The sequence below is a fragment of the Anolis carolinensis genome, chromosome 2 (genome assembly GCF_035594765.1).
Source record: "Anolis carolinensis isolate JA03-04 chromosome 2, rAnoCar3.1.pri, whole genome shotgun sequence".
NCBI lineage: Eukaryota > Metazoa > Chordata > Lepidosauria > Squamata > Dactyloidae > Anolis > Anolis carolinensis.
Window position 1 is genome coordinate 243,041,630 of NC_085842.1, and position 284,760 is coordinate 243,326,389.

At 39.0% G+C, this 284,760-nt stretch overlaps 2 protein-coding genes across 7 annotated transcripts; both read right to left on the minus strand.

The window, feature by feature from the left end:
• Nucleotides 1-22,690: 22,690 nt before the first annotated feature.
• On the minus strand, nt 22,691-144,978 carry kank1 (KN motif and ankyrin repeat domains 1). 3 transcript variants are annotated; one of them, XM_062971963.1, is made up of 12 exons: nt 144,840-144,978; nt 75,011-75,125; nt 40,113-42,767; nt 36,810-37,010; nt 35,321-35,423; nt 34,515-34,736; nt 32,144-32,231; nt 29,858-30,077; nt 28,013-28,155; nt 26,763-26,963; nt 25,164-25,262; nt 22,691-23,888 (listed from the first exon to the last, which is right to left on the minus strand). In XM_062971963.1, exons 2-12 carry the CDS (start codon nt 75,045-75,047, stop codon nt 23,823-23,825), a joined length of 4,035 nt encoding a protein of 1,344 aa, XP_062828033.1. In that variant the 5' UTR covers nt 75,048-75,125; nt 144,840-144,978; the 3' UTR covers nt 22,691-23,822. The 3 variants fall into 3 exon arrangements, with proteins under 3 accessions (XP_062828033.1, XP_008101527.1, XP_016846522.2); XM_008103320.3 differs by lacking the exon at nt 144,840-144,978 and adding an exon at nt 87,741-87,829; XM_016991033.2 differs by lacking the exons at nt 26,763-26,963; nt 75,011-75,125; nt 144,840-144,978.
• A 31,042-nt stretch (nt 144,979-176,020) lies between these two features.
• Nucleotides 176,021-275,040, minus strand: dock8 (dedicator of cytokinesis 8). 4 transcript variants are annotated; one of them, XM_008103316.3, is made up of 48 exons: nt 274,792-275,040; nt 261,862-261,964; nt 251,498-251,673; nt 247,932-248,003; nt 243,626-243,749; nt 242,309-242,521; nt 241,408-241,493; nt 240,058-240,124; nt 239,441-239,590; nt 237,719-237,799; nt 237,339-237,498; nt 236,859-236,998; nt 235,404-235,497; nt 234,201-234,363; nt 233,258-233,375; nt 232,750-232,820; nt 231,321-231,459; nt 229,718-229,819; nt 229,161-229,256; nt 227,058-227,292; nt 225,768-225,932; nt 224,222-224,397; nt 222,780-222,875; nt 220,803-220,898; nt 218,904-219,053; nt 216,955-217,068; nt 214,642-214,797; nt 209,831-209,970; nt 209,113-209,282; nt 208,233-208,381; nt 206,790-206,972; nt 205,392-205,527; nt 202,952-203,039; nt 200,117-200,213; nt 198,232-198,366; nt 196,335-196,487; nt 195,287-195,445; nt 194,509-194,609; nt 193,145-193,337; nt 191,095-191,238; nt 190,186-190,317; nt 188,649-188,783; nt 186,247-186,336; nt 185,365-185,601; nt 184,332-184,475; nt 182,294-182,400; nt 179,428-179,598; nt 176,021-177,239 (listed from the first exon to the last, which is right to left on the minus strand). In XM_008103316.3, the coding sequence occupies exons 1-48, from the start codon at nt 274,842-274,844 to the stop codon at nt 177,179-177,181; spliced, it is 6,321 nt and encodes a 2,106-aa protein (XP_008101523.2). In that variant the 5' UTR covers nt 274,845-275,040; the 3' UTR covers nt 176,021-177,178. The 4 variants fall into 4 exon arrangements, with proteins under 4 accessions (XP_008101523.2, XP_062828035.1, XP_008101524.2 ...); XM_062971965.1 differs by lacking the exon at nt 274,792-275,040 and adding an exon at nt 265,190-265,345; XM_008103317.3 differs by lacking the exon at nt 222,780-222,875.
• Between the last annotated feature and the right edge of the window lie 9,720 nt (nt 275,041-284,760).

Sequence of the window (284,760 nt, forward strand, 5' to 3'; positions counted from 1 at the left end):
AGAACTTTTGTCTGTTGGAGGCAAGTGTGAATGTTGCAGTTGGACACCTTGATTAGCATTGAATGGCCCTGCAGCTTCAAAGCCTGGCTTCTTCCTGCCCGGAGGAATCCTTTGTTGGGAGGTGTTAACTGGCCCTGATTGTTTCTTATCTGGAATTCTCCTGTCTTCTGGGTATTGTTCTTTATTTACTGTCCTGATTTTAGAGGTTTTTTTAACACTGGTAGCCAGATTTTGTTCATTTTAAAGATATCTTCCTTTCTGTTGAAATTGTCCACATTCTTGTGGATTTCAACAACTCCCAACAAAGGATTCCCCCAGGCAGGAAACAGCCAGGCTTTGAAGCTGCCAGGTTATTCAGTGCTAATAAGGTGATTAATTGCAACATTCACACTTGCTTCCAACAGACAAGAGTCTTTTCTCCCACCCTGGACCTTTCACAGATTATATAAACCCCACTGGCCTAGTTTCCAACAGATCTCACAACCTCTGAGGATGCCTTCCAGAGTTGTGGACGAAAAGTCCTTGGTACAAAACAGGGTTTGGAAATCTTAAATAATAACCTCTATGAAACAGAGGAAAAATTAAAGCAGTTTGACATCATTTTAACGGCCATGGCTCAGTGCTGTGCAATTCTGGGAGTTGTAGTTTGGTGAGGCACCAGCACGGTTTGGCAACAAGGGCTAAAGAACTTGCAAAGCTAGACTTGCCATGATCCCATAGCATTGAGACATTGCAGGTAAAAGTGGTGTCATATTGTATTCATTCTATGGTGTAGATGCATCTTTGGAGAGGAACCAAAAGAAATTGCAAATTGAAGTCCAAAACACTTGGAGGGGCAAAGTTTGCCCATGCCTGATCTATACTGTAGAATGAGTACAGTTTGAGACCACTTTAACTGCAATGGTTCCCTGCTATGGAATCCTGAGTTGTAGTGGTACAAAGGTCTTCAGCCTTCTCTGGCAAAGAGTGCTGGTAACTTACAGAACTACACATCCCATGATCCTATAGCATTGTCCTATGGCACTTGAAATGGTGCCAAACTACATTCATTCTACAGTATAGTTCCCCGCCCCCCTTGGTTCCCTCCAGTTTATGGATCCTCCTGTCTTTTCTGCAAAAATTATACAGAAAAGAATGTGCTTTAGTTTCTAACTTTGAGCAGGGAGGGTTACAAAAACATCTTGTGAATATGGTTAATGTTGTGTGGAACACAAGAAACAACCCTTTTAATTTGAATAATAATTCCTAGATCCGTGGCTGTTTAATTCAAATGATCGCAGGGATACACGGCTTCTTGCTCCGAGGAAGGAGAGGCATAGTCATTAAAGATGAACATTATCAATTGCTGACAGCCATATCTTGTTATGGAAACCTCCTTCTCTGGAAATGGCTTCTCCCACACTAGGAAATGTGAGTCAGGAGGAGGAATGAGGAAAACATTAACATTTCAACATGTACAGTATGTGTCGCGGGTGACTTTGGCATACAGTTCCAGAAAATAGAAAAAATTAGTTTATATCTGATTTCCTTTTGAAAAGTATCCAGGTTGATGAGCAGCTTTCCTTACTATAATACACCTGTCTGAAATGAAGACAGCTTTCCTCTTTTAAAGTTAAAATGTGACTTCATGGACATTTTCAGTTAAATCAGGTTTCAGCATTGGACTACAGCTCCGGAGACCAAGGTTTGAGTCCCCATTCAGTAGTGAAAACATACCGGATAACCTTTGCTAAGTAACACATTCTCAGCCCAAAAAACCCTTTTGATAGACTTGCCTTTTACGGTCACCATAAATTTAAAATAACTTGATGGCACACAGTAACAACAACAAAGGAATCATGCAGCCCTTCACATGCTGCAGAACTGCACTTCCCTGGCTGATAAGAGGTCCCGTCTACACTGCCACATACAATCCAGATTATCTGCTTTGAACTGGATTACAGTAGAGTCTCACTTATCCAACATTCTGGATTATCCAACACATTTTTGTAGTCAATGTTTTCAATGCATTGTGATATTTTGGTGCTAAATTCGTAAATACAGTAATTACTACATAGCATTTATTTATTTATTTATTTATTTCCAATATTTCTATTTCTCACCCGAAGGGACTCAGGGTACAATTGGCAACAATTCGATGCCGACACATCATTAAAAACAACAACATATAAAAATGTATTACAACCAATTAAATACAGTATAAAATATAAAACATAAAACATGCTTAAAATCCGTTCGTCCAATATCCTCCTACTTTATCCATATAACAGTCTGGGTCGTCTTTGTCATTTATTCGTTAAAAGCCTGGGCACATAGCCATGTTTTTAAGGCTTTTCTAAAACTCAAAAGGGTTGGGGCTTGCCGTATATCTCTGGGGAGGGTGTTCCACAGCCGGGGAGCCACCACCGAGAAGGCCCTCTCCCTCGTTCCCACCAGCCGCACTTGTGAGGCAGGTGGGACCGAGAGCAGGGCCTCGCCAGAATTAATGTGTAATGAACTATTTTTTCTGTCAAATTTGTTGTATAACATGATGTTTTGGTGCTTAATTTGTAAAATCATAACCTATTTTGATGTTTAATAGGCTTTTTCTTAATCTCTCCTTATTATCCAACATATTCGCTTATCCAACATTCAGCCGGCCCGTTTATGTTGGATAAGTGAGACTCTACTATATATGACAGTGTAGACTCATATAATTCAGTTCAAAGCAGATAATCTAGATTATCTGCATTGATAGTCTGAATTATATGGCAGTCCAACCATATTTGAAAGTTTGCAAAAAACAAAAACAAAAACACTGTTGACTTACAAATAAATTTTAAAACAGTATATTTATCTGTATACTCAGGCCCCTTCTACACTGCCATACAATCCAGACTATCAAAGCAGATAATCTGGATTTTATATGGTTGGTGTAGAAAGTGCCTCAAGTGTACATGTAAAACAAAACAACCAGGTCAGATAGGCCTTGCATAAGTAAACAAAACATAGGGTAGCCTTCAGGTCACCATAGGTTGGAAATGACTTTAAGGTACACAACAACAACAACGAGACATTGGGTACATTTCCAAAAGGCACCTAGGAATGACTTTTTCTTTCATCAGCTCCCACCTTTCTTATGATTTTAGTGGCCAAATCTAAAGGGGTACACAATTTTGATCCTTGGGTGCACAGGAGTCACTGTTTTTAGCTAGTTTTGTCATACAGAGGTATCTCGATCAAAAAATATATATTCCTGGGAATTACCTCTTTCATGGAAAATTCAGTAGCAAATGTGCTGTTTCTGAACTTTTTAAAAAAGATGGTGGGGGGACTGGTCAGGCAAACGTATCTGATCTCCCAGTTTCTCTGTTTTGTTATTGCTCAGAAAGGGATTCTGGGGGGCAGTTGCTGTTACCCTTATCTTTTGTAGGCAGACACACACAACTTAAGTTTCATCAGGTAGAATAGAATCTCATTCTTTCATTACCGCTCGGAAAACTCACAGCAACCCAATGATTCTGGCCACAAAAGCTTTCGACAATTAATAATATGTTTAAAAGTGTTTAATAGTTTTAATGGTTTTAACTGTTTATTTTGAATAGTTTTCATATTTAATTTTATTTCAGTGTTCAAATTTTTTAAGGTTTTAAATTGAGTATTGTATTGTTTTTAGTGTTGTTAGCCACTTTGGGTCTCTTTCCAGCGAGCCTTAAATTGGCTGTGATCAAACCGCTGTTGAAGAAGCCATCACTGGACCCCACTCAATTGGAGAACTATCAGCCTATTTCCAATCTCCCCTTTTTGGGCAAGGTCGTGGAACGTGTGGTGGCCTCACAACTCCAGGCATTCTTGGTAGATACTGATTTTCTGGATCTGGCACAGTCTGGCTTCAGGCCGGGGCATGGTACCGAGACAGCCTTGGTCGCCTTAGTCGATGATCTACGCCGGGAACTGGACAGGAGGAGTGTGTTCCTGCTGGTTCTGCTGGACCTCTCAGCGGCCTTCGATACCGTCGATCACGGTATCCTTCTGGGGCGCCTTGCCGGGATGGGTCTCGGGGGTACTGCTTTGCAGTGGCTCCGGTATTTCCTGGAGGGTCGTTCCCAGATGGCGTCATTGGGGGACACCTACTTGGCCCCACAACCATTGACTTGTGGGGTCCCGCAGGGGTCAATACTGTCACCCATGTTGTTCAACATATACATGAAGCCGCTGGGAGAGATCATCCGGAGTTTTGGGGTGTACGTAGATGATGTCCAGCTCTGTCACTCCTTCCCACCTGTCACTAAGGAGGCTGTTCAGGTCCTGAACCGGTGTCTGGCCGCTGTATCTGACTGGATGAGGGCGAACAAACTGAAACTTAATCCAGACAAGACAGAGGTCCTCCTGGTGAGTCGCAGGGCTGAATAGGGTATAGGGTTACAGCCTGTGTTGGACGGGGTCGCACTCCTCCTGAAGACGCAGGTTCGCAGTCTGGGGGTCCTCCTGGACTCATCGCTGAGCCTGGAGACCCAGGTCTCGGCGGTGGCCAGGGGAGCCTTCGCACAACTCCGCCTTGTGTGCCAGCTGCGCCCATACCTTGGGAGGTCTGACTTGGCCACGGTGGTCCACGCTCTGGTTACAGCTCGTTTGGACTACTGCAATGCGCTTTACGTGGGGCTGCCTTTGAAGACGGCTCGGAAGCTCCAACTAGTACAACGGCCGGCAGCCAGACTAATAACAGGAGCGGCTTACAGGGAGCGTACTACTCCCATGTTGAGTCAGCTCCACTGGCTGCCGATATGCTACCGAGCCCAGTTCAAAGTGCTGGTTTTGACCTACAAAGCCCTAAATGGTTCTGGCCCATCTTACCTGTCCGAACGTATCTCCCCCTATGAGCCTCGTAGAACTCTTAGATCATCGGGGGAGGCCCTGCTCTCGGTCCCACCAGCCTCGCAGGTAAGGCTGGTGGGAACGAGGGACAAGGCCTTCTCGGTGGTGGCTCCTCGGCTGTGGAACACCCTCCCCATCAACATACCGCACATACCAACTCTCCTAGGCTTCAGGAAAGCCTTAAAGACATGGTTGTGCACACAAGCTTTTAATGAATGAAAACATGGAATTTTACATGACCTGTACAAAAACTTGAGGATTCTGGATGAATGGATTTTAATCTTGGATATTCTTAAAATTTTATATAATGTGATTTTATTTCGTAATGGTATCTGTTTTATATGAACTGTTTTGTAGATTGTTTTATATGAATTGTTGTTTTTACATTGTTTTTAGGCATTGAATTTTTGCCATTTACTGTAAGCCGCTTTGAGTCTCCTCGGAGAGAAAGGCGGGGTAAAAGTGATGCAAATAAATAAATATATAAATAATTTTTTTAAAAGAGAAAGTGGGACATAAATAATGATGATGAAATTAATTAAGGAACTATGTGTCGTATGACATCTTTGTTGGTTTTTTCTAATTCAGTGATCAAAAATACAATGAAAATTGCTAACACATTAAAAACATTTTTTACTCATAGCCCTGTGAATGAATAATGATCTGAAGGACAGGCATTCTTCTTCTTCTTCTTCTTCTTCTTCTTCTTCTTTTTCTTTTTCTTCTTCTTTCTTATTTGAAATGCAACTATCAGAATGACCTGTACTTGCTGTGGGATTCTGGGTGCACTAGTCCAAGACGTCTAGAAAAATAGTAATAAGAAGATTTTAGACGTCTTGGACTAGAGACCCCAGAATCCCACAGCAAGAACAAATAGTTCTAATATCTGCATTTCAAATAAGAAATTATTATTATTATTATTATTATTATTATTATTATTATTCTGCTTTTCTCTCTTATCGAGACCCAGAGTGGCTCACAACCTTAAAAACAATGCAATACCACACAACCTTAAAAACGATGAAAGGCACCAGGCTGGGAAAGACTGGACTAAGCAGACAGAGATACATCCAAACTGCATCTGCTTTTAATGAAATTTAGAAATATTATACATAATTGCTTTTAGTCATGTGCTTATCTCTCTGAATTAATTTGAATAATCAATTGCTATTAATGCAGATACTAATTATTAAAGAAAATAAATATTTTGAGGGCGGTTATACAGGCCATATTTTTCAACAGAGGACATCACCACTTAGAATTAACACAATAAAACACCTATAATTTGAATCTTCTATTAAATAATTACTCAGTTAATCAACCTGGCGAATTGTATCATATTTCTAAAGGCCTGCTTGCTAAAAGATGTGTTTCGAGATAGGCAGAAGCAACCCGCGTATGACTCCACCACACCAATCTTCCAATTCATTTTTGGTGCACTAAAAAAATTAATTGGACCAGTGACTTAGAACATTGAGAGCCGTGGCATGACCCATTAAACTGACATTCTGAACATTTGTAATTCACAATACAAGAGTGATAGAATCCTATATGCATTCAATGTGTTTGTGCTCTTTTGTCATGGATTAGAATGGGGAACACAGAGGGCCTCCTGATTAGAATGTCGCCATCAATTGAGAGAGAAGACAACCGTAATGGAGTCAGATTTGATAAACTGGTAGAGTGTGACAAAGGAAGCTCGGGTCTCTTAAAAGGGGCCGCGTAATTAATTGCTACCTTTTTATTTATGATAATTTCTTATTGGATACAGCCACTTTTCTACTGTGGAGGACAAGGCCAAGAATAATCAGATTGCTTCAAGTGATTAAGCAAATGCCTTGTGCTTTCTCCCTTCTTTAAAAATGCTAATCATTCAATTATGGATTTTTCTTTTTGCCTGGGAAAGCTTTGCCAAACAGCCTTTCTAGGTAAGGAAAGAATAATAATATAATAATAATAACTTTATTTTTGTATCCCGCCCCATCTCCCCAAGGGGATTTGGGGCGGCTCACAAGGGGACCAGGCACAACAATATACAATAAAATACAACAATATAAAATACATAACAATCACAACAAATTAATATATCAAACTCCTACAACACAGCATCACAAAATAAAAGCATGGCCAGTGAACAGAGGCGATATCATGGCACTTCAATCCTCAGTCTTGGAGGACAGAAGAAACATTTCACAGCAGAGCTTTCCAAACTGCATGTCATGACGCATTATATTTTTTTCTATATATATTTCAGATTTCAGTATTAATATCAAAATATGTAGTATGATTTTACATAGAATTTGTGTCGTACAAATGTAACAAGAAACTTCTAAGTCTATGTGAATAGAGCAATACACCATATATGTTTAAACATATAAATGAAATGTTTTCATGAGATCTGTTGTGTCGCCATACATTTTGTTATTACAGTTTTTATATGCTTCCACATTTGTTATAAGGGATTGCTTTATCCTCTGGCTTGCTAGTAAAACTGAATTACTGTTGCAAAATGATGCAGGTTCAAAAAGTGTGTCACCAATGTAAAATGTTTGGAAAGCTGTGTTTTAGAGACTGACTTCTTTGCCCTGATGAGTTCTTGTGTGATCCTTACAAAAAGCAGTAGCAGAATTAATTATTTTTGTTTTGTGTCCTGTCTTCAAATCATTTCTGACTTATGGCAACTCTAAAGCAATTCTATCATTGGGCTTTCTTGGCAAGATTTATTCAAAGGGGTTTTTATTCATTCACAGGGCTATGAGTAAAAATATTTTTAATATGTTGCCTTTACCTTCCTCTGAGGCTGAGAGAGTGTGGATTGCCCAAGATCACCCAGTGGGTTTCCATGGCTAAGATTGGGATGGGTTTCAAACCCTGATCTCCATAGTGGTAATACAATGCTCAAATCAGTACACTACAATGGCATTGCAAGAATACAGTAGTCATAAGCAAATATCCCACTTGAGCACATAGTAATGATTGCTTCCACTGCAATATGTTTCCCAGCCCGATTCAAGGTGCTGGTTTTGGCCTTTAAAGCCCTAAATGATTCAGGCCCAACTTACCTACCTGACCGCATCGCCTCTTACCAACCTACCTGAACATTAAGATATTCCAGAGAGACCCTTCTTTCATTGCTGTCACAAATACCGTTGGCGGCAACGAGAAAGAGGGCCTTCTCAGTAGTCGCCCTGGCCCTTTGGAACTCCCTCTCCATTGAGTTAACTGTTATCTTTCAAGAACCAGTTGAAGACCTACCTGTCCAAGCAAGCTTTTGATGAATGAATTCGATTGCTAATGACAGCAAGGGAGATTTACATCGAGTTTAGCAAAATATACTATTTAATTGATGTGTCTCTACAATAATTGTAATTGGTTTTAAATGTTTATAATCCTTAATATTTATTTATATCTTATTTCTGGACGTTATTATGCTTTGTGTGATTTTTGTCTTATATTTTATCTTAAATGTGCTTTGATTTGTATTGTATTATGTTGTGAGCCGCATTGGGTACCGTTAGGGAAAAAAGCAGGATATAAATAAAGAATTATTATTATTATTATTGTCCTCTTATTTATTTTCTGTGGGACCCTGACTGCACCTGTTGTATTTGTGCCAAGGGGCAGTTCTGGTACTACTGGTAAAATTGCTAGTAGGAGGAAAAGGGATAATGTTGAGCAGGTGTTTGATGAGGAAAAACAAGTAAAGCGGGTTCGGGAAATACTTATGACTCCTACTGAGGATGAGACATTTGAAGGCTTCTCTAGTGAAGATGACTCAATGGAGGAAGATAAAGGGTTAACAGAAAGTAGAGGAACTAAGAGGTCAACTTGGGAGCAAGAGTCAGATGAGGAAAGGGAAAGAAAGAAGATTCGTGATATACTTACTGCTCCCACGGAAGATGAAACGTTTGAGGGTTTTTCTGGGGATGATGGGTCTGAGAGTGGGATGGAAGAAGCTGCAAGTTGGACTCAAGTAAATGTGTGTGCAGCACCAGTTTCTGAGGGTGCATCAGGAGACTGGCAAACTACTGGTGCATCAGGGACATGGGGAGATCTAAGTCTTGAACAAAGATGGAGTGATTGGAGGGCAGATGGGAGAGGTTCACATATGAGATCAAGATCAGCTGTGGATAATGATGACAGGGCTGAGGCCTCATCATCGTCAGACTCTGAGGTGTAAGTTAAAAGTGGAATGGAAAATGAAGGTCCCTTGCAGAAGGCAAGGTGTCATTTTTGGAATATTGCTTTGTCGCTGCCTGTTCTCCTTGGGTCCTGGCTGTACAGCTTCGTGTTCCTGAATCCGGATTGACTCCTGACGACAGCGTTTGTTTCTGCTTTGGCGTTCCTGACTTGGCGTTTCTGGCTTGGCGTTCCTGGCTTCCTCTGGCTCCTGCATCCAGTTTGGCTCCTGACGACAGCGTTTTGCTCCTGCCTTGGCAATTTCGACTTGGCGTTTCTGGTTTGGCGTTTCTGGCTTCCACTGGCTCCTGAACCTGGTCTGCTTCCTGACAACGACAGAGTTTGCTCCTGGCTTGGCGTTTCTGGCTCCTCTTTGGTTTCTGAATCTGGTCTGCTTCCTAACAACAACAGAGTTTGCTCCTGGTTTGGCGTTTTTGGCTCCCCTTTTGGCTTCTGACAACTGTATCGTTTTGCACTCTTTATTTGAGAGCGTTTGGCTCTTCCCTGACTTTCTGCGCCCCAGCATAGCGTGGCGCTTGTTCCAGTGAACGTTTTGGTTGTATTTGACCTGGATTATCAAGCTAGATAATCCGGGTCTATCTTTCTGTTCCTGCTTAGTGCCTTTTCTTGAAGCAAAGACTTTTACTTTTGGTTGAAACACTGAAGTTAAGTGTTTCTGAGTTCAAAACATTATTTAATAAACATTTGTTAACTTTACTTATTGTGTGTGGCGCTTTAAGAAGGGTCTGTATAGTGAATGCACCCCTGGTTGTTTAATCAAAATATATATTCCGGATCATTTTATGTCAAGTCAAATATGTTTCTCAATTTTATTCTTTATATGTTATGAATAATATCCCAATATCCCAAATGTCTTTGATCTCAAACATCATGCAAGAAATTTTAAAAAATGTAGAATCAACATAAAAAAATGATTATGTGTGAATCACTTTTGTTCAAATGGCAAATAAAATGTTGAAATGTGAAGCCAACAGCTACATACCTGACAGCAATAGTTGTTGTATAAAATAGCAATTATGGAGACTGTAAATCAAGTTGGCCTCATGTGGTTTTATTTTAAAATCTGTTTTAAATTTGATTTTTAAATCCTCTTGTGGAATCCCTGTGATGCTTAGGGTTCAGCGGAACAGTTTGGGAACCACTGCTCTATCGCACAGACATCCTAAGATGTTTTTGTTATCCAAAATGATTGACAAGATGGTGCTTCCTCTCCTATCACATGCAAAAGTGATAGATGGGCAGTTCTCATATTTCAATATTGGCAATGCTGGTGGTGGGGTAAGATACAGCTTTACCCTGCTGTATTGAGGAAAATCTGCAACTATTAAAGAGAAGGAACAAGCTGCAATCTACAGGAGTCCCCCACCTTGAGAAATTATTGCTACTGCAGTTCAGCCAGATCTCCATATCCACGGATTCACCCATCCATGGATGCAAAGGCATTCCCTCAAAAGAATTCCAAAAAGCAAACCTTGATTTTGCCATTTTATATAAGAAACACAATTTAATGCACCATTGTATATAATGGAGCTTGAGCATACATGGATCTGGGTATCAATCTGGGAGGAGGGGGTATTGGAATTAATCCCCAGCAAATACCAAGCACCCATTTGGTACCTTCCCTGTTTGGGCCTTTTGTGGAGCTCATCATTTCTCCACTAGGGGGGCAGACGATACTAAAGAATGATGTGAAATTGCCATATACAATAGACCAGGGGTACTCACCATACATGATACATACATGTTCTTACCATACGTACATCAAGGGAACTACTGATCACATAGGGAAGCTGATGAACCTACACACTATCTACAGACCCACTAAGAAAATCCAACAACTGCTGTGTTCAGCAAAGGACAAGCGAGACCCTCTCACCTCTGCAGGACTCTACCGTATCCCATGCAGCTGTGGACTAGTCTACAAAGGGCCACCAAACGCAGCATTGCTCAAACACGAATCAAGGAACACGAAAGGCATTGCAGACTAACTCAACCAGAAAAGTCCGCCATAGCAGAGCACTTGATGAACCAACCTGGACACAGCGTATTATTTGAGGACACAGAAATGCTGGACCACTTTAACAACCACCATGTCAGACTACACAGAGAAGCCATTGAAATCCACAAGCATGTGGACAATTTCAACAGAAAGGAGGAAACAATGAAAATGAACAAATCTGGCTGCTAGTATTAAAAACCTCTAAAATCAGGACAGTGAATAAAGAACAATGTTCAGAAAACAGGGGAATTCCAGACAAGAAACAATCAGGGCCAGCTAACACCTCCCAACAAAGGATTCCCTCAGGCAAGACTACATAATTTGCATTTAATTGCCATATAATAATATCAAGTTAATACAGGGTTTATGGAACAGTATAGTACTGTATAAACTATAGTATTAGTAAGGCCTATTTTAATAGTAACTAACAAACAACCAGAAACTACATTTATCTGTCATCTTCTAATCCCCATGGGTGCCAGTTAACTAAAAGTCTCTTGTACATTCATAGATATACATTTGTGTATATGTGTGTGTGTGTTGAGGAAAAATTAGGAAATGAGGCCATTCAATGCTAATCAAGCTGGCCATTTGCAACATTCACATCTGCCTCAAACAGACAAGAGTCCTTTCTCCCGACCTGGACTTTCCACAGTTATATAAACCCCACTTGCATAGTTTTCAACAGACCTCACAACCTCTGAGGATGTCTGCCATAGATGTGGGCAAAACATCAGGAGAGAATGCTTCTGGAAGATGGCCAGGCAGCCTGGAAAACTCACAGCAACCCAGTACTCAAAAGTTTGAACCGAGGGCTGGTTCATGGTCTCCCAAAACTGTTGTGAAGCTGGACTATAGTTTGAAAAAAAAAAAGAACAAATTTCTACACACACTGCACATATCTTATTTGTAGTACAAAAAAAGAAAGAAAGAAGTATACAAAATTTAAAATGAAGAACAATTGTAACCAACATAAACGTACCAGTATCTCAGTGGGAAGTTTGGGCCTTCTTTGGCTGATGAGAGAGTCACATTAATGAGGATTGTTGTTGTTATGTGTTTTCAAGTAGTTTAGGTCACGGGCAGGGTAAATGAGCTTGGAGGGTCATGTCCGGCCCACTGATACCTGCAGTAGACTCTCGGGTAACTGGAACTCAAGCAACCAGAACTCTCAAACAACTAACAAAAGAAGTCGAAGAAATCATACCTTAAATATAAAATAAGGTATTGTTCCAGGCAGAGGCCAAAAGGGGGCACTAGACAGAGAAAGATAGTCCATTGGGGGGGGGGGGGTTGAAGGAGGAAAACCATTTCTGCCTCTGTATATTATGTAATCCGCTCTGAGTCCCTCCGAGAAAATAAAGCAGAATATAAATAAGGTGTATTATTATTATTATTTCCCCCATTTTCACTTATTATTCCCTCCTTGCCCCCTCTTCCTGTGTCATAAACAAGGTTTTTTTCCACAACAGCAACATGGATGGAAGGAATAACAGGAAAACAGTTAAATATTTTAATAGTTCAATCTCCCCCCTTCCAATAAAATGTACTCTCCTTCTCTGTCTAGCTCCCCCTTTTGGTCTCCACCTGGATAATGGAACAGTACGTAAAATAAAATCATTTTTATAATGCAGTAAAACCATGTTTGATGTTACTTCTTTGTCATAATTTGCATACAAACTATGATCATGAATGTGGTTTTCCCGGGGTGAGGCTCATCCATTGCACTCTGGGTGTGCTGGTCCCTACAATGTCCCCAAATGTGGAAAACCCAACTGCATAATTTGCATTTTACTGCTATATAATAATATCAAGTTAATACAGAGTTTATGGCACAGTACAGCCCCCAGTGGCACAATGGATTAAACTGCTGAGCTGCTGAACTTGCTGACCGAAAGGTTGCTGGTTCGAATCCGGGGAGCAGGGTGAGCTCCTGCAGTTAGCCCCAGTTTCTGCCAACCTAGCAGTTCGAAAACTTGCAAATGTAAGTAGATCAATAGGTACCACTCCGTTAAGAAGGTAACGGAATCAGACACGACTAGACTAGTCTGGGGAAAACCTTTACCTACCTATAGTATAAGTTATACTATTAGTAAGGCCTATTTTTAATAGTAACTATCAAACAACCAGAAACTACTGTACATTTATCTGGCATCTGCCAATCCCTATGGGTGCCAATTAGCTAAGAGTCTCCTGCACATACATAAATATACATTTGTGTATACGTGTGAGTGTGTGTGTGTGTGTGTGTTGAACTAAAATGAGGAAATGAGTCAGCCCCATCCCAGGGACTCTCAAAACAACATACATTAATTGAAAAGGCTGTCATTTTCATTATCTCAATTTAATCTTAATTTCCAATTATATTTTATTTTTAAGAATATGTGTGTATATTAAGACTGAGTGTAAATTTGTGGATTTCTGGGTTTGCGGACAGCATTTTTCTTTTTATATTCTCTTCCTGGGTCTAGAATTTTTCACTTTTTCTGAGGTCTGGAGCATATAATGGTTGCCTTGAGGAGTATCTTCGATCGTATTGTATGCAGCCCCAGTGGCACAATGGGTTAAGCCAGGGGTCCCCAAACAAAGGCCCAGGGGCCGGATGCGGCCCTCCAAGGTCATTTACTTGGCCCCCGCCCTCAGTTTTATAATATAATATTTTTATATCAGTTTTAATAATATAATATATTGTATATACATATAATATTGATAATAATCTTACATTATACAATATAATACTAATAGTAATACCATATAATAATATTAACAATATGGTATATATTACATATTATATAATAGTATAGTGGTATAGTTCAAGATAGTAATATATAATGCTAATATTGTGTTATGCTAATAATATAATATATTGTATGTACATACAGCTGCTCTGAGTTCCCTTCGGGGTGAGAAGGGTGGGATATAAATGTAGTAAATGAATGCAGTAAATAAATAATCAATTTTAGACTTAGGCTTGGCCAAAGTCTGACATGACTTGAAGGCACACAACAACAACAACAACAACAACAATCCTAATTAACTTGACTATCTCATTGGCCAGTAGCAGGCCCACACTTTCCATTGAAATCCTAATAGGTTTATGTTGGTTAAAATTGTTTTCATTTTTAAATATTGTATTCTTTCGTTGTTGTTGTTGTTGCACTACAAATAAGACATGTGCAGTATGCTTAGGAATTTGTTTGTATTTTTTTTTCAAATGATAATCCGGCCCCTCAACAGTCTGAAGGATTGTGGACCGGCCCTCTGCTTAAAAAGTTTGGGGACCCCTGGGTTAAACCCTTGTGCCAGCAGGACTGCTGACCTGAAGGTTAGGTTGCTGACCAGAAAGTTGCCAGTTTGGATCCGGGGAGAGCGCGATGAGCTCCCTCTGTCAGCTCCAGCTCCCCATGCGGGGACATGAGAAAAGCCTCCCACAAGGATGGTAAAATGTCAAAACATCCGGGTGTCCCCTGGGCAACATACTTGCAGGTGTCAATTCTCTCACACCAGAAGTGACTTGCAGTTTCTCAAGTCATTACTGACATGGGGGAAAAAAGCTCTTCCTTGCTTCTTCTCCACTCACCTTGCATTAGGCTGAATGAGATGTCGATTCTTCCAACAGGTTTAGAAAATCATAAAGGGGCAGCAAATTGTTAATCATGTTACAGATTGAGCATCCCTTATCTGGAATTCTAAAACCCAATATGTATATAGATTGTGTTTCATGTACAAAATTAATCATACAGTAAGGAACACCTCTTGAAATTCATTTTTTTGTGTAATTCTTAAATTCACAGTAGCACTCTCCAGTTATGACTGACAACCTCATCTCAGCCTTGAATGAGTGTATACTAGATAGTGTATGTTGTGGCCACTTTACGGGTTGTTTAGGGCTATGAAAGTGAGCCACATCTGAAAAACTCACCACATTCAGGAAGTGTTCGTAATACAGTCGAGTCTCACTTATCCAAGCTAAATGGGCCGGCAGAAGCTTGGATAAGGGAATATCTTGGATAATAAGGAGAAATTAAGGAAAAGCCTATTAAACATCAAATTAGGTTATGATTTTACAAATTAAGCACCAAAACATCATGTTATACAACAAATTTGACAGAAAAAGTAGTTCAATGCGCAGTAATGTTATGTTGTAATTACTGTATTTACGAATTTAGCACCAAAATATCATGATACAGTAGAGTCTCACTTATCCAATATAATCGGGCCGGCAGAACGTTGGATAAGTGAAATGTTGGATCATAAGGAGGGAATTAGGGAATACATTGCAATGTTTTGGTGATAAATTTACAGTAATTACTACATAACATTACCATGTATTGAACTGTTTTTATTGTCGATTTGTTGTTAAACATGATATTTCGGTGCTTAATTTGTAAAATCATAATGTAATTTGATGTTTAATAGGCTTTTCCTTAATTCCTCATTATCCAACATACTTGCTTATCGAATGTTCTGCTGGCCCGTTTATGTTGGATAAGTGAGACTCTACTATACATAATGAAGTTTATTTTACAATATTTTTTAAAAGTTATACTATATTCCTTCAATACGTTTCATTACGAAATTCATTCAGTAACACATTACAGGACATATTATTATTATTATTATTATTATTATTATTATTATTATTATTATTATTATTAGGATATCCAGAATCGATTTTTAGAGTACAAATACTGCTTTATGTCTTAGTTATGGGGAAAGTCATTAGGTAAGATGAAAACAATTTGAGTTATAATTAGACATTTACAAATAGTAATATTTTGGTTGGTTTTACTTAATTATTATTATATGTATTCTATTTATTTATGCCTCACTTCATCTCTCCTGCAGGAGACCCAAAGCAGCTTGGCATAAAAGCATTAGTAAACAATTAAAAAATATACAAATCTGCAAACATTAAAATGGGTTTAAATATAAACAGTATTTTAAAAATTAAGTTAAAAACCATTAAAACACATTCAAAGTTAATAACCACAGAAATGTCAATGTAAGTTGTGAAAAAAAGGAACATGGTGGATCACACCAGAGGTCATTTTAGAATGAAACACCACATTCCTATAAAATAGCATACATGTAGTTTTGCAAGCCTGTTATATGTGTACATTTTCTAATTCCAGGTGATTATATTTTATGAATGATATTTTTTTCACAGATAAGTCTGAGAGGTTTGATTGTGCTTATTTTTTTAAAAAAATCTGTCTAATTGAGAAATAACAACTGAGCTAGGATTAGACCACCAAGGGAGATCTCACGGGCAATTTGTATGTTTTATGTGTGATTACTTTTGTATGATGCCTTTGGGTGATATTTTCACTTGTTGCTGGTGGTAGTTATGAAGTTGCAATGTGTTTTGTGCATGTAAAGTAATTTTATTTTATCACATATATTTTCATTTGACAATCAGTTAATCAGAACCTATAATAAAAGCAGTTCTGCACTGAACACTAAAATTCAATTATTGAATAGCAATATATTTATAATTGGCAATTGTTGTAGTATGAAGATAAAAGCAGAATAGACTGGTGATATTACTTGCCTTCACCTGGATACCGAAAATGTTGCTACATCACAATGTTTAGTCATGTTAAGTTTGTGATCTAATAAGGTCCCTAGATTATACATCTCGTTGCCAAACCAGATATTATCCATTCTTTATTTCTGCATTCAAGTTATGATCTTGGGTTGTGGTGCCTCCCAGCATGATTTCTTCGGTTTCCTGCCAATTGAGCGCTGTTTTCTTTGCAGAAACATTTACATGTCTCAGATTTCTTTGCAGTAAATCTATATAATTTCCATGTTGCTCCAAACATAGCCCAGGCCCAGCAGGCAGAAATAAGCAGTCTTTAAATTTTGGATGAAAATGTCCTTTTGGCAGCAATTATTCCAGATCCAGAATTAAAGTTTCCTCCCCACACACATACCTGTTATGAGATGTATGGAAGCAGGCGTCTTCTAAGTACAGTACAATAATATATGTGAGTGCACACCAATTAACAATATGACCATAGGAGAAACATCCTCAATGCCACCTTCTTTCTGCATGCAAGATTATTCATTCATTGTCTTTGTTGCATCATGCCAGCAGGTGTCTCTCTCCTCCTTGCAGAAATGGCTGGTGCAGTTGATGAGATTAACTTGGATGTATCCTAGACTTTCGAACTGGACACCTCTATCAAGTGTCAAGCTGTAGCTAAGAGATGTACAATGACACCGCTTTGCATCCAGCTCAGCTTTAGCTTTTTAGACTCCTTTGCCTGTTTACTTTGATCCACTCCATTACTATGCTACAGAAAACAGATAGACAGAATATACTGCTGTTCTGGATGTCATTCACTATTCTATTTCTGTTCTTCATATACTCCACTTGACATAAATCTGTCTTTGACTTGGTAATTTTTTTAGCTGAGAGTTGTAAATAGACCAGATTGAAGCTTAGTACAGCAAACCTCCTTATCTGCAGATTTCATATACACATTTCACTTATCCATGGTTTCACTTATTCACTTCAGACCTCCTGTATAGGTTATGCCTTCTTCATTGTACCTCCGTTGTTTGTCCACAATGGTGTTCTCTGCCATCCAGTTTCACACATCCATGCAAAGACCGAAAGTTTATCCCCTGTGGGGGGATACTGCACTATTTAGGATTTCCATGGCACTTCACAATACAGAGAGAACTGTAATTTTCCACGTTATAGTTTTATTTGTAAGATGTCCTAAGAAGTAGATTCTATCTACTAGGCTATTCTGTCCTGCCCAAGAATGCCTCATGGTGCTGCTTAATGGCTTTGTGATAATTTGAACTGGGGAAATATAGCTAGGCAGCTCAGTCCATTGAACAATGCTGCTTGCCTGCTAAATTGTAATCATATTTTTTTTATTTCTCATCTAATTAATATCTTTTCTAGAATTCTAGATACATTGTCTGCATTTGTACAGTATGACCCCCTTATCCAGAACCCACGGTTTTATTTACTCGTGCTCCAAAAAAAACCTCCTCCCCCTGAATTATTTAGCTTTGTGCTAAGCTAAGCTGCAGAAAATCCTGCCAATTGCAAGGTTGGCAGTTCAAGACCAGGTTGGGGTGAGCACCCGCCATCAGCCCCAGTTCTCTGCCTATCTAGCAGATCAAAAATAGAAATGTGAGTAGATAAATAGGTACGGCTTAAGCGGGGAGGTAATAAAGGCGCCTATAAGGACTTGCCGACATTTTGATCAGGAAGACATCTAAGGATGGCAAAGCTCCTCGGCATGGAAGATGGAGGGATAGCACACACACACACACACACACACACACACCGTGGCCAGAGCTGAGCACAGCCTCCAGATGCCAGAAATGGAAAAGAGCCTTTACCTCTGTTTACGTATTGTCTGTCCTTTTAAATTATTTATCGGCATTGAATGTTTGCCGTATATGTGTATTGTAATCCGCCCTGAGTCCCCTTGGGGAGATAGAGTGGAATATAAATAAAGTGTATATTATTATTATTATTATTATTATTATTATTGACACAAAGACAGAGTATGACACAGCAAACGAGATATATATGCTGGATTTTGTATCACAGAATCACAAGTCAAACACTGCCCAAGGGTCTAGGACTGTGTGATGTATTTTCGGATGATGCGTGCAGATCCCAGTAAGGTGGCCTTTTGCAGTTGACAGATCATAATTTATCAATGTTTATTGTTTTCAAATGCTGGCTGAGATCTTTTGGCACAGCACCCAGTGCACTAATTACCACTGGGACCACCTGTACTGGTTTATGCCAAAGCCTTTGCAGTTCGATTTTGAGGTCCTGATAATGGTTGAATTTTTCTTGTTGTTTTTTGTCAATTCGACTGTCATCTGGTATAGTGACACCAATAATCCAAACATTTTTTTATTTTCCACAACTGTGAGGTCTGGTGTACTGTGTTCCAAAACTTTGTCAGTCTGGATTTGACATCGTTGTTGTTGTTGTTGTTGTTGTTGTTGTTGTTGACTACTCTAATGCAATTTATGGTATGTTTCCAGTCCAAGTATAGGCAGAATATAGAGTTTGTTAGTATCTGTGGTTTCAGACATTAAAGTGGGTCGTACTGCACAAGAAACTAGTAACTGAACACACACACAGCCCAATTTTTGCAGCTACAGTACATATAAGTGAAAGCCTGTTGTTCCACATAGAAGAGTTACTGGTCATTGACAACTGAACACATAAATAATTTTGCACAAAGGTTTTCATTTAGCTAAAAATCTGTATTGAGTGAGTAACTGTCAATCCTAATTGGTCCTAGGCTAGGACTCCTAGCCAAGATAGGTAACTGGAAAGTGTGAAAATACCTTTGGAAAGGTATACAGCTATCACAATCCTGCAGCTGACATAACTACTGCCCGCTCCCTGCGGATTTAACTTTTTAAAATCTGCTATGGTGAAGGGATATAGAAGGGTTATAAACCCTAGTTGCCCACTCTTTTACGAGTACTATGTTAGTGACACTTGGAAATTGCAGATCTTGGAAATGGAGACGTTTGATGTTTTTGTGTCCTCTCTGATTCAGATACTGAAAAATTGCCAAGATTTTAAGGATCGCTACATCACTGCTAAGGATGTCTGACCCTGCTGACTTGAGACGGACCATTTCCCCTTGAGATCATATCTTAGCCAACAAATTGCAATGAGGATTTTATGCTGGCAAAAACATGTAAGCATATTTTAGATTTTTTGAAGAAGGGGGTGAGTAGCAGTCAGGACGCAACTTGTATGCCAAAGCTTTGATATGTACTTACAATAAAGTGACCCGACTTCAAACAAGGTTATCAAGCACCCTGTATTTTAATGGACTCTTCCCATATTTCTGACCACAATTCAATGTTTGGAGCCATCTGGCAATGGTGGCGATGTGGTTTAGCTAGTTTGCTACATTATAATCCCCAATACCTCTCCTTTTTATATAATCGGCAGGCTTGAAAATTGCTACCAGGCTAAATAAACAAACAGGCCAACATGGGATTAGCAATTTTCTTTACAGCAGGAAGTTCAGCTAAGTGGCTTCTGGCCACAAATCTATTCTAAATAAAGTACTTTTCTCAGTACAACAGAAAATAGAAAGCTGCTCCTGTTCCAAATAGTGTCAGGCTTCCCACCATATTATGGTGCGTGTGCACCTGTTTTTGCTGGAGGTGATCTGAAAGCTGTACATTCAAGTAATCAAATGGAGTGCTGACACTGAAGTCCTTGCTTGGCTCCAGTTCTTATCTCAACACACAGGTGGATACAGATAGCTACATTGACTATAAAATAATGTCCTATTAAGTGCACCAATCACTTTGATACCTGTGTTTTGACAGTCAAGAGTTAGGAGAGCCTTACCTCTTCCCTGCTTCCCCAGATTCCTCATGAAATACTCAAATATGCTAACAGACTTAGCAAGGACTAGCTTCCAAATAACTTGCTACTTACTGTATATACTCATGTATAACTCAACCTCATGTACAAATTGAGGGCAGGTTTTGGAGTCAAAATTATTGATTTTGGTATCACCCATAGACAAGTTGAGGGGTAATTTCACAGATAGGTGACAGCGGCAATAAATACCATTTTCCTACCAAAACATTTTAAAAGACCAGAAGGGGCATCATTGTGGAGAGAGCAGAGGGGGTTGGTGCTTCTTAGATTCTCCAGGGAATTACTATGCTCTTGCTTTTTGCCACTTCATTCAGAGAAGGGAATAGCAAGTTAAGATATAGTACTCACATTGACTTTTGAATAAGCTAGCCCAGATTTTTTTGGGTTGATTTTTTTAACCAATTTTGACCAGTTGTGGGATGTGTTCCTTACTTGGATGAACTTTGGATTCAGATGGTTAACTTGTAGTGCCCCAATGTATTATTTCACTGCTCACTCATGTGTCTTGCCATTGGCTGCATTTGAACAAGGTTTGCTAACTACTTTCTCATTGCAAAGCCACTCCGAGGATTCACACCAAAGTTTTCAGTCCCTTTCTCTGCAGCTACATATTTCTGCATTTGTTTTGCCTCCTCTTTCATGCAATTAAATTGCATAATTAGGTCAAGAGGTTAAGGCCAGAATTCTGACACGGACATCTTGGCACATGACTGCATCTTATGAATGTGGATATCCTTTTGGGGCACTATATAGGGATTGATACTCTCTTCTTTCCTCTGCAGTGCACGTAATTTCCTTACTGACATAATGTAAAGCCCTACATGGCCATTCCATGCTTCATGGTGAGAAGGCGGGCTTTGAGAAGCATCTGGTTGCCTCTTCATAACCAGCTGCGCAATGACATCAGTGCTGATCTCAGGGGATCTCAGTGCCTCTGTAATCACTGGAGACATTGCCAGATGCTTCTTCAATCCTGGAAGTCTGGGAGAGGGTACATGGCTCAGCTTAACATAGATCTGCACACTAAGCTGAGCAAATGTTGGTTGGATTGAGACCAGTAAATCATTTACTTTACTTCAGAGATGAAGCAGGTAGATCTTTGTTTATCTCAAAAGTAAGCATCGGGGAACCCAATGCCATTTCAGGTGTCTGTGTTTCACCCCAAGTCAAGAACATCTTGAAATTGCAACTACCCCTGTTGTCAGAGATGGGGACTCAGCATTTCCTCACTATATGTACTACTAGGTGTAATTGAAAACCTATCACCGATTCTGCAGTATCCATGCCAGAGCTGAATTTAACTGCAACCCTCAAGGTTAAAACAGCTCACTATATTTTATTTTGGATTTCCACACTTCTTGCCCCACCCTGCTGCCTGTTGAAAGATTCTGGAGAACTGAAAAGCACAAACCTTTTTATGGGATTTGATTTAACTTAATAGCAGGGTGGGCAAAGTAAGACCTGGTCATGTTATTTTTCTGAATATCTGGACAGCCCTTTTCTGGGGAAAACAAAGGGTGAATGGCCTCTCTGGAAAGCCTCAAGTAACAGCAATTCACCTTTTAAATAGTTTACAGTAATGAAAGTAATAAACTCTCCTTATATGTAGGACAGCAGGCTTACTCAATCTGCCTAAAATAGTTTGGGGGTAAAAGCGAACCATGTAGCTTGATTCCAATCAAAACCATGCATCTGTGGCTTAAATTTGGTACTGTGTTCTTTGTGACAATTTGTCAATATCCTTTATGTTCTTTATTAGCTTATTCTTCTTTAATGTAGTATTTAAATTTCAATGTATTAGATTTGCAGGAGACTGCAATTAATATTTAATCCTGTCTTGGCTTTGCTTCTTTTTTTTTTCTCCTGTTCCTTTTCTTTTTCTCTTGTATCTGTTTTCATATAGTTCCATCGCAATCAATGAACTATACATTGAAATATGTTTAGCTTGTGACTGCTAGAAGTGTCTGAAAAATAGCTGAAGTTAACACAAAGGAAATATTTCTTTAATGAGACATGAAATAAACCCTGAAGGGCAACACAGTCACTCCAAGGCACATGTTCTTAGAATACAAAGGCCTGTTTCATTTTAAGATCTCCTGAAGTTAAAATGTATAAAATGAAGTTGTGATGCATGCTAAAGACTGGCATGAACCACAAATTAACAGAAGTAAAATGCATAGTCGAAACCTTGCTTTCCCAAAGCCACAAAGCACAACAAAAGGCAGAAATAAAATAAGGAAATTTTATTTTGAAAATATGGCAAGAGTCTAAGGCACTTCAAACACTTAAATGCGTCGAACTGAAGTGAACATGACAGGGAAATAAGCAATCCATATATGTGTGTGTTTGCACTGCCCAGGAACTACATTTCATTTCAGTAGAACGAGATGAACTTTTTTGCAATGTATGTCAGCGTTCATGTCAATGACCATTAATAAAAGTCTATTAATAGCTATTATATCGGAAATACAGTATTATTGTTGTTATTGTGAAAAAGAAAGTGTCAAAAATACTGACATAATCTTTATACAAAAGCTGTACAAATCGGCAGCACTTTGTTTAGCAAGTCCCAGGTAATATCGAAGTCCATTTTCTGTGGTGAATCCATCAATCCACCAGCTGAGATTCCAAAGAGCTAATGTAGTAAGCAGTTGCCACATTTAGAAATTAAAATAAGCTTTAAAACAAGACTCAAAACCATTGTGGAATGACATTTATAATAAAAATGTTCTTGCCAACAATTTTGACAGTAGCAAATATAAATACCTGTAAAGAACATAACTTTAAAAAGCCAGTAAGATTTATCTGGATGGGGGAATACAGTCATAAATGAACAGACAGCTTAAAAAAGACCTTTATGTAAGGTAACAGAAGGGTATATACTATAGCCCCCAAAACACACCCCCGGCAGAAAAGATGAGCAAAATGAAGGCTCATAAGGCTATGAGATGCCATTTGGAGCCTATTTGCCTCTCCCCTGCCTCCATAGTAGGTCTTGTAACACCAACATACCATGCTAACGTTTTCCTATACCTCATGGTATACCTATTAGATCCTGCAGCAGCATGGAGAAGCTTGTCTAATCTGTGTAGTGACCAAGTACACATAAATGGCCGTGGAGATGCAGGGGAAGTGGAAATCATCAATCAACCACTCCATGTACCATCAGTACATGCTCCTGAGTAATGCTGTGTAACGGACATTGTCCTAACCCTTTTCTGTCTTTAGCTCTACATATTTGCTTTGTTTGCTGGTGAGCTCAGGCACAAGGCAATTACATTCAATATCTGTCACTGTAAAACAGTAACCACTAGCAGCTTGGGGAGGTGACATTAGTGTTTAACAGACAAATGCTGTGCACTAGCAATCGAACGGGCTTCTGTGGGCAGGACCAGGAGATGGCTTCCTTCCGAGCCTTGGGGTGCCCTAGAAAAGAAAAAGGCAGAGAGGATGGTTAGAAAATGGGAAATAATGGAGCTTGTTGGAGAAAGCCACTGAACTCTTCAGTTCACTGACTACTTCTATTGAATTGAGGATCAGTGCAGCTCCAGCAGCTGTAGTTCAAGACTGAAGCATTTGAAACTTTCATGAGATGGGGCATGCAGGATATAGTCTTTTGAACACAAGACATGGAGATAGATAGGAAGAAAAAATAGCATGGGGCAGGAACAATGTCTCAATATAAAAGAACATTTGCAATATAGAACGTTTGTTCTAAGGTAAAGATATTAAGTCTAGTCGTGTCCAACTCTGGGGGTTGGTGTTCATCTCCATATCTAAGCCGAAGAGCCGGTGTTGTCCGTAGACAGCTTTTATGCATTAGCATGTGACCGACATGACTACATGGAGTGCCATTACCGTCCCACCGGAGCAGTACCTATTGATCTACTCCCATTTGTATGTTTTCAAACTCCTAGGTTGGCAGAAGCTGGGGCTAACAGCAGGAGATCACCCCACTCCCCAGATTTGAATTGCCGACCTTTCAGTCAGCAAGTTCAGCAGCTCAGCAGTTTAACCCACTGCGCTACCAGGAGCTCCCAATCTTTGTTTTATATATTTTAATATATGTATTTTACATGATAATGTGTTTTAAGTATGTTATTCCCCACTTTGAGCTGTGAGAAAGGCAGGTAACAAATAATGTTTTTTATTCTTCTTCTTATTAATGTGACTTTAATGACTCTTTGTAGCAGGAAATTCCAGAAGCCACAAGAAAAAAAAGTTCTGCACTGGAAATGTATGACAAGTAAGGTGATAGGAAGGAAGACTAATATGGTCAACACAAAAGATCATTATTGTTCTGTTTCCAAACTCAGGAATGGGAACTAATTTGCATTTGCTCCAAGTCATTCCTAAGAGGCATTGCTGACATTTCCAAGGATGCCTGTGAGACTTGGGAGAGGGAAGGGAAATTGCCTGCCCCTCCTTTCTTCCCTCCCGTCTGTGCCATGTGGACACTTTCACAAACATCAGCAACGGCTGTTTGGAGCAATGGGGCTGCCACAGCGATAGCAAACAGGAACCCCAAGGTAAGTGTGGCCATTCATTTGAGATCACTGGACTCTGTCCTGCTGCCACATTGGGATGGAAGTAAGGAGTGAAGCCAGAGTTTCCTACCCATGTAGATGTGCCCAACGACCCAGAAAGCCTTTCAGTCACTGCAGAAACCCAAAATGAGGAATATAGCTATTCTTAACTCACCGGAGACTGAGTTTTGGAAAAGTTTGCATGAGCATAGAGAAGAACAGCGATATCCTTGTGGCCAGCTTCAAGAGCTATTGAAAGTGCTGTGCTCCCATCCTTAGAAAAAGGGGAAAGGGAAAGAAAGGGAAAAAAATAAAAGAAACATGAGACTTAAGTATTAAGTATTAAGTATTTTTAATATAAAATAAGATAGCCTACAGAGATAAAATGACTGTCCTGTTATTCAATCAGACAGATATAGCATCCATTTTAAAACCTTTTATTAAGTGATAAGCTTTGTACATTTGGGGGGGGGATGCGATCATCAGGAATTTATTTCTCAACAAATTTGAGAACACAAAAGAAATACAAATAATTATAATAATTATTTATATCTGATTTTGTTTCATGAAAAAGGGGATTATATTTTGCAGGAAGGCAGAAAAGGGAAAAGGGAAAAAAGAGAGAAAGTTTAATAAAATAGGAAGATTAACTATGATAATTCATTAAATTATCCACATTATCCATTCTTAACTGCAAATGCTTCTAAATTGAGGCTACTTTTTTTTACTAATTTTCCTTTATGTGTAAACTGGCATACTGGAGAACAGACCACTACTCAATAGTACAGTGTGGTAGAAGGAACTTGGTGCACCACTGAAAAAAGATGCTGTTGTAATTAAATATTTTAAATTATCTCATTGTTAACCACCGTTTTCTTTTTTAAATTCTTTGGCTGTTTGCTTCTGTTCTCCACCTGCCGACCCTATTAATTTCACCTTTAACCATCTTATTTTTCAAGAGAAAAATTTATATCAAGAAGTTCCTAAGAGAATTTGGCAGAGAGTTAGATATAAAACACAACATTCAAAACAATCAAAGCAACTTAGAACTTGTTTCTTGCATTGTTTTAGGTTTGTAGATCTAAACTTTAAGTGTTTAGTATACACTATAACTAAAATAATACCACTTCACATATTGCAACCACACACGTTTTGCAATCACACTTTACAAAAGAATAGAAAAGTATTCTAAAACCTGAATGTAACACTGCTCCTCCTCACATGTTTGCGTTATTCAGGATTTAGAACACCCAGGTACGGGTTCTATAAAGTATAAATATATCATGTATGAGAATGCAATATGGAAGTGAGCAAGACTTTATTACCACTGAAGGCCAGCACATAAAATTTTATCTATCAATACAATTGCCAAGGACTAAGGATTGGCAGATCCAGATTCCTTGCAACCTGTCTAGTAGTTAAATACATATAACAATAGGATTAAAAATGATTTTAGAATTGCTGAAGTTTGGTTATGCTTTTTGCTGGCATTGAGATCTCGAATTGTTTGTGTTAAATCACACTACAGCTAATGCATAAAAGCTCAAACTAGGTACAGAGTTCATCATATACTTCAGGGAAACTAGAGTATGGAACTGTAGTTACAGGTTAGTGTATTTACTCATCCTGTATGTGTTTTCAAATATTATGTCTTGGCAGCCAGATAATGGGATAACTAGCTTTACCTGGACTCTCCCTAGTTCTGCCACAAGAATTTCAGCCAACTATGAACCTGAATCAGATGGGATACTGGGAGCTTGTGGAGGTAACTCACATTGTCCTCCAGGGTGCCATTACATCCAGACTGAGCCAGCAAAAGCTTGACAATCTCAACATGTCCATGTTCACTAGCACACATCAAAGCAGTGGAGCCTTCATCATCCTGGATGTTGACATCTGCACGACAAGCGAGCAGAGCCTTCACCATATCTATTCGCCCATGGCTGACAGCAAGCATCAAAGCAGTCTGACCAGCCTGCACACAAAGGAACAAATATTATATTCAGAATTATGGAATGCAGCAGCTATTAATTTCTTTCAAGGATCATAAGGATAATTCCTGACTGGTCTGGTTATTATATACAGTCTGGCTGAACTGTATATCAGCATCCATACATGGTTATGCCCCTTCATATGGACTCTTGGGCTTATTACAATCTTATCCTAGGGTTCTCTTGGTAGGACTCATTTAAAGATTTGCTTCTGCCTTCCTCTAAAGCAGGGTTTCTCAAACTCTGTTCCTCCAGGCGTTTTGAACTTCAGCTCCTACACTTCCTAAAAGCTGGTAAGCTGGTTGGGATTTCTGGGAGCTAAAGTCCAAAACACCTGGAGAAGCAGAGTTTTAAAAACACTGCTTTAAAGAGTATTATTTACCACAGATCATACCCTTTAGAGCAGTGGTTCCCAACCTTTGAGCCTCCAGCAGTTTTGGACTTCAGCTCCCAGAAATCTCAGCCAGTTTACCAGCTTGTTAGGATTTTTGGGAGTTGAAGCCCAAAACATCTGGGGACCCACAGGTTGAGAACCACTGACCTAAAGGATGTTACCTCAGCTTGACGCTAAGAACTTTTTTAATAGAAGGGACTCCTTGTTCAGTAATATAAACACAAAAAGAGGAAAAACAAATGTGTCATACTTTATGTTCTTCAACAGTAAAAGAAATTCACACTTAATGCTTACTTTTCTCTCTCCCCCCAAGTTTGTTATAAAAAGCGTATTTTAAAAACATACATATAAAAAAAAACCTAACTGGCTAACCTCTGGCAATTACCATTAAATAATTTCTTAATAATTATAACTTGAGCTCAGTAATAGCAGGTCATCGCCATAAACCAGCAATATCTATATGTGAAGTTCTCTTGCACATACCATGGAAAAAATCAGTAGCTTGTTCAAAGTAATGTAACAGAGATGGGTAGCATGGCATAAGCTCTCTTTCCCTCATGCCACACCAGACAGTGATTCTTTATCTTATATGAATGTCCCCTTGAGTGTTCAGGAAGGCAAGCACAGATCAGTACGCACCTGACTGGCTTTGGCATTCACATCTCCACAGGCGAAGAGCTCTTCCACAATTCTCATGTCTTTCTCAGCATCCACAGCTGCAAGAGCAGCCAGCATAATGGGGGTATAGCCAGCCTTGTTCTGGTGATTTACGTTGCAGACATCTGCAGGAGGATAGATGAGAGAATCTCTTGAGAAAGTTGGAGGCATAAAGGCAGCAATTGTGCAAAACAACTGAATAAACTGTTATTAGAACAGTCTTTTGGAAATGCAGTAATTGCTTATATAATGAAGACGATTCAGAAGAACTTGCAAAGGGGAAAAGAGAGGCAGAGATGATTCTTCAGCCAAATAAAGGAAACAACTCTCTCTTTATAGTGTGCATGGCAGCAGAGCTGGAAAGAAGGCTCAAAGCCACATTTCACCCAATTGCTAAGACAGTTAACTTAAAGGCCATTGTTCCCAAATTCTATGAACTGGAGACAGTACCAGTTTCTGCCGAGAGTTTCAGGTATATAGTGGGAAAACCCCAGATTTACATAAGAAACATCACATAAATAGTGAAATAGTGCCTGAAATATTAAAACATTCTGTCTCCTTGACACTTTGTCCTTTTATGCCACCAATAAATATTTTAACAAGACACTTCAGAATTCTAAAGCTTTCAGACATGACTGAACAGTTAAATGGCTTCCTCCACCAACGAGTATTTCTATGGGACTAAATCCATTCAATTCCTCTGAGGAAGTGCCAAAAACCAAGGAAGTTGCTACTTTCATCCAGCTATTGTACATCAGTCTCTTCCCTAGAGTTCTTAAATGAGACCCTACCAAACTTGCTAATTTTTCTATACAGTGGATCTGAGATGCACTGATTTAATTATAAACAGTAATATTTTAAATAAGGAATCGCATACTTCTGGAAAAGGTCCAGCAAGGTAAGACAACAGCAAAGAAACTAAAAAATATTGACTGTTGGGTTCAAGAAATGTTGCCAAGTGATATTATCAAAAGAATGGACAACAGGAGAAATAAGTAAAATTACATCACAAAACAATTTCTGAATCACGAGAGTTAACACCACTATCTCTTCGTTGTAATGCAAATGAAGAATTGCATTTCATAATGCATTCTCATAAACAACTGATTGTGTACTTATGTTTGACAGCACATTTAGATATTGCAGATACAGTATTTAGAAAAGCTTAAATGCTTTGATGCTTTCTGGGTGGTAAGATAAGAGTTCAGATCATAATGCTAAGGGAAAAATAAGTCTAAGATCTATAGGAGATAGTAAACACCACTCCAAATTTTATGCAAGATGCTATAAGCTTATTAGTTAAGCAAATAAAAACACTGTTCTCACATGTTGATTTTGAAAAAGTACTCAATTATAATCACTGTCATGTAAGCTGGAGATTTCTTAGCTGAATAGTTTGGAAAAACAAACTCAGAACAGACAATGCATTGCTTGCTGATTTACTTCTTCAAATTAAAAAAAAACTTTTTAAAAGAAAAAATGGAAAACAGAAATGAAAACACATACATTGCCCTCTCTGAAGTTACAATAGTTGATTGAACTGATTGGTTGTATATGAGTGAGGGAATTATCAAAATCCCTTCCTTCTCATTCACTAATGAGAATGCCAGTATTCCAAGCCTGAACTGCAAGCAAAGGCCCAGTGACGTAAGAAAGTTATCTGAAAGTTCTTGCTAGAAAGGAAGAGGCTAAAGTTATTTGAATACTGGATATGCTGAAACAAACAATATACAAAGATTGGGTATGTTGTGTTTCTCAGGGAGAGGTAAGGAGGAAGATCATGTGAGATACAGATGTCACACAAACATTTCAGAATAGCCAACTTACTTGCATCTAAAAGCAACTTCACAATTTCAAAATTAGAGTGAGAAACACTGTAGTGGAGAGCTGTGTTTCCATTCCCATCTGCCATGTTGATAATGTGTCTAAGAACTACAGGAGAAACCTCTTCAAAAGCAGCAATGTAGTCCCCAACCATTGCAGGAACAGCCGACTTCTGGCTGGACACACGAAACCACTCGTGTTGGATGGTGTTTAAACAAAATCGCTGGCAAAAACAAACAAAAATTATCAAAGAGAAGTTCTATTTATAAATGATACTGAAATTATGGTCTTATCCTTTGAAAAATGCCTGGCCAAAATACCCAAAGCTGTCAAACGGGGAAAAATTGAAACTACATCCCTCGTTGTCCCTTTCAAACTCATATTTTACTTATTTTGTGTTCCTACTACTCTTCCCCTTGGCCAGCGTTTCATTGGCCTGCATTAGGATTTCATCTTGTTTTTCATGCTAGTGAACACTTTTATGGCACTGCTGGGTATTACATTATCCAGGATTACCTAACCCCATGCGGGATGAGGTTGCACTCCCTCTGAAAGATTAGATAAGTAAATTTTGTTGTGCTGTTCAATTTGGCTTTCTTCCTAGTTCAGCTGCTTCATTGGCTGCAACAACTCTTGACAAAAATGGCAGAGTCATTCATGTTAGGTAAGATCTCTGTAATGAGCTGTGCATCAGGTTGCCACAGGAGAACTGACAAATCACAGTTGTCCAAAATGCTAGGTTGCTGGTGTCCACTCCTGTTCTAGCTTTTTCCATGACTGTATCCATCTACTGGAATGCTATGCCAACACAGATTCAACAGGCTATGAGTAAACAGTTGAAGCTGTAGCTTTAAGAAAGTATTTGGATAAAAGTTTCAATAACATGTATGACTGTTTTAGGCTGTCACTGTTTTAAATATTGCTATGAAAGGGGGTCTTGAATCATATCTAAAAATGAGAGAAAGCATAAGCTTTCATAGACTTAAGGCTACTTCATCAGATGCGTATACTGCCAATATCTTTCTCTCAGTATCAAACGTCGTACAAGATTTCTTTGAATACTGATCCAGTAACATGCCTATTTATCTGAATTAGATATTGCCAATTTGTTTGTTCACTATCTGAAAAATGAAATATAAGCTTTTAACATAAACAAAATGAGATTTTATGTTTTTCTTCCAGTTGCTTCGGAGTAACGTAGTGTGTACAGAGAATATTTGTAGTATGTAAAGCTCTGGGTAAAGCACAAACTCAAGTATTTTGGAAACATGAGCAAAAACTGCTTGTGTCACAGAAGTGGAATAACGGAGAGCGAGGTAAATACCTGTACCAGACATGCCAAATAATCCATGACATCTAATTTTTTTTATAAACCATATCTACACACTGTTTTTCAGAGAACCTGAAATCATTTCTTGATAACAAGACCTCTAAAAGTCCTAATTGCCTCTACATTGCTATTTAGCCTGGCATTTCCCCAGTAAATGCACAACAGCTTCTGATTTAAAAAGTGTCAAAATAAGTTTTAAAAAAAACAGCTTCCAAGAATTCCCAAAGATAACAGAACCTTTTTCAGTACACACGGGACTGACATGCTATACTGGCCAAAGAGATTGAGTTTACTTGTTTGCACAGCACAGTCCAAGTTCAAAAACTCAAGATGGATAAAATATTTATTGCTGTACTTGGTAAGAGGCAGAGCACATTACTCATCACAACACAAAATTAAATAATTTCATAATGAAGTGTACTTGTGTACTTTCCCATACATGTTGGGAGCACTCAGTTCAAGAATACTGCTAAATGTTTTCCAACAGTTTATTTGGTGCAATCTTTAAAATAAAGGTTATTTTGTTTCCAGTATCGATCAGCACAATAAAGTTGCGGACGTCTTTTTATATGGAACTAGATTAGTGCCACAGAGTCCACATTGCTCTCATTTAAGTGACAGAATACTCATTTTCAGTATATTCACACATTTTAGGACATAACATAGCATACTTCATTTCCACAGCGGCTCCAAGTATTCCCCTAAACAGGTTAAACAGTTTTATTCTACTGCAAGAGTGCTCTGAAAAGAAGAAGAAAATGTAATGTGCTATTTTCTTTTCATAGTCCAAGTCATGAACTGCATTAACCAAACTGAGATCTGGGAACTTGCAGCATGAAAACTGGTGATGTTTTGGGATTGCCCTTTTATTGACAGCTATCTGTTTCATTGTACAAACTGGACCTTTTGCATGACAAAGAACTAGAGAATATATCATTTACAAACTATGCTGGACTTACTGTCTCTTTGCTGTTCATGGCCTTGGGATCGTCAATGCTACTTTTAAGAAGCTGACATGCGGAGAGCATCTTTTCACTCAGTTCATATCTGGCAACAAAAAGAAAACGAGAAAACTGTTTAGACTGATACTGGTGGGAGGGATGAAAAAGTGGAAAATTCATTATCAGCTGCTGGAATGTGGAATTTGTTTTTGGCAACAGAGCTCAAATGAAATTCTTTCTATCTGAAGGAATAGTGCCAAGTGATGGCTTCACAAAGTATCTAGAGATGTTTTATCACTCTCTTTAGTAAACTCTACAAGTAGGAGGACACTGCTATATAAACTCCTTGATATCCATTGGGATTAGGTTCTAGGAGCTCATGTGGATAGAAAAATCAATGGATGCTTATTAAATATAATGTTGTAGTAAAATAGTACCCCTTACATAAAATGGCAAAATCAAGGTTTGCCTTTTTGAATTTTTGTTGGGGTGGATGGGAGGGGCATTTTCAAGTCATGGATAGTTGAATGTGTGGATGCAGAATCTCTGGATATGAATGGCCGACTACTTACGGGTGTCTCAAAGGCATCAAATTGCCCACCAGAATAATAGAATTCTAGTCTAAACAGGCCTTTTGGTTCAATCACAAAACTCAACATTATATGTGTAACCTCCAACCATCAGTTAGAGTTGGAGGTTACATATATAATGTTGAGTTTCCAAAAAGTCCCTTCATAAACTGCACTACACCCCATTACAATATTCAAACCCCTTAAAACAATGAAAAAAGGTCCAGATTTAACAACTTGGGTGTAAAGACATCCCCACCAAAAGTAATTATAAACGTTACTGGATACAGTGATAAAGTCAAACATATCTTTGCAAAGGTTACTGTGCAACATTTATAAAAATTTGTGGGTTTCAGACCTATCTCAGTGCAACTGTTTATTTCTATGTATATGTTATACTGCAAACATCTCTCAGGTTACTTAAGCTAATTATATCATATGATCCTGGTTTGGACTAATTCATAAAACTTGTAAGTGATCTTTTTGATGTGCTCAGCAGTTTTTTTCCAATTATACTGGATTCATCAGGTATCTCCAACCTTATGAGTCTATAAATACTATATAGTATATTCATGTTGTAATTAAAGTTCCATTGATAGTAATAATGGAAACACTGAATAAATGGTATGCAAGTAAAAATAACTTGTTTCATAAATGTGAATTTTCAGAGGTTTAACAGCTGCCAGTATAAGAGAAAGAGAAGTTGTTTTCTTCAATTACTGTACTATTTTATCATTTATGTAAATATCACACACAGCTGTTATCTATTAGCAAATGTAAGCATTTCATTTTGGGCTGTCACATACAATCCATGTTTGTTTATTTAGTAATCTCAATGAAAATAAGATGTGCAGTACTATTTGCTACACAAAGAGGAGCATTGTGTTGAATCATGGATGCTAATATAAACAAGGTTTTGTTTACCAAAAGTAAACAGGTTTGTGCCAACAATATACACAACAGTTTGAGCCTCTGTCTGATAAGACATGCCTTTCTCACCAACTTTTTCAGCCTGTAGTCAGACAAGATTTATGTGAAGACATTTAACCAATTCTGTAGTGCCTTTTCTGTACACTAAGGCAGGCATTAACAATCTGTGGCCCTCCAGGTGTTTCAGCCTCTTAAATCCCAGAAGTCCTGTCCAGCTTGTCCAAAGGTCAGGGATTCTGGGAGCTGAAGTACAAAACACCTGGAGGGCCACAGGCTGTGCAGTCCTGCACGAAGGTAACAGAAGAATCATTAGTAGCATTACATTACAGCCCAGCATTCCCTGCGACCCCATAAAGGACTCAAGGCAGCTTACTAATGAAAACAAATACAATATAGCTAAAACCTACAAATGGTTAGCATTATAATGTAATTAAATTGCTAATAATATTGAAAATCTTTGAAAACATACCTTTAAAATAATAAAAACACAGCTTAATAACAGTACAATTCAAAAATATATTTTAAAATAATACAATTAAAAACAGTACAGCACTCTATTAGAAGCCCTCTCTGTAAAACAACAGCTCTCCACATTTGTACTTTGGCATATTTGTTAATTTAGTTTTTAACTTTCATGGGGGCTCTGTGCCCCTAACCACAACACATGTGGAGAGTTGACAGTCCTTCTTGAAAAATTACTAGAACAAAAAATTCTAGCCTTCCTAGGAAAGGAATTCAAATGCTTAGGATTCCTTGCTTTCTGATTTCTGAATATAACAAGTCTTAAGTAGTACACTTCAACCTCATAAAGATGTAGGCAGCCATAGGCATGCTTTGAATTTAGTTTCCCCAACACCAACATTTTAAAGCACACAGGTGATAAACCATACCTCTCACGGATTTCCACTTTTTCAGGCTCAGGCTCTTGGTCCTGCACTACTCCTTCCACTCTCGCAGACTTCTCTTCCCTGTTCAGTCCATGACGTTCTTCCGCATTGAGCAAACTGCCATTCTCTTCAATCTGACCATATTCATTCTCAACACACTCATCATCAGACTCTGAAGAGGAACTCTCTTCTGAACTGGAATCATCACTTGATGTTGTTTCATATCTATGTAGCAAAATGATGTTGTCCATCAATGACCATTACATATTTATTTTAAGCAAGTGGTTTACTATACATACATTCTTTTCATTGAATAATCACTTAAATAGCTTTGAACCCCCTGCTGATCATACAATACATTTTTGGCAGAGGAACAGTCACAATTTCTGGAAAAGCTTTGTGGTACACCCTACATAATATTTAAAATTGATTTAATGCTACCTTTTGTGACTCAGCCACTTAATTTCAGAAATAACTTGCAATTGTAGGCTAGATGCTACTCAAACTTACTCAACACTATTTAATATTCCAGGTATAATATATGACCACTCCTGCAGTATCAAGATGAAAAGGGGTTGCACAAACATTAGAAGCTATGAAAATTACAGAATATCTTCAAGTTTAATTGTTCTACATGTAAGGGAAATTCCAGTTCCAACCACAAAGTGACTAGATATAAGGCATCTGTATGGGAGAGAGAAAGGCGGGGGGGGGGGGGGGGTTGTTTTTGTAATGATATGATAGCATTAGTTGAACTTTAAAGTCTGATTCTATTTAAGGGATGGAGTCTTCAGAGCTGAGCATCTTACCCTCCATTTATACCAACAAACTGCAGATTCTTCTTTGCATTCTCCTCTTTTTTCCCATCCTTTTTCTTCATGATGGACTTCAACATGCTATCACTCGTACATACTAATAGAGTATAAAGAATGTAATTTAGCAAAGATTCTGTAAAAAAATTGTATAGAAATGTACATTTCATAGAATGGTTAGATAAATGCCACCCCATCTACTGGGACCACAAAGGACAATCCCACCCATATGGCAATCAGCAGCCATACCCCTATATCAGTCATACATTTGTGTATTAATATATATGCATAGAACTCCTACATCTGAGGGAGAACCTAATTGTACCATGATTCTATCTCAAATAGAGTCAGAGAAATAGATACATCATCAACAACACACTTCATGCACTGTCAATGTGTGCTTAGGTAATAAGAAACACATACAGAGCATATTATGTTTTCTGAAATGTACTATCAGGATATTGCTTGTCTATAACAGTATCCAAAAAGGAACTGTAATCTAGTTGCAAATAAATGAACAAACAAAAAATAACTAACTTGTCTTTGACAAGGAAGTCCTATAATATGCTGTCCAAAAAGCCAATATGTCAGTTTAACTCCCACGTCTAAATTGTGCACAGAACCTTAACTAGAATAAGCTCATAGAGAAAGACTAGTAACCAGCTATATAGGAAAGAAAAGCAAATAATATGCTTTCATTAACAACACAATACTTGAGAGTGCTTGCAAGCGCACACAATAGCAAGTCAATTCCCCTCTCAAAGTCGGGAATCTTAAATATCTTAAATTATCTGATGCAGAAGAGTTCCGCACTACCATCCCTGACACAAGTACATATTTCTGCCCATTGGCTACAACAGTTTGTGGCCTGGTTACTGTCTATGCACCACCACTTTTGATTCACATAAAGGGAAATAAAGATGTTACTAAACAAGTGACTGTCATTTTAAAACTTACTTTGACATAAATAGACTTTAGTTTTCTATCCTGTTAGAAACAGGATTCTATTATGTTTTGACAGCTCACAGGGCAAATTGCCGACTTCCACAGTGACCCAGTAGTTAATCCCTCCAAGTTTCAACTCAAATTTAGCCTAATGTGCTCCCAAAGTAGGTTCAACATTGTGGATGCTCCCTAAAAATTTGGACTGCGATCTGAAGTGGATTCACTACCTCAATGAAGTGGGAGCCACCAGCTAGCACTGGCTGCAGTGATATATTTTATAGGCATGGGCAAACCTTGGCCCTCCAGGTGTTTTGGACTTCAACTCCCACAATTTCGAACAGCCTATTAGGAATTAAAAATTCCATTTAGCAAAGGCACACCTTGTTCTTCCAATGTGAACTATATGTCTCCTACATGAGTTAATTGTACCTCTCTGTATATTGTTTCCGTTGAGAACTCTGCTGGATGGAAGCCACATCAATCACAAACATTTTCCCTCTACAAATTATAATAGCTTGCATATGCCTCTTCACAGAATTACCATAAAGCCCTGAGGCAAGCTGATCATCGGTGAGATTAATTGGAGACATTGTCTTGTCTTGGGAAGGTGAGGGTTTCCAGTCCTGTCCTGTTCCTTGTACAGCTGTCTTCTCCTCACTTATGGTCCCAATTTCATGTCCTAACTTCAACTTTAGGGAACTTGAAGTTGAACTACCATGTGGAGTGTTTGGCAAATTATCCTCTGTAAACAAAAAGAAGGCAATGAGCTACTAAATTATTCATGAATAATCTAGATTAATATATAATAAACAATAGATTATTGTTATTAAAGTATATCATTGAAGTTGTTTCATCACTTTCACAATTTTCAAAGTATACACAATCAAGCTTTCATGCTCTTCCAATTGACCTTTGTCCTCTCCAGCTACACAAAACAGTAAGAGACAATGTACAATGTTTCAATGAAAATTAGGCAAAGACATTCTTATTTTTGATGATCTCTTCTTCCACATTTCTCTGAGGTAAGCCCCTATTAAAAATGGCTATCACAATCTATCTGCAGAGAAGTTTATGCAGAAAGCCCTAATTAAAGATGGCCTCCACCTCAAGCAGCCTAAATGGCAAGTGGGTCACATTCTTCAGGCTCCCACATGTTACCTTGCTCAGGGCAAAAAAAGAAGTCAGAGAAAGAGGGAGGGTACTCTTGGGTGCAATGGGATGGAAGCACTTCTTGTCTTTGTCTCTTGTCACTGCCTTCACCTGGGTCCATAACAGAGGCTCTTCTTTTCCCATCCTTTTTTCCAGGCTGCATTCTCATTCTTTTAACTGATTTTATCTGATTTATATTCCTTTCCCCACCTCTATTTCTATGAATGTAGATATTTTAATATCAGAAATGCAATGTACATCTCCCACTGAAGCCCCTCAAATAAACAGATCCTCTTTTTCTATTTAGTTCTTCCTAAGTATGTCCCCTCTATACATTTTTAAGAGAGGAAATGTGGATTAGTAGAATGTAAAAGCCCTAACTTGTACATTCTACTTATCCACAGATCAAAGCAAAATTCATTATTCTGGCCCCCAAACCTGCCCTCAACATATACATTAGGTCAATTTATACACAAGTATATATGGTACTTTGGGTTGCTGCGAGCTTTCTGGGCTGTATGCCCATGTTCCAGAAGTATTATCTCCTGACGTCAGATGAGAATGCTTCTGGAACATGGCCATACAGCCCAGAAAATTCACAGCAACCCAGTGATTCAGACCATGAAAGCCTTCAACAACATATATGGTACTTTGTTTTCTCATTCTTATAATTAGAGACCTCTTCCAGATACTGTATGTCATAGTTTCCTACACGCTTTTCTTCTACATGTGAAGGAAAAAGGGGAAACCTGTGATAATTATAGGAATGTGATCCAAAAAAGAATGGCCACTTGTTAACAGTATATGAGAGATGGTCTGATATATCAAACCATTGCTTATGTTTTAATAGTCTGGACTGTCATGCAGGTAATTACCCTTTACCAGATTATGCTTGAGGCTCAGCAGGACATAAAGAAAACGAATCAAGCTAAATATTAGACTCTCAGTAAACATTCAGTAACTATCTGGTGCATTTGAAAAAAAGAAAAAATACCAACTTTTCTTGGTCAGATTTTAGCAAAACAATATAATATAATATATATGGTACATATCAGTTCAGGTCCCACCCTGTTTGTAAAAACTGTACTAGCAAAAAACCCATACCTCAATATACTTGTGTATGCTTTTAAAAAATTACCGAAATGTGGATAATGCAGATTGAAAAACATTGGAAAAAGTCAAGAGATGAGCAAACTAATACAGTGTTACTTCTGTTTAAAATAATGGATTGATTAGGATGCTTTCCAGCTCTAGAAATGAGAATATTACAAGTTAGAAAAAAAATGATGCCTTAATAATTTTTTGCAAGAATGTAAAATGCAAATCCTAGGAAAATGTTTTATTTAGTGGCTGAATCATCACCTACAGTCTGAACTCTGTGATCACCATAGCTAATTTCATGTGAAATGAAGGAGACAAAATGTATATCTCATATTTTATATTCTTATCCTCCCAAGTGATTCCTCAGCAAATATCACAAAACTGACATCATACTTATATAACTGAATAAATTAAGCTGGACAAATCTAGGTTCAGACCACAGAGTAAGTTACATACAAGAAAAATAATGCAAAAAACATCTTAATTGAAATTATATTTAACTATGGGAAAGTGCTAAAACCCCGGAAAGACTTGAATTGACTATATTTCATTTTAGTTTGGTGTCTGGAGCAAGTGTTTATAAATCACTTGTACTACAAAGTATCTGATATATTACTTAAGAGCTGCAGATTTCTAATATTTCATTACTAATGCTGAATTTTTATATTTGCATCTATACACAGGGTGTAATAAATGTGATTCAGTTTACCAAAATAGAAAGGTGGAGAACCTTGAAAAAGGATCATGAAGAAAACTAGTCTCTGAATGTCTAAGTTTATCTTCTTCTGAAATCAACAGTTAATTTTATACAAGGACTGATGATATTGTTTTTGCTAGGTAGCAAAACTATATTTGTGCTCTCGCATTAAGACCATAAGAGGAAGTGGATCACCTGACACTCCAAATCATAATAACTGCATACAAAAGGCTAGTATTTTGCTCTGCATTCTTCCTTGGCATATATTTCTTTTGGGAAGGCATTTTTTGAATGGAAGAAAATCCAAGTCACACTGAAATGCCTGTATCAAGTCACTTCTCCGAAATGCCTGTATCACTTACTTCCTATGAAAACATCAACTGCATTTAGCATAATAGGCTATATCTAGTGTATCAGTTTAAAGAGAGAACTGTATGATTTATTATAAAGAAACAATATTTAAAAGAAATAGAATTGACTATGGGAAACTGGAGAATAAAAAGGCACAGAACCAAATGTAGTATGGTCACAGAAACAATATGATTTGTGTCAATAGTTATTTTACTTTATAAAATACCTCTGCATATATATTTAGTCACATCCTGCTATTAAAGGGGAGGAGAGGGGATTGAGCTCTTAAGATCCTGACTATATAAAGGTTAAATATCAGGAAACAGAACAGACGATTATGCAGTCACTGAGTGTTTTTAGTTATTTTAGGTATTCAAGCACTGATACTACTCATCACTGCAGTGTTGTCTACAGTATTAAGACTGGAATCTCTTTCCCAGTCTTTTCATTCCACAGAGATGCAAGTAAACAGTTTTGCTAGAGCCTGTTCTGTGCTTTTGAGGACTTCACCAACTGAGACAAAGAAAAAAGTCTGTTCCAACATACCTGTTTCAGCAGCTCGGTCTATGCACTGTTTCGGCACATCTAGGTTTCGCAGTTCCTCCGTGCTTGCATATTTCATAACATTGTTGATGGATGACAGAGTGCTGATGATCTGAGAATTAAGAGAGCCAATTTGTGAGTGAGGTTCTCCAAACGCATCTGCTAGCTCAGCATAGTTCTCTGCAAGTAGCATCTGCTGCTCTTGAACAAGCTTTTGAACTCGTTCAATGTAGTGATCCAAACCAGTCTTCATCTCAGGCAGAGGAAGCGGGCAATCCAGCACAAAGTTCTCTGACTCATACACAGACTCGTCCCCAACACCGATGCTTCTAGTGCTGGATGGTGCCACGGACACTGGAGGAGGACCACAGGCAATGTTTCTCATTTTGAGGCCAACTAGGTAGTTCTCATTGATATTGATTTGCCCCACTCCACAGTCTTTGGTCTTTGTGAGGGAAGATCTGTCAAAACTAGAAGTGGTCGACAGCAGAGTTCCCACACCAATTGAACGGGTTTTAGCAGCTGCATTCACATCCTTGACTCTGCCGTCTCCAACAGCCACAGTCCTCATCTCCACAATCACAGTGTTTGTCTGTTTATCGTAAGTGCTCAGAAAAGTGTTGGTGCTGGAATCTGTAACAGTAGCTACTTCTGTGTTGGTCAGTTGGTCAGTCTTTTCTAATACTGTATTGGTTCCCTGGGTAGCTGTACAAGGCACTGCCATTACTCCAGAATCCGATTTGCAAGAAGTCTCTGTGTTTGTGCTGCATGAGATGGTTTCATTTACTGGAAAACACGCTCCACAACCTATTGACCGCACTTCTTTGATTTTCAGTTCAGTTTTACACAGGCTTAGTCTGTCTACAGACTCTTCTGTATTGACCCCAGTTTCGCAGATGCTAATTTCTGTGCCCACACACTGGTTGCATGTCTCAACAGAGCTGCCAATGCACTGGTCACGCATGTCTTCTCTATCCTTCACAATCCACCAATTCATGGGCATATCTGGACCCACAGCTGAATTTGTTAACATAGGCTTACACAATACTCCAACATTAGACATTTGGAGAGAACTCCCCACAGAGGAATCAACAATATCTACACGGTCTCCCACCATTTGGTCTCTTGTTTGTACTACTGCTTCCACTGCTCTGCTGAAGAGGAGGGGCTGAGCCATCAGTGCCTTGTCCAATTTTTTCCTGGACCCAGCTGCCTGCAGCTCATGTTTTAATTTGGTCATCTCTCTATCGTGAGTGGTTTCCCTCAGCTGAACCTCCAGCCGGTAAATTTTGTCTTTAAGGGCTTCAATGGTCTGGTGCTGGAGGTCTATTTCTCTCTCAGCTTCTGTAGAGAGACCAAGCATCCCTTCTGTCACCCCAGCAACAAAATCTTTAGTCACAAGTTCTGTTCCTACTGCTATATCCCTAAAGGCTCTCAAAGCCCTGTTGTACACAACAATGTTGTCCATACTTTCATCTGTACCTACAGCAACTGACCTGTTTTCTTTCATAACACTTGCTCGGTTCACTCGCATGCTTGCTGGATTATCATAACTACTGTCCTGTATTTTCTTCTCCAAAGCTTGCATTTCAGCAGTCAACTGCCTAAATTCTTCTATCCTCTCTGAGCTCTGTTCTATACTCCCTGCATCATCCTCACAGTCTATATAGAGTTCCCCACCTCCTCTTGCTGGGGAAAGATTCTTCCAGTGTTCTGCATTTCCTGCACTATAAGATCTTTTTCTGAAATGGCCGGTGTCATTCTGGTTAACTATTCTTTGGTTTTTGAGCTTTGCCATTATCTGTCTTTTCTCTTCCTGCAATACTGAAATCTTTACCTGGAGCACAGGGATAGTTTTGACTTGCTCTTCAAGTTCTTTGAGGCGTTTGAGGGCAATGGCCATTTGTTCCCTAATGTGCTGCAGATGGACTGGGCTCACATTAGTCACAGGCGTTGATATACCTGAACTCAATGGGCTGTGCCGGATGGAACTACCCAAAGAAGATGCTAGGTGGAGACTGTAATCTCCATTGCCCTGATACCCATTCTGAAACGGATGGGATACTTGGTTAGGTCCACTGGATCCTACAAAGGAAGGAAGTGAGCCTGTTGAGCCCATGGCTCCAAAACTGGAAAGCCTTGGCCTCCGAGTGTCTCCTGGACTTGCTTGCATTGCCATCTTTTCCTGCTCCAGTCTTCTTCGAGTCTCCATTAGTGTTTTTGTAACATGAAGGTTGTGCCTAGGCAACTGCGGTGAGGGAGGAAATAGTTGTTTGCTTTCAGGAATAGTTAGAAAACTTGGAGAGGCCTCAAAGGACAAGGATGGCCTTGTGGAGAAAGAGGTAGCGGCTGCTGCTGGACTCCGTGCTGCACAGAAAGAAGATGAATGTTTGTTGTCATCGCTGTTGGAAGAAGAAAGGGATTCATTTGATGTCCATCCACTGTATTGGCTAGGGGTGGTGTTTTTCACAGTTGCAAAAGGTGGTATCACTTTCCTCTTTTTCTGTATGTTCAGCTTTTTTATAGTATTCCCCTTCTGTATATCCTCCACATATTTGAGGAAATCCAAGTCAAGCTGGTAACCATACGGCGTTTCCACAAAATAGGGATCTTTCTGATCTCTCTCATCTTCCCCGTTCAAAGCATTTTCATCTTTTTCTGAAAGAGAGAACACAAGAGTAATGTTTAAAAGTGATGCACATAATAATAATAATAATAATAATAATAATAATAATAATAATAATAATAATAATATTACTTTACTTTTATATCCTGCCCCATCTCCCCGAAGGGACTCGGGGCGGCTCACAACAGGGACAAGCCCAACAACGATGAAATTACAGGCAAACTACTTGGCCAAAAGAATCAAGATCCCATACTTTGGAGAGTCTACATTTCACTTGATTCAACTCTTAAAATGCACACACTTTTCATTTTGACATTATGTTGTCTGAATTTAAAACTAATGAGTAGGTATATATATTTCTGGTAGGTTTTGCATAAAGTAATTCTTCATTTTAAAGAAACACTCCTGACAATTACCATTTCACAATGCTTTAAAGAAATCCCACTTTTCTAGCACATCACCACAACGTATTTTAACGTATTGTCCTGCTATGAAAGGCAAGTTGATCCTGAGTTCAGTGAAGTATCATAAAGAAACTCAATACAACACAGAGGATTTCTAAGGGTTACAAAAATGTTTCTCTCACCACTAATCAATGAGAAAAAACTGTCAACAGAGGTGTTAAATGCAAAGCTCTTCAGATCTGAAAGGCAAAGACATCTAAAAGAACAGCAGCTCTCTGCTCAGGAGCACATTCATTTGTGATTGTTCATGTAGCTTATTTTATATCCTTACACTGTGCAGAGTTGACATGCAAAGAACTATGCAGGCAGACCCATTTCAGTACACTCTAAAATATCTCTGCTGAAAGAGAAACTACCGTCTCAGATGTCAGGACAGTACAGCTTCCTGCAGACACAGGAGACGAGTGGTACACCAAAGCAAGCTAAATAAAACTGCTACATATACACAGAGTTTCTCAAGGCAGAATATTTATACCTAGACTTGTTCTATAACCTGGCTACCATCCTGCAGGATATTATAAGGATTTTGAGAGAAAAGCCTTATGATTTCATTCTCATTAACACGTTTCCCTGTTTTTATGTCCACAGATGCAATTCTGTTATAAGTCTATCAGGCCTTGAGCTGTGTCCTTCATCACAGCTTGATATATCATGCAGCTTCTTTGCCTGTAGAAATGCCTGCCTCTAATTCCTACTCATTTTCCATCCTGTAAAAAGGAAAATGTGACCAAAAAGTGTTAGTACAACTATAGCAAAACAGATTACCAAATTTCATATGATGATTTCACAGTTTTTATAAAGAACTAACAGAGGGAAGCACAAAATGATTTTCTTTTTCCACTCCTTTTCAGTATGTACTTCCAACTTAACAGAGAAGCTTTTCAAAAGGTTCATAAGCTACCCTTTCTATTGACACTTCTAAAAAATAGGCAGTACTTTTTCAGTTTGTCTTTAGGGCCCATCTACACTGCCATATAAAATCCAGATCATCTGCTTTCAACTTCTATATAACCCAGTTGAAAGCAGATAATCTGGATTTGATATGGCATTATAAATGCTATGATAGCTAGCATTCAGACTACTTAGAGAGCTGGATGCATAACCATATATCAAGCTGTTTAATAATCTGTGGTCAATATACCACTTCCACTTGATACCATTGACTTAAAATTATTATCTGTGTCAATAAGCCCTCCAAAAAGAAGGGAGGGGATAATATCACAAACATGAAACACATCTCCAGTGTGTGCAAGGAAAAGTCTGCACTAATAGACAATGTTCTATGTACAAATCATCCTGGATTTCCATAAACATATACAGGTGGCACAAGAATATATATTCTACACACCATTCCAAGTCTGTTATGTACTGAAAAGAACCAGTGTGCAGCAGCTCATTAAACACAAATTCATAGTACAGTAGAGTCTCGCTTATCCAACATAAACAGGCCGGCAGAACATTGGATAAGCAAAAATGTTGGATAATAAGGAGGGATTAAGGAAAATCCTATTAAACAACTTACAAATTACATTACGATTTTACAAATTAAGACCAAAACATTATGTTTTACAACAAATTGACAGAAAAAGCAGTTCAATACAAAGCAATGCTATATAGCAATTACTTTATTTACAAATTTAGCACCAAAACATTGCAATGTATTAAAAACATTGACTACTAAAAGGCAGACTGCACTGATAATCCAGAACATTGGATAAGAGAAGGTTAGATAAGCGAGACTCTACTGTACATTTTCCTGAACTAGAAGATTTTGATTTACTGTTTCTGGGGAAAATTCAAGGACTAAACTGGAAATAAATACATTAAAAACAGCAAGACTATCTGATTTCCAGAAACAGACAATCACATCAGGTGTCACTCCCTCTTAGAAGTAAGCTCATATGGTAAGTGATGATAGAAACAAACCAAAATTCAGTACCAAGACACATGAGAAATATGCCAAGTAACACAACAACACCAACACCACCACCAACAACAATAATTCTTGGTGTCATGATTTTTAGACCTGTTCCAGGGGTTATTTGGGATGCTGATTCAGAAAATTGCACTGGATGGACTGCATCAGCTCTAGTTGCTTAGATATGGTTTTATCATGGTTTTCTATGGGCAAGAAGATAGCAACTGGTATATGGCATATGTTCTGTATCTCTAAAACTAGTGCTCATAGGGGGAAACTGGTGCCATTTTTCAGCAGGTCAAACATTCCCAGAAATAAGTGTAACATTTGAGGAACCAAAAAGTGTGTTGGCATCAAAGAGTGGGGCAAGGTTTGCAAAATTAGCAAAAACTTTTAGAAAACCTCTTCTCAAATCATATCCCAAATATTAATTTACCATGCTGAAATCAAGTGGATTGAGTATTGGGCAGGAAAAAAACAGAAGTTTACAGGGGATGATGGAATAAACTGTCATGGGGGAGTACATGGCTGACTGGTGCATTACAAAGTAGGCGCATTACTGTTAGAAAGTAAGGATACAATGTCAAAGACAGAACGCCACAAGATAAAAGATAACAGAGTTTATTGAAGTTACAGAACCAAAAATGCCCGTAAAAGACAAGGGCTAGGCAAACACTGGCCTTAAAAGTAAAAAGAGACAAGAAAAACGTTCAAAAGATAAACCGAATTAAACCGGAGTTTAATTCGGACTAAATCAAAACAGCTTGCTTCAGCCTGGGATTAAACAAACAGAAGCTGGTGAACAAAAAGTTCAAAAGAATGCAACTAATTGGCAGCAGATGCTTCTCTGCTGCCAAAAACTATGTTTGAGTAACTTAGAGGTTACTCCTCCACACAGCAGGCAAATTCCCAATACAAACACAGCAGACGAGGGTTGAAGCAGTCAGCGTAGTCCCAGTCCGTTCCGAAGGTCGTAAGGCAGATGCAGACGTTTGTAGTTCACCAGTTCCAACGACAGACACAGGTAGGAGAATCCGAGGCCGTAGTCAGTTCAGTCCGTAAATCCAGAGTAGCAGATGGCGTCCGTCAAGAAGACGACGGAAGGTCAAAGCTATTAAGATTAAGCAGAGGTTGCACAACAAAACCCCACACAATTCCTCCCGCCGTCTGAGCCCAATGTCCAGGATAACTTACGTAGTCAGCAAACGAATCACACCCGTCTTCAGGAAAACTTCCCACACAGATCCCAAGCGTTCGTCCAGATTACCTTGCCCAACGCAATTTGCTATTGCTCCCAAACCCCATTTTATGCCAGTTACAAGTCCTCATCGCTATCAGCTGTTCTCCTTAGCCCGGGCGTTTCCTCATCACTTTCCTCATCAGAACTGGAACACCTCTGACTACGCCCCACAGCATCCCCAGCTGTGGATCCCGTCCCATCCCTCCAGCTTGTCCACGGGTCTAATCCTGAAGGTCCCCAATCGCCTTCCATAGTATCATTGCCACTGACACCCAAATCCTCCCTTACCCGAGTCCATTCCATATCATCTTCTTCCGAGCTAACCACCTCTTCCTCCATTCTCTCAGTAAACCCCTCAAAAGAATCTTCGTCAGATGGTTCTGCAAAGATATCTCGCAGCCGCTTCCTTTCTCGCTCCTCGAGAGTATCTGACTCTCGAGGAGTCTTACGTCCACGTCTCCCAGTAGTAGAGCCATGAGGCTCAACCATAACACACAATGTAATATTATTTGAAAATGTGCTTCACATACCATACAAATAGCCTTGTGTCAGCCCACAGTAACTCCAGCTAAGATCAAGGAATGTTGTCTAAAGTCCTATACTTTATTTTATTCATTATGAAAAGTAAAACAAATGTAATGGAACTCCAACAAGACATCAATAAATAATTAGGATTACAGAGGAAGCTATATCTCAGAAAGAGATCGTGCCACGATTACAACACCACCAACAACAGAGCCTTCACTATCAGAATTGCTATGAAATAATAATGAAAAGGGTTTAAAACCTTGAATTATGGTATGTTAACCTTTTGGGCATAATGTTTGCTTTGATCAAAGAGAGGAAAGGCAGCTCTGTTTCTTAAAATATGTAATAAAAATATTGCTGGAAAGGAAGATTGCAGGAAAGCCAAACCTGCTTGTGAATCAGCCCAGCTAAGCTAATAGATTCACTTCCATTTTAGGAAGTGTCAGATAGAATTGCCAGCTACCCATTAGGTTACCAGTCCAGCCAGTAAAACTGCGTTTTGGCAAGTAATCAAATCTTCTACTATGCACCCCACACACCCATAACCTCTTCCTGAGTTGACTAGTTTCCTGCAGCAGGCTCTTCCCCCCACATAAGGCTTTCTCCAGGTTTGGTGAGGCTTGAGAAACAAGGTCAGCAATTGCCTTCTACTCTATCAGCACTTGTCTAAAGAGGTGTGCCATCACAAGCAGTGAGAAGGAATGGGTGTCAATTATGATGACAAGAGTATTTAAAAAATACACCATATTGACCTTCCACCTCAGTCATCCAAATCACACACCCTTTCCTTGGGTGGCAGAGAAAGTGGTTGGAATACCAGCCATTTGCTCAGCCATAAGAGCCCTGGTAGATCAAGACTCAAGAAGAACCCTGGTACATCAAGACCAAAGGTATTTCTAGTCCAATCTTGTGTTCGTACAGTGTCTAATCAGTATCGTAGATGAATCCTGGAAGCAGGACATGAATGTAACTACATACTCCATCTAGTGTTGCCCAGAAATGACACACAGATGGCTCCAGCCTCCAGAAATGTATCTTCTACAAGATGTGGCAGTCATCACCACATCTTGTAGAAGCTGCGTGAAACAGTAATTTCAGCCCTCCACATTTGCTGGGATTAGGGACACTGTACCCTCATGAAAGTGATGAAAGAATTTCCTACTTTTTAACTGAGATAACTCTTCCCTAGGAATGTCTACATCAGGGGTCCCCAAACTAAGGCCCGGGGGCCGGATGCGGCCCATCGAAGCCATTTATCCGGCCCGCACAGCACAAGGGCAGAAGGGGGTTGGGCTAAATGGCCCAAGGGGTCTCTTCTTCTCTTACAACCATTGTTGTTGTTGTTGTTGTTGTTGTTGTTGTTGTTGTTATTATTATTAAAATTAAGGCTGGGTGGCCATCTGTCAGGGGTGCTTTACTTGTGCTTTTGGTGCACAAAGGCAGAAGGGGGCTGGACTCAGTGGCCCAAGGGCTTTCTTCCAACCCTCTTTATTATTATTATTATTATTATTATTATTATTATTATTATTATTATTATTAACATTGAGGCTGGGAGGCCATCTGTCAGGGGTGCTTTACTTGTGCTTTTGGTGCACAAAGGCAGAAGGGGGCTGGACTCAGTGGCCCAAGGGCTTTCTTCCAACCCTCTTTATTATTATTATTATTATTATTATTATTATTATTATTATTATTATTATTAACATTGAGGCTGGGAGGCCATCTGTCAGGGGTGCTTTACTTGTGCTTTTGGTGCACAAAGGCAGAAGGGGGCTGGACTCAGTGGCCCAAGGGGTCTCTTCCAACCCTCTTTGTTGTTGTTGTTGTTGTTGTTGTTGTTGTTGTTGTTATTATTAACATCAATGCTGTATTTGTTCCCGTTTTGTTTGTTTTTTTTTACTTCAAAATGAGGCATGTGCAGAGTGCATAGGAATTTGTTCATAGTTTTTTTTAGTTTTTTTTTTAACTCTAGTCTGGCCCTCCAACGGTCTGAGGGACCGTGGACTGGCCCCCTGTTTAAAAAGTTTGGGGACCCCTGGTCTACATCTTCCAGTATGACCCTATGGTTGAGTTCAGCTGGAAGCTGACCACAAAATCACACTGGAGGACTAGATTCCTAAAGAGATGTTTTCTCTAGAAATACTTAGATTTTCAGCATGACTGGAGGAAGTTAATCATACAATCACACTGGAGAAACTAGAAATTCCTAGATAAAACATTTTAAATTAAATCCACGAAGAATCAAATCCGTAAAAGCCAAATTTGGAGGGGCAACTGTACTGTACTTCTCTTTTATATGTTGTTAAGCTTCTTCAACTCCACATTCTCTATCTAGCCATACACTATGTAAAATTGTATATATCTTTGTCATATCCCTTCTTATTTCTTTCTAAACTAAGCAGACTCAAACACTATCTTATGGGAGTTGTTCCAGTTCTATAATACTATTTTCCTGTAGCAGTTTTTCCCCTGAATCAGACAATCTCCTTTTTTAAAAATCCATTTTATTCTCAAGGGTACCCTACTGATGTTGTTAACTGTTATGAAGCATCAACCACAAACACATCATTTAGACAGAAAAAACAAGCAAACTTTTTTCAACAATTTTAAAACACCTTTGCAAGCACTGCATTTTGGAATGCATGAGATATGATTTTGAAATTTTGTTTTGAACAGAAAAAAAAATCACCTATTTTAACACTTTCCAAGCACTGGTTTTAACATGTAAGAGTTGCATTCCAACCTAAGAAACTTTTCCATACTCTGCTTCTAATATGTTCTCCCGTTAACCAGTGCCCCTCACAGGCCACACTGTTTCTCTTTTACAAATATTTTGGGGAGATGACGATGACAGACCAACAGGACAAAGTATGTCTATTCAGAAGCAAACACCACTGAATGTAAAACCAGCCTTATCACAGCAAGTATGGTTATAGCTAAATCATGGAAGGGAGAAAGAGAAGTACTCAAGAGTGATTGGAGAAAAATAATAATAGATTATATACAAATGGCCAATCTGTCTAATGGTCTCAGGGGTTAAAAAAAATGACTATTAAGGAATGTATATGGGTAGGTATTCAATGGAACTATTTAAGGAACTTATATGGGAAGGTATTGTAGTATATAGGTAGGTATCATAGTGAGCAGGGATAGAAGTCCAAGTGGTGGGTTCACTGGTATGGGGATGGAGGGACTATATTGTCTACTGTGTTTGTTATGGTCTCTGAATGTTGTGTGCTTTATTTGTAAATGTATATCACTGTTTTCCCTCTTTTTTACATTAATAAATTAAAATAAATTTTAAAAAATTAAAAACTTTAAAATTATGAGAATCTGAAATGTTCCAGTCATGGTTTGATTCAATGGGGCGGAGGAGACAGGTGAATCAAAGGAGAAGGAGGGAGGGAAGAAAGGTGGAGAAAAATTATTAATGTAGGTAGGAGAAAGACAGGTAGAAGGCACTGAATGAATTGTAGAAGGATGGGGAAAGAGGGAGAAGAGAAAAACAACCTTTAGACTTTTGGAGGGCAAATAAAGATGATAAAAGAAAGGGAGCAGAACAAGAAAACGTTAGAGAAGACAAATCTAACTACAGTAGAGTCTCACTTATCCAAGATAAACGGGCCGGCAGAACATTGGATAAGTGAAAATCTTGGATAATGAGGAGGGATTAAGAAAAAAAGCCTATTAAACATAAAATTACATTATGATTTTACAAATTAAGCACCAAAACATCATGTTTTACAAGAAATTGACAGAAAAAAGCAGTTCAATACACAGTGAAGTTATGTAGTAATTACTGTATTTATGAATTTAGCACCAAAACATTGCAACATTTACTACAAAAACAATGACTACTAAAAGGCAGATTGCCTTGGATAATACAGAACCTTGGATAAGTGAGACTCTACTGTGTGTGAAGCTTGGATAAGTGAGTACTGTATGTGATAAGGAGAAGAAGAAAGGAAGAGAGAAGTGAAGGAGAAGATATTTAGCCAAGATGTTGGGGGTTTTTTGGATGGGGAATAAGAGAACACGAGGGGAATCTATAGGGTGAATGTGGGCAAGAATTGCTAGGGCAGAGTGCGAAGAGGATGAGAAAGAGCTTGGGAAAAGACAAGCAGAAGATTTCAGCTAGATTTTTTTAGGGGGAGGAGAGAAGAGGAAACAGAACGGGGAAACTATAAAGAAAGAGAGAAGAGATTCAAGTGCCTATGCAGCACTGAAGAGGAACACATTTGTACAAAGTTGTTAGTGTACTGTATGTGTATGTGTGTATTTTGTGTGTGTCAGGAGCGACTTGAGAAACTGCAAGTTGCTTCTGCTGTGAGAGAATTGGCTGACTGCAAGGATGTTGCCCAGGGGATGCCTGGATGTATGATGTTTTGCCATCCTGTAGGAGCCTTCTCTCATGTCCCTGCATAGGGAACTCACCCCACTCCCCAGATTCAATCTGCTGACCTTTCGGTCAGCAGTTCAGGCAGCACAAGGGTTTGGTCCATTACACCAGCAATGTGTGTGCTAATAATGGTACAGCCCATGTGTACATCACACAAAGGAAGGTGCAGCTTCAACCAATTAGGATGAGGAGGTGGAAATAAAACGGGAAAGATAAATACAGATTAAGTATCCCTTATTTGAAATTCTTGGGATCAGAAGTTTCTGAAGTGCTTGGGAACACAAGTCTGCACTTCTCTTTGTAGGCTGCTTCTTTCCCTGGTGCAATCAGTATTTTCAGAAATTTTGTGAGGGGAAAAGAAAAAGGAAAGGATGTGCCTTAGAGAGTTTATAGCAGCTGCCCCAAAGTGGCTCCAGAGCATGAGGAGCCAGCAGCATACATCAAAACAATGCTTTTCTTTCCAAGGCAGCATTCTTGCCCTCATATTACCGTCCTGAAGTCTGGGAATCCTAGACAATATGTTAAGTGATCTATTTACCACAACTTCAAGATCCCTTTCTTAGTCAATCACTGCACTCTCCTACTGATGACATCAGTTTATATGTGGTTAGGATTTTTGCCTAGTATATATTGGTGTACATTTGCTTACAATTAATATTTTTATTCCATCCTAGCAGTCTAAAGAGATCCTTTTGGAAGTTTTTACAATCTGTTTTTCTTCTAAACACAAGAAATAATTTAGTGTTATCAGCAAATCTGACCACATCAATATTCAATCCTGACAAGAGATAATTTATGAACAAATTAAAATGTATCTGTCCCAATACAATTCCCAGAGGGACTCTATTACTCACATCCGTCCATTGTGAAAACACAACATTTATTCATACTCTATGCTTCCTATTCCTTAAGCAGTTTTCTGTCCCTGGGAGAACCTCTTATTGCTGATTATTAAAAATCCTCATCTTTCTAAGAAACAACACAACCTGAATTTAGGCCCACTCCTATCCTATGAAGAACGCTTCTTAAGCTTTGTTTACCTATGGACACCCAATTTTTGGATCAGCTCCAAAGCTATGCCATGGTTTTATATCAAAAATCTTGCATTTGATATAATGGATACACCAAAGTCAGGATTTCTAGTGAACACCCCCAAAATCTAAGATTGTCAGATTCTCTCCAAACACCAGCTTGATGTATTCATTGCTCAGTTTGGGGGCACTGGAAAACATATGGGGTTTATACAGTAACATGACTGCAAAACTTCACAATATATTGGAGTGGATCTCAAATTCTAGACCTCATAGACCATAATCAGATTGCACATAATCTTAACCCCCTATATTCACCTTCACCTCATCATATTGGTGAGATTTCCTAACTCAAAATAGCAGGTAGTTTCAAGTTACGTGATAGCATGTGTGTCTATACAGTAGGAAATCTACCAAATCCAACCTTCAAAACTGGATTTTTGAGTATTAAGATACATACACTAAAATTGCTGTTGGGGGGGGGGGGGTTGTAAAGAAGAGACACAAGAAGCAGTAATGCATTCATTGCTTTCCTAATCATTTTCCTTCTTATTAAGGTTAAATCCACAATTTGAGACATTTGTTCTAGAAGGTTTTTAATTAACTGAGACACATCTATGGCTTCCAAACCAGTTTTTTCAAGAAGATAATTCAGATAAGCACTACTTAAATTAAATATGTTTATGGAAGAGATCAAAGCATTTCGAGCCTATCATGCACTAGCAAACCAGCCAATGCAACACCTATATGCAAGTGTGATCACTCATATATTTCTACAAGATAATATATCAATGTTTCCTGTTGTAAAATAATTAAGACTGACAATTGCAAAATAAATAAATAAATAAATATGCTCCTCTAGGCCATTGGTTCCCCCCATTTCTGAAAAATAGGACATCAGGTTTAAAAATAAGCACAAATGAAATTTCAACAGTACCTTCTGACTATGTAATAGTGCTGTTTAGAAAGAAAATCTTCAGCGATATTGTTAAGTTTTCCATTTTTTATACTTGCTTTCCAAGGTTTCTTTAGGAAGTAAACAGATAGGCTTGAAACTTCTCTGACTGCTTCCCCTGAACTTGATGAATGCTACTTTTGTGAAACGACTGCCAGGTTTTGGTTCGCTGTTTGTTGTGCTGTGCTTAAACACTTAAAAAGGGAATAAAAAAATTCCTGCTCTTGCAGACTTTTTATTTTTAGCCTTTGCCATATTAGGATGAACTGTACTCTGTGTGTGTGTCTATACGTGCATTTTGCAAGGGTGCAAGCAAGCCTTCTATAAAATCAAAACATTCAAGCACTTAAAATATGATCATATCTTTGCAACTTTTTAGAATCAATCCTCGGCAGTTGTACTGCTTGTAAAATGAATAGGACACTACCAGGGAAAAGATGCTGACTCTTTTAACTCTTTTAACTCTTTTAGGGCTGCTTCTGTTCCTTTAATACTTCAATTAAAGAACTTCATTAACTGAGCAATCCATGGAAAAAAGTGCTAGACATTGCCAGTCAACAATCACATGACTAAGTTTAAAATTAGAGGTCCTGAAAGGTTAATTTTTCCTGTCTGGAGATGCCTTACATTACATTCCTGCAAGATGGACCTCTGTATCTGGGCAACTGCAGATATTCATTCCATGATGGCTTTAATGGTTTCCTGAGTGTGGGAAAGCCTTCAATATGAGCAATGGATCCTTCATAAGATATCAGGCAATGAGGTATACTTTCTAGCCTCTCCTTTGCCCATGTGACACAGTGTCTTGTCCTGTACCACTATATTTTGCAATCTTTTTGTCACACAGAATTATTAGAACTATTCAGGGTTTTAGATGTAGGCCTAATAAATATGAAAATAGGAAGAGTAACAGCTCATCCTTTGCTGCTGCTACTACTATTACTGTTATTATACAGTCCTTTCCCCAGTTTGAGGTTCAAAGCAAATACTCAAAAATACATATAGTTGGTCCCTAGTATCTGCTGGACTTTGGCTCGAGGTGCCCGGATATATACTAAAATCCATGGATGCCCAAGCTCCACTATATACAATGGCGTAACAAAATAGCTTCCCTTAAATAAAATGGTAAGCAACTCAAATGAGTATTAGAGAGTCTGAGGATCTGTGAAATAGTGGAAGGGTACTGCAGGGAATGCCTAAACATCAGCATAGTGCTCAGTAAGCAACAAAATTTAAGTTTTTATCCCCCCCCCAACCCCACCCTATGAAAATTTTCAAGTTATGACTAGTTGAATCTATGAATGCAGACTGTAGTAAAAAATACACAACATACCAAATAATCAAAAGGTTAAAACTAAATTAAAGCATGCTTCAAAACACACATGCTGAGACAAACCAGCACAGCAATTAGCAAGATTAAGAATATTTGAGTTAAGACAAGCTTTATGTTGCCATTCATCAAATACCTGTCAAAATAGAAAAGTCTTTAGTTGTCTGAAAAGAAAGCGGGGAGGCTGCCAACCTAGCTTTTTTAGGAAGGGAGTTGCAGACTATTGGGGCAGCCACTGAGAAAGCCCTCTCTCATGTTACTACCAGGTGTCGCTATGAGGGTGGTGGGACAAATATCGAAGAAAGCATGTGGACAGCAACAAATCTACGATTCTATGATTCTATGTTGTTGTCCACCTGCTTTCATGTTAGAAGAAATCCAGTAGACCTACCCTCAGTTTGTTTCTGACACAATAAATAAATAAAACCCCATTCATTCTTTTCTCCACATCTGGAGAGTGGCAGTCTGAAAAGTGGAGCATCAGAGTTTCCAACAACATAGAGTCTTCCTGCACAGTGGATACTATTGCTCTCCACATGGTCTCTTCATCATAGCAATTTCATATACTGTGTGCGCCTGAATGTTGTCCTCAACATTTTGCATTCCTAAAAGAACCCCCTGAAGCTTTGGATGGATCTACACTACGAAACGAATGCAGCCTAACAACAACAACAACAACAACTTTATTTATATCCCACCACATCTCCCTGAAATAATCAGGGCTGCTTACAAGACAACAATAATGCAATACAAACATATAAAAACAACAAAAATTAGCCACAGTCAATAAACAGCATCAATAAACATAAAATAACAACATACAGGAATTAACAAAAACACCTCCACCAAAGTGAATAACCAATAAACAAAACAACTGTGGTTAAAAGTGAACTATACAAACCAAGTTAAGTGTCCCAGTTTAGTTTGACACCACTAACTGCCATGACTCAATGCTATGGAATCCTGGGAGTTGAAGTTTGGTAAGGCACCAGCGCTTTTTAGCAGAGAATGCTAAAAACCTTGTAAAACTACAATTCCATAACATTGAGCCATGCAATCAAAGTGGTAACAAACTACATTAATTATACAGTGTAGATGTACCCTCTGTCTTTTCTTTATACAAAGTGCTAAACTGAAGACTCCTTACTGACACACTATACCAAGGTTACCTTGGGAAGAGAAGTCAACGGAGTACACCAATTCATTGGCCCACTAGTGCTGTGGTTCTCAAACACTGGTCTTCAAGATTTTAGGAAGCTCAATTTCCAGAATCCCTATATCAGTGGTTCTCAACCTGGGGTCCCCAGATGTTTTTGGTCTTCAACTCCCAGAAATCCTAACAGCTGATAAACTGGCTGGGATTTCTGGGAGTTGTAGGCCAAAAACATCTGGGGACCCCAGGTTGAGAACCTCTGCCCTATATAGTGGTCATAATTGTTAGAACTTCTGGGAGTCAAACAGGACCAGAGTTTGAGAACCACTGCATTAGTGTAGAAATGCAGCTATAAGGCTTATTCATACTTTCACAAAATCCCTGCACTATTTCCTCCCTCTAGGAAACAATGCAGCTATGTTAAATTAACATCCTTTCCAGAAACTGCAGACTCCTGACACTAGACTCTCTTCTTCGCATGAAAATGCTCCTTCACTAAGACATCTTTCAAAATGTTTGTCATGGGAACACTGGCATTCCATTTTGCATTTAAAAATGCATGAAAGGAGAAAGGAAGGGAGTAGTGCCACATGCCTAGGCACTATATGGAACAACATATTAGAAACATCATCACACAGGTTGAAGGGCACCCAAGTATTCCACAGAACTCACCATATTTTGTTATTATATTCTACATGAATGCCTGAGCAACATAAACATATTCTAGGCCATTACATTTGGGCATATGTTTTCCCCTGTATCCAACTCAGTTATATTTCTAAAAACAGACTTCTTTTCTCCTCATTTATTTCCCCAAGGCGGACAAATGTAAACAGATTCCTCAGTTGGGTCCAGCTAATGCTGGAATGTCTGCTGGTTAATAACAGCAGATATTCATTATCCTAGCCAGCATCACGTACCCAGACCCAGACTTACCTTGGAAAAAAAAATTCAGAGCAAACAAATTCAGAACTCATTCCATAGCTTACCCTAACTGATAGGTTTAATTTTTAAAAACAAAGAGAGTAGAAAAATCAATCAGCTTCCCCCACACTAGCATGTAACAGACTTAAACAGTACACAAACCCCAGCAAATGCTTTAAAACCGAGATGTTTTTCTCTCTACTGCCACATTCCAGACTCCTGGAAGGCATACTCCGTCACACCTCCAGTTCAAAAATATTGTTGTATCCACAGACAAATGGCGTTTGTGCCCCTTTAGCTAACTGCAGGGAACGAAAGCCATTAAAAGAAAGAAATGCATGTGCATGCACACAAACTCAGATATTCATCTTAAAAAACCAAAACCGGTGTTAAATTAGGCTTGTAATTCTCAAAAGCCTTTGCCCTCATACAATGTGTATACCTTTTAAGGTGCCACAGGCTTCTTAGTTGTTTTAGTATGTCATTAGAAATTGCTGAAAACAAAGATATGCTTTGCCGCAGCGGAGGTAAATTATAAACAGAAACTTTTTTCTCAGTCACTATTCCAACACAGTGCTACTTTGTTTGAGAGAACAGTAGCATCTTTATGTTAAAAAGTCACAGTGAGAAAAGTAACTAGCCAGAATTAGGTATAAACAGCTTGTTCTTTTGGTGGGCACATTTGCACAGAACTAGAAGTTGATTCTGAATTAAAAGTCACCTAAAATTTATCCCCCTCCCCTTGTCAATCCTACTTACAGTTTTGTGAAGACGGCAGAACAGAATGTTGCAATGTTTTCCTTGCAGGAAGTTAGGTCTGAGACAGACTTTCCTCAGCCTTACAGGGAATATGTACTTCTGACACATAAGCAGGCAAGGAGCCCAGGGCTTGCTACAGAGAATTTATTTATACTCATTTGGAATTTCCTGAGAAGAAAAAACCCTCTTCTGCCTGCCAGGCCCAGCTAATGGAGTTCAAGTCCAATTCTTTCTCAATTCCTTGCATCGTTCAGTAACAGAGGCAAACACTGACGATTACTGCTCTGAAGGAGCTAATTTTCAGGGGCGGGGAAAAACAGGTCTATGGCAGAAGGTCACATCATGTGAGCCATGAAAAGTTACACTTCTCCAATCGATCGTGTCTAACAAGCCAAGTCAGAACGGATGAACGGAAAAGGCTGTGGGGCTCCTCTTCCCTGTCTCTTTTACTGCCCTTCTGGATCTTATCTCAAATCACAGGCAAAGAAAGACCCACTGAAATAATTTGGTCAAGATAATTGTCCCTTTTGTAACCAGAGTCTGAACAAATAATTCTGCTTCCCTATGCCACAGCCAGTCTGTTTGTTGCTCGCGTTTATCCAATTCAGCTTGTAATTGAGGGCTAAAAATAAAGGCTTTATTGTGCCTGGAGCACACACAAACAATTTTGGTTAAAGGATGTGGCCAAAAATATGGCAAGTGAACTTTCTGAACTTTGGTATCTTGAGGGGCAAAAACATGTTTGAAATAAAAGGCAGCAGTGGCTCATTCAACAAAAAGGCTTACTTATAGCTCCATTTTCAGCTCCAAAATATTGTTACCTTTATCAGCCTAACTGGGTGCCAGGCCAAGATATCTGGTTTTTACAGTAGCATAAATCTATTATTGAGAACATTTAAAAAATCTCTTTGATCTTTTTGTCCATACTGCTGATTAGGAAGGAAAATTAACCCATCTGTTTTGTTTCAGTAGATAATTAACTATTTAGGTCAGCTGATGAGACAGAGTACAAAGTCTAGGTTCCAGCAAGAGGCTGCTTTGGGGAAAATATATCCCAAAACTTGGTGATACATTTTAGTGGCCTTGCTTTGAGCAAGACTGTCTTAATAGAGGTGTTTTTTTAAAGGAACATGAAGCTCAGTCAAATTCTGTTTAGGAAAAGCATAGTCAAAAAGAGCATTAAAAAGTGCATCAGAGCTTTACAAGACCAAACATTAACCATTAATCTCTGCCCCCAAGCCACAATCTGTAAGGTTATGTTCATAATTTTTTTTGCACATACACTGTTTTCTGCCCTTCTTCCCAAAATTAAAAAGTCCCTGGGTGCAAAAACTCTCAGTAGTGAATTATGACACACTTTTCCCATTGACGATAAGAATATATGAGAGCATATGTTACCATCCTATCAGAGAAGCACTGCAATATTTTTTTTTAAAAAAACACCAATCAAGCTAAAGAAAGTTTTATTTAAACTGTACAAATATATTTTTCTAGGAGAAACTGTAGGAGTTCTAGAGTTATGATATATAATATAGCTTTACAGAAAAGAGATAATAACTCTAGCTTTTTTCTTCTTTAGTGGGACATCATCAAAATTCAAATTTATTAGTGAATGTATTTACAATTAAAGGAGTTATGGGAAGAAATGTATACAGGTAACTATTGGATAAGTATTTCACAGCATACTGTGGAGGGATGTTCTCATGTTTTCCATATATTTACTCACTGAATTTTATTCCAGTTTTTATTTGTTTTCAGAGTGGTTTAAAGCATAAGATCTAACAGCAACACAATTAAAATGAAATCTTAAATCTAGAAAAAGATTAATAAAAGCTTAACTGAATATAACTATCTAGAATTATTGGCCACTGCCCTGTGTTGCCAAACACATAATTGCAGTCTCTCTGTGAGTGCTATTACTAATACTACTATTAATAAACTATTCATCATTAATTTTATACTTCCCTCCCATTCTTTTAATATATTCTAATGATGGTTACAATAGATTAAAAGCAATGAAAAAATGTATGAAATGTATAAATATAAAAGTTATTTGAAAAATAAATAAACTATAATCCTATAAAAAAGCTAGAAAAGTTACAAGGCCAATACAAAGAACTGAATGTAGGTAGGTATGCTATATATTGACTTTGTAAACTGTTTGTGACAACACTCTAGGCCAGAACTGACTTCAGACCAGGATGCATTTTACTGCACTGCGAAAAGTATAAAATGTTCCTGGCTATATAGATGAACTTTACCTGAGCAACAAGGGCCATGTCTACACTGGCCAGTAAATCTGGGGCCAGTCTGGAGCAGAAATGGATCATCTCCAGAGGCAGCCACATGTACCCTTCTAAATCTTCTGTAGCAGTGAGTTGGAGTCCACATGGTCTAGTTGTGCTAATATTGCACTGGCCCTAACAGACTGTTGCCTTACCTTCCGTGTCGCCATTTCCACTTGCAGCCAGCCACAGCATTCCATGTGAGCTCCTACCTGTCATGGGACCTGTGCTGACACTGACAGAAGTGCTGGTGTGACCAGAAGAATCAGGGGAAGAAGCCGACTGGGAGTGGCAACGATGGCGACATGGGTATGATCCATCCTTTTTCCCTGCAATGATTGCAGCAGGGGAAAGGTGGAGGTGTCCCATGCAGTAAACCAATCAGAATTGGACTTAATCCAGCTGTCCACACTACAATTGAGCTGCAAGATACTCCAGAGTTTACTTGAAACTCTGGAGCATCGCCCTATTTTGCTTGAAGAGGAAGTAAAGAAACGTTGTGACGACAGTTAGGTACCAACTCAGGGTAAGTCCAGGTTTTAATGCCTGTGTAGACAAGCCCAAGGTTTACATGTCTTTTACAATTACTTATGATTCTAGCACTGGTCTTTGGTCTAACTCTTGCTGGGTCCTACCCTCACCTTCTGGTTTGTCCTCTAATCCAAATTGCCTTTTAATCTTCCTGGTTCTTGGATGCAGAGCCAATTTCTATGCCAACAACACAATGGAAGATGATCACCTATTCTTTCTTGAGACACTGGTTGCAACTATAATTTGTATAGAAGTTTAAAAGGATTAAGAGGACCATCTCTATAGTGTTTATTTTCCAGATAAATTAGTTGGCCATATGGAGAATTGAAGCCTAGTGATACAGATTACTTGTTTCTGCTTTCAGAATTTAGCCTTCCTGTGGAGCCAAGCAAACACAGCTACCTACTGTTTACAATAATAACAAAAACAACGGCAGTAAATAGCTCTTTAGGGATGGAGAACCTAATCTGCTTGAAGTAAACAAAGGTCTCAGTGTATATAGGCAGATGATTAATTGGTGGGCTATGAGGCTTTAGTGGAGAGGGATCATGCTAGTTTTCTAAAGCAGAAAATGCAGGACACTGGAAAGACTAATTTGTGCCACAAAACTAAAGGACCTCTCCCTGTAAATTTAATCACTAGCTAGCCTGGAAAGATATGGGTGACTGGACTCATATCAGTGAGGAATAAAACAAAATTAAAATATGTATTTGTTAGTTTATACCTTACCCTTTATATCCACACAATTAAAGCAATGGTAGTCCACATTGTAACCTATGGATGTGAAAGCTGGACCATAGGAAAGGCTGAGTGAAGGAAGATCGACACTTTTGAACGGTGGTGTTGGAGGAAAATTCTTAGAGTGCCTTGGACCACAAGAAGATCAACCAGTTCATACTCCAGGAAATAATGCCCGACTGCTCACTGGAGGGAAGGATATTAGAGGCAAAGATGAAGTACTTTGGCCACATAATGAGAAGACAGGAAACGTTGGAAAAGATAATGATGCTGGGGAAAATGGAAGGAAAAAGGAAGAGGGGCCGACTAAGGGCAAGCTGGATGGATGGTGTCCTTGAAGTGACTGGCTTGACCTTGAAGGAGCTGGGAGTGGTGTTGGCCGACAGAGAGCTCTGGCATGGGCAGGTCCATGAGGTCCTGAAGAGTCGGAAGCAACTGAATGAATAAACAACATCCTACCTTTTGTGCAATGATCTCAAGACAGCATTGCCATCTTTCTTCCTCCTCAATTTATCCTTTCCCATGAAGATCGGCCAGTGATTCTTATGACTGAATGCGGGAATGTGATTATGGTCTCCCAAGTCCCATTATATCACACTAACTTCTGTTAGTACCCATGACAACTGAGATGATGGGAGCTGTAGTTCAACACAGGTGGAGGGAACATGATTGGGATTTTGTCCTTCGAGATACCAATGAGACTAAACAGCAGATCACCTAATTTTTTCCTGGTTGATGCAAACATTAATAAAAGAAGAATCCTACTGGCAGCTAACCTTGAGGATGTGAGAAAATAAAGAGTTTGTAGAATAAGCTGGCTTTGCAATTCACAAATCATACAACCATGATATCACAGCAATACTGGATATTTAAGGACAGAAGAGCAGGTTATTCCTGAATTCAATTCCCTGCAAGAATAGTTGCCAAGAAGTAAATCCACTTAATATGCAGAATGCATATGAGAAAATGTAATAATGGGGACCGGATTCCCACGTTCAGTATTCCCCTCCCACATAACATCTGCTAATCATCAGGAGATCTAGATACTGATGACCTTCCAGAAAATGAGAGCCCAGGAATCCCAGGACTGTTTGGGACTGAGGAAAAGAAAAACAAGGTAGGAAGTGGTAGATGTATGCTGGGAAAGATAATGTCATGTGAGATATGTTACTTGGAATGGAGAAAGTTAAACAGCTGCCAGGAAGCAAGAGTAGGAGTAGCTAGCTTAAGTGACAAACCAAACTGAGGTCGCAAAGGAAGAGAGTTCATCTGCAAGCAATTCATTTCAGGGCAATGGGTTTGTGCTTATTGAACCCAAAATGTATATAGACCAGGCTTTGTTCTCCTACTTTCCACTTTTCATGTGGACAACTTCAGATACTGCAATTATGGTAATCGTGCAATGTATACCATGTCATTGGTTAAAGTGGATAAGAAAGACAATTTGTTACAACATACTCTGAAATGGTCCAAGTCACACTCTAGTCTTTTACAAATAAAGCAAGGTAGTATTCAGCTCTTTGATTAACTTGATTTTCAATAAATTTTAAAGCTGCTCATAGAAGTAGAGAGAACACTGAAATACAGAGAAACAAAAAGAAAGGGGGAGGAGTTCAAAGATACTTTCCATGCTAACAAAGCTAATTAGTGGGTTGTGTGTTTTCCAGGCTGTATGGCCTTGTTACAGAAGTATTCTCTCCTGACACTTCGCCCACAGCTACGGCAGGCATCTTCGGAGGTTGTGAGGTATATAAGCCTTCAACAACACATTAAAGCCAATTAATATCTTTCAGTATCTCTATTACACCAAATATTAGATATCTGAGCTCACATCTACACTAACAAAAATACTGATATTAAGGATATTACACCCAAAACAATCTACTGAGATGGGGACTTGGAGGTATTGTTGTTATGTGCCTTCAAGTCAACTCCGATCTATGGCAATCCTAACACAGGGTTCCCTTGAATCACAGAATTGGAATAGACAACAAGGACCATCCAGGTCAATCCCCAACCATGCAGGAATACACATTCAAAATTCCCCTAATAGATAGCCATGCAGCCTCTTTTTAAAGACCACCAGAGATGAGACTCCACCACACTCTTCCTAATATTCAGGTGGAATATTTTCTCCTGTAGTTGGGAATCCATTGCTCTGTGTCCTGGTCTCTGGAGCAGCAAAAAACATGCTTACTTCATCTTCAACATGGTATCCTTTCAAATGTTTAAACATGGCTATTATGTCACTTCTTAACCTTTCTTCCTTCAGTCTAAACATATCCAGCTCCCTAAACCACTCCTCATAGGGCATGGTTTCCAGAACTTTTACCATTTTGGTTCCAGCTTGTCAATATCCTGGACACAGTATTCCAGGTCAGATCTGACCAAAGCAGAATAGAATGACACTATTACTTCCCTCAGCATATACTCCCACTGATGCAACACAGATTCCTTTCAGATGTGCTACTGTTAAGCCAGGTATCATCCATCCTATATATGTACACTTAATCCCCCCTCTCTCCCATAAGTTTAGTACTTTGCATTTCAAAGAATCATAGAATCGTATAGTTGGAAGAGACCTCACGGGCCATCCAGTCCAACCCCCTGCAAGAAGCAGGAAAATCTCATTCAAAGCACTCCCAGCAGGTGGCCATCCAGCCTCTGCCTAAAAGCCTCCAAAGAAGGAGCCTCCACCACAGTCTGGGGCAGAGAGTTCCACTGCCAAACAGCTGTCACAGTGAGGAAGTTCTTAATGAAGTTCAGGTGGAATCTCCTTTCCTGTAGTTTGAAGCCATTGTTCCCGTCCTATTCTGCAGGGCAGCAGCAAACAAACTTGTTCCCTCCTCCCTGTGACTTCCCCTCACATATTTGTACATGGCTATCATGTCTCCTCTCAGCCTTCTCTTCTGCAGGCTAAACATACCTAGCTCTTTAAGACGCTCCTCATAGGGCTTGTTCTCCAGACCCTTGATCATTTTAGTTGCCCTCCTCTGGACGCTTTCCAGCTTGTCAACATCTTCATTCAACTGCGGTGCCCAGAACTGGACACAGTATTCCAGGTGTGGCCTGACCAAGGTAGAATGAGGGGTAACATGACTTCCCTGGATCTAGATGCTATACCCCTATTTATGCAAGCCAAAATCCCATTGGCTTTTTTCGCCGCCGCATCACATTGTCGGCTCATGTTTAACTTGTTGTCTACGAGGACTCCAAGGTCTTTTTCACACATACTGCTGTCAAGCCAGGCGTCCCCCATTCTGTATCTTTTCATTTCATTTTTTTTCTGCCTAAGTGAAGTATCTTGCATTTCTCTTTGTTGAAATTCATTAGCTTTGGCCCATCTGTCTAATCTGTTTGGTCATGTTGAATTCCGATTCTGTCCTCTGTGAGCTAACTCTCCCAATCTGGTGTCGTCTACAAACTTGATAAGCCTGGCAAGAAGAAGAAGATCTTCCATTACATTCCTTTAAAACTTAGAACAGGGTCTTTCCTAAGTCATTAAATGAGTTAGTCATGGAATTGAAAGGGTTTAATTCCCCTTTAGTCATGGAAACCCAGAAACAAAGTCCACTACTCAAGTCACTTTATCTTGAAAGTGGCAAGAAAAAAAATCCTCAGTCAGCAGCTTTCTCCACATGGTTCCAGATTGTTATGCATAAATCTTAGAGCTTGAAAAAGGTCAATATTTGAATTTTAACTCCCAAAATGTCCCAGTCAGCATGGCCACTGAGAATTTTAGTTCCAAAAGTAATTTTTCCAAGCTCTAGAATATTCTAAAGCGATTTCATTTGTGCTCAGAAGCAAATGATAGAAGACGCAGAACACAAATGTTTACAGCTGCATCAAAAAAACCAACATGACAATCTAGCAGAAGGGCAAGAGGTCAACAATGAAGAGTCATGAGAATAACAGAAGTGGAACTTCCAGTAATTCTGGCTCTTAGTGAGGCCCCATCTTGCTATGCTGACTAACTGAGAAGATCAATAAAAGTGCAGGACTACCTTGTGGCCTGTGAGCTCCATTCGTTCCTGATGGGCTTATTCTGGCCAGATTTAAATTAGTAAAAAGTGGTGATATATTTGTAAAGGTCAATCTCTGTGGGAAATAATCTTCACATTATATGCAGGGAGACACAAAAAGATCCCATTACCGCTATTCTAGATTTCATGTGTAATGTTGCCTTAGCTCTGGCATGTGACATTCACAAAGACTATAGCCCTTACAGCAAGATTTAGATTTCTTTGTTTTCTCTTTACAATTGCAATTGGGAGATACCACAGATGGTGATCTACAACTACAAATTTCTGGTTATTTTAAAATTAAAATATGTAAATTTTAATAAAAATAGAATATAATATTTGGTCTCTGAAGATGGTAAAGGAAATTACATTAGACATGGCCAGGGAATATACTCATTTTGTTCCCTGCAATGAGTGAGACACAGACTCAGGTAATCAGTAAAGCTTATACTCTGTGTGTGTGTGTGTGTGTAGGAGGAGAGAGCCTTTCCCCCCTTCTATTTAGGTGACCAGACAGTAAGAAATGGTAAATATAGGCATGTGTGGAAAAGACGTTTTTGCCTTCATTTTATGCTATAGAAATCATTCATTGCACAATAATGAGTCAAGAGTACCTTTTTAAAAAAAGGAAAGCTTGCAAATGAAAGAGAAGCTGAAAGTATGAAGGAAGTGGTAACATTCCATAAACTAGTCCTATAATTTGGAGGCAAGTCTATTTAGCATGTTGTCTATTCCACAGGACAATAATCCTTTGCATATTGAAAAAGATGGACTAGAGACGGCCTTCACTTATTTCAAGCATCTGCAAATCATTCCTCCAAGATTCTAGAAATTCCTCCAATTCTGTCTTTTAATGGAAATTGGATTATACACTTCAAAAATGTCATTTCTCATCCAAGGCGGGTTCTATACTGCCAAACAATGCAGTCTGAACATTATATGGTCAGCGTAGAACCATACAGTGCAGTATGAACTGCACTGAACTACATTAAGTGGTTCTACACCAGTGGTGCACAACCTGTAGTCCTCTAGGTGTTTGGAGCTCCAGCTCCCCAAAGTCCTAGCCAATCTATCCAATGGTCAGGAATTGTGGGAGTTGAAGTCATAAACACACAGCAGGTCAAACACCAAGGTCAAGCACCAAAGCAAAACTGAATTCTGGTGGTATGGCATCATTCGCGCACACAAGTGAGACTTCACCCAGGAATATACAAGTTGCCTATGAATAATAGAATCCTGTTACTTCAACCTGGCCAACGACACCTATAATCTCGACATGGTGCCAGAAGGAGCTTTTCCACAATTCTATATCTCATTCAAGTGAACCAATGTTTTAAAACCAATGCTCTTATATTGCATTTTGGCAGGATGCATAAACCAAGCACACATGCATATTTGCTGGTGCATACTTGTTCTCTCACTTCATGTATTTACTCTCAGAGGTCTGAAGTTACACAGAGAACTATTGATACTAGGAGGAATCTGTGGTAAGGAGCAGCATTTCCTGTTTCCAAATTGCCTTTGTATTTTCCTTGAGCAAATCAGCCTGCTCCAACTTAACATTACCCTTTTGGTGTTTTGAATGACAAGTTCCATCAACTTCCTAGTTGGGGAATTGTGGGAGTTATAACCCAAAACCTCTAGAGATAACTAGGTCAGATAAGGTTTCTTATCAGAATAGATTCCTCATTCCCAAGATAACAGAATTCTCTTTTTTAATATTTATTTTTATTGAACATTTTGTTAGCCAGTGGTAATAGCAGATTGGATGCTTATATCATGTATGTACTTAACACAGTAATGCAAATAATGAGTAAAGGTAGCTAGAATAAACAAAAGAGAAAATAAACAATAAACATGGACTAGGAGGATAGAAAGTTTCATGGTCAAAAAAATCCTTATTTTGAACGAAGTTTGTGCAGAATTCTCAACTGTACCACTTCGGATTGTAAGCAAGGGAAGCTGAGTATTAAAACCTATCCTCATGTAAAAGGAAATTTCTTCTTGCATGTCATAACTTATCAATCTGATGATGTACACTCATCCCACAACATTTTGCTACTTGAGATGAAGGAGAAGATGGCACCCCTCTCCCAACCCAAAGTGACTGGGCCAAATATCAAATCTTGCGTCAACATTGGAGATAAGTCACCATTCTCAACTACACCTAAAGGTAATAGATTATATGTGCGGAGACATATTGTACAATCTACACTACTCTATAACAAAAAAGAACCAGAGGAAATTACTACCACTGACCCTAGTATCTCTTGAGTTGCATTACCATGCCTATAGATTGCACAGGCTTTCTGTGTAATGTAAGATGGAACCATGCAAAAAGATATGTAAGTAGGCTTGGATTTCTATTGATACAGGAGAGAGATGGTATTCTGGAAAAGGGGAAAGAAGTCTGATAGAACACAAAGTAAAACTATGTTTTTAATACTGATATTAACCAATTTCTACTGAAAATCAAAACTCCAGTTATAATGAAGCAATATTTGCACACATAAAAATCACCATGCATATGTCTTAAATAGACAAACTGAACAAAAAAGTGTACAGACAGTCCCTGAGTTACAAACATCTGATTTACAAATGACTCATAGTTAAGAACAGGGGTGAGACAAGAGGAAGTGAGAAAAATCAGCCCCTAGGAAGAGAAATTCACTCCTGAAAGCGTTCTCATGGGGGAAAGGTGTCTCAACTGAAGCTTTATCATCAATCCTTGTTTCCACAAGCCAAATTTTTCAAAATCCAATGATCACATGGATAGAAATCATCTGAACAGGGGTACAGACAGCAAAACAAACACCACAAAGTATTAACCTTTCCCTATGCTATCCAAAGCATATACATATATGGCTAGAGTTGCACTTAAAAATGTACCTGTTCCACCTTACATATAAAATCGTAACATAGGGGTTGCCTGTACAACCATTTTGATTTTCACCACCCACATCATTGTAGGAAGGTAATGGAAATTCAAGCTGACTGCAAATGGCCCATTTCAAACTCTATTATGTGGATAGTGACAAGACTAATGTGAAAAGTTAATTAAAGAAAACAAAAATAAATTACTCATCTGATAACCACATTACAATTCTTTGGCAGTTTTCTGAAGCCTTTCTACACCTCAACCACGAAGCTGAACTAGGTACAAAAGCTATTTCGAATGCACTCACTTGACATATATAAAAGAAAACCCAGGTATCATAAAGCTGATTTTACAATCAATCTCTTCCTTTAGCCTACATGACTAATAATAAACTACAGATTTTAATAGCAGATCAGAACCAGATAGAGCCCCACCTTTCCTACACTATATATTATATTCTCACACAGGTAAAACACACAGGAGAAAACTGTCGACATCAAATCCCCCAACACTTAGCCTTATGTCTGGAAACTCTAATCTGTACGTTCTCCATTGACTAGAACACTTCAGGAAATTACACAAAAGTACTGTAATAAGAAAAACAATTGCCAGACACATAACTGAAGACTCAGCACTTACTGCTGTATTTAGCACTAAACTTATCCACTTCAGGTAACTTACATCTTTCATTTGAAGACCAAAAACACCTCAAATCAACGTAGATCCCAACAAGCAAATTCACACTAGTTCTTTCCCTCTTCCTTGTGCATGGTGATTGGGAATCTCTATTTCTCCAGTTTGATTTTCCACTCTTTGAACTCAAAGCAATTAAGAAACCTGTTTCAATGCTCTCTCAACGCCCAGTTGCTGCTTGCAACAAGACTAGACTCCCTTATCCATTGCAGCAGAGTAACAATACCTGACGTGCCTGGGAATCCAACACTCTTATGAAACGCTCATGATTTAAACAAACAGGCACACAAAAAACAAGCGCAACATGTTACAACTAACGGCTCTGGGCTGTATAAAGTAAAGCAAGTGCCAACAATCCCAAAGCAATAGCATGCCATGAAATATTTCATCTGTGTACCTTTTTAATAAGTCACTCCCAGAGAGGTACCAGCCAAACTGACTTATGCACAGGATCATAAACATGGATGTACCACTTAGCTTTGTACTTATAATGTGTTTGCCTATAGCAAAGTATAAGTTCTCAGGGGAAGAAAGCTATCAAATAATGCTAAAATAATTTGCTTCAATAGATAAGTTTTAAAAACTAGATGAAACAGGTGTGGTTGAATCCCTAACTCTAAACAACGCCTTAGCTCATGGCAGGTTGACATCTGACTGTAGTAGGCATCAAAATAAACAAAGGTTTCTATAACAACACACCCAAAAACACAAACATTTAAAAAAAACAATGGTGATACAAGCATGACAGGACAGTCATAAGAAATATAGTATTAATGCAACACTAGTGTTAGCAATGTTAGCAAATGAAACAACAACAATATTTGCTACTTAAATGGCATATTTGTCTGTAGTTGCAATACAAGTGAATTGTTCAAAAACATTATACATTTCACACCAAAATCCAACAGGGGAACTTACTATATACAACACAATGACTATACTGCAAATACATACCCATACATTAATATTTATCTCCAAGAAAAAAAAATCACACACAATAAAGATCTTCATAAGCCTTCTCAGCAGCCAGTGAAACATTAATGCACCTTCTGCCCAATTAGCATACTTAAAGCAGGTCAATCTATACAACCTTTGGAGCACCTTCATGAAGTAGAAATGAACACTTCCAGTGATACGCACTGTCCTAGAAATTACGCACCCACACACATGCACCCTTCACAATACTTTGGGCCATAAATAAAAACAAAAGCAAATAAACCCACATTTTAAATGGAAAACACTCCCTGGGCTCATCCCTCTTCAAGTACATCCTAATGTGGTTTTTTTCCAAGTCCTATAACAGACATTATTAATTAAGTGAAACTTGAGATGAGTTAAGTTAGTTCGGTTTTTCCACTGGGTTGTGTATGTTTTAATATCCTCTTTCTCTCTCAATGCCCTCAAACACTGGCATATCTGGATGAACTTGTTACAGAAGTTCAGTAGAAGATTCTTGTCCTGGAGTGTTCAAACATTAGTCTGACCACAAAGCATTAATGTTTATAAGTAACATGCATGATACTTTGTGTCATTTCATTATAATTGTTTAGGGTTTTTTTAATGTTATACTTTCCATCTATCTATAGATAGCCCAGAGAACTTTAGTTACTACGCAATCTAAAACTATAATAAAGTTCATTTATTTCAGGCTGAAACGCTGCACTTATTTTTCAAGAGGGAGAAAAAGGTGTAAAATATATCATGGGGATAGACTTAATCAAAGATTTTTAACCACTGTAAAGAACTAATTTTGACCTGTCGTGGCTCAATGATATGGAATCATGGAAGCTGTAGTTTGGGGAGGCACCAGCACTATTTGGGGTTAGTAGGCCTTATAAAACTACAACTCTCATTATTCCACAGTATTGAGTCATGCAGTTAAAGTGATGTCAAACTGCATTAATTCTACAATGTAGATGCACCTCTACTGACCCTTCTAGTTGTGTGTGTGTATATATATATGGGGAGCAGGAAACTTTGACTGAACTTCTTGAGGTTTAAAGACATAATTAAATAAGTTAGTTCCGCAAAAAAAAGTGCTTGGTATTTTTGTCATGTTTTGAGTAAAGATAAACATATATCTTGCATTCACCTACGAATGAGATGCACCTGGATGGCAGGACAGCTGATTGCACTGGCATGCACCACATTAGTAGAGTCTCGCTTATACAACCTTCGCTTATCCAATGTTCTGTTTTATCCAACTCAGTTTGCCTTTTAATAGTCAATGTTTTTGTAGTCAATGTTTTCAATACATTGCAATATTTTGGTGCTAAATTCGTAAATACAGTAATCACTACATAACATTACTGTGTATTGAACTGCTTTTTCTGTCGATTTATTGTAAAACATGATGTTTTGGTGCTTGATTTGTAACATTATAATGTAATTTGATGTTTAACAGGCTTTTCCTTAATCCCTCCTTATTATCCAACATTTTCACTTGTCCAATGTTCTGCCAGCTGGTTTATGTTGGATAAGCGAGACTCTACTGTAGTTCTGTATGAAGACTTAATGCATCAATATATACTTTCCCTCCTAACTAAATAAATACAAGCAAAGATAGTTGGGAGGAGCTTGCATCCTCTGGAAAACATGGAAGTCAGAAGTGATCTAACACAAAAGGTTTCAAGCAACCTAGCACTTTACTGAGTTGAAAGAAACTTCATTATTTTGGCATGACGAACTTAAAAGCCAGAAAACATTGCATTTAATAACTTTCAGTATTTCTGAAGTATTCATACAGGTTATAACCTTATGCACACGTTATTAGTGCTGTTAAACCAAAGGAATGAGTGCTGGTGGATCAAGGCAGTGCTCTGTTGTGTTGCATCACATATGCTTGCTACGATTGATGTGAATAACTGTACACTGTGCCAACATTTGGTATCCTGCCTCTTATAAAATAAACTAATTTAATGACTGTGCATGTTCTGAACTTCCTGGCTTTATGTACAGAATTTCATCAAGCTGGCCAGCTATGTTTCCAGACTCAAGCAGCCAAGACTCAAATCCGCATAATTCCTTCTTAGTCCTTCAGCTAAGCCATTCAGTCCCACAACTTTGCTTCCTTATCAAGAGTTACCTCTCTCATAACCACAATCAGCTGATAGCTTGGTGCAAAACAGGAGAGCAGTTACACCAATGGAACATATTGTTGTTACTGATTATTCATGGAAAGAGTTCGAAGCTTTCTAGGTGTTGGACAACTTCCCTTTAAAAAATACAATATAGGGCCAGCTCACAAGTTTACAACCTAAATGAAAGCAGACAAAAAGGGAAAAGAGAAATAATAAATCCAAGTACCAGTTTTTCACAGAGTTTCAGAAGTGTTATATAGACTAGGCGGAATAATTGCTATGAGAAGAAACACAAGTAGCAGTTGATTCCAGCCAAGGCAATAAACTGTGTCTTTCAGTATCACCATGGTTGGTTCCAGACAGGTCAGCAGACAAGGCCTGACCAACGGTATATGTTGTTGTTGTGTGCCTTCAAGATGTTTCCAACTTGTAACAGCAGTATCATATGCTTTTCTGGGGTTTAGGATGTGCAATTTACCCAAGGTCAACCAGTGGATTTCCATAGCTTAACAGGGTATTGAGTCCTGATCTCCAGAGTTGTAGTCCATCACTCAAACCACTACAACATGCTGGCTCTTGCCAGATATAGGATAAATAGTTCCTATTTAGTCTATCTTCAGATGAGACTCTCAACTGTCCCATCATTCATATGACTCTCTTTTAAACACACACACAAAATACTTTATACTGTTAACAGTGTTATACTCGGTTTTTTATTATGTCAGAAGCAACTTGAGAACATACTGCAAGTTGCTTCTGGTGTGAGAGAATTAGCTGTCTACAGAGACGTTGCCCAGGGGATGCCTGGATGTGTTAGCTGGAAGGCTTATTCCCGAAAGCTAGAGCTGACAGGTGGGAGCTCACCCTATCTTGTGGATTTGAACCGGCAACATTTAGGTCAGCAACCCAACCTTCAGGTCAGCAGTTCAGGCAGGACAAGGGTTTAACCCACTGCTCTACCACGGCTCCATGCTATAGTTGTGTGTACTGTATATTAATATACTAGAAATACAATAATGTTGATAGTATGTGTAGTGTTTTATGGTACCATCTCAAAAGTAAAACCATTTTCTCTTGATTTCTTCTGGAGTAAATTATACCAAACTGGAAAAGTTAAAAGGATCATTCCTTTAGAAGTTAATTTTTGAAATTAACACCCAAACAGTTTGTAGTACTTCAACAAAATTGTTCAAAGACACTGACTCCTTTCCTTCAACCTTCCTCACTGCAAAAACGTGCACTAAAAAAACCACCAAACTCAGCATGGTGTATCAGCCAGTTTAGCATGCAAAATAGGTACCTTGTTTGCCATCTTTGAGGCAAAGCTTTGGATTTTGCTACAAGTCGTTCTATGGCTGCCCTCTATTATGATCATCATTATAATCATTATTTCCTTCTCCTTACCTTTCTCTAAAACAAAGTCAGGCCGCTCACAATTCAAATAAGAAGACCTTTAGAGCAGGCAGTTATAAAAACTAAGGGACATTTTAACAAACAAGCTATAGCTCAAGCCACACTAAGCTAAAATCAGTTTGTCTATAACTGTTACACAAATGTATTCCCTGTTGCTTTTTCTTTTGTAAAAAAAAGTAACAACAAAGGATAAAAGAGTACAATAAAATGCAAAGTCACAGAACACCTATACTTCTATTGTGACAATCAAAAGGCACAAAATACATCATGCAAAATTTCAAGGCACAAAGTTCAAATTTCAAAATGAAGTTCAACAGGGACAAATGCAAGATACTTCACTTCGGCAGAAAAAATGGAATGCAAAGATACAGAATGGGGGACACCTGGCTAGACAGCAGTACATGTGAAAAAGATCTTGGAGTCCTTGTGGACAACAAGTTAAACATGAGCCAGCAATGTGATGCGGCTGCTAAGAAAGCCAACAGGATTCTGGCCTGCATCAATAGGGGAATAGCGTCTAGATCCAGGGAAGTCATGCTCCCCCTCTATTCTGCCTTGGTCAGACCACACATGGAATACTGCGTCCAATTCTGGGCACCACAGTTGAAGGGAGTTGTTGACAAGCTGGAAAGCGTCCAGAGGAGGGCAACTAAAATGATCAAAGGTCTGGAGAACAAGCCCTACAAGGAGAGGCTTAAAGAACTGGGCATGTTTAGCCTGCAGAAGAGAAGGCTGAGAGGAGACATGATAGCCATGTACAAATATGTGAGGGGAAGTCATAGGGAGGAGGGAGCAAGCTTGTTTTCTGTGCCCTGCAGACTAGGACACGGAACAATGGCTTCAAACTACAGGAAAGGAGATTCCACCTGAACATCAGGAAAAACTTCCTCACTGTGAGGGCTGTTCGGCAGTGGAACTCTCTCCCCCGGACTGTGGTGGAGGCTCCTTCTTTGGAGGCTTTTAAACAGAGGCTGGATGGTCATCTATCGAGGGTGCTTTGAATGCGATTTCCTGCTTCTTGGCAGGGGGTTGGACTGGATGGCCCATGAGGTCTCTTCCAACTCTACTATTCTATGATTCTATGATAAGGCTTCACATGCTTCTTCATCAGACAAAGATGTTATAAATCATACAAAAGAAGAATAGTTGTGACGCTAAGAGACATGGGCCAGAGTTTCATACAGAGGATAAAAGCAATGTGTCTCATATCATGCAAGACCTGTATGAAGAAATATGTAACTACTTCAGTGGGCTACTGATACAGTAGAGTCTCACTTGTCCAAGTCTCTGGATTATCCAAGCCATTTTTGTAGTCAATGTTTTCAATATATCGTGATATTTTGGTGCTAAATTCATAAATACAGTAATTACAACGTAACATTACTGCGTATTGAACTACTTTTTCTGTCAAATTTGCTGTATAACATGATGTTTTGGTGCTTAATTTGTAAAATCATAACCTAATTTGATCTTTAAAGATCCTTAATCCTTCATTATCCAAGATATTCGCTTATCCAAGCTTCTGCCGGCCCATTTAGCTTGGATAAGTGAGACTCTACTGTATTTCCATAATGGTACCATGAGTCTTGCATCTGAGATTCTGTAAAAACACAAGGCCTGTTTTGCTTTTGTTTTTCTGTTGCATTGGAACTTTGTTTGCCATTACAGTATCAAGAATGCAATTTACATATTGGATTATTAGCTAACAGTTATCTTGCAGAAACCAACAAGACTCAACCAATATCCTTCACAAGAAAATCACAATATGGCAAAAATAAGTTTTAATTTCAGTTTCCAAAATAAGAGGGAGAAAAAGATAACAGTGCTCACAAAACATTCCAAGATTGGTTTAAAAAACACTTGAAAATATAAGATTGGAAGCCATTAGGAACAGTTTTTCTGGAAAAGAGTTTTCTTCTGATAGAACAAGACTTTACCTGTGGAACCTCCATTAATATTCACTGGGTGGGCCATGCCTGCTCACTGACAAATCCAGAAACAGATTGTTATGAGTCATGCAAATCAAGCATCAAGTCCAACCAGGCATGCAACCTGAAACAGAAAAGGAGAGGAGCAATTAAAATATAGTTCAAACATCAGTGTCCGTTTGTTAATAAAGGATAAAAAAATACATACACATATACAATCCTACAATTCAAACATGAGAGGTCCTTAAAAGGAAATTATCAACAATGCCAAGAGATATTAAGAAACTTAACCCCTTCTCAAGCCCCAGATCAAGTATTATTATTCTTAAAAATGTGTCATGGGTGCTTGTTTGACCTGTTTATATAGACAAATGTTGGTTAACACCACTATATAAAAAAGCCCTTTCGCTACACAAGCATATTTGCAAAGAGAACTACGGTTTTGTCAGAGGGAAAGTAAGACCGTGGACGTAATGAGGGGAAGTATGTGAATACACAAAAATATCATAAACACATAGGAATTCTAAACACTTATTTTTAATTGCCTCGAGTTGTTTCAAAGTGCTGCAGTCCAGAATCTATCAGCATTAAATGTGTTATTTTTGATATAATGCTATAATGGGAATTCACATATAAAGACAGAGGCTGTTTCAGGTCCCCAGGTCCTATCCTGCTGAAAGAGTTGGGTGGCCCCACTTTCTCATGCCAGAGGGCTAGTCTAAATAGGAATGAAAATCCAAACTCACCCTGAACTAGCTCCTGGCAGTCTTCACAACATTTTATAACTCTCAGTGAATTTTGCAGAGTAAACTGGCTTTGCCCTGCTTCAGGAAAAGTTGTGGGATGCTCCAGATTTTCCTTGAAACACTGGAGTATCCTGCACCTCAAGGCAGTGTTGACAGCTGCACTGGGTTAGAGACAGACTAGTCCCCTGTACAGTCAGCACACTACCACTATCAACTTCCCCTTGCATTTAACAGCTCAGGGAAAATGGGATGATTGTGTCCATGTCACCATTGTTGCCACCTCCAGAGCTCCATACAACATCAGCAGGGGTGCCCACACATCCCTTCCTTCTTCCTGGTTGTGTAGGTGCCTCTCCAGAAGTCAAAATGGGGCTACCGCAATGGCCAGACACTTGCACAGAGCTCTGTGGGTAGCTAGGAGCCGGCAACAGTGATACAGGAGGTTATATGACAGCCCAGACGAGGCCAATGAGACCTCAACCCTGCTGGGTCATAGGAACTCCAACACGCCACCACGGCAAGTTTGACCAGTGAATGTGGCTATGTCTGGGGTAAATCTGGAGCATTTCTGTTGTTGACCAGCTGCTATTTTTTGCCATGCAGACTTGACTAGGTATCAGCCTGTCTGAAAAGTGTACTATGAAATGTGATTGTGAATACCAAGTAACACTTCTATAGTCCCAAGTATGAAAATGACTTCCGGATTGTCCAACTGGATTGTCTTCTTAAAGAAAGCACAGCTAGACTTATATACTAACAAAAATGCCCTGACTGTCAGTTCGGTAAACGCAAATAATACAACACAGTATATCGTTCCCACATCAACAATTACAACAGCAAAAAGTTGCTTCTTAAAGTTGCTTTATAAATGGCAAACAGCACACAGCACAGCAATAACTACAACGTGTTTTGTCATTCAGCAGCACTGAGGCTAGCAGTAGGTGGCTGTAACATAAACCAAGCACTAGCAAGATTATCAAGTGAAATTGATTTGCAAAAAACAATATAAACAGTCCATCGTATTTATAGGTAACACCCAGGCTATTTCTCTCTATATGGGTGTGTACGTATGAAATGAGTATACATTGGGGCTTAGGTGTTCTCACAGAACAGGTACATGAGAAGACAGAGTGTTTCTCAGGACAATCCTTCAGGGTTCTTGCCCTTACAAATCCCATGGTTTTACGTGCTTGTCTCATACCTGCCTGAGATTACAGACTTGTGAAGACTTCAGGGCAAATGTAAGAACAAGTAAGGACTGGTTAGAAGTATTATTTGCTAATAGAAGATGCACTTGGGAGTGGGAGAAAGCTTTATTAATTCAGTATTCAAACTTTCTTTCTATATAGAAAGCTAGTGCCAAATGTCTTGATGTTTACATCATTTGGCAGCATATGAATAGTTGCCCATAAATTCCTTTTCCACATACAGCCAAGTGTTTATTCACCAATGCACAAAGCTGATGAAAGCCTTTGACCAATGCACAAAGCTAATGAAAGTTAAAAGGATGAACGGGGACAGAGGCAAAGGAGAACATGCTTGTTCTGTCATACACCTTATAAGCTGAGGCCAGGAAATCAGAAGATGACATTGAGTTAGGGTCTCTGTAGTGTGGTCTTTGTTGTCTGCATTTATATCCTGTGAAATAAGTGAAATGGGTACATAATACGAAACTTTATATGTGTACTCAGATAGCCAGAGAACACGTCATTATGGATGCACAGTAAAATAAACCGGTACCCTAAGTGCAATGAAAGCTCTGACAGAATGGGGTGCAAATTTCTACACATAAACATAAAAATGAATGCATCTGCCTCTGTAGTGCAGGGTGCGCTGTGGGTGTATGCAACTGTGCTCACCTTATGGTTCAAATTTAAACCAAGCCATCAATTGAGATTAAAAGTCAGCATGATATTATGGTTAGTGTCAGTCTAGGATTTAGAAGGTGAGGGTTTGCATCTTCACTCATCCATAAGCTCAGAGGGTGCAGTTAGGCAAAGCACAAGCTCTTCACCTAATCTACTTCACACAATTGTTGTAGGAATAAAAATAAAAATGGAGAGAAAGAGATCCATATGCTGTACCCAGAGCTTGTTGAAGGAAAAGACAGGTATAAAAGTGACAAAGAACAATATATGAAATAAATTCACTGGACAGCATGAAAAATAAACTTTCTCAATGTCACCCATTTTTACTGTAGTATCAAGAGAAAATAATGGTCTAAGGACTTGGCCATATTGTCATGTGTAACATGAGTGTTTAATATTATCATCATATATAACGGCGCTCCATGCAGTCATGCCGGCCACATGACCTTGGAGGTGTCTATGGACAATGGCGGCTCTTCGGCTTAGAAATGGAGATGAGCATGAACCTCCAGAGTCGGACACAACTAGACTGAATTTCGGGGAAAACTTTTACCTCTGTAACATGAACCTAAGCCTTCAGAAGTGAACATTTAACTATAACACTGAGATGCAAATACCACATGGAACAGTCATTTATGAAGCATAAGGCTTATGACAGAGAAAGCACATAGAAGGAAAGATAATTAAATTGCAAAATCGTAAGTGTTGAAAGGATTCTTCTCATGCTGAAAATTTGCTAAATAGAAGCTCTCATATGGTTTTCACATTCATGTGCGGGAAGTTTTAGTTTATTCACAATTCCAAGTGTACACTGCCTCCCTGGGCTTCCTACCACAGTATGAAGATGTTTTACTGGGCAGCTAGCCAAGGTACAATGTTTAAGCCAAACACAACCCTGAGTGTTAAGAGCAAACACACAAAAAAGGCCCTTTCCTAGGTTAAATAATCATATGGCACATGTCACCAGGGAGTTCCTCCTGAACAAACAGCACTGAAAGGAACAGCATTTGTATTTATGTTCATGTACCACCCACATCAGGACAGAGAGGCCACTTCTATTGCCATGTCCCACACCAAAATGGGTAAGACAAAATATTACAATTTGTCCAAGATTCAGGATAGTTTCCCTTTTGTAAGAATAGAGTTGTTACTGCGACACAATACAAGGTAAAAGTTGAAAATGGCCTCTCAATGACCTGTGGGTCTCCTTCCCTTGCTAATCAGTTTTGTTTTTAAGCTTCTTATAGCACAAACTGTAAGGCAGAATTGTTCTTTATCCCATTTAAAGAGAGCAGAAATAATGATATTTTTAGACGTACAAGATTTCTAATACTATCAACCACTGGTTACACCGCAAGTACAGTCTGCCCTCTGTGTGCATGGATTCAACCCATGCTTGAATTTAAAAAACAAAAACGTAAAACTTGATTATGTCAGGGACATTATTTTACTAAGCCATTAATAGGGCTTTGGTATCAACAGGGGGACCTGGAACCAAACACTAGTGAATATCAAGGGCCCACTACATATCATACAATTTCAAAACCTCAAATTATAATTGCAATGGAAGTTGTCCCAGTCCCTTATCATTTCTGCTCCATCCTCCTTGGGTGATTTTATCTGATTTGTTGTAACATTAAATCAAGTGCCTAGGCATGCTTTGAACATGTCTTATCAGCTGCAGGAACACACCTGGAGCCAATTTATTAGGAACTGCAACTTCTTTCAATATTTGTGGTATTATCATAAGTATTACAGACCAGCCAAAGATTACTGCTCAACTTATCTGTATGTTTCCCCCTCTCCACAGAGATGGTTTTTTCAACATTTTCAGTTCTCACGCAGGAAGAAATCTGCAGGTGTTTTCTACCCAGAGATTGGAAATAAAACCTGGGTCCAGTTGGGATTTCTGGTAACAAGGCCCCTTCATTCCACATGCCTTCTGTTCTTAAGTGCTCACCTGCCTCCATGTTTTGTCATAATCAGGAGATACTACATAAGGGTGTCTCACTTTAATTGTTAGCAAGTTTTATTCTATGAGGTCCGTCTTCTTAAACTGGGGAACCTGACCCCAAATGTGGTCCCCTTAACTCAATGCTGGGGTCACAAAATATTTCGCAACAGGAAAAGGTTTCCATCACCACCCATTTACATAAATCTGTTAGCAACAAAGTGCAGTCTTTACAGTGGACTCTTCAGAAAATTCTTCAGCTGTGCTTCATAAAAAATTAAAACCAATCCATTTAGCAAGTCTTGCAAACAATGGCTTGTTATCAGTAAATGCTGGGGTCACATAAAAATTTCTCAGGCAAAATGGGGTCACAATGGAAAAAGCTGAAGACGCCTTCTATAGGGTGCCTGAAAATTATCTTTAAATTTTCAGTTGCATGGAATTTATATTGTAAAGATAATTTTCAGACACCTTGTACTCTTTGTTGTCATCTTTCTTAAACTGTATTATTTATTATTCTTACAATGAACAATATTATTAAGTCACCAAAAAAGGTTATTACAGACAGTGTTTGCCATCGGATGCAGAAAGCCTACAAAAGCTAAGACCACAGCAAATCTGTTAGTCTTTAAAGATGCCAGGTGCCCCTATGGAAACAGATTTTATTTCAAATGATATGTATCTTGCCAAACAAAGATTTAATAATGCTGTCAGAAACCATAAGACACAACTTCTTATCAGTTATTGCTTATCTTAGCGAGGGCTTTATTGGGTTATATACAAGATATGGTGCATAAACTCACCAGATGCTGACAATAAAAATAAAGGTTGAAAACTTGGGGGGGGGGGGGGAGAGAGAATCCTTTGGAAGTTTTCTAAAAGGAGTCCATCAAATTCTGTATTGTTAAAATTAGACATCTAAACCACTTTCAGGAAGTAAAAAAAAGCAATGTATATTATAAAACTGGAGGCGTCTGCCCAGTTTTTAAAAAAAATATGTATACACTATACAGTGGATTTTACAGTCATTAACCTGCAAAGAAGCAGAACATAAGAGTAGCTTCTTTTGGAGTACAATTCCCAGAATCCCCCAAATGGCACGGCCAGGACTACATTGAACATTAGGGTTATTTCAGAGCCTTTGAGCAGTTAACAGCCTGTTTGTGAGGACCTATCTTTCTCCATAGTATTCAGTATCATGAATGGCAGAAGAACATCAGCAAAGATGTCATGTGAACAAAGTTTAAAAACTCATGATTTGCCTTCTGAAAGCAGTTTTGTTGCAACGAACACAAGATGCATAGAAAGAGGGCACTTATCACTGTAATGCAGTTTTATAAATGTAATAGTTTTCATTGTACTAGTTCCTCTTCCTCATCTTGTCCACAGCGAACTAACTTAATTGGCAGTAAATGTAGGATGAAAAGGTAACAATATTTTGAGTTATCTTTAAAATTTTGTAGTAATTAAATGTTACCATTAGACACTATACTTTTATTGTGAAGATGATTTTTAGCAAGTTTTAATTAACCGCTGAATCTGAGGGTTCTAAGTATGTCTTTCAATAGACATGCCTGGAAAAGACAAAAGCCACTACATAAAATTTTGGTTAAAGGTTTTCCAACACTAAAACAACTGTAAAAATAAGAGCATTCACCCTTTAAGGATTTATATGTAAGCCAGTCTTGGTCTAAAAAATTCAAAGAATCTTAGTTCTGACAATAGCCTGAAAACATCTAAAGTTCCCTTCACTGTAAACTGAAGAACCTAAACAATAAAAAGATTAATAGGTAGCATACTTTCTATTTTATTTCATTTTTTATTTACTGCATTTTTAGCTGTATTGCAAGGCAAGGTAGGTTAACTATAAAATCTAAAGACGTGGTCTGGATTAAGGTTCACACACAAGGTTTTGTGGATGAATGCCTCAAGTACTTTGCATTGTATTGTTTTAAATTTATTTATTGTATATTGTTAATCTGTTTAACAGTTTTAATTGTTCATGTTTTATCTTTTGTATTGTATATTGGCATCAAATTCTGCCGGATTGTGAGCCGCCCTGAGTCCCCTCGGGTGAGAAGGGCGGGATAGAAATGATGGGAAAAAATTAAATAAATAATAAATAAAATGGGTACCTATGAAATCACCATGTCATTGTTAAATTTTTGACACAATTAAACCAGATTTCTAATGGGAGCCGGCTATAGGGAGCACACAATGCCCCTATTAAAGCAGCTCCACTGGCTGCCGATAAACTGCCGGGCCCAATTCAAGGTGCAGGTTTTGACCTATAAAGCCCTACATGGCTCGGGCCCTACCTATCTCCGTGATCACATCTCCTCCTATGAGCCAGTGCGGACCTTGAGATCTTCCGGGGAGGCTCTTCTCGCGCTCCCACCACCATCTCAAGTGCAGCTGGTGGGGACGAGGGAACGAGCCTTCTCGGCAGTGGCCCCCCGGCTCTGGAATGCATTGCCAAAAGAGATCAGGCAATCCGCTACATTATCCAATTTCCGTAAGGAACTGAAGACCTGGTGGTGTCGGCAGGTTTTTGAGTAATTACATTGGACTACCGCCGATTTCTGGGCCTGAATATATTGCACAAGATTTCCCTAGCCTAAAATGATACATTTTAATATATTGGTTTTATGGTTCCCGTCCCCTTGATCTGGTCATGTAAGTGTGATTTATTGTTATAATTGTATTATTTTACTTTGTTTAATAATGTGTATTATGTTGTTATGTAATGTTTGTGTTTGCTTTTATGACTGTAAACCGCCCTGAGTCCCATCCGGGAGATAGGGCGGTATATAAATAAAATATTATTATCAACACAACGATGTTGTATGGCACAGCAAACAAGATAGATATGCTGGATTTCGTTTCACAAAATCACAAGTCGAACACTTCCCAAGTGTCTAGGACTGTGTGATGTATTTTCGGATGATGCGTGCAGATCCCAGCAGGGTGGCTTTTTGCAGTTGGCAGATCGTAATTTTGTCAATGCCTATTGTTTCCAAATGCCGGCTGAGATCTATCGGCACGGCACCCAGTGTGCCCATCACCACCGGGACCACCTGCACTGGTTTCTGCCAGAGTCTTTGCAGTTCAAGAACCTGCTTTGATTGAAGTCAAAAATCAGAAACTCCTCAAAGCACAGCAGACAAAAATATTATTATTATTATTATTATTATTATTATTATTATTATTATTATTATTATTTTATAAAAAGATAGCTTAAAACCAGCCAGAGATGTAGCCAGAAAAAAGTAACATTGTTTTAAAAATTCAACAACAAATCAAGAATAAAAGGTAAAGGTAAAGATTTCCCCTGGACATTAAGTCTAGTTGTGTTCGACTCTGGGGGTTGGTGCTCATCTCCATTTCTAAGCCGAAGAGCCGGCGTTGTCCATAGGCATCTCCAAGGTCATGTGGTCCGCATGACGGAATGAAGCTCCATTACCTTCCCACCAAATTGGTACCTATTGATCTACCCACACTTGTATGTTTCCGAACTGCTAGCCACGCGTTCACTTCGGTCATCTGGAGAGGCCCTGCTCGTGATCCCGCCTGCGTCGCAAGCGCGGTTGGTGGGGACACGAGACAGGGCCTTCTCCGTGGTGGCCCCCCGACTCTGGAACACCCTCCCCAAGGATCTCAGACAGGCCCCTACATTGGCAGTCTTCAGAAAGAACTTGAAGACCTGGCTGTTCCAATGTGCCTTCCCAGATTAATAGGAAATCTCCAATACCAAGTCCCATAAGCATTTTATTAGAATTAAGATCGCATATCGCACTCTGCACTTGCCCTATAAGCCTTATATATCACCTGTCACATCAGCACTTTTAATCTTGTACCCATTACTCTGGCCCGGCCCAGTTCTATTGTGTTTTAGCGTATTGCTATTGCTTGTGGTTTATACTGTTTTAATTCTTTAATTTGCCTTTGTTTTGTATTGTTATATTGTGTGTTGAGGCCTTGGCCTTTGTAAGCCGCATCGAGTCCTTCGGGAGATGCTAGCGGGGTACAAATAAAGTTTAATCATAATTAATAATAATAATTGGCAGAAGCTGAGGCTAACAACGGGAGCTCACCCTGTCCACAGATTCAAACCACCATCCTTCCAAACAGCAAGTTCAGCAGTTTAGCGGTTTAACCCGCTGCACACCCACAGCCCCAAACAAAGAATACACATTGTGAAATATCTTAAAAACCAGACTAAGCCAGGCAATGGAAAAAGATGGGGAATGTCTTTTAATGCCATTTTTATAATGCAGTGGAAAGCAACTGTGGGTGGCCATGAGGGCTGCCTTGGTCTTTCAAGAGACCCTTTATGCCTGCAACCTCCTGTAAAGAAAATTTTAAAATCCTCTCCAAAACTTCCACACATCTGTGGAGATATTTCTGCCGTGTCTCCAGAACAGACACGAGCAGGTATTTTGGACTTCAACTCCCACAATTCCTAACATCCAGTAAACTGGCTGGGATTTCTGGGCGTTGAAATTCAAAACACCTGGCAGGCCTAAGTTCGCCCATGCCTGTGCTAGAGGCTATCTGGAACAAGTTAAATCCAGGAAAGGCCTTTCAAAACTTCATTTAAGGTTTGGAATGTACTTCCTGTTTTTGATAAAGTTCTCTCTTGGACCTAACATGGCCAAGCTCTCCTCAACATATCAAAAAATCCCCTCATGCCTCCTAGAAGGAATTTGGGAGAGAGAGAGAGAGAGAGAGAGAGAGAAAGAAGATCACTGGATTCATGGGATGTACTTTGCCCAAATGCTGTTATAAATCAATAGTGTAAAACTGAGGGTGGGAGAGCTAGATGCTCTCCCTGCAACACTCTGCAGGCTAGATATAACTGGGGAACATGGGGCCATTCAAACCCACTGATTTTATAGCACTAAGTTTCAACTTTTGAACGGACATGATTCCATCCTATAAAGTTTGGGGATTTGCAGTATGAATAACATTTACAATACAGATAACACTGGCCAACACACATTTTGGTGCATCAAATGTTTCTGGGTACAGTAGAAACTCTCTTATCCAACCTTCGCTTATCCAACGTTCTGTATTATCCAACGCAGTCAGCCTCCCACCTGGATCCACAACTGTTTCTCTAGGCAACAACGTGTAGTGGGCCAACATGCCCAACAACAACACAAGTACAGCTGTGCTGGTACAGCTGTACCAGAACCTTCTACTTTATTTTCTTTCTGCAAATGTTTGCAATTATAGGACAGGCCGCCTGTCAATCACCATTAAGTTTGGTTCCACCCCTTGTTCAGGGCTCTGGGAGGGAAGGAGCCATTTTTAAGTTAGTCTCACTTATGAAGCTCAGCTATAGGACGTAGACCAGCTCGTCTCGTAAAAAGCTTCATATTTCAAGAACATTAGGGATATAGACCGTCCGGGGATACAGAACAGCAGCACAGAAACATCTGTAAGCCTTGGCTGGTAGGTCCACTCGACACCCAGACACATTTGGAGTCGGCAGTGGGTCCCAGATCAGCTAGGCCCAGATAATAGACAGCCTGTGAGAGGTTATAAGAGGGTTTTCACAGTTATTCAAAGCCAATCGCCTGTCCCTTGGGGACAAGACTCCTTTGAAGATTTATTATTTGTTCGTCAATAAAGACTTTGTTATTTCTTTAAAGACTCAAAGGCCATCTTTTCAGGGAAATTCCTCAACAACCTTTCTTTAGGCACCCTGGCTTCCTGCTGGGTGTAAAGTGTACGTCCTATATAATAGACAATCAGTTACAGGCCCAGTGCGTGACAGAACAACAGCCATGCTCCCAAATGAGTGGCAGACTTGTTATAAAACATGTTTTGGTGCTTAATTTGTAAAATCATAACGTAATTTGATGTTTAATAGGCTTTTCCTTAAACCCACCTTTTTATCCAATATTTTCGCTTATCCAGACTCTACTGTATATTTGACCTGCTGATTCCAAAAATGGGACCAGCCTTCCCCTATCAGCGCTAGTTTTTGAGAAACATAACATATACCATCTACCAGTCTTCATCTGCTCACCGATAGAAATTTTATCTACCGCTGATGCAGTTGATTCAATGCAATTTTTGGAATCTACACCCCAAATAACCCCAGGAACAGGCCTAAAAACCAAGATACCAATAAACTTTTGTTTTGTTTTCCTGGGCTGTGTAATCAGTAAGTATACTTTTTTCACTTCTGCAGAACAGGGTCGTTTTTTTATCAGGTGGAAATCAAAGTTCAACATTACAATGTTCTTGAAAAAATGCAAACAAAATAAAATGTATCTAGTTCTGCAGACCAATGACAACCTTCTAGATCATGAAGTATTTTGATTGTAAATTTTTTGGATAAGGTTGAGTATTCCTTATCCAAAAAACCGTGGAGCAGAAGTGTTTTGGATTTTGGGTTTTATTAAATTGTAGAAAACATGTATTTGCATATCTATATATATACATAATACAATATTTTGGAAATGGGACCCAAATCTAAACTTTACTTTCATTTATATATACCTAATACACACAGCCTGGAGGTAATTTTATGCAACATTATAAATAATTTTGTGAATGAAACAAGGTTTATTGTTCATCTAACCATCAGAAAGAAAAAGTATCACTATCTCAGCCATCTTTATAGATAATTTCAGGTTTTGGAATACTTCTGATTTTGGAATTCTGCATAAGGGATGCACAACCTATACCAAACAAATTGCTTATGCTTATTATCAATGTGTATTAATATCATTTTAAAACTCTTGACTATAGGTAACACATTGTCTCTGCATGTGACAACAAAACATACCAAAATCTGATCAAAATACCTTTTCAATCATACAGTTCCAGAACTCCAAAAACATTAAATTCAGGAAAACTGATTTAGAATTAAAGCTACAGCTCTATGCTGATATTAGCTAACATACTATTCAGAGAGTGCCCTGTATATTTGTGTACATTCCAAGCTATAATCAGACACCTATTCCTAACCAAAGTTCAGCTCTAAAGGTCAGATTTAATTGCACTGCTCTACAGGCCAAGACCAAATCCAGAGAACTGCTGCCAATTTTTGCTGTCAACAGTTAACTTGCAGAGTCTGGATATATGATTCTTTCCAATTTATATTACAAAAACATTATTAATGTATTTTCTCTAGGTGGAGCTCACAGAAAGAAGACAAAAGATGCTGTGCTTGTTCACTGGTGAATGAATCCACAAAGAGCCACTGAAATAGGTAAAAAACCAGCCAAGTCAAGCTTGTTTCTGATTCCCAGTCCTAAAGAAAACGCCATGCACAACCACCTTACACTGTGCAATTAACTAAGTTCAGAAAATGAAAATTCACTACCCATACTGGATGCATATGAAAAATTGTGTGAATCCCCCATCTGCAATTTAGTTACGCGTTCTAAGATGTCAACCTTAATGTTATTTCACGCCAACACAAAAAGTATTTCTTCACTCAAGTATTTATGATGGAATATACCTATGGATTTGTTTATTAGATTAGATAGATAAGACAGAACAGATTCATATGCATACACTTTTTATAGCTCCTAGTTCAGTGTAATTATTATTAAACCAGGGAACAACTGCCAAGAGTAACTGAGCAAGCACAGGTAGATTAACCTTCCTCGCAAATGGGGTAAAAAGACTAAATGGTCACCCCAGTGATAAAGAATGAAGCAATATACACATTTAGGGATCTTAGAAGTTTCTACTCAGGGTGTTTAATATATGAAATTCTGTCACATATTCTCATATTGAAAGCCCTAGTCAATGAAGTACTCCCTTCTACGTACTTGTCAACATATAGATATCAGAAGTTAAATGGAAGCAAGGTGTAGATAAAATAGAAGTATATTAGTTTTCCTAATCAGCTTTCTCTTTTGCTAATTCTTAGAGTGATGTTATATGCTTCTCTATTCACATTAGCCATGTTAGTACCTTAAATTAATTCAGCAACATCTATTTTTAAATTCTGTACTCACATAACCAGAAAAAAAGATTTTATTCCCAAACAATCTATGTTCACTTAATATTTTTGCTTGTATAAAACAGTAGAACATAATTGTAAATCTTTACCTTTTGAACAGGTGAAGATTTACCTATAGAATTAAAGTTTGTGTTTTTCAAAAATTGGTAAGATCAAACAGCTGTGGACAAATTTCGTTTCTTACCTGTTGCCATTACACCAAAAGTTGCATTGATTTTTAAAAACTTGTTAGAAGAGGAGGACAGCAGGTTAACACACCAAAATAAAGCTCTTGAATGCTGAGAACGACAGGACTACCCTCTTCTAAGTATAGCTAGAAGTTATCTCATATCATATGATAGCTAAAGCAAGCTGGCCTATTAGGGGACACTAACAAGCTATATTCATGAGGTGCTTGGAATTCATTCACTTTTGAAAAACCAAGAATGGATCAGTAGATAACTATGGAACAAGATCAATGCTAATGAAAATTTCACATTTTTCCATTCCCATCTTGTCACTAGTCTGATCAGGGGGTGATCAAAGTACAAGCGTTATTCAAACAATGTTTTCTTGGTAATGTTTGGTTTCAAAAAAAAAAAAAAAAGGAAAAAGTTTAACGAGTTATGTTTTAGCTTTAGCCTACTATTTGCTATTCCATTATTTTTAAAAATCAATATAAAATTAACAATCTAGAAGAACTTGGAAGATTAAAAGAAAAATTAATCAATTTAAAGAAATGGCATCTTGTTTGCCATCCGGAAACACACATATCCAAGATACCATTAACTATGCCCCAAACTATTCCACAGCACTGTAATTCTCACTAGCTCTTAGATTTAATCTATAATTCGACCCTGAATGGGCTAATTAGAATTTGCTAAGTCCGTCACTTCATTCTATGTCTAGCCTAAGACTAGCTGGTCTCAAACAAAACAGAAAAGATGGCCAACCGAAAGCAACTTAGTATGTCATAAGATTAAATCAGATAAAGTTATTTTTTGGTTCTGGGTTAAGAACTACTATGACCCATCAAAAACATTTGGACTGCAATATCCATTAGATCTAGCAACACATGTGAGTGGTTATTGGAAGTTTAATGTAACAGTGTCTTGAGAAATACAGTAGCTCACCTCTGATGCAAGTAATTGCCAACAGTTCATACTCATTTAAGATGATGTGATGAGACACAGTGAGAATCAACCATGCATACCTTATTCCAGTGTTTCCCAAACTTTGGACATCTAGATGTTATAGACTTTGGCACCCAGAATTCCTGACTGTTAACCAAGAGAGCAAGGGCTTCTGGGAATTGAAGTCCAAAATATCTGGAGGATAAATGTTTTAGAATTACTGCCGTATTCCCTCTCAGCTCCACATGAAATAGCCTCTCCCTAGCTCATGCTTCGATGTGCCTTAGAACAAACATATCAGTAACAGGAGGAACCCATTCTTCTAGCACACTGTATTCCCATACAAATGTCACTCATGTCAAGACTAGTTGCCAGTGCCTAATTTTAAAATGCCATCCTGCAGGGCATAGCAAAGAGCCCTTCCCTGCGCCATAATTTTTTTTACTATACTAACTCTCAGACAGTTTCCCAGGACATGTCAGTAGAAGAATGGCTGTCTGGAAACTCTATTTCACATGACTTTGGCAAAGTCTGCCAAAGCCCTGTTTACATAAATTATTCTGTGTATTCAACCAATATATCAAAAGGAAGATATGCTATACAAGTGTATTACAAACTCCATTACAATACTACGACTACTATACGCGATCCAACCACAATTATCTGGTTGTATCTATTGACTATTAGCCAATGGATGTGGGCAAACATTTTATTTTGTGGTCTTTAAATGGTCTTTGCTACAGGATAAACGAAATTCCCAAAATGGAGGACAAAAGTGCAGTGACGCATGAAACTGCTTGCTGAAAGATTTACTTTATCTAGTTCTAAGAGACAAAACCAATGGAGGATATGGTTTCAAATGACACCACACATACTTGACAGGTGTTTTACCAATTACAATAATTTTTGACACAGCAGGAATTGTGTCAAACCCCACCTACGTTAATTCAATACCAAGTCTAATGCCGAAGAGCCACGGAAATAGTTGTAAATCAACAAGAATGACCACCAACTTGGCAACAATGGTTACATGGTTTGCAAATTCATTTGGAAGCCAATACCAAACCACACTTTCTGGCTTATTCCATGCAGACAGAGCGACTTCATGACAGAGCAATGTTCATGATTTTGAAGCCTTAAGCTGACATTTCTGATCACTGCATGTTGCAACATGTCAACAGCCAAGTCTTCTGCTTTTAACTAACCCTGAATAACCCCAACTAAGTTCTTCAAGCTTCATGTATCAAGCAGATTTGCATAGGAGAAAATAGCCAGTTGCCACTTTCCCCATCCCACTCACCAAACTTCTATGCATTGAAGACACATAGATTTGACTTTACTTAGGTATCTTATTGCTGTATCTACTTCCTTCTATTTTGATTGTACTTTTCCTGCATCGCAGGGGGTTGGACTAAATGGCCCATGTGGTCTCTTCCAACTCGAATATTCTATTATTCTATTTTTTAAAGCTTTGAATGAACTTTAGAATAATTTAAACCAGATTAATAAATACAATTATTTAACCTACTTATATTATCTCTTTCCTGAATTAACCAAAGACATTATTGATATACCAGTTTTCATTCTTTCCCATATTTAAAAAACTTTAAAGAAAGGTCATCACCACAAATATTTTGAAATTTATTTTCATTGGCTTGTATCTCGAAAGAATCACCTTCTTTTTCTCCTTTTCCTTCTCTTTCCCTTTTTTTGCTACATTACTCTTAAGCCCAACACTGTCCCAGAATGAAATTATACTCTTATGCTAAATATTATACACAACTGACTTTCTTCAAACAAATACAAATCAATTTGGACGGATCCTACACTTCTCATAAAATATCAGAAAAACACCAAATTCCAAAAGCTCATATGCCAGTTCCCAACACATTTCTTTCAGATGCTAAACCAGGCAAATTCCGGATATAGGAACACCCCAGTTTTCTGTGCTTTAACACTGAGATTGGAAACACTCAACACCTGCCAACTGATAAACCACAGCCACATCATCTTTACACATGGACTTTGTTATCAATTCAGAACCAGAATTCCACTCATATTTTCTATTATCTAATCTACTTCCAAATATGACTCTTCTCTTTTTCACATTTGTAGATAAAATAAGACACTTTTTTTAGCATAGTTACTTACCGGTACTTTAAAAAACCTGTTGTTTGGTAGCAACAATCCCTCTTTCGCAGTCCAGAACTTATGGTTTATTCCTTGTGTGTGTGCAAGTGTAACAAAAGGAACCAAACAAATCCATTCTTAAAACAGGTGTATCTAACAAATACAACATATGCATCCTGTATGCAACATATGCATCCTGGAAGTTACAGTATGATATGTATGTGTGGCTCCTGAAAGGAGACAAACTGGATTTTCCCAGCAACTGTTATGATTTATTCCTGGGCTAATCATTGTGAGATGTCTTGGGCATCAGTGGTTATTAGCTTTACAAAAGACCTACCAATTATGGTGATGACAAATGCTCCAATTTGAGAGAGAAGGAGAGAAAAGAGATAAATCCAGCCTGCTTGTGTTTTTAAGACTATACATGTACAGTGTTCCCTCACTTATTGTGGGGGTTAGGTTCCAGGACTACCCCGCAATAAGTGAAAATCCACGAAGTAGGGATGTTATATATTTATACATTATTTTAGTAGTTATACACTATTTTAAGTCTTTATCAACCAATCGTGTGTTGATAAATCGCCTTCTTCTCCTCTTGTTGCCTGTTGGGCTCCTTTTTTCTCCTTGCTCCCTTCCTTAGGCTATAAATTGTAAATTTTTATGATTTATAATATTTATTGTTTATTGAAAAACCGCGAAACAGCAAATCCGCAAAAAGCGAACCGCGAAGTAGTGAGGAAACACTGTATTGCTTTAGGGACCCCTGCTAGGTCACATGTTAGAAAATATCAATACACAGAAACACACTCTTTCCTGTACAAGAAAACAAAGAGATGTCTCTCTTTTTCAAAAGCAAAATCATATTACCTCTTCAGTTTCCTGGTTACAGGAAGAAAATTGATTTTTTAAAGGTTCGATGCAATTTGTACATACAAACTAAGTGCATGTTTCTTGCAGTAGTTTTGTTTCAGAGGGTTGTAGACTCTCTGTTTTTAAAAGTCTTTTAACAAAGGCTGAATGAGCATATTTCAGGGGTACATTAATTGTGTGCTCCTGCAAAGCAGGAGGTTGAATCTGGTGGCCCTTACGTTCCCTTTCAACTCTTTTAATTCAAGAATTCTACCTGCAGCCTAATGCACCAAGGAGGGCGAAACACAGAAACATGTGGCACAGAAGCAGTCAGAAGCAGACCTCATGGAGCCAACATCAGCAGTATGAATCATAGGTTCTCCAGATGTTGGGCTGCAAAAGTCCCAGCAGTCTTATTTCATCTATAGTGAGATATGCTTGGGGGGGGGGGTTGTAATTCAATAATATGTCTTAAGGCTGCATGATTCCCACTCCAGGATTACAACCAAATATTCGATAGTATCACAAACTCCTATGCAAATAAATGCATTATTTGCAAGCAGAAAAGCTCAAATTATTTATGAATTATATACACACACACACACATGTATATTGTTTGTCAAAGTGTTGTCTCATTCTTATTTCCTCCATCTTGTTTCCCTAAATGCCATGACATCTACTCATGTACAAATGAACATCTTATTTTAATTTGAATCTTTTCCAATTTGGAAGAAATACCAAGGGTTTGATGATGAATGACAAGTTATTTAGAAAGGAAACTTAGAGACATTCAATTTTTTTCAGACATACAAGCATCAACATGTAGAAGCAATTCAGCACACACCTGTATAACCAAGTGGCAAGGAACATCATTGGAGGCATGCATTTGTTTTCTGACTGATATGATTCTTGGAAAAAGACTTATTAATAAAAACAGGTCTAACAAAGTTCATGGGGCTTCAGATAACAATCATTTTGTACATAATTTAGGACAAAGAGTGACATGTCCTCCTCTTTCCACATTACAATACTGTACAGAGGTTATCATTTACTACTATCCAAACTGCTTGGGGTAAGCTTTAATTAATTCCCAGTTTGTAAAATTTAACATGCTCAATAGTGAATACAAGGATCAATTGCTACACAGTGAACTTTTCTTCTAACTAATCAATTTTTATTTTTGTATGCATCATTCATTTAGAGTACATCTCAAGGAGTGTTGGAAATGTTATCTTATATTGGGGAGAAGAATATTGAACTATAGATTTTAATGACAAGTGCTCACTCTTTTTAAACCTGGTTTCAGGTCATGACCTACAAGCTGAAGAAACTTTTCTACTATCAGCTATCACTTATTCATGTTCTGCAAGAAATACCTGAAAGCTTGAGAAAAGTAGACTAACTTTATTTAAAAACAAATGAACAGTTACATGCACAAATCCTTGAAATCTAGAAAGCAATAACATCATTACAAAGGGTGCATCTACACTGTAGAATAAATGTAGTTTGACACCACTTTAATTGCAATGGCTCAATGCTGTGGAATCCTGGAAGTTGTAGTCTTTAAAGGTCTTTAACCTTTTCTGTCAAATAATATTAGTGTCTCACCAAACTACAAATCCCAATATTCAATAGCACTGGGCCATGGCATTTAAAACAGTGTCAATGTGCATTAATTCTAGTGTGTTGCTGTACCCTAAGAAGCATCTGTTATTACAATACACTTCAGGATGAAGTTGAATCAGGAGCTATCCAGTGAACAGATAGGCAACTAATAACATAGGACAACTGGATCATTTGCCAACTTAAAAAAAAACCTGAAATGTTCTGCTCTAGAACAGGAGTAGTATTTTGCTATGTAGTAAAACCACAGCAGAAATACTGACTTGCTAACTATCATTTTGCCTTAAAGCTTCCTCAGCACTCGAAGACTGATAAAAGTCTATGCTGAAAACTAGAAAAATGCTGAAACAGTAGTAAAACCCAAACTCAAATATGCATACCAATATTTGCAATAAAGTTGAAAGTTCTCGTTTGTTTTATTTTATCTGCATTCATGAATAAAATAGATTCAGCAGCACTTCTTTAAAAAATAAGAGGGACAAACACATGCATAAAACAAACATAAGAATAGCAGGATTGCGGTAACCCACAGGAATTTTGCAAATTTCTCCCAGATGTTAGTTTAGCTGCAGTCATATGCCAGACCTCACTGGCTACTGTTGGAACAGTTTTGTTCTTATGGCTCCACCTATCATAGTGAATTCCCAAATGTCACAATTCACAAAAAAAAACTCATTATAGGAAAGTCCTTTCATTTTTATCCTTTGTAAAATGTAAGATCATTTCAAATTACAATACTGAATGGCACTATCTGCTGGTACATAGCTTTCCTCTAGTTGAAAATGTTTATTTCATAGAATAATAAAGTAACAGAGTTGGAAGAGACCTCCTTTTGGATAAAATACTCATTCCAAACTAGTAAGATAAAGGTTTTCCCCTGACATTTAGTCATGTCTGACTCTGGGGGTTGGTGCTCATCTCCATTTCTAAGCCAAAGAGCCACCGTTGTCTGTAAATGCCTCCAATGTCATGTGGCGGGTATGATTTTATGGAGCACTATTACCTTTTTGCAGTACCTATTTATCTACTCACATTTGCATGTTTTGAACTGCTAGGTAGCCAAAAATTTGGGCTAACAACGGGAGCTCACCCTGCTCCCCGAATTCGAATCGCTGACCTTTTGATCAGCAAGTTCACCAGCTCAGTGGTTTAACCCACTGTGCCATTGGGGGCTCCCATTCCAAATAATGGAAAGTAAAAATATTTCCTATGCTGTTCCACATGAGGTAATGGGCATGTCACCATAACACTGAAAGGAAGAGAAACTCTAAAACAGGCATGGCAAACTTTGGCCCTCCAGGTGTTTTGGACTTCAACACACATAATTCCTAAGCTGGAGGGCCGGAGTTTGCTCATGCCTGCTCTTAAGCACGTAGCTCTTCCCACAGGTCTAATCACAGTTTAAACAAGAACTCAAATGAGAAAACAGAAGTTAGGTGGGATGAGAAGTTTGTGACTGGGGATACTGGAGCAGCATTCTGGTCAAAGTAGATAGAGAATAAACTAACCAACCAACCAGGGCAGCTTCTAGGATTTTGAGCAAGTGGCTTCACTAACCCTCCTTGGGACCTTAGAAATCCATGCCTCAACCATGTCATCTACATCCAACTTTTAATTTTTTTTCTCTTTTAGCTGAAGATGGGTTTTTTTTCTTCTTAAGTCAAAGTATCCCATGATCTCTAATCAGGTCAACTTATGAGCCTCCCAAAAACTAGATAATCAGTGCAAAAATCAAATGTGGACTAAGGAACTGTTTACAACCATAGTTTCCTGATTTAGACTTCACAGGACACTTGAAATTAAGAAACGAAGGAAAACTTTTTGTGCAATTAAAGGAAATAAGCAAGAGTAGGAACGAATTGGAAATGTACAGCAGCCATGTTTTCCAGACTGGGGATTATTTATGAACCAATTTCCCAATATGCATAGTATGTCCAAACATGCAGACCAAAACTTACAATAAATATATTGGTTACACATTTTATAACATAAGAAGTGATCCTAAAAATGTGTCTTTTGATTATTTCTGGAAAGGGATTAAGCACCTATCTCCAGTTTAAAGAGAATTTTAAGACACCTACTCACTTAGAATATTATTGAAAAATGTTACCACTTTTTATCTTCTTGTATTTAAAATGAGCTTTAAAGTATCTATACTGCCATCTAGTGAACTATACAATTTTTAAAAACATAAAGTATGACTTTCCTATTTTATTAATTTCTATCACTGCATGCTCTTTTTATCCACAATCAATCCTTAAAAATTGTTTGCTTAAATATCTGCATTAGAAAAAACCAAATAGCAATTTTTAAATCTTAAATCTACATAATTTTTTTGTAAGCTTGAATTAAAAATGAAAAGGTGCGCCTGGGAACCAAATGTAACTCTTCCAACAGATGCCTGGCAACAGGAAAAACATGCAGCCGCACCCGCATGGGATGGCAAATGTAAAACTCAGACTATCATTATGTCTTACATCAGTAATTATGATTAATCTGAAGACAAAATGCCTCTTGTTGTGCCTATTATAAGATAATGCAGGTGTAGACAGTTACACAGAGCATCGGAAGAAAAAAGGAGGGAATTTCATTAGGAAATTGTCTAGGGAATTGTGGCTCACTTCAAACTTTTAAACCAAGAATTTATGTAACTAAAACCACATGCTGAGTTTGTAGATTTGCACAGACAGCATAACTTAAAGCGGTTTACTTTTTATTCATGTCAGCTTACCAGTTTTGCTTATAAATGGTGCAATGGATGTAACAATGGTTTGTCAATGTTGATATGTTGAATTACAATGAATGCAAACTAACTTTAAAGCAGTTTCAATACTGGTTTTACAATAAAATATATTAAGTTCTCCCAACCATAACATTGTGTGATATCCAAGCTGAGCCCATGCAATCCATCAACATTTAAACTTAAGTCCAATACATTTAAAGTCCTAATTACATTTTTTTTAAAACAAGTTCATTATACATATGTATACTATATACAAAGTATACATTATACAAAGTATACATTTACTTTGTAAACTTGTACTTTCTTGCACTTGGGGGGGGTAGTTTCAATTGCTCACTTGTTATTAAGGTTATAAATACAGTACACTAACTCCATAGTTTGACCCTACATCTTCAAGAGTATACATACAGATAAGAGAGTTGCCATTTTCAATTCAATCGCTTCAAGAGCCTATACATCTTGAACCACGATAGCATATCTGTTTAACAGGATGGAGACAGTTTACATTATAACTGCAAAGATGCTTTCCAACCCACAAACCAGTACAACGTAGAGGCAATAGCCCATCAAAAACAGCCTCTTCAAAGTGCTGGGAAAAAGATTAGCAAGGGCTCAAAGAGGAATTCCTAATAGTTGTCCTTGAGCTCTGGAATTTCCCCTCCAAAAGATCTGCCAGAACTAAAACTTGAGTGGCTTGCAAGGTTAAAAACAGGGGTGGTTTTTTTGTAAGTATTTGGTGGGTGGAACTAAGCAGAAACTATTTTTTAGCAGATAATTAGTTTGCCAGTAGTAAAAACAACAACAGGTTGGAGCAGAAAGAAAACAGCTGTTAACACTGCTTCACAAATGTTTGTGCAGACTGCATGCAGTGATAATAGGCTCTGTGGCAAATCTCATGCTTCTTCTGCAAACATCATCCCCTACAAGTCACTTCTGGTGTGAGAGAATCAGCATGTCTGCAAAGAAGTTGCCTGGGGGACGGCAAGATGTGTTAAGATCCTGCGAGGAGGCTTCTCTCATGTTTCTAACTTTCTGCTTTTTGGAAAAAAAATCATTAAAACTGTAACCCCAATTGGCTTCTGACATGATAAAAAAAACCATCATTTGCATAATTCAATAGAAAAGCCATGTTGATCAACATAGAACTCACCTGTGCTAATGAAAAGTTCTGTGCTAATGGTAAGTTCACAGACAGCAACTTTTCACAGACCATAACAAATGCCGGAGTTACCACCATGGCACAGTAGCCCACGTCCAAGCATCCCATAAAGCCCTGTTTTAGTCACGGTAGTATGATTGTTGTTAAAAGGAGGAAACGGAAAATTCCTTTGCTTTAGTACTGTTCAGAACACAAAGTGCAGTGCTTCATTTATTGTTTTAAGCACTATTTTCCAATTCAGGCTATAAATTTGACATTATCTTATCCCCAAACAAAACAAACAATTTAATATGGTAACTGCGCACTATTATTAGCCTATTCATAGATCAAATAATAAACAAATTCCATGAGGATAAAAATAACATATATGATCAGCTACAACAACCCATCTCAGTTATGCCCTCTTGTGGGTGCACAAATTGTTTTAAACGAACAACATGTAGTAATAATTCTGCAGGGCAGACAATTGTATTCTGACCCCATTGATTTCATTGTAGCTTACAAATTGTGAAAACTAGTGTACTGCCTCTTGTTTCGATACACATACACAAATATTTTGATGAAATATGATTAATTATGGAGACATCAACCCCTTGGGGTGTGCCCTAAGACAAGTTATGATTTGGGAAGAACTGCTTGTACAAGTGGATGAGTTACTTCATGGCAACAAGCCCAAATAAAATAAACACACATATTGAGAAATTCAAAAGTTTCAGAAATTATGGATTTTTTGTCAGCACCATATAAGTATGTGTGTGTTAAAGGGGGGGGGGGGATAAAAACAAAAAGCATTACCCCTTTTGTTTCACTTATAAAGATGGCATGACAACAAAAACACACACATTCCCAAATGGCATGCTGTTGATCAGTAAAACAGATGAATAAATACACTGAGTAATTCTGTGAAAGAGGCAAATGTTATTCTAAATGGACTGCCACAGGAAGACAGAAGCCATACCAGGGTAACACCACAAGGCATCAAGTCAACATCTCTGAATAAGGCTAAACATATAAGGCTGAAATTCCAAAACTCTTACTATGCATTAGTTCCAGCAAACTTAATAGGTTTCACTTTCCTAATACACAGATGTAGATTTGTGTTGTAAGAAAATTATAAATGATAAAACTCCCAAGTATCAAGCATGAGTTCATCTGTTAAAAATTAAGCACAGTAGAGTCTCACTTATCCAACACTCACTTATCCAACGTGCTGGATTATCCAACGTATTTTTATGGTCAATGTTTTCAATACATCGTGATATTTTGGTGCTAAATTCGTAAATACAGTAATTACTACATAGCATTACTGCATATTGAACTGCCTTTTCTGTCAAATTTGTTGTATAACATGATGTTTTGGTACTTAATTTATAAAATCATAACCTAATTTTATGTTTAATAGGCTTTTCCTTAATCCCTCCTTATTATCCAACATATTTACTTATCCAACGTTCTGTCGGCCCGTTTATGTTGGATAAGTGAGACTCTACTGTATATGAAAGTTGGATCTACTCTGAAAAGAAAATGAGGGGGTTCGATTATAAAAACAACAACAACAACAACAACAACACCAAAATCTTATTTATATACCGCTCTATCTCCGATAAGGACTCAGAGCAGTTTACACATCAGAAAAACATTCAATACATATACGAAATACAAAATACAAGAGCCAATATAATAGCAATTAACAAACATGTTTAAAATTCCAACATTTTAAAACAATATAATACCTAGTAAGAATAATTGCAGATCCATAGAGTGGTTCTACAATGAATGGGTGTAATATATACAATATATAAAACAGGCAAGATGGTAGTATGGCCGGAATAGGACTCATATGATAAAAATAGCATAAAGCCAAGGCAAAGTGCAACTGATAGCACAAGAGGTGTGGTTCAATCCAGAATGAAACACATGGTAATACATATACAGTAGAGTCTCACTTATCCAACATAAATGGGCCAGCAGAACGTTGGATAAGCAAATAAGTTGGATAATAAGGAGGGATTAAGGAAAAGCGTATTAAACATCAAATCAGGTTATGATTTTACAAATTAAGCACCCAAACATCATGTTATACAACAAATTTGACAGAAAAGGTAGTTCAATGCGAAATAATGTTATGTAGTAATTACTGTATTTACGAATTTAGCACCAAAATATCACAATTTATTGAAAACATCAATTAAAAAAATGTGTTGGATAATCCAGAATGTTGGATAAGCGAGTGTTGGATAAGTGAGACTCTACTGTATTAAGTATGTTCTTCTGCTGTTTAAATACAACACATTTATATGGCAATATATACATATTAAAATAATTCAGTCATCGAATCTGATCACCCCCACATATTATATAATAAGCTATGTTAATCAACAATTTCGAAAGCTCAAACAACACATGGCTACCACAATGATCTGGCTATAGTTACTTGCTTATTGAGGGCGAACGAGGTGTGATTTGCACATCTAAACCAAACAAATCCACATCTGAAGTTAATAGTACAACACATACTATATGAACACACCAAGCATTACTCTGCCTCCACAAGTGGCAGCTAACTACACAAAACAGGTAAACCTCAGGGCAATTGCAACAAATGCTTTGCTCCCCATAATCAGTGGAGGCACAAGACAACAGATTTGATCTTTTGATGGGAAACATGCATTTCTCCTTATGTCTATTTCCAGCCTCACTTAAGAGGTGTTTGTTTCCTGGGATAGCCTAGATAGTTATACAATGATAAAAGAATGAAAACCAAATATTGAGCTTCAAATACTGTAATACAGATCAAATTTAGAAAAAGCCACCTTCCTGGGTGACAGTCAAATCTATTTTAGTATTTTTATTAATGCACATACACCTCTGCAGAAACAACAGTATGTGAGAGCCTTTGAGGTAGGTGCCCTTTTTAGCATCCGTTTTAAAGGTTTGCCTAAAACAAGTCATCACAATGAAATCTACAATTCCGTTTATCACAAAATGCTATATAACTTGCCTCTTATTTTGATTCTACCAAGAATAATTCCAAAGTTCTGATAGTTTTGATGGAACTTACTTTAAATATTGTATTGTAGATCTAGACCCAGCACAGCTCTCAGAATATACCAAAAGATTCCAAGCAATTTTGAAAGTAAATTTAGATTAGAAGTAAACATCTCAATTTCATAATACTTTGAATGGTTTATGACTCTTCAGGTTTTATGGCCAGGTGATGCTCCACCCAACAGACATTTTGGGGCGGATGTTAGATAATTTATGACAAGAAAATTAAGGCACGCACATGGAACACCTCAAGGGAATATTCACTAATTAGGCACAGTGGGCGTAGTAGCATATGTAATGAGCCAAATACCTATACATGTTGAACAAACAATGAAAAATGCATGCTTATTTGCCTAACCACTGGACTGGAAGCTTTGTCTCCTAACTTCTATTTTAGAAAGTACAGTTAAATTTAATTCTCTCACAAATGTAAAAACACATTTTTGTATTAAGAACAAACATCAGGAATTTGGACCCAGCAATCCTACCTAGATTGGCAGTCATATTCAGTTTCAGAAGTTGCAAGTTATATTGGATGGTTACACTAGCTTTGGGACTACAGTTTAAATCAGGGATCCCCAAACTAAGGCCCATGAGCGGGGCGCAGCCCTCCAAAGTTATTTACCCAGCCCCTGCCCTCTGCTTAAAAAGGATCCTGGTTTAAATCATAGAATGATAGTGAAAGTTCATTCATCACTTAAAAAAAAAAGCAGCAGATCAATTTGAATCACTCTGCCAATTGTGTTTGCATGCCTGCTTATGTTTAAAAAATCCAAGTAGCAAAACAAGCAATTCAAAGAGAAAGAAGAATAAATTATTAAGAAGTTTTTAAAGTTGCTAAACTTACCAAATTCAAGACACATTTATTTGCCAACATGTAAATACATATCTATCGCCTTTGAGGACTATATAAATTGATAATGAAGAGTTTTTAGAGTGCTTCACAATACATTTAAGTTGACTTAACAAACATAAACATGAGTTGCATACTCATGTTAAAAATCATCACATTAAGAAGTTGCCATAGGACTTCTGGCAAGATAATCTTTCCATAGTGAGGAGACCGACAGAGTTTTGATTAGTGGGGTGCTGTCCCAGGGTTTTGTCCTAGACCCAGTGCTATTCAACATCCTTATCAATGATTTGGATGATAGAATAGAGGGCATGCTTATTGAATTTACAGATGACACCAAATTAAGAAGGATAGATAATACCCCAAAGGACAGGACCAAAATCCAAAATGACCTCAACTGATGATGGAATTGGGCTGAAATTAACGAAATGAATGTCAGCAGGGAGAATTGTACAGTACTATACCCAAGCAGAAAAAAATGAAATGCACAGATATAGGATGAGTGACACCTGGCTTAAAAACAGTACACGTGAAAGGGATCTAGGAGTCTTAATAGATCACAACTTGAATATGAGTCAACATATAGTGTCCAGATTGAGGGAAGTAATAGTGACACTCTATTCTGCTTTGACCAGACCTGACCTGGCATACTGTGTTCAGTTCTGTGCACCACAAGTCAAAAACAGTATGTACAAGTCAAAATGTGTCCAGAGAAACGTGACAAAAGTAGTAAAAGGTGTGAAAACCAAGCCATAAGAGTGGCTTAAGGAGCTGTGTATGTTCAGCATGCAGAAGAGAAGGTTAAGAGGTGAATGATAGCCATGTTTAAATATTTAAAAGATTGTCATATTGAAGATGGAGCAAGCTTGTATTCTGAGAGCAATGGATTCAAACTACAGGAAAAGAAATTTCACGAAACCATTAGGAAGAATATTCTGATGGTAAGAGCTATTCAACAATGATCTCCACTATCTCAGAGTGGAGTGGAGTCTCCTTTTTTGGAGGCTTTAAAAACAGACTGGATGGCCATCTGTCAAGAATGCATTAATTGAATATTTCTGTATGGGAGAAAGTATATGGACTGGATAGCCCTTGTGGTCTCTTCCAAATCCCAATTCCACCTCTCTTTCATCTACTGAAGAGCAAGAATGACTGAGGCTCTTGGATAATTTCCTCCACACACATTTCCATCATACCTACACAACATGCCTTCGGGCAAAGCAAAACGTGTCTGATTTAGACATTGATCATCGCACCTGCCTCCTAATATGAAATTCCAACTTTGAAGAACCAATACACCTTATTAAAACTACATTCCTGTTTCTATATTAAGCATTAAAATGCTACATGAATGAACAGATAAGACTGGTCACAAGTCTCCACTTTTGCATTTTCAATAGTCATCCATCCTGCTCTGACAGGCATTTGGGTTAAACTTTGCATATTCTAAGCACACATCAAGTATGTCATTTATTTGTTCATATTCTTCAATTAGAGCCTTACTGTATTCATCCTATAAAACTATATAATACTATTTGCATACTGTTTTTACCTTCTCTTCCTGAAGACACATTGGAATGAAGCACTGAATCGATCAGTGACATTTTTATATTCCACCCTCTCGATTTCTGATTGAATATGTATAGCTCTATAGAGAGAACACATTTTACCATTTAGAAAACTATAAAGAGCAATCTCTTATTGAGTGGAGAGAAATACAGGTTTTTATCTTCATAGTTTTGTTTAAAATCTGCCTAGGAAAGTTTGATTGGCTTCATTTTTAAGTCATATTTTATACATACATATTCATATACATATAGGTATTTTATTTTCTTGCTCTTTCTAAATCCTAAATTTTAATTGTGCTTTTTCAAGCTGTTGCTCTTTGGATTCCATTTTTGTTTTAATGTTTGTGAAATAAGCAGAACACTTTTGGATACAGTGGACATAAATAAAACAAATCAGACAGTTGGAAGAGACCACCAGGGCATCCAGTTACTTCCTTGCCTAAGAAAGCCCTATGCAATTAATGGGGCTGCTACGTATAAGCTGAAAAGCAACTTGAAGGGTCTCCCTCACACACACATCTTCCACTGAACAAGTAGCTCACCTTCACCTTCTCTTCCTTATGTTAAATTGGGACTTTTCCCTCTTGGGGCCCCTTTTGTATGTTAAAAGGCTGCCATGCAAAATAATGGGGGAAGGCTGTATGTGTGCATGGGTGCTTCTGAATGGGAAGAGTAGGATGTGGGAAAGCAGGAAATGGAAGTTGAACAGGTTGTTAAGACTAAGCAGACACTCACTTGAAAATACAACTTCACAAAGCATGTGGAAGCTATCAGCATAATGCCCCAAACAATAAGGCATTCACTGCTGGACTACTCTTTTTACCCCAAACTGACAATTTGAACTGCCTGGGTTATTCTGTTCCCCTCCAAAAAACCAGGATGATTTTAAATGAATTTACTGAAGGTCACTGAACTCCACACAATTAATGGAGCTCTGCAAAAACTTTAGCATATTATACCTACCAAAAGGTTTAATTTTCTCTTCTGTTCCATGCAACACAGCAGAATAAATTCTTAAACATTCACCAAAGACAGGAAAGAGTTTCTGAAAGTGTTATCAGTTAGACTAGTTTCTAACTCTTTTTGTGGATTGTAGTTCCAAATACCATTTTAATATTTAGGTTGGTGCTTGGACAACTTATCTAGATATTTACATCATTAATTCGACTTTCTAATTGTTTCTAACAAATCATTTAAGTGAAAGGAACATGTTACTTGCTATTCATCAACAAATGTTTGGAAAACCTGACCAATCACAACTTTTCATAAAATCATAAATTCCTTTAAAAAATGCAATGTGTAAGGCTTCCTTACATGTCATAGAATGAATTGGCCATGAGCTAGTTATTCAAGAGGAACTACCAAGAAGAAGAAGAAAAGCCAAATCACTTTGTCTTCAAGAAATATGCGCAATAATTTAAGAACTTCATATGTTCTGTAAACAGCAAACTTTTAAAGATGAAGACGTGTGCCTTAGTTTGGTTGAAGAGCTAAATATAGAAATCCCAAGTTCAAACATGTTATCAAGTATGTGGCTCATTATGTTGGACTGGACAAATAATTCTTTAAGCTTAAATTCACAACACTGTGATATGAGGCTAGGGCAGGCATGGACAAACTTCGGCCGTCTGGGTGTTTTGGACTTCAACTCCCACAATTCCTAACAATGCCTGGGCTAGGAGCTTTCTAATCTCCTGTAAAAGAATGGAAAATCTTCCTTTATGGACATCTATCTAATTCAGCATGATGTTGGCTGCACTGCACATAGAGATCACCTCTTTCTCTCCCATACTGAGAATACTCATGAATCCCCCTTTTAAGCAGCTATCTTTTGGAAGGTGATCTATGTAAGAAACTATCCTTTTTAAAAGGTCAATCCTCAGGCTACTTAAGGTTTTTTTTCCTCTGCAGAATACTTTTCTTGGTCTGTTCTACACCTAAACTTGGATAAATTACTCTTTTGAGAATACAGTCTCCTTAGTTGGGGAATTCTGGGGAAGATAGTCAAAAATAACTTTCACAAACTTTAATCTAAACCAATTACTATTATTATACACTTACCCAATGCAAAATATTTCGGCATGCAGATTCACAGTATAATAGACATGTTACAAAAAAGGGGGGCGGACAACGGGGAGGAAAAAGGAAAGACCACAAGAGCAACAGCTCCTTCTGTCCCAAAAGAACAGAAGCTTGGCGTCCTGCTATGAAATCCTACCTGGGATGTCAGTCATTTTTACTGAATGACTCCAAGCAACAAGAAAGGGTATATTTCTATATCCTTGTGTAGTACGTAGAAGGTAAAGGTTTTCCCCTGACAGTAAGCCCAGTCGTGTCCGACTCTGGAGGCTGGTGCTCATCTCCATTTCTAAGCCAAAGAGCCGAAGTTGTCCATAGACACCTCCAAGGTCACCTTCCCACTGGAGCTATACCTATTCATCTACTCACATTAGCATGTTTTCGAACTACTAGGTTGGCAGAAGATGGGGCTAGCAGCAAGAGCTCACCCTGCTCCTCGGATTCGAACCACCAACCTTTCGGTCAGCAAGTTCAGCAGCTCAGCAGTTTAATCCGACGCACCACTGGGAACTCCTACTCCTTGTGTAGTAGGGTTTGAGTATTGGATTATAACTCTGGAGACCAGGTTCAAATGCCCACTTGGCTATGAAAAACGTGTGCTGGGCAAGTCACACTCTCTCAGCCCCAGAAAACCTGTCACTTAGGTCAGCATAAGTGGGAAACTACATGAAGAGACACAACAAAAACTGCTCATATATTTTGCAAGCATCTTTTCTCTTCTGAACAAAAAAGCCTTGAGGCAGAAAAACAAGGTAAAGACAGAACACACACTGAAACATATTTAAAATTGAGGCAGCACCAACAGCAAAACAATATTTGGAAATGCATGACTGCCTACAGAACTGTGAAATTTGCCACATCTTTCATGTAGCTCATTAAGATACTGTCACAAAAGATAAAAACCAATTACGTTTTTGCCAACGACAATACGGAAAATCCTGTGGCAATGCATCAAGAACAATTTTCCCAGACTTAGTTTTTCTAAACTGCTCCTCCACCCTACAATTTCCCATCACCTCTCCCTAATATTTTCCTCAGTCAGTTTTATGTTATAAAACCAATTAATTATTTTTAAATCCTTTTCTTCTGGATTTAATCATAAAAAATAATATATGGATGGGTTGCTGTGAGTTTTCCAGGCTGTATGGCCATGTTCCAGAAGCATTCTCTCCTGATGTTTCACCCACATCTATGGCAGGCATCCACAGTGGTTGTGAGGTCCTCATCACTAGCCTAGTTTCCAACAGACCTCACAACCTCTGAGCATGCCTGCCATAGATGTAGGCGAAACATCAGAAGAGAATGCTTCTGGAATATGGCTATATAGCCTGCAAAAACTCATAGCAACCCAGTGATTCTGGCCATGAAAGCCTTTGACAATATATGGATGACTGGGAGTGGGGGGAGAGATGAAATTCTCGTATGTCCTGCGAATTAATATTTGTATTCTACTATACATAAAATAGTCCCATAATCCTTAAACTTTTTAACTTGGAAAAAGTTAATTTAGATTAATTTTTTAAATAATCTCAAGACTGCAGTCTCTGAATGCAATATGCCTATCAGTTAATTAATGACCAAGAACAACAACAAAACCTTGTACCATTGTGCCCATTCTCCTTGGACATTTACAATTAAAAAGTGTAAAGAAAATGTTGTAGTCTTAGTTATGTATGAAGAAATGAGTTTGCCAGTAATAAGTGCAGCTGGGAGGGGAGAAATGTCCCCCAAACATGAATTCTGCTCCCCTAAATACATTTTCCTTCAGTCACCAAACTTCTAGAAGTACAGTAACATAAAACTTCACTTGACAATTTTAAAACAAAATATAAGTATCCAAAGTAAAGGGGGGAAGGTAAACTGCAAATGTAAGAATTCTAGGTGTGAACATTTTTTAGCGTCTCACATTTTGAAGGAAAATTTCCTAGGACAGCTGGAATCTCATTTGGAGAGACTTCCCAAAGTACATCACTGTTGCCACTTATGAAAACCCCCCAAAAAACCCCAAGCTCTCCAAATTAAAAAAAACAAAAAAACATGATGCCATTTTTCTTCTGCCTTCAGACATTTTATATTACAATACAAACCCCTTATCAGATAGCAATTATATTGTTTCAAAAACATTTAAATCTATGTTTACCTGATCTGTCTCAATCAGGACGCATCTAGAGAGAATGAACCAGGCAAGCACCTTAAAATCCAAATAGGAGGAGGGGAAAAGGTTTGCTCGTTTCCCAGACTCCTCCCTGTTCAAACACCTCAATTTGTAAAGCAACCCTGAGGCATGCATGCATTTCATTTTCTTCTTCTGTGACAGATGAACAGTCAAATGCTACAAATATTGGTGAAACGTCAAAAGAGAATGCTTCTGGAACATTGCCATACAGCCCGGAAAACTCACAGCAACCCAGTGAGTCCAGCCATGAAAACCTTCCACAACACATTGGCCAAACTGCCTTGTGTTAGGGTGTAACAGGAAGCTAAAGTGACCAGTTAAGACTGTGGATTCCCAAATGTTGTTTTCTCCACAAACTGTTTGATTTGCAAAGGTGCACAGAAATGTCTTATCTATTAACAAGAGACTATTACTGTATTAAGATTAGGAATAGTTCATAATGGAATAGGAAATGTTCAGCTAGGTGTGAATGGGCATGAGGTGACACAATAATTAGCACTTTCATCAAGACTCTTAATAGCACATTTTCACTACAGCTAAATTACAAAAAATATTGTTTCTGGAATTCACAGAATGCTAATTAAAGTAGAAATCACAGATCGATTCCTACTTTTAGAGTTATAAAATGGCATATTATATATTTATTTCAAACTAAGTACATAAGCAATTGTGAGAAAGGGAAATTTACCTTGTATTGCCATTCTGTGTAATGGCAATACCAAACAATAGATTCCAAATTACATTTTTTACAAGTTTTGAGTCATGCCAGATTGTAGCTTTCCAATTATTTACTTTAAGAGCCCTTCATATGGTTAACTCATGACCAATCATCCATCATCCAGGAAATAGAAGAAAGAAAAGCCTTACTAATTAATTCTTAACTCTTATCTTTACCCAAACATTTTTCAAAGTCAAGTGCCAGGTTCTAATCCCCTTTCCGCATTTCCTGTCCCCATCTCTCCTGCATTTCTAAACAGTTGTATTCAATGCAAGTACATGCTTTTAAAGAAGTATAGTCATTTTTTAGTTTTAGAAAAATCTATTCTAATTAGTGTGCATGTGTTTACGTGCCTTCAAGTCACCTATCAACTTAATATAACTCCATGAATTTGACAGAGTTTTCTTGGAATAGTGAAAAGTGATATGAATAGGTTAATTAAAATTTATCAGGTTAGAATTGGTCAAGAACCAGCTAAAAGCAAAGAGATTTATTATTTAGAAATTAAGAAAAGTGCCTTAAGTTTCATAACTCTTGGAAGCAAAGGCAGGTATTTCAGTAATTTCTGGCATTTGTTGAAACAGAGATGGATTTATTTTCCATTTCTTCCTCTAAAACAAAGTTACCTGCACCAAAGAAAAGGCTGGAACTAAGGAATGGGAAGGAAAAATAATTACCATATGCTTCATTTCTCCTAAATTGTCTTACATTTCCTTCATATGCATTTCTATTGAGTTGAAAGTCTTTGTTGAAATAAATGTACATCAAAGCCTTTCATACTTTATTTAACACTCTATACCTTAATAGTCTATCAAGAGAATTGTTTAGGTAAGGGTAAATCCGTTAAGAGATTTACAAAGTCAATAAGAAATCATAACTTCTGCATTTTAATCATACATAGCCACTATATTTGATTTACCCTCATAACTCCTAGGAGAAAAAAGAAAAAAAAGTTCTGAAGAATGAGTTATTCTTAATGTAAATCTCCAGCAAGCCTCTGTCAATCATATTAGCTAACTGTGGAAAGGGCTATTCCTGACAGAAACGACACAACCAGTTTAATTGCTTTGTGACTTATATTAAAAGTCAGCCAGCTATGAAATGCTAAAATGTGAATACTTTATCCCAGGTAGATCCTTGAGGCACAGCAGCAGAAACAAAGCCATTGCAGGGAGGCCACACATTTCTACATATGCGGTCCATTTAAGTTTGCATTATTTAACAAGTGAATACACAATATAAAAACAATTGTTTTTCATAACAATAACAATTTTTAATATTCATGGAAGAATCATGCATTTTTCTCCTTTTACGGGATTATGCAGTTTTGAATGTCATTATTTTAAAAACAGCAACAGGTAGCAAATCATTTCTAAAGGTAATTCATTATTACAATTCAACCCCTATACCTGCAGGACCAATACCCAAGGTTTCACGTACCCACATCTGATAAGATATGTCCACTCTAAGAATTTTTTAGGTCCTCGAGGCAATTCTATGGTATGCTCTTGCTGAAAGTTACCACAAAGTCACTTTGGGATCTGGGAAATTTCTAGAGATGATATCTGAAGAGAATACCTCACTTTAATTGTCTAGAATACTCCAGGGTGACTCTGGTAATTTTTGGTGGAAGTTGTTCATTTCAACAGGGTTTACTTTTATCCATAGTTTCCTGCTTCCACTGTAAATTCAAGAATGTATTGGGAATGTGGATACAAGGAGGAAGCACTAGCATTTCCAAAAGACTATACACAGAAACATTTTATTTTATTTCAGCTACAAGATAAAGCCTCTTACTACCTTTGTTCATTCAAAGACACAAATTGCCATTTTTATACAATCCAACTCCTGCTGATACAGATCTGAGAGCATCTTTGCATTTGAACTACCTCTCCAGAAGACCCATTCAAGGATTTTTTTTAACTTGAATGCTTATTGATAGCAGTTAATGAGTAGCAGAAACTAATATTCAAAGACATAACTGAGTTAGTCTGGGATATTAGTATGGAAAGGGATCTTGTAGCACCTTTGAGACTGATTGAGAGAAAGAAGTTGGTAGCATAAACTTTCATAGACTATGTCTACTTCTGCAGATGCATAGGAACAGATCTTTATAGCCAGACTATGTGTGTGGCAGCCTGTGAAATGCAAAACTTGTGGGTATGGTAATAAGGTGACAAGTTCATTCATAACAATCACTAAGTGACAAAGACAGGAGGGAAGATGTTGCCTAAGGGCAAGAAGCGTAGTGTGATGCTGGCTGGGATTCAGAAAAGAGATGTGACAAACTGACCAAGAGGGCCCTCATGAGAAACGGTAACAATTCACTTCAGTCGGTAATGTAAATATGTAACCCTCCATACTTGTTCCATTTTGTGGAAGCATCATTGCAACTTATACCACCATTATTTTAATAGTATCCAAAGCGACTTGAGAACATATTGCAAGTTGCTTCTGGTGTGAGAGAATTGGCTGTCTACAGAGACGTTACCCAGGGGAGGCCCGGATGAGTTACCATTCTGCTGGGAGGCTTCTTTCATGTCCCCACCATGACCACCCAGAAGTAGACCTTTAAATATTATGATAGCTCCTGAGAAATAAAAGCGAGGAAAGTTACTTATATCCAAGACTTTATGCTGAATCCTGAGAAGATGGAGCTATCCTGTGATCTGCATGAATTTTTCTAGTAGAAAACTGAGAAATGAGAAAGAAAGAAAGGAGACAGCCATTCTAAGACTGAGTAGATACTAAGAGTGAACCAGACAAATGTGTCTATATTAGAGATGTGTGTGGTATTTGTTTCATACCGCCCCTTCGGATTGCATGGTACGAAAGATAGCATTTTCAGATGAAACAAAAGGTGACACGAAAGAGAAAGCTGCACAGTCTTTTGCTTTTGCTTTTTCATTTTTTCGTACGTGAGACTAAAATCCCGTTCGTATAGGCACCCCATTTTCGGAAGCGGGGATAAATACGAAAACAAGACAAAACCAATGAAACAAAACAAAACAAATTCCATATAAATGCACATGACTAGTGTATATGTGTATATTCATAATGTGTTCATTTCCTGCTACCAAAATGACAGCTTCCTCCATCTAGGGCCTCTTCTACACTGCCATATAAAATCCAGATTTGAACTGGATTATCTGGCAGTGTAGATTTATATAATCTAGTTCAAAGCAAATAATCTGGATTATCTGTTTTAATAATCTGAATTATATCGCCGTGTAGAACAGGCCTAGGACTCCCACAATGGAGGGCAACATTGGTGCTACCAGGAGTAACCATTTGTTCTTACGCAATGCAGGGCTTCCCACATGGTCGTCTCCCACCATCTTTCCTCGACTTCCATGATGAAGTGGCTGCCTCTGTGGAGATTCCTCTCCTTTTCATGGCTGCTTCCCTCACATTTCCCATGAGTCAGCCTTAAGAGCAAAGCAATACAGTGAATGGGCCCAGTCCAAGCTGTCAGCAGGGTAATGTGAGAACGAGGAGATGGCCAAGGAAGACTTGTCAGGAGGGGTTCAGCGGAGGCTGCAGCAAGAAGGCATTGGTGCCCCTTGGTTTGAAAAGATACAAGCACTAATGCAACTGTGGGGTTGCATAAGCATAATGCCAGCTAAATACTGGGGTCTTCATAAGAGGTTTATCAGTAACTGAATACAATAATCGGCATATATAAAGATTGGAGATAACCTCTCACAACACTGAACCATCGGTTGATGGTTAATTAAACCATTAATTGAAAATGACTAGCTGGTACATAAGAACTAGTGTTGTATAACTGCATAAGGACTCAGAAAGACCATGGTTTGTATCTCTGCTCAGACATGGAAACTCAATGTATACCCTTGGGCATGTTATACTCTCTATGCCTAAGAGTAAGGCAATGGTAAACCACCCAATCACATTGAATACATCTTGGCAAAAATAAAAATGGAAACTCAGGGTTAATTTTAAGGCACAGCACAACAGCAATTTGGATGATAGCAATACTTGAGGAATTTTATGTTTACGAATTCTCAAACTCAAGTAATCAACTGGTTTCCATATTTTCCAAACGTTTTGGCATAATCATCAGCTCAACATATATCATAGTGGTTTTTAAAGTGTGTTTATTTATTATTGTTTTAAAGAGAGATGTTTGCTGAATCTGAAAAACAAGTTAAGTTTTAATATCTTCCAAGCCCAGGTGTATGTATACCACCCAGATCAAAAGGTGTTTTGGTGCCTGGGGCTAACTTCATTATCTTGGCATGAAGCAAATAATTCTACAGGCTTCTTTCCTCATCCCTGACAATAACAACATAACAACACAATAAATAACTAACACTTTGATTATTCATACCTACTGCCTAAGACACAGTAACCTTTCTTTGCTCCTCAGTAGAGACATCATGGTACCACCACTAAAGTCTCTGGTGGCTGTTTTTATTTCTGAAGCATTTCATGTTGATAAGGGTGGCAGATCAACAGGCAATATTTCACAAATATATTTAAGAATCACAAATTTGAATACAAGCAAATTAATTCTTACAGTGCATAAGAGGGTATCTATAACCCCAAACCATGTGGGGGCCACCCTCTGAGTCTTTCAATTGGATCAGGTTTTATTTACAGCTCAACTGGACCACAGCTAGCTCAATGTGCATAGTCAACTGTCCAAATTGCAGGTTTAACTCTTATAGGTTTGATTATTCCATGATTTAATATACTGTGTTCTATGAATCTCTAGATCCCCCAGCACTAAGTAATTCCACTGAAAGGTGATTACAGGGTTGCACTATAGGACCTAGACCAGGCATGGGCCACCCTGGGGGAACTATAGAGATTTCTAGCAAGGTATTCTCTCTAGGAATGTCCAGGTCAGGCATGTGCAAACTTTGGCCCTCCAGATGTTTTGAACTTCAATTCCCACAATTCCTAACAGTGAATTGTGGAAGTTGAAGTCCAAAACATCTAGAAGTCTGAAGTTTTCACATGCCTGACCTGGACATTCCTAGGGAGAATACCTTGCTAGAAATCTCTAGTTCCTCCTGGGTGGCTCAATGGCAAACTTCCACTAGAAGTTGATCACACAATTGAGCTTGAAGAATCTAGAGCAGTGACTCTCAATCTGTGGGTCCCCAGATGTTCTGACCTTCAACTCCCAGAAATCTTAACCACTGGTAAACTGACTGGGATTTCTGGGAGTTGTAGGACATAACACCTGGGGACCCACAGGTTGAGAACCACCGATCTAGAGATTCCAAAACAGATGTGCTCTCAGGGTTTTTTTTTATTTACCTTTTTTTCAACATTGGGGGGAGTCTTGTGCCCATGTACTTGCAAAAGCGAGGGAGCATACTGTAAAAGGCAATGATATTTCTGAAAGATGACTGGGGACAACTCTATTATTTGCCCACCTCCAGACACAACCTGACTGCAAAGCTCTAATGAAGACAAGATATTCTGGAAGATTGTCAAGTGTGGCACTTTCATTTCTTAAAGAAGAGAAGGCAAAGGAAAAGGAAAATGAGGTTGTGGTAGACTCAAGGGGAAACACTTAAAGAAAATTATTTTTCCTCCTTTATCCTTAGGATGAGAGGAAATTATTTATTTTTGTAACTTTTTTCAAAAAAATGAGAGGTGTAGAAGTTATATATTTGTAATGAGCCAGGAAGAAAATTTACACATGACACCACACTTTAAAGCAGCAGTTCTCAACTTTTGAGTCCACAGACGTTTTGGCCTGCAACTCCCAGAAATCCTAACAGCTGGTAAACTGGGTGGGATTTCTGGGAGTTGTAGGCCAAAAACATCTGGGGACCCACAGGTTGAGAACCACTGCTTTAAAGCATAAAGATCGGGCAGGATCGAGAAAAGAAGCAAATAATCAGCCAGCTGTTGTGCCAAGCAATTGTGATGTTTTATTCTACCCTTTATCAATAATGCATGGGTGCACACAAACAATTTATAGTTTTTTCCATCACAGGTGTAACCTGCGATGCTAAATTAAGTCCACAATATTCAAGGACAGTCCACCCACACAGCTACTGTTAACAAGGCATACCATTTTACATTTTAAAGAGTTTTGTGAAATTTTTATTAGAATCTTGTGGTACACAGCTAATTGGGAAGCTATTTTTTTTGCTTTAAAAAGAACATTTACTCTTTTTGCAACTGAAAGGGAAAAGGTCTGAAATTCTGCCTATACTCCCTTCCTCCATCTCTCACCCTGTCAACAAGAATGCAGGCAAACTAGAATAGAGAGCTTCCCATTACTTCCTTAGCAAACAATTGGAAGGCTTGTGCTCTAATTCCTAAAACTTTCCCAAGCCATGGTGTTTTTATATGGACTAGGTGTACTGAAGTGGTTGAGACAAGGGTAGTACAAAATTCTGCTTCATAACAAAAAGGTTTTTGTTTGCTTTTTGCAAAGTTTACTCTTAAAACTTAGCACCTGCATACTTCCATTTAAAAAACTGAACAAAGAACAATACATCATTGTCAAAGCTTTACTGTAGAAAACTAAGTGCAAATGTAATATTAGAATCAGATTGTGTCGTTGCCTATATAGTCCTAAATCCAGTTGCTTATTCCAAGTAAAGGAAACTCATTAAATCAATGGGATTTACACTGGTGAAAACAAAAAGTACAGGTCATATAGACCAGTGTTTTATTTTCTAACTCTGCCTGATCAACCATACAATAAATTTAGTTAAGAAACACACATGGTTACCATTAACTAGTGTCCAAAGCTTTTTGACCTAACCATAATGGAATGCAAGCAAGATTAAAATTCTTAACAAGTCAGTGGACACTGAAATTAAGCCACATTTTGATGCTCCCAATTGCTATCCCCGTCTTGATGTTAAACTCCTGTTTGTCACAGAAGTGCAGAGCTTCTAAAATTCTCTTACTCTCTTTTTCCCTCATACGCTGAAGAGGAGAGAGACAAACCAAGGGGTGAAGTTTCCTTTCTTTTCTTTCATAAACCTTCTGGAAATATGGGTATATCAGCAGCATGTCAGAAAAAGACCTTCCCAAAGTAAGGATGCTGAGAAAATCCTGAAAGGATTGTTGTACGTTCTACAGAAGATATATATTTCAGGACCTCTTCTGTGAAAATCCCAATATTTTCTAAAGTCAAAACACTTACAGTGGGATATTTAAAATCAGTGATATGATGCTAGAAGCAGGTGCCAATATTTCTTTGGAAATATGCAATACAATTATCTGTTAACACATTAAAATTAGCATCTAATCTGTAGTAACGGCCAAATACTGATAATTTAAATAGCAACGAAGGTCTGATTAATTAAAGCAATGGTATTTCCTGTAGTAACCTATGGATGCAAGAGCTGGACCATAAGGAAGGCTGAGCAAAGGAAGATAGACGCATTTGAACTGTGGTGTTGGAGGAAAATTCTGAGAGTGCCTTGGATCACAAGACCATAATATATAAACATATACACTGTGCTGCAGATACAGTTACACCAGTGCTACTAAAGGTATCTTATCTAAGGAAACAGGAATGTTTTGCCCCAGTGTATCAGTTTACTGTATTTGTGTCTTATTTCTTTCTTAGACCTTTTTCAGGGAGTAGTATTGGCCACAGACCTACTTTGACCAGACCTGCCTTAGGTCAATCCTGGATATCCAAATACATTCTGAAGCTTTTCTTTGTATCAAAACCCATCCTAAATTATGAAGTAGCAAGCCTTGTTCCAAAAAACAACAGGTTTATCTCAAATGTCAGTGGATAAGACTAGCTTTGTGTGAATAGCAGAAGGAATTCTGAATTCTTTAATGCTTTTTAAAAATCGTGTCAGATGTGAGATGAGGCAAGTCGCGTCTGGCGTGAGAGAATTGGCCGTCTTCATGTTGCCCAGGTATACCTGGATGTGTTACCATCCTGTGGGGGGCTTCTCTCATGTCCCCGAATGGAAGCTAGGGCTGACAGATGGGAGCTCATCCATCTCACGGATTCGAACTGCCAACCTTCAAGTCAGCTGATCGGTCGGCACAAGAGTTAAACCCATTGTGCCACCATGACTCAATGCTGGAAAGTTACTACTTTCATTGCTGGAAAGCTACTACTGCAATTTTCTTGTCAGTATACAAGGACTGCATCTTTGTTGTATGCCTTAAAGCCATTTTGATCTATAGTGATCCTAAGGCGACCCTATTACAGGATGTTCTTATCAACAATTTCTTGAAGAGGTCTACTATTGCCTTCTTTGGGGAGGAGAGAGTGTGACTTGCCCAAGGTCACCCAGTGGGTTTTATGGCCAAGTGGGAATTTGACTCCTAATCTCCAGAGTCGTAATTCATCTGCCCTCCCTTAATTCAGAAACCCCTTTTCTTGTGAAAAAGAAGCTTTCATGAAGATAGAATCCAGTGATCAACACCTTCCTGAGGTCCAGGGGCTACCTGTAGTGTTCACTGGACCTTGCCCTGTCCCATCATCAAAGCCCATCCCCAATTTTGATTTTTTTAAAAACACTCAAAATAGCATCTTGTGCCTACTAGGAGACATGGAAGAAAAATTTACCATAACATGGGGATGGGGTTTTTAAGGCTAAAGAGAGGCTTTATCCAAACAGGAGATGGCTGGAAGTCTACAGGGGAACCATTTTAGATTGTGAGGGGAGAACAAAACTGAGGAAAGTTAGCAGTGACTTAGAAAAGTTACTTTTTAGTGGAATGTGGATTCTGAGAGTTGCAATCGAAAAATGATAACTCTGAATTTAAGACTATCACATAGGATTAAAAAATAGGCTTTATTTCTCATGGTATTTCAGAAATTACTTTTCTACATTTCCACTATGCAGAGTCAGTGTATGTTTTTTTTAGATGAAAGCAAATTGTACAGTATGTTTGTATACTATACACATTCTTATACCTCTTGCATACTTCTCATACTTTCAATGTACTATCACTGTGTAGTCTGCATAAGAAACAGGTTTGTTTTTAAAGAAAGAATGTAAGGCTTACTATAAAAGGCACATCTTACTCATTACACAAAGGAGAACGAGTGAGTGACTACAGCTATAAAATCCCAACTTTGAAGACAGTTCTAGCTGTCGTTTATGCGACTGACCTCTACGCTGCAAGTGTTGCAAGTTTAGAATTATCAATTTGTTCTTAGCTGTAAACAGAAGAGCAGTGCTTCATTCCACAGAATTTTTCATAACATGTGGCCAGTTCATGCACCATCTTAAATTGTAATTTAATGTTATTTGTAGGAACCTGTGCAAAACAAAACAAATCAGAAAAGCCAATCCAGTGTTTGATGTTGATTTGTTTATCAGCTGATTAAGAGTGGGGTTTTTTCTCTCCAAACCACAACTCCTGATTTATGGGTAATAAACCAGTAATTTACTGAAATGAAACTAAATTCTTATGCATTCTTTTTTGCAGGTTGCATATGAGAAGGAGAAATAAAGGTGGAATTTCATGAGCCACACATTTTGTTCAAATATATTTCTGCTCCTGCATAATATGCTAAAACCTAGCATAGGTCCTATCTACACTGCCATATAATGCAGTTTGAAACTGCATTATGTGGTCAGTGTAGCATCATATAATGCAATTAGTCCACTGACCATATAATCTTATTGAAGCATTCCTATCCTATCCGATTTGTCATTGATCCATTCCTTTGGGCTTCACACAAATCTACCATTTGCCACAATATATGGTCGTGTGCTTTTCTTTTCTATTTCTGGCTGAATGGCTTAACCATGGTTCGTCCCATAGAGTATGAGGTCTGCCCAAGGGCTGCTTGTGATCTCTTGGTATCCAGTTCATTAGTCAACATGTCCATCGGTTGTCTTTTGTTCTTGCTATTGCCTTACCCATCTTCTTTTTGAAGCATTATCAACAGCCAAATTAAAGAACACTTTAAAAGGAAGGAAGTGTCAAGAAAGTAACATTCCTGTCCATTCAAGGTACCTGCCAAAGCTGCTGATAATCAAGATAAGCTTCACAATATTTTCAAGCTCAATGGCCTATATTCTCATAACCCCTTTAGTCCTCCATTTCAGTATTTGTGGGGCTCCAAAATTGGGAATTTGCCTCATTATCTGTTCTTTATATTCTGAACCAGGAACTAAATTTTGGGAATCTATTTTGCCTTGCCTACACTCTAATACCATTCTAGACACAATGTTTTATTTGCTGTCTGATACTGACCCTATGGTATCTTATCTCCTTTGCAACTTTGAAAATCTGAGCAAGACTTATTGCTGATATTGTAGTTTATTGCTTTTTAGATCTCATTTGTTTTGTATTTGAATGAACTATGGTCTAAGTAATTACTACTGTTGTCATTATTTTGAGCCAACAAATATGAACAGTAACATCTTTTTCAAGTAAAATCGTAAAATAAAAACACTAGAAAGCAGATGTCCAGGAAATGGGAAGCAAAAGTTTCCAATGTCTATTATATCTATCCTCAGATAGGACAAAATCCAACAGTACTCCCAACTACAAAAGACTCACTGAATCAGCAGGAACTTGGAAAGTCAACACTAATGCAAATCTCAGTGATTTTAGTTGGTAGTAGTAACTGGATTTGTTCAAATTTAACCTACTTGAACTCTGAAGGCTAAGGCTACATCATGAGTAACATATTCACTCTTTAATAAACAAAGCTACACTCCTCTGTTCAAAAGTAACACTTGCATACTTGGAAAAACCTTACACAACCCCCATTTGCTAAAAGCCATAGCTAGTGCTACACATCATATTAGAAATCAAAAACTAACAGTAGACAGTATACTATTTACTGCCCTCTTAAGTATTTTGCACTAAGGATAAAAAACAGAATCCTTTAAGTTCCTTATGGCTTAAGGAGAAAGGACATTCTCTTGACTGGCCATTTCACATGGAATTTGTTATACCAGATGGCCCATCTACAGAGTATCAAGCTGTTGTGGGCTGACATTTGCAAGAACATAATAGGCATATGTCATTATAGCTTTAAGAATACTAAATGGGCATTTCAGGAAGCTCATAATATTAAATAGCTTTTGCCTGGCAGTTGAAGTGATGGAACCACAAGACAATTTATCTAGTAAGATTTTCTAAAACCTTCTTTACAAAACACCATGCAAAGGCAATTGCTAGACGTGCTAGACTGCAACTAGTATCGATTCCATGCAACGTAGCTAATGTTCAGGACATATACTTTTGTTGAGAGGGCACCAGGTTGCCTACTGCTTATCACAAAGCAGAGGCAAAAATCATGCTACCTTCCTGCTGTGGCTGGCCTAAAACTTCCAGCATTTCTCACTGATTATATTGGCTATGGTGGTTAGAGCTGATTTGATCTATAGTCCAGCAATATGAGGGAGGCACATGATTCCTGTTGAAAAAAACTGCTCCAATAAAACATCCTCTTCTCATGTCTCTCTGCTGTTTGCCATTGGAGAAAAGTGATTTTAAGTTAGTACAAGGCTTTCCTACATACTTCTATTTTACAGTTTTTCAAGCTCCTCCCATTTGCTCAATTGTTGAGGTTCTGGCTTTTAAATTGCTTCTGATTTATGGCAACCCAAAGGCGTTGCCAAGAAAAATCATGGGATTTTTCTTGGCAAGATATGTTCTGAGAGGTTTTACCTTTGGCTTCTTCTGAGGAAATGTGATTTGCACAAAATCAACTAATGGCTTTCCACCACTACTAAAATCTCGCTCTCTTGCTCAGTTTCAGACTCTACTGCATGGTTATCAAGTGTAACTACACAAATCTCACAAAGACTCATTCCTTTTCTCTTTCTTATTTCTATTTAGGTCACAGCTCTAATGGACAATTCTTCTACCTCAAAGCTTCTCTTAGACAATGCCATATAATATCTGCTTATCTGCTTTGAACTGGATTATATGAATCTACACTACCATATAATGCAGTTCAAAGCAGATAATCTGGATTTTATATAGCAGTATAGAAGAGGCCTTAGTTAAGTTAAGCAACCTGAATAGATGTTCTGATGTATGTTCAAATGCAACTAATAAACTTTTCTGCTACAGGTCAAGTATCCCTTACTCAAAACTCTTGGGAAGAAAAGTGTTTAGATTTCAGATTTTGGAATATCTGTATTTACATAGATGTATATAATGAGGTACCTTGGAGGTAATGAGGTAAATTCGGGTTGCCCAAAATCTAAACACAAAATTCATTTATGTTTTATGTACACTTTATACACATAGCTTGGAAGGAATTTTATACAAAAAAATCTATAATTTTGTGCAAGATGTGTCATTATCTCAGCCATAGGTCTGGTCAATTTTGAATTTTGAGGTATTTCAGAATTCTGGATAGGGTATACTCAATCTGTAATAGGATATGGTTGTTCAATGTATTTAGAAGCTACAAGGATATTCAACCTCTATATAGCTTGAATGTTGCCTGTTTGTCAAAGTTAGGCTTTAGAGGGACTTGCAAAAGATTCAGTACATTTCTTTGCAAATTCTGCTAAACTTCCTCTTAACTGAGTCCATCGGTCCCAAAGGGGCTAAAGACCTAAGAAAGTATAGCTAATCTGCCAATTCATTTCCTGGTTGCAAAAAATGTACTCTGTAAGTGGAGGAGTAATTTTGCTCAAACTATCTCGGAGCCCCCATGTTGAACAAGGAACTGGAAATAACTGCTCACCAAGCAGTAACCCCCATCCTCCAGGACTTTTCTATTAATCGCCCACTTGGGGATGTCCTTGACCTTAGAGAGATTTGCAAAACAGTAACCTTTATGTCCTGGGAATATCATCTGAAGAACCTGTACAATTGCATTGCTAAATACAGTCTCTGTTTCTAACACACAACACTCTTTTTTACTGTATTCCCTGGGGCAGAAACTTGACCCGTCTGGGAAGGTGGGTGGTATTTTACAGGCTGAAACATTAGAAAGCCAACCTATAATGGATTGACATTTTCCACTTTCTTTGATGCTTGGACAAAGTATAATTATAGGCTGAATAAATGATACTCTGACACTAAGGGAGTGTGCATGCAAAATTCAAATGAATGCAAGTCTGGTTATCAGAAAACAATTCATAGAAAGCTTCCAAATTTCAATCTTCCCATCAAAGTAAGGTGGACATTCAAATAGGTATTTCGAGATCAGAAAAACTACTTTCACTTTAAAACAACGACAGTGTTTCTGCAATATTTAAGCAGCTGTATCTATATCCTTACAATGGTGCTGGGAGGCACAGAAATCCAGTATATACTTTTTATTTAAAAAATCTGCAAATACGCATGACAACTATTCAAGATTCAATAATAACAGTGATTTTGCACATATCCACTTTGTATAATTAAACAAACTGCTATAGGAAACTATGGGAGCAACATAGTTTTATTAATAGTCTCAATTTCCTACAGCACTATTGTGAGATGGTGTCAGGAATCAGCCTGCTGCTCCTAGGCTACTGTCCTCCTTTATTGCTTCTCATCACAGGAAGAGGAACCCACCATCTGCTTGGCTGACCAGTGATGAGAAGAGGACTAGCAGCTGTGCAGATAATCGGTCAGCTAATATGAAGGAGGTACTAGAAATTCAGCAAATGGGGTGGGAAGCAACTCAGCTATAAAAGCAAAGATTGTAGCCATGTGGAAGCAAGCAAAAGATGACAAAACACAGAAGAGGTGCTGGAATTATCTCTAATTGGGAAGACTGCTTCAGGCAGAAGCAGAAATATAAGGAATTTCCAAAATCTCTACAAAGAGGTAAAGGCTTGCCCCAGGGGAGGAAGCCAAGGTGGGACTTGGTGGCAAGATCAGCTCAAGGATTTGATTCCTAACTGCAACAGCCACAGTTGGGTCAGTTTTTCTACTCTCCAGAACAACTCTCAACTCCCAAAGTGCTTAAACTACAAGGCCCTCGGTACCCCAAAAGGTCCACTTGATTTGCCTGCTACACCAGAAGTGGCAAGTGCTCCTGAGGGCTTGTCTACACGACCAAAAAATTGACTGTAATTCAGATTATTCAGCCCCAAAGCTGCCCCAGATTCATCCTGTTAGCGCCACACTCACCACTAATAAACTTGTATTGTTGTCCATGCCCCGGATTTCAATCAGCACTGCTTCTATTCCTCTTATCTGCTCCGTAAGTATTTGCCTGCTGCTGTCTTTCAAGCAGAGTGCCATTGGGGAAGTTGCTTGCTTCAATGCCAAAAAAAAGTTCAGACATGAGGGAGCTACTTGGATGAGTTCATTACATTTTCAAGGTCTGTCAAGCAGAACCTGCTGAAAAATACTTGATATATATAGTCAGCACTCCACATCTTCTTGGGTTGGGGCTCAGGACCCTGTGGCCAACAAAAATCACAAATAAAGAAGTGTATGGTTTTTTTTAAAACTTGAGAAACCCGCTCTTTGAATTCTAAGTCCTCCAGTACACCTCGGTGGTCATCTTCCACCATACGCTGACTAAAGAATCACACTAGTGGACCAATCTCTAGGACGGTCCATCACACTAGCGGACAAATCTCTAGGACGGTCCTTCATCGTATCTTTATGGTTATTTATTTATTTTGTGTCAAAAGCATTGCATAACAAATACATTTTAAAATGATGGGGGGGGGAAAGGAAATCACAAGCAACTAAATAGTTTTAGACCAAAAACGGGCAAGTGCTGGAAGAGGTTTACCATATACACTGCAAGACCTAGAGATGTGTAGAAGAATATTTTAAGTACATTTATGAATTATCACATCCATAAAAGTCAAACTTACAAATATGGAAGGCCAACTGTACTAAAGCAAGAAATACTGTACTTCTAAACCCAAGCTGTTGAATATCAGAATGTAACTGAGGTCACAGTCATTTTTCTCTCTCTCCCTCTCTCCACACACACATACATTTCTGGTTGCTCGAACCTATATTATGTTTGTTTGTTTTCCACTTTTTCTCTCTAAAAAAGAGACTCAAAGTGGCTTATAGTAAAATGCAATTTAAAACCTGTGGCGCCGTGATGACTCAATGGGTGCCAGTGAACTGCTGACCTGAAAGCTGGGTTGCTGACCCAAAGGTTGCTGGTTCGAATCCGCGAGATGGGATGAGTTCTTGTTTGTCAGCTCTAGCTTTCAGGGACATGAGAGAAGCCTCCCAGCTAATACATTCTGGTGTCCCCTGGGCAATATCTCTGCAGACGGCCAATTCTCTCACACCAGAAGCAACTAGCAGTATGCTCTCAAGTCACTTCTGACACTATTAAAAATTAAAATCTAAAAACATACAAACATTAAACACAATTAAATATTAATATTATTAAAAATAAACAGCTAAAACCTTTAAGACAAATTAAAACCCTTAAAGCTGATTTCATTAATATAAAAATACATATTGAAAAATACATACACAAGAATGAAAAAAAAATCTGAATCCAAAATTTTGGGTACCAGAATTAAACAAAAGTCATAGTCCTTCCACACTGACACGGAAATATCAATTCCATTAATGTAATTTAGGCAAAGGAATGTCTATCATCCATCTATCCTTGAAGCTCTCTACAGACTTTACTTGTTTTTGGATGAAGCAAAGAATGACAAACTCTTGGCTTCAAAAAACATTCCTTTCTCATTTTTGATTAAAAAAACACCTCAATCTTGCTTCATGATTTGCCTTAAAGCTTTCAGAAATATGTGGTATTCCAATGCAAGTCTAGGCAATGTCACATTAGTATCTGTCATACACTGAAAACTGATAGGAGAACAAATATGGACAGGTAGACATTAAGTCATTTATTATTATTATTATTATTATTATTATTATTATTATTATTATTATTATTCCCAGTTGTAGTAATAGGAGACAGTGTTATCACAAGCTAAAATATGTAGCTTTGCTACGACACATACAAGTTTTGACATTAAAACTATTCAGTTAAGAATATTGCTGAGATTATGAATTAAGCTTACTGAAGTAACATAAACACATCTCTCTTCTTCATGTTCAACCTTCCAGTACCCTCAGTAATATATACAGTATTATACAAGTTTCATAACCGCGTTGCTGGATTTCTACTTTGTTGGGCTCTCACCAGAAGTACGGGAAAGGTAAGTTAGGAATTTGAGAAAATACTCTGTATAATCCTAGACTAAAATATAAAACATCCACAACAACTCTGTATTTTACAGCATTGCATAAGGGGGGGGGGGGATAGTCAAGTGTCATGTATCACCAGGAACATTTAGCGGATGCTGTAATTTCCATTTCTGATTTTTTCCTATGTTATCTGTTACATCAGTGGTTCTCAACCTTCCTAATGCGGCGACCCCTTAATAAAACTTCCGGATGTTGTGGTGACCGCCAACCATAACAGTATCTTTGTTGCTACTTCATAACTGTAATTTTGCTACTGTTATGAATCATAATGTAGATATCTGGTATGCAGGATGTATTTTCATTCAATGGACCAAATTTGGCACAAATAACCAATACGCTCAAATTTGAATACTGGTGGGGTTGGGGGGATTGATTTTGTCATTTGGGAGTTGTAGTTGCTGGGATTTATAGTTCACCTACAATCAAAGAGCATTATGAACTCCTCCGACAATGAAACTGAACCAAACTTGGCACACAGAACTCCTATGACCAACAGAAAATACTGGAAGGGTTTGACCTTGAGTTTTGGAGTTGAAGTTCATCTACATCCAGAGAGCACTGTGGGCTCAGAATAATGATGGATCTGGACCAATCTTGGCACAAATACTCTATATGCCCAAATGTTAACACTGGTGGAGTTTGGGAAAAATAGACCTTGGCATTTGGGAGTTGTAGTTGCTGGTACAGTAGAGTCTCACTTATCCAAGCTAAACGGGCCGGCAGAAGCTTGGATAAGCGAATAACTTGGATAATAAGGAGGGATTAAGGAAAAGCCTATTAAACATCAAATTAGGTTATGATTTTACAAATTAAGCACCAAAACATCCTGTTATACAACAAATTGGACAGAAAAGGTAGTTCAATACGTAGTAATGTTATGATGTAATTACTGTATTTACGAATTTAGCACCAAAATATCATGATATATTGAAAACATTGACTACAAAAATGGCTTGGTTTATCCAGAGGCTTGGATAAGCGAGGCTTGGATTAGTGAGACTCTACTGTATTTATAGTTCATCTACAATCAAACAGCCCCTTGAACCCCACCAACGATATAATTGGGCCAAACTTCCCACACAAAACCCCCATTACTAACAGAAAATACTGGTCTTACATGACCCCTCTGATACCCCCCTCACGACCCTCCCAGGGATCCCAACCCGCCAGGTTGAGAAATGCTGTTACATTTATACCCCACCTTTTTTCAAAGAAACACAAAGTGGTTTGTACATTTTCCCCTCATCGTGGTTTACATGTTATTTCCCGTCCTATTTTTATTCTCACAACAATATTGGGAGAAAGATCAAAATAAAGGACAGCAACTTGCCTAAGGTCACCCATTGAAGTCACAGCCAAGTGGGGCTTGAACCCAGGCTTCCAAACATTTATCACTATCCCATGTTAGCAGGTTTTTTGTAGTAGTACTGTACATCTTTTGAAAACATAACCACAAACCCTTTATAATTTTAATTATTCCTTCTCCCTACCTAAAAGGTATGTGATGTTTGTTGGAATACAACATGACCTATTATGTTGTGTAACTTTATGTATATATAGCAGAGGTAGTAAGAAAACCCTTTACTGAATGACAGAGATCCATGATGGGACAACAACCATGCCCAATGCACATTGGTGCCCAGTGCTCATCGGGATTGATGCACATACACTCACTGCGCGTTGTTCACCTTGCCACCTGTCAGGTAAGAACATAACAGCCCTCTACTGTATATAGAAATTATGTAATTACCCAATTCTAATTCCCACATATGTAAGTCTATAAGATCCCAACATGATTCTGCCATGTATTATACCCAATAAATCTGGAAATAATTAAGAAATTTCATATGGAGGATCTGACCAAACACACTAAAAGAACTGTCTGATCTTGGAAGCTAAGCAGGGTCAGCTTTGGAAAACTACCAACCAATACCAGATCCTGCAGGCTATTTTTCAGAGGAAGGAACTGGCAAAACCACTTCTGAATATTCCTTGCTTAAGCAAACACTATGAAATTAATGGGGTTGCCATAAGTCAGACATGCATATAGGAATCTGCATTTCATGATCAACAGTTGCTTTAGAAAAACCAACATACACCATTATTTAACTTTCAGTTTAATGTTGGGCATCTAGTTTTCTATGTAGCTACTCTGTGTGTGCATGCCTTCAAATCGCCTGTTCACTTATGGTGACACCATGAATTTCATAGTTTTTTTAGGCAAGGTATATTCAGAGGTGGTTTTGTCTGCTCCTTCCTCTGAAATATGGACTACACATCTGGTATTTGCTGGTGGTCTCCCATTCAAGTAATAACCAGAACTGATCCTGCTTAGATGGGATCCAGTACAGTGGTTCTCAACCTGGGCTCCCCAGATGTTTTTGGCCTTCAACTCCCAGAAATCCTAACAGGTGATAAACTGGCTGGGATTTCTTGGGAGTTGTAAGCCAAAAATATATGGGGACCCCAGGTTGAGAACCACTGATCTAGTGTATTTAGGCCCCATACATAACTATATACCCTAGCATATAACTTCAGGCTTGAGGTGGAGATCTGAATACAAATCAGTCAGGCTCTGGCAACAGTTTAACCTCTACTGTTAAACCTCTACAAATATCCCTCAGGACCCAGTTTGCAAACTGATTAAGAAATCAGGATTGATCCCATAGGGCAAAATATTGTCTTACCTGATGCTATCAGACAGGTAACTAGTGTTTATTTTACCCATTAAAATCCAAGCAGCTGTTTCATTATACAATAAGCATGTTGGCTGAACATCAATTATAAAGAATGATAACAGAAAGAGGTAATTATTATGCTTAACCTGATTCAGACCAAAGGCATATTGAAGCACAGCATTTTGTATCCCAAGCAATCAGAAACACAATGAACCAATAATCTTCTACTCCTATTCTTTAGTAACTAATATACAGAGCCATGCTGCCCGCAATACTGGAAATAATATGTGGGCAACATGCCTAGCATCTACTGGGAGCTTTATCCTCCAAAAATCTGCTTGCTAGCTTGGTGGTCTTCATTTTGTGGTAGATAATTCCATGATTTAAGTGTATGCTGTGTGAGGCAGCACTTCCTTTTGTCTGCCTTCAATCCTTCGTTGCTCAGCTTCATTAGATGACACTAGGTACCAGTTTCATGAAAGGGGAATACAATATCTCTCTTCTTTCTCAACATCATAAACTTCTATCACAAGGTTGTTGAGAGTTTTCTGGGCTATACGGCCATGTTCCAGAATCATTTTCTCCTGACATTTTGCCCACATCAATGGCAGGCATCCTCAGAAGTTTTGAGGTCTGTTGGAAACTAGGCAAGTGAGGTTTATATATCTGTGGAATGGCCAGGGTGGGAGAAAGAACTCTTGTCTGTTTGAGGCAAGTGTGAATGTTGCAATTGGCCACCTTGATTAGCACTCAATGGCCCTGTAGCTTCAAGGTCTGGCTGCTTCCTGCCTGAGGGAATCCTTTGTTGGAAAGTATTAGCTATCACAAGCTTCTTACTTTTCTATTGTTCAAGCTAAAAAAACTGCAAGCATTAAAACTTCCTAATCTGAGATGTTCCCTAGCATCTCATCAAATTGGCTGGCCTTTTTATTTATACTATTTTCAGGTCTACAATGTTCTTTGTGAGATTCATTGAGTAAAACTGTAAACATTTCCCATGTCCTCCAGTATTCAGCCCAAAGACAGTCACAGAGCTTTTTCTTAATATACTTAGTGATTTAGTTGGTTCAAATAAAAGTTTTCTCTCACATTTTCTGGAAAAATCAGAGATAAGCAGGATAGTTACTCAACTCACTAGAAGCTATTCAAAGTCAGAACCTTATCTTGAAAGAATGCAAACCCATTCAATAGCTCATCTTCTCATCCATTCCTGAATGCAGGTACTCAACGTTTAAAATGAGAGAGATAAGACACAATTTAAAAAAATAAAGGAGGGGGATGTGAAAGAGCCTTAGGATTGTTTTCAATTTTCAAGGTCGTGATTTTATGTGATTAACCTTTGAAGAACGTAGTTAGACTAGAGAGGGTTATTTTATCTGACGGAGGATCTAGGCAACTATGGAACGACCTACATTCAGGCAATGGCTTACAATATGATTGGTGCATTATGCTAGTGGCCACACTTTTTTCAGGGTCACACAGCAGTGACAAGGGAAGGCAGTGAAAATTAGCTGACTGTGAACAGCCTATTTCTCTCCTGCCTTCCTTCCTGGCTCCTTTACCCATGGCCTTGTTCTTCCTACCACTGACATAGCACACCAATACAATTCCAAACTAAGCCATCAACCCTGCAGTCTTTGTGCTGCTGCATCAGTAAAGGAAAAAACGAGTCAGCTTCTGCACACAGCCAAGCCACACTGTCGTAACTGGACACTGCTTCTGTTATGGGACTGCACAAATATCCCGTTACAGCTGTTACAGTACATCCACTGTGCTATGAGCCTATCTGGCCTGATCACTGCATTCTGGGACCCGACGAAAATGTGAATGTTTCTCAGACAGAGTGGTTCCCAAAGATGTCTAAATCAACCAACAGGGGTGTCAAACCCATTTTCACCAAAGATCACATTAGACGTATGGTTGCCTTCAAAGGGCCATTTTAATTGTAAGACTATAAACCTGACTATGTTGCTCTGGTGTTACTACTACTACTACTACTACTACTACTCATTTATGTAATACAAAGATAAAACTACAGTATGTTGCTCTGGTATTGAAAGCCTAAAATACCTCCCACATAAAAGTCACTCACTGATGACCAAGGATGGTTTGAACCTCATGTATCCAATTATCCCAGACCCTCTGTGGGGAAGATCAAAGTGGGGACACTATCTTTCTTCAAAATCCTATTCCTAATGTGTGCTATGGATTGAGGGCCACTGTGTTCCAGCTCGACTAGGAAGGGAATGGACCAGACATGGACACATCTTTTTAAAAGCATTCACCCTCAGCTTAAGCCCCTCAGGGAAAGACTGTCCTGGCCTGTGGACAAGGAGGGAGGGGCTGCCACCTGCCTTGTGTGCTGCCTTGAAGCCCCAACTGCAAGAGGCAATCCACATTCAGCATCCTCTCAGAGCAGCCAAAGCAATAGCACTACCTTCTCCCCTGCGGGCTCTAGGACACCAGACACTGCGAGGAGAGCAATGATCTCCAGTCAGAAACACTCTCTCTTGCAACTTGGTTCCTGCTGTATTTGAAATGCAGAAGACACAATCAGCACTTGGCGGAGGGGGTAACACAAGCACAGAGAGCATCCGGACCACATAAAATGGTGTGATGGGCCACACTCGGACCATGGGTCTTAAGTTTGACACATGAGAGCTACAAAGACTACATCTACACACATTTGGAAGAATATATATGATAGCATAATATGAGATGCTCCAAGTAATTTTGTCGCCCACAGATGACAACGCAGGCTCCTTGGCTTGAAAATGGAGAAAAGGCACCTACCAGAGCTAGAGATGAGCACCACCTCCAGAAACCGGAAATGAAAGGAGAAGCCTTTGCCTTTGTTTATATTTGTGTCTCATTGTATGTGATTTTAAAGGCATTGAATGTTTGCCTATGTCTGCTGTGAATGCTGTAATCCACTCTGAGGTCCCTAGGGGAGAAGGGTGGAATATAAATAAAGTGTATTATCATTATCACTGTTGACTTTATAAGCATCTAAGTTATATTCTCTAACATTATAGATACTGACATTATCCCTGTGATGTTTACATCGCATAGAGCTCTTTTAATATTACCTTAATAGAGGAAAACTGGTTAAAATGGGGGGGGGATTCACATCTACTTGGAATAGAAATAATGCATTTCTACATAGTGATGACATCTAAAATATCATTAGTTTCCTGATACTCTATGTCCATTGACCACAAGCTTCACTAGTGTTTATGGATCAATGTATGAAATTGGACATGTCAGATTGTATGAAAGTCAGAAATCTTTCCAGTGTCAAAAGCACTGACAGGCCTCATAAATATGTCAGACAACATCAACATTCAGAATAAGCTTGTGCTTTGGTTTTTTTTAAAAAAAAATCAGCCATCCCACTGTGCTTTGATCTTTTGACAAATCATTTCCTGATACAAGTATAAACAACAGGCAAGGACTTTGGACACCAACCAGCTGTCACGGTTGCCCTGGGAATTGGCACTAGACTCTTTAGCAGGGAAAAAGGGAAAGTGAACAGATATCCAACATGTTTATACTCACAAAGCAGGAATGTTAAACTTTGGCAGGCTGGGAGAGAACACATGTGTAAAACTCTTTCCATGTTATTCTTGTATTGCTCCAGAGCACATATTTCAGAGGAAATTAGATAAAACTTTCCCCTCCAAGAATCGTAAGCAATATGTCAGGAACTCCCTCAACTTGAAATCAATATAGCAGGTGAATTACATCGCAGTTCTATCTACAGCAAGACTAATAACCCACCTCACGTAACCAGTTCTCTTTCTATGTGTGTCTATAAAATGTATTTATTGTTTAAATTAACAACAGATTAAATTGGATATGAAATATGTCAGAAAACCATTACATTGTTTAACAAGTTAGAAATTGAGGGAAATATATTCACTAACATATACATATTGAAAAGGACTGACATATGAATACATGAAATGAGACAAAAAGAGATCCAGTGCATTTCCCTTGCCATATACCCATCTCTCCATTGTGTGTGCATTCTCTCGCCTCTTCCTCCCCACCTTTCTCTTTTTGTTTCAGCCATTGCCATTCTGAATAGTAATGAATTCTTCCAAGAAAAGAGTTTCTAACAGGTGTCAAGTATGGCTACCACTCATCCAGACTATGTCTAGAAGTAGAGAAATTGGTGTTTGGGTTTTGCAGGCTTGTGTTTTAATTTAATCTAACATGAAAAGACCTCTGAACTTCTTACAAGCATAGCACTTATTCACAGTATTTTCCCAAACTCCCTTGTTGTGGGTGGCAGAGAACTACATTCCTTACTCCTACCATCATTGCATTTGTTAACTTCTAGCCATTTCTAATTAGAGAAATTTGCAACTCCACTACTGCTACCAGATAATTATGTGAGTATTCTGTCATAAAGCATAAAGCAGCTCCAGCATAAAACAGAGCAGGGAGAGGAGAGAGGTGTACAATCTTTCTTTAGAAGCCAGAAATGTTACAACAAAATGCATACTTTCTTTGCCTTAATGGTGAGAGCAAAGTACAAGTATGTATGCATTTTGTTAAAGCATTCAAGCGATTCCACAAAACTTGCAAGAGAGAGCAGTTAAAATGTAAAAGCATTCAAGCAATTCCACAAAACTTGCAAGAGGCAGTACAGATGAGAACACTGATTTTCAAAAAGCAAGCAAAATTGTTCAAAAGTTATAAGAAAACGAAAACATGCTCAGAATTAGATTAAGATGTGGTGTCTAAAATATAATCAATGGTTACTAAATGACTCATTTAACAGGTTCCTTATCTGAAGTTTTTACACTTTAACAAGAAAATTATATTTCATCTTATACGTAGATTTATATTTTAACATCTCTGGAAGGAACATGGTGACGGTGGTGATTTTATTCATTTATATCCCACCTTCTCCCAATATTGGGACTGAATGTGACTTAGAAATAAATGAAACCAATACCAATAAGTATGTGTGCTATTTAAAAACAATCAATCCAACATGTCAAAACCATTTGCAGTTATTTTGAAGCTAAAATGCATCAATGTAAAATATTTTTTCTGTTGTTTTATTTATACATTTTTCAATCCACTGAAAAAAATTATTCAATAGGTCTGTAAATGTCATTAAAAAGGGAGAGTTGGGAACCATATGGTCTACTTGATATTCTAGGACTTTAAACTCCTGGAAGCATAGGAAATGTTAAGGCATACTAGGAACTGTCATCCAACAACATCTGGACACCTGCATGATTCCCATCCTACTAGACAGGCATAGGCAAACTTCAGCCCCCCAGGTATTTTGGACTTCAACTCCCACATTTCCTAAGAATTGTGGCAGTTGAAGTCCAAAACACCTGGAAGGCTGAAATTTGCCCATGCCTATATTAGACGAACAGCTGTTTCCATGGAGAAAAAAGCAGCATCTTTCTAAATAGTACTTTAAGGAACACCATGATCAAGCATTAGTGATTTGCATTGTTAGGTGCACATACTTGATTTTGGGATGTAGAAATGTTACTTCCTTTTACAGTTTCCTAAACTATTTTGAAACTCAGAGCAGATATACTATATGGAGACTTAGTATTTGTTCTGTTTAGTCCAAAAACAGAAAATAAGTTAAATCTGGTCTCCTAGCATTCATAATTTAACAATTTACTCTTATTCTCGAGCAGAAGCTTTTTCCCTGAGCATCAGCACGTGACTGCATTAATGACTTCCCTATTTCTGATTTGTCATGCTGGGTGGACATGTAACTCATTGGATCTGACAGCTGAGTAGGTGACATGTGAGCTGTTTGTTTCAGATGCATACGATCAATGCCATTTTCAGTTTCTGTATCACACCATTTTATTCAGATCTCCCAAAAGTATGATATGTGATTTTAGATACTTATAATTGCATATTTTACATAGATAATTTGCCATCCTAAGGTCTTATAATGAAGACCAGCATTTAAATCAAGTCAATGATTTAAAACATAAATAAGTGATGATGCATTAATATTCACAACTTGCTATTGATATTGATCACTTCACTAGATGTGGGAAATAACTCAGCCTTCAGTTATACTTAATTTTGGTAGCTATACTTATCATTAATCAAGATGCTGGTTGACAACTTGCCTGAAGTCTGTCTTATACATATGTATGATTAGTACCAGTCCTAATATTATACAGAAGATTCAGCAGCTGCCTTGAATTCATTTCCAACTTTATTCATAATATCTCATGTGATATTTTAGTTGACTTGGCTGTTTCCACCTAGGTTTGCTATTCTTTTCCTCTGACACCTGTGCACAAATTATTCCTGGAATTTCATCTCAAGTGAAGCCACATCATGCAGACACACATACAAATGTACAAAAACGAACTAATTTCCTTTACTTGTGGCTAGCACCTCAAATATTTTCTTAATATTGCAGAGAATCAGTAAGGGTTGGCAACCACTAAACCTGTGTCTACTCACATGACACCATTATTCTCATTGTTGCCTTACTCTTTTCAAATGAAGCTAGGAATTTTATTGTCTAGACATGGTTTAGTTCACAGAATCTATTCTAGTAATCAACAGTATCCTTAAGGCAGCAATAGGATTAGAAAAAGGGGGTCTTGTCACATGTGAGGATTTACTTGGATTACAAACCAGCTCCCCATAAAGAGTCAGCTTAAGTTCACTGGAAGTAGCATAAATTCGAGAATTCCTGAAGCATCAGGTCTAATTAAAAAGTTTGATGGTTTTTCAGAAGTCAGGAGAAAGTTTGAGCACACTGGCTTTAAACAAAGTAGCTTCACACAAAGGAAGAATTAATAGCATTCCATCAAGATTTGAGTTGTAACCAGTCACAACCTAATAGTATACTGCATTATGACCCTTCATGAAGATTTAAACCTTTAAGTAATTAGGTAACAGGACAGCGGCAAGCTAGACAATGCACTTCCACTGTTTAAATATGAACAGGGACACCCTAATAAAAACAAGATGGAGCCCACCTGAAAGTCACAAAGCAACAAGCTGCTAGAACACTGTCTCTGGCACAATTTTAAAGAAATCAGTGGGAAAAAGAAAAGGAAAAGCAGCCAATAACTGCATTCTTATCTAAAGCCATTTTGGATTTTAAATTGTAGATATCATCACCACTATGAATTGAGAAAGAGACTCATATAGAGTGCTTGCAATTACCCAACCCTTATATGTCACTACAGGGGGAATTCAGATAAATGGATATATATAATGTATAGGGGTAATTCAGATATAAGAAGGTTGCATTGGTTAGCCTGTACCATTCATTGGTAGTTTAACATGATTTACACATGTAAGGATTCCTCCATGGTGAGGACATGCCTGGGAGATAAGATCATGGAATATGAGAGAGCTAGCCAACACAACCTTCTGTTATTCTTACATCTGTTTTCAATGTTGGATGGGGAAGGTGTCATCTGAACCCACTTTATAACAAGTAGCTATTGTTAAGTCTGATTCTCCAGAAACAGGGAGAGTTAGTACAGTAGTTGAACTGGGAAAATGCATTAATTCAGGACAAGAATTCAAGTTACAGTTTAGCTTTGCTAATTTTCATATAATGGCCCCCCAAATTAGATATGATTCCAATTTTCATACAAAAATGCCCTCTTTACATAGACAGCACTGTGTGTTCTCTTTTTTATTTATATACAGTAGAGTCTCACTTATCCAACATTCGCTTATCCAACGTTCTGGATTATCCAACGCATTTTTGTAGTCAATGTTTTCAATATACGTATCGTGATTTTTTGGTGCTAAATTCATAAATACAGTAATTACTACGTAGCATTACTGCATATTGAACTACTTTTCCTGTCAAATTTGTTGTATAACATGATGTTTTGGTGCTTAATTTGTAAAATCATAACCTAATTTGATGTTTAAATGGGCTTCTCCTTAATATCTCCTTATTATCCAACATATTTGCTTATCCAACGTTCTGCCGCCCGGTTTATGTTGGATAAGAGAGACTCTACTGTATGTGTTTTTGATACAGGGGATACCTGAAATCAAATCATACTAGAAACCAAATCACTTACCTTGAGTATTTTAATTGAAAATCATGGAGTCTCTTTTATAGAGAGAAAGGGGGAATAAATAAGCATAACAACAACAACAACAACAACAACAACAACAACAACAACAACAGCAACACTCGAGTCTTTCAAACAGATTAAGTCATCATTACCCTCCCCCAAACCAAAACCACATTCAGGGCTAAGTACTCTCTACTGGTTTCTCAAAATCAGTTTAATCCTTGAAAAATGTTGTAGTAACTGGGTGTCTTACACATGCAGTGGAACTGACACGCACCACAAGCAGAGGAAGCAACCAGCAACAAAAATGCCTGTTTGTCAAGGGAGTCAGCCTGTTGCTTGTACTGTAAGGGAAGAGATAGTGGAATTTGGCTGATTAGTCATATAAATTGTGCAAACAGACATATAAAGATTAACCTGCCATTTATTTTGGTTTGAATTATGAAAATGTTGAAATCTGTTACTTCACTGGAATGCTTACTACCCATTGAAGAATTTCCAAAATTCAGTTTATGAACCAACTAACTCAAGAGTTTTGGAAGTATAATTAGTGAAAAGGTGGAGAACATAATAGCTTGGGCATCCATGTCTCTCAAGTTCAGTTTTTTCTTAACAGTACTCACTTTAAGTTTCCTGAATCAATTATACATATTCCTTTAAAAACAGATTATGCACAATGTATTTAAGGAAATAGCTTTCAAATGAACCTTCTTAGGTCAGCAAATGAATGTCTGGTTAGATTTCTACGTATCACACAAACGAAGTCTATAAGTACACAAAGTAATCTAGAATGCCCAACACTTCAAAAGCAGATCAAAGCAAGGGACTTTGCTTTGAGTTATAATTCATCAGGAATATTGCCTTTTTAAATCAGGAAAGCAGTTCCTTATCAGTGTTAAGTTTGCTCACTTGGGGCCAAGTTGTTTCTGTCATTTGCAACACCTTGACCCAATGTTAAGAATATGTCCTATATACTCACGTATTAATCTAGAAATTTTAGCCAAAATACCCAACCAAAAACCTGAGTCAACTTAACCATGGGTCAATGTAAGAACAGCACCTTAGCTATTATAAAAAAAAATAACAATTCCCTTCTCTAAAAAGAATGGCAAAAGGCAAGAGCTTAGCCCATTCTGGGAGAGCCTGAAAGAAGCACCAACCCTCTCTACCGTATCCACCATGGCACCACTTCTGGACTTTTTGAACGCCCGGGTGGGAACATAGTTGCAGTAGTAGCCAGTCACTTGGCCCCTCTCAGATGACATTGGTGCTTTCTCCTCGTTGTAGAATGATCCTTGATTTATATGCAGACCACATCAAAATTCACAATTCTGATTCCAAAGCCTGCCCATGGCTTATACATGGGGTTGACTTCTAGGACAATATATATAGTAACTTTCAAGGCCAGCACTCCCCACATTCAATTTTCCTCTGATCTCCCTAATTACATTTCTATGCTAATCACACACTTATCCAAAATTCTGGATGGCAGTCCACGTATCTAATAAAGAGAACTATAACTCATGAAAACTCATGCTGTAATATTTTTCTAGTTTCTAGGGTGCTTCCTGTTGGCTTTGCTTTGTAATTTATTCACAATTTGGAATGACAAAATACTATATACAGGCTGGTTTTGCTGCATGAGACTCTGCACTGTATTTATATAGTTCTAGCACAACCTAAGTAGCCCATGTGTCATACTCCTGAGGATGTATCTCCAATTATTTGATACAGGAAACACAGAAATAACAAGCGATCCCAAACTCTACACAATGTCCTTAATGTCTTGCTCAATCCCTATGGGAAATCTAAATGCTCCTCAACATTATGGTCAATTACTTAAGAGGCAAAATCCAATCTCTAATGTCAATAATGGATCAGTGGAGGGCAGAATGCTGAAAGCTTCAATATACACGAAAGGCTGTGACTTAAGCAGAAATCCTTCCACAAAGCAAAAGGGAAAATAACTGCATTGGAGTGTCAGGAATCAGTTCGGAGGAGGAGGATGCTGTCAACTTCCATGAGTTAAGCTGTGTGGTTTTTTTTTATTTTTCACTTTAGGTTTTTTATGTTTATGTAAAGTTATAAGCTTAATGGTCTTACAATAAACAGCCATATAAAGGGTCAAAAATTGGCTTAATAATCTTCACTAGAGATAAATCTAAGAGTTGGTTTCATGTTGCGATCTGAGTTTTGGACTAAGATTTTGGGAGACCATGAGAGAATCTCGCCTAGCCATGGAAACCCACCGGTGGCCTTTGGAAGTCACAGTCTCTCAGTCACCAAGGAACAAAACCTGTTAAGAAAGCCCAAAGATATGCCAACTCTACATCAGAAAAAACTTTAAGGCACACAACTACAAAATCTAAAACACCAACCAACTCTCAAGAACTAAATGTAACTATGTTAAATAAAACACATTATCAGTCAACTGGTTTTGATTTACTCAAGCAGCAGTGTTACCGGGATTGGTGTCATCTCATGGTGTCACTCTCATAGACCTCCTTCAATACCAGAGTGTACCACAGTACGGTAACTAAAATACCAGAAAATATTGACAGTAACAAAACAGCACTGTGTGCTTATAGGATATACAGGTAAAAGGACCAATGATTTGAAGAATCATTGCAACATTTCTGATCACATGTGCAAGAGAAGGTTAAAAATAAATTAGACTTGAATTTTTGCCCTTTTGGGTATACTGAACCACTACATGTAAGCTGGGCTTTTGTGATTATATCTGATTACAGGGATTTTTTTTTTATAAAACATAGTAAATGTCTGCTGAAAAACAGCACAAAAATGTATAGTCATTTTGTTGCCACTCTCAGTAAGATTTGTGCCTTCAGCACTTTCCCCCAGTAATGCCATTGTATCCAATAACTGAAATAATTAATGTAGAAAAAAGGACTAAAGAAGGAAAGTGCAATGAATGGAAGCACCTCAGATACTTTGTTTAATTAGCAGCCCAGCACTCCTGATTTGCACATCATTTTCATGAAAGGACACCAAGTCAGTTAATTTATGTGCTGCATTTAATTTCCATTATCCTCTACCACAGCCCTGCTCAAGGTTGCATCCGTGGATCAATGTCAGTCTATGGAAGTTTTCCAGGAAAGTGATGTCTACTGTAGCCAATAGGCACAAATATGTTGCTGGCCACTAGTGCATCTGGAAGGAGGGGGGAGCTTGCCAGACCCCTACATCAGATAGTTCAAACATTGCTCTGCCATATGACAGAAGCAGGAATCCATGTAAAACACTGAAATGTATCCTGCCGAAAAGGAATTTTATGATTCTGTCTATCAGAAATACATTCCCAACCCAAAGAAGAGCAATTTTATCTGATAAGAAGTTAAAATAACAGAGTTAAACACATGTCTCCATTGACTTACAAACCATTTCAGAAGGAACCCTGACCTCACCCCCATCTCATTAAATGGTTAATATCAAAATAAATCTCATTACTTAATTCCATTAACTATGTGACTGAATCTACTGAGTGCTGCTGACAACACAAGTTTACAATTCTTCCCAATTAACTGATTGTGTCTCTATAAAACCAAAGCCAAGAATTGCTGCCCATTTCTAACAGCTACAAGCAGCACACATACACACACAGCTTGCATCAGTTACTAAGCAAATTCTTCACTGGGGAGTTTTCATTTCACTTCCTACATCTATTATTTAAGATAGGCCATACACAGCAAGAATGGAAAGCCCAAAGGGTATTACAGTTCAAAAGGAAGAAAGTAAAGCTATATGGCTATATGGTTTCCTTTTTTCAAAGACATTGATGAATACAAGAAACCAACAAATTTGCAATTTTCATCAGAGGAAACACATTTGAATGTGTCTTACAATGCAAAATTTGCTGAGATCTTCTAGATGATAAGCCAAACAGTAGCTACAAAAATTACTTAAAGCAGGCATGGGCAAACTTCCAGGTGTTTTGGACTTTAGCTCCCACAATTCTTGACTGCCAGAAGACTGTTGTGAATTGTGGGAGTTGAAGTCCAAAACACCTGGACAGGCTGAAGTTTGCCCATGCCTGATTTAAAGAGATGTAATACCAAAGAAGAGGGCAGCTTCTATATTTAACAACTGCTGTGAGTGCATAGCTGCAGAATTAACAATGACAGCTATGGACCAAGTTCACCAAGTTTCTAAATTTCTAGGAAAAGTTTGAATTTCTAGACCCAGGGATCACAACACATGCTTATTCAGCTGTGGGTGGATGGATGAATAGACAGACTGGCACCCTATATTTTGACAAAAAGGATTATCAAGCCAAGGTAACTGAGTAGGTTAGTATCAGAGCAACTCTTATCAATGGAAACATCTTGTTCACCCTCACAGATAACTGTTCCCCAAACACACAAATAAGAACAGGTAAAGGTCTCAAATAATTGCCATTTTTGTCACTACTTCCCTTCTGGAACACAGCTATATGAACTGGATATAGGTGGCACTGTTCTGTCCTCTGTCTCCTGTTTCACAGGTAAGTGTCAGAAGGTGCTCTTAGAAGGCTACTCTTGTCCCCTATGGCAACTACTTTAGCACCATCTCATTTCCCATGCTTTGGCATAGACTTCTGGTTGAATTCACTATCTATTTAGAACACAGTGAGATCACTATGAAAACTGAAATAGAGCTACATGATAGAGTACTGTATTTCTCTCTCCATTCCCATATTATGGTACTTGTAAAACGGTTCTCCACAAGCAATGTCTAGAGTGAATATATTAAAGCTAATACAGCCAATACAGAGAAGGTGGGAAATGTACACATGAACTACAGTATATGCTTGCTTTTCATTTCCCCCATAAGGCTCACAGTATTACAATGCTCATGATTTTTAATACTGTTGATATTTAATCCTGTTTTAATGTTCGTATATTTGTATATTTTAAATGGCTATGCTAATGTTAAGCCACTTTGGGTCCCCTTCGGGGGAGATAAAGTGGGGTATAAATAAATACAATAATAATAATAATAATAATAATAATAATAATAATAATCCAACTCTAAGGTGGGTACCCACTAATGCTCTGCTCTTGACGATAAATTATTTTTTTCTCCATGAAACTAACTTGAAAGTCTCTGGACCCAACTATAAACAAGTGATAAGCCTTCCCTCCAGACATACAGTGCTATCTACAGGATGTAAGAGAGCTTTTATTCTTTTGAGAAATGTACAAGAAACAAGCAAGAAACTTGAAGGAGGTATCCCAGTGATAACCAAGCCACTGGGCCATATCCCATTCTTGTGAATGTCTTTAGTTAGAGAAGCACTTAACTCAATAGAACTAAAGTACAATGCAAGTCTTCAAACCCAGGGCACTAAAACAAGTAGTATAACTGCTATAAGCCTTTAAGTTAAATCAGCACGATCACTATGCAATACAATAAGGGAAGACATAAAAAATGAGCAGAATAGTCAAGAACTCAGTAATGCATTTATGCCTCATAATTGGGTAAATATTACTCACAGTACCAGCTGCATATGTGTAATCCAGCAAAAACACCACTATGTTCAATGGCCCTTATTTCTAAGTAAACATGTATAGGACTGCAGCCCAAGTTTACTCTGCCTAACAAAACTTATTAATTCAGCAATGATTAAAAAGGAAGATATGGGAACTAGAATAAGCACATTCCTGTACTTACATGTAAATGTGGCATTGACTAACTCTTTTATCCTTGTTTACATATGCGTAGGGTCAACCACAGATGAGTAACTCTAAAAGACAGAAATCTGGAAAGAACCCAAGGCACTGTTTCTGTTCATGCTAAATCGACTTCAGCCCTGGAATAAGGGCTATGGCTCAATCCTAGAAACATACATGACTGCCATGTTATATATCAACACAGGGAATACAGAGATATTTAATGTTCTTATATTTCATGAGGGATCCACAGTCATAATGAAATGAAAGGATCACAATCACTTCACAGGAGCAGCAGTGGCAGGCAAACAATGCACATAAGAGAAGTAAAGTTACCACTGGGCTCAACCCAAAAACTTTTTGTCTAGTTAAATGGACCCTGAAAAGGGCATAATGTTAATGGATTGTTCTTGTTTGAACATGACTGTAAAATATGAACTGGAATACGTAAGAATTCAGTAGTCTATCCAGGTTCATTCATCAAATGCCTGGGAACATGGTCTTGCTATTTCTTTTTTAGATATACAGTACAATTCACATATCTATGAGAATACGGTCCTAGATGCACAAAACCATAAACAACAAACCCTACTGAAATGGACTTCTGGCCCAAAGATACCACAGAGTCACACTGGAGGACCTAAAAGATACGTAGGTATTATAAATTTTGTTGGATGTGGAAAAATGAAACTGTGGAAACCTGACCCATGAAACAGGGGTCATACTGCATCTCCATGTTGTTGTGAGCATTCAAGTCATTTCTGACTTACGGCAACCCTAAGGCCACCCTATCAGGGGGTTTTCTTCATTTGCTCAGAGAGGAGTTGCCATTACCTTCCTCTGAGGCCAAGACAGTGTGACTTATCAAAAGTCATAAAGTGTCCATGGCTAAGAAGGGATTTGAACCCTGGTCTCCAGAGTCATAACATTATATAACACAATTTTTGCTCCTGGGTTATAAATGTCATTTCTAATTGGTTCTGTCATAAAAACATGAAAAAGGGGTACTGTTTCATTATCCGGGCAGAGGCCAAAAGGAGGCACTAGCAGACAGAGAAGAATAGTCCATTTTACAGGGGGAGGGAGTTGAAGGAGTTAAATCATTCCCCTGTTTTCCTGTTATCCCCACTCCCATTTCACCATTGTGGAAACAACCCTCATTTATGAAATGGGAAGTGGGGAGGGGGAATAACCAGTGAAAATAGGGAAAATGGTTTTACTCCTATAATGTACTATCCTTCTCCGTCTAGCACCCCCTTTTGGCCTCCGCCCGGATAACACAACAGTATCAGAAAGAGTTTATTAAACTGCAAAAACTTTGTTTTCACGGGACATCCTGCAGCACATTTTGCTATCGTTTTTCAATAAAGATCTCACAGAGTCTCAATCAATTTAACATAGCTTGTGGCAGACACAAAAACCAAGTTTCTGGAGCATAACAACTACTTTCAAAGTATGTACCACACAATTAAACAGGAAATAACACTTTCAAACCAGGAACAGAAAAAAATTCAAATGTTTTTATATAGTGTAATCCAGTGCTCAAACTACTACACCACATTCACAGGTTTATCTGTTTATAACCATCATCAAGCACCACATAAACTATGATGCCTGCAAGGTTTCTCTGCCGGTAGAAGTAACACATATAACTATTATTACATGGTTTGGATCTGGAGCTGCCTAAGCATGTGTTATTATTAATTTGCAAGTAAAATTCACTATTCAATTAGGAGGCTATCCTTCCCCACACCCCCAAAAGGGGATTTCAATTTTCCTACAAGCTCCCAACAGGCTGCTTAAGCCAAACCTGCGAGTAATGACACTGAGCAGGAGATCAATAAGCTTCCAGCTATGCATAAAATGCAGCTTCATTAGCTGACTCACGTGCAGAGCGGCCAGAAAAGAGGGAAATAAAGTTTCATTCTTTTCTTCCTTCAGCAAGGGGAAGGGAATAAAAGAAAGCCGACACAATGATGTGCTGACAGGCACCTTTTGGTTAAAAAAAATTCCTCTAGAAGTGTGCCCTCCCAGTTCAAATACCTTTGAAGTTTCCAGAACAAAAGCCTCCCTCATCCCTACTGTTTCAAAGAAATGAGGGAGAAGTGAGCCAAAAGAAAGAAAGAAAGGACTTTAAGAAGTCTATGCTATGGCTTTCCTTTGCAGATAAGACTGCAAAGGAAAGCCATAGCATAGAGTGCACCTACATTTTAGAATTAATGCAGTTTGACCCCACTAGAACAGCCATGGCTCAGTACTATGGAATGACAGGAGTTGTAGTCTGGTGAGGCACCAGCACTGTTAGGCAGAGAAGGCTAAAGACCTTGTCAAACTACAGCTCCCATGATTGCATAGCACTGAGCCATGGCACTTCAAGTGGGGTCGAGCGGCATTCATTCTACAGCGGAGATGCACCCAGTGTAAGTTTGACACCACTTTAACTGTTATTGCTCAATGTTATAGAACCCTGGGATTTGTAGTTTTATGAGGTTTTTAGCCTTCTTTGCTAAATATTGCCAGTGCCTCACCAAATGAAAATTTCCATTATTCCACAGCACTGAGCCATGACAGTAAATGTGGGGTCAAATTGCATTCACCCGAAAGAGCAGGTGCATCTTAAGGCTCCTATATTGAGAGAAAGATAGCATAAAATTAAAGTCAGGGTGTATCTACACAAGGCATGGGCAAACTTCGGCCCTCCAGGTGTTTTAGGCTTCAACTCCCACAATTCCTAACAGCCTACCGGGTCACAAAGATTGTCAACAGTCAAATGTTTCTGAATGCTGTGTTCCAAAGCTTATTTCACATTTAGGATTTTTTTTTAATTGAGAGTTGTTTCTTTTCCCTTTTGTCTAGGCTTACATATAAATTACCTTTCTATGAAAGATAGAGTAACTCACTTTGAGAAGAACTTCAATCTCTGGTGATTTATGTACACCACCCCTTTCACGCGGGATGGATGCCTGCGAGGAGAACTGAGTGAGCAGTATAAGAGGAAGACCATTTTGACCACCATGCATGCTTTTCCCTTCACCAAAACTAGAATCAAAGTCATTCAAAAGGAGGAGGTAATGCATGGGCCTGAAGTGACAATCAAAATGTGTGGCAGTCAGGCAGGACTTCAGTTGGGAGTTGGGAGTCCAAAATACCTGGAGGGCCGAAGTTTGCCTATGCCTGATATACAATTTAGAATGGTTGCAGTTTGACCCCACTTGCACAGCCAGGGCTCAGTGCTGAGGAATCCTGGAATGTGGAGTTTGGAGTTTAGAGAGGAACCAGGACTGTGTGGCAGAGAAGGCTCAAGACCTTGTCAGGCTACAGCACCCATGATGGCACAGCACTGAGCCCTGGCAACATGGGGTCAAGCAGCATTGATGTTACAGTGTAGATGTGCCCTCAGGGCACTGGTCACAGCAATGTCAAGTGAAGGGGAACTCCCAAGCTGAAAGAGAAAACACAAGAGGAAAACACGTGCTGCTGGGGCGGCAGCCTCAGGCTTTGCAGGCACTGACATGACAACATCCCAGCCTTTAGGTTGCTGTGAGTTTTCCGGGCTGTATGGCCATGTTCCAGAAGCATTCTCTCCTGACCTTTCGCCCATATCTATGGCAGGCATCCTCAGAGGTTGTGAGGTATATTGGAAACTAGGAAAGGGAAGATCCAGGGTGGGAGAAAGGACTCCTGTCTAGTGTGAGGAAAGTGTGAATGTTGCAATTGGCCACCTTGATTAGCACTGAAAAGCCTTGCAGCTTCAAGGCCCGGCTGATTTCTGCCTGGGGGAATCCTTTGTTGGGAGGTGTTAGTTGGCCCTAATTGTTTCCTGTCTGGAATTCCCCTGATTTCGGAGTGTTGTTCTTTATTTACCGTCCTGATTTTAGAGTTTTTTAAAATACTGGTAGCCAGATTTTGCTCATTTTCATGGTTTCCTCCTTTCTGTTGAAATTGTCCCAAACTCTAAACTCATCTAAAATCAGGATAGTAAATAACGAACAACACTCTGAAAACAGAAGAATTCCAGACATGAAATAATCGGGGCTAGCTAACACCTCCCAACAAAGGATTTCCTCCAGGCAGGAATCAGCCAGGCCATGAAGTTGCAAGTCTATTCACTGCTAATCAAGGTGATTACCTAATTGAAAAATTCACACTTGCCTCCAACAGACAAGAGTTTTTTTCTCCCACCCTGGACATTATTCCACTTGACAAGTTTCCAACAGACCTCACAACCTCTGAGGATGCCTGCCATAGATGTGGGAGAAACGTCAGGAGAGAATGCTTCTGGAACATGGCCATACAGCCCGAAAAAGTCACAGCAACCCAGTGATTCCGGCCATGAAAGCCTTCGACAACACATCCAGCAGGAGCGACAAAAGGACAGGAGTGAAGCGTAAACATTTGGAAAAGAAGGGGTTCAAATTGGCTCTGGGGCGCTAAAAGTGAGCCTTAGGCCAGGCATGGGCCAACTTCGGCCCTCCGTCCAGGTGTTTTGGACTTCAACTCCCGCAATTCCTAACAGCCTACCGGCTGTTAGGAATTGCGGGAGTTGAAGTCCAAAACAGCTGGACGGAGGGCCGAAGTTGGCCCATGCCTGGCCTCAGGGCCTTTTGCGCGCCTCCAGCTGCAGAATGTGACCAAACCCTCCTTGCCTCCTTTCCTCGGGTTCTCAAAACAGTCCGAAAGAAGCCCCTCTCCCCTGGAGAAAGAGCGCCGGACTCACCTCGCTGCTCTGCAACCTGCGAAAGAGAAGTCGCCGCCTCCAACTCGGGCTGAGTCAGAGTTTCTCCTGCAAACAAACTCCTCGCGTGTTTCTTTGTAGCAGCCCTCTCTCTTGTCTCTTTTGCTCCCTCTCTCACGCACATAGATAGGCAGAAAGACGCTCACACACATACACACCCGGCTCCGCCGCACTGCGTCTGCGCGCCGCTGCCCCAAACCAACAATGCGCCCAGCCCGCTCCCGCCCCCTCCGCGAAGCCTTGGACCCGTCACATGACCCACCCCTGGGTTGTGTGAGTGAGTGTTGGAGTTGTTGAACACGGACTGACCTGTGGAAAGGCACCGAGGAGAGGAAGAAGAAGCCCCGCTTGGCACCAAGACAATCACCAGGAAGCACAGAAAGGAAGGAAGGAAGGAAGGAAGGAAGGAAGGAAGGAAGGAAGGAAGGAAGGAAGGAAGAAAGAAAGAAAGAAAGAAAGAAAGAAAGAAAGAAAGAAAGAAAGAAAGAAAGAAAGAAAGAAAGAAAGAAAGAAAGAAAGAAAGAAAGAAAGAAAGAAAGAAAGAAAGAAAGAAAGAAAGAAAGAAAGAAAGAAAGAAAGAAAGAAAGAAAGAAAGAAAGAAAGACAGCTAGCTGCCTCTTGGCTTCGCTTCCTGTGCCAAATGGAAAGTTGTGTGTAGTAACCAAACTCCAGAGAAAGAAGACTGGCCCTGGCTCTATCCAAATTGGTTCTATCACAAAACATGAGAAGGCTTTCTTAAATTTACTCCATGGTTTTAGGGAAGGTTACAAATATCAAAAAGTAAAGGTTTTCCCCTGATATTAAGTCTAGTCGTATCTGACTCTGGGGGTCGGTGCTCACCTCCATTTCTAAGCCGAAGAGCCAGCGTTGTCCGTAAACACCTTCAAGGTCTTGTGGCCAACATGACTACATGGAGTGCTGTTACCTTCCTGCCGGAGCAGTACCTATTGATCTACTCACGTTTGCCTGTTTTCGAACTGCTAGGTTGGTAGAAGCTGGGGCTAACAGCAAAAGCTCACCCCGCTCCCTGGATTCATAGGTAAAGGTAAAGGTTTCCCCCGATGTTAAGTCCAGTCGTGACCGACTCTGGAGGTCGGTGCTCATCTCCATTTCTAAGCTGAAGAACCAGCGTTATCCATAGACACCTCCAAGGTCATGTGGCCGGCATGACTGCATGGAGCGCGGTTACCTTCCCGCCGGAGCGGTACCTATTGATCTACTCACATTGGCATGTTTTCGAACTGCTAGGTTGGCAGAAGCTGGGGCTAACAGCGGGAGCTGACCCCGCTCCCTGGATTCATAGGTATGACAATCCCCAATCCATTTGAGTTTTAGAAAAGCCCTGAAAACATGGCTATGTGCCCAGGCTTTTGAAGATTAAATGATAAAGATGACCCGGACTGACTTACGGCTACAGCACGAGGATTTTGGATGAATGGATTTTTAATCATATGTTTTATATTTTTATATTGTTTTAATTAGATTTTCATTGCTGTTTTAATTATGTGTAGGCATCGAATTGTTGCCAACTGTGTACGCCGCCCTGAGTCCCTTCGGGTGAGAAGGGTGGGATATAAATGTTGGAAATAAATAAATAAATAAATAAATAAATAGGTAAAGGTAAAGGTTTTCCCCTGATGTTAAGTCCAGTCGTGACCGGGGGTTGGTGCTCATCTCCATTTATAAGCCGAAGAGCCGGTGTTGTCCGTAGACACCTCCAAGGTCATGTGGCCGGCATGACTGCATGGAGCGCCGTTACCTTCCCGCCGGAGCGGTACCTATTGATCTACTCACATTGGCATGTTTGCGAACTGCTATGGATTCATACTACATATGAAATATACTTTTCATATGGAATGGCGTATGAAAGGTTAAAAAAGGCAGCTGCAAAAACTGAATAAGAACTACAGTAGAGTCTCGCTTATCCAATGTAAACAGGCGGGCAGAACGTTGGATAAGCAGAAATGTTGGATAATAAGGAGGAATTGAGGAAACGCCTATTAAATGTCAAATTACGTTATAATTTTACAAATAAAGCACCAAAACAACATGTTTTACAACAAATTGACAGAAAAAGTAGTTCAATAAATGGTAACATTATGTAGTAGTTACTGTATTTACTAATTTAGCACCAAAACATTGTGATGTATTGAAAACATTGACTACAAAAATATTGACTACTAAAAGTCAGACTATGTTGGATAGTACAGAATGTGGGATGAGCGAAGGTTAGATAAGCGAGACTCTACTTGCAAGGTACTTACTTACTTATTTAGGCAATCCCTTGTAGCCTGAGGGTGATAGCCAAGTGTAGTGACTTGGCGGTGGATGACTAGGTGGCTGTGGAGACTTTGCATATAACTTGCAAAGTACTGAAAGTCTACATAGGGACCACCCAATGTGGCATTGTCTAAATACGAATCCAAGGAACATCAAAGGCACTGCAGACTAACTCAACCAGAGACGCAGCCATAGCAGAGCGCTTGATGAACCAACCTGGACAAAGCAGATTATTTGAGAATACAGAAATGCTTAGACCACTGTAACAACCATCATGTCAGACTACACAGAGAAGCCATCGAAAACCACAACATAGGGAGTGCCAAGTGTATACAGGCAGCCCAGGACTATTCATAGACTCATATCTCTGAGACCTTTCTTATCGGTTTCCTAGTCCCATTGAAATCCCAGGTCTTTTCTGTGATCTAGTGTGCATGCAGTTGTTTGCATGTTTTTGAACTGCTAGGTAGGCAGAAGCTGGGGCTAACAGCAGGAGCTCACCCCGCTCCCTGGATTCGAACTGCATATGAAATATGCCTTTCATATGAAATGGCATATGAAAGGTTAAAAATAACAGCCGTGAAGTTTCTGGAGTATAAGAACTACTTGCAAAGTACCGATAAGTCTACATAGGGACCACCCTAACACAAATCAAGGAACATGAAAGGCACTGCAGACTAACTCAACCAGAGAAGTCAGCCATAGCAGAGCACTTGATGAACCAACCTGGACAGAGCATATTATTTGAGAACATAGAAATGCTTGGACCACTCTAACAACCACCATGCCAGACTACACAGAGAAACCGATGAAATCCTCAAGCATGTGGACAATGTCACCAGAAAGGAGGAAACCATGAAAATGAACAAAATCTAGCTACTAGTATTAAAAAATTCTAAAATCAGGACAGTAAATAAAGAACAACACTCAGAAAACAGGGGAATTCCAGACAGGAAACAATCAGGCCCAGCTAACACCTCCCAACAAAGGATTCCCCCAGGCAGAAAGCAGCCAGGCATTGAAGCTGCAAACCCTTTCAATGCTAATCAAGCTGGCCAACTGCAACATTCACATTTGCCTCAAAACAGACAAAAAACAGTTCTTTCCCCCTCCCTGGACCTTCCACAGATATATAAACCTCACTTGACTGGTTTTCAATATACAGTAAAGTCTCACTTATCCAACATAAACGGGCTGTGAATGTGTTAGATAATAAGGAGGAATTAAGGAAAAGCCTATTAAACATCAAATTAGATTATGGTTTTACAAATTAAGCACCAAAACATCATGTTTTACAACAAATTTGACAGAAAAAGTAGTTCAATACGCAGTAATGCTATGTAGTAATTACTGTATTTACGAATTTAGCACCAAAACATCACAATGTATTGAAAACATTGACTACAAAAGCATTGACTACTAAAAGGCAGATTGCGTAGGATAATCCTGAATGTTGGATAAACGAATGTTGGATAAGTGAGACTCTACTGTACCTCACAACCTCTGAGGATGCCTGCCATAGATGTGGAGAGAATGCCTCTGGAACATGGCCATACAGCCTGGAAAACTCACAGCGACCCAGTGATTCCTGCTATGACAGTCTTGGACAACACATAGAGCACTTTCCTATTGGGCAATATTTTTTAAGTACCTGGCCATCTCAACAGGTGTGAATCACCTAAAGGGTAGCATGGATACTAAAATCTGTGAATATATATATAAATTTTGGACTGTTGAATCTCTGGATACAGAATCCTTGGATACAGAGAGCCAAGTGTACCACTTCATAAAGCCACTAAAGCTAATAAATCTGTCTGCATTGTAGTGAATCTTGTACTCCCCTAATGTGGGATTCGGGAATATGTTGCAATGTAGACATTGCTGGACTGCAGTTACCATCCCTTCCCAGGCCGTACCTACACTGCCCCATAAAATAATACAAATAATAATAAAACATTATTTCTATCCCGCCCTTTCTCCACAGGCAGATGCAGGGTCCTTCCACACAGCCATATAACCCAGAATATCAAGGCAGAATAACCCACAATATCTGCTTTGAACTGGATTACACTGCCATATATCCCAGTTCAAAGCAGATAATGTGAGATTTTATTCCGCTGTGTGGAAGGAGCCTCACGGTGGCTTACAACATAAAGCAGCAAACATTCAATGTGTAAATTGCAAGAAAACAAATAATCGTAAACAGGTGAGAACATATTTAACAGTAGTATCAAATAATAATTGAACCATACAGCAAATTAAACAGATATAGCTAAAATACACAATTAGACAATATGCAATTGAAACGGGATTCAATAATTAAAACTATTAATCATTAAAAATTAATTTCTTAAACACTAGTGTAATGAACTGTTTCCATATTCCAATTCCATTATCTATTTTGAACTGGATTATATGGCAGTGTAGACACATAAAATCCAGGTCAAATTAGATAATCTGGATTATCTGTTTCAATAACCTGGATTCTATGGCAGTGTAGATCCAGCGTCACTGACTGCTTTGGCTAGTGTTGATGGGACTTGCAATCCAACAACTCTTGAAGGGCCACACATTTGTGTCCCCCATTCCAAAGAAAAGCAGAGCACATTTATTGTGCAATTCTGTGAACTGAAGTATTTTTCAGCACACATATAACCCAGCATGCTGAGTTCTTGCCTCCCTCTCCCTAAAAGCGCTTGACTCTGAAAAGTTGGTTTCCATTCCCAGCTAACCTTTTTTACAAATCAAATTAATTCAGCTATGGGATATGGCATAAAAGAGTTTAAGTAGCCGTTTTAATCCCCTCTTACTTTTCACTATAGAAGAAAAAATAAACTTGTCCTTTATTTTATTTGTGTAGGAACGGGAGCTTGTTTTTCCACTGGGCAAGCACTGCCTATTTCAGATGTCCTCTCACCAGAGTCTCTGACGGGCAGTGACCTTGGTGAAAAGCTGCTGCGTTACTGTGACAACATCAACACCACGTTCCTGTTCTCAGAGGGTGCAACAGATGTCTGTGTTTTACAGTTGCCTCTAAAACTGATGTATCAAAACAAATGATGTATCCCCTAGCTGTTCCTTCTAAAGAAACAATAGAGAAATAACTTATACTTATAAGTGGGTAGATACTATACGGTAACCAGCAAAGAGTGCAGAGTTCAGTTTCTGAAAAATTAATCCTAATTCATAATCTAGTGTAAACATAGTGTGCTTTCTTGGGAATATTCTCCGCATAATTCAGATAAAGAGCCAGTGTAATGTAGTGGTTTGAGCATTGGACTAGGACTCTGGAAATGATTCAAATTACCGCTTGGCTAGGAAAACCCTTTGGGTGGCCTTGGACAAGTCTCATTCTCTCAGCCTCAGAGGAGAACAAAACTTGCCGAGAAAACCCTGTGATTAGATCATGCTAAGCCAAAAATGATTTGAAAGTACCCAACAACAGCAAAATAAATAAACTTACTTATATGTAATCCATGTGGATTTCATTATCAGAGTGCTAGTGTAATGTAACAGGAACTGCAATTTCCTTTGTAGCCCCTTTTAATTATATTTTATAATGCAATTTGTCAAGTTTGGTCATAAAGAAAATAGATCGATTCTCAGAGGAAAGAGGATGGAACAGGATAATCCTTTAAAACATATTTGCATAGTACATTCAGAGATGCGTTAGCTATTATTGGTCAGTGTTTATAACACTGCTATTTAGAGCGGTGATCCATGAAATGCTCCCTGTCCACAAACACTGGTTTTCATTCTGTGGAGAGTTTTTAGGAGGGAAAAAATGTAGTAGTCAAAGGGCACAAATAAGTTACCTGTTCCTGGCAGATTGGAAAAAATAGCATGCTTATCTGCCGAAATATTCTAAAAGCATCAGACCCCATCTGCTAAATGCTAAAAAACATCATCTTGTTGAAAGACTGTGCTTAAATCATGTCACATAGACGGTTCAGTTAAATTCATTTCTGAAATTAAACTAATGTGTATGCAAACATTTTTCAAATTAATTAGAGAAATGGAACAAATGTATATGCAAGTATTTCTGAAATGATTGTCTCAACTCATTTCTGTATGTATGCATGTATGTAATATGTATGTAATATCCTGCCAGTACTCTAAAGGGCCCAGATCTTGTCTAATCTCGGAAAGGCCGCACAGCTAGCCCTGGTTAGTATTTGGATTGGAGACAATCAACACATTCTATGTTGTACAAGCTATACATTGTTTCAACTGAGAGAACTGGCAAAAAAAACCCACTTCTGAGTATCCCTTGTCTAAGAAAACCCTAAAAAATTCATGGAGTCACCTTAAATGACTTGAAGGCACATGTACACACACATTTCCACAACAGATAGATAAAAAAAATACTGATTTGTAATACAGATGCCATCCTTAATTCCTCCTCCCTTTTATACATTGTTGCTTTATAAATTATGTCTGAGAGAGTGTTTGGTGGTTGTATCGAAAAAAATTGACCATTTTAATTCTAAAGCTCTTGTTTAGTTGGATTTGAAAGTAGTTAACAAGTAAATCCATAGTTGGTTCACAAGTGGCTCACAACAGACACAAGTGTCTACAGTATGAGAATACTTGGTCTTTCTTTTTCTGATTTGAATGTACAATGTGGCTGGTTGATTAAGTAATGCATATTGTTCTCCTACTGACAAAAGATTCAGCATATATAAATATTGTATATATCATTTTCTGCCTGCTTCTCCCCCCCATTTCACTATCAGTCACTGGTATCTTATGACTTTTCTTAATTCTATTGTTTCACCATTTTATTTGGTTTCCTACTGAAGTCATCCTTTGTAAATAAAATGTGTGTACTGTACTTACAGAAATAAACATAACACAATACAACAAAATCAAACTTTTTGTAATCATGAGAAATGAGAGTAGCACAGTTTAAATCAATTTTATACTGATTTTAAACATGTCTTTATTTTTTTTCCATTATGTCAACTTTAAAAATATGACGAATGGTACATTACAGTGGACTACTGTGAAGTCTACACATTTCACAGAATATTCATGTAATACAAGCCAACAAGTATTTTCCATCAGATATCATTTTAGATCATTCTTGTAGAACTTTTTGAGCTGAATTCAGATTTGTGTTTATTTTTTCTTTATCATGGATAGTTTTTGCGATGAGGCTAATCTTATAATTAATGCATTTACGCACTAATATGAATAGAATATAATTGATACCAGTGCGTAAATGCATTAATTATTTGATTAGCTTCATCGCAAAAAATACCTGTGATAGAGAAAAAATAAACATAGATCTGAATTCAGTGCAAAAAAACTCTATAAGGATAACCTAAAATTATATCTGATAAAAATACTTGTTGGCTCGTGTAATTTATACAATAATGGGTTCTTAAAATGGCTCATTTTCCTGCATGTATAGTACCATCTTGGGATTCATCTACACTATAAAGTTAATGTAGTTTGACACCACTTTAACTGCCATGGCTCAGTGCTATGTAATCCTGGGAGTTGTGATTTTACAAAATCTTGAGCATTCTCTGTCAAAGAGTCCTGGTGCCTCACCAAACTACAGACCACAGGATTAAACCGTAACATTAAACCATGGCATTTCAAACCACTTCAATTCTACAGTGTAGCTATACCCTCAGCAGGCCAGAAAAGGTTATTTGGATTCTTCTTTCTTTCTTTAACAGAAGTTTCCCATGGCCATAAAGAATGCAGTATTTTTCCATCTTGGCATTCAATATTTGAAAGAAACTCTCACAAGAGATTCAACCGGGTCATACATTTTTAAAACCATTACGTGACTATGACGCTTTTGAGACATTAGCTATTCCTCCAACCACTTAAGCAGCAAATCTGTGCCCTGTTACGTACATGTCAACATTTATTTAAAAACTAAAAATATCACAGGAAATCCATTTGAAATTGAGAGCTGATATTTTTAGAAAGCACTTCTAGGTTTGGCAGCCTTCTGAAACACTTTGCTTACACACATCTTTATTATTGTGATGTATTTAAGCTCAGAGCATTTTAATAATTTATGCATGAGTTTTCAATTGCTGAGAAAAGGAAGGTGCATCCTCCTTACAAGTCTAGCTAAAGCAACAAGAAAACTACACAACTTAAGAGCATACGAAGTTTGTTTGTGCTACATTCCCCAATGCATTTTTAGGCATAAGTTCATCTAATTTCTAATTAAAATAACCTTTCCTACATAGTCATACTAAAAAAAATAGATCTGTGTAAATTCACTGGGGTTTATATTTCAGAATGCATAAGCTTACCAAGTGATACAGAATTGCACTTAGGATTGGGTGGGATATTGTCTCATAAAAGGCTTAGCAGTGACCCAATTATCCCAAGTGCCTATGTGAGTAGCAGCTCAAAGGTCAGGTCCTAAGACTAATAAATAAACAGATGAACTCATACATCATAAAGAACGGAGGAAGGCCAACAAAGCACCCTCTTTCTTTTTGACTCAGTCCTTTCATTTAGAAGCTTCCAGCAAGTGACAGCTCTAGTGGGTGGAACTGAAAAGGAAATCAATGGTAATATTCCCTCTATTGAAGCTTCAGGATGTGGAGGCGTTGCAGAAGGGGGGAGCGGGAGCAGATGTTCCTGAGATAAGCAGTGTAGACCGAGGAATATACACTTAATTAATTGTGAATTGCTGAGGGTTGTTTGATTGCTTTGGGTCTAGCATTTGCTTCTCCATTATATATGAAGACATGAAGCCGCAAAATACAGAGCCAAACCATTGCCCAGCGTTATTTATTTTATCTAGTTAACCCAGATTTAAGATGGACGAGGGAACTTGGGAATTTGTGGCTGTCTCAATCAGATTCAGTCAGCATGACTGATGGTCAGAGATGCTATTTACAATTTTTCTTCATCACCACTTCTTATATTGAGGTTATAGAATAGAATATGTGATGGATCACACTTATAGGATCTGACTTATCACCAAAATTTTGCAGACCATCCTTATGTAGTTGTGTTTTCCCACTGATGGGTCAGGCTTCACTACTACCACCATAAACTTATAACTCTGTCTTGGGACCTCATCAAATGGGCAAAATTGTCTGCCCTATGACACTTTAACTTCACTTGAGGCACGGAGCCGCTGGCTCCCATCACATTACATCAATCTACTTCCAGCCTCAAGTGAAGTTAAAGTGTCATAATAGGCAGTGCCAGCAACACGGGAGGCACATGGACTAAAACAGTGGCAGGAAAGATCGCAACACTAGGATTCTCCCAAGAACAATTGCTAAGCATGGGATGGGACCAAGCCAAGGATCTCATTAAGCAACGAATCCTGGATATAGAGCGCCAATCGGACTTAGCCTGCACCCCAGCCTTTATCATTAGTGAAGCCAATAGATACCTCACCACCTCCATGGCTAATCTAACAAACTTGGAGGTACCTAAACACCGAAGGGCTTTTGCCCTGGCAAGATGCCATGCCCTCCCATCGGCTGTATTGGAGGGGAGGTATCGGAAGACCCCCTTCAAGGAGAGATAATGCTCCTATGAGTCCGGACACATAGAAACAACTGAGCATGTGCTCCAATGCTTCAACCTTAGAACTAATCTCATGGCTTCTAAAATATCCAGGGCACACTGAAAACTATTACCCCACACTGCTGATTTTGGACGCTAACGCTACAATAACTTACAATGTTGCTAAGTTTTGTGCTGCAGCAATATAAATTAGATGGATGATGATTGACCCCGCAAGGCAACACTCAGTCGGGAATGTAACTAGAGCAATTTGTTACAGCTGAAATGCTACTAGACTTGTAATGCGCTGCTCCCATCCCCTTTAGTGTCCTTTCCCAGTGCGTTGACCCCTACTATCAGTCTCCCCCGCCCCCGGTTCTATACCTGCTACATTAATCTGTGTTTTAAAACTATTTTCTAATCTGTTTTTTTTATAACTCCTTTATAGGGAACTGTGCTTCCCTTCAAAGGGTGTTTGTGCCCCACTTTGTGCTGGCCATGGACCATAATAAAGAAAGCTTGATTGAACACGGGAGGCTTCTTGTGTTGCATAGGAAACAATGGAAGGAAGCTGGGCTGCGATGCTTCCTCCATGGGATGAGGGAGAGGCATTGTGGATGATGCAGGGTGCCAGGTTCCTCCTGCTGGATTCACCACAAGCCATGGCGAATCTTCCCTCTACTGCCCAAATTGGAGACCTCCATGTGATGAGGTCAAATGAGGTCCTTTGACAAATGTGCCTAGCATTAATATCCATTTGCCTGTTGTCATCTAATCTACTAAGGCTGGCATGGGCAAACTAAGGCCTGGGGGCTGGATAGGCCCCCCTGGGTGCTTATCTCAGGCCCTCCTCATTTTCCCTGTCCTCTTGGCGTAAGGACACGGTGGCCTGCTGTGGCCTTATGCCAAAAGGACGAGGGAGAAAGGCACGCAGCAGCTGAGAGCCCTCTAGAGCACAAGAACATTCTCCACAAGTTGATTATTGGCTAGTAATTGTATGTCACAAATTCAAGGAAAAGTAAAAAATAGACAATAACCTGAAGAAATAGCCTCTAGTTCTGCTTTAAGTTGAACTTGCTTTAAAAATCAGTTTAGTTTTGGACATTGCAACTTGATATTTTAAAAATGTTACCGGAGGTAACTAAGGAATCTGAATCCACATTTTAAAATGTGCCGTTTTGTAGTTTGGTTGATTTGTTCTCACTGATCATCGGCCACACATTACTTAGTGTGTGTATGTGTGTGTGTGCATATATATATATATCTGAAACTCAGTAAATATGAGATATTTTAGCTCAGGGGTCCCCAAACTTTTTAAACAGGGGGCCAGTCCACGGTCCCTCAGACCGTTGGAGGGCCAGACTAGAGTTAAAAAAAAAACTAAAAAAAACTATGAACAAATTCCTATGCACTCTGCACATGCCTCATTTTGAAGTAAAAAAAAACAAACAAAACGGGAACAAATACAGCATTGATGTTAATAATAACAACAACAACAACAACAACAACAACAACAACAACAAAGAGGGTTGGAAGAGACCCCTTGGGCCACTGAGTCCAGCCCCCTTCTGCCTTTGTGCACCAAAAGCACAAGTAAAGCACCCCTGACAGATGGCCTCCCAGCCTCAATGTTAATAATAATAATAATAATAATAATAATAATAATAATAATAATAATAATAAAGAGGGTTGGAAGAAAGCCCTTGGGCCACTGAGTCCAGCCCCCTTCTGCCTTTGTGCACCAAAAGCACAAGTAAAGCACCCCTGACAGATGGCCTCCCAGCCTCAATGTTAATAATAATAATAATAATAATAATAATAATAATAATAATAATAATAATAAAGAGGGTTGGAAGAAAGCCCTTGGGCCACTGAGTCCAGCCCCCTTCTGCCTTTGTGCACCAAAAGCACAAGTAAAGCACCCCTGACAGATGGCCACCCAGCCTTAATTTTAATAATAATAACAACAACAACAACAACAACAACAACAACAACAACAATGGTTGTAAGAGAAGAAGAGACCCCTTGGGCCATTTAGCCCAACCCCCTTCTGCCCTTGTGCTGTGCGGGCCGGATAAATGGCTTCGATGGGCCGCATCCGGCCCCCGGGCCTTAGTTTGGGGACCCCTGTTTTAGCTAGTGTCAGAGAAACTCGCCAGCAATTCGTCTGTTGCATGTCAAGGCTGGTGCTTACGAATGACTGTTTCTCAGGTTTCCTTCTCTTTAAAAAGACCTCTTTCATGATACAATAAGAAAAAACAGCCCTGTATCCTTTAATTGTATGTCTGAAATCATGGACTGCTTGGTTATGATTAATTCAATGGAACACTGATGACAGAATGACAATACAGTTCTAATTACAGTATGACGTGGCAGAATCATATTGTAGCCCGGGGGAATTTTTAGTGCTGCACATTTATTGAACAAGTCTAGCTTTGGCTATCATATCAACATTAGCAAGGAATATAAACACAGTTGCTATATGCTTTCTTTTATTAGCCTTGTACATACTTCAACCAAATATCTGAAACTATAAGTTGAACATACTTTATCTGTACAATCCAATATCTGAAATACTCCAATATAGTTAACACGGGCAGCTGAGATAGTGACACCTTTATTTTCTGATAGTTCAACTAACACAAGTGTGCTTCACTCACAATATTATTAAATATTAGCTATAAATTTATCTTAAAGTTATGTGCATTTGGTATAAATCAAACATAATTGAATTGTGTGTTTATACTTGGGTCTCCAGGATATATTATTATATATGTATGTGTAAGTACAGTTATTCCAAAATCTGAAAAAAAAAATCAAAAATACTCAACCTGCATATCATTTCTCGTTGCTACTGCTAATGTGCACATTGTGGAAATTCAATTTAATCCTGTTTTCAAACTAGAAGATGTTATAATCCAATGTAATTTGGCCTGGGACAGAAATTGATTAAAAATAAAAATGGAAAAACACCAGTGGAAACGTTAGGAGCCAACAGCTTCAATGGAAGAAAATCAATTTCTTTCTTGCATGAGCCAGGACTCTTATCCATTTAAATGCTAGCATGATTTGAGATCTGGATTATACAGCAAAGAAAGTACCGAAGGAGTCCTATTGACCACTTTTTGTGGTGGCATCAAGTGAGCAGTAGAAATAACCAGCCACAGAGACAGAGATTGCAAGCAGCAGATGGAAGCTGGGTTGTTGTTGTTTATTTATTCAGTCAATTCTGACTCTTCGTGACTTCATGGCCAGAGCTCCCTGTCAGCCTTCAAGGATACCATCCATCCATCTTGCCCTTGGTCGGCCCCTCTTCCTTTTTCCTTCCATTTCCCCCAGCAACATTCTCTTCTACAAGCTTTCCTGTCTTCTCATTATGTGGTCAAAGTACTTCATCTTTGCCTCTAATATCCTTCCCTCCAGTGAGCAGTCAGGCAATATTTCCTGGAGTATGGATGGTTGGATCTTCTTGCGGTCCAAGACACCCTGAAGCTGGGTACTTTTCCATTATCTGGGTGAAGGCCACAAGGGAGCCTAGACAGAGAAGGATAATATATTTTTAGGGGCGGGGTGAGTTGAAGGACTTAAACCAGTTCCCCCTGTTTTCCTGTTATTCTCCCCACCCATGTTGTTGTTGTTGTCGAAACACATTTATGACATGGGAAGTGGAGGGGGGAATAACCAGGGAAAATAGGGAAAATTGTTTTCCTCTTTCAGTTCCCTCCTCATAAAATGGACTATCCTTCTCTGTTTAGACCTCCTTTTGGAGTCCGCTCAAATAATGGAACAGTACCAAAAACTGCATCTAGATTCAGTCAGTCAGTAGCCTTTATTTCGGTCAACAAACCCTTGGTTAAAGTCAAGTGAGAGTACAATGATGGAATACAGCATTTGAATCATTTATGACATTGCGTTTGGCTTATAGTTAATAACAAGTATCTCAATTCTCTATTGGTTAGATGACGATCTTTATAATCTAAAACAAGCACTGATTACCGATTAGTAATAACTCCCCTAGGTACTCTTTGTTACGCTCTCAACACTTACAGATTATTCATGATACATTCCAGAATTATATCCACATTAACCACTATGACTCAACACTATGGAATTCTGGAATTCCTAGTTTTGTGAGATATTCACCTTTATCTGTCAGAGAGCTCTGTTGCCACAAGAAACTACAAATGCCATGATGATGATGATGATGATGATGATGATGATGATGGTGATACTTTATTTATAGACTGCCCAATCTCCCCAGAGGGACTCAGGGCAGTTTCCAACACATGTGGCAAACATTCAATGCCAACAAAGAAACATATAACAAATTACATCACAGAAAATAGAATGATTCCATAGGATAGCTCTATGTCTATTAAAGTAGTGCCAAACTGCTATAATCCTACAGTGTGGGCAGTCTCTTAGAAGCACATGACCCACTGCAGCTACCAGGATATGGCCTAAGCAAAATGGTTCATGGTAGGGCCGGCCATGCTAGGTTCTTGTCCTTTGTGAAGTAATTTCTATCTGTCCATAAGAGGGATGTAAAACAACATCCAAACGTTAGCCTTGTTCAATTCCCAGAGTTGAAGAACACAGGGAAAAGCTTAAAAATGCTAAGATGTATCCCAAGAGACAGAACTATGGAACTCTTGTGAATCGACTTTAACATTCAAATTTTCTCTTGGATGTCTTTCCTTTTTGCTTTCTAGAAAGGCATCTTCTGAGAGCAGCACCCACCTGCTAACAAATAACTCTGCAGGTATTACCTTTCTGTTTGTGAACTTAAGAGAATAGATTTCATATGCACAAAAGACTGCAATGCATTCCTACCACAGTTTCCAGGATTTGCATTTAGGGCTAACTTTAAAAGGCAACATATGTCTGACTTGAGGAAATGAATGCAGAATTACCTGCAAAGTGTCTGTCTTTTCAACATCTGCAACTTCACCACTTGGGCTGGTGTTCAGAAACTAGACCGTATCTAATGTCCCACCATTAGGCCTATGCGTATCCATGCCTCAACAATCTGCTTGATTTGTGCATGAATGCGCAAGAATGCCATTCCAGAAATAATTTACTAGGCAGACTGTAACTCCTTTCTTACTATATTTAACAGAACCTTGTCAAGATTTTCGTTCCCCAAGGATCTGGCCTCTCATAATAATAATTATAATAATCTCTTATTACAGTAATGAGTCAGAGCTATAACTTGGCATAGCTGCAAGAACACATAAAATATTATTCCTGAGTTATCGAAGTCGCAGAATGGGGAGAAAGCCCTCCAGGTTATGACCATCTATGTTATTTTCAAAGACTTTAATTGTAGAGGTTTTATTAATAAGAGAGTTTTTCTTTTGCTTCACGGAATCTAATGGGCCACTGGAAAAAAAGACTCTGTGGTAATGATGGGTATGTGAGTTGTAAAAAATCTTTACATCAGAGGTGGGGAATCTTTGACCCTCCAGATATATTGGTCCAAATTCTTACACTCCATAACTCAATCCATCTGAGATTTCTACCAGTACAAGATTATTCCTATCTACCCCAGTGCCCTGCCACAAACTAATCTAGAAACCAAGCCTTATGAAGAATGACCCTGTATTGGTAGGGAGAAGGGAAAACCAAAAAGTGACATGATAGCTTTTAAAAAATATCTGAAATGATGGCATGCAGAAGACGGAGCCAGCTTGTTTTCTGCTGTTCCCGAGTTTAGAACCTGAAAAAATAGATTCAAATTACAAGAAAATAAATTCAATTTAAACATTCAATGTAAGATACACTTGCCAATGGAATGGAGTGCCTCTGAGAGGGTGGTGGGCTATTTTGGAGGTTTCACAGCAATTGTATGTATTAAATGATTTTGAAATGTTTATTTATGTTTTATTTTATAGTTCATTTAATTGTTATTGTTATTTGTATACTTGTATTGTTTGAAAGTGTTGTGAGCACTTTGGGTCCCGAATAGGGAGAAAAATGGGATATAAATGAATAAATATATTATTATTATTATTATTATTATTATTATTATTATTATTATTATTATTATTTAAAGATAAAGGTAAAGGTTTCCCCTTGACATTAAGTCTAGTCATGTCTGACTCTGGGGGGTGGTACTCATCTCCATTTCTAAGCCAAAGAGCCGGCGTTGTCCGTAGACGTCTCCAAGGCCATGTGGCCAGCATGACTGCATGGAGCCCCATTACCTTCCCGCCAGAGAGGTACCTATTTATCTACTCACATTTGCATATTTTTGAACTGCTATGTTGGTAGAAGATGCAGATAACAGCAGGAGCTCACCCTGCTCTCCAGATTTGAACCACCAACCTTTTGGTAAGCAAGTTCAGCAGCTCAGCGGTTTAACCCACTGTGCCACTAGGGGCTCACTACATTTGAATATTTAAATAGAATCATAGAATCATAGAATAGTAGAGTTGGAAGAGACCACATGGGCCATCTAGTCCAACCCCCTGCTAAGAAGCAGGAAATCGCATTCAAAGCACCCTCGAGAGATGGCCATCCAGCCTCTGCTTAAAAGCCTCCAAAGAAGGAGCCTCCACCACGGCCCCGGGGAGAGAGTTCCACTGTCGAACAGCTCTCACAGTGAGGAAGTTCTTCCTGATGTTCAGGTGGAATCTCCTTTCCTGTAGTTTGAAGCCATTGTTCCGTGTCCTAGTCTGCAGGGCAGCAGAAAACAAGCTTGCTCCCTCTTCCCTATGACTTCCCTTCACGTATTTGTACATGGCTATCATGTCTCCTCTCAGCCTTCTCTTCTGCAGGCTAAACATGCCCAGCTCTTTAAGCCGCTCCTCATAGGGCTTGTTCTCCAGACCCTTAATCATTTTAGTCGCCCTCCTCTGGACGCTTTCCAGCTTGTCAACATCTCCCTTCAACTGTGGTGCCCAAAATTGGACACAGTATTCCAGGTGTGGTCTGACCAAGGCAGAATAGAGGGGGAGCATAACTTCCCTGGATCTAGACGCTATTCCCCTATTGATACAGGCCAGAATCCCATTGGCTTTTTTAGCAGCCGCATCACATTGTTGGCTCATGTTTAACTTGTTGTCCACGAGGACTCCAAGGTCTTTTTCGCACACACTGCTGTCAAGCCAGGCGTCCCCCATTCTGTATCTTTGATTTCCATTTTTTCTGCCGAAGTGAAGTATCTTGCATTTGTCCCTGTTGAACTTCATTTTGTTAGTTTTGGCCCATCTCTCTAGTCTGTCAAGATCGTTTTGAATTCTGCTCCTGTCTTCTGGAGTGTTAGCTATCCCTCCCAGTTTTGTGTCGTCTGCAAACTTGATGATCGTGCCTTCTAACCCTTGTCTAAGTCGTTAATAAAGATGTTGAACAGAACCGGGCCCAGGACGGAGCCCTGCGGCACTCCACTTGTCACTTCTTTCCATGATGAAGACGACGCATTGGTGAGCACCCTTTGGGTTCGTTCGCTTAGCCAATTACAGATCCACCTAACCGTGGTTTTGTCTAGCCCACATTTTACTAGTTTGTTTGCCAGAAGGTCGTGGGGGACTTTGTCGAAGGCCTTACTGAAATCCAGGTACGCTACATCCACAGCATTCCCTGTATCGACCCAACTCGTAACTCTATCGAAAAAAGAGATCAGATTAGTCTGGCATGACTTGTTTTTGGTAAATCCGTGTTGACTATTAGCAATGACCGCATTTGTTTCTAAGTGTCCGCAGACCACTTCCTTAATGATCTTTTCCAGAATTTTGCCTGGTATTGATGTGGGGCTGACCGGACGGTAATTGTTTGGGTCGTTCTTTTTTCCCTTCTTGAAGATAGGGACCACATTCGCCCTCCTCCAATCTGCTGGGACTTCTCCCGTTCTCCAAGAACTCTCGAAGATAATTGCCAGTGGTTCTGAAATAACTTCCGCTAGTTCCTTCAGTACTCTTGGGTGTAGCTGATCTGGCCCTGGGGACTTGAATTCGTTTAGAGAGCTCAAGTGTTCCTGGACAACTTGTTTCCCTATTTGGGGTTGGATTTCCCCCAATCCTTCGTCCATTCCGTGTTGCTGAGGTTGAAGATGGCTTTCTTTTTCTGAGAAGACCGAGGCAAAGAAGGCATTAAGTAGTTCTGCCTTTTCCCTGTCCCCTGTCGCCATCACCCCATCTTCTCCTTGCAATGGCCCTATCGCCTCCTTTTTCTTCCTTTTTCTACCAACGTAAGCAATAAAGCCTTTTTTGTTGTTTTTTATGTCCCTGGCAAGCCTGAGCTCATTTTGCGCTTTAGCCTTGCGAACCTTTTCCCTACAGGTGTTGGCTATATGTTTGAATTCTTCTTTGGTGATTTCTCCCCTTTTCCACTTCTTGTGCATGTCACTTTTGAGCTTTAGCTCAGTTAGAAGTTCTTTGGACATCCATTCTGGCTTCTTTGCACTTGTCTTATTTTTCTTCTTTGTTGGCACTGTTTGCATTTGCGCCTTGAGTATTTCACTTTTGAAAAACTCCCATCCATCCTTAACTCCCTTGTTTTTTAATATCGGCGTCCATGGAATGCCGCTCAGTAATTCCTTCATTTTTTGGAAGTCAGCTCTCTTAAAGTCCAGAATGCGTGTTTGACTTGTCTTAGTTTCAGCATTCCTTTGTATTGCAAACTGCAGGAGCACATGGTCACTTGCCCCTAAGGATCCAACCACTTCAACTGTATTGATCAGGTCTTCCACATTTGTTAAGATTAGATCAAGAGTTGCTGATCCCCTTGTTGCCTCTTCTACCTTCTGGACCATAAAATTATCTGCAAGGCAAGTGAGGAATTTGTTGGACTTTGTACTCTTGGCTGAGTTTGTTTTCCAGCAGATATCGGGATAATTGAAATCGCCCATGACTACTATATCTCTTCTTTGTGCCTGTTTGGTCAGCTGTTGACAGAAGGCTTCATCAAGTCCTTCATCCTGACTCGGAGGTCTGTAGTAGACACCCACGACACGGTCTTTTTGAGTCCCGGTTCCCTTGATTCTTATCCAGATGCTTTCAAGCTGGTTTCCTGGATTACAGTCTTGCATTTCTTCTGCAACGTAACTGTTTTTGACATATAAAGCTACTCCCCCTCCTCTCCCCTTTGTTCTATTTCTGTGAAAGAGGTTATAGCCCTCAATGGTTAAATTCCAGTGATGGGAGTCATCCCACCAGGTTTCAGTGATGCCTATGACATCGTATGTGTGGTGCTGTGCTAGGAGTTGGAGTCCGTCTTGCTTATTTCCCATGCTCTGAGCATTAGTGTAAAGACATGTAAGCCCCTGTGATCTCCCCTTGAGCTGTTTATTTGGGATTATTGTGCTCTCGGTAGTTGGTCCTTGCTGTGTTTGTGCAGCCCTCCATTTAGCCTTTTGGCGGTTCCCTGTGGTCGTGGGTAATATAGTGTTCGCCAGGCTGTTGTTCCCCTCCCCCAGTGGATCTAGTTTAAAGTGCGCCTGATGAGGTTTGTGAGTCTGTGTGCAAAAAGATGTTTTCCTACTTGTGTGAGATGCACCCCATCGCTTGCCAGTAGTCCATCCTCTTGGAAGAGTAGACCATGGTCAAGGAAGCCAAAATGCTCCTCTTGACACCATTTTCTGAGCCAGTTATTGACCTGTACTATTTTTCCGGCCCTTGTAGAGCCGTGTCCTACAACGGGGAGGAGGGATGAAAAGATCACATGTACATTATACAGTTTTAGCTTTGTTCCCAGAGCTCGAAAATAATTTGTGATCTTTTGAAAAGTATGCCTAGCGCTGTCATTGGTACCTACATGAATCAACATAAGGTGGGGAGGGTGATGGGGCTTTAGGAGCCTGCTGAGCCTCTGAGTGATATGGTGTATTTTTGCCCCCGGGAGGCAGCATGTTTCTCGAGCCATCCCATCCGGTCTGGAAATGATGGCTTCCGTTCCTCTAAGGAGGGAGTCACCTACTACCAAGACCTGTTTCCTTTGAGGATTGACAGGGTCCCTTTTGTGCAAGACAGTGTGTATATCCCCTGAAGAGTGTTCCTGTTGAAGTGAATCATGTAGGTGTAAAGTGTTGTCCTCCTCCTCAACATCCCCAGTGCATTCATCAATGACAATCCATTGAGATACATCCGAGAGCCCATTACTCTCCCAAGGATGTTCCTGTTGCTCCTGGTCTATGATTGGGGATGGAGCATTTGCATGATTACATAAGTGTGACTGTGGTGATGCACTGTCCCCGTCAGGGCTATCCCCTGCGCATTGATCCAGGGTGGTCCACTGAGTGGTATCTAAGAAACTGTGGTCCTCCACAAGATGTGTTTCCTGATTGTATGTTAATGATGTAAGAATTTCAAATCTGTTGTGTAAATGCAGCTGAGCAGAGGAGTTCTGCGGAGGCTGCCTGGTCCTGCGTCTCCTTCTATGGGTGACCTCCTTCCAAGCCTGAGGGTTGTCTACCTTTGAGTTGATCTCCCCATAAGGTTCCTGATCATGGTCTTGGTGGTGTTGGTGTGATGCAGGCTGCTGATCTACAGCAGCGTGTTGTGCAGTGTCCAAGAAGAGCTCGAGTGCCTGAATGTCCTTAAGGGTCTTAATACGGTGCTCGAGCTGTTGGATCCTCTGCTCCATCAGAGTCATCTGTTTGCATTTGGAGCAGATGTAGTTGTCTAGTTTTTGTGTGAAAAAGCGGAACATGCCACAGCTGGTGCATGTGATGGGAATGTTTTGCTTTTGTTGCATCTCTTGGTGAGCGTGGTGGCCAAGTGGGATCTTTGTACAGTTAAGTAATATGCACGCACTTTATGTGCAAACTGCAATAAATCACCTCTTTGTGTATTTGTTTATGTTGCTTTGTTTCCTGTATGTACTGCAAAGGATAGTTAGTAAAGGTGCCTGACGGCACGCGCGACACTGGCAAATAAAGCTTTCCCAGAAACTCAATTAACAGGGGACAATGCCTGCTGTCAATCAACTTAAGTACCTGGCTCTCTTTCAACACAACAGTCACACAACAGTTAGACTTTGACCACAGGAGCCAAGCCCACACTCAGTTTAAAATCTTAGCCAAATCTTAGCCAAATCCTACCTGAAGCCAGGGAGCAAAAATGTCCTCCTGCTGCCTCTGCTTCTGCGAGAACCAACTGCCCTTCTGGGATCAGGCTCTGGCAGAAACTCACACTGGCAAATAAAGCTTTCCCAGAAACTCAATTAACAGGGGACAATGCCTGCTGTCAATCAACTTAAGTACCTGGCTCTCTTTCAACACAACAGTCACACAACAGTTAGACTTTGACCACAGGAGCCAAGCCCACACTCAGTTTAAAATCTTAGCCAAATCTTAGCCAAATCCTACCTGAAGCCAGGGAGCAAAAAATGTCCTCCTGCTGCCTCTGCTTCTGCGAGAACCAATAGAGAAATAGAGGTGCACTTTAGTAACAGCAGTGCAATATGATATTCAGGTTAAGTATTTTGGATTTTTCTTTTCAGATCTTGGAATAACTGTACATAGGTATATAATTTCTAAAGACAAAATTCATTTATGTTAGACATATTCCAACATGAAGGTAATGTTATAACTAATATGTTTGATATATTTAATAATAGAGGTTGGGTGGGCACCTTTCAGAAGTGGTTTAGCTGTGCATTTCTGCATGGCAGAAAAGATGGCCCTTGTGGTCCTTTCCAGCTTTTAAGAGTCTCTGGCTCCATCTACACTTCCATGCAATGCAATTTGATAATGAAGTTTAACCGCATTGAACTGTGCTATATGGCAGTGTAGATAAGACCCAAGAGAGCCACAATGTTTCAAGGCCAGGATTTGTAGTACAGCAATCTGGGTTCTGGAGTACAACTTTGGGCTCATTAAGTGATGGCAACTGACTTTTATCGCATTGCCTTCCATACCTCCCATATTGACTGATACTAGCGAGTTAGTGAGATATTCTGGGTTTGCCCTTAAAGAGGAAGTAAACAACCATCATCATCTCTAGAGCTAAGCAGAGGTGAAAAATCACGAGTTGCCAGAAAGTAGGCATCAAAACAATAGCGAGGTGCAGAGCTACATCTTTGGAGACCTCTATGATTTCATGGATTTCTATTTGGAAATGTGTGATTTATGAATTGTACATTAGAATGTGAGTCAGGAGTTGTTGGGGGAGTAGATAATGGGAAGTTGAAGTGAATGTTAATTGGTGGGATGGTTTAATGGCATTTGGACATGCAAGTTAAGTGATGAGTTCAGTTAATCTAGAATTTGAGAAGACCATAGCTAAGAAAATTTGAGGGGGGGTTTGAGTTAGATTAGGGTTAGGTTGACAGAAGAGAGTTTGAGTAGAGTGGTTAGTAAGGATATGAGTTAATCTGAGATCAATGTGAGATGTGAGGTGTTCTAAATGTAATAAATACATAATCTGTTGCATTATATTTAACTTCTGTGGGAAAAAAAAATATTTTATACACTTTTGTCCTCTGGAACTACTGTCTATCTTGTGAGCTTGAATTCAGACAAGGTTTCTTTGAAGGCAGCATTGAACACAGTGGGTTGATATCCATTGAGGAAAGAAGTTAATAAACCGCTATACGTTCCTCGAGGGAAAAGAGATGATCCCCACAAAATTGGTTTCACAGGTGGGGAAGGAAGAAGTCCTTACATGATGACAGAAGTAGTGATCATGGATTAATGGGTTAAAGGGTAGAGATCACATTTGGTGATCCCAGCAGTGGGATAATGGGTGGAACTCTCATATAAAGGGTTGGAGAACTCTCGTGTTTGGTGGCATCTTGATAGGATATAAGATGGAATCTCTACACTCTCCCAGATAAAAGGTCCCTGACATCATTTTTAAAGGGGACAAAGCTATGGAAGCTAGTTTTACTATAATTAGAGAGAATAACTATGTGAAGTTAACAAAGGCAGTAGGCCATTGAACAGCAGACACTGGAAATAAACAACAGAAGACTGCTGCTTTTGTGCTTATTTATCAACTTCTTTGACATGCCCAGCATCCCTATCTCTCTTGACCTTCAAGAACTGCTGGATTTATTTTGCCTCGAGGTCTACACCCTCCTTTCCTCCTGTCTTTCTCCTTCACCTGCCCTTTCTTCATGCTCCTCTAGCTAATTCACTGAAACATTTCCAGGACTGACTAGGGCTTCTAAGATGTCTAGTAAAAAAGCAAGTTTTCCAATCTCTAGGACAGTGGTTCTCAACCTGTGGGTCCCCAAGTGTTTTGGCCTACAACTCCCAGAAATCCCGGCCAGTTTACCAGCTGTTAGGATTTCTGCGAGTTAAAGGCCAAAACATCTGGGGACTCACAGGTTGAGAACCACTGCTCTAGGAAGAGCTTTCCTGCGATCTAAATACTGTAAAGACCCAATGTCTGCTCTAGCCGAGAGCATTTCTCACACAGAAGAGATAAGTAAGCTCTCTAAAGCTGTTCTTTTATTGGACATCGGATCTACCCCACCCCAAGTTGGTCTCCTACTTGCCATGATATTTTTCCTGGGAGATAGTTCTCTGCTATGCTGTCTCCTTTACTTGGTCATCTTAGCCCTATTTACTGGTTTGTACACAAATTCAATGAATTTATGGAAATGCCAGAACACAAGTTATACTTAACCTGTGGAAGAGACTCTACCTGTTGTACAACTGGTCACACAATCAAAAATTCTAAAATGTGGATGTAACACATTAGAAGTAGTAATGTTAAGGATTACACGTTACTTTTGAGGGGATGCAAGCATAATAATATTCTGTATGAAAAAATGAACATGGCAAACTCATTACTTGACAAGCAATGTTTTGAAGGTAAAGACTAATTAGGCCATTTTGGGCAACTGAGCTACCAGCACACAGAGAGAAAATGAGAGAGAGGAATGAGTAACTCTTTAACGTAGTGTGTAACAAATTGTTTTAAAAGTTCTAAATTCTACATATCAGATTTCCTTATTAGTTGGCCCAATAAATGAATTGCTTTTTTGTGGATTGTGGATTTTGTTGTATTTTTATGAACACAGTAGTCTGAACGTACTCCATTCAGTATCTCCCAGTAAAAGGACAGAAGTTGGGGAAAGAGTCAATAAGTCTGACAACTCATGACTGATTTGTTTTTTAGTAACTAAAGTATTTTTTAACAACATTCTGTATTATTCACGCAACTAGTTTCAACAAGACTTTGCTGTTATATGCACAACATACTTGCAAACGTTTTAACATCAGGATGCCTTTTTTCAGTGTCAAGAGCATTTCTTTATTTTTCTGCAAACAGCGATGGATATTGACTGCTTCTATCTGTCTGGTTTCAACTATCATTTATTTCCAAAACTAGCTTTAAAATGAAATCTCTTTTTCTATTATTCTCCCGAGCTTTAAGATTCAAGCGCAAGTAGAGCATTGATGGCCTTGCTCCAAGCTGCTGAAAGATCTGCAACTTCTGAAGCAAGCAACATCAGCTTATAATGATTGTACGACTGTTCTCCCTGCCAATTCCTCTCATTCTTCTTGTACTGTCTTCTGGGAAAGATGCCACCTTATTTTCAAATGAAGGATTGTATGTGTTAAACGAAGGAACACTAAATTCACAGGGAACGTTTCCAGGCTCTTTCAATACCTGAATGAGGACTGTTCAGCTATTATCAAAGGTAACCCTGGAACAGGGATTCAATTTGGCTTTGTGATTTCCTTCCTTGTTTGTAGCATTCAAAGGAGGCCTGAAAGGTTATGTTTGTTGTGCATGTGTTCCTGTACCCTCAGAACTACTGGGAACTTTAGACTCTGAGAGCAGAAAGGTTTTTTAAAAGGATGTCTGAACTTTTACTATGATTTATTCAGACATTTGAGTCAGCTGTCAAGAAAGGCAGACCAAACACAGTATTGTAAATAGTTGGAATAAAATTTCAGATGTTCACATCACTACTTGTCCTGTCCCCCATGAAAAGAAATCAACTAAATTTAACCTGTTATGAACTAAAATAGGGGATTGCTTTAGATTCAGAAAAATCATAAATCAAATAAACTGATTAGGAGATAACCAAAATCAAAACAGACTTGGTAAATGCCTCGCCAATGGGGATGTGAATAACTTGTTGTCCCCCCCCCCCCCCCTGCTAATAGATTCTCCAATTAACATGGGACTTAATTCCCCATGCTTAAACAAGTTATAGTAATGGGTTTTAAAACACTGTAATTTGTTGGGAGGGTCTTTATTTTAATTTGGTCAATTTTTTGTTGGAAGGCTATTCCTCTGGTACATTCAGGAATACAGAAATACCCAAACAATTTATCTTTTTCTTGTATAAATATATATACTGTTAATTTAAAGAGGCACATTTAAAGAGGCACATTCTCTTCTTCTAGAGTCAAAACAATGCCTATTCTTTACCTTTTAACTCAATGACTTTAAATTAATGTCACTGTTCTTTAACTTAGAAGGGATTGTGCAATCCTGAGAGAGTGGAAAACCACAAGTTCAGTGTTTTCCCCTGAAAACCAAAATTTCAAAGGGGGATTTTAAAGGTGGCCATGGTGGTGCAACGGGTTAAACTGCTAAGCTGCTGAACTTGCTGACTGGAAAGTTGGCAGTTTGAATCCGCATGACAGGGTGAGTTCCTATTGTTAGCCCCAGCTTCTGCCAACCTAGGAGTTTGAAAACATGCAAATGTGAGTAGATCAATAGTTACTGCTTCTACGGGAAGCTAACTGCGCTCCATGCAGTCATGCCAGCTCTTCAGCTTAGAAATGGAGATGAACACCACTCCCCAGAGTTGGACCCGACTAGACTTAATGTCAAGGGAAAACCTTTACCCTTTACAGCCTAAAACAGGGCTTAACTTGTGTCTCCTCAGCCATAACAAAATGTATAGAAGCATTGACTGAACTGGTGCCATTTATTCAATGTAAGTTGGGACTAATAATTTGATTTAACCCTTATTTCTTATCTCCATTGTGCACTAGAATGCTTGCATTCCTTTCTTCAGGAAGCTTCACACGCTTTGAGGCAAACTTATCCTAAAGAGGTCTTTGAGAGTGAGAACATTCCCCTCTCAAGCATCTTCCTTTTTTCCACATAAGAACGGATGTATGTGCCAAAGTAAATACGAGAATCTAAAATAAACAGCCTTTTGTTTTTATTCCTGTCCACTTTGTAAATGCTAGGATCAGGGACTTTTCAGAGTCTAATTTACCTTCATGTCTATATTTTTAACATTCTAAACAGAAAAAGAAGGCAAACACTCTCAAATATTTGGCTGCAAACTTCCAGTGGCAATATGTGGAAAATATGTACAAGAACTAATATGAAGCTCTTCAGGATGTCCTATAAGAGAAGTTCTTGTACAGAGTGTTTCCCTTCAACAGCACATTTCACGGCTATAAAATGCAATAAAGCTATTGTTTAATATAATGGCTGCTCCAATGTCAATTCTTTGTGGGTGTCCACCCAAACAAGTGAAACATTTCACTTCCTACTATCATCGCATCCAAGCATCCAAAATGTTTACAATAGTTTCATTTGCTATTAATCCATCCTCTCTGAGAGTCAGTATGGTGTAGTGGTTTAAGTGCTGGTATAGGCAAACCAGGGTCTGAATCCCCGTTCAGTTGTGAAACCACATTGAATGGCCTTGGACAAGTTACATTCTCTCAGCCTGTGAACAATTGGTTTTTTTTGGGGGGGGGGGGGTTTAAACCCTATGATGGGATTTCCTTAAGTTGGTGTATGACTTGAAGGCACACAACAGCAGCCAGTTTCTCTGTATCTGACTTGGGAATAACTGCATTTTCATGTGTGTCAAACTTCATTTGCAAAGAGTTACTTATCTAAAAAGATCTGAAAGATGCATTTTAAATTTTTTATAGAAGCAGCTGGATTTCAGTAGGAAATCGGGTGAATTTCTAGGCTGGGTATGAGCATTCAAAACAAGAGGGCTCAAATGTTGCTCTCAAATTCTCTAGAACTTAAAGATATGATACCATTTCTTACCTAGTTAGGATGCCTGCATTGAGTTCTTATCATCATAGAAGTTTCTTATATTTAAAAGGACTTTTGCCCAAATGTGTGTTATGAGACTGAAGAAACTTTGAATTTGTTTTGCCTATTCAGGAGGAAACTCCTTAGAATCCTAGGAAGAGGAAAGAATGATCACTTCCGCCTGTGAAAGTGATGATATGGTGGCAAAATGGACTTTAGTATTTTCCCGGCACTGTTTTTGGGTAGAGGAGGGCCTCTTGGGGTCCATGCTGCAGGGACATCTTTCTCTCTATCTTATTGCCAGATAATGTGGAGTCAAGTGTGGAGTCATGACATTCATGAGCTGAAATGTATGAGCTTGTATTTCACCTACACCCTCATTCTCCCACCAGCCATCCACTGCTTTTGCCTATGGGGAAATTTTTAATGTTGGGTAGGGTAGTAGGAGTGGCTAGAAAAGAAAACATGTTGCCCTTCAACAGAAGCTAATAATGTGCTCTACCCAAATATAAGGAAGTTGTAAATGGCATCTCTCTCAACCAGAGCTGGCCCTAGGTATTTTTCAAGTGTAGGCGAACAGAATTTTGCCCCCCCCCCCAAAAAAACCAATCACTGAAAAATAAAATCGTTGGATAAGCAAAAATGTTGGATAATAAGGAGGGATTAAGGAAAAGCCTATTAAACATCAAATTACATCAAGATTTTACAAATTAAGCACCAAAACATCATGTTTTACAACAAATCAACAGCAGAAGCAGTGTCGACTGCGCCCCCGTATATTTGGCGCCCGAAGCGACCGCTTAATTTGCCTCATTGTTGGACCGGCTCTGCTCTCAACACATTCTCTTGCATCTTCCTGCTTAGGACTTCTTGTTGTTTGGTAGGGTATTTGAAAAAGGATTGTGAAGGACTGGAATGTAGGTGGGTCATGTTGACCCAGAAGGTAAACATCATGATCTGGTGGGCAACAATACATGGAAAATTTCATATATTATTTTGGCTAAGGATAGACCTGCTCTTTTTCCCCATGCTGGATATGTTGACTTGTGTCATATCCTACCTTCTTGTGTCATCAGGTATCCATTCTTTCCCAAGATATTTTTTAAATTGGAACAAAGTAAATGACAGTAATATTGAAAGGAACTAGAAGATGTGGCAAGGAACTGGGCAAGTCAAGCTTTACTTTTGAATGTATTCAATGTAATGGAGCTTTATTAAGGGGGCCGGGCTGTGGCGCAGCTGTTGAGCAGCTGCCTTAAATCACTCTGACCATGAGGTCATGAGTTCGAGGCCAGCCCGTGGCGGGGTGAGCACCCGTCAATTAAAAATAAAAAATAGCCCCTGCTCGTTGCTGACCTAGCAACCCGAAAGATAGTTGCATCTATCAAGTAGGAGATAAGGTACCACTAATAAAAGTGGGGAGGCAAGATTAACTAATTTACGACCTGGTATGAGGAAGTGCCGTCAGTGTGGATGATGAAGCAGCTGCTCCCCCTGTGGCCAGAATCGAACATCCCCTCAGAAGAAAGTTAACTTGCCTCTGCGTGTGTGTCTCTCAGTCTCTGTTTGATGTGTTTATGGGCATTGAATGTTTGCCCTATGTGTGTTATAATGTGATCCGCCCTGAGTCCCCTTCGGGGTGAGAAGGGCGGAATATAAATACTGTAAATAAATAAATAAATAAATAAATAAATGTGGAGGTAGAGACAACGAAGTAGAGTTTATCTATCTTTGGTTATACCTACTGCTTACACTGGTAATTCTGGTGCTAATTTATTGTATTATTTCTTTATTGAATTTTATGCCACCGTTTTCCTGCAAGAAAGGTAAGGGCTTAACAGCCTGGCCAAAGCTGCTAGTCAGAGATCATGTGCAAAATTTCATCCATATGCCTATTTGGACATAGCACATGCTGTTTGAACACATATGCAGTTGTCTTTCTTTTCTCTCTGACTTGAGATTTCCCACAGTTAATTGTAAAAAACAAATATTGTATGAACAGCCAATGTAAAAAGAAGAGGGAACAAAGTGGTGTGCTTCCTCTTGTACTACTCAACACTGTTGTTTTAATATTTTATCCTTGAGGGTACTCCAACAATCTTTAGAGATAGAGTGCTAAACTAAAAAAAGAAACAGAAGCGAGGATGTGCCAAAACCTCATTAGATGAGTAGGTTGAAGGAAATTGCCTCATTGTTTGGCTTGTCAGGATTTGAAAGCAGCTTTATTTAAAGGAATGCCACTTTGAAAGCGCTTCTGTTAGTTTTTTTTAATTTAATTGGCATATTTAGTTTTCTAGTTCAATCCAGATGCTTAGTACAAGTTGAACAGTGAAGCAATTCCGAAGGCCACAATTGCACTGATACCAGAAGAAAAGAGTGAATTAGTTGACTGCTGATAGCCAACAAACTATACTTATGTATACCGTCACACCACGGAAATGCATTTACATAATAAATACATAGTAGGCCACCAACAAAATATACTTGAAAGAGATTGCTAGAACTTTAGATTTTTCTGCACTACCTTTCTGAAGACCATGTTTTCTTTAGTATCATTTTTAAAGCTATAACTTTATAGAGGAGAAGTAGGCAATTTGTGATCCATTGTATATTGAACGGAACTCTCATATCTCTTTGACATTAGCTATGCTGGCTTAGAGTTGATGGGAGGTGAAGTCCAATTATACCCAGAGTGCCATACATTGTTCACCTTGTTTTAAAAGTGTTAAAAGAAGCCTAAATTTAAGACCAGCCAACATATCTCTGGGTAGATAACAGAATATATACAGACACTAGCTGTGCCCGGCCACGCGTTGCTGTGGCAAAGTGGTGGTGGTATTGGTTAAAAATTGTGTAATTTTTATTTGACGTTATTTGTATTTTTTAAATACATTTTATTGTAAGTTATCTTTTTATTATATTTTATTATTTTCTTGTATTATTTTTAGTTATTTTCTGTTATAGTATTTTATTGTATTAATTTTTTAGTGTTTTAAATTATTTTTAGTGTTTTTTATTATTTTTTATTGGGTTGCTAGGAGACCAAGTTGGAGGAGCTTAGCCTTCTAACTGGCAGCAATTGGATAAAAGCAATTATTCCTATCTCTCTAATTAGGACTTTATTTTTCTTTTCTTTTTGTTGTATCAACCTAGAGCTGTGGATGATGGGTTGTGTTGTCAATTTTAGAGGTTGGGGGGCCTGTAGTTTTGTTGTTTTGTGGGTCGCCGTGATGCCATCACTCTTTTATATACATAGATTGAAGAGGATTAATGATACTTTAAAGCCTGGCAGCAGAAGATGTGTTTGTGGAGAAGTCCTATGAAAAATTAACTACTCTGTATCCCTACTGAAAGGTGAAACTAAATTATTACTTAGATTTAATAGAAACACAAATGTTTTAAATTATAGTTATAGGCAGACTTAACTGTAAATAATTGTACCATCAAGTCCTCTGTTTCTTGTAAAAATTGAGATGCCTCAAGCAAGGTAAGAGCAAGTAAGGGACTACTGCAATGTGCTCTACATGTGATTGCCTTTGAAAACTGTTTGGAAGCTTCAAGTAGTCCAACAGGCGACAGCCAGGTTCCTTACTGGAGCGGCATACAGGGAGCATAAAACCTCCGTTGCATCAGCTCCACTGGCTGGCTGCCACTCTGCTACCAAACACAATTCAAAGTGTTGGCTTTAGCCTATAAATCCCTGAACGGTTCTGGTCCAGCTTACCTGTCTGAATATATTTCCCTTAATGAACTAGTTAGAGTGCTAAGATCAGCTGGGGAGGTCCTGCTCTTGGCCCTGCCACCTTTGCAGGTGTGATTAATGGGGACGAGAGACAGGGCCTTCTCGGTGGTGGCCCCTTGGCTGTGGAACTCCCTCCCCAGTGAGATTAAACCGGTCCCCTCCCTCCTAGTGTTCAGGAAACAGCTCAAAACAGCAAGCAGGTATTCAGTGACTGATAGCAATATTGAAGCAGCTAAAGATCAACCATGGGATTGATGCAATGTTCACAATGTTTTACAATCATGTATGACAGTTTGTATGCTTTTTATTTAAATTTACAGTTATATCTTATTGTTTTAGAGATGTAATGTATTTTTTTGTATGTGAGGCATTGAATTTTTTCCATTTATTATGCTGTACACTGCTTTGAGTTGCCCTAGTGGTGAGAAAAGTGGCATAGAAATGCAATACATGAATGAATGAATAAATAAATTTTAATACAGAGAACTCCATCATCTAGTCCTGAGATGCAACCAATCACATTGCTGATTATCTGAAATATGGCAGCCGCATTGTGTGAGTACCTATAGTAGGCCTGAAGGGAATGGCAATATATTATAGCCAAGCATTCTAATATACATAAAAACCAGGCTGTATTCTTAGCTTCCAGATGCTAATAATAAGTATACTTAGTTCAAAATAATCTTCACATTAGGCAATAATCACACATAAATCTTCTAGGTTTTTTTGTTTTATTTCCTTCTTCTGGAGGCACACGATTTGAAAAACAAAAAGGCGCATAGTAGGATTTAGAGGGAAAAACAAAAACTCCGACCCCAGATTTTAGGAACAATATTAACAATTCCCACTCCAAAATTGTGACATTTCACGTTACTATATACAGCTTTATGTACAAGCCACAGAGTGAATAGCCTTACCACTGGCTGTCAAGCCTTGACTGTATGAACCAAGAAGGAAAAATACCAGTCAAGCTATCAGGAAGTCAACTCCATATTTCAAAAAATGAGAAGAACCATAGTGCCAGTTTTAAATAGTAAAAATAATAACAATTATAAAAATAAAACATTCCGACAAGAATGAGTGCTTCCACATCTATGGCAGAGCAATTGCACAATAAAAACCTTACCTGCAAGCATCAATTCCCAGTAGTCTGTAAACATAATTTAGGCAGTTAAGGTATTTCCTGAATTAAAATATTCCTATGTAGCTCTGCTATTCTTTAGATCTCTATAAACTGAAGCAGATTTAAATACTACACATTGATTTTTCATCTTTATGTAAATTGTTCCTATGTTTGCATAAAAAAGCTCATACAAGGTCCACTGCAGTAAGATTCTCATCAGGAAAGAAGATTGCTTTCTTCAAATAATTGTTAGAATCATGCAGATTCCCAATTATCCTACTGATTTCAATTGAGTTTACATGTGTTTAAATCTGCCTATAACTTTTTCTTCTTTTTTAGTTGTAAGTGTTGATATCCATTGCTTGGTACAAGTCCATGAGGTTGCCGAAGGAATTATGGATTGATTTGCAATCTTTCTAAGGAGCCACAGGAATGTTTCAATGATATTCAAAAATACCCGTACAACAGATATGAACTATTGTATGAACAATACGATATATTAACTTGTCTTTACAATTTGGAGAAAATATGGAGAGTTTTTCCTTTGTATGCAAATGTCCATGTCAATATTTCAAATAAAAATATTTGTTTTCGTAACTAGATGTTTTTCCTGGAGTCCCTGCTTCTTGAATCTTACACAGGCAGCTTTGTTGACATTGGAATTGTTGAAAATCCCTACTTGGTAGATTTTTTCCCCATATCTTCACATATTTGACCCATGGCAAGGAGATAGTTCGTTCTTAGGAAATTGTTCTTAAGCGCTCTGTGGAGGCAGATTTTCAGTCTTCCGAAAGCTAGAATTACGGAAAGAATCCCTGAAATGAAAAATTAAAAAATAAACAAACCCATTAATGAAAATTACTGGATGTGCCCTAAAAGAAAATGTCCACTCTCTGCATTGCTGCAATTGTACAAGAAGGCATAACTGACTTTTCCTCCCTCACACAGCATAGGAGATATGGTGAAAAAAACCATGCTATGTCTTGCTCTTTGGTTAATTCTATAATATGTGGTTCAGATAACTACTTATTACCACTTGTATTACTTATCACATTGCTACATGACAACTGCTGCACAATCAAATATATTTATACAGAAATATGAGTGTATATGTCTATCTTCTTTTATATGAACAGATTGAGGACACCTTTTGCCAGTTAAAAAAACATTAAGGTAGCATTTAACACTGGATAACAAAAGGTATAGCCTATAAGAAAATCCCAGTGTTAAAAATGTGAAAGCCTAGATCAGTGGTTCTCAACCTGCAGGTTCCCAGATGTTTTGCCCTTCAACTCCCAGAAATCCCAACAGCTGGTAAAACTGGCTGGGATTTCTGGGAGTTGTAGGCCAAAACAGCCGGGGACCCACAGGTTGAGAACCACTGGCCTAGATGCTGAGTCTTGTGCTATCAAAAAGCCATGGCAGTTACAAATAGAATGGATCTAACTGGACTCAGGAAGAATAACTCTTTTGTCTTGCTGAAATTCAGTCAAAATCAAATGGACTTGTGTATTTTCTTTGGGAATCTTAAGCTTGATTCCTTACTCAAGGGTGAAAAAGTTATATGATTTGTTTTAATATTCCAGGAGTGGGCAGATTACTCAAAACACACGAAAATGCAAGGTTTAATACAGCATGCCAACATAATTTTTGAAGCACTGTTTCCCAAAGTGTTAAGATAAGAGAAAACAAATAGGACATGGCACTGATAGAGCATCTTGCCACTCTGCATCTATCCTGCCATCTACTGAAAATCTTTTTAATTTTGAATTCGCATCAGAAGCAGACAAGTCCACCTGAAATGGTCTCAGTAAGTTGTTCAATTATTCAAATACTTCCTGGTTTAATGACTATTCGCCTTGGTTGATCCTATGTCTGCTCAAGTAATCTGCTTGAATATTTAATATTCCCTTCAAAAGTTCCATAGAGATTGTATTTACTGTCCCCTCTGCTCAGGCGAATATTGTTCATTTCTTAGCACTGAGGAACATGAACCTCCTTGGTTACATGATGCAATTTGACTGCCATGTTTCTGTGTTCACGTGTACATTCCGATCCTTTATTAATGTTGAAAATCTGATCGGAGGCACTGATAAAATTATACAATCTCACTTTTAAATATATAAAGCTTTTAGAAGTAGCCCCGAAGTCTTTTAGTATTTAATGGTGTCTCCCATCCTAGGTCTATGAGGTCTCTCATGTTCAGCCTGGTTAATTAACCTGGTCTAGCCCTGAAAACTCACACCAACCCATTTCCTCTTCTGTTTCCTTGGGATTTACAGCCTCTTCCACCTTATGTATTCTTTTATTCATCTTGGCTTGTTGTTTTTACTGTCAGCCCCTCCGTTATTTGTAGAAATAACACTGTTTTTCAATACTGATTCTGACTCTTGATCAGAGACTCACTGAGAAGTGCCCAGCTGATCAGTTTTATTTCTATCTATTTCTCGTTCTGAGATTTAATGCAATGCAGTCAAAAGAGCGGATTTAGTTGCTGGCTCATAATTTGCTCACCTCTTTTTTTTGAGAGCACACATGTATTTCCTTGTTCAGGAATCTACATCTGCAGCTTTTATTTTCTTTAAGGCATCACCAATATGGATGCCATTTCAAAAATTTAATCCCTGGCTATGTGATTTGAGAAATATGGAAAGAAGAAACATTTCAGATGAAGAGAGTGAGAAGGTTTTGACAAGGAAGCAAGGCAGGATTTTAAAAAAAGTGATCTGAGAAAGAGTGAACATTTTTAACAGAAAAGAGTTTTGGTCTCCTACTTAAATCAGCTGGCAAAAGGGGAAAACCCACGAATGTAGATTGCTCAGGCAGTCATCCAGAGATTCTCAAGTACTATTGTATATTTGTGTTACAACTGACTATTTAAATTCGAATAGATATAGCCAACTGTGTCATCTTTCAGAAACTCACTTCCATAATATCCCTGGATTAAAATATATTCTATAGTGTCATTCTGTTTTTGTCATATAAAAAAGGCTATTGTTCTACCTCGAGATGCTGTCAATTTTCACAATGGGTTTATACAACTCTGGGATTTTCCTCTCAATCATTGGCCTGAGGTTTTCTTTCAACTTGTTATAGTTCTTTTTGAGTTCTTGCTGGTATTCTCTTTGGTCCACAGTAATTAGGCGCTTGTTTTTCTCCACTGCTTCACCGCACCTGTTCCCAAAATCATGAAGGGAAAATTGATTAATTTCATCAAAGGTTTCTTAAGCCATATTTATCTTAGAATAACTCTTAAGCTAAAAAATGAGCCCAGGAGCTTTTAATGGTACTACTCAGAAGAGGAAAATGGAAGACTGGGGACAGTATCGTGCTTGTTTTGTTTTTGTGTTTGGGTTTGTGTTTTCAGGTCACCTGTGGATTAATAACAACCCCTTAATTTTATAGGGTTTTCATAGGAAAGGAATACTCACAGGTATTTCTGCCAGTTCCTTCCTCTGAAATATAGCCCACAGCAATTGGTACTTATTATTGCTATTATTATGACACAGCAAACAAGATAGATATGCTGGATTTCATATCACAAAATCACAAGTCGAACACTTCCCAAGTGTCTAGGACTGTGTGATGTATTTTCGGATGATGCGCGCAGAACCCAGCAGGGTGGCCTTTTGCAGTTGGCAGATCGTAATTTTGACGTGGTGGGGGGGCTTAGCCATTCCGAGGATGCTGAGGGCTATGCTGGTGGTAGTGTAACTACCGGCAGGTCCAACCAAGCCAGAGAGGCCTCAGCGGAGGAATGCATCCAAGTGCACCTAACCCATTAGCATTATGGAGAATCAAACCAAAACAAAGTCTATACTGGCTCGGTCGTCGCCCAGGATAAAAAGGACCGCGGTGGATGATGCTGATTCTGGACATCCATCGACAAGTGGGCTATGGAATCATCAAAACCCAAATGAACAGTCACAGAAGTGGCAGAAATATACAATGCCAGAAAACCGCACAGTCATGAAATACTATTACAACTCGGTACTTATTATTATTATTATTATTATTATTATTATTATTATTATTATTATTATTTTACAGTATGACACAGGAAACAAGATCGACATGCTGGATTTCATATCACAAAATCACAAGTCGAACACTTCCCAAGTGTCTAGGACTGTGTGATGTATTTTCGGATGATGCGCGCAGATCCCAGCAGGGTGGCCTTTTGCAGTTGGCAGATCGTAATTTTGTCAATGTCTATTGTTTCCAAATGCCAGCTGAGGTCTTTTGGCATGGCACCAAGTGTGCCCATCACCACTGGGACCACCTGCACTGGTTTCTGCCAGAGTCTTTGAAGTTCAATCTTGAGGTCCTGATAGCGGCTGAGTTTTTCCTGTTGTTTTTCGTCAATGCGGCTGTCACCTGGGATGGCGACATCAATGATCCAAACCGTTTTCTTTTCCACAACTGTGATGTCTGGTGTGTTGTGTTCCAGAATTTTGTCAGTCTGGATTCGGAAGTTCCACAGTATCTTTGTGTGCTCATTCTCCAATACTTTTGTAGGTTTGTGATCCCACCAGTTCTTTACTGCTGGGAGGTGGTACTTGAGGCATAAGTTCCAATGAATAATTTGGGCCACATAGTTGTGCCTCTGTTTGTAGTCTGTCTGTGCGATTTTCTTACAGCAGCTGAGGATATGATCAATGGTTTCATCGGTTTCCATGCACAGTCTGCATTTTGGGTCATCAGCTGATTTTTTGATCTTGGCCTTAATTGCATTTGTTCTGATGGCTTGCTCCTGGGCTGCAAGGATCAGGCCTTCTGTCTCCTTCTTCAGTGTCCCATTCATGAGCCATAGCCAGGTCTTCTCCTTATCAGCTTTTCCTTCAATTTTGTCAAGGAATTTTCCATGCAATGTTTTGTTATGCCAGCTGTCAGCTCTAGTTTGTAGGGCGGTTTTCTTGTACTGATTCTTTGTCTGCTGTGCTTTGAGGAGTTTCAGAGTCAAAAATTATTATTATTATTATTATCAACACAACGACGTTATATGGCACAGCAAACAAGATAGATATGCGAAATCCAGCATTATTATTATTATTGCTGTTGTTATTATTATTATTGTTGTTATTATTATTATCATCTTTATTTATACCCCACCTTTTTCTCCATGGAGACTCAAGGCAACTAACATTCCACACTAAACATGTTTAAAGGATGCAATACAAAAGTTAAAAAACAATTAAATAACAATGTGGTAAAAACAAAAATAAAATACAGTAAATACACTAAAATGGCCTTTGACTTATGCTATTTGACAGGTTCAAAAATAAAATAAAGGAGTTTAACTTTTTGTTTGAGGTTTCCCAACCAAGTACTAAGCAGGGCTGACCCTGCTTAGTTTCCTGGAATTTGGTGTCTTTAGGATATTTTAAGTTGCATATTTTATTTATTTATGTTATATCCCACTTTTCCTCTGAGAATGGACTTCAAAGTGGCTTTGAAATAAACAAAACAAAACAATTAAACTAGATAATGAATATAAGAATCACATATTAAAATAACTTTAAAACACAGCAAAAGAAGAAAACAGTCAAAAGCCCCTTCCGCAGCATGTGAGGTCAGCTGTCCAAAGGCTGTTTGAAGGAAAAGGTAACTGTCTGCTGGCACAAAGAGAACAATCAACCATATGGAAGGATTCCAGATCTGGAAATGGCCACCAATGCCCTTTGGGGCCACTGCTTTGGAAACAGCCTGACACCATTCTCACCAATGACTGCACAATAGTACAGTAGTGATCCTATGATCTGTGTAGGCTTCCAATAATAACTCAGTTTATAGCAAAGACCCCCTGGTCAAGCATGTTCTGAGTGTTGCTGCAGTGTTAATTGGCATAATTCTTTTTCCTTTTGCTTACCTCATTATGAACTCTTTGAAGCATAACCTCAGCTTGTTGTGATGCCGATACAGTTTTGAATCTTCTGGAATTTCAGCCAGGAACACTTGGGCTACCTCTAGTGGCCCCTTATAAAAATAATGCAACAGTGCATTAGAGAAGGGCTTCTTAATTTTTTCCCACTTGCAACCCCTTTCTGCCCAAGAATTGTTTTAAGTATATATACATAAAATGAGTATTAAAAAAATCAAGCATTTACTGATAAGAAATCAGCACTTGCAAGACTGGTTAAACAGGCTGATTTTCCACTTTGCAAATACAGCTGAAGCAATTTCTGCAGAATCCACTGTAAACACTGCACATATGTAAATGGAAACCTTTTACCATTGCCAGATTTTTCGGGATCCCAACATTCAGCTAAGGGGACCCCATTTAGGATCAGGACTCACAGTTTAAGAAGCAATGCATTAGATCAGCGGTTCTCAACCTGTGGGTCCCAAGGTGTTATGGTCTACAATTCCAGGAAATCCCAGACAGTTTACCAGTATTTAGGATTTCTGGAAGTTGAAAGCCAAAGTATCTGGGACACACAGGCTGAAAACCACTGCATTAGATAAAGCATATTTCTTCAAGAAAGAAAGATGTTGAAAGTCAGGAATTGTCTCTGCTTATGCAATCAGAAAAACTGAACTCATAATCCAAGAAAGCAACAGTGAGATACTAGGTAGAAGACAGAATCAGCCATGTACTGTATGCCGGTTGCAACAGAAGAGAGTAAAGGAAGATTTTACAGGACCACTAGTTAAGATGAGGAATCAATTAATAAATGGCAACAGCCCTTTGCAAGTGATGTGCTGTGGATTAGAAATTGAAGTGGGATTTCAACAAAAAAGCAGACCAACAAGTCTGTATTATAGCTTTGTTGGGACCTAAAAAAACACTGAGCTGGCATGACATGTTGACTAATTCTTGTGATTTGATGCAAATGTACAAATGCAGGTTTAAGCCTTACTGTTAGACAGAGTTGAGATGATTGTCTCAGACTTAATATGCAGGCAGTATTGTGTTAGAAAAGATAGTTGTGTGCCATCTCTCTTATCCTGTGTCCCATAAACCAGCCTAGTGCCTTCATGTATGATGGATGATATTTAATTGCCAATACATGCTGAGAATTTCTTAAATGCTTGGAGCAAGAAGTGTTTTGGATTTTGGAATACTTGTATATTTGCAAATATGTGTATACAGGCAGATAGGTTTTGTAGGTTTGTTCTTAAGTTGAATTTGTATGTAAGTCAGAACATTTGAAGTATAACTCCAGTGATAGAGAGACACACACACACACACACACAAACATACATGAACACACACATATATATATATACATATTCATACACAAACACACACACACTTTGGATACAATAGGGGTTAACACCCCAGTGGTGATAGTTTTGCTGTCTGTGCCCCTGTTTAGAAGATTTCACCTCACTTTCTGTCCCTGAGAGAATTGGATTTTGAAAAAAATGGCTTGTTGTAGAAACAAGAATTGGTGAGAAAGCTTCAGTAGAGACCTTTCCCCCATAATAATGCTTGAATTTCTCTTCCAATGGGTAGATTTCTCTCACTTCCTGTTGACTCACCCCCTGTTCTTAACTATGAGTCGTTTGTAAATCGGATGTTTGTGACTCAGGGACTGCCTGCAATGATATATCTTGGAGATGGGACCCAAGTCTAAACATGAAAATTATTGGAGCTTCATATGCAACTTATGCACATAGGTAATCTCATACCACATGTTTAATGATTTTGTGAATAAAATATTTTTGTATGCGGAGACATCAGAAAGCAAAGATGGTACTGTCTCAGCCACCCATGTAGACCATTTTGAGTTTTGGAACATTTCAGATTTTAGACTTCAGGATAATTTAGAATTGTGTGTATGTATGCATGAGAACCATTTTAATATTTTGTTCTGGATGCCAACAAGATTGAGTAAAGACTAAAAAAAATCAACTGTCCTGGAAAAGCAACAGTATTCTCTCATTAATTCCTGTATACTTACCTGGTTTACTGTCGCTCCCACAGAGCCTTGAAGAACCATCTGGAGCATTTTGGCATCTGGAGGCACCTGGTTGGTGGCAACAGCTAGTTCCAGAGTTTTCTTCTGCATGTCTTCAATAGCTACTTCAATTGGCATCAAAACAAACTGAAATCACAAAAAGGCAGGCATTTTGCAACTGGTCTACAAAGAAAAAAAAAAGATCATATATAGCTGACATGGGGAAAATGGAATGTTTTCATGTAGTAACACCAAGAATGGACAGCATGCATGTAATTCATGCTGCCTTTTGCCATTTGATAGAAAACTGGACAAAGTGTGGGGGAAAAAAAGGAAAGAATGAACTAATCCCACTCAGCAAGCAATTTAAGACAAAAATGAGGGGAAATGAGAGGAAGAAAAGTGACTAACTAGATGAACAAGCAAACCAGGAATAAAGTGTCCTCATGCCATTTATAAAAACAACAACCTCCATATTTTGTAACTCAGTTTTGGAGATTAACATTCATTCTGACCTATTTATATTCATTTTGTTAAGGCCAGGCTGTAGCACAGCTGGTTAATCGCCAGCAGCAATAGGTTTGAAGCCCGATTCAGATTGAGCACCTGACCGTTGTTAGCCTAGCTTACTGTCCATCTAAGCAGTTCAAAAACAGCTGAGTTGTGAGTAGAGAAATTAGGCAACACTCAAATCCCGACAATCAAAGAACAAGGAGGAAAAGTCTGCAATCAAAAGTGCTCGTTGTCACAGTGGATGGAGCAACAGCATCCCCCAGTAGCTGGACTCGAGCATAACCTCCAGGCATCGAAGTTGGAAAAATGCGGAAATACCTCTATCTGTCTTATATGTCTAAAACAGCATTGAATGTTTGCCGTGTATGTGTGCATTGTGATTCGCCCTGAGTCCCCTTTGAGGTGAGAAGGGTGGAATATAAATACTGGAAATAAATAAATAATAAAATGTTCTCTGCATGACCCTCTGAAGTCTTGCCTGACTGCCAGACATTTTGACCGTCATTTTAGAAACATGCATTACCTCCTCCTTTTGAATGACATTGATTCTAGTTTTGATGTAGGGGAAAGCATGCATGGTGGTCAAAATGGTCTTCCTCTTATACTGCTCACTCAGTTCTCCTCGCGGGCGTCCATCCCGCGTGAAGGGGGTGGTGTACATAAATCGCCGGAGATTGAAGTTCTTCTCAAAGTGAGTTACTCTATCTTTCATCTCATAGTCATCAAAATAAGGTTCCACAAAGGTAATTTGTATGTAAGCCTAGAGAAAATGGAAAAGAAACAACTCTCAATTAAAAAAAAAATCTAAATGTGAATAAGCTTTGGAACACAGCATTCAGGAACCTTTGACTCTTGCCAATTTTTATGACCTGGTAGGCTGTTAGGAATTGTGGGAATTGAAGTCCAAAACACCTGGAGGGCCCATCCTAGATATATAGTCAATATCAGTACTCAAAACATGGAAAAGTTAGGTTTTTGAAAATTACTCAAAAGATTCCTCAGCCAGTCTGGTACTAGTAATACCAGCTGGGAGAATCTAGGTGTTAGCATCCAAACATTAACATTTTGAAGCTGAACTCTGTATGTCTCAGTTTCTTGTTACGGGAAATAACTGTGAGAATCGGCCTTCAGAATGCTGCTCAGTGAAGGCAAATGAATCAAATGCAGTGAGTGGCTGTGTCGACTGAAAGCTTTTGAGGAAAAATATTTAAAGAATTCCAGGTTAAAGATCACAAAAGAAGCATTTATCTGTTTAATATTTCTGTTGAAGACAAGCAGAAGTAATACATATAGTTGGAATTACACAATTTTATCAGTGTATATAATTAATTCCAGGTGCTGGTTGCAAAATTTAAGATTTCTCAGTTGAAAGTTTCAAATTCCATGTAGCAAATGCCTGACATACCTTACTGGGATCTAGTTTGCTCTTGTCTACTGGAGTGGAATCTTTAATTACTGTAACACGATCCTCCCCAAAGCACTGCCCATAAAACCCCTGAAAAGAAAACAAAATTAGGTGGGGAGTGTTGTTTTTTTACAAGCTTTATAAAAAACAGACAGTGAATCATCTCTATAGCTGTGATAAGATGATGTGATAACCAGTTTACTACAAGTAAATTCCTGTTGCCACAACGTAAAAGGTTTCACCAAAACATTCAAAATTTCCAATCCAATTCTGTTCAACTTCATCAAAATTAGGGCCTAGTGTGCATAAAGGGACCAAACAAATATACAAAGGGCTGTGGCTTTCATGCATGTACAGAGCTGAATTGAGAATTGAATGGGACATCAATTTTTTTTTCTAACTTGGCTTGCAGACCCCTCAAAATTTGCACCAATTTACAGCTAGAGAGTCATAGTTGCCCTTCCTTTAGTTCAGTATTTCTCAAACTGTGTTCCTCCAGGTGGTTTGGACATCCGTTCCCATAAATCTCAGTCAGTTTAGCAGCTGTTAGGAATTGTGGGGGCTGAAGTCCAAAACATCTGGAGGAGCAGAGTATGAGAAACACTGCTTCAGTTTGTAATTGAAAGATGATGATGATTATTATTATTTATACCCTGCTTTTTCTCTCCACAAAGAAACTCAAAGTTGCCCCATAATTTCTGTAAATCTGTTATGTTCCTTGCTTTTCTTCATGTTAGTTAAAACATGCCAAATTACGTTGATCAGAAGCATTGGCTAATTCTTATCGATGACTACTGAATCGCAAAGCCCTAGGAGGATCTGGCATTGCTGTTGTGTTCTGAACAGCAAGCAAAACCAGTTTCTTCAGGATCTAACTTGAAAATCCTAATTTTTGAAAATCTAAAAAATGTTATTGGAGAGCTATGCCTTTAAGATTAAAATTATTAGGATTTTCAAGTTATATTGTACTGATCTCCCCTTATTTAGAATACCCTCTTATCTAGTAATTTAGAATGGCTGCAGGCCTAAATACCCTAAAGACACTGATATACTACCTCATTTTGGAAGATAAGCAGAGCCAGATCAGCACTGGTTAGTATTTACATGAGAGACTCCCAAGAGTTGTCATGTGCTGTGGTAGGCTATATTTCAGAGGAACTCAAGAGGTTACCATAAGTCAGCAGGCAACATATACAGCATGGTGAATTATGAAACTGGAGGTCCCTGGTCAGATCTTGTCTGAGCCACAAACATTATGACCTCAGGCAAGCCATAGTGTAAGGCAACTCATTAGTAATATCAGATATTAATGCTTACTTGCTGTAAGAATTGAACTAATTAATTGAACCCTTTGAAATACATGCATTCATGTACATGCTTTGAAAACGTGTATCTTCAAGTTATTTTTCACTTATGGTCACCCTATCACAGGGTTTTCTTAGAAAAAATTGTTTATAAGTGCTTTCTTGTGGACCTCCTTTGAGGCTAAGACATTTGAAATGACGTTTTAGGGGTCCCACACAAGACTCTGGGTTCTAGACTGTACTGAACAATTTGCTCAACCTGCCCACTGGATCAAGGAACTTCATACTCCTTTCCCATAATAACCTGCTACTATGACTTCTGAATCACGTTTCTAAAGATGTTTGATATATGCATGAAAATCAGAATGCATGAGCGTTAGGAAAGACCTGAAATCCGTTGTGATTAGAGCAATTCAGGTATTTAAATTAACTAATATATTTATTTCTGGAATATAATTATAAGAAGAAATATTTTGAAAGCAGAAATGGAATCAGAAGTGTCTTTATATTAAGACTCCTACACTTCACTCCTGCGTCTTGCCACTAGCAGAGCCCTCTAACTCCACCTTGATTTTCGCTACTGTTCTCTAGCCAGACATGCAGATAGGTAATCATCACATGGCTGTGAGAAAGTGATGAGAGATCTACAGAAATGACAAAGCTGGGTAATTTCCAATTTCTAGTCATTTGGGATACTTTTATTTGCAAGCTATCATGTAAATCTGAGAAGTTTATTTGTTGTTCATTTGGGTGATCTTAATGTGAATCTCAGATCTATATATATAAAAGAGTAATGAAATTTCGGCCTAGGACAAAACAACAAAACGACACATCCCAGAAACACTAAACTTGGCAGCACAACCCCTCACCCATGCCTCTACGTTCATACAACAAACAGCTCCAGCTACTCCAGAAAATGGCCAGGCTTTGAGACTGCAAGGCTATTCACTGCTATTCCACCTGGCCAACAAAGGATTCCCATAAGCCACAGCAACGCGTGGCCGGGCAAAGCTAGTATTTTATATAAATCACTCCTTCCAAAATGTTATTATTCTGCCAGTATTTCTTATGATTTATAACAGAAGTGCAATCACTTACCTCCAGCCTGTGAGAAATCTCTGGAAGTTTGGTAATGGCCGGTTCCTTATAAACAAATTCCTGCTCATCTAAATCTCCAAATATGGCTCCATAGAAACCGACACGGAAGTAAGTGCCAAACATTCTCTTTTGACCCTGGTTAATAAATATGAAAGTATATAATTTTTCTTCATATATACACATATACACACAACACACACACAGAGCCATTTTTGTTCGGGAATAAAATTCACTTTAGTGGTCATTATTATTTGTTCCATGAAGCAGTTGTATTTATTTTTAAATAAATGCTGCATCCCAGATCAGTTTCAGAGAAGGCTTTATCATGCTAGCAGTTAAAGGGCACCTTGCTGTTATTCCATTTTGCTCTTCTTAATTGGTTTTCCAAGCTAAGAAAAAAAGGCAGAAGAATTAGTGGACTAATAATAGAGGGTTAAGATAGAAGGCCAATGTTTTCTGAAAACTTTCTAAAATCTTGGTATAGAAACCAAGGTGACATTGTGATGAAAGTTTATGCTGGAGTGGCCTTAACTAGAAGTGAATGAATTTAGAGAAGAGAAGTTAGAAACCGAATCCATAAAGTTCTCAAGTAATGTGAAGTACCTTTTAAACATCTCAAGAACAATAGTTCTTGAAGAACAAACAATGGAAGCAAGCATTTTCAAAAAATAATCTGACCTCCTACACACAAGTGCATAACTCTGCTCCAAAGGAGTGTGCAAATGAGAATTTCCCAAGATATTGTTATTTATTTATATTACCTCTCATGCCCTATGCTGGGATTTCAAGGCTGCTCACAAGACACTAAATTAAGACACTAAACCAACTACAGATAAAGTAATATCAGTAAAAATATAATAAAACAATTGATATAATTAAAAGAAATTTAAAACACACACATTAAAAATTAAAAAGCATACCACATTATTAAAATCCCACTTCTTATAAGCAATTCAAAATCAAAACCTAGTGAAAGGATGATAGCAAGTAGGATGCTAGTCTAACTCTCATATGTGCATGGTCTTTCAGTTTAATTATGGCAAGAGTAGATAGCTTTGGCTTTACAACTATTGTTGGATCACAACGCTCATATTCTCTAATACTGGATGGAACTAATGGGAGTTGCATTCTAACTATATGTGGAGGGCCGGTTGACTGGTTTGGTCTTATCTGAAAAGAAATGGTTCATAAATGTATGGGATCTCCTATTCTTGGGAAGCATTCTCTTAACTTGTAGAAGCCAACAGGAGAACTTCAGTATAAACATAACTCAATTAAGTTGCTTAGAATCCTCCTCTGGTGTGTAAATATATTTTTCAGTTTTTCAGAGAGCCAAGTGCCTTATGTCTTGATGAAGTCCAACGTAAAATAGCTGGTAACAGGAATTCATTACATTACACTGTAACCAGTACCTAAATTATACCATAGGCTCCAAGTAGAATGGAGAAAGCAAAGAGAGGTATATTGTATAGCAACTGATCTCATCTTTATAATGAATAAAAACACTGCATCATAACAAGGTAAGAGTAAAAAATACCTTATTTATTATGTTTTCAAAGGCCTTCTGAAGTTTACTGTGAGTTGAAGAAAGCTTCCTGAAATCTCGATGTGCTTCTAAGATGGGAATGACAATTTTGTAGACCTCGTTGACAGTTTCACTCAAACCTCCCTTAAATGAAGTAAGTCAAGATGGAAACTGGTATCAATTGTCCAATCATTCATCATAAAAAATAACAAAGTTTCAGTGCTTGTCATATCCTAGCATATTGGGACATGTTTGATATTTACCAAACACAAATAAAACATTTTATGGAGTGTGATGCCATTCAAACACTTTTAATTGTTTTAGCCATTAGAACTGGCTACTTTCATTATGCTATTTAGGAATAGATATGAACAGTGCCTGCAAGTCATCTGTTAACTTATAGGGATCTCATATATTTCACAGAGTTTTCTTAAACAAGGAATACTAAAGTAGCTAGTCACTGACTTCCTCTGAAATATAGCCTACGGCACCTAGTATTTAATTGTAAGTTGCTTTGAGTCTCCTTTGGGAGAGATAAAGCAGAGTATAAATAATAATAGATAAATGCTACTCAAATAATGTCAACAGATTGAACTCGCCAAATAAAAGAAAGAAAGTCTTTAATCAGATCAAAAAAGGTAATTATGATATTGTGGCCTTCCAGGAGACCCATATATCTCAAAAACATGTGGTCATCATCATCATCATCATCATCATCATCATCATCATCATCATCATCATCATCATTTGGACTTCAAATTCCAGAAGACCCAGTCAGCTTATCCAATGGTCAGGAATTCTGGGAGTTAAAGTCCAAAACACCTGAGGGAATAAAGTTTGAAAACCACTGTCCTAGAACGAAACACCAAAAGGTCTTATGTGTTAATGCTGGTGGGAATTTTAGCTTATGGTACTACTCACAGTGCTAAAAAGCTCTGCAGCTTGTTCCAAGAGTCCCACTAACCCGTTCTCTGAGAAATACCTTCCTGAACATACTCCATCTTCATCTGGAGACAGAACATCATCTGAAACAGCAGACTCCTCTAGTACATTGGAGGAAATATTCTAAAAGACAGAAGAATTGTGTTTGAGACAAAATCTAGCTATATCCATTCAAATATTTAGTTCCTGACTCCAGTGTGGCACCTTACAGACCATCAGTGCTTCTAGACCATCTTTTCGTAATTATGTCAGTGACTGTAACTTCTGGATGCTATAAAGGTGCAGGAATAATCAAGTGATCAAAGCTTAGATTTCTAAACAATATTCTCTGCCCTCCCTCCATCACCTGTCACCAAAAATCCAGCTCTTCTCTTGTCTCATGCTTTTCATAATTCCGGAGTTGCGGTGGTGTAATGGGTTAAACCCTTCTGCCAGCTGAACTGCTGACCTAAGGGTTGGCGGTTCAAATCCACAAGACAGGGTGAGCTCCCATCTATCAGCCCTAGCTTCCCATGTGGAGATATGAGAGAAGCCTCCCTGGCTTCCCCTGGGCAACATCTTTGTAGACAACCGGTTCTCTCACACCAGAAGCGACTTGCCTCAATTCGCTTCTGACACTATAATTTCCCCCCCATAATTAATACATATCTCTCTTCACAAATATGCACAGAAAACACTCTATTTTTCTTAATTTTTAGTTTTTAGCTAACTATATGGGGTTATAGTGTACATCTGTTTCTCAAAAGACTGACTTTAAATCAGATTGTCTCAATTTTAAAAATTATTAAGTGGTAAACTCTGACCACATAATATTCTGCCCTATATTCATAGCAAAATTATAAATTTCTGAGATAAAGCAGAATATTTAGGGGAATGTTTGAAAATACTGTTGAAGTCATAATGTGAATTGCTTTGCAGAAAGGGGATCAATTATCATATTTATTCCTGAAGTAATGTGAAGTCTAAATTCCACCTTTTAAAAAGCAAGTTAATAAGCAACACCGATTTTTTTTAATAAGCAGAGAGACATGAAAGTTTGTCCATTACTCATCTGCCATAAAACCTGTTATTGCTTCAGAGTCTGGTTGGAAAACATGTACAGACAACATTGTTTTGGTGAGACAAGCTTATGCAAATACTAAAATATTTCAGAATGACTTTAGGAACCTGGAATTTTTTCCTACACATTTCATATGAAGCAAAGCCATCTTCTAATAGCCTGAAGGAAGATTACACACCATATTATGACAGGAAGCAAGCAACATTGAGGACTGTTGGCATACCTCAACAGTAGGGTGTAGGAATGTGTACTGCAGGCCTGCAAGATCAGTATTAATTGAGATTTGCGGCAGACTTGTGTTTGAGCAAGTGGCTCTTTCTCAACTCCCCATCATCTATAAACTAGGCTTACCTAATAATGCCCATTGGGAGGAAAAGACAAAAATCTGCTTAAGAATTGTTATTTGGTCATGTAAGTTCTTTCTTGTGGTTTGAGGTGCCACAGCCTAGAGAAGAATTCTCACTTTAGTAAGAACCAGTCTGTATCTCTTCCTGTTTCACTTGCAGCCTGCTTTTCAGCTGTCTGCTGCTTGCCCTTGACTGCTGTTGCAATGGTTTTTAACCCATCAGCCTAGCCAAACTTCAGTGAGCACATTTAGGCCCCTTCCACATAACTGAATAAAATCCCACATTTTCTGCTTTGAACTGGAATATATGGCAGTGTAGACTCAAATAATCGAGTTTAAAGCAAATATTGTGGGATTTTTCAGCCTTGATATTCTCAGTTATATGGCTGTGTGGAAGGGCCCCCAGGCCCCTTCTACACTGCCATATAATCCAGATTATAAAAGCAGATAATCCACATTATCTGATTTAAACTGGATTATCTGAGTCTACACTGCCATATTATCCAATTCAAAGCAGATAATCTGGATTTTATACAGCTGTGTAGAATGGCCTTTAGTGTCCATCTATCTTAAAGAAGATGCTAAAGAAAGGGCCTGCATTACGTACAGCAAGCTGCTCTTACCTGAAAGCTGACACTACCAACAGGCAGGTAATTGTGGTCCTCTAGCATGCTCAGGTACTCTGCAACTAGAGCAGCAGCATGAACAAGGCACATGGCAGCCTCTGTGTAGCATTTCCGCTTGGCGTGCTTTTCTGCCATGTTCTGCAGCCAAGTAAGTCTTAAGTCAGGTGAGGTCTGATAACCTTTGGCTATTCTAAAAATAGAAACATGGTGAAATGTCAATTGATTTGCTTTAGGGTTTAAATAAACAGGTCTGCCTCTTCTACAGTTTGCATTCAGTCCTACTGTTATCATATTGTCTTCCTCACTAGCATACCAATGTCCAGCTAGATTTAAAGGTATTACTACTCTTTCTCTCTCTCTCTCTCATATATATATATATATATATATAGCGCAGCGGGTTAGACCGCTGAGCTGCTGAACTTGCTGACTCAAAGATCGGCAGTTCAAATCCGGAGAGCAGGGTGAACTCCTGCTGTCAGCCCCAGCTTCTGCCAACCTAGTAGTTTGAAAACATGCAAATGTGAGTAGATCATTAACTACCGCTCCGCTGGGAAGGTAGTGACTCTCCATGCAGTCATGACGGCCACATGACCTTGGAGGTGTCTACAGACAATGTGGGCTCTTTGATTTAGAAATGGAGATGACCCCTAGAGTCGGACATGACTAGACTTAATGTCAAGAAAAAACCTTTAACTATCACCTTATTAACCCCAGAGGTCCATCCTGGAAGTTATGGTTTTGTAAAATGGGCTGAAATTATCTGAACACAAATTTTGCCTTTTTTAATTTAAGTCCCTGGATTCTTTGTGGGAAGTTAAGATGCAGAACTGATATAAATCTGTCATTAATATATGCCTTTAATGTTGTTATTGTTAACTGTTCTCAAATCAGTTTTGACTTATGACAGCCTTATGAATGAGTGATCTCCAAATTCCCCTAGTGTATACTACTATGCTCAGGTCTTGCAAGCTCAGAGCTGTGGCTTCCTTCATTGAGTCTATCCATCTGTAATGTGATCTTCCTCTTTTCCTAATGCCGTCTATCTTCCCAAAAAGCCTTACTGTAATTTCTGATGAGATGCCTTCTTGTGATATGGCCAAAATACGAGAGTCATACAACAGTCTTGGCTGAGTCATCTTGGCTTCCATGGATAGTTCAAATTTTATTTGCTCTAGGACTTATTTGTATTTTTAGCCATCAATGGTATCCATAGAATTCTTCTCTTTCACCACATTTCAAATGATTTCATATTCTTCCTTTTAACTTCCTTCAGTATCCACTCACACAGAAAACAATTTTTAACCATAGTGGTTCTGGCATATTCATTTTAAATTATTCAAAGAAATATTAAATATTTCAACCTGTACATAAGATCCATTAGCATTTCTGGGTCTTCCTGAAACTCTCGCATTTTTACTGTATCTGACAATATGCTGTTCAAATTACACAACAGCTCTTCTACCTACAAAAAAGAAAGAAGAAAATTTATTTAGATATTTCTCTGATAATTTTAATAAATAGGAAACTGAGAAGAGGAGCACAAAGGAAACAATGTATTCTGTTATAATTAAGATTTCAGTGGTAATATTCAGGATGGAATTCCATGTTCAACTTTGTAACACAACAACAACAGCCACTGAGTTAACATCATCATATCACACAATAATTTTTGAAGTATCCCATTATGCCTTTTTAAAAGGTGTGATGACTATATACTGGGAATACAATTACCAACCTTGAGGTCCAAGGATTGCTTATTCATTAATTGAGTTTGGACTATCATATCCCAGAATAAAAATTACCAGAAAGTACACTAAATTGAACCTATCACAGGCTTTCTGGGGCTGACAGTGTGTGACTTGCCCAAGGTCATCCAATGGGTTTCCATGGCCAAGTAGGGAATTGAACCCTGGTCTCCATAATCCATTGCTCAAACCACCCTATCATGCTGGGCTGTCACACTGGGACTGAATAAATATATATAGGACTGAATGGTATGAAAAACAAATAGACCATGTGGTATAACTTCTGAAGCTATTATTGTTTGTTTTCTGTTTGTGTGTGAGCCTAAAATATTTCAGTTTTGTCCCAAAACTATCTAGATATGTGAATGTCTCCTGAAGTAACAAGGTATCTTACTTGTGCTGGGAACAGAGTTGGCTGCATATCTGTATCTTCCTCTGCATATGCCAAAATGGTTCGTAGAGACTTTCTGAGATATTCCTCATTAAAATCAGATGCTTTACCAACCAGAGAAGCCAGTGACATTGTCACTTGCATTTTTACTCTTGCAAAGTTCTTTTGGAAAACAGAAAAAAGGATTATCAGATTATGCTATTCAAGAGTACCAAAATCCAATCAGCAGTAGATTGTTGGTTTCTGTTTCGTAAAGATCACAACTCCCACATCTTTACAATTGGCTTAGGTACAATTTGTTATAATCACCTTTAGAATTTAAAAAGCAGGATTGAAATCCTACACATGCCTACGTGGGCATAAATCCCATTGAAATGAATTTATCATCCTATCTAATAAGCATGATGACATACACATTATCCAACTACACAAAAAATGTAGTAGAATATCTCCCTTGGTTTTATGGGAACTGACTGTTATTGAAATTATATTGAGTTTTTTAACAGGAACCTATATTAACCATAGGAAAACACTGACACAAAATGACACTATTTACATGTCATATAATTTCAAATCAAAGATTATGTCATTATTCTCCCCATCCATATAGTTCCATATTCTAGGACTGAGCGTTACAACTTCTGTACATGAAGGGCATATACCACTGTTGATTGCACCCTAAGAATACATGATATTCCCCAAACTATATCAGTTATTACAAGGGAACAGAACCTGAAAATGTATGTATTTTAAAGAAGAATTAGTATAATGCAGTATAGAACCTATCTATAACTGAGACCCAGAGCATCATGAACCTCACTTTTATATGATTTCAGCATTATCAATAGATGCATTCTCAAAAGCAACTTTCCAAGGCCTCCCTCCAAGAGAGCATGAGGCCATTTCCAAGCGAGTGGAAAGAATGTCTGCAAACCAGAAGTTACTACATCAGACAGAGACCATAAAAGTAGCATTAGATATAATTCTGCAAGTCAGTAAGTCAAGTCATAAAACTTGACTTACTGACTAATGTTAATAACGATTGTCTTACACTGGTAGAACTGAAACTGTATCTCATTAGAAGGTAAAGGGTGGCACAAGACTGGATCCGAGTGGCATCGATGCTGCTGCTGCAGTGCTGCAGGACTCTCTGGCAGAGATCAGCACACTGCTCCACTTCCTCTTCAAACAGCAAATCTCCAAACTGAACAAAAACAGAGGGGAAATATATTATAATACAGGGCACCAAAAATAAATGTCTTCTAGCATTACTAAACAAAGGACATTTTGCAACTTTTGAAGTGTCCTTTCATTTTCTTTTCTTTCGTGGGAAGAAAAAAAGTCAGGCCCTAAATATCTTAAAAGCATCAGATCCCATCTGATCTTGGAAGCTCCGCAGGATCAGTCCAAGTTAGTACTTGGATGGGAGTCTGACAATGTATACCACTGCTGTAGGCTATATTTCAAAAGAAGGAAATGGCAAAACCATCTCTAGAAAAACCCTGTGAAATTCATGAGATTGTAATAAGTCAACAGGCAATGTGAACAAATATATACAAACAAGAAAAAAGCAAGAAGAAAACATAGAAAAACATAAGAGAGTTGAAAATGGAGGACAACATCATCTAGACTTCTTCTCCTATAAAACACCATGATTGAAGGAAAGAGATCCCAGGGTAGCAAATGCAAACAATCTGGACAGTTTTGGTAGATCAAATGGAGGAAAGGCAATAGGAAAGCAGCTTTTTCGTATTGCTTTTCCTCCAAATTCCAGTCACTGAAGCTTTCTCAACCACTCTCTACTTGTCATCTACTTGTCATCTGAACATGTGACCTAGAAAAAGCAACTTAGCAAAACAGGAACTTTTACATCAGTAGTGCAAAAGGTACTTTTCAGCTACCCTCTCCATCATGTTGAATGTATTTACATAAATCTTATTTTCCATGCTTTCACATGGATGCATTTATAATTCAATATTTTAATTGTTACGAGAAAGGAAAGGGAATAAAGATTAAGGAAGTCAAAGACCCTGGAAACAGATAGCAAGGAACTGCCTATGGTGCAGTAGCCAAGAGCGTCAAGATAAGGAAATACTTCATTTATGGGTCAGTGAGAAGCCTGTCCATTTATATTCTGACATATTTCCTCAAATCATAAAAATTAGATGCTGCAGTCCATCATATCTGAAGGCCACCAGGCTGGAGAAGACTGAAATACCACATATGGGTGAAGTATTCTGAAATGATGATGTTAAATTTAAGTTGAACTAGTCAATTAAACATAAGTAAGCTGCCCCTAGAAAGACTTTCTGTTCTCACATTTTCCTGCTAAATTTACTCTGTTGCTGCTTTTAAATTCCTCTATTTCACTCTCACTGGAGGATTGAAATATTTTTCTTAATTCCACTTTCTATTCCTTCTCGGAGACAAGCTGAAGTTGTCGGAATAGACCCAACTTTTGTTTTCGTCCCGTCTGTTTCTCAGAGATTCGGGCGAAAATATCGTATTTTGCTTTCTTTTCTCCTCACTGCTCCATTTCTCTCACTACTTTTCCATTTTATTCTAATTATTCTCTGAATAAAATGATTGTCAGGGAACAGGATTCACCACATGTGGTTAGAACAGAAGGAAAAAACTGTTGTGGAATAAAATGAGTCTTAATAGTGTTAACCAAAAAGCCGCCAAACAAACCTATCACTTTGTACCTAGTTGTCTGTCACAAGGGAATTAGCCTATCGGTAGATGGATTATTCCTCCTGTACCATCCTGAGAACAGTTCACCAAATCATCCTGGCTGCTTACAATCATACAGGTGGCTCCAAGATTGTTGCATGGGCTGTTGCAGATGGATGGCACTGTAATATTTAGTGCTCATGGAAACTGAGTTTTTTTACTTGACATTGTGTATTTCAAAAACTAAACAAGAAAAAACTTGAAAAAATGCTTACCTTGACAATAAGGGCTCGAAGAGTAGCAAAGCAATGCATCAAGTACGTTGTGCTCTGATCACAAGTCAGAGAGTTGACAAGGACTTTCAGTACACCCCCCAAGATGTTATCTCTGCAATCCATAGCTGAGGTTGCCTACATCAGAGATAAAGATTGTTTGTCAGAGCCTTTCGTAATTATTTTAAACAAATTTTATTCTACAATTAGGGAACCTCTAGCTCAGGCATGGGCAAACCTCGGCCCTCCAGCTGTTTTGAACTTCAACTCCCACAATTCCTAACAGCCTATCAGCTGTTAGGAATTGTGGGAGCTGAAGTCCAAAACACCTGGAGGACCGAAGTTTGCCCATGCATACTCTAGGTTGTAGACCAGTGATTCCCAAAGTGGGCGCTACCGCCCCTGGTGGGTGCTGGAGCGATCCAGGGGGGCGGTGATGGCACCTGGGGAGGGGTGGGGCCTCTTCCCAAGTGCCGGAGACAGGGCTGAGCCCCTGAGGCGCCTGTTAGGACACAGGCGGCGGAGCTAGAAGAGTGGGCGTGGCTTCTTCCCAAGAGCCTGAGACAGGGCTGAGAATATATACCTCTCCTGAGGCACTTGTTGGGACACAGAGGGCGGAGCTAGGGAAGGGGGAGGGACCTCCTTCCAAGAGCCCGAGACAGGGCTGAGCCTCTATACATCTCCTGAGTGGCCTTTTAGGACTAAAGGGCAGGGCTGGGGCGGGGCCTCTTCCCAAGAGCCTCTGTATACCTCCCCTGAGGCGCTTGTTAAAACACGGGGGCAGGGTATAGAGGCCCCGCCCCCTCCTCTAGCCCTGCCCCCTGTGCCCTGGCAGGTGCAACAGGACAGGGATAGAAGCTCAGCCCTGCCTCAGAGCTCATAACCCCGCCCATCCTAGTCCTGACCGTCCATTTGTGGCCCCGACCACCTCCCCCTCCCAGCCCTGCATCTTGGACTAGGGGAGAGGCTCAGCCCCACCCTCTTGAGAAGGAACCATGCCCACCCTTCTAAGCCACGCCCCCCTTTCCAGGGGGTGCTAATATTTTTTCTGGAAAGGGGGCAGCAGGCCAAATAAAGTTTGGGAACCACTGTTGTAGACCAAAGTCATCTTGACTTGATCTTGGCCACAGCACTTTCCCCTCCCTGAAGCCTACAATCAAGGCTGGCCATACTGTTAGACTGTATGAGGCCACTCGTGTGGCACTTGCTGGGGATCAGAGGTTGTAGCCTCCTGGCTGTTTCTAAAAATCTCTTCTGCTGCCCACTACTGTGTCAAGAGAAAAACGGTATTTCCATAGGCCACACAACCTGTTCTGGACCCATGAACAAAAAAGGTATAATCAACTCTGTTATCTTATCACCAATATTAAATCAATATTCAACATACTAGTTGGGTCAATTTCAGCAGACTAGGGAAGGAGTATCATTTTGTCCTTTGCAACTCCAGGTAGACTATGCAGAATCACTATGGACACTCAAAATCATATAAGCTGTTCTAGATTAGCACACCAGTCAACACTGTAAAGTAAAACAATGTTAAAACAAGCCTGATTAATATGGCTTGGCTCAAATGGTTGGGAATTGCAGCTGCATGAGGTGATAGAAAATTCTATTACATTGCCCTAAGCGCCCCACAAAATTACAATCACAATTTCAGGAGTAAAACGATTTCAATCAATTTATAGCTGTGATAACTGCACTACAAGGAAGCAATTTAGTGTGTGCCTCCTGACATTTGAAAAACAATTGCAATTCATTTCTAAATATGTAAACCTATGAATTTAAACACTGTGCAATGCAACAAAAACAAAGGAAGAAACAAATAATAATTTCATCACTTTTCACGGGTGGAGAAACTGGCACATTGCCAGTTAATGCAGTTTCTCACCTGGATGATGTTCTCTTGCATATCCAGAACAATCAGATTAGCTTCTGTAGCTAGGTTCCCACTAACCAGAGCTTCTTGATCTATTTCAGCTTTTGTCCTGTGAAAGTAGCAGATCATGTTAACAAACATCCATGAATCAGATAACGAAACACGTTGTTTCATTAAAGTAACAATTATCAGAACAGGATCCTAAAACTGAAATATGAAACCTACTTTAAATTATTGTCAGAGATACTCAGTTCTTTGACAACAAATTGATCCATAGTTAGGGAGGTTCAATCATGGTTTAGTGTGATGTCTGAATTGAGAAGCTTTGTATGCACAAGGAACCATGGTTTTAACTCTGAAATGGGTCAGAAAGCCTAGTTTATCCTATGATTTGGCAATATGTCTAGATTTGGCAAACCATTTGTAGGTGGAAAAATAAAAGCAACAAAATATAATACATTTTAAAAGCAGACTTGAGCTACATCTTATGCTTAGAGTTTTATATCAAGTTCTTTAAAGATAAAAGCCCTCAAAGAAGGCTTGGTACAGATTGCAATCAGGACAATAAAAACATAACAACATCACAATTAAATGCAAAACAAAAATGAATTAAAGAAACTATAGCAAGACAATTAAAACAGGTTGCAAGGTTTTAAAAATCCACAGGAAGAAATTGAACACAAGTCAGGACATCTTGAGCGCACAAGAAGAAAGAAGCCACGAGGCTCTGCCCCATGTTCCAACAGATCATGCTTCTCAGTGAATAGAACCTAAGGTCATTGATGATGGTTGTAAAAAATAAATAAATCCACAAATGGTTTGTTTTCTTGTTTGTAGGGCCTTTCATCTGATGCTCTGGATAAGGCACAATGGAGCTATGCCTGACTAGTCTCCTTTTCCTCCTAGGTCACAACATATTATAGTGTATTATTGTGTATTGCAACATACTTTTTTGTAGTCTCTTCTTGGCTGTGGTTTGGCATAGTCTCACATGTATCTTATTCCTACTCTATCCTTCTCTTTATTTGTCTGCTTTTATTAAAGATGTTCTCAAAAGACAAAGAAAAAGAAAGAGACAAAGACCATGGTGCCTAGTTCAAGTCAGTTCAGGGAGGAAGCTACTTTCTGCAAACTGAGGCCCTATCTACACTGCCATATAAAATCCAGATTATCTGCTTTGAACTGGATTATATGGCAGTGTAGAAGAGACCTGAGAATCATCCAAGAAAGTAGTCAATTTCTACTTACAGGGTTTTGTTTTGTTTTTTTGCAATAGTCTACTAATCCCAAGACTGCCTAGCAACAGTTTTATTACTATCAACAACCCATAAAGCCAGGAGTGGACCACTCTGGTAGGTCCAAGAGATAATTTCATATACAGCCAAGAATCTGTCAGGGACCCCAAATGCTTGTGTGTGCACACAAAACATACTGCCAAAGTTTGGTGAGGTAAAAGAAAGAAATCAATAATCTACCACTTTAAAGCAGTAGCACATTCCTTCTTTCATAGGAGAATCATGCTTCCAGAAACACATTGCAGTTGTGTGCCTTCAAATCATTTGTGACTTATGGCAACTCTAAGGCAAAGTTATCACAGGGTTTCTTGGCAAGATTTATTCATAGAGGGTTGCCTTTACCTTCTTTTGAGGCTGAGAGAGTGTGACTTGCCCCTGGTCTTCCAGTGTTCTAGGCACATTGCACCATGCGGGTTCTCAAAAACATGATGTTTCCTTAAAACAAAACACGTCTTCTCGTGTTCCTTATTTTAGAATGAATACTGAAAGCTAAATATATTTTATATGGTTGTGATTATATAGCTAAATCTTTGTAGTAATCCACTCAAGTCACCAGCAACAGGGATTGCCACAAAAAAATTGTGGCAGTCTTGTAAGCAGTTGATGAGTCATAAGCTGCCCGCACCTCTGCTTACAGGACATCACTGGTCATGAAAAAGATCCAATCATATCGTGCATCTCTTAACAACACACCCATTTCCTAAGGTACCCCACTGTTTAGTCTGAGAAAATATCACAGAAGGGAAACCACCACATGTTGAGGAAAACTAAGTCCAGATCATGGTTTTTTTTTTTACCATGTCAATCACAAATGAGATAGATGTTCCTGAGACAACTTGCCCTAAGCATGTGTTGAATGGCATAAGCTGTTGTTTCTGCATAATAAGCCTTTGAATCAAAGTTACCTGCTATGCAAGATTGCAAAGGTAATACATTAACCCAAAGCTTCCTCTAGTGTCCTGTTCATATTCCATGGACATTTACCAGCCCCATTTCACAGGCTTGTACTGCTGAAAGATAAGCTGTTGTTTAGCAGCTGCAGCTGCATGAAATATTAGACATCAGCCCTGGGCCCCAACAGGTTGAAGGAGGGAAAATCCCTCCTTCATAACAACTATTAAGGGACTAGAAGTAGGTAGTTCCTTTCTATACGAACACAACAACCTCAGTTGTTGATGGAAACGAGGAAAGACTTCACTGCCTTGTTCTATCCCATCATGCTGGCTCTCACAGAACCACAAAATAAGAAACAAGACTGCAACTATAGTTGGGGTGGGTATATTTTTATTGTATGCTTCATTCAAAAATTATTTATATTTAAAGATGCCTTTCACGAAGTAGGGAGAATTCTGCTGACAGTGAGAAGAGGCTAAAGTTGTAAAGTATTTCAAAACCACAATTATAAAGATGCTCTGTGAAAGTTATTTGTGCATCTGTCCATGATGCTCTAAGGATTGTGTTTCCTAGTTTGGTACATAGCATGAAACTAGATGGTCCCTGAGAAGAAAAAACAATTCTGGAAAAGGTGATATAAATTCATTAAATTACTCACTTATCTAGCCTCTCATTTGCTTGCCGCCAGTGTGTCTGCTCTTTCTTCCATCGTAGATTCTCATTCAGCCCTGGGAACCTCTCATTCCCTACAAGGGCAATGAATTAAGTCAGATTGAAACTTTAATATCAACAGTTCTCCAGAGATATGCATTTTTGCAAGAGGCTACATCCAATGTGGTGGTAGCAAGGAAAAGTGTATCTTTTTACATACAAAGTAAAAAAAGCACATTTGATATGGAATCACTGGAGTATGACAGAGGGAAACACTATGTCCCAAAGAAAAAGGAGGCATAGATTGGGCCAGAGCCAAGGAAGGAAGCCAACCTAAATGAAAAAGGCAGATTGGAGGTGGAGACAGAAATGAGGCACAAATGTCCAGATATAGGTGAAGTGTAAGACTTAATCACACATTTCCCTCTCAATGAGAGAATGTGCAGATCCACTTCCTTCAAATCACCTTCTCTCTCCAAGCAGATGGCTGGTGACTAACCATCAACCCCAGACCAAAATGTTTGACTACATAGCCCTGGAGTCTTTATAAACAACCGAGACAAGCAATAGGAGCTAAGTGACACTAAACTGACACCATAAACCAATCCATAGGAAAGATCAAGTTCAGAAACACAGAAATGATCAACCCAGATTTCTGGAACTTTTTCTGAATGAAAAAAATCAGTGGTTTTCCTGCATGGCAGGAGATTGGACTAGATGGCACATGTGGTCTCTTCCAACTCCATTATTTTATGATTCTATGTTTAGCTAAAGCAGTGGTTCTCAACCTGTGGATCCCCAGACGTTTTGGCTTCAACTCCCAGAAATCCTAGCAGCTGGTAAACTGGTGGGATTTCTAGAAATTGTAGGCCAAAACACCTGAGAACCACTGACCTAGAGAATGGAGTGTTCAATATTAATTGATATTAATACTGATCTAGAAGTTTTAACTGGAATAGCTTTTAGTAATGATTTTTGAACTTATGATGGGGAAGAAAAGTCTAGGGAAATTCAGTGCATCATCTGATATTCTATTCTGTCATATTTTCCATAAACAAGTGTCCCTTTTTCCATTTGTTATAAGGGACTGGGTTTGACCAAAGTGTATCAGTTAATCTGGCTTCTGATCTATACCCAGCAAACTGAATCTTCCACTTTCCTTGCAGAGTTACTTTCTTCAATAACAACTGCAAATAATAACTGTTGGCTCAAGCAACATTGAAATGCAATGTGGTATTTTTGATAATATAGTTATTTCCATTATTGAAACTGGGAGGAAAAAAGCCTGGTTTACTGCAGTTTTCCTGAAAGACCTTCAAATTCTTGGCTTAGCACAAGATGAGAAGAGGAAAAATACTCATATGATGCGAGATTCTACCTATCTGCAAAACAAGTGTCTGGGGCCAGTTCCACAGATTATCTCTCTTGCTCTGTGAATGTACCTCTATTACCAACATTATTTGTCCCTTGACTTCTTGTCTTCACTCCATGCCATTATAGCATCATAACAATGCATTTGTCCTGCTTCACCTCGGCCTTATTGGATTATATTGTTGCTCTAGAGAGTTGTTGAAAACATGGTATTTCTTCATGCCAGAAATAATCTGTTAGGGCCCCTCTTTCCTGCAATAATTCAGTAAGTAATTTGCGCATGGACGTTTCATAGTGTGTTTTGTGCAAATAATTGATTCATGGGTGCAGTGTGTTCATGAACCAGAATGAATTCCCAGCTCTATATTCTTTGCTCCACCATTTTTGTCTGATTATCCTTAAGTGAATGGTAACAATGGAAGTATGCATTTTCTGAGATCAATATAGTTCTTAACTACCCTTCCCCCAGTAGTACTTTTTGCAGTTCAATAACCAGCCCTTAACTCCATTGACCCTACTTTGGCTTCCTCATACTATTGAGTTCTATACCACTTAGTAAGGCTAGGAGTATTGTACTACATGGCAAGTCTGTGACGTGCTTCTCTTCCTCTCCAGTATTGCTTCTATCTTTAGAACAGTATGGTGCAAAGAAAGAAAGGATATTGGGGGTCCTTCCCCATGATCTCTTTTGATTTTACCAAATAGGATTGAATTCACATACCCATAAAGGTCATGTCACCAAGAATTATGTCAAAACCTTTATTTTTTCCAAATAATCTCCCTACACTACCTGGCCCACAGTGATATTATACACTGAATTAATTAGCAGTGGCAGCTGTCCACAGGTATGGAAATAATTTACAATAATTCCTGCTGGAAAGTCCCCAGAGCCCTTTGGACAACTGTTCAACACCATCATTAAAAACATGGCTCCTATCACTTTCAATTATTTCTTGAGAGATGCCTTGTTCTCAGTTGTTTTAGTTGTCTGGAAAACAGGGCTTTGCTTCTTTTTTCATCTACAACTTCTACATAGTTCCGCTGACAACAATGAGAATAAATAGCAAAGAACACACCAACAGGCATCCTGCAGCGCTTCATCATTTCGCCTCTGGCTCCCTCGCCTCTTAATAAAGCCTCTTCTAGTCGAGCTTTGACATCTCTTGACTTCTGGAGGACTTGAGTGCTGACTTTATCAGAGCTTTGCTTGCCCTGTACAAACAAATAAGGATTAAAGTAAATTACTCTAATTAGCTGATATTAAAATGTAGACATCTGTTCAGCACACCATTTTAGCATAACTTGTCACAAATTTTATTTATTATTTATTTTGGGAATTTCTATGCCGCCTTTCTCCAGTGGATCCAAGGCGGCTCACAACATCATTTAAAAACATACAATGTAATATAAAACCATTGATTAAAACAACACAAAGAGTTTCAATTGAAATTACCATTAAATTAAATTAAATTAAAAGCAGTCTAAAATTCCCATATGACAATAAAATACAATAAAATACTAGGCATATACCATCGTGGCCAAGTCAGATTTTTCCAGAAAAGGGGTCAGCTGGTGCACAAGTTTTAATTGTGCAAAGGCAGTCCTGGTCACTGCTGCCACCTGGGCTTCCAGATTTAAGGCAGAGTCCTGGATCACCCCCAAATTGCGAAGCTGAGATTTCAGAGGGAGTGTAACCCTGTCCAACTCAAGTAGTAACCCTACTCAGTAATCCATCTTATGCGAGACCTGCAGTACCTCCGTCTTATCTGAATTAAACTTTAATTTGGTTGTCTTCATCCAGTCCATTACTGTCCTCAGGCAATGGTTTAAGTGTGGAATTGCTTTCTTGGCATCTGATGGAAAGGAGTAATAGAGCTGGGCATCATCTGTGTACAGATGATACCGAACTCCAAAATTTCAGATGATCTCTCCCAGAGGTTCATGCTGAAGTTAATTAACATCGGGGATAAAGATGATCCCTGAGGACACCACATTCCACAGGCCATGGGGCCGAGCAGGACTCCCTCAACACCACCCTCTGGAGGTGACCCGTAAGGAAGGACCAAAACCACTGTAACACAGTGCCTCCAAGTCCCAATTCCGCTAGGTTTTAAGATACAGAAGATATGCCATCTACCAGTTGTCATCTGCTTGTCCACAGAAAATCATGATAACCATATCTAAGAAACTAGAGCTGATATGATGTATCCAAATCAATTTTCTGAATTGGTGACCCAAATAACCCCAGGAGCAGGCCTAAAAACCAAGAAACCAAGAAATGTTGTTGTTGTTGGCCTGTGTTATTGGTTCAAAGAGTCTTCCAGTTAGCACTAACAATTCGCTTAAATTTTTTAATCCTTTGGAAAGTTCAAAACTTCATACATAAAAGCCAAGTTCATCAAAAAAAATGGCAAGAAATGTAATATCTTATCATGCAATGAAGAAGCTATCTGATGACATTCTGTTCTTTTTACCTTGTACTCAAAAGCTGAAACACAGATGAAAAGGAGATCCAAAATCTTGTTTAGTTGCATTGATGGGAGATCTGAAATCCACTTCTGAATCAGTTTCTGATCAGCATTTTTCATAATCCATAGAAAACAGATCAAAAGATGCCGTGTTGTTTCAGGGCTTAAAGTATTGTAGTATTTGTAGGGCTTGGAAAAGACAAAAGAAAGTTATAAGGAAATTCTCAACATTTTTTAAAATAATTGCAATGTTTTATTGTGTCAGAAGCGACTTGAGAACATATGGCAAGTCATTTCTGGTGCAAGAATTGCAATAAAAACCACTCAGGAGACAAACAGCTTGGAAAAATTACTCTTTTGGCCTAAAATTCCCCAAATTCTGCAGCAAGTATGGCAAATTCTGTACCACTCTGAGGGTTTATAAAATGTCAACATGAAAAATTCTATGCATGTTCGTTTCTTTTGCTTCTCTCGCATGTTCTAAATTTCTGACCTTCCGATGTTTGGATTTCAACTCTCAGAAGCACCAACTGACATAGTCAATGATAAGGCATTCTGGGAGTTTTAGTCAAAAACAATATGGAAGGCAAATGGTAAAGATGCATTGCTCTAGAGCAGTGGTTCTCAATCTGTGGGTCCCCAGGTATTTTAGCCTACAACTCCCAGAAATCCCAGCCAGTTTACCAGCTGTTAGGATTTCTGGGAGTTGAAGGCCAAAACATCTGGGGACATACAGGTTGAGAACCACTGGGCTAGAGCTTTCCCCAATCTGATACCATTAAAAGGATTTGGACTACAATTTCAATCAACCCTAAAACATTCTAAACTCTGCTTATACAGTATTAATATGGATTTTAGCCCAAACTCTCTGGAGGGCATGTATTGGGGAAGGCTGCTCTACAAGAACAGAAATCAAGAAGGAATTGTATATTCCTGCTTCTTGGCAGGGGGTTGGACTGGATGGCTCATGAGGTCTCTTCCAACTCTATGATTCTATTCCTCATCCTTTTTTGAGAAAACGTGCAGGCAATCAAATGAGTGAAAAGTCCAAACATTTTGAAGTAAAATCAAAGGATGCACTAAGAAGAGAAATTTGGGATACAGTAGAGTCTCACTAATCCAAGCTAAATGGGCCAGCAGAAGCTTGGATAAGCGGATATCTTGGATTATAAGGACTGATCAAGGAAAAGCCTATTAAACATCAAATTAGGTTATGATTTTACAAATTAAGCACCAAAACTTCATGTTATACAACAAATTTGACATAAAAAGTAGTTCAATACGCAGTAATGTTATGTTGTAATTACTGTATTTATGAATTTAGCACCAAAATATCACGATATATTGGAAACATTGACTACAAAAATGGCTTGGATTATCCAGAGGCTTGGATAAGCGAGGCTTGGATTAGTGAGACTCTACTGTAATGCTCATCATAAGCAGACCTACCACTGCTGACACAGAAGAGCCAGAAGACCGTAAAAGATTAAATTGGTTTCCAGCAATGGCCAGAGCAATATTCTGGTTAATTTGGCTTGCAGCTTCCTGTTCTTCATCTGGAGATCCGGAACGACCTTTCCCATTGCGGCCATCTGAAACTGCACAAGAAAGACAGCAATTACACCTTTAACCAAAATAATTTGCACCACATTGGCCAACAGACATTACTGTGCATCTACCAGTTATTTCTCAGTCATTTCAAAGCTACAGCAGGTCCTTTCTTCTGAGTGAGAACACATGAGGCTCTTTCCTTTGGGTATATCTATACACTGGATCTGTAAGGGTGGATCCTACCACCAACAATTTATATGGCCTAATCTTCAAATAGCCCAATACTTTGCTATATAGGTTTGGACATTTATGTTTACAGAGAACAAAAACACCATATTACTAAGATTCAAATCCCAATACCTATAGAAATGTGACATGTACACATTTCTCTTGAATAAAGAAATACCAATTGATAAATACTATGGAGTCGAATTAATATTATTTTCTTTCTCTCATAAATCAAAACAACAAATAAAACCATGGACAAGCAACAGAAAACTTGCATATGATGCATGTAGAATAGTCATTCTCCTTGTTTCCCTATCAGCTGAATAGGCCTCCCCTTTACTCAATGTGGTTGATGGTTATTAAGGTAGACTGGGATAGAATACACAACTGTGACACAATGATCAATCATGATCATATAGTTCTATTGAATCCGGAGCAGTTACGGATCACTAATTCTAAGTTATGAATCTGTAACTTCAGTATAGAAATCCAATCACTACTATCATCATCATCATCATCATCATCATCATCAAACAATAATATATCTTGCCTGTAAAATCATGTAACTGTGGAAGTGCATCCAGTATTATCCCAACCAGAGGCAGATAAAGGGCCGCAACTTTCACTTTCACTTCTGGTTTCAAGCAGGATTTGTCCAAGTCATGTGAGCTTAGCAGGCTGTGAATAGCACTGACAGCTTTCCTCTGAACTCTGCTTATTCTGGCACCATAAAGAGAAGAATAATGTTTATGAGTGAGACATATGTTGTTTGTATAAATCAAAATGGAACTGAGGAATATTCAAATTAAGGGGCTTGAATTAAGATACAAGTTTCTGACTTACGGTGACCCTATGGCAAACCTATCACAGGGGGTTCTTGGCAAGATTTGTTCAGAGAGGGGTTGGTTTTGCCAGTCTCTGAGCTTGATAAATGTGACTTGTCCAAAGTCACTTACTAGTGCTAAGTGGAGATTTGAACCTTGTTCCCCAGTGTAACAGTTCAACACCATGCTGGCTCTACTGAATTGGCTAGGCTGCTAGAAATGTTAAGACCCTAGCAAAGTGGTCCATACTTCTTGCTACAAATTATAGTAAAGTTTAGTTTACTCAAAGGCCCTATAGGAGTGGACTCCAGGCTCATCGTATTGATTCTGTCACAGCAAGGAAAAAGTTACTACAGGTATTATTTCAAGAAAATTAACTGAATCTTGGCACAATGACAACAGCACTACTCACCCAGCTAGGACTTTGGAAAAATGGAAACCTACCCTTCTGCCTCCGTGTCCAGAGCAGCTGTCAACTCAGTAAAGAGCAGACCTGTTAGGAAATGCTGCTGGCGATAATCTGCTGTAAGGTCAAACATGTTTGCAAGTTTTTGATCTTGGAAACTTGAGCAGGAACTTGAATTCTGCAAAAAAAAGAGGGAGGAAATGAAGAAGAAGAAAGGAACTCGGTGCATCCAGTTTAAATGTATAGAGTCATAGATACAGTTAGCCTGAGTGTTATAGGGAATTGCTCTTTAGGTTCATTAGAGAGAGCAAAGAAGAAGCAGGCAAGCTCCCACATGCATAGGACAAGATGCAGGTGACAGTGTCATATCCCAGAGCAGGAACCCCTCTGACCAGATGAGTATAGTCAGCAAGTAGTTTATTGAAGAATATATGAAAGTCAAGCAATAAAAATGATGCAACAGTATAGTCCAAAAAGGTATCTTCAATAGGTAACAATTAGTCCATGGTTGTTGTATGTTTTCCGGGCTGTATGGCCATGTTCCAGAAGTATTATCTCCTGACGTTTCGCCCACATCTATGGCAGGCATCCTCAAAGGTTGTGAGGAGAGAATACTTCTGAAACATGGCCATACAGCCTGGAAAACATACAACAACCCTGTGATCCCGGCCATGAAAGCCTTCGACAACAAATTAGTCCATGAATTTCCAGGTACAAAGATAAAACACAAGGAACAAGGTTGCAAAATCCACAAGAACAAGGCAGCATAAAATCCCAATACGCAGAACAGGAACTTGGCAATATTGTAACCATGGAACTAGAAAGCCAGTTGGAAACAAGACAGTCATGAAAATTCAACGTTGACCAGACTGGGGTAAAAATCATTCCCTTGTCTCTTTCCTGTCTCATGCAATGAAAAGAACACATTCCGTTTCACTTTCCCACCAGATAAGGATTTACCGTACTTTCCCTTTCCCCCCGAGACAGGCTAACCTTTGATAGATCTGGGAACTCTCCCTTAGTTTAGAAAAGTCTTGTCTTCTATCTTCAAGCTCATTAAATTTTGCACCTGACAAATCATCCTCAGTGAACTGATTCTCAGAGAAAGACTGCTGAAGGTCCCTTTCAGGAATTTGACCTTGAGTTTCCACCCTCTGTTTGAAAGAAACCTCAGGCCTTTCAGAGCCAGGCCTGTCAGAAAAGCTATAATTCCCATTGGCATCAGACATAGGCCCAGAAACCCCAACATTCCCATTGACATCAGACACTATCACAGGCTGAACTACAACAGACAGTCCTTTCGATCATTTCAACTTCCACTGCCCTGACCTTAGAGAGAGCAAAGAAGAAGCAGGCAAGCTCTGTCATGCCTAGGCCCAGAAGAAGATAGACGGCCCTCCCTCTCCATCCTAAATGTCACTGTCCTGACCTTGGAGGGACAGAAGAATAGGCAGGCACAGCTCTACCATGCATAAGCCCAGAAGCAGATGAAAGGCTTTCCCTCCATTCAAACTGTCATTGTTCTGGCATTAGACAGAGAGAAGAGGCAGGCACATTTCCATTTTGCCTAGACCCAGAAGCAGAGGCAATATCTACTGTACTTAACCCTTTCTCACACTGCTGCTCCCTTTTTTCTTTCATGTCATGTCTTAATTAAATTGAGAGCCTGAGGTTTATTTTTATTAACTTTGTTTTTATCCCGCCCTGCACCAAGAGAAAGGTGGGACAAAAATAACATTATAAACAAAACAACAACAACCTGTGTTGAGACTTGTCCAAAACTGCTTGCTTGGTGCTGATTCCAAGAGCTGGAAACCTAATACCAACTTTAAAAAAATCTCATCCTTTTAGTAAAACACAACTTGAGATGGTTTGAGCAAAGAGGGTAGCAATTCAGGACATCTCTTTCTGTTAAGTCAGGACTCCATCTCTTTTTGTGTGTGCAAGAATGACCTCAAAAGGAAAGGTGAACTGAACTCAGCAATGCCTTTTGCTTTTATTGTGTCATTTAATACTGTAGTTGGCTACCAGCTGAGCAATTCTACTCTCCTTACAAAATCTCTGCCAACTTGGATTGTATCTTCACTGCAGTTAAAAGAAGTTCCTGCTTTATGCAGTATTTGTTCTTGAAGACTGCTGTGCGATTGTCCATTCTTCGTTTGTGCAGCACTTGATCTCAACTTCACTAACGCTGTCGTAATATATACTATGGATGCCTGGGACATGTGAAATTATCCAAACGGGAATAGTATCTCTGAGCACAGTTATTTTTTACATTTGCTTCCCAAATATTAAAAATTAGAATTTAGTATTGTCATTGCTATGTTTGTGTGTGTGTGTGTTTTCCAAAAATACCCACTCAAACTAAACTGCTAGTGATGCCTCTCCAGTTGCCCATTAAATAAATTGTGTCCTACTGACTACTTTTTCTTTATTCCTCCTTTAAATTGTCTAGCTAACATAGAATGCTTACATTTGTATTAGAATGGTTTGCATTGATACCACACCTGAACCATATGATACTTAAATTATTTTGAATTATTTATCAAGTTTATTTTAATATTTTAATATGGCAACTGCCCCAAAGATACACAAAATGCCAACAATATGTAGATTTAGAAGCAAGTGGTCATAATATACTGTAGAAATAATTTAGTTTGAGACCACTATAATGTACCAGAGCTCAATGCTACAGAATCTTAGTGTTGTAGTTTTGTGAGGCACCAGGACTATTTGGCAGAGAGGGATAGGTAAAGGTAAAGGCTTTCCCCTGACATTAAGTCTAGTCGTGTCCAACTCTGGGGGTTGGTGCTCATCTCCATTTCTAAGCTGAAGAGTCAGCGTTGTCCGTAGACACCTCCAAAGTCATGTGGCCGGCATGACTGCATGAAGCACTGTTACCTTCCCGCCAAAGTGGTACCTATTGATCTACTCACATTTGCATGTTTTCTAACTGCTAGGTTGGCAGAAGCTGAGGCTAGCAGCAGAAGCTCACCCCGCTTTCCAGATTCGAACTGCTGACTTTTCAGTCAGCAGGTTCCACAGGTTCAGCAGCTCAGCGGTTTAATCCGCTGCTCCACCGGGGGCTAGAGAGGGATAAAGACCTTTTAAATCTACAATACCCATTTTTTAGATGTGAGAACAATGCAAACAATCCCAATACAAAAGTAAGCACTATGTTAGTTAGACAATTTATAAAGAGAAAGAAAAAGGAACAGAGCCTCAGTGGGTTTAACAACAGGATCAAGGTAATCAATTCATAGTCAAATTCAGACACATTCAGAGCCCTTTTAAGAATCAATTATATGGCAGAGGCCCTTAGGCCTACCATATATCTTACAAGTTAATGGTGTTTAGGAGTAGTGTTACCGGAGGAGGAAGAGAGGATAGATAGTAAGGGAATTTAAAGTAAAGAGATAACTAAGCAATTGCACAATGTCCATGCAATTAAACTGTTTTAAAACTTTGAAATATACCATAATATTCTCAGCTACCACCAATACACATGATATTGTCAGAATATGGCCATACATATACATTCTTACAAAGTTCAATTACTCAAACTAGATTTTCGTTCAGCATGTTTGGAATGTAATTTTTAGTTTTCTTATTTTGATTCTACTTTTTGTTTCTTATTCTTTAATTTTATTCAATTTTTATTTACTTAATTTCCTGGAGCAGTGGCAGAGATCCTGGGAAGTGCTTTAGCCCTCAAGGTTCTGTGGAGCACAGGTTGGGAATCACTGCTTTAGAGCAAATTCAAAGCTGGAAACTTGAGGTGACTTTGGTTTTTTAACACTGTTGCTAGAAGGAATGAAACCTGTAAAACCAAGGCTTGTGTTCAAAGAACATTTTGGGGGGTGCTCTTGAATGAACGTTGCGAGATATATGCTATAACAACCCTTCCTCCCTGCTGCATATCAATCCACTTAGTAGACACAGACTAGGAGCAAGGTTTCTGCATCCCGCACTGCTACTTGCAGGAATGTGTGGTTTTCAAGAGATGAATCAAAGTACCAGTCACTTGCCACAATGCAAGTAACCCGGTTAGAAGGGCTGTGTCTGGCATATACTTCATATACATAGGTTTTTTATAAGATCAGAAACTTTCATCAAGCAGGGTTCTCACCCAAGTGCTGACATGTATACAATTGTATATCCACAAATAAACTTTTCTCAGATCTTTTAATGGGCTGCCTCATGTGTGTACCATATTTGGTTACCTAATCTGAAGGATATGATTATGCCTTGTACCACAATATATAGAAAACCTCATCAGGCCAGCACTTAAATATAACCCTGTTTGCTCACCATCTTTCAGCATCTGGAACTGTTTGCTGAATGTATTAGGGAGAGAAAGTGTGCTTAGTACCGGTAAGTATGTCCCCAATCACCCTGTGTCCCACAAATGTATGGAAGGAAAAAATAAAGATCCCGACAGCTTTATTATTGTGTGTTTAAGTATTAATCAATGAGAAGCAACATGATGCACTTTTTATCATTTCAAAAGTGACTTCAGAACATACTGCAAGTCACTTATGGTGTGAGAGAATTAGCCATCTACATAGATGTTGCCAGGGAACGCCCAAATGTGTTACCATCCTGCTGGGAGGCTTCTCTCATGTCCTGGCAAGCTAGAGCTGACAGACAGGAGCTCACCCCATCTCGCAGATTCAAACCGCCAACCTTCAGGTCAGCAGTCCAGCCGGCACAAGAGTTTAACCCATTGTATCACCGAAGCTCCTAACATGATGCAATGATCACTTGTAAATCATTGTATCTTTTGTAGGTTTACACAACTTTCACCATACAAAACATCATTTACTATATAATGCAAGTAGAAGAATACCTGGGACGAAAGTGAGGGAGAGGGTGATGTTGGAGCAGAGGATGAAGTCAAGAAGAAAAGATTCAGGTTGAGATAATGTTCATGACTGCAGAGAATTCGCAGAAACTCCAGCCGCATGGAAATCAGTGTTGGAACAGTGTTCAGTTTATTTGACAGCTGAAAAGTAAAAATTATAAATAAAGAAAATTCAAGGAATACACAATTGCATAGAGAGAAATACTCTGCTTTCAAAAACTGATTTATTTTGTTCACTAATATTAGCCCAGAATATTCAAATACTGAAAAATGCTCTTTTAAATCTTTGCACATTCTATGTTACTATCTATTATATGCTTTTTGTTAAAATGGTGTTTTTTTCCTGCCTGATTTTCCATTAATAAAATACTTCAGCAAATCTGTCTGGAAAATAATTTTGCATTGCACTTCCCCATCTTGTTAAATTTAAAATAACTCAAGAAATTGTTATCAATGTAAAACAAACAGATACACTCCAACATAGCAGTTTCTCTTTGTACTATTGTGTTATACCTGTTAGCTCTATCTAAGAAAAGTAGCTGATCTGTCATCAGTTCAATTTTGGGTGCAGAAGGTTGATTAAAGAACTTTTGTTTCAATTGCTTGGATGTCTAAAATGGTATGTGGACAAAAGATAGAGCTAAGCGACTTGCTTTGATGGAGCTAGAAAGGGAAATTCAGGGATACAGCCGCCAGCAGACAAAGCAGCCTTGTTTCTTTGTGGCATTCAAATGCAAGTAAACATTTTTGCCTTGATCTATATTTTGCTGGGGCTCCAACAGAATATAAGGGGGGTTGACAAGAATTAGAGCTGAACAGAAATCACTTAGTCTGAGTTTATGGTTTGTGGAAGGAAAAATTATTTTGTTATCATTTATGTCGGAATAGATACACACATAAACTTCATTTTAAATAAATTGTGAGAAGGCAAACACAATCCTATGGCAAAGGGTGCAAGGAACAAATTTGCGTCTCCGATTCCTCCAAGACTTTGTCACTGCCAAACTGTTACATGAGCTGACCTACCATTTAATTATGGTGATGTGGAGGCAAACTCCTCTCCCTCCCATTTTCTTTTGAAAATGAGCTATGTTGGAAGCACAAACATTTTTTCAACACATATTTGTGTTTCTGATGGGTTTCAAGATGTGAAAATCTGTTAAAAGAGATTTCCACATTGCCTTTTGTTCTTTAACTGAATGTGTTTCCCTCAACTGCAGCAAAATCAATGGTTGGCACTCTGTGCAGACTCTGAGCCATGGGTTGCCCACTGCTGTTCTTCAGTCTAGGATTTAAAATGTATAGGTTCTTGAAGAACCTGAAAATATTTGTTTGAAGAAGGTACCTATCCCTGAGTATAGTGTGTGGGAGACTGTGTAGAGTGGTGGCTGCTGCAGAAAGGAAAAATAAAACAGCAGCTGCCATCATCATGGTCACTGCTATGCACCACACGGGAATGTCACTGCCCTCCTCCTTGACTTTGTCACTTCCTCCACCTGGTCACTTGAAGCTTTCACCGACCATGTTAATCTGCAGAGCCTCAGGAGGAGACACCTTTCTTCTAGATGAATTTGCTCTGGCTCAGTCCAAGCAAGCCAAGCCCTGTGCTGTTCCAATAGCCAAGCAAATAGATGGGAGCAACAGTTCATGCTTTGATAGGTCTCAGAGGGAGAGGAGTAACTGAGAAAGGTGGCAAAAACTGGCCTACAACAAATAAGCGAGAGCAAGGGTAGTTGCTCTAAGATCAAGCAGTGCACTTGAGTCTCCATATGAAGAGAAAAAGCGGAATATAAATAAACACAATAATAATAATTGATGGAGGAACGAGGATGGTGGTCCTGGTTTTCCTCTCTGAAATATTGGAACATATGTGTGGTTACTGGTCTGGAAGTCTGATAAGGCTTCACCCTGGTGAGTTACTGTGCCATCTATAGGAAAAGTTTGATGTTGGAACATTTTTCAGGAAGTAATTCTGTGGCACCAAAGAAGGTAATAGACAAGACTGCCTGAAGACTGTGAATCTCTTTTACCAAATCAAATTACAGAGAACAGATACTGGTTTGATCCTTTGTGATTGTGGGGGGAGACCTGACCAGAAGCTGGCCTGTTGAGGATGGGGCTCATCAATCCATGATTGATCTTTTCTGAAATCTTCTGCTCTGTATTTTTTATGACAAGCTTGAAAAAGAAGGTAAATGTTATTAAGGCAAAACCCAAATTAGATCTCCTTGTGAGAACAATCCCCACTGAACATGGTGGACCTTATAGCATTATGATTCACATTCAGGAGAGGCCTACCTGATTGCAGTAGTGTTTGATGAGATTAAACACAAAACCACGATCCATCAGAGAAAGAAGATCATATAGAAAAAATGCCAGGCTAATGTTCATCTTTTCTGCTTGTTCACTTTCCTTTAAAAATAAAATAAAAAGATATGCATTTGCAAAATTAGATGTTGTTTTTAAACATAGGAAGGAGCTATACAATATAATAAATATATTATTTGACCCATCCACCAGCCTCCTATTTCTTACCTGCTCTATTTACTTGTTGAAGCCCAGCTGAGCAGGGATAACAAGAGCAGTTGTAGGATATAAGCTGAGCTTATGAAAGTTACTTTTTTATTATAACTCCCAGAATCAGTTATCTGAAGGATTCTGGGGATTTAGCCCAAGAAAATAACTCTTCCATGCTCTAGAAACTAGACCTGGTCTGATTATTAACAGCAGTTTGAACAATAATTTGTGGATTTTTAAAATGCTTTTGGACTGTATTTCTCATTCTTCTCCACTGGCTATGTTGGCTAAGATTAATGGGAGTTGTAGTTCAACAATCTTTAAAGAGCCAATTTGGGTGTTCCTGATTTACAGCAAGTAAAATTCTTTACAAAAGGGAAATTAAAATTACAGTAGAGTCTCACTAATCCAAGCTAAACGGGCCGGCAGAAGCTTGGATAAGCGAATATCTTGGATTATAAGGACTGATCAAGGAAAAGCCTATTAAACATCAAATTAGGTTATGATTTTACAAATTAAGCACCAAAACTTCATGTCATACAACAAATTTGACAGAAAAAGTAGTTCAATATGCAGTAATGTTATGTTGTAATTACTGTATTTACGAATTTAGTACCAAAATATCACGATATATTGGAAACATTGACTACAAAAATGGCTTGGATTATCCAGAGGCTTGGATAAGCAAGGCTTGGATTAGTGAGACTCTACTGTACTATCTGCAATTCTCCACATCAATCCATTATTAAAGACTCATTATAGATGGCAATTGGGAAGATGGCAACTCTGAGCTGTATTATAATATTTCAAAGAGGCCTCTAAAGTAAGCAATCGCCAACTTATGAATGCACCCTGTTAAGATATTTTAAAGTATTCTTATCCTGTTATTATTGGAAGTATAAGAAGTTAGACTACAACAGGAAGGGAGAGAGTGCCATAGTCAGAAGTGTGCTAAAATGCATTTGCATACAGTTGTCTTCTTAAAAAACAAATATGTTAGAATGCACCCAATGTATGTCCAAATGGTTTTAGACATACATGAGAATATCTGTCTTACACATGATGTGAAGATGGTAGATTGAGAGGTGTTTTTTCACCTTCCCTCACAGCATGGCCCAGAATTATCCAGTGACGTTGACATAGGGGAGACTCAGAACAGACAAATGGAACTACCTGTTCTCACAACATATAGGTACATTGTGATATCTGCTACTTGATATGGTGATGGTCATCAACTGAGTTGACTTTTAAAGAGCACTAGGCAAACTGAGTGAAAACAAATGTAGTACCTAACGGTCAGGAAGTGTCTGAATTCCAGTTGCCTCTGAATAAAATGACTACAGAGACTTATTGCCTCCGTGTCCTACTTTGGGATTCCCTGGACCTATCTGCCTGAGCACTACTGGAGATTTGTTACTAGATAGGCAGACCTTTGATCAGAGAACATTTCTTATGTGTTCTCTACCCTTGCTTCATTTTCCCCATAGTAGTGCCCTCCCAAAGTGTTAATTTGCAACGGCCACCAAGTAAGTCACCTGGATGCTCTAGGTTGGGGAAGATTGCCCTTTGTACACAGGAATGGAGCAATAATCTAGAATTTCACAGCAACATGATAGAATGAAAATTTGAAACTGATTTCAATAATGGGAAGGGTATGTCTTGAATAAAAGTACTAGAATGTCATCACTTGGTGTCAGCTATATTTGTTTGTTCTAAGGTCAGGAAATTACCTTTTGTGGTTTCACTAAAAGTGCTGCGACCTCAGAGGCGACCACATTGACAATAGTGGTGATGTCATCCTTGAAGCGACTAGAGAATCGACTTCTGCGGGGAGTATCCCGTTTCTCCATGTTATCAACATACTGAGCCATGCTCTTGACCTTCAAGAGAACAAACAAGTTTTACTAAATTTGAGTATTTTGGTCAAGACCAAAAAGGGAGTCTGAGAATTAAAACATTTGGAAGCATTCTCAGAAAGCCCTCCCAGTTCTTTCCCCTCACTCTACATTCTCAAAATCTTTGCAGCTAAATACAAGCACACAAAAATAAATGAAAGCACATTTCAAACTTACAATCTTGGGATTAAGTTTGAGAACTGAAGTATATAATAACACATCAACTCTCCAGATTGATTTAAACATGCTGTTGGATATGTTTAATAACACTGTCTTTCCACTGTGAGGGTTTAAGAGGTGGCTTTTAAAGTTACTTTTTAAAATCTGCAACCAGGGACTGTATTTTCTAGGAAATTACTGTATAGTCTAAAAGTAGCTTTCTCAAATTCAAACTGAGCTACATTTATGGTGCTGCCTATGCATGCAACACTCACTTTATGGTATACCTCTGGCCCATAGTTGTAGGAAATGTTAAAACTTGTGACCTGGCTTAAGAGTGACACTAAATGTGTGGAACTCCATACAAATTGTTATTTTAAGTACAACTGTTTGCCTATTGTATCTTACTACATAAGCAGTCACTTCTCCTGCATCAATTTCCTTGCTGTGCTCTTTTGTTGACATGCAAATCGTTAGAGGCTTAGCAAGAACATGGTGTTTGGCCAGGTTATTAAACAGTAATGTGGTGAAATCAAAGTTTTTTGAGTGACAGGGACAAATATGTCTGCTACCTCTTCAGGTTTCCCGGTTCCCTCTGAGATTAATGATATTGCCAAACTAATGGGAAGGAGAATTTTTACCTATCTATCCTCCTTATTACAGAAAGTATATGGGATAGTTTGCGCACAAGTGGGCAATTGGGAAAAAAAACAGGTTTCTCTTATCTGAAATCTTGGGAATTAGACATGTTTTTGATTTCAAATTTCTTTTTCCAGATTTTGGAATATCTGCATTTGCATATATGATATGAGATCATATAATGAGGGTCCGGCTGTGGCGCAGCTGGTTAGTAGCCAGCTGCAATAAATCACTACTGGCTAAGAGGTCATGAGTTCGAAGCCAGCCCGGGTCAGGGTAAGCTCCTGACCATAAATAGTGCAGCTTGCTGTTGACCTATGCAGCCAAAAGACATTTGCATCTGAAATGTAGAAATTTAGGTACCGCTTATGCAGGGAGGCTGATTTAAATAATTTACGACGCCATAAAATATCCAGCAGTATGCGGAAGAAGAGGAAGTTTCCATCACGGACTCAGTGTCGCAGTGGATGATGAAGCAGCAGCTCCCCCTGTGGCCGGAATCGAGCATATCCTCACGAAGCCAAAAGCTGGAGTGTTAAATTGCCTCTGTGTCTCTGTCTATATGTGGTTGTTATGTATGTCATTTGTCCAATGGCATTGAATGTTTGCCATTATATTGTGATCCACCCTGAGTCCCCTTTGGGGTGAGAAGGGAGGAATATAAATACTGTAAATAAATAAATAATAAATAAACCTTGGAGATAGAACCCAAGTCTAAACACAAATTTCAAGTCCTGGTTAGTACTTGGATGGGAAACAGAGAAATGCCATATTTGACCATTCTTTGCCTAAGAAACCCCTATGAAATTAATGGAACCTCTATAGGCGTTGGAAAACCTAGAGATCTTTAGAGAAGTGTTCTCTAGGAATAGCTAGATCCGCTAACATGACTGAACTCCCAGGTACTAAAAGCAAAATTCCAGTTTAAAATCTTACCAATAATTCAAAGAAGAACCAGGAATACTTGAAGACAGATTCTCTCACCATGCCAGCACTGACCACCATCTGAAGTGCTAATTCTTCGTGGAAATGCTACAGGGTATATTTGAAAAGGATAATGCATATACAATCCAGTTTTCACCATAAGTCATATCTGAGAAGAGCAAATTCAAAACTGAAGCACGTAGAATTAGCTTATGCAAACACGTACAAAGGAACATTGAATAAAATGTCCCATGGCAGCAAAAAGATATACTGTAGCTTTCAACACTAGAAAGTTAGAGATCAAGGAAAGTTGGACAACACACAGAAAAACAGGGTAGATATTATCACGGCTGGGCTTTTTCTAATGGCAGGAAGAAAGCAGTTCAAAATCTAGAAACAATTATAAAAGCTCATTTCTTCAAATTAACTCTAAATGTGCACATCTTAAACATATATCGACCTATGCCAAAGAGCTAGCACAGAGAAGCTGGTTTATGCACATCCAAGCTGCCACCCGTTAGTTCTACAATGGAAATCTTTTGGAAAAGGAGACTGTCACATAAAACAACACAAGAGCCTTTAGTTTCAGTTAAAGCAGAAAGATACATTGTGCAGGCGCCATATTTGAAGTAGATATATGTATTTCAAATATGGCTTTAATAGTAAACTGAATGCATAACTGACTGGTTGTACGTAAGATTAAACAACAAAATAATACAGTATTCATTTCCCCCTCATTTGCCTGTTGACCAGGCTGGCCTTTCCACACCTTTCTTAAATATGGAACATACTGATGCTTTGAGTCTCCTTCTGGGGAGATAAAGTGGAGTATAAATATAATAATAACAACAATAATATCATATAATCATAGAGTTGGAAGAGACCTCGTGGGCCACCCAGTCCAACCCCTGCCAAGAAGCAGGAAAATCGCATTCAAAGCACCCCAGACAGATGGCCATCCAGCCTCTGTTTAAAAGCCTCCAAAGAAGGAGCCTCCACCACACTCTGGGGGCAGAGAGTTCCACTGCTGAACAGCTCTCCCAGTTAGGAATTCTTTCTAATGTTCAGGTGGACATTAATAATTATAATAACTTCCAACCATTCCTAAGTCCCAGAAAATCATGAAAAAATGTCTCATTAAAATGTTTTCCTGCCTAATCTCCTAATATTATCTGTTGGAAGAACTTGGTTCGGCCATAATTTAACTTTTGCTCTTTTTCCTGCTCTACTACAATAAGATTAATGTATTATGACTTTTGGAAGAAATCTCCAAGAAGATATGCCTCTAACCAAAACACACTTTTACATTGAATACCACACCTAGAAAACAATCAACAATCCAATCCTCTTTACATTTATTCAGGAGCATATTATTATATTATGTATATTAGTGTATTATATGTGTATTAGTGTATTCAGTGAGGATAACTTCTTAATAAGAACAATTATGAATGCAAATTAAATGATTTAAAATGTATATAATGTCTTCCAACTTCATATTAGAGGCAGGCAAATCGCTTTTAAAATAATGTTTACATTGATACTTTTATTAATGTTGCATACTTTTTAATTTGTACTACTTTAAATATGTTATCAAAAACCATGAGTCCCATTACTGCGAGAAATGCAGGATATAAATAAATAAATAAATAAATAAATAAATAAATAAATGTATATAAGTCTAATATGTTGGTCCCAAAATGGGGATTTGGTGTATTTCTCCTTCATATCTATGTTATGTATCACCATCCTGGCTCAAATTGATATTTAATGAAAAATATGAGATGGCTGATCAAAGTTTTGATATCTGAATTTTGACTGGCAGGTTATAGTTTCTGTCCAAATATTCCTCCTTTGAAAAAGAAAAATCCTTGATATGTCCTCAACCTCCAACAGGAATATTTGATATCAAATGTGGCCTGCAAATAGTATTTGAGCTCCATTTATAAAGTTCGACAATGACTGGTGTTGCATTATGTGGCAGTCTACCTTTTTACTGGATGGCCGAGGGCTTGTGCAAGGGCTGGACATATCACTGCTGGGCTCACTATAGTAAGACATCCGGTTGTAGCTCCGATCTACAATCTAGAGAGAATGACCAGAAGCCACAGATAAAAAGAATGATTGGATGGGAAAGTGAGTCAGTTGAAGCAGGGAAGGAGGAGAGAACGAAAGTCAGAAGTATCCTGGAGAACAAGGCCTTCGTCTCATTTATTTAAGCTGGACTTGCTTCTAAGTAAATCATTTAGAATTTAGGTGTTAGAACTCAGTGAAGGTCTACAACAATTTCAAGGAAGGAAGGAAGGAAGGAAGGAAGGAAGGCAAGCAAATTTCAACTGAATTATAAGAAGTGTGCATTGGAAAGTGTTAGGTTTCCTAAACATTATAAATACATGACTGCCCCCCTGTGGCCCAGTTTATTACTGAATTTCTAATGTTTATGCTCTTTGCATTGCAACAAATTTCAGGAAATTCAGAAATAGATGCATTTATTACACCGTGTAACAACATTTGAAACATTTTCTGTTCCTTGTTCGAAAGTGTTATCTCTTATTTATACCTCTGCCTGGGGGAATCTTTTGTTGGGAGGTGTTAGCTGGCCCTGACTGTTTCCTGTCTGGAATTCCCGTTTTCTGAGTGTTGCTCTTTATTTACTGTCCTGATTTTAGAGTTTTTTTTAACAGTAGTAGCCAGATTTTGTTCATTCTGGTAGGAAGTAGCCAGGCTTTGAAGCTGCAAGGCTATCCAATGCTAATCAAGATGGCCAACTGCAACATTCATACTCGCATCAAATAGACAATAGTTCTTCCCCCCACCCTGGACATTCCAAAGATATATAAGCCCCACTTGTCTAGTTTCCAACAAACCTCACAACCTCTGGGAATGCCTGCCATAGAAGTAGGCAAAATGTCAGAAGGGAATGCTTCTAGGACATGGCCATACAGCCCAAAAAACTCACAACAACCGTATGTTGAATTGGTTGAGACTCCATATTAGTTGAAAAAGTATAGCAGAATGTGCTGCAGTTTTTGCAGTTTAATAAACTTTTTCCATGTTTTTATGATAGAACCAATTAGGAAATGACATTTTAAACCGAAAAACAAAAATTGTGTTACATTGTGTTATTTACTATAAGAGGTGGCCTGGTGTAATGGTTTTAGAATTGTATGGCAACTTTGGAGACATTTACAGAATTATTGACAGAAGTAGTTTCTTTTGTCATTAGGAGCCTTGGAGTTGCATAAAAGAACAGTAAATACTCCTAAGCTCATTATTTACCAAATAATTATAAACTTTAGGAACATAATGGTTCTTATAGACATTAAATAATGTATGCGATGTGCTTGATATATGAGGGGACTCTGACTTTCACAATATACTTTCCAGAAACATTTGGTCTGGAAGTGCATGAATTTATTGTCTCCTCTTACCCTTGAGGACATGATGTTATGAACTTCTTCATCAGTAGCAGTCTGTGTCCCTGCAATATCAGGATTGCTGCAGCTGGTTGCCCGGCTCTGCAGGAGTCGAGAGCCCACAGAAACAGCAGTGGTTCGGCCATATGTGTAATAACGAGACTCAGGTAGATTCACACCTCCTGATGTACCTGCCAAGAGGGAAAACATTTATGGAACCTAGTTGTGCTACAAAATACACGACCTTGATGTTTGATTCTGATTCAAATAATTGTTTTAATCTTCGTGCTGTATAACAAATAGTATGACAAGATGTTCCCTAGGCAAAAAAAAAAACCTTGTCCATCTTTCTGCTACAGAAGAGATCTTTCATCCTGCAATTCAACCAATTGCACTGTTTCTAAAACAGTTTTGTTTGACATTCAAACAGATTGGGAGGAAACAGGCAGCCCATGGTTTGGGCCAGGGGTATGCAAAGTGTGGCCCTCCCTGGCACAATTTAGGCCCAAGAGACACCATTATGGAAACAGAAATGGAATGGAAAGTTACTTCTGCTCAGTTCCTGTTCTTTTTTGCAGCAAACGGAGCAGTGGAGGGGCATGGTCCTCAAAGATTTCCTGGGGAGTTGATGCAGTCCCACAGCCTTCCACGGTTGCTCATCTGTGGTTCAGGGCACTGTTTCTTAAACTGTGGGTCCTGACACCTTAGTTCAGTGATGGGGTTGTGAAAAATTGCCAACAGGACATGGCTCTTGCTGTCCTACCAAAAATCTTGCCCTTTCATCTGGTTCTCAACCTGGGGTCCTCAGATGTTTTTGACCTACAACTCCCAGAAATCCTAGCCAGTTTACCAGCTGTTAGGATTTCTGGGAGTTGAAGGCAAAAAACATCTGGGGACCCCAGGTTGAGAACCACTGATCTAGTGAGAATAAGGCATTAACTTGATCAAAGGTACAACAAAGAACAAAGGCTCTGTTCAGGAATATAAAGTTGCTGCTTGTAATGCTTTCGCTAGGAATTGCCACTAAATGCCCGTTTTAAAGGAAATACTATCTCTGGGGTTTTTTTTTTTAAAAATCATCAAAACCAAGAACCACAGAGATAGAGTATCAAATAGCAACTGTACTCTGTATATTTTCCACCTGTGAAATGTACAGAAACTTCCAGGCAAACAAGTTAGCAACATGATGGTGGACCGTTGGTTACACGAGTGCCAGACGTTTACAGGGTGACTAGGATTACCAAATGAGTTTTCTTCCAGAAAAGGAGGTAATTCCATCATATTATTTTTACACAATTATTGTATGCAAGCATCAAAATGTGCACCAAAAAGAACTCCTCACCTCACCCAGAGGCTTTGAATTTTTATAGTTCTCATATGTAAAAATTTACACCAAGTGCCTCTACTTCAGAATGAGGCCCACTGCATTCACTGGGATTTGGTTCAGAGTAAAGAGTCATGGAGCTGGGCTACAAATTAATAAGAAGTGCATCAAAGGAATCTACTCAGAACACACCAAAAAACATTCAGGCAACAGTTTTTGTTTTTAAATGACCAATACCTAGTTTGACAACCTCTCTTTGAATTTCAGGAAGACGGAATACATAGTAGACATAAGATGCTAGGAGACAGTTTCTTCCATGCTGGTCCTTGCTCAGATCTTTACTGTTGTGAAGGCTGTTCACTGTGGCAACAACAGATTCAAAGGCAAATTGGGAGAAGTTGGCTAGAAATAAAAAAGGAAATTGTCAGTTTCTTCTGCTATTCATCATCATAAATGAGTAGAATTATTTAAAGGCTCGTTATAGGCATTCTCTCTATTTAATCTCATCCATCGCTATTTGGACAGTTGCACAGTTGGGTATCCATGTGCTGATTTAATCTGGGACTATATTCTAGTTAAAACTGGTAATGAAATAGACAGTTTGCCAGGTAAATCCATACAAAGCTTATTTAAACCCTTTTCTTGATTTTTTTAATGAGATATTTATAGTGATAGAACTACTATTGTGATTCATCTTCAATCAGGTTACAACACAGTAGTGGGCTTGGACCCTTAAACTGAAGACCCATGTCTTAATTGGATGACACTGGCCTCACCTGGCTGAGTCCATAGATAATACTGGCATTTTTCTTCTAAATCAGGCATAGATTGAGACATGAATTTAATTCTACACTGAGATAAACTTGTTTTCAGTATCTCTAACATAATGTTTTTCACTTCTGTTTAGAAAATGGTGAAATAATCATCTGATTTAAATAGAACAAGATGGCTGTAGACAAATAAAGAATGAAGACATTCTGAAGGCTATGTGAGAAAGCCACAAATAAATACACACCATTATATTCAGTGCAGCCAACATCATTGGCTTTACAGTTATGCTAGAAACCAATCTAACACAGTCCTCTTTGGTAAATATCATGGGCAAACTAAGCACTTTAATCACTTTTAAATATTGTTTGATCATCCACTAAAATATTGCTTTATTGTCCAAAAGCGAACGACAAATAGCACAATTTCTTCATCAGTACACATTCTATTAATTGTTCCATGTTTTCAGAAGCCTTCAATGGAGCTGCATTTCTATTTGATTTGTTTTTAACTCAATATAGTTTCAATTTTATAATATATTTATCTGTGTTTCAGCATGATTTTTGCATGTTTTTATCCATACTCATTTTACTTGATTTTACTTTTACCTTTTTATCATGTATACAACACCAGGACTCCCTGTCCTTGGGGAAAGGCAGGATATAAATCAAATAAATATTATATGTATCCATCAGTAGGTTTGATGGGTTTTGTGATCAGCAGCACAGTGTCATGCATCAATGTATTAATAGTAAATACCTGTCTGTCCAGCTATAACCATGGGTTGGACAGCTAGTTGGAACAGCTTATCTAATACCAGGTGCAAAAACAACACAAGAGGCTCAAGTCTGGAAGAATTCAAGCAGATAATACTGAGTTTCAACTCATGTTCAAGAGTAGCTTCTGTGATCTTCTCATTCAACACTCGAATGGGAAAGGCAACTTGGCTCTCCAGTGCATGGCACAGAGTGAAAAATTTCTCCAGGTGATTGTCCTATAAAAAGAAGACAGAAGAGTAAAAAGGAACAAAAATGTTAGACCAAAATGCTACCTTCTCTCCATCTTCTTTTCCTCTTTTCCTGCAACAGGTTCCATTTTGCCATTAGAATTACAAACCTACTGTCATATATACTGTATATCCAACCTGCATATTACAGACACAAGCAACTATTATTAACATTAAGCACTCAGGGACAGTTGAAATTAATGGCATATAGAATTAACATTGAGGAAACAGAAATTTGTTTTCTACCTAAATACAAAACAGAAATATTAAATTTCTGTTAACTTTGTCATATATTCCTTTGTGAAACTAACATTATAAATTACATTATGCATAAAACTCTGTCTTCATTATGAGCTGACACCAAACATTTGGGATTTGTAGGCATCCAGCTAAGTTTATATAAAAGGAAAACTTTTGACTCTCAGAGAGGACACATCCCTTATAATAAAACACACATTCCAATCCTTATAGGAGACATGTTTTCCAACCACCAAATAAGAAATATCTATTATAATAAGACACACCCGGCAACCTTGATGGGTGCAAAATGATCTTGTATCACCTTTCAGACCAGTGGTTCCCAACCTTTTTTTGACCAGGGCCCACATTGACCAGGGCCCACTTAACCGGGGACCGCTCTCCAACATTAGTACCAAAAGGGTTGCAAATCAGTTTTTGGTCAACTTTAGATTCAGTTTAGTTATTTGGGGTGCTGATTCAGAAAACTGCATTGGATAGACCATGTCAGCTCTAGTTTCTGATACAGAACATATGCCATCCAGTAGTCGCCATCTGCTCGCCCACAGTAAACCATATTTAATAATCTAGAGCTGATATGGTCTGCGGAAAGGAGCAGAAATAAAATAAATAAAGAGGAAAACTTGAGGACCGGATTTTTGTTCTTGTGGCCCACTTCTGGACTGTGGCCCACAGGTTGAAAACCATTGTTTTAGACCAACTGAGAGAAAAAAGTTACAGCATAAGCTTTTGTAGGCTTAGTCGATTTTTTCAAATGCATGAAGTCAACATAGTTTCAAATTGTAATATTTAAGTGCCATTTCCACTAATGTCAGCTGGCATAAAAAGAAAAAAGATTAACAGGACAGCAAGTCTACAGAAGAGGGATGTTTTCGATGAAGAAGGTGCCAGGTTTATGTGGAAGTTTGCATCTTTTCCCCAGTCCATGCCATTGGCATTTCTAAAGAGTACAGGTATGACTGTACTGGGAATTATGATACTGTTTTCCCCCAAGGAACTCCTTTGACACCTCAGTTTGGAACACAGTGGAACTCTGTATTGGTCTTTTTTTTTCAAACTGCAGCTTCAATCCTTTTTTCATGTCAGGAGTGACTTGAGAAACTGCAAGTCGCTTCTCGTGTGAGAGAATTGGCCATCTGCAAGGACGTTGCTCAGGGGACGTTTGGATGTTTTTTAATGTTTTACCAACCTTGCGGGAGGCTTCTCTCATGTCCCCGCATAGAGCTGGAGCTGACAGAGGGAGCTCATCCGCACTTTCCCCAGGTTGGATTTGAACCGGCAACTTTGAGGTCAGCAAACCAACATTCAAGTCAGTAGTCTGCCGGCACAAGGGTTTAACCCATTGAGCCACCAGTATAATTATTTTTAAAATACTCTGATAGAGGGATCACAGAACTACACATATAAAGAAAATATTTTGTATTTCTGGCTGTGCTTCTTGAGGTTGACATATGAAACATACATGAATTCTATCTAACCAGAATTCTTGGTAACCTAAGTTTTCTTCCGATTCTGAAGTAGGAAGTAAGCAGTTCCAGCTGAATCTGTCATGGTTGGGATCAGAATGCCAGGTTCCAAATATGAATGAAATCTCTTACCTGTGTATGAACAGATGATATAGCTTGTACTTCAACATTGAACACTCCTTTGTGTCCTTCAACCCATTTAATTGGTGGAGACTGTGGAGGAACTTTCTGCATTGAAGAGACAAGTCAATCAGATGGTATAGAGACAAAATGGATCACAGTTGTTAATATCTCACCCATAATACATTTATCTCAGGTTGAGAACAATTGTAGTAAATTGTATTAAATTAATGTGTTCAAAACTTCCTATGTTTTGTGCAAAATAAAACCCTTTGGGGATTAAAAAAAACTATTAATGCTAAAACATCGGTGCAAAAGAATGCCTTTTTGCACATGAAAAGGATTCTGGCACAATTTTTATACAAAGAATTTCCAAAATATAAAAATGTTGTAGAATTTAACCATTTTTAACAGGTTTCTTTGATGCATCAGAATGGTCCTTCTCATTGAGGGCAAGGAAATTCACAAGTACTCTTTATCTAAATGAAGGATGAATATTTGGCCAAAGGAAGTCAACCCTATCTCTTTAATTTGTTCAACAGTTTCTTTTACTGGCTTGGCCCCATTACCTCTGCTGAGTGCATTGAATAGTTGGCAGGCAGTTTATCCAAAGCAACAGGGAGGCAATAATGACCTGTCTGGAGACGATCATTTAACAGAATTGGCAGCCACTGAAACAAATGAAAGGGAAAACAGAGTGTTATATCATTACTGCACCTGAGGCTAGATATTGATCTAGCATAATTATATCCCAAGCAAAAGAAAATTAGAGCATGTGTTCTTCCCCACAATGCTTACTATAAAAAGCTTTATATCTGAATTTTTTTGATAGCTACTTTGTAGTTGTGTAGCTAGACAAACTTGTCTCCTGTAAGAACAATTAATATACATCAAGGCTTCTTGAGAGTTCAGCCCAATGTATAATACAGTGCTAACATAATGCAGTGGCCCAAGCATCAAACTGGTAAGATTTGATTCCTCACTTGGCCATGGAGACCCATTGGTTTCTCTGGGGGAGATAGGGTGGGCTACAAATATATTATTATTATTATTATTATTATTATTATTATTATTATTATTATTATTATTATTATTTGATACACAACAAAATCAGTACACGGTAAACAAGATCACTATGATGGCTTTTTTATTGGATCACACATCAGACACTTCCCAAGTGTCTAGGACTATGTAATGTATAGGTGAATAATGAGTGCAGACCTGAGTAGGGTGGCTTTTTGCAGCTGACAGATGCTAATTTTGTCAGCAACAATTGATTTCAAGTGCTGGCCAAGGTCTTTAGGCACTGCACCCAGTGTGCCGATCACCACTGGGACCACCTTGACTAGCTTGTGCCAGAGTCTTTGCAGTTTGATCATTAAATCCTCATATTGTGTAAGCTTTTCCAGTTGCTTCTCATCAATTCTGCTGTCGCCTGGGATTGCAACATCCATAATCCATACTTTGTTTTTTCCCATGATCTTGAGGTCAGGATTATTGTGCTCCAAAACTCTATCAGTCTGAATTTGGAAAACCCAAAGTAGTTTGACGTGTTCATTTTGTGTAACTTTTTCAGGCTTGTGATCCCACCAGTTCTTTGTCACGGGCAGATGGTATTTGTGGCATCAGTTCCAATGGATCATCTGAGCAATGATTCTATGCCTCTGCCTGTAGTCCGTCTGCACGATCTTCTTGCAGCAGCAGCAAATGATGATGATGATGATTATTATTATTTGAAACACAACAAGATGAGTCCACAGCAGACACTCTGCTGGCTGTTGTATTGGATCACACATCGGACACTTCCCAAGTGTCTAGGACTGTGTGATGTATCGGTGTCATTTACGCATGAATGTCAAATCTATCTCTTGTGTGCTTGTGTCATTTGCACCATTCTCAACTTGTCTATCTCATACCTGCAAGCATGTGAGGAGAAACTTGCCCAAATCTGTGTTACAGTAATAAAATCTCATGCATTACAGACATATGAGACTACCCCAGTCTTTTGAAATCTATGCATAAGAAGTTGGAATAGTTTTGTGTTTGGCTGTTGCATGTTTTCTAAGAGAACATTGCTGTAATGAAATTCAGGAGATAGATATGTGACTATACAGAAAATGTAGCCTATTTATTTTCCCCAGAAGCCACAGACACGAACCAGACATTACTTACTGAATATCCCAGGAGAGTCTCTACACATCCTCCTTGTTTGTGCTGACAACTGATGTGACAAAATGTGAAGAGCAGGTGGTGTCTTTCTGTCAGTTTAGCAGGAAGTTTAATTTTTACTTCTTCATAGAAGTCAGGAGACCTGAGGTTTTATTTTCAAATAAAAGAAGCATCTCTCATCAAAATATCACTGACAATTGGAATCACTATCCATTCAAAATATAAAATAGAATTGTTTGTAAATATCTTAAACTAAATCTTGACAGTGTTCTTGGATTTGAGCAGATCAGGAGCAAATGGAGATTTATGTAATACACACACCCTTCCAAACCCATACTTCTGAGGCATTCATTCCTCATGTGATGCCACAATTACTCAACAGTGTTAATATCACAGCGATGTTTACTCAACAGCAATATTCATAACAGGAAGTGTTTACCGTGTCTGCAGATCTTAGATTAAATAACAGAATCCTCTTTTGTACAAAAATGTTTTATCAGAGTGCCACAAGAACATTGGATCAACCTTGCAGAAATGTTAGATCTGGGGTAATGAGCCTTTTCTAGTATCACCATCAGCATCACAAGCATGACCCATAGAAGGGCTATGTAAGTGGATGTTCTATCCACTTACATAGCCCTTCTCAAGTGAGGGTTAGTCAATGTCCACTGCTATAGATTTAACACAGGTTGAGTTTCCCTTATCCAACTGATTGCTGCCAGAAGTGTTTTGGATTTTGGATTTTTTTTCCAGATTTTGAAAGCCATACATTTGCATATACATACCATACATGATGAGATTTCTTTTGAAAGCATGCATATATTGAACTATCAGAAAGCAAAGGTGAGCATCACTATTTCAGCCACCCATGTGGACTATTTTGGAGTATTTCAGATTTTTGAATTCTGGATAAGAGATGATCAACCTGTATAAGTCGACTTTCTATGTTCCTAAAAATGGGAAGAATGCTCTCTAAAGCAATAGTTCTCAACCTGTGGGTCCCAGGTGTTTGGCCTACAATTCCTAGAAATCCCAGCCAGTTTACCAGCTGTTAGGATTTATGGGAGTCAAAGGCCAAAACATCTGTGGACCCACAGGTTGAGAACCACTGCTCTAAAGCCTCCTGCCTGTGTTGCCCTGTCACAGGTAATCCGTTGTCCACTAAGCCTTTTCTAATGGTAACCTGCTTACATAAGCCAGACATATAGGACCTAAAACAATCCTCGTACTCTCTATTCATAGTGAAGTCTTTCTTCCTATCCTTAAAGGTGCAAGGACAAGAAACATTCATCAGCAATACAAACACACACCTTCTTAACTGGTAATCTTCACTGACTTAGTCTAACTTTTTTTAAAAGACAGCATTTCCTAATATTTGATGCTACACAAACGTTCTCATACCCAAGGCTATTAATAGTAAAGATAATCTTACTTGTTATGATATGTAACAGATGTGCAAACCTCTTTAACAAATTCTGGGCCTGAGGATTTTCCAAAGATGATCTGCATAACAAAACAAAATGTCACAAAACAGAAAGGTGATGATTCTCAACTTATAGTTGAGAAAGTATACCACATTAGTATTAACTACACATTTGAAGTGTACTAGAAATATTTGTTTCATTTGCTGTCAGTGTCAAATTATTACAACCATCAAATTAGAATGTAAACATTAGCAATTACCACAATTAGCACTTTAGGAGTCTATATAATGAACAGCACTGGAGCATCTACATTTTAAGATTATACTGAGGCCATCAAAGGGCAGAATGGAAAACTGCCTAGTAAGTCTGGAAGGCTTCTGGAAGATCTGAATCATGGCCAGAAACAATGGGAAGGCTCCAGAAGAAGGAAATGGAGTTCATTTCAAATAGGAAACAGAAAATGGATTTGCATGCTTCTGTATAAAAATACATCCAAATATACATGGGCGTTCTTACCGGCATTGCACAAGAAGGATCTTCTCCACACATAAATTGAATCTTAATAGTAATATTTCTTCCTGAAGCCAGTCGGTTTGCAAAATTTAGCCTTTGCGGATACACATATAGAAGATTTCTAAGGGGAATATTAAATAGGAAACCCACACATAATAAAAGTATTATAATATTAATGCATTTGTTTTGAAATATTAACAGAAGTAATTTACATTTTTGTAATCATTCATGATTACAGAAATGCAAACCCAAGAAGTGTCCTGACTGTATATAAAAAAAATGTCACAAGCATTTCAGAGAAAACACTACTTTCTTAGCTAGTGGATTCTTAGAGTTCAAAAAAGTAACTCTTTCAAATTTGGATATATTTACAAAATCATTGGTTGAAATTATGCATCCCACTAGTTCACTTATGCAGGATCAGGGCAACAGTGTTAAACATTTTTATTCAGAGTGATTAAGCTACTAAAATTAAATAACTACTTCCAATAAAATCTGTAAGGAATTACATGTTTGCTAATCCACTACATGTAAGACTCTCTTTTTTTTTGAGAAATGACAATGGGCAAAATCTCCTTGAAATGCATGCACATTCTGTGTATTTACGAAAAAGGCTGAAGTACAGCTTTGAAATTTTCTGAATGTTTCCCAAATTTCAGGAGGAGCTTTTCCATATTAGGTCCTTCTGAGTTTTTGGAAACCTTCTTGCAATATGCATTTATGCAATTTAGTGGGTCAATAATGGTAAAGAAGATGCAGAAATCTTGGTAGATGCAAGAGATATGTTGACGACTTTCTCTTACTAGCCTAATTACTGCAACCTGAACTAGCAGTTGCTTCTGAACTGTTGCCAATGCCAAGCCCAAGTTAGGGTATTTGCTGTAAACCAATCTGGAAATATTAAATACATGTGGTTTGGGATCTAGTAAGAGATTTTTCCTCTTACCTATACACAGTGTGAGGGTCATAGACTTCTCGTACTGGGAACTCCAGGATCTCTTTATGAGGACGGCTACGATTCTCTGGGAAGGGCTTCACTGGTAATAGTTCTGGACTGAGGCAACAAGTGAGAGCTTCTGAAGCAGGGGAGATCTCCAATTTAAGCAATCCTTTGAAAAAAGAGAATTCAGAATGCAATAATAAAGAAGACAGACAAAACCCCAAATTTATCAAAATGAATAAGGTAATTTGTTGTTGTTGTTGTTGTTGTTGTTGTTGTGTGCCTTCAACTTGTTTCTGACTTATGATGACTCTAAAACCAAGCAATCACAGGGTTTTCTGTAGCTCAGTGTGTCATCCAGTGGCTTTTCATGGCCAAGTAGGGAGTCGAACCCTAGCCTCCAGAGTTATAGCCCAAACTCAAGCCATTGTGACACACTGCTCATTTTTATATCATTTTTTTAAATTTATGTCACAAGCGAATTGAGTATACAATTATAATGTATTTAAAAACACAACAATATTAAAAACTTGGCATTATAATAGATTTCCTTTGACCAGAAGCTGGCCACTTGGACTGCCTTTGGTGCTACTGTGAGAAGGCCCGACCTGCAGTATGCAACTAACACACTTTGGATTATTGAGATCGAACTGATCCAAATATAAGTACTTCTGCATCAGAGTGGGTCCTACCCACCCAGTTTGGAGGAGAAGACTAGCAAAAGTGACAACTGAGGGAGAATGAATGAGATGATCTGGGATAAGGACGCCACTCTTAGAATGATAAGCAACAATTGGTTAGCAAAATATGTTCTTGAACTGCAACTTCACAATTTCTCATATCAGATATGCTGACAAAGATTGCTGGGGGAAGTCTGGCACAATGTCACATAATAAACCATGCTTCATTTAAAAAAAAAGTTTGGAAGACACCAAGTGCAAACAAAGAAATACAGTAAGACACCTCCACTTACCAACCCACTCCCTCATATTAATGTAAAAAAGTTTCCACTTGAAGCACTGTATTTAAACTGCAAATATGACCTAATTCAATTAAAAACACAATTTTCAGTCCCAGGATACTGTAAAGTTGTGTTCCTAGAGAGATAACTTCTCTCCAGTGTAGATAAGTGAAACCGTGGACATGGGATCTGTGATTCACGGGGGTCCTGGAACCAAAACCCAGCTGATATTGAGGCTCCCTCTGTACCTGGTATAGACTTCACTCTTCTCTGCAAAGATGATGATCTCTTGGAATCTGCTAGAAACTTGAATAAGTCTTCATCACTTAGTTTATCTCCTTCCTGTGAAGAACAAGGTATTTGATAATGTTCTAATGAAAGTATTTTTATATTTCTTTTTTGTCTCTAGTTACAGAAAACTATACAAAAGATTTGAAATAATCTGAGAAAGTGTGAACAAGTCATAATGTTCAGTATTCATGTACGCTTACTGTCAGAGCAACTTTATGCTTTTGTGAGCATCAACTTGAGTGTATCATATAAAGGACAAACCATAATATGCTACCTAAAAAAAAAACACCAGTCTGTATCCAACACTAGACTTTCATTTGCATATGAGTGGAATCCCCTATATCATTGTTTACTTCTCATTTCAGCTCCTGAAGGAACTGAAAACTCTTTAAACTCTCTGCTGCAGAGGGCTATGGGTGACAGGTCTATAAGCATTACATGAGATTTATGATAACATTTTTAGAAATTGTATAGAATACAATTAATTACAGGGAATACATTTTCTTGCTTTAAAATCCACAGATTATGCAAATTACTTTGGACACTATCAACTACCATTATATTTTTAGGTTTACATTTCATTTGGTTTTACTTTAAGCCACTTTGAGGCTCTTTTGTAGATAGAGAAAGAGAAATAATAATAATAATCCAGCATATCTATCTTGTTTGCTGTGTCATAATAAAATAATACCAAATAATATTACTTTAATACTACTACTACTAATAATAATAATAAAACTTTATTTATACCCCGCCACCATCTCCCCAACGGGGACTTGGGGCGGCTAACATGGGGCCACGCCCAGAGCAATACAATATAATAACATATAAAAACAACATATCATAATACAATTAAAAGCAATACAATAGATGATAATAGACATTACATCAAGAAATAAAAACAAAACAAAACAAAAACAAAAAACAGTAAAACAAGGGCAGGCCGCATGGACACAAGGATAAAACTCGGAGTGAGAGGGATAGAGGGGTACTCCACTGTGGACAGGGACACATGAAAGTAGGGCAGTCTAGAGGATAAATGCTGAGGGGGGAGTAACACAGAAATATATAACAGAAATTACTCACCGAAATGAGAAATTATAATAATAATTGGGAATTGAACTGTCATGATAATATCCCTTAACATTTTTATTTTATTTTTGGCATTTATCAATCAAATCATCATTGTCTAAGCATTTCCTCATGGGATTGTTAATCTGCTATACAATACTCATTCAAGGTCAAAAGCAGAGTAGGTGGGAATAATTCTATGATTTGACACTTTCTGGGATAATTTCTGTCCCTTTAAGGTGTTACTTCTAATCAACCAGAGGGGAGGAAAGTATTATTTTTTTCCCCTGTGGTAAAAAACTAAAATCCTGCTCACAGCAGTTTATGATAATTTATTGTACCTGCTTAAAAAATGTGTTGACTGTCAAAGTGGTGGGTTTGAAGTTTGTCATGCTAGAAACATCCTCTATGCCAAGACTTCTTTCAGATAATCTCCTGGTTTGCATTGTCATCGTTTTTCTATCTCCAGTAGACCCTTTGCCTACAGAATATAAAAATTCAAGTAAATTTTATTTTGATTCCATTTAAAATGAAGCACAAGTATTCCTAGTTCATGCATTTTGAGAAGAGCATTGAAAAGTTCCTCTTTTTAATTAGAAATCCAGCCAATGACACCTTTCCAAACTTCAGCTTCTGCATAGTTAATTGAAATCCTAAGGTTATATAACTACGGTAAGAAAATAATTTGTAGAGGGTACACATTATTTTATAACTTGGAAGCCATAGCAAAATCACTTTCTCAACTGCATTATTATTAAAATGTCTACTTCTATTAACTAAGATATATCTACTAATATCTACATGGCTATAAGGAAACATACCATTTAAAACCTCTAGTTCTGCTATATCTCTTTCAAGTGTTGAAATACTGAAGAAACTTCCCAAACTTATTGGAACCCAAGCAAAAGGCATGCGATATGCCCCCAAACGATGACAAAAAGACTCCGCTTGTGATTTTAATTTTTCAACCTTTTCTTTGGTCTGGAAAATAAGCAATAAAAGGGGTTAAGTAAGAATAGGAGACGACACAAATATACATAAATCAAGAATGAAAGTTAATTTTAATATATAAATTTAGACAAAAGATGCCCCCCTAAATATAATAGTACCTACTCAAAAGTAAGTGTGCAAGTTCTTTTTGGTCTGAGCTTCTTGATATAAATTTTGTCATATTTCAAAATCCATATTATCTGACACCTACCTTTCCACCGTCACTTTCTTTTAGAACCATGTAGGGTTCTGCACATTCTCCAATTTCTCCTTGCTGAAGGACTTTTTCAATCTACCGCCACAAAAGGAAGGAACCAAGTAAAAGAAAATAACATGCAATTCAATAAAGGATTTGATTGGGACTTCTGTTTTGTTAGTCAACTATTACAAAACCAATATAAATATGCAAAACCACAGACTTGAGCTTTGCACCCTGATTTAAGGATGTGAGGGCACAGCCCTGAAACCAAGAGAAAGAAGGTTTAAAATCAAAGTTTTTAGATCCCAGCTCTCATGCATGCAGCCTTATTTTGAACATGAGAACTTTACCAAATGGCAGATGTCGCAACTGTGTACTCATGGCAGTACCACAAAATCACAAAAACATTAGTACAGCCAGTCCCCGAATTACAAACATCCGACTTACAAACTACTCATAGTTAAAAATGGCGGTGAGACAACAGAAAGTGAGAGAAATCTGCCCCTCAGAAGGGAAATTTACTCCTGAGAGAGTTTTTTAAATTGTGTCAGAAACGACTTGAGAACATACTGCAAGTCACTTCTGGTGTGAAAGAATTGGCCGTCTACAGTGATGTTGCCCAGGGGACGCCCAGATGTGTTAGCTGGGAGGCTTCTCTCATGTCCCCGTAAGCTAGAGTTAACAGACGGGAGCTCACCCTGTCTCATGGATTCAAACCGGCAACCTTCAGGTTAGCAACCCAACCTTCAGGTCAGCAGTTCAGTCGGCACAAGGGTTTATCTCATTGTGCCACCGCAGCTCCTTCTTGAAAGAGTTATTATGGGGAAAACGTCTCCACTGAAGCTTTATCACCAATCCTTGTTTCCACAAGTCACATTTTCCAAAACCACAGGGTTATGAACCTTTCCCTATGCCATCCAAAACTTATACATATACATATAGCTGGAGTTACACTTAAACAATGAACCTGTTCTAACTTACATACACATTCAATTTAAGAACAAACTTACAGAATCTATCTTGTTCGTAACTTGGGGGCCTGTAATCCAAAAACATCTCACAAGTTCAAAACCGAAGTGGAAAATAACATTACAGTCCTGTTAATGTGGCATATATGAACACTGTTTCTCCTGAAGGACAAGAGGCTATTACCAAACAGTTCAATTACAGACAGCAGATGCTCCAGGGATGAGAGAAGGGAAGGGGGAAAGGACCTTCCTCCTTTTTCTCCTCCCCAACCTCTCATGGCTTTGTCACTCTGGCGATCATCTCTACAGGCGCCAAATGTCAATCATTTTCATGCCTGGTTGTTGCTGCAAATTCCACAATGGTGGCAAGGTATGGGTGCTGGTACAGCATAACTGAACTGACTCTGGTGCCACTGGGCCATACAGATGGCACCCAGCTCAAGAGCATGCAGTGTGGGCACCTGCCAGCCCCCAAGCCAGCTTGGAGGCCAGCCATGACAACAATAGTGACTAGAATCCTGAGTACTCCACTCCAGATCAGCATTGCTATTTGTGGCACATGTAAATAGCCTATCATATACTGACATTTGGTCTGTGTAAAACTGCCTTATTACTCGCTACCGTTGCCCTCTCCCTCCAGCCTTGGAACCCTGGGCTTTTGAGCGGAATCCAAGGAATGTCAAGATACCCCCAATGTGCACCATCTTGATTTTATTCCATTGCCATCATGCAATCACCAATTAATTAGGGTGCAAACACGACTTACCTTAATTACTAGGTAGATATCAGGAGAGGGATATGTTACAGAAAATACTGCAGACCTTGCCAGACTAGAGGAATCAACACATGGCGTGTGAGATCGCAAAACCCCTTTGAATTGTTCAGAGTTCAAATCACAATGAAAATTTTCTGAGATCTTAAAAAAGAAATTTTAAAAAGACATTTCACATTCCATGCAGGAGCTAGAATGCAACTTAAAATAATAAATTGACAGTCACACCTGTAATAACTTAAACATGGGCTCATTTTACTGCTTATATACTGCCTATTAAACGACAAATATAGAATTGTCAAAGGCTTTCATGGCCGGAATCACTGGGTTGCTGTGATTCATAGCCTTGACAAAATATTGATTTGATACATTTTGATATTATACCCCTAGCCAACAATGTGCTTCTACCTATTTTTCAATTTTCATTTTCTTTTTAATTTGCTATCTTTTGGAAACAAACTCCACAATCATCAATGAGATTAATTACATATAAATGATATTAAGTTGAAATGACACATTTCATTGACTAATTTCATTGTTAAATCAATAAATCAACAACAGCAGGGTTTTCTCTCCCAAACTTCCTTTACTACATTCAGCTGCACTTTTACCTTCTTCCTTTCTTTTATATCATAGAGGGCTAAGCTTGCAAACAATGGCTCAATCTCGATCTCAAATCTGTAAAAGAAAATAGGGGGCACTAATTATTAATTAAACTTGTTTAAGATATGGAAGTATAATGGAATATTGCAGAAACATATAAAATAGTTGCACTGTCAACATCCCTTTAATTTATAACCAGGACTTTTGGAGGAATGCTGGGATTTGAGATTTCTCATTACAGACAGTCCCCAAGTTATTAATAAGATAGGTTCTGTACATTTGTTCTTAAGCTGAATTTGTATATAAGTTGGAACAGGTACATATAAAAAATCGAGGAGAGGAAAATAGAACACCTTGTTCTAATATGTTTCATAATTAAAAGGAAACTCACTCAAGGGTGGGAATGAAATGCTGCTGTTGCTGCCAAAATCTACCAAGAAAAGGTCTGGTACAAATCTGATTTTTAAAAAAATCCTGAAAACTACAGCAATAAACATACCACAACTTCATAATATCTGCCCCATCTAGAGGACTCCTTAATTATCTTCTTCAAACCTGTGCCAGCGCATTCTGACAAGGGTCTCTCATTTTTAAAAATCCAGCCACATTAATTATGATTAATTTTTTTTAATTCATGAGGCCGGTTCTCCTTTTATAGCTTCAATGCCTTAAGACAGTGATTCTCAACCTGTGCATCCCCAGATGTTTTGGCCTTCTACTCCCAGAAATCCTAACAGCTGGTAAAGTGGCTGGGATCTCTGGGAGTTGAAGGCCAAAAACATCTGGGGACCTCAGGTTGAGAACCACTGCCTTAAGAGAACCAGAGCATAGCTTTGACCTGAAATGAAATGAAAGCACAATTTTTAAAAGAACCCAAAGCACAGACAGGTCTTGCAAAAGGCTACTCAAGTAGACTTTTTGGTGACTTGAAGAGACTCAGGATGGATACAAATGTATAGTAAAGGAGGGAGGATGTGGAAGAGTCCAAAGCTGGCAGAATGTTTTGATACCAGTTCAGACTTGCCTATTTCTACTTTTAAAAAATGCTTCCTTGCTATTAAGAACACTTCCTGCAAGCAAAAAACTGCTTAGAAAAAAAAGCTGTATACTTGTTCTCTCCCCCAACCATACTAGCTTTTTGCCTATATATATTTTAAAATAAGGAAACTACCTTACACCTGTTTTTGTGGGGAAACAGGTAATATATACAGTTAAAAATAATAACAAGAACAAAAAGAAGAAAGGAAAGAGTAACAAATTTGAGGACTAGGGACTCCTTCACCATATTCTATACTTCTAGTTTCAACTCCTCATGGCCATATGTTAATATATGTTCAAGAAATTGAAGAGAAACTTACTTCAGTGTTTGTATTTTCACCAATAACCTATTCCCTAGATACTCCTTTGGGCATTCAGGCACTGGTCGTATTTCCACAGCATCCTCCTGTTATAAAATACATAATGGAGCAATTATTTCTTTTGATTGAAGCATTTAGGATGCTTTTTTGAAATCACATAATACACAAGTAAAAGTAATTTAAATTGCCCATAAAAATTATTATGGCAGATGTTAATATTCACAACTCTTTCAAACACTCTTCAAGCAATAAGCCCACCCTGAATTAGTGGGAACAGCATTATTAATTATTATTTATGGAATTTATAGGTTACATATTAACCACTGCCATGGCAAAAATCAGCAAGGCAAAAATCATGATGACTCAAGTTACAGTTGTACTTTAAATTTTCAGCAGGTTGGACTTTTTTTTTCATTGGATGCAGTTGGTTTGATCTGCCTACATTTGCTCAATATAGGCATAAGATCTGAGCTACAAGGGCAACCAGAACTGTTTCTTTACCAAATTGGAAACTGCTGGACTTTTGTAATGCTATAGTTCAAATTCACCTAAAAATACCACAAGCATAGGGATATAGATTTCATTCTTGTATCCAGGAATGGCGCCTTTCAAAAATTCTTCCCCACTTGGTGAGATTGTTAGGGGGGGGGTGCATTTTATAATTATTTTTTTACTCTTTGTGTGCAAATATGTTGGGTGTTTTGCGTAAAAAGCAAGTAAATTTTTGCACTGACAAATTTTGTGAACAGAAAGATCCCAAATTCTGAAAAATTTCATGGCCTCTGATTATTATTTCTCTTAAAGGGCAGTTTCCAATGAGACAGTTTTCTTCACCTAGGAAAACTTTTGAGAAAAACTCATTTCACAGCAAGTAAGTTTACAACACAGATTTACAACTCACCTCATCGATACTAGGATACAAAGCAAATAGTTCTGTAGGTCTGTTGCTTTGCCGTGCTTCTTCGTTCTGCCTCTTCAAGTTTTCTGCACTGACAGGCTGCAGCAGACTTGGTAGATGAGGATCGGGCTGCAGGCTCCGCAGGTCAAAGTCTCCAGACGTTAGTGTGGCTCTATTAGACTCGTCACAGAGGACCTTGAGGTGCCTGGGACATGCCTACCCAAGAGGAGATGAAGTAGAAACAAAATCATTTTTGGTTCTTAAGTGTTTCACGTCTTCAGTCCTTGTTTGCCCTACTTCTGTTTCAATTCATTGTGTTGACTATGCCTATAAAAATATTTCGGAGACCAACGGTGGGGGGGGGGGGGGGTGTGTGACACTAAATATTCCTTCCCCTGCCAAAAATATTGAGAACCATGTGTCCTGTGTGAACGTTATAACAATAGCAACTTGGAGGGATATGAAGTTTTGAGTAAAGGTGGCCTTCCCATTAAGGCTATGGTGGTCAGGAACATAACAATAAGTGAAGTTTATGTGCAATTTTAAGTATCAGGCAGTCTGTCATCAGCAGCCCTAGATGGGAATGGTATTATTTACCACTGGCTTTAAGTCCTATATGGAAGAAAAGAAGAATATAAATCACATAAACAAACAATAAACAAATAACATTATTGGGCAAGGGAGGAAATGGTCACTCCCATTCTTTAGAGAGATTTCTGCCTCCTTCTCTTCCAGAAAATATCAACAAAATAAAACATGGCCAAACACTTCAACATGTGATTATAAAATTTATTTCCCAACAGCAAATGCAAAATACTTGAAAAAGAAAGGTATCCTTGTATGATGCAAAATTACTCATAAGATTCGTGAGAAATTTTTCTGTGGAACTCCTAAACAACTTTGTGTTAAACATGGTCATCATATGCACAGTGCATTATTTGTAATGAGCCAATGGATTCATATTGAAAATTACAGTTATAGAATATATACTCCTTTAGAAACATAGACATGCTGGTTTATTTAGCAATGAGTAAGTGAAAGACTGAATATTTTATATGCAGCATACCATAAGCAAGAATGCAATTTATCCCTTTATTATTGTTATTAACATTATTTATACGCTGTCTTTCTCCCTGTGACAATATATAACACACTTCGGTCATAGTCTAAAAAGTGCAATACAAGAGTTTAAAAAATAATTAAATAGTACAGTGTGGATTAAAGTAAAAACAGATTAAAATATAATAAATACGCTTAAAATAGTCTTTAAAATTCAGCTCTTTTTCAGCTCTTATTTCTCCAGGCAGTTCCCAAGAATACCTGATAATTTGAATTGCTGTAGTCCAACACTTCAGATTCAAATGTTTGCTTTTGAAGGGTTTTGTGGAAATCTCTTCTAGATCCCCTTTTAGTAAATGTGTAGACCTCATTATTTCCTTGGTTTCTTCAATAAATAAAAAGTCAGATTTCAGTTAAAATGTGGGACAACCCATTTTTTTAAAAAAGCATCTATTATAAGCAAGGATGTAAATTTGGCTGATATATTATGCCATTCAAGCAAAGGCACAACTGTAACAAGGTTATATTACATATTCTTACAAGGAGTATGCATTTATGGCACTAATAATAATAATAATAATAATAATAATAATAATAATAATAATAATAATAATACACTTTATTTATATTCCACTTTATCTCCCTGGAAGGACTCAGAGCGGATTACAGTATACACATATAGGTAAACATTCAATGCCTTTTACACAGTGAACAACAACGACATACAATACACAGACAAAGGTAAAGGCCTCCCCTTATTATCTCCGGCGTCTGGAGGCGATGCTCAACTCTGGCCATGAGGAGATGCTCTTGTTCCATTTTTCCATGCCGAAGAGCCTGTTGTCTGTAGACATCTCCGATAGTGTCGCTGGCATGTCTGCATGGGTGGTACCTATTGATCTACTCGCATTACATGCTTTTGAACTGCTAGGACTGCAGAAGCTAGGGCTAACAACGGGAGCTCACCCTGATTCGCAGATTCAAACTGTCAACCTCCGATCTGAATTACTACATCCTTAGTATCTAGTGTACAGCTAACATAAGATATGGATGGCACTCATTTAACATATTACTTTCCCAAAGGGCATTCATTATGTATATTTTTTACTAAAACAACACAACCCGAAGTACGTATGTAATTGATAGTAATTTATTGAAGAACATCTCAGTGTCAAGTTAGACAATGGCTGGCATCTTTTAGTTAATCTCAGAGGAGACTCATTCAAATCAGTTGCTGAATGGAGAACCAATGTGCCGTAATGGATTGAATGATCTATTCTAGTTAAAACTAGAATAAAATTTACGCTGATGTGTGTTAGGACATAAGTGAAGCATTGCTCCCTGAAGTTGTAGAAATAATCTATTCATCATAGCACATGGCAGTCCTCAACTGTCTATCTTGCTTTTAGTGTGGTTTTTTTTTTTAATTTGTCCCTCAGGAAACCCTATTGTGAAAGAAGCTGCTTTTTAAGTGCAGAGAATAACATTCCCCTTAAGGTTAATTTTATCTGTAGAATGGTCAGATATAAGCATTATGAAGTGAAGAGACTCAGTAACATCCTTAAAGTTGTTGAAATACTGCCTACATAACTGAAGCTATAAGTAAGCTACTGCTGCCATCTAACTTCTATCCGGTCATATCTTCTACCCACCATATATACTTGTGTATAAGTCAACCTCATGTATTTTTGTACTAAAATTTGTAGACTTATACATGAGTATAGACAGCAATTACCCTCTCCAAATATCAAGACTTTGAACAAAATTATTATTTTGCCTGGCTCAGTCAAGACTAGCAACAGAATCCTATGGCCCACTAATAAAACATGCTCACTGTCCCAGCGAGAGAGCTCTGAGCTGTGCCCACCTCCACAAGTATATTCATATGCCGGCACTTGTAGCACTATGCCTTACAGAACATTCTTAATGGATTTTGCCCTTGAGCAAATGATCCAAGAAAGCTACCCTCCAATTACATATAAATGGGAGCCAGAAGCTCCCACAGCTGTGGGCAAGGCTGCTTTCATTTTCACACACTGGAACACACATTTTGCAACCAGTCCATGAAGTTATACTGCTGTGATTTATTCAGGTTTCCTTCAAAGCCATAGCTTAGGTGCCTAAGTGCTTTGTTGTCCTGCATAACAAATATGCCACAATAAGCAATTATTGATCACACAGACACTTTTTTATTACATTTTTGGGAGTAAATGAATTATATGTGATGGAGTTTGTATTTTAATTGTTTGAATTTTAATTGTTTGCCAGTCAACTGAGAATGAAAAATGAAGCCATAAAGCAGAAATCACCTTCCTTGACATGCCTGCTCTCCTTGAGCATGACCTTGTCCAGGAAACAACTCTTAATTACAGTACATGAAAGAAAAGAGCTCTGGGTGGTTTTATTGTGAAGTTATAACATCCAGGACCTGTTTTCTGGTTGCTGGAGTAAAATGTCACATTTGTAAGCTGTGATTTTTTGCCTAATTCTAAGAATAAACTTAAGATAAACTGGATCTTTGAAAGCCAGTTAACAGGGTTGACCCTGCAGTTAGGCAGGATGAGGCCAGCACCTATGACAGCACGTAAAACCTGCGTAACTGTGGAATCCTTCAATGGTTTCAATCACTTGTGCCCAGGAAAAGTGCTCTCTCTAGGCATTTTCTAGGTCCACCCAGCAATTCTATGCCATCCTCCCCCAGAAGTTACCATATAGTTGCACTGGAGAGTCTAGCAACTTCCTAGAGTGATACTTCTCTAAGAATCATAGCTTCTTTAATGTAATTCTATGACGTGCTAGGTTCATAATTGAGATAATTTAATAGTATTCAGCCATGTCACAGTTTCATGGGACCAGTCAGGCTAGAGACGTGTTCCCTGCAGATAGGCGGGTCTTACTGCATCATGTAGGGCAGCAAATAGGTATTTATTCTACCAGTTTACTGTCACTGGAAGATATGTGTATCTTGGGTGTCAAGATGGCTAGGACAGATATAAGTGGCTAGAGGTCATTGTTTGCTGTTCTGTCTGAGATAACAAAATATCCTGGACTGGCTATGCCAATTAATATTTGTTAGTGGCCAGCAAAAAAATCCACTGGGAAAATGGAACAACACAACTGGTAAGTATGCACGGGTTTGTTTCTCTGAAGTGGCTCCTCAGTTTTAGGATTGACAATATATCTAAATGCATATCTGCAATAAACAGAATGGTCTCATACTATGCCAACTGATACAACTCTATCCTGGAATTTGTAGGTCGGGGAGGTATCTGAAATTCTCTCCTGGAGATGTTTAGTCAGCTCCCCTGAACTATAATATGACAGTTCTCTAACAAAAATTTTTAAGTACCTCACTATAAATTTCCAGATGCCCTAAAATGGGACCATGAGAATTAGGCATGTCCAATTGCTATGGCAATGTAGCATAGTTCATAAAGTGTACATGTACACTACACTATAGTCACAAAAGTTTGACACCACTGTGTGACTGTGAATTTCCACAGCAACTGGATGGAGAACCAATTCACCCTTCAAGTCATGTTGGTAACAGTAATTTTACACTAACAGGCCCTTCACATGACCTCACCTACTTCCATGGAGATGAGCCTGCTAGTCATGTACACTTCGCAACATATATGTTGGCACTACTGAACATTAAAAACAAGATTTAAAGCACCCTAAAAACAAGAGAGCATCCACAGGAGAGAGAGAGGGCCTTCTCGGTAGTGCCTCCCTGGCTCTGGAATACCCTACCTAAAGAAATTAGACTAGCCCCCACCCTTCAAGCTTTTCAGACAAGTTGAAAAACTTGGCTCTTCAGAAAGGCCTTTGAGCCTGTATAATCTGGCCAGCTTGATGACCCACCGACTATGCCACACCACACCTTGTTTTGCAGATAGCCAGCTTATTTGCAGGTTCTACTCCATTTTAGGAAATTTTATAATTCTAACAATTTTTTTCTGGGATTTTATATGTATTGCTGTTTTTATATGGATGTTATAATACTTATACTTGTATATCTGTATATTTTGAATTGTGGTTTATATGTGGCACTATAGTTCTTCTGTGAGCCATCCCGATTCCCCTGGGGAGATGGTGGCAGGGTACAAATAAAGATTTATTATTATTAATATTATTTATTATTTTATAGATATTAACTATTTGTCCAAACAACTATGCTAATCGATTTATTATTCCCAGTGTGATCTGCATGGTGGGATTTGAACAGGCAGAATGAGTGCACTAAACATGCAAACTAAAGATGACTTGCCATTTGAAAAACTCCACACTGTGAAATTAGTGCACAGTGCTACTTTTGCATCTGGACAAATGAAGAATCAGTGTGGTTAACTGTAACTGTATCCAAAGGATATAACATATTCAAGACAAATTGTTGTACACAATACCAGTTACCTGTGACACTTTCCAAACTGAGTCCAGCATATATACTTTATGAGACAAAAACCTCACCTCTGTAGACAAGTCAAAATAATAGGCTTTTAACTTACCAAGAGAAATAAATCTGAAATCGATGTATTAATTCTTCAGTTACAAATGTAGAACTTACTTTCGATTCACAATCAGCCAGTCACGAACATAGGTCTGCACACAATCCCGAACATGAGGATCCAATTCAGCTCTGAGAAAGGAAGAAGATTAATATGTACACATTATTACAGTGTAGCTGTTTGTTCTGGAAAATAAAAGCAATTGGGTTGCTCATACATTAAGCATTCACAATACACATTTGCATATGCTTTGGTTGCACTTTGAAATTTGTATGCCCAGATCAAATCTGTTTCCCAAGAGCATTCTGCTAGAATATTGTTTTAAATATGTCCCAGTTTCTTTCTGTGTAATTCTAACTAGTGTTAGATACGGTGTCATTGCTCTTGCTTCTGAAATCTACTCCCTACTACTGCTGTGGCCCAGGGTAAGAGGGAGAGAATCGAGTGTCCTTCCAGGAATTGGAAGGAACCTGTTTCTTTAAAACGCATGAGAACCAACAACGCTGAATCAAAACTGGTACCTAAACAGCTGTGGGCTAATTGGAAGAGGGAAGTGGGGAGTGGAGGAGGCGAGATAAAAGAGAGAAGTGCAGAAGAACAGGGGGCTTTGTTAGATTTCTCTTACTAGCATGTCTGAATGTAGAAGCTCTGGGAGTGTTTCAAATAGCTGTCTGAATCTTGTTTCCTGTAGCTCAGTGGTTCTCAACCTGTAGGTCCCCAGATGTTTTGGCCTTCAACTCCCAGAAATCCTAACAGCTGGCTGGGATTTCTGGGAGTTGTAGTTCAAAGCACCTGGGGACCCATAGGTTGAGAACCACTGCAGCTGGTCTTAAACAACAAATGGAATGGATGACCAGGTTTATGCTGTTCCATTACCTATGTATAAAGAAGGACACACTGACACCCCATAACTGCATAGTACATTTAATCTGGCTTCTTAACAAAAGCATGTCTGATGCATGATACCCTACCAGGAGGAGTGCTATCCTGGCCATAGCCTCGCTCTGGAAAGGTAGTGCCATGGTGTGCCATGTTAGTTACAGCCTGGCTACTTTACAATAGAACACAAGCATCAACAAGCATCACAGTCTATTAATATGGGGACAAAACAACTCATGTATGTCCCCACCCCAGCCAGCATACACAACCCTTCTCTGAAAAAAACAAGTAAGTCATCATTAGAAGTGCAGTGAAAACAGAACCGAAACTAAGCAGAAATGAAACCTCAGATGAATTATATTTCAAGCTTTAACAATATTTCAAAGCTAAGCTGGCAGACAAGCATGTTCCCATTAAATGTACTGATTTTATATTGTCCAAAACAGAGTTTTCCAAACTGTGTGTCATGACATATTAGTGTGTCAGCTGCAATGTGTAGGTATGCCATGCAAAGATAATGAGAAACATACATATACATACATACACACACACACACACACACACACACACATACACATACACACACACACAAATGAAAGGTTTTCATGATATGTTGTGTCCCCATATATTTCGTTCTTACAGTTTATGTATGTGTCTGTATCTCTTATAACTTTTAAACCCTGGTTTGCTGGTAAAACTGAATTACTGTGTGGTGAAATAATGCATGTCTGTAAAGCATGTCATCAACATGAAATGGTGAGAAAAAGCTCAGGTCTAAAGCAATAGCACTGAGGGAGTCGTGATGGAAATAGGCCACATGGTGTCCTCAAAGAGTCAAACAGATATTGACAGATATTCAGGTGCAGCAAAATACTGCACAAAAAATCCAAAATCCACAAAACAGCAATGCTTCAGTTCTATTAACTCCTATTGCAAGTGAAATGTTTATTCCTTGTGTTTTATTGCCCTTTGCCCCTTGTCCTCACATAGGCAAAAGAGTGGCTTCTCCCCACACTGAAATCTCCTATACTACTTTAACTGAGCATCTGTGACAACATATAAGATTGTGCCTTTTCCTCCTGTTGTATGATTTTTAACATCTTTGCCTGATCAAGAAATCAGTGAAGCTTTGAAAATTTGCACACTATATTCTAAGATTCGGAGCTGGCAGAATAAAGGTATTGCTGCTTTGTGGATTTTGTATTTTGTTGTATATTATGGGTTTTCCATCCATGCCAGCATTGGATATATTAATTAGGTTAGAATGGGAGAAAAGCTTTGTTTTGTTTACTATCTGGTTATGTGAAATGAGAAATTTGGAATGCAGAAATATTTGAGAAAGAGTAAGAAACCTTTGACCAGCTGGCAAGACAAGATTTTAAAAACTGATTTCAGAGAGAATTAACATTTTTTAATAATAAAGAACTTTGGGTTCCTTCTTTGATCAGCTGGCTTGAAGGGAAAACTCATGAAACCGCCCTAGTGCCTTTGGGGAGAGAGGGCAGGTTATAAATATGTTATTATTATTATTATTATTATTATTATTATTATTATTATTATTATTATTATTATTAAGAATGTGGATTACTCAGACAACCATCCAGAGAATTTTAAAATGTTTTTAATTTGTTTCAGTTATGCCTCCTGTGTCAATAATAATAGGTTCTTACAATACCTGAAATAGGTACATCAATGTCCAATTTAGAACCTCAGCCTATGAACCAGCTTTCCTTTATATGGCACCCTCCAAATGTTTCAGACATTTCTCAGCATCCCTAACCATTTGTCAAGCTGGTTTGGGTTGAAGGATGTAGCAATCCAAAAATAGTTGGGACGTTTGGATGGATCACTTTGAAGGAAGCTATCGAAGTTTCGTTCATCAGACTGGATTTTTCAAGAGCTGTCATTTAGAGTAGTGATTAACTAGGTGACGTTTACATTAGAAATGCGTCATTTAAATCGAAAGCTTCAGATCTAATAAAGGATGAACTCTCCTGGGTCCCTACTACTGCAACAAGATCCAGAACGACACTCCTATTGAGTAGCAAATGGACCATTCCTATAGTCTATAGAGATCAAGAAGAGAAAAGGTTTGGCTCAGGAAATTGTACAATGTAGTGGGCTCCATCTTACTTATTTGTCTTCCCAACCTTCTTCTAAGTCACTGGTTCTCAACCTGTGGGTCCCCAGATGTTTTGGCCTTCAACTCGGGCTGTGGCGCAAGCTGGTGAGCAGTCAGCTGCAGCCGAGACCAATCACTCTGACCAAGAGGTCATGAGTTCGGGGCCAGCTCGGAGCCTGCGTCTGTCTTTGTCTTTGTTCTATGTCAAGGCATTGAATGTTTGCCTTATATGTGTAATGTGATCCGCCCTGAGTGCCCTTCGGGGTGAGAAGGGAGGAATATAAATACTGTAAATAAATAAATAAATAAATAAACTCCCAGAATTCCTAACAGCTGGTAAACTGGATTCTGGGAGTTGTAGGCCAAAACACCTGGCAACCCACAGATTGAGAACAAGTGTTAAGTAGTTCAAGGTGGAATACATGGTCTTCAATTTTGTTTTAATCCTCACAAAACCTTGTGAAGTATGTTAATTTGAGAGAATGACTGGTCCAAAATCTGTCCATGAGTTCAATGGCTGAGTGGAGGTCTGAGCCTGGATTTCTTTAGACCTTGGTCAACTTCTATGTTTTGGGTTTTAAAGCACACTCTCTTCCCACCCCCACCACCATCCGATTTGCTTACCCTTCTTCTGGTAAAGATGGCTGTAGAGTCCTGTGCTCCTTTGGAGTAAAGACCACCTCCAGGTCATCTTCAGGAAAATCCCCAAGTTCCTGGAGTAATTCTGAATCTAAATTATTCAGCTGCATCATCAGGAAGCCTTCAAAATCCACTGGCTCTACTGCATCATAGAACTGAGGCTGAATGTTACAAAAAGAAAATGAATGATGCTGGTTTGCTATTAGCACACCACGCATAAACATATAGCACCTCCCTGTCTCTGGGGCCCCTTCCACAGCTGAATAAAATCCCACATTATCTGCTTTGAACTGGGATGTATGGCAGTGTGGATTCAGATAACCCAGTTCAAAGCAGATATTGTGGGATTTTCTGCCTTGATATTCTGGAATATAGGGCTGTGTGGAAGGACCTTCATGCATTACATTTTGTGCCATGCTGATACATTCACTGATTGTGTAACAAACACCATTTAAAACGAAGCAGGAATAAACATACCAAGAGGAAGGCATGCTACACAAACTCTTGTCGTGATCACCTTCCATTTGGAAATCTATGGGCCCATCTAGACAGCCATATAACCCAGAATATCAAGGAAGAAAATCCCACAATATCTGCTCTGAACTAGAGTATCTGAGTCTACACAGCCATATATTCCAGTTCAAAGCAGAAAATGGGGGATTTTATTTAACTGTGTGGAAGAGGCCTATGTCCCCATTGTGAAAGACCATATGGATCTAGAAGAGGTCTCTAAAGTAATTTACAGATCCACCGCCAAGACTCTACCCTTGCTTGGCCACAAGTGAATCGCCCACAATGATGATGAAAAAAAGCCCAATTATTTGAAAATAAAAGCAAACACTCCACTATCTCTCTGTTTTTTTGTAACTGTTTTATTTTTTATTTATGTATTTATAATTTATGTATTTGTGATGAGGGGTTGCAATCCTTGTGGGTTAGGGTTGGTGGTAGCTCTTTAGCTCCTCTATCCTACATCCTTCCATCCTTCTCCAATTACCTTGTCTGTCTTTCAAAAATTCATTTAAGAGCAAGTCCTTGTAAGCCCCCGGTGGCGCAGAAGGTTAAACCTCTGAGCTGCTGAACTCCCGCTGTTAGCCCCAGCCTCTGCCAACCTAGCAGTTCAAAAACATGGAAATGTGAGTAGATCAATAAGTACTGCTCTGGCAGAAAGGTAACAGCGCTACATGCAGTCATGCTGGCCACATAACCTTGGAGGCAGGGCCAGCCGGAGATATTTTTTAATGTGAAGCGGGGGTGCTGAAAAGCGCCCCCGCCACCGGCCCCGCCTCCCGCGCCCTGGCCCCGCCCAGCGTGCCCTGGCCCCGCCTCCCACGCTGCGTGGGAGGCGGGGCCAGGGCGAATAGTGAGGGGGCGGGGCCAGAGTTGGCCCCGCCCCCCGCCCAGCGTGCCCTGGCCCCGCCTCCCACACAGCATGGGAGGCGGGGCCAGGGCACGCTGGGCAGGGGGGCGGCGCCAGAGTTGGCCCCGCCTCCCACGCTACTCCCGCTCGCCCGTCTGGCCTTTTCTAGCAGGCCAGACTGCAGCGGAGGTCCCTCCAGGCCGCAATCGCGGCCTGGAGGGACCTTCGCTGCAGTCTGGCCTGCTAGAAAAGGCCAGACGGGCGAGCGGGAGTAGCGTGGGAGGCGGGGCCAACTCTGGCCCCCCGCCCAGCGTGCCTTGGCCCCGCCTCGCACGCAACGTGGGAGGCGGGGCCAGGGCACGCTGGGCGGGGGGCGGGGCCAGAGCTGGCCCCGCCTCCCACGCTACTCCTGCTCGCCCGTCTGGCCTTTTCTAGCTGGCCAGACTGCAGCGGAGGTCCCTGCAGGCCGCGATTGCGGCCTGGAGGGACCTCCGCTGCAGTCTGGCCAGCTAGAAAAGGCCAGACGGGCCAGGGCGCACTGGGCAGGAGGCGGGGCACTGTCAGGGCGGTGCCCCGCCTCCCGCCCAGCCTGACGGCGCCCCCCCAGGCCTGCGCCCGAGGCGGCGGCGTCAGGTGCCTCTATAGTGGGGCCGGCCCTGCTTGGAGGTGTCTATGGACAACGCCGGCTCTTCGGCTTAGAAATGGAAATGAGCACTGACCCCCAGAGTTGGATATGATTAGACTTAATGTCAGGGGGACACCTTTACCTTTATTTTACCTTGTGAACATAAATTAAAAGCCAGAAATAATTTCCTCTTGTTATTAGAGACCCATCCTATCCTTCATTCAGAGAAGGCTTGGCATTAAAATGAAAGGTTGTACTTTCCGTGAAGTATCTGAGATGGATGGGAAAAACAATCGACTTACTGATGAGGTTAATTCCCATGGGCCAAACTGACCAAGTAGGAATCAACATTCCTTTTCCGTTTATACTGTTAAGACTCCTTCCCTCCTTCAACAATTTTTGCTTGCCTACCCTGCTAACTATATGTGGCAGTTCCAGTTCCCCATCAGTTCTTTGCATTTATAGAAAAGTGAGGTATACAATGGAGAAGCAAAGGGAAAAGAAAAATAAAGATGATAGTTCCTCATTAACTGTACTGAGGGAGGAAAAGCTAAATATAAATCGGGAGCCTCTCAGACCAATGTGGTACAGCCTGCCTCTGAGAAGGAAAGGAAGGCAGAACAGAAAAACCCCCATTAGAAAATAGACTGGTTCTCCTGTATTAATTCTACCCCAAGCATCATTGGTCATCTAATTTCTACAAAAATTCATTTCAATTACTTTTTTACAGCTTAGTTATGATTTTTTTTCGTATGAACATCATGTTCCATATTAAGAACAACATGTGTTTCATATTTATTGACAAGCATTTCACTAAATGATTTTATTTAAGTATAAATGTATGTAACATCAAAAGGAAAACCTAAACTACCATGTTACTATGTCCTTTTTCTTTAACATGCTTTATGACATGTCATCAGGAGAAAGGGGAGTACAGAAGTAGCATTTTTGTTCTCTTAGGGCCTTTCCAGACAGGCCTACATCCCAGGATCTGACCCCAGGTTTTCTGTTTATCCCAAATTATCAGGCAGTATGGACTCATATAATCCAGTTTAAAGCAGAAAACCAGAGATCAGATCCTGGGATATAGGGCTATTGGACTGCTTGTCAAAATGAAAACCCTTCCTCATGGGTCTTTACCATAAAGTTTTTAATGGCTTCATATAACTGCAACCTTGCAAAGAATTAGGACGTTGAAATGTCCCGCTCCTTTGCCAAGCTGCAGACAATATTTTGCAGAGTCTGACAGTTCCTTTTACAAATATAAACTTTCAATTATATGTCGTTCTCTTAATTGTTTCTGGTACAATCACAGGAAGTTATTGAAGAAGCATTTTGCTTGAAAACATTCACAGAAATATGTGATAATAAATGTCTTTCTGGGGACACAGAACAGTGTTTTTGCTACAAAGAACTAATATTATGAGGAAGCATAGTTTGTCTTTTGGAGGTCATGGAACAGTGTTTTTGCTGCAAAGAACTAATATAAGTATATCATGAGAAATCATATACATGACTCCTCAAGCTTAAACTCCCTTTAAGACAATAAAGACTATAGTCTTAGGCCCCTTCCACACAGCTGGATAAAAACCACAGTGAACTGGATTATATGGCAGTGTTGACTCAGGGCCCTTCAAGGCAGGCCCTATATCCCGGGATCTAATCCAAGGTTTTCTGTTTATCCCAGATTATCTGGCAGTGCGGACTCATATAATCCAGTTTAAAGCAGGAAACCTGGAATCATATCCTGGGATATAGGGCCTGTCTGGAAGGGCCCTCAGATAACCCTGTTCAAAACAGATATTGTGGATTATTTGCCTTGATATTCTGGTTATATGGCTGTGTGGAACCTTTTATGAAACCGTTAATATTAAAATCGAGTCCCTTCGGGAAGAGGAGGCGGGATATAAATAAAGTTTATTATTATTAAAAGTCAATAAGGCTTTGGGCATAACTAAAGTCAGGATTGTACTTGTATTACTGATGTATCAAGAAATACATATCACACATGGGGCCCCCAGTGGCGCAGCGAATTTAACCACTGAGCTGCTGAACTTGCTGACCGAAATGTCAGCGGTTCGAATCCAGGGAACAGGGTGTGCTCCCACTGATAGCCCCAGCTTCTGCCAACCTAGCAGTTTGAAAACATGCAAAAGTGAGTAGATCAATAGGTACCGCTCTGGCAGGAAGATAACGGTGCTCCATGCAGACATGCTGGCCACATAACCTAAGAAGTGTTTACGGACAATGCCAGCTCTTTGGCTTAGAAATGAAGATGAGCATCAACCTTCAGAGTCGGACTCGACTAGACAATGTCAAGGGAAAACCTTTACCTTTCCCCAATATAGCACAGTAAAGACGACCAACTATTTTGTCACATCATCTTTTTCAGACCACACCACTTCTATCCCATCTGGATTTTTTGTCAGAATTATGTGCCTGATAACAGTCATTTGAAAACAGGTCTGCATTAATAATTGTAATGTAAAGCATGTTTAAATTTTAACATGTCAGTAGCTAAAAACTAGCCATACCAAACATCTTTGCTAGTAATAGGTCATAACTTTTTTCAAACATAGTATTTCTTGATTATTCAATAAAAAAAGATAAAAGTGACAATGTAGAACCAAGCTTTCTGGCCATCCAAGATGAACTTTGCATACATTTTACATTTAAATAGCAAAGTTGTCACTTCTTCAGTTTTACAAACAAAAATGACAAGAATGACTGGACTAACTTGTGAAAGAGTATTTCTAACCATCTGTTAAATAAAAGATAAATCCAGCTGGTTCGGAATTGCTGTCTGATCAATCCATTGAAAAGCAAATTAAGCATCCTACCAAAAAAAGAAAAAATAACCCTTACAAATCCCGTAGAGCAAACATACCTTCTTAGTATGGTGCAATCAATATCAAAAACATGTGTCAGCAACCAAAATGGTGGAGAACGGAAACAAAAATCGAGCGTCTTGGCAAAAAAAACCCCCAAACTTTTTTTCAAGCAAGAGACAACTCCCGCCACCCTCCAATGAGTAACCAGCAAAGGACGAGTAAACCACCGCCACTTCACAGATTGAGGAAGTGAGCAAAATGATGGTGGTGAGCTCTGACAGACAGGAAGCGTATATTTCTTACAGTGTTCCACTTTCCAAAACCGTAGCTTTCGAAACATCCTGAACATTGTGATCAAAATGTAGTGAAAAAGCCTGGAAAAGAACTCATTAGGCTCAAGAAAACCCTGCAGTCACCACATTCACCTTGTTGTTAACAAGGACTGAAGGCAAGAAGAAGAAAAATGTCCTTTGTTCTGAACAATAAGAGTTCTCATGGTGTTTTGAGAATGAGATTATTTTTTTAACAGAGTAGCTATTCTGAAAGATTGTGCTTTGGTTCAAACATTATCAAATCAGGGTAGAAAAAAATGAAGCTCTAAGGAATAATTATGTGAGACTGCACTGAAAAACCTCATCATTAAACATCACTATAATTCTGAAATTGTAATCTAGCCAAGATTATTTTGCCTACTGACAGATGGTAATCCCATTAGTTTCATAGGGTTTCCTTAGGCAAGGAATAATAAGAGATGATCGTACCAGTTTCTTCCTCTGAAATGCAGCCTTTCATACTACCTAGTATACTTTGGTAGTCTCTTATCCAAATACTAACCACAGCTGACTTTACTTAGTTTCCAGGATCAGTGGGGACCAGGTTCCTTTAGGCCAGTGTTTCTCTAACTGTGCTCCTCCAGATGTTTTGGATTTCAGCTCCCACAATTCCTAACAGCTGGTAAGCTGGCTGTGGTTTCTGGAAGCTGAAGTCCAAAACACCTGAAGTCCAAAGCACAGTTTGAGAAATATTGCTTTAGGACAGTGGTTCTCAACCTGTGGACCCCCACATGTTTTGGCCTTCAACTCCCAGAAATCCTAACAGCTGGTAAACTGGCTGGGATTTCTGGGACTTGTAGGCCAAAACATCTGGGGACCCACAAGATGAGAACCACTGCTTTAGGGTATTGAAACCTACACTCATTCTAAATTGTGAGATAAGATGGCATTTTAAATAAGGAAATAAATCACTAGAACTGTATATTTAATCAGGATCTATCTAGGAAATCCTAATTATTTTTTGTCTTAAAAATTAAGGTAGATCTGCCCATAAGTCATATCACAACAATGCTGGAATCTCTTGGGGAAGTGGTTCTCAACCTGTGGGTCCCCAGATGTTTTTAACTCCCAGAAATCCTAACAGCTGGCAAAATGGCTGGGATTTCTGGAAGTTGTAGGCCAAAACACCTGGGGACCCACAGGTTGAGAACCACTGTCTTGGGGCAAAGTAATTCAGTAGTCACCAAATTAACTATTGCTTCTGAGCAACATAATCATGAATAGTAATAATATTCTAAACTTGTGTTATACAGGAAGGTACAAAAATAATATAATTCTATTATATGATCCTATGCATATTTACCAATACTCAAATTAAATTAAATGAGCTCTCAGGTAAATGCATATAGAATTGCAACCTGCTTGATATAGTCTGCAGAACGAATCTACAGCCCGCTGCCTAATTTGTTTACTACTGTATAAAACCTATACATGTTGCACCAAACACATGAAATATGCAAAATTGTAACAATTTATTTTTCAAAGGGAAGAGGAAATTTTAGGGCTAATATGAAGCAGCAGTGAGTACCATTAGCCCTCCACATCTCCTGGGGTTAGGGGCACAGAACTCCCACGAAAGTCAAAAAATGTGAACAAATAAATTGCTAATCTTCTGCCTGAGAGAACTGCCTCTCAGGGCCCTTCCACACAATCATATAACCCAGAATATCAAGGCAAAAATCCTACAATATCTGCTTTGAACTGGGTTGTCTGCGTCCATACTGCCATATATTCCAGTTCAAAGCAAATAATGGGGGCATTTATTCAGCTGTGTGGAAGGGGCCTAAGAATGTCTAGGTCAGTTGTTCTCAACCTGTAGGTCCCCAGATGTTTTGGCCTTCAACTCCCAGAAATCCTAACAGCTGGTAGACTGGCTTAGATTTCTGTAGTTGCAGGCCAAAACACCTAGGGACCCACAGGTTGAGAACCACTGGTCTAAGTCTTCCAACATGACTCTATAGTTGACTTCCACTGAAAGCTGACCATAGAATGACACAAGAGGACCTAGAGATCCCTAATGACAACATTTTAATCAAATTTATGAAGAATCAAATCCATAAATGTCAAAATGAGGAGGGACAGTTCCTCTGCTTGTCATTTTTCTTATCAAAATCCCACCTATACACCATTTCCCCCACCAAGGCTATCTGGTGGAAGAACATGTCATATTCCTAAGCATCTGCCCACTGAAGCAAACCTGCATACTACCAAATGGAAGGACCAGCCTTATCTCCTGCATATCCTAACATGTCTCGGTCTTGAAAAGAAATAGTTACTAGGGTTGTGCAATCCATTAAAAACATGGTTTAAAAGTCATTACAAAACTGGGGGGTGATGGCATTTTGTTTCTAAAGTATAGTTAGTAGAGATGTGCTTTCAAGACTTACCTTGTTCTCTTTCGTGTCCCCACTTTCGTCAAGGCCCTAATCCATTTCCGAAATTAGGAGGTCAGACATTTGTTTTGATTTTGTTTTGTTTTTTTCAGGGGGGGGGGGTGAAGGTGTCGGCCAAGGCCACAGCACCAGCCAGTGCCACTCAAATGCCCAGTAAGGAGCCGGGTAAAGGGAGGGGGGGAGGCACAGGATGACCCAGCAAATCCCAACCTTCCCCCCCCCCCAGGCCTGTGCGTGTAGGCCCAAAGTCTGCACCCATAGGCCTGGGTGCAGCTTTGGGCCATGCCTAGCCAGGCCTTGCAGGGCCTACAGTCGATTGCTGAGTAATCCTTACTGAGCGATCGGTTGTAGACCCTGCAAGGCCCAGCTGCACCTGTAGGCCCGGAGCTTTGGGCCTATGGGTGCAGGTTTCGGTCCTACGCACCCAGGCCTCGCAAGGCCTACAGCTGATCGATCCAAAAGGCAGGCGTGGAGCTGATATCAGCTCCTGCCTGCATTCTGTTTCGAGTCAGTTTTTGTTTCGTTGGGGGTCTTTCTGTTTTGTGCCATCCAAATGGACGATACAAAACAGAAACACGAATTAAACAAATGAGACAAATACTGCGCAGTGCGCACATCTCTAATAGTTAGTGAAAAATTCATTACTATAATGAGAGCAACGAAATTTCGTTACTATTTCATAATAGTAATTGCGCATAATTACTATGATGGGGAAACTTCAGGGGCTCCTTTCTCCCTCATTTTTACAGCCATTGGAGTGAAACTCACTACAAATGTAGAACACATTAACCACTCTTAGCCCACCAAATTTCAAAGTGTTTCACTTATCCATGGATTTTTGGGGAATTTTCAAAGTTTTTATAAACAATATTTTAATTAATAATAGTTATTATTATTATTATTATTATTATTATTATTATTATTATTATTATTATTTCTACCCCACCACCATCTCCCCAAAGGGACTCGGGGTGGCTAACAAAGTACAGTGAAGTGCTGCATATAGACAATACATAAATCTAAAATGATAAAACCATACAATTACAATCACACACATACATAATTACAATGTAAAACATTAAAATTCAAATGCCGTCATTCCTTTGGATAAAAACAAGTTGTTTCCAATTGACAGAGCTCAGTGCTGATGTGACAGCAACAGTAAGTCCTCGGACTAATCCTAAAAATCTACATAATATCAAAGGCTTATTTTAAAAGCCATGTTTTTAAACTGGAAAGGAAGGCTTGAAGCAAGGGGGCTAGCCTGATCTCTCTAGGGAGGGCATTTCAGAGCCAGGGTGCCACCACCAAGAAGGCCCTCTCTCTCATCCCCACCAACCATATTTGAGACTGTGGTGGGACCAAGAAAAGGGCCTCCACAGGAGATCTCAATGCCTGTGCCGCTTCATAGAAGGAGATACGGTCTTGAAGATAGGTTGGACCCAAAGCGTATGGGGCTTTACAGGTAATCACCTGCACTTTGAATCGGACCCAGAAACTCTTTGGGAGCCAGTGGAGCTGCTTTAGGAGGGGTGTGGTATGCTCCTGAAAGCTCAACCTGGTAAGTAATCTGGCTACCGACCTTTGCACTAACTGCAGTTTCCGAGTCGTCTTCAAAGGTAGCCCCACATAGAATAAAGAAAATATCTTCCTAGTTTGAAAGTGTTATTTCCTGTTTAATTGTGTAGTCCTTATTTTGAAAATAGCTGTTCTATTCTAGGAACTTTGTTTTTGAGCCAAAACTTCGTTAAATGGATGGATGATGATGTTAAGTTGGTGGACTAGATAATATACTACAGCAAAATGTGCTATATAATAAAGACTAAGTTATCAAGACAAAGACAGTTTTTGCAATTTTATAAACTTCTGCCTCGTTTTTTTATAATAAGCCAATTAGGAAATGACATTTATAACCCAGGACCAAAAATCATAATGTAGTATATTAAATTTATTGGCACTCTGGCTGGCAAATCTCTCTGATGCTGAGCACTGCATTCTGGGAAATGTAGTTTGGGGCAGAGCCTTTTGAATTCTCTGGCATAGGGCTCCTCGCCTACCTAAACTACATTCCCCTGAGTTTTGTGCTTTTCCCAGCAAACTCTGCTTTCTCCCTCCTATTCTGGCCTCTTCTAATGGTGAGAGGCCATTAATTTACAGAGGAAAGACAAGGCACTAAGGCAGCATTTTTTGGATTTGCTTTCAGCATTGCTTCCTTGCACTGAATATGAAACTGACTTTGGGAGCCTTCCGGGATCTACAAAACGAAAACGAAAAAGTATGGGGTACGTTTTGATTCTTACATTTTTGGTGTGGGCCACGCCTAAGAATCATATATCGCCTTGTAAATTTGAATTAGGAGCCCCGGTGGCAAAGTGCGTTAAAGCACTGAGCTGGAGACCGAAAGGTCCCAGGTTCAATCCCCGGGACCGGCGTGAGCGGCAGCTGTTAGCTCCAGCTCCTGCCAACCTAGCAGTTCGAAAACATGCCAATGTGATTAGATCAATAGGTACTGCCCCGGCGGGAAGGTAACGGCGCTCCATGCAGTCATGCCGGCCACATGACCTTGGAGGTGTCTACAGACAACGCTGGCTCTTTGGCTTAGAAATTGAGATGAGCACCAACCCCCAGAGTCAGACATGACTGGACTTAACGTCAGGGGAAAACCTTTACCTTTACCTAAGTTTGAATTTAATGAATTTGATATGAGAACAAATGAAAAAATGCACACCTCTAATAGTTACCCTTGCTCATGATAGCTAATATTAATCTCACGCAATAACAAAAATGCACAGCAAGCTCCATACTTACTAGATGAACAGTAGAGAAACCGGGGCTACTGATACTTCTTTGAGGAATCTGTCCGAGGTTTAGTTGATTTACGAACTGCTTTCGAATGTCTGCTGAGGAATGCCTTTCATATAAAAAGAAAGAAAGAAAGGTAATCAAAATTCTTTAACAACATTTTAACTTCCACATTTCCTTAGCATATTTAGCAAGATGCAAAAAGATATACTTAAACCATCACTATCAGGCTTAATGAGCTTGAGATAAGGTAAGTCAAACAGTTTCATTGTCTATAAAACAGCCCATGGGCCACAGGTACATGCCACCAGGACTGTTTTCGTAGCTCTTGCGGTCCCAAATTCTTTAAAAAGCGATTTTTCTCTAAAATAACCTTCTAGGCAATTTTTCAATATTCCCTCAATCAGGAAGTGACCCAGGAATTGATTTCCAGGTAGTGTCTTGTTGAAAAACTGCATAGAATTGCACTGAAGATGTAGAGAGGTCCACAAATACAGCCAGGGGAAATATTTTTTGAAGCATAGGTAAGCAAAACTACAGTATTGAATCTGTTGTGCTGTACATCAAATTTTCACAGTTTTAGTGATACTCTGGTGTTGGGCTACTCTTTTTGCATTCGAATCAGCCATGGTTACTTGTGATTAGATCACACCATAACCAACAGAACATATATTATTCAGTTAATTAGAAAATACATAAATACTGTTTTTTCTTGGTCAAGAGTTTAATAAACATGCTGAACAAACTCTGCCCTTGATGGTGCTTAAAGCAATAGCCATTAGAGCAGCTTCCAATCAATCTTCCAGAAGAGGCTGGATGGAAGCAGAACTGTTTCCCATGGTCAGGGTTCGGGGGGGGGGGGGAATTAGAACAAATTATATACAAGCAGTTCCTGACTCATACAACCCATAGTTAAGAACGGGGGTGAGACAACAGGAAGTGAGAGAAATCTACCCCTAGGAAGAGAAATTCATTCCTGAAAGAGTTATTATCATAGGAAAAAGGGATCTCCACTAGAGCTTTCTCACCAATCCTTGTTTCCACAACAAGCCACATTTTTCAAAATCCAAAAAACACAGGGACAGAAAGTAAGGTGAAATCTTCTGAGCAAAGGCACAGACAGCAAAACAAACACCACAGGGGTGTTAACTCTTCCCTATACTATCCAAAGCTTGTGTGTGTGTGTGTGTGTGTGTGTGTGTGTGTGTGTGTGGCTGGAGTTACACGTAAAATGTACCTGTTCCAACTTACAGGCAAATTAAACTTAAGAACAAACCTACAGAACCTATCTTGTTCATAACTTGGGGACTGCCTGTACAATACATATCTATACATTTCACAGATATAGATCCCCTACCATGGAATCACACCTGGAATACTGTGTCCAATTCTGGGCGCCGAAATTTAAGGAAGATGTTGACAAGCTGGAATGTGTCCAGCGGAGGCTGACTAAAATGATCAAGGGTCTGGAAAACAAGCCCTATGAGGAGCGGCTTAAAGAACTGGGCATATTTATCCTGCAGAAGAGAAGGCTGAGAGGAGACATGACGGCCATGTATAATATGTGAGGGGAAGTCATAGTGAGGAGGGAGCAATCTTGTTTTCTGCGACCCTGGAGAATAGGACACGGAGCAATGGCTTTAAACTACAGGAAAGGAGATTCCACCTGAACATTAGGAAGAACTTCCTCACTATGAGACCTGTTCGACAGTGGAACTCTCTGCCCTGGAGTGTGGTGGAGGCTCCTTCTTTGGAGGCTTTTAAACAGAGGCTGGGTGGCCATCGGTCGGGGGTGTTTTGAATGCGATTTTCCTGCTTCTTGGCAGGGGGTTGGACTGGATGGCCCATGACGTCTCTTCCAACTCTACTATTCTATTATTCTACCCCAGCTAATGCATATAAATAGCTAGGAAGCAACATGTGATGCAAGTCAAAGAACAAATGCAGTACCAGAATTTTTTTACTTTGCACAATCATCAGGTAGTTTTGTAAGTTATACGGATCATTCCCTCCTGAATTTTCCACTCGGCCCCATTGTACAAAAAGGAGGATGCCAAGGAATAAACTCTGTTAGAGCTACTTGAATAAAGAGATCATCTCAGGTTCATTCTTTTATAGATAGATCAGTCATTCATTTTCTTAACAAAATAACCTTTCCTCCCTTCCTACACTATAATTCTTTTATGGCTGGCAATGTTGGAGGAGTGCACATTCCTTGTGATGTCAGCAAACTTGGTAGTTCATAATGGCACAATTACATCAGAATCTCATCTTAAAACCAAAGCAAACATACACAGACCCAGAAAAAAAATCAATGATTACACTAACAAGCAGGGGGAGTGGGAAGATATTACTTCTACCTCCGACTCTTATTCTCTTATTAAGGAGTTTGCAAAGGGCTTTGGGTCTGTTGCAATTTCACCACAAAAAGATAATGTAAAAAATCTAAGGTGGAAAAAGATTGTCTGCAGATTGTCACATTTCTGTAGGCAATCTATAGGTCCCTTAAAATTTTTAAATTCTTAAAATTTGGTCTTTTAAGTTGGACTTTAGTTGCCATAAGTTCCAAATTATTTGGCCCATGGTCTGAAATTCTAGTAACTCAAGTCCAGAACTATCTGAAAGACTAGATTGTGAATCACTGGTTTAGAATACAATAGTCAGAATCTTAACTGGAATCCATCATGCTGTATATAGTTTGCCGGCATTATAGCATTTTCACTGGCTTTGTTTCAAAGTCTGGCCTTTAATCGCTAAATGTCTTAGAGATCAGAAAGCCTCAAGGGTTGAAGCACCGAATAAACAAACTTGTTTATTCAATAAGACTATTCAATGCTGAACTTCCCCATCTTTATTATTTTGAATGTGCCCCTCAAACTATTCCAACAGATTCTGAAAATGATTACCCAGTTAACAACTTCATGTCTGCCTCCATTATCTCAACTTATTGTCATAGGCCATCTGGAGGCATTTACTGTAAGAAGCTGTCTAACAAATGAGATGTTTGATTGCTTCCTGCTTCTCCAGAACTTTGCTGTCAAGTGTCAGTTGTGAGACCATGAGTACATCTATGCTGTAAAATTAATGCAATTTGATGCCACTTTCATTGCCATGGCTCAATACTATGGGACCAGAGTTGTAGTTTGGTGAGGTGGCGCCATTCTTTGGCAGAGAAAGTTAAAGACCTTGTAAAACTATAAGTTATAACTCCCAGGGTTCCATGGCACTGAGTCATTACAGTGTCAAACTGCATTCATCCTACAGTGTAGATGCATCCCACGTAGACCCACATCAGTCACACACTTTTGCTCCCCGCTTTAAGAAAAAAACTGACCTCTTTCTGCGCCTGCTTCTGCCATTGCTCCATTGTGGGAGAGAGAAAGACAGAGCCAGGCATTCTATCCACATGGTTATCCTCTTTCTCTTGCTGCTTGCTACCATGAAAGACTGACCAATGTGTCCTCAAACAAATGCAACCTTCCTGAAGAAATGAGGCTAGCTATTGTGACCTCATGCTGATTCTCCCTGCTGGAGCAGCTAGCCATTGTGACCTCCTGCTGGAGAGGCTTGCCACTGTAAGCTCCTGTTGGACCCCAAAGCATCTTTCTGATGGAGACTCTTCAAATAAGTCTAATGGCTAATCTACATCCATTGCCTTAATGAAAGTATTTATCATGTCAGAAGCGAATTAAGAATACAGCTATAATGCATAAAAACCCACAAAGTTAAAAACTTGGTATTGTGCAAAATTTCATTTGACCAGATGCTGGCCACTTCTAGTGCCTCTGGTGTGACTGTAAGAAGGTCCTCCATTGTGCATGTGGCAGGGCACAGGCTGCATTGTAGTAGGTGGTCTGTGGTTTGGTCTTCTCCACATTCACATGTTGTGAACTTCACTTTGTAACCCCATTTCTGAAGTTTGACTCTGCATCTTGTGGCACCAGAGCAGAGTCTGTTCAGTGTCTTCCAAGTCACCCAGTCTTCTGTGTGCCTAGGAGGGAGTTTCTCACCCGATCTCAGCCACTGATTGAGGTTCCAGGTTTTAACCTGCCACTTTTGAACTCTCGTTTGCTGTCAAGATGTCAATGCCTTGGTCCTTTCATTACTGGCTGCTACTTCCCGACAGATATCAGGTGGTGCAATACCAGCTAAACAGTATAATTTCTCCAGCAGTCATTAAGAGCCACATCCACTATTTTAACGTGGTGAGATATATTCCACACAGGGCATGCGTATTCAGCAGCAGAGCAGCAAAGTGTAAGGGTAGAGATGTCTGGTTGTGATCCCTAGATTGTGCCACTTAGGTTTCGTATGATATTATTTCTAGCACCCACTTTTTGCTTGATAGTCAAGCTACTTCTTGTAGGTCAGAATGTAGGAATATAATTTTCTTTGTGGATTGTTTGGAGACACAACGAATGTTATGACAGATTGATGTTTAATGGAGAACTGAAGGAGGCTTCTCAGGATCAGTCCCTACCATAACATACCACATCCTTGAAGTTGATGCCAAGCATGTCGGATTCCCCACAGCTGAGTCTCAATCCCATTGTTAGGTCTTAAATCCTTTGTTAGTGAAAGAAGAGGTGGACAGAAGGCTTGTCTGACAACAGAGGGAAGTCCTAGGCCAGTTCCAAGATGTCTCACTTCCTTCCTCCACATTTCCTTACTCATCCCCAACCAAGCTTCTTCTCAGCTGTGTTTGTAACCACAACATACACCACTCCTTCCAGCTCAGAAAGAAGTGATGCTACTGTTGCCATCCATCCCTTTCTACCTCCCAGAATTTCCTCCCTTTCCTCAGCTGTAGCTGTGGGTTTTATTCCCCTCTTCCATTAAAATTCCTTATGGCCAATTGAAGCAATCATGAATCAGTTTTCTCTGAGTCAATATTAGGGTAGGAAGAATGTGGCAATCCCCAACATCCCACGATTTATTTATTTTTTCGTGTCAGTCACTTCTGGTGTGAGAGAATTGGCCGTCTGCAAGGACGTTGCCCAGGGGATGCCCGGATGTTTTGATGTTTTTACCATCCTTATGGGAGGCTTCTCTCATGTCCCCGCATGGAGCTGGAGCACGATCAACTTTTGTCATTGTTCTTTTAAGCCCAGATACATATAACTTTCATGTTTGCATGTAAGAGTAAACCAGAATGCCAGAGAATCTTGGATTCCTCCGAATATCCCAGGAGGAAAGGATGAACTAACGAGAAATTGGAAGTTTACTGTATCATTCAAACTGGGGTTCTTGGTTTGTTATCCCCAAACTAACCAGAATTTGTAACCATGACTAACTCTTGTTTACGATCCTGGTTTGTAAAAGTTGTAACTTCCAAGCATGTCAAGATGGCACGACGAGTTTCTACTTGATTTGGCCTCTCCTGTTGGTAGAAGGATCCAGATCACAGAAAACAGGTTGAAGGTATCAGAATGTAGTAACCAAAGATTCACCAGCATCCTCCGGTGGCCCATTGGGTGAAACCCTTGTGCCAGCAGGACTGATGACTTGTAGGTTGGGTTGCTGACCTGAAGGTTGCTGGTTCGAATCCAACCTGGGGAAAGTGTGGATGAGCTCCCTCTATCAGCTCCAGCTCCATGCGGGGACAAGAGAGAAGCCTCCCACAAGGATGATAAAAACATCAAAAAAAAATCCGGCGGTCCCCTGGGCAACATCTTTGCAGATGGTCAATCTCTCACATTAGAAGCGACTTGCAGTTTCTCAAGCTGCTCCTGACACGAAAAAAACCCCAGCAATAAGCACTCTGTCTTATTGATTTCCTTCCTTCATAATAACCAAAGATACAAAAAGGTCTGGAAAAGGGGGGAAAGACTTTGTCTCATCCCCGTAGATTGGATGCCCTTGAAAATAAGGTACTATATATAGGCAAAGACAAAAACTTAAAGACAACCGAAGTTTAGTGAGGTACTAAAACAGGCCTGCTATAGATCAGCAGTGTCTTTAACATAATTCATTTCTCTTCATCTTGACAGCTGAGCTTTCAAATCAAACTGAAAAAATATTTCTATTCATGAGATGCCATCTCATCATTCATCAGATCTGATAACATCATGAGCATCCAAAGATAAAACCTACATATATTCTGAGACTTCTGACTTCTGTACCTTATTACTCCCTAAATCAATGAACATGAATATTATTATTGCTATGAAACTTTGATTATATGATTCTGGATAACACAAAAAGAAGCATGACACAGTCATGCAGTCTGGAATGTTTGAATGAGAGGTTTGTTCTAATGAACATCTAGCCTCAAAATACATCTAGCATCTTGTTTGCATCAACTACATATCCCTAGGGCAGTCACCTCTTTCATTTATTCTCCGTATTAGGTAATTCAGATCTTTTACTCTTTAAGATATTACACATGACTATCACAATGAAATTTTGGGAGGAAACGAGTTGAAAGTTTGAAGTCATTTACATCCTCTGCAGGAACTCTGGCTTTACGCAAGAGTCAAGCTAAAGACTTCTGTCAATTTCCCCATAGATTGATTCTCCTGATTGTTGTGTCATTCAGCTAACCGCTTAGGAATGAGACAACAAAACTTCTTCGGAAGTTCCACATCTTTCAATCACCTGTCAGAAATGCTTAGACTTGGATACGTAATCTCTAAGTAATCTTTCATTAATCTTTGAAGTAGCACCAATAAGATGGAAGGTTTTGTTTTGTTATTGTTGTTCAGTAAACAAAAAAAGCACAGTCCATCTTATTGGTACTTCAGGGGTTTTTAAAATCCAAAGGTTTCCTTCAACTATCATCAAATACCAAGATTTGCAACTTGTATATAACTTTATATACAGTCAGTATAGTGAACCTTGCATAACAGTCCTACAAAATGCTGAATGTACCAATTTATCTCAATAGTGGGGATATTAAATGTATACTTTCCTGCTTCTTAGCGGGGGGTTGGACTGATGGCCCATGAGGTCTCTTCCAACTCTACTATTCTATGATTCTATGATTCACTATAGGACACTGTGTGTCAAGGGTAATACCCTAATGATGTGTCTACACTGCAATTTGACACTACTTTCATTGCTGTGGCTCGGTGCTATGGGATTATGGGAGTTGTAGTTTGGTGAGGCACACACACTCTTTGGCAGAGAAGGTAAAACCACAATTTCCAGGATTTCATAGCATTGAACCATGGTGTTAAATTGCATTAATTTTGTTAAATTGCATTAATTCTGCAGTGTAGAGGCACCCTGCATTGAGGGTGAGGACCATGGAGTCATCAAATGTTTTATACCACAACTCTAACAATATATTAGTTGTCCATGCTGCCTAGGACCTTTGGAACTGTAGTCTGTAACATCTGGAGAACTAAAGATTCCTTCATTCTGCACTAATGTCAGTTGACATTAATTAGTAACTCACACTTTTTCGCTGGTCAGCTGTTATAAAACAGAAGTAAGAAAAACAGAGCCTGATCAGAGCCATTTTCCTGATTATTAGGAGTCCCTGATTTATTTGCCCCCAAATGCCCTACTACTTGATGTAGATACAATTTTGCCATATATTTGTCCCTTCCTAGGTCATTTTAGGCCCAGAAGAATAGTTTTTCAATAGAAAGTGATCCAGATGTTGATTTCTAATGACAGTATTCTTAAATGTTTTCCATGTAAGCTATCTCAGGGTTATATTTGCAAAGCAAAATGCCCTAGGATCAGAATCATATAGTTAAAGCAACATGAGGTATGTATTCAAATATCACATTTGTTCCTCCCCAAATAGCATTATTGCTCTCTGTGGTGAGATAGATTACATGTAATCAAAGAGTGTAAATATTCCTTTAAGGAAGTCATTACTAAATCAATGGGATTTTCTTGAAATTGTGAAAATACATACCAAATAAAAAGTTAGCCCGATCAGAACTTGGGGACATTTCCTGAAAGACATTACCCACGTTGGTTACTTTATTTTGTGTGTGTGTTTATTGCTTTTAGCCATTTCTTGAGTCTTCTCTGTAGGATACATACACATTTTGAAGTGTAGCAGCTCATCATAATACTCTCTCTAAGGCCCCTTCTACACTGCCATATAAAATCCAGATTATCTGCTTTGAACAGGGTTGTATAGCAGTCTAGACTCATATAATCAATTTCAAAGCAGATAATGCCGATTACCTGCTTTGATAATCTGAATTATATGGCAGTGTGGCTTAGTATGTTAAAGTGCTGAGCTGCTGAACTTGCAGACCGAAAGGTCCCAGGTTCAAACCCGGGGAGCGGAGTGAGCGCCTGCTGTTAGTTCCAGCTTCTGCCAACCTAGCAGTTCGAAAACATGCAAATGTGACTAAATCAATAGCTACCACTCCGGTGGGAAGGTAACGGTGTTCCATGCAGTCATGCCAGCCACATGACCTTGGAGGTGTCTACGGACGACGCCGGCTCTTCGGCTTAATGGAGATGAGCACCAACCCCCAGAGTCGGACACAACTGGACTTAACGTCAGGGGAAACCTTTACCTTTACCTATGGCAGTGTAGAAGGGGCCTAGGACATATCCAAAAGGTGTAAGCAGTTGTGTCAACAAACCAGCTGTAGAATTTCCAACAAGACCAGGTCGTTTGTAAAGTTAATGGGTCTTAAGTAGCCATTCGAGATCTACTTATGTCAAATCATTTTACCTTACAACATTCAACAGGAAGACCTCACAATATTAAGTTGTTGTTTGGAAAATCCTGCAATCCATTTTTGAGAGGAAATAGGAAGCTTGAAGATGCAGTAGCCAATTTATGTGTTGCCCCTAATAAGACGTCCTAGTTCTTGTCTTGAACCTGGAAACCCACTACAATATAGTACTGGCAGATGAGTCTATTTTTGTTGTTGTTGTTGTTGTTGTTATTATTATTATATTCAACTTTTATCTCAATTGAGACGTAAAGATTCTGCACATTGTCTCTTCATACCTAGGAAACTTGTACCTCCCTAATGTCTGCCTTTAATGCTATTGATGTGATCGAGGTGACCACCCCCCCCCCCAGGACTTTGTAAAAGATAGTTCAAAAATCAAGACTTTATGTTCTATATTCCATATATTTATAGTAGAAGGTGATTGAGACTTTTTACTGGAGTTTACTGTGACTCTCTGCACAAAAGGTGTTTGACCTTTTAGCCTGAGGCAAGAGATAACAACTTCATGAATTGTAAAATCATGCTGCTAAAACTCCACTTTTATGGATTTCCACGCTGGGTTCTCCAGATGTTATGAACTTCGTTCTTATCAAATATTTTCAATTGTTTATATCATTCATGATTCCCCTCTATGCAATGTAACTCACTTTTATGGATTCTCCCTTATTTCCATGAAATCTATCTATCTGCCTATATGTATTTGTACTCTTTGGGATCCCCGGAAAATATGTATTTTTCCCAGCATGGTTTATATTCCAACTTTATTTTATTTTTCATTTTATTTCATATAATTGTCAAATCATGAAATCAAATAGGAAATATTTTGAACTCAACCTGAACCCCAGAACTTATCCCATTTCCTATGACCCAGGCTTCCTTTCCCAAAAACAAAAGGATAATCTGCCACCGCTAAATCCAATCAAATTCAAATTGCATGGACAATATAGGGCTTGAGTCGCCGAATTCGGAGTTTGCTGACCTAAAGGTGATTCGCCCCAAGGCAAACATTGTCATATCTCACCCAAAGGAAAAACCAGGACACCTCAGGAAGGCGACCTGCAGAGCCTGTCAATATGGCTCATCACCACCCATCTTTGCTTCCATCTCTGACACCCCAAGGCATATCTAAAATCTGTATACGTGACAGAAACCCGGACATCCTTGATTGCTGCCATTAATAAATTAAGCACCCTTTAGAAATCGGTCTAGCAGGACTTAATCCGCTAGTTCCTGTCCCGTCACCTCATTGTTTCGATAACTCCCGCCTTCTCTTTCCTGATTGGCCCGAGTAGAGACAAAAGGCAGCTTCCTATTGGGCCAACGGAGCAAGGCGGGAAACGAAAGCCCGCCTCGTTCAACCTTCTAGCCTATCATCGATCAGATGGGCGGGGAAGCAGGGCGGGAAATTCAAAGGGTTGTCAGACTGAAATTTTGTATAAGTATGGCTTTATTTTGATTGTATGGTACCCTAGTAGACCGAATGATCGCTACTAGAGTCCTCTTCAGCTGAATTGCTCAATAAAGACTCCTTGGCGGATTTTCCTTCAACTTTGGCGGACCTTCTTCATTTCGGCTTCAGGTTGTATTGTGGCTCGTAATTCTCCTTTTGGCTTCACCAAGGTCCGTTCTCTCAGGACCGGATCGGGTCTCTCCTTAAGGGCCCGATCCCCTAAAACGCGGTCGACAACATTGATAAACAGCATAAAATAGCAAATCAACTTTGCTTACATTTACCTATTATTTTCACAGTGAATTCAAAGAGTGGGTGGATATGGAACTATTCTGGATTGCAGACTTCTAGCAGTTGGAAGAACAACACACTACTTGCAGAAGAACCCCCAACTAAGGTGCATCTACACTGTAGAATGAATGCAGTTTGACGGCATTTTAACTGCTATAGCGCAATGCTATGGAAATCTAGTAGTTGTAGTTTGGTGAGGTAAAACTACAACTCCCATGATTCCATTATATTGTGTCATGGCAATTAGAGTGCTGTCAAACTGCATTCATTCTACAGTGTAAATGCATTCTTTTGGGCTACATTTGAGACTGTTGTTCAAGCCCACAAACCTTAGCAAAAGCAAAAGGGGAAGCTTGTTAATCATAAAGGCGTGAAATTCACTGCCATTTATAAACCTGCTCAGAACAAGTCCTAACCCAGCACTTGATATTTTCTACTTGTCAAAGTTATTTAAAAAAATCCCTCTGTACACGGGGAATAACTTGCTATACAAATCATTCAAACTTATTAACATTTTCCCCACAAGGTGAGGTTACTAAACCACACAGAAGAACAAGTTGAACCTAGAAGCTATTCCAGAATCAAAGCGAACTTTCCTCTCAAGTCATGCCATAATTGGCATCTCCTCCCAAGTATCATGAACCTTTGGTATCCACTGGGGTTTAGTGGGAGCCCTGCAGCCCTGTGGATACCAAAATCCATAGAAGCTCAAGTCCATAATATATACATTATACATAACGGTGTAGTATTATATCACTGAGAATTGAACAGCGGATTTTGGTATCCACGGGTAAAGATTTTGCAACTAAACCACTCTATCAACGTTTAACATTTAAACAAATGATCAGCCACTGCCAGAAGGGACAGAGAGTTTCATCTATGCTGACGATCGTGGCATCACTGCCCAAGCAGGGAGCTTTGAAGTGGTTGAACAGAAGCTCTCCAAAGCTTTAGGTGCTCTAACTGTCTATTACAGGGGAAACCACCTAAAACGCAGACGTGTGCTTTTCACCTTAAGAACAGACAAGCATCTCAAGCTCTGAGGATTACCTGGGAAGGAATCTCACTGGAGCATTGCAGCACACCCAAATACTTGGTAGTTACCCTGGACCCTGCTCTGACCTACAAGAAGCAGCTTGACTATCAAGGAAAAAGTGGGCACTAGAAATAATATCATATGAAACCTAACTGGCACAACCTAGGGATCACAACTAGACAGTGAAGACATCTACCCTTGCGCTTTGCTACTCTGCTGCTGAATATGCATGACCAGTATGGAACACATCTCACCATGTTAAAACAGTGGACGTGGCTCTTAATGAGGCATGCTACATTATCACAGGATGTCTACACCCCACACCACTGGAGAAATTATACTGTTTAGCTGGTATTGCACCACCTGACATCCGCAGGGAAGTAGCAGCCTGTAATGAAAGGACCAAGGCAGTGACATCTCTGGCCCATCCCCTGTTCGGATATCAGCCAGCACACCAACGCCTTAAATCAAGGAAGAGTTTCCTAAGATCTACAGCAGTGGTTCTCAATCTGGGGTCCCCAGATGTTTTTGCCTACAACTCCCAGAAATCCCAACCAGTTTACCAACTGTTAGGACTTCTGGGAGCTGAAGGCCAAAAACATTTGGGGACCCCAGGTTGAGAACAACAGATCTACAAAGATATGCGTAGGAACACCTCAGCAAACGAGAATCCAAAAGTGGCAGGCTAAAACCCGGAACCTCAAGCCATGGCTGATACCGAATTAGAGACTCCCTTGGGGGCATACAGAAAACTGGGTGACTTGGAAGGCACTGAACAGATTGCACTCTGGCACCACGAGATGCAGAGCCAACCTTAAGAAATGGAGCCACAAAGTGGAGTCTACAACATGTGAGTGTGAGGAAGAGCAAACCAGAGACCCCTTATCACAATGTAGCCTGAGTCCTGCGATATGCACAATGGAGGACCTTCTTATAGCAACACCACAGGCACCCAAGGTGGCCAGCTAGTGGTCAAAGGACATTTGGTATAATGCCAAGTTTTTAACTTTCTGTTTTTAAATACATTACAACTGTACCCTAGGTTTTCTTCTGGCAGGATAAATAAATCCCAAACCACAGTGGGTACCAAGGATCCCCCTGTAGTTTTAAAGAGATTCTAATCATAGTGTTAGATATACAATAGGGAAGTAAAACGGTGTCCCTGGGTGTATCCACTCTACCGCGTGTAGAACAGGCATAAGCAAACTTTGGCCCTCCAGGTGTTTTGGACTTCAACACCCACAATTCCTAACAGCCGATAGGCTGTTAGGAATTGTGGGAGTTGAAGTCCAAAACACCTGGAGGGCCAAAATTTGCTCATGCCTGGTGTAGATGCACCCTTAGTGATCAGAAACATGCAGCTCCCTCCACGCCCCAATGTGCAAGCTGTAGATACTAGATAATCTGCTGCTAGGCTAGAGGCGCCTCCAGCCGCTTCTTTAGCCGCCTTAAAGGGGAAACAACACCCCCAAGACAAGACAAGCCAAGCTAAGCCCCGTTACCTGTTGATTTTCAGAGCGAAAGCCCTCCGATCAGCGGCGGGCAAGGTGGCCATGCAGGCGTCCGCACCAAGGCCTGCCCCCGGCTGCCCACTCCGCGCGTGGAAGGGCGGTGGGTCTGAGGCATGGAGCCCGGCCAAGGCAGCCAAGAGAGCAGGAGCTTCCGCCTTTGCACCCTTCCTTGTTGAAAGCAGCCCAAAGGCAAGAGGGAGGGACCAGCTCCACGCAGCCACATGCGGGAGCCGGAGCCTTCTCCGGCGTGGGAAGGGAGGCATCCACAGTGTAGGATGAATGCAGTTTGACACCACTTCAACTTCCCGGGCTCCATGCTGGGGTTGGGGTTTGGAAAGAGGCAGAGAAGGCTCAAAGACCCTGCAAACTACAGTTCCCAGGATTCCATTTCATTTTTGTGTGTGTCAGGAGCGACTTGAGAAACTGCAAGTCGCATCTGGTGTGAGAGAATTGACCGTCTGCAAGGATATTGCCCAGGGGACGCCCGGATGTTTGATTTTTTACCATCCTGTGGGAGGCCTCTCTCATGTCCTCGCATGGGAAGCTGGAGCTGACAGGCGGGAGCTCACACCGCTCCTCGGATTTGAACCGCGGGCTCCCTTCCATTTATTTATTATTTATTTACAGCATTTATATTCCGCCCTTCTCACCCCGAAGGAGACTCAGGGCGGATCACATTACACATATAGGCAAACATTCAATGCCTTTTAACATAGAATAAAGACAAGACAAGCATAGGCTCCGAGCGGGCCTCGAACTCAAGACCTCCTGGTCAGAGTGATTCATTCCAGCTGGTTACAGCTGGTTTGCTCTCCAGCCTGTGCCACAGCCCGAGTCCATTGCACTGAGGGCCCTTTCACACAAGCCTTATATCCTAGGAGTTGTTCCCAGGTTTTCTGTTTATCCAGATTATCTGGTAGTGGGAACTTATATACAGTGTTCCCTCACTACTTTGCGGTTCACTTTTAGCGGATTCGCTATTTCGCAGTTTTTCAATAAACTCTAAAAGACTATTATAAATCATAAAAATTACCATTTACAGCCTAAGTAAAGGAGAAGGAGAGAGAAAAGGAGCCCAAGCGGCAATGGGGGGAGGAGGCAATTTATCAACACACGATTGGTTGATAAAGACTTAAAATAGTGTGTAACTACTAAAATAAAGTATAAATATTAAAATATAGTGTCCCTTATTGCGTGTGGTCCTGGAACCTAACCCCCACGATAGGTGAGGGAACACTGTAATCCAGTTTAAAGTAGAAAACCTGGGATCAGATCCTGGTATATAGGACCTGTCTGGAAGGGCCCTGAGTCATGGTAGTTGAAAGTGGTGTCAAACTGCATTCATTTTAACAGTGCAGATGTAGCTATCGTTTCTGGGAATGGGCAATTCACATAACAATATAATAGAAGCCGCATTGGCGCAGTGAGTTAAACCCTTGTACCAGCTAGACTTCTGACCTAAAGGTTGGGTTGCTGACATGAAAGTTGCCACTGCCAGTTCAAATGTGCGAGATGGGGTGAGCACCCACCTGTCAGCTCTAGCTTGCGGGAACATGAGAGAAGCCTCCTAGCAGGATGGTAATACAGTATACGCTTATCCAACCTTCACTTATTGAACGTTCTGTATTATCCAACGCAGTCTGGCTTTTAGTAGTCAATGTTTTTGTAGTCAATGTTTTCAATAAATTGTGATGTTTTGGTGCTAAATTCGTAAATACAGTAATTACAGTAAAGTCTCACTTATCCAAGCTAAACGGGCCAGCAGAAGCTTGGATAAGCGAATATCTTGGATAATAAGGAGGGATTAAGGAAGAGCCTATTAAACATAAAATTAGGTTATGATTTTACAAATTAAGCACCAAAACATCATGTTTTACAACAAATTTGACAGAAAAAGCAGTTCAATACGCAGTAATGTTATGTTGTAATTACTGTATTTACGAATTTAGCACCAAAATATCACAATATATTGAAAACATTGACTACAAAAATGGCTTGGATAATCCAGAAATTTGGATAAGCGAGGCTTGGATAAGTGAGACTCTACTGTACTACATAATGTTACCATCTATTGGACTGCTTTTTCTGTTGATTTGTTGTAAAACATGTTTTGGTGCTTAATTTGTAAAATCATAACATAATTTGACGTTTAATAGTCTTTTCCTTAAACCTTCCTTATTATCCAATGTTTTTGCTTATCTAAAGTTCTGCTGTCCTATTTATGTTGGATAAGCGAGACTCTGCTGTACATCCAGGTATCCCCTGGGCAATATCTCTGTAGACTGCCAATTCTCTCACACCAGAAGTAACTTGCAGTATTTTCTCAAGTTGCTTCTGTCACTATAAAATAATATAATAATAAAACTTTATTTTTAACCCGCCCTCTCTCCCCGAAGGGACTCAGGACAGCTTCCAAAAGGAAAATGGGCGAACATTCAGTGCCATATACAAAACAAATTAAGACAGTTAGGTAAAGGTTTCCCTGATGTTAAGTCTAGTCGTGTCCAACTCTGGGGGTCATGTGGTTGGCATGACTGCATGGAACACCTCTTCCCTCCGGAGCAGTACATATTGATCTACTCACATTTGCTTGTTTTCATACTGCTAGGTTGGCACAAGCTGAAGCTAACAGCAGGCGCTTATTCTGCTCCCTGAATTCGAACTGCAGACCATTCAGTCAGCAAGTTCAGCAGCTCAGCGATTGAACCCGCTGCGCCATCAGGAGCCTCTATGACAGTTAGGACAAACAAATTAAAATGGGATTTGCAGCTGATTCCCACTTTCTAATTACATAGCAGAAACAGCTCTGCAACAGCAACATAACTTGTAGATTTCTGTGAAAATGTTTTATCTTTACTTAAATAAAATATAAAATTTTAAAATATATCCTCTACATAATCCATAATAGATTCCCCTTTTCCTAATTTTTTTGGGCAGGGGAGGGGGGAATAAATGGTTAAAATGAGTCAGTCTCTATCAAGGAAAGAAATCCTTTAAAAATACTCTACAAAAAAGAAGTGTAATATTCAGGGTTGCATGTTCGTAATAGGAAGAGATGCACATTTTAATACAGTAATTGTGCAGTGAGAAACTGCAAAGTACGCATTGCAAATCAAAATATTTGGAGGAGTTAAAAAAAATGTTAGTCAAAATGTTAGTTAAGACAAACATATTTGGGAAGCACAAAATATCCCCAAGCAAAGGCTAACCAGGGGTACATCGATACAAGGCATGGGCAAACGTCAGCCCTCCGGGTGTTTTGGACTTCAACTCCCACAATTCCTAACAGCCTGGAGGGCCGAAGTTTGCCCATGCCTGATTCTACATTGTAGAATTAATACAGTTTGACACCAAATGCCACGGCTTGAGGCTATGGCATCCCAGGAGTTGATAGTTTTACAAAGCATTTAGCCTTCTCTGCCAGGGTGCTTGGCCCTTGCCAAACTACAGATCCCAGGATTCCATAGCTTTGAGCCATGGAAATTAAAGTGGTGCCAAACTGTTTTAATCCTGCAATGTAGCTGTATCCTACATGAGCTTATGCTACCAGCTGTAGTCTGGTGTGGCACCAGTTCTCTTTGGCACAGAAGGCTAAAGACCTTGTAAAACTGGGGCTCTCATGATTTAATAGTTCAATCCTGCAGTGCAGATGCACACTTTGTGTTTGATTTTTTTCTCTCCTGTTCCTCATGGTTATTTGGAAGGAGGGGCATAATGTTGTTGTTTTTCTTGCAATGAGGCAATATGACCCATGCATCCGCTTCCAAGCCATGTGAGGATTTTTGTGGGAACGTATGACCTTCTTGCACAAAGGGCCGTCTCTGGGAAGCCCTGGAGTGAAGAAACTGAGCGCATTCAGCAACTGCCACTCATCATACTCTTAGTTCAAGCGCCGGCAAGTCTTGGCACCCTGCAAGTGGGGAAAACTGACGCTGTATCTGTAGCAAGAAGGCTTCAGGCCAAAGGAAATTGTGGTTTCTTGACTGGAGGTGGGGGGGGGGGGGGTGCGGTGTTGGTGAGATGTAGTTTGACACCGCTTCAACTTGCCCTGACTGAATGCTACGCCATCCTGAGAGTTGTAGTTTGGTGAGACAGCAGTGCTCTGAAAATGAGGCCATGTATATATCTCCCATAGCATTGAGCCATGGCAATGAAAGTGGAATCAAACTGCATTCATTTTACAATGTAGATGCAGCACCCACAGTTTGAGATGTGCCACTGGATCTTGCCTTTAACCACTTATCAAGGTAGATCAACACAAAACACATAGCTTCCAAAGCCTTTGCATTTCCCCCAGGCAGGAGTTAAGAGGAAGCATACCGGTGAAGGGTTCCACAAACAAATGAGGACAAATTAATCCAGATTAGCAGAACACCAATTTGGACATGTGGCAAATAAATTAGGAGCACAAACTAGCACAGTATCTGGGAAAAAAAATGTGGAGGGTAAGAAATAAGCAATAGCCATGCAGCAAAATACAAACAAAATAGGTCAAGAAAGTGACAATGATTAACAGATCCCAGATTACTTCCTGGCTGGTAGCTGGCAAAATGTTAGAAAAATGCTGTGAATACATCTTTCTCTTAGATGTATCAGCATTAGCTGCAGGCCCAAAAATGGAGCAATAAGCCTTCAGTTGTTCTCCACAGCCTTGGGGTGCAGCCACACCTAGAATTACTGCAGTTTAGCATCAGTTTCATTGCCATGGATCAATATTATGGGATTATGGGATCTGCTGTGTGGTGGGGTACCAGCACTCTTTGGCAGAAAAGGCTAAAGACCTTACAAAACTACAACTTCCACAATTCCATCGCATTGAACCATAGCAGTTAAAATGATGTCAAACTGCAATAATTCTGCTGTGTGTAGGCATACCCTGAATGATTGTGACTTAAATCAAATTGTTAAGGGGGGTGAGTGTATGAGTCTCCCAATTGCCTATTCAGTTATGGCAACCACATTAATTTCCTACCATTTTATTGGGACTACAACTTTGGAGACCAGGATTTGATTCCCTGCTCAGCCACAGAAACCCACTTCGGGCGAGCCACACTCTCTCAGCCCCAGAAAACCTAAAGATAAGGTCACTATAACACATAAAGGCCTATTGTGACCCGCCCTTGTTTTTATTGGTTCTTTGATTTCTTGATATAATTGTATATTATTATTTATTGTATTGTTTTAATTGTGTTATGATATGTTGTTTTTATATTTTATTATATTGTACTGCTCTGGGCATGGCCCCATGTTAGCCGCCCCGTGTCCCCGTTGGGGAGATGGTGGCGGGGTATAAATAAAGTTTTATTATTATTATTATATTATTATTGTTCCGTGGGGAGAAAGGTTCAGCTGTATCACATTTAAATTTAGTTTCTAATACTTTTAATTGACCAACTAAAGCAGGTGTTCTCAACCTGTGGGTCCCCAGATGTTTTGGCCGTCAACTCCCAGAAATCCTAACAGCTGGTAAACTGGCTGGGATTTCTGGGAATTGTGGGCCAAAACACATGGAGACCCACAGGTTGAGAACCACTGAATGAAAGTGTTTCCACACATGTGATAGTCTAACACTTAGGCAAATATTCCCATGTTTCTTGTATTAAATGTATTTAGTCCTATTTCATGTAATGGGAATTCTAACAATATAATTGTGTTTAAATAAGTCTCCAGCTATTATTGACAATCAAAATGTCTTATGTCAGTCAATTGTTATGTAGGGGTGGATGTATGTGTTTTCAAACAGTCTGTGATAATATGGTGAGCCTATCAATTTCACAGTCTTCTCTTAAGGAACCCTCAGAGGTGGTTTTTGCCAATTACTTCTTCTGAAATATAGCCTACAGCATCTGGAATTTGTTGATGGTCTCTCTTCCCTGCTTAACTTGGCGGAAGAAACAAAGTATTTATGGTATTTAGGCAGGTTCCTTCAGGGTAGGCTCATTGGTTGGATTTACATAAATGTAGATTTAATACGTTGTCCTGGATTCATTGAGTTGTTTCTAATTGGGAATAATAATACACCATTGTGATGTAGTGGTTTGAGCGTTGGACTACAACTCTGAAGACCATGATCTGATTTCTCATTCAGCCATGGAAACTCACTTGTGGATCTTGGGTAAGTCATACACTTTTGGCCCCAGAAAAACCTAATAAAAGCGCTGACATAAGCAGAAAAAAAACCTATTGCTCCATTAGGTAGGTTCAGCTGTACAAAATCTGGATTAAATTTTTGTCCGGTGTTCCTAATTGATAAATTCAATTATTTTCACATTAGCAAGGTGATAGTATAACAATTAGACACATTTTTACTACAGCTTCATTTCTGAAACCTGATATGGAAACTCCCTTTTTCCCATCCCTTCTGCTCAATCTTCTTAATGTTGACATGGCTAAAATATTTCACCAGCACAGAAAATAAGAAAAAAAGTTTGCAAAATTGTTATGGCATAACCTGTGCAACTTGTACAAATTCACATAATTTGGCCAACTAAAAACATTAATAATAAACAACACAATCACAGCCTGTGAATCTACTTATCCGTGGAACTACAGAGCTTTCCAACTTATGGCAACCCTATAATTAAGGGGGGGGGGTTGCAGAGGAGGGGGGCTTGAGAGTGTGCCACCTACCAAAGGTCACCAAGTACCTTTCCATGGCTGACCTGGGAATCAAATCCTTATCTCCAGAATTGTAGCCCAACATTGCAACCACTGAACTACATTGTTGTATTATTGTGCCCAACTAGAAGCAACTCCAGATAAATACAGGTAAATCTGCTAAAGCTATTTATGTAAATTCCACTGATTCAATGAGCCTACCCTAGAGGAACTTGCCTAAATACCCTAAGTACTCTGTCTGTTCTGGAAAGTTAAGCAGGGAAGAGAGACCACCAACAAATTCCAGGTGCTGGGGGGGTATATTTCAGAAGAAGGAACAGGAAAAACCACCTCTGAGGGTTCCTTACCTAAGAAAAACCTATGAAATTCATGGGCACACCGTATATTTATAGGTGGTTTAAAGACATATACATATCTTCCTCATTAACAATTGTGTTGACATGATGCTCATTATTACATTTATCAAAAAAATCTGGAAGCCTATTGGTCTTTCATTAAGTCTGTAATTAGTGCTGAGACTCAAGAGATATGATTCCATAACTTTTTTCTAGGATATGCTAATCAGGAATCAGGTTTTCTCTGATCTGAAGTTTGTTAAGCACTATACTTATCAAACGTCTGTATTTCTCCACCCCTTCTTTGCTATTCTTTCAGTGCTGATGCTGCAAACCATGTTCCAGGTAGAGAGAAAGAAAATGAACTGAGAAAGTATAAAGTGCCTTTGTGAAGGAAAGCGTATTGTCTAAAGCTCTGTTAAGTGTCCTAGAACTGTATAAAATTGTACATATGTTTCTTCTGCTTCTGGTATTAAATTTTCAATGAAAAACCAATTCCCATCTACTTGTTTATGTGACTAGAGGTGCACCTACACTGCAGAATTCATGTAGTTTGAGACCACTTAAACCGCCATGGCTCAATGTTATGGGATTAGGGAGTTTTTTAAGGTCTTCATCCTTCTCTGCCAAAGAGTGCTGGTGCCTCACCAAACTACAACTCTCAAGATTCCATAGCATTGAGCCATGACAGTGAAAGTGGTGTTACACTGCATTTATTCTACAGTATAGATGCACTCAAAGACTCATTTAAGCCTGCAAAAAGGTTCATGGCAGCCTCTCAGCCAATGAATTCAGAACAAAATAAATCCTTGAGCCAATGTGTCAAATAAATACATGGCACACAACATATGCTAGGAAGATGGTGCATTTTATATGAAAGCCTAATCAAGGATTTGTACATTATATTTATTCATAATTACAAGTATGGAATTGCCCCATAAGTTCTACCAGAAACACTTTCACAGCACAACCGAGTATGTCTTCAGTCTGAAAAAAATAAAAATCTTCCTTCTATCTACTCCCAAGTTAAATGTGTATAGGATTGCAGTTTCATTCATTAGAAATGAAATATCAAGTATATCATGTAATAAAAAGTGATGAATTCAAAACTAAACAAGAAAGCAGCATAGCTGGTAATGGATAAAAATACATACATTAAACTGTGCCACCTAGTGGATTCATGAACAATTACAACCAATATTGCTAAGAATTATACGTAATGCTTTTGTAATTACAGATCACTGCGAAGGGCCAGTAATGATGATGACATTTGTTATCCTGAATCTGAATAATTGTTATCCAAACATATCATATACAGTAACATAGAACTGTATTTCCAATGATTTTTACTAAGTTTCAATGCCTGATATGTCATTTCCATCTTTGTAACCCTTGATGGCGCAACGGGTTAAACTGCTGAGCTGCTGAATTTGCTGATCAAAAGCTCGGGTTTCACACCACTTGAACTGCCATTGCTCAATGCTATGGGCCTTTGAGGCCACTTCTACACTGCCCTATATCCCAGGATCTGATCTCAGATGATCTGCTTATTCCAGATTATATGGCAATGGAGTCTCATATAATCCAGTTCAAAGAAGATAACCTGGGATCAGATCCTGGAATATAAGATCAGTGTAGAAGGGACCTGAGAGTTGTAGTTTGGTGAGACACTAGCAGTCTTTGGCACAGAAGACTAAACCCTTGCAAAACTTCAACTCCATAGCATTGAGCCATGTCAATTAAAGTGTTGTCAAACTGCATTAGATGCACTCAGAGAGACTGAATATAAGTGGGATCTGTACCATCATAGAGTACTGGTCAGGGTTCTTGCTACTTGAATACGGCCTCACCCTTTCTGAGTTTGCAAGTTGTATAATCTTTAAATCTTTACAGCCGCTTTAGATCTTGATCAAGAAAAAAGTGGGGTAATAACATTTCTGTGAACACTGAGAAAGCTCAATACTCATCATGTTTTCAGTATTCTCTCTCCATCATATTTCTTTTTCCTAAGATTTTTTTTTACTATTTCTGCACATCTTGATGCCCCTTTCCCCCAAAGTGTGCACGTAGCTTCTGTATAGAATTTGAATTGTTTCAGCAACAGTTACAGCCTCAATAATGGAAATAAAGGAAATGTGTGTATGAAGTGTGTGAGTGTTGTCTTGCTCGCAGAAATCTCAAACACAATTTGAACAAAATCAAGGGCTGCACCCTTAAAGCTATAAATTCCAAAGGAGTTCCACTGTTAGCTTGAAGAACTGTTTGAAGTCGTGGCTGCGAATCTGATCTAAATCTTGATCAAGAGTATTTTCTGCTAAATTCCATCTAGCTCAGTAGTAGAAGGTAAACTCAACTAAACATTTACAATATTTCCAGAGAAAGAAAGAGGAAAAAGAACTGAGCTAATGTTGCAATTCTCGGGCTTCCTTCCTTCTTTGTATGTGGACATTATAAATGATTAGACAAACTACTTAGGCTGGATCTACACTGCCATATAATCCAGTTCAAAACAGATCATCTGGATTTGAAATAGCAGTGTAGATCCAGCCTTAGGCTCCTTCCAAATAGTTGAATAAAATACCACATTTTATTTATTTATTTATTTATTTATTACAGTATTTCTACCGCACCCTTCTCACCCAATAAGGGGACTCAGGGTGGCTTACAATATAAAACACATATATAAACAATCACAGTAACACTCCAATTCAACTTAAAATTAAATAACATTAAAACATTCATAAATACACATATAAATATACATTTGAACTGGACTACATGACAAAGTGGACTCTGATAACCCAGTTCAAAGAAGATATTGTGGAATTTTCTGCCTTGATATTCCGGGTTATATGGTTGTGTGGAAGGACCCTTAGAGGAAGAAAAAAAGTTGCAGACTGCAATGGTGGGCAGCTTCTGGCTTTTTTTTTTTAAACCCTTGTATTAGGGGGGGAAATCAGTTGAAAATAAAGTCTGATTAAGAGAAATGGGAATCCAAATACTATGC

Coding starts and splice junctions, on each gene's coding strand:
- kank1 (XM_062971963.1), bottom strand. CDS start 75,047: ATGGCCCACCCAGTGAATATTAATGGAGGTTCCACAG. Junction 37,011..40,112: donor AGACCGAGCTGCTGAAACAG/GTATGTTGGAAC, acceptor TTTTGTTTACAG/AGGATAATTTGCCAAACACT. Junction 34,737..35,320: donor TTTGTTGGTATAAATGGAGG/GTAAGATGCTCA, acceptor TTTGCTACATAG/ATATGAAACAACATCAAGTG.
- dock8 (XM_062971965.1), bottom strand. CDS start 265,296: ATGGTAGCAAGCAGCAAGAGAAAGAGGATAACCATGTGGATAGAATGC. Junction 209,971..214,641: donor CTCCCTCACTTTCGTCCCAG/GTATTCTTCTAC, acceptor TTTTTTTTGCAG/AATTCAAGTTCCTGCTCAAG. Junction 205,528..206,789: donor TTTCAGCTTTTGAGTACAAG/GTAAAAAGAACA, acceptor TTGTTTGTACAG/GGCAAGCAAAGCTCTGATAA.